General features: G+C 46.6%; 3 protein-coding genes across 7 annotated transcripts; all 3 read left to right on the top strand.

Moving 5' to 3' along the window:
• The first annotated feature begins 22,757 nt into the window (after positions 1-22,757).
• Ppp1r16b (protein phosphatase 1 regulatory subunit 16B) lies at positions 22,758-124,287 on the top strand. Of its 4 annotated transcripts, XM_076851847.1 has the most exons (12): positions 22,758-22,840; positions 28,624-28,707; positions 50,680-51,027; positions 96,782-96,852; positions 102,102-102,247; positions 107,068-107,171; positions 109,006-109,130; positions 110,561-110,686; positions 111,355-111,430; positions 112,119-112,248; positions 112,340-112,508; positions 119,594-124,287. In XM_076851847.1, the coding sequence occupies exons 3-12, from the start codon at positions 50,778-50,780 to the stop codon at positions 120,101-120,103; spliced, it is 1,707 nt and encodes a 568-aa protein (XP_076707962.1). In that variant the 5' UTR covers positions 22,758-22,840; positions 28,624-28,707; positions 50,680-50,777; the 3' UTR covers positions 120,104-124,287. The 4 variants fall into 4 exon arrangements, with proteins under 4 accessions (XP_076707962.1, XP_076707961.1, XP_076707964.1 ...); XM_076851846.1 differs by lacking the exon at positions 28,624-28,707 and having other exon boundaries at positions 22,764-22,840; XM_076851849.1 differs by lacking the exon at positions 28,624-28,707 and having other exon boundaries at positions 22,764-22,840; positions 112,344-112,508; positions 119,594-119,942.
• Positions 124,288-127,008: 2,721 nt separating this feature from the next.
• Positions 127,009-148,024, top strand: Fam83d (family with sequence similarity 83 member D). Of its 2 annotated transcripts, XM_076849087.1 has the most exons (4): positions 127,009-127,497; positions 139,978-140,145; positions 144,830-144,954; positions 147,037-148,024. In XM_076849087.1, exons 1-4 carry the CDS (start codon positions 127,021-127,023, stop codon positions 148,022-148,024), a joined length of 1,758 nt encoding a protein of 585 aa, XP_076705202.1. In that variant the 5' UTR covers positions 127,009-127,020. The 2 variants fall into 2 exon arrangements, with proteins under 2 accessions (XP_076705202.1, XP_076705204.1); XM_076849089.1 differs by lacking the exon at positions 147,037-148,024 and having other exon boundaries at positions 127,021-127,497; positions 139,978-140,149; positions 144,830-144,885.
• A 7,620-nt stretch (positions 148,025-155,644) lies between these two features.
• Dhx35 (DEAH-box helicase 35) lies at positions 155,645-226,698 on the top strand. Its single transcript, XM_076851851.1, has 22 exons — positions 155,645-155,717; positions 162,132-162,265; positions 166,754-166,846; positions 174,468-174,545; positions 181,262-181,366; positions 183,739-183,800; positions 184,719-184,788; positions 185,183-185,242; positions 190,669-190,781; positions 191,617-191,713; positions 192,771-192,929; positions 194,759-194,969; positions 198,976-199,100; positions 202,600-202,654; positions 206,182-206,277; positions 208,663-208,757; positions 210,356-210,433; positions 211,799-211,928; positions 215,438-215,519; positions 217,389-217,460; positions 219,564-219,675; positions 225,501-226,698. Exons 1-22 carry the CDS (start codon positions 155,678-155,680, stop codon positions 225,543-225,545), a joined length of 2,112 nt encoding a protein of 703 aa, XP_076707966.1. The 5' UTR covers positions 155,645-155,677; the 3' UTR covers positions 225,546-226,698.
• The last annotated feature ends 60,454 nt before the right edge of the window (positions 226,699-287,152 follow it).

Consider the following 287,152-nt stretch of genomic DNA (forward strand, 5'->3'; position numbering starts at 1 on the left):
GGCATTAATTCCTTATCAAATACATCAGTTCATAGATTACCCTTTCATTCTCTTTATTCCCTTTTACTAGGCAGAGTTTTTTTCTCTTTGATGTAGTCTGTTTCTGTTTTTGCCTTTGTTGCCTATGCTTTCTTTGAGTCTTAGCCAAGGAATCACTGCCATATCTGATGTCACAAAGGTTTTTCTACATATTTTCTTCTAGTCATTTTATGCTTTCAGTTCATAGGTTTAGGTCTTAACATAAATAAATTTATATTATTATACAATATATACTGTGTGACTTTATGTTATATATGCATATATGACTGTGTGTGTGTGTGTGTGTGTGTGTGTGTGTGTGTGTGTGTGTGTTTGGTACTGGGGATTGAACCTGGGGTGCTTTACCACTGAGCTACATTTGCAGTCCTTTTTATTCTGAGACAGGTTCTTACTAAGTAACTGAGGCTGGCCTTGAACTTGGACTCCTCCTGTTCCAGCCTCCTGAGTTGCTGGGATTACAGGCATGCTCACTGTACCCAGCTGAATTTTATGTTGAAGAAAAAAAAAGGAACCAAATTAATACTTAAAACAATACCTCAGAACATCCCCCTTCCCCTCATAAAAGAAAACCCCCTGATCATAATAAGTATCATAAAGACACTGATTGGGAAAGTCAATTCAGAAGTGTCAAGTCCTACTAAAACTGTTAGACTTTAGGAACAAAGAAAGCTGGGAATGTGGCTTAATGGTAGAGTGCTCACCTAGCATATGTGGGGCCTGGGTTTGATCGCCAGTGCTGCCCAAAAAAAGAAAGAAAAGACCTCTGGGCCCCTAGGCAAATGAGATGGGTTACACCCAAAAGAAAAAAAGTTACTTTTTATTGGTTGGGTTTTTTTTTTTTTTTTTGCATCAGACTTTGTCCCCCATTAAGAGAATGGATATCAGACTTTCTAACAACAATAACCATTACAAGAAACTGAATAGAATAATTAGAACACAAAAATGGTGAAATAAATACATTTAAAAAAAAAGATAAAGCTTAAAAATCACTAGAAAACCTAATTAAGAGTAGAGGAAGTATAAATATATAGTAAATAAGAAAATACTCATCAAAAGAAGAAATAAATCATCTTCTTTATATAATTCTTTGTAAATTAGAATATATAGATCAAACACTCAATTTTCTAGGAAAAATATAGTTTACCAAAACTGACATCCACAGAGATAAAGCCAAGCAGGCCTATTCCATGAAAGAATTCAAGAAAATTGTGACAGAACTGCCTCCTTTTCCCCCCAAAGATACTCCAGGTTCAGTTGAGCTGATGGGATTTTATTAACCTTAAGGACCAGACACCTCTGGTGTTCCTTAAGCTCTTCCAGAGCATAGGAAACAAATTACAAACTATTATAATGTGATGAATGTAAAAGCTACAAAAAGTTCTTATATTTACTATCAAAAATCCAGTAGATAGCATACATGTGAATGAGAAAATGATAGACCAATTTCTAAAAAATATCAAGGCCTGGTGAAGTTGCACAGGCATGTAATTCCAGTTACTCAGGAGGCTGAGGCAGGATGATTGCCAAGTTAAGGACAGTCTGAGCAACTTAGGTGAGGCCCTGTCTCAAAATAAGGAGAGCTGGAGATGTAGCTCAGTGGTAGAGCACTGTCCTAGCATTCATGAGGCCCTGGGTTCATTCCCCAGAGCCCAAACAGAAGAATATACCAGTCAATTATTTGTAAACTATTACTCATACATTAAACACACACACACACACACACACACACACACACACACACACACACACAGTGACCAAATGGATTTTTATCCCAATAAAGCAAGTATATTCCCCAAATATCCAAAATCTCAAGCTTAACACCAGGTTTATTTCTCATGCTGTTTCTAGTCAGTGTCACATGGTGAACAGGAATGGAGGTGCTGCAGTCACTGCACACCCCCTGCCATCTTATGATCCTGACATCTCAACACAAAGCAATAAAGAACATCAGGTGGCAAGTCCGGGCACCCTAACGTTACACCCATAAGTGATGCACATCACACCTACTTGTATTTCACTGGCCAGAGCAAATCACTTTAACCCCATTTAATTTCTTAGAATTCCATTTTACTTGCTCTATTTTGTTATACCTCTTATTTTTTGGTGGTTGTTCTAGGGTTGATAATATGCATCCTTGGGCTGGGGCTGGGGCTCAGTGGTAGAACACTTGCCTAGCATATGTGACACACTGGGTTTGATTCTCAGCACCACATACAAATAACTAAAGGTCCATCAACAACTCAAAAATCTTTTTTTTTCAAAAAAAATATTTATTTTTTAGTTGTAGTTGGACACAATACCTTTATTCTATTTTTTTTTTTTAATGTGGCACTGAGGATCGAACCCAGGGCCTCACATGTGGTAAGCGAGCGCTCTACCGCTGAGCCACAACCCCAGTCCCAGACCTTTTTTTTTGAAACAGGGTCTCACTAAGTTGCTGAGGCTAGCCTCCAACTTTTGATTCTTCTGCCTCAGCCTCCAGGTTGGCTAGGATTACAGTTGTGTACTACCACCCGGCTGGTGGTACCATTCTTAAACTGTACATGAAATGTTATGGAATACTTCAAGGCTGATTATGTTAAGGATGCATTAAAAAAAAAAAAAAAAAAAAGTCTGGAGATGTAGGTGGGTGATGAAGTCCTCCTAGGCTCCCTCCCCATTCACCCCACTGGTCCCGCTCGCCGCTGTCTTGTGTTTTACTGTTACTTCTGTATAACCCCATCATACAGTGTGAACATTTTTGTTTAGTCAGCAGTCTTCTAGAGAAATCTAAAGAGCATCTTTTGTTTACCTACATGTTGACTTTCTACACGGGAGAGTGGGGGAGGGAGAACATTCCTTGGCTGGTCTTCACTCATGGATGTTCCTCAGGAATGCTTAGTGGGATGAGGGCCTTGCCTTCAGGCTAGTGCTCAGCTTAAAAACTCCTTTGGAAATGTTCCGGAGGAAGGGGTGAGATTCTCCTGGGAGCTCCTCCTCAGCCTGGACCAACTTCTGGTTCAGCAAAATTGAGAGTTGAATTCGGTTGCCTGGCACTTTCCAGCCTGTGCAGTTTCTGATGAGCACCTGGCAGGCAGGGAATATTCTTTTCTTAGCAGTTTCCGGGTCCAGCGACCACCTCGGCATTGCTGGGCTGGAGGATGATGGGCATTCCCCAGCCTGGACGAACTGCTGGCAACTTTAGCTTTTGTCTCCCGGGGTGGGGAAGCTTGACCTGCTGACCACTCCCCGGCTTGGGACCCTTCAGCAATATCTTGCACTGAGCTTTATCACAAGGGTTACATGCTTGAGGCTTTACACCTGGACCGGAATATCCATGCTGTGATGATCATCAACAGAACAGTCCCAGTGTATGAATGAAGTCCTTTTGTTGATAGTGATTTTGTCTGCCTCTGTTGTAGGCATTCCTTTGCCATTCTGAGAAAGTATTCTCAAGTGATAGAGTATACATACTCCTGAAAACAAGAGCACAATTGACCAGAATATTTGCAAAGGCTCCCAAGGGGAAGGATGACCTGCCTTGTGTCCTGACCGTAGCTCTTAAAATATTGCTGAGATGCACGGTAATGCTAGCCCAGCTCCTGTGGGCCAATCCTCGGGCAGTGGGAACAAGATGAGTGAACAGATGCTCTGGTGCCACCTGGTGGCTATTCAGGGTGCACCACAATGACAGATGCAAAATCCCTGAAAGCTCTGGAGGACCAAAGTAAACAAGGGCCAGAGGATCAGGGCCAAGCAATGAAGGTGAGACCAGACGTGGAGCTTGGAACATGGAGTATTTGGGGAGCTGCAGAAACAATCTTGAAACTTCTGTTGTGTTTTTTCCATATCTGACTTTGGGTTTTCAGCCTGCTGTCCAGTGGGACTCCAGTGGGTGGCCTCCAGAATGTAGATCCTCCTGGTTGACAAGGAAGAGATGTTGCCCCCTTCCCCGGCAAGTCTGGAAAAGCACAACTCCCTAGAGCATCACAGAGAGGCAGGAGGTAGAGAGCACTTGCCCCACCTTACCCTCCAGCCCCAGCAGAGGCTCTTGTGTGGAATGTGGGCTCTCTAATTCAGTTCTGATTTCGGCTGCAAATTGTGTATGAAACGGTGATCTTAAGCTGCCTGGATTTCTGAGAAAACTGTACTGTTAAAAACATGTATGTTTTGAGTTGGTAGCTTTGCTTAATTGTATATTGCCGTGGTAATACAGACATTTCTGTTTTTAAACAGCTGGCCATGGTGGTACATACCTATAATCCCAGCAACTTGGGAGGCTAAAGCAGGAGGATCACAAGATCAAGGCCAGCCTGTGAAGCTTGGTGAGATCTGTTTCAAAAATCAAAATGGTTGGCATGTAGGTCAGTGGTTGAACATCCCTGTGTTCGATCCCCAGTACCTAAAAAAAAATAATAATAATAAAATAAAAAAAGTATAGGTCAAGAACAAGTTCATCAGATTCATTTGTTTTTCCTTATTCTGTGACCATGATTCCTTAAAACAGAGTTTAAAAGTCTTTGTCTCATTTAACAATATGTGCCTTGTGGCTGGGGTGTGGTTCAGTGGTAAAACACTTGCCTAGCATATACCAGGCTCTGAGTTTCATCTCCAGCACTGCAAAAAGCAAGCAGAAACAAAACAAAGCAAAAGAACAATACATGCTTTGTATATTTGACTGGGGAAACATGTACATGCTATACATGATTGTAACAAGCCAATTTTAGTCCAAAAAAGAACAAGCTGGAAGCTTACACAGAGACTTATTTTAAGTAGATGACTTTATTTTAAGTGCCTTTTTTCACAGTTGTTGAGAAAAATAGTAGTTGAATGTACATCTTTAGTGAGACACGTAAAAAAAGGAACTGCAAAAAAATCTTACTGTTTTCAGTAACAATGTTGTTAGTAATCGCATTGGTATGGTATTCTAAAAGACAAATTCTTGTGTCTGTAGATTAAAATAGTTACGTTAATACCAGAAGCCGAGATTTCAGTGTGATTAGATGTAGAAATATAAAATCAGATTTCAAGTTTGAATTGCAAATATCAATTTGAATGCAAGATATGTTTTTCTTTGATTATTACTTTCTTAGATGAAATATAATCTAGAAATAATGGAGAACTCATAACAGGGGATGCCCCTGGTGCCCACATTATAGTTTCTCAACACTGTTTCCTGTTTAAAGGAACCAGTGTTCCTTGGGGAAGTGACTGTTTCTAGTCCTGAACGTGCGTAAAATGAGCCTGGATATCTTTTTTTTTTTTTTTTTTTTTTGGCACAGGGTATTGAACCCCCTGAGCTACATTCCCATCTCCAGCCCTCTATTTTTTTATTTTGAGACTGGGTCTTGTCCAGGCTGGCCTTGAATTGTGATCTTCTGCCTCAGCCTCCTGAGTTTCTGGGATTACAGATGTGTGCCACAAGCCCGGCAGGCCTGGCTATCTTGTTGCATCAGAAAGCAAGGAAACTATGGGAGACTCCTAAAGACTCTGGGAATCCTATCAAAAGGGCTTGGGGGCCAACTTGAAGAGGCTCCCATTGGTCCAGGAATGGACAATCTAAGTACCAGCAAGAATAATAATGAAGGGTTGGGACGCAATAAAATCCATGCCTTCATTAATGGTTCCCTCATAATTCTGCAACTAATTAACAAAGGAAAAAAAGCTGGCATTGGTCCCACCTTTCCTAGGAAAACTATTCCATAGTAACCAAATAGATGATGAAGTTTCAGAGAATCTCTGGACTGATAAGGGAGGGAATGGTGCAATACCACAATTTTCTTAATTCCTAATGAAATAATGGCAAGAGACAATAACAATTGATGACAGCTAAAAGCCATTTGATGAAAAGATGAAGGGATCTTTATAGTGAATGGGTATTATGTGGTACAGTATGGTGTACTGAATGTCATCCTTAAGATACTCTTGCAAGAAAATTCGAACTTGAATCTGACCAAGCCTCAGATTCAAATAGTATTTAACTAGTTAAGATTTCGCCAGGGGCTGGCTTCGTGGGTACAGTGCTTGCCTTGCATACACAAGGTCCTGGGTTCAATCCCCAGCACCAACAAAAAAAAGACTTAACTAGTATTTCCCAGTAGTAGATTTCATCAGCATCTCCAATTTGCTGGAAATACTGGGAACCGAGGAACACTGTAGAAATTAGGATCCTGACAGGAGGCAGATGGTGTGTTTAGATCAGGATGATTCGAGAAGGGTTTACTTACAATGGTAAAGGCACCAGTAAACGACAGTGCAGAATCCAGGGATGATGAGAAACCTTTACCAGCTGGAGGGAGACCTTCCCCAAAGCTGGAAGGAGAAGAGGTTTTGTAGAGTAGCCATCATGAGAGGAACAGTCCTTTGGTCAAGGAGCCAAACTTGAGGTGGGTGTCTTTGTGGGGTGGCTCCACTTGACCTCATTCTGCTCCCTCTCTCCTTCCCATTCCTGCCAGGACTCCCTATTGTCTAAACCCAGCTGAAGTCAGAGGACAAGAGGGCCCCATTTGTAGTTCACTTAGGTTAGCCTCCTAGGTGCAAAGGCCAGGGCAAGAAGGGTGGTGATCTAAATGGAGCAAACCAGTAAAATTCTGTTGCAAACATGATAGACAACATCATTTTGGGATGCAATCAGCAAAATCCAGAATGTTCTGGGACAAATAATCTTTGATTCTCATCAAATGAATGGTCATTGGGGAAAATAGAACACAAATCAAAATAAATTTAAGAAGCACAACAAAGAAACAAAGTGTGGGCCTTCTTGGGACCCTAATTCTAATAAATTAACTGGTTTTGTTATTATAGTTATTGTTTCAAAGAAGCTTCAGAGGGAATCTGGGAAATGCAAACGCTGTCTGCATATTTGTTTGTTTTTGCCGTGCTGGGGATTGAGCCCAGAGCCTTGCCCATATTAGGCAAACACTGTACCCCTGAGCCACATCCCCTCACTGTCTGGACATTTGTTGACATGAAATAACTATTGGTAGTTTTTAAAACGTCATTGTGATTTTTGTGGTTATGGAGGGAGGGAGAAATAGAGAAGAGTGGGTGAGCTTATCTTGTAGAGATGCATAATGAAATATTTGCAGATGAAATGATGTTTGGGATTTGCTCTGAAATAATTTGGTGGGATGAGAGGGGAGTGGGGAAGGGGCTATAAAGGGAATATGGGGAATCAGGCACAGAGGCTCATTGCACTTCTTTCTGCTTTTGTATGTGTTTAAAGTTTTCCATTGCAAAATAGTAGCATTCTTGTCTAGTCTTGCTTTATCAAATTGTAACATGTCTTGGACCTTATTCAGCATCAGTATATGTAAAGTTGCAGCTTCTTCTTCTTTTTTTAAAAAAAAATTTTTTGTAGTTGTGGATAGACAGAATGCCTTTATTTTATTTGTTTACTTTTATGTGGTGCTTAGGGTCAAACCCAGTGCTTCACACATACTAGGCAAGCGCTTTGCCACTGAGCTATAGCCCCAGCCTGGAGCTGCTTCTTTCTTGTCTCTTTTTTAATGTGCAAGATGAGCATTCCTAATCTGAAAATCCAACATCCAAAACATTCCAAAATCTGACGCTTTTTGAGCACCAACATGATGCCGCAAGTGGAAAGAAAGTTCTACCCTTGACCTCATGTGATGGGTCACAATCAAAATACAGGAGCATTAAAAATATCACACAGAATTACCTTCCAACTATGTGGATGAGGTATATATGAAATATAAGTGAATTTCATGTTTAGATTTGTGTCCCTTCCTCAAGGTAGCTCATTAGGAATATGCAAATATTCCAAAATCCCATTCCAAGAAGGGACGCTCAACCTGTGCGTGCATGGCACATGATAAACACCAGAGGGATGCAGTCAGCACATCCATGGCTCATGCGATAGTTTCTGCTCAAATAGTGGCATACATAGAATAACAACGTACCTTGGTGGTCTCTCTATATCAATACAAAAAGAGTCTCCACATTTTTCATTTTAATAAGTTACCTAATGGACAGTGCAAGTTTCTGAAAAATCACTTTTTTTTTTTTTTTTTTCTTTTTTTCAGTACTGGGAATTGAACCCAGGGCCTCAGGCATGCCAGGCAAGTGCTCTGTCACTGAACTACATCCTCACTCCTTTTCATTTGTTTATTTCTGAGATAGGGTCTCCATAAGTTGCTGAGTCTTGAACTGTGATCCTCCCGCTTTAGCCTCCTGAGTAGTTGAGATTATATGGTGAGTAAACAGGCTCAGCTCCACACAGAATCTTTCATGGGCTCAAATCAAGCAAACTTTAAAATTGTTTTTTATTTAAAAATTTTTTTTTAAATTTTAGGTCCTATTTAGAAAGGCCTTGCCCTGAAATCATGAAAAAAAGTTTTATTTTTTTGGTTATTTTATGTCCCTTTATTGTAAACACATACAATAACACAAAACACAAATGTGCAGCCAAACAACCACCACACCCTGGGGTCAAGAAACTGATGATTGCTGCCACCAGAAGGTCCCTGGTATGATCCATCCTTCCTGACCAAATCCCTTCCTTCTCCTTAGGGGACAAAAACGACAACACTGTACCAACACCTGTAGTATCCTTTCTGTGCTCTTTATTGTGCTACCATTTGTGTTAGTTTTCCGTCACTGTAAAAACTGCCTGAGATCATCAACTTTTTATAAAGAGGAAGGTTTTTTGCTTCACAGTTTTGGGAGTTTCATTCCACCATTGGTTGACTCTGTTGCTTTGGGGCCTGTGGAGAGGCAGGGAGCTCGTGGGGTGGGGGTCAGTGTGGGCTGTTCATCTCATGGCTAGGAAATGAGAAAGAGCGGGGCTGGGGTCCATGACCTTTAGGATCCAAACTGCAGCACCACCTCATTATCATCCCAGAATGTTATTGGGCTGGGGACATGGCCCAGTGGTAGAGCACTAAGTGTTGAGGCCCTGGGTTAGATCCCCACCACTGTGCATGAGTGTAGGTGCATGCACGCACACACACAAACACACACACACACACACACACACACACACACACAAAATCATCCACATTGCACGTAGCTGTGGTTCATTCATTTTCATTGCTGTATAGTATTTTGGACTCTTTCTTTTTTTCTTTATTTTTTTTGCTGGGTAGTATTTTATTGCAGGCACAGACCATAATTTACTTATCTAATTGGAATTTATTTTGCTGTAGGTTTGCCATCGGGCTCTAACTGAATTTCTTTTCGCATGACTAGCTAGTTGAACCAACAATATTTATTGAGTAATCCATCTTCGCCCGATTTGAATGCTATGTTATTATTTATTAAATGACTTTATATATTTTGGCTTCCTTCCAGACTCACTCCTCAGCTGTCCTCCTCTCTTTGCCTGTTTCTGAGTTCATCACGAGCTGCTTATTGCAGTCACTTCATCATCACACGTTTTAGCATCTGACAGATTGGTCCTCCCAGATCTCTTTCTCTCCCACTTGTTGTTCTTCTTTTTTTTAATTTCAGGACTTTTTTTGATTTTCCTGCATGATTTTTAGAATCAGTTTTTCAAGGTCCCAAATAATCCCTGTTTATAAATATATTTGCTTCCCATTAAAATTATAGATTAAAAGATAGAAAGATTGTATCTTTTCTCTATTGAATCTTCTAGCCCAAAATGGGATGTGCCTTTTCCTTTATTCAGGCTGTTACGTCACATAATACACTCTGAAGGGATTATTCATATAGTTCCTGAATATTTCTTGAGAAGTAACTGATTCATTTTAACATGTGAATAGTATTTCATTATGTTTCATTTCATGGTTTATTTAATCTTTCCACTTTTGATATTTAAATAAATGTTTCCAAATGTATTCTATTATAAATAGTGCTGCAACAAAATATCCTTGCACAAACACATATTTGGGCATGTAATTGGGAATGATATTGCTGCAAATGAAGTTGCTAGACCAAAACACTTTCTAGATTAAAAAACAATAAGATAATAAGGGTCATGCCAATTTAAAGAGAGAAACCAAGAATTAAAGAATATCGTGTTATTGTTAAAAGAATGAGGATAGGGCTGCGGTTGTAGCTCAGAGGTAGAGCACTCGCCTAGAACGCATGAGACTCTGGGTTTGATCCTCAGCACCACATAAAAATAAAAGAAAGATAATGTGTCCACCTACAACTAAAAAATAGATATTTTTAAAAATGAGGATAAGCTTATAGAATACACTAAAATAAAGTTGAAATAGGCAACTGCCTTGATATTAAATAGAGGATCATAGCAAAAAAGTAAAATGGTTATTACACAGGACACAAGTGCAAAATCATTGGCGGTCTGTCTCCACTTTGGATACCAGAAATGACAAGGTTGCCATGATGAGTCACTAAGGCTTTGCTCTGGGGCATTTCACACTGCTAGTGACACTTGGAAACCCCCTGCTGCGGGCACAGAATAAGCAAGGCAATGGAGACCCCAAAGGCTCCCGCTGTGCACTGAGTCAACAGGTGGGGTGTGGGGAGCTCCTCTCCGCAGAATGAATCCCAGCAGAACCAAATGGAACCAAGAGCTGAGAGACACGGAGCCCTGAGGTGTCATCTGAGGCCCTCTGCCTGAAGATGTTTCCAAGCTGAGTTCCCTGACCTGAGCTTCAAGTGAGTGTCACTGGATCAGGCCTCAGGGAGACCAGAACTGGGGACAGGAAATTGGTACCTGGTACATCAACCACCTTTGGGAACTTCAGGAATACTCTTGTGGTGGACACCAGGGGCAACAGTAAAACCTTTCTGGAAGCTTAGAGAAGGGACCCTGTGCAGAAGGGAACAAACACCAGGGGGTCAGTTATCTGTTGCTGCAGAGCAATCCCCTGAAACCCACTGACTTAAGGAAAGACTGCTGCATATGCTCAGGATTCCTGGGTCAGCGAGGCATGCTGAGCCCAGCTGAGCTATTCTGCAGGGCAGGCCGGAGTCATCCACAGATCTGTAGTCATCGGACAGCGCGATTGGGACAGTGGTCCAAAGTGGCCTCACAGGGGTTCCTGGGATAGTGGGGTGACTGGATCATTGTCTGCAAGGGGTCTGTCATCCTCAGAGTCCACTCCGGTCTTATCCACAGGTGGCTGTTCCAAGAGAGCCAGGCCCAGTAAGAGATTTTTAAGCTCCTTTCAGTCAGATCAATTTGATATATTATATATATATAATATATATATATATATATATATTATAATATATCAAATCTATAATATATCAAATCTATAATATATCAAATCTATAATATATCAAATATATAATATATTTAATATATAGTGACTGGCCAAAGTCACAAGGACAAGGCCTGAGTCAACGTGAGGGGGTGCACAACCTGTGGATACACTGGGCACCATCGATATCATAGTGACACAGTGCAAGGTGCAAGGCCTGCTGACCCCCTGCCCTTTCACAAGCTCAGGGGAACCTCCCCACAGGCGGCCCATGCAGAAGCAGAGCAGGTGCTGTGAGTTATTGTGGAAGATGATGCTCCGAGGTGAGGACTGAATTCGGGGCTAGGGCAGAGGAAGGGAATAACCAGTGCCAGACTCTGAGAGGCCCAGAGGCTAGAGGTTTACAAACAGGCTTCTGGAAGACAGGCAAACCTGAGTTTGGTCTTCGCTCAGCTTCCTACTCACGCTATGACCCTATACTAGTAACTTCCCCACTCTGACCTCTGGTCTCTTCATTTGTGACACTTACCTCATAAGGATGTTGTGGACATTAAGTCAGCCTGGCCCAAGGAAACAGTCTATAGAGGCAGTGGTCATGGTCAGTGAGACAAGAGTGGTGGTAAAGATGATGGCAGATGATGACTGGGACAGGGGTCAGCCATGCTCTGGCTGAACAGAGAATTCTGGTGTGATCCATTAGAGGAGGGCAGGCGGGGGATCCCAGGCAGAAATGGCCTCTTCCTTCTACTCAGTGATCTCCTGCTCCCTTTGGAAGGGTCCCTCCCTTTGGCTAAGGAAGCATGTTCAAGGGCATGGAGATAGGAATGAGGATGATGTGCTTAACGGACAGTAAAGCCATGGACACGTAGCTGGAAGGGGGTACCATAGCTGATGGCATTTTTCCAAGATGAATGGACTGCTCCCATCCCACCTGATCTTCAGACAGTGTTCTGTTAAGGGCTGAACTGTGTTCCCCTCAAAAAAACCATGTTGGAATCCTGAGCACAGGACCACAGAATGTGACTGTATTTGGAGGTAAAACCTCTCTTTTTTTTTAAATACATATATACTTTTTTAGTTGTAGATGGATACAAATACCTTTATGCTATTTTTATTTATTTTTTTTTATGTGGTGCTGGGAATCGAACCCAGTGCCTCACACATGCTAGGCAAGTGTTCTACCACTGAGCCAAACCCCAGTGCCCTGGAGGTAGGATCTTTAAATAGGTGATTAAAAGTAGGCTGTTAGGGTGAGCTCTAATCCAATCTGACTGATAAACTCTGAGAAATACATTTCTGTTGTTGAAGTCACCCTGTCTGTGATGCTCAGAGCAGCCTTAACAAATGCTAAGCATTTCACACAGTGGCTTTCCTGTGCCTCCCATCCAGGGGTGGTCTGTGTCTTCTCCCCTTGAAGTCCACCTTTAAACCCAGGCGCCACATAGTGAGGACGCCCAAGCCAGCCCATCCTGAGGTATCATGCAGAAATGAGGTAGGTGTTCCACTGACAGCCAGTGTTAGGCCCGGCATGCTGAGAGAAGAGCCCTTCAGACGTTCCAGGTCCCAGCCATGGAAACTTCCGCGGATGTCCTAGATGTGGAATAGAGGAAAGCTGTCTCAGCTGTGTCCTTTCTAAGTTGTGGATTCATGGAACTCATGAGCATAATAAAATGGTTGCTTTATCCCACTGAGTTTTGGGGTAGTTGATTACATAGCATTATTCACTTCCAAGTGCTCTTGCAGAGGAAGCCACCACCAGCTCGGCTCTTTAACCCAAAACACTCTCGAGATTTCTCCAGGTTTGGACACGGAGTGGGTGCTGTCACCTGGTGGCCAATGTGAGCGTTGCACAATCTGCATTGGATTTTAAGAGCTATTAACATTTTCATTCCACAAACTTTCACAATCCCTGGTGGTGGTGAGTCCAGTTAGTTTTAAAACTATATTATAGCTGAGCATGTTGGCACGTGCCTGTAATGCCAGATACTTGGGAGGCTGAAGCAGAGGATTGCAAGTGTGAGGCCAGCCTGGACAACATAGCAAGAGCCTGTCTCAAAATAAAATGAAAAAGGAGCTGGGTGCTGCTCAGTGGTAGAGCATTTGCCCAGCATGCACAGGGCCCTGGATTTGACCCCCAGAGCTTCCCCAAAAAGCAAGCATAATATCACTGTTTTTTAAAAAATGTTTTTATCTTTGGTCATGATTCAGTTTACAAATCTAGTCTCTTACATTCTCTTCCAAAATCCAAAATTCTTAGAAAACTGAAAGTTTTTCAATCTGTTTACACTGGCTCACTCAGTATCGAACCCAAATCTGAACTGACATAAGGCTATCTATAATCTTCCATGAACATTTCACAGGGAACTACTAATATTCGGTCATGGCGCCGTGGCTCCAGACCTCCTAGGGAGGTCGCATCTCAGACAGCAGCAGTCCTCCTGTGGTCTTCATCCCAGCAGCATCTGCATCACCTGGGAACCTGTGAGCAGTGGAAATTCTCAGGCCCTCCCCCCAGGTATCCATGACGGTCCCACCCACCTGTGCTCTCACAGTGATACTGCCTCACCAGCTCCTGGCCCGAGCTTGGGCACTAGGTTCCATTTACACAATCCCGAAACTTCAGAATTTAAAAAGCACGTTTGGTCCCTATGGTTTAAGATAAGAGATGACTTTCAGACCTGTATTCTGAAGTTTTAAGTGACATTAAAGGAAATCATGAGATTTTTGTATTTCAAAAAAGGGTGCAGAGGTCCCTTGCAAAAATGGAGACAGGGTGTGATTAGTAAAAACAGAAGCTTTTTCAGTGTTTATAACCCACCAGACACTGTGCCAAGTCCACACAGCGACTAAGAGGTAGATGCTTTTCTCATTCCCATCTTATGACTGGGGAAACTGAGATAAGAGGCGCCAGCAATGACCAAAGCCCCTGGATCTCCCCAACAGGAAATGGAGCCTGACACAGAGGGACACCACCTAGTCACATGACCTCATTCTTCAGTCTGGTGATCTCCTGCTGCTACTTCCTTTGGTTAAATCCTAGGAAGTCAGAGGACAAAGGAATCCCTACAGGTAAAACTGCACTGAGGGAGGGGTGGGCAAGGATAGCTCTGTGGGGACCAGGGAGGACAGCCAGCCACCCTGTTGTTTATACTTCTACTTCTGCAGATGTGCATATCACAAATGGATGCCACTGAGTTTATTTCCTTTTCTCCTTTTGGTACTGGGGATTGAACCCAGGGGTACTTTACCACTGAGATACATCCTCAGCCCTTTTTATTTTTTTATTTTGAGACAGGATCTCACTAAGTTGCTTAGGGCCTTGCTAAGTTGCTAAGACTGGCTTCAAACATGCGATCCTCCTGCTGCTGGATTACAGGCATGCACCACTGGGCCCAGCATAGCTATTGTATTTCGAAAATATGAAAGTCTTGTACTGCAAGTTTTCCATTTGTAATTTGCTTTTTTTTTTCTTTTTTCAACCAATACTTCTTGTTCCAGATCTGCCTGTGTTATATAGGTAGCTTTATTTCAGTTTGTTTTCTGTTGTTCAGAATTCCATTATATTAAAATGCTTCTTAATTCATTTTTGCATTCCCCTATTGGCAGGCATTTAGGATGTTGCAATTATTGCTCTTACAGGTAAAGCCATGATAAGAATCCTTAGATGTCACTCCTCCTACATGAGGTGAGATGTTTTTCTCTAGCAGGCATTCCTAAATGTGGGCCTTCTGGGCCACAAGACACGCACATCTAACTTTCTTAAATAGTGCCAAATTTGTCTCCTAAGTGGCTGTACCAGCATTCGGTTCTTCCCACCCTGAGGGGTTCTGGTTCCATGGTCCTAGCCCGCCCAAATAGGGACACAGCTTTTTTGTTGATCAGACGGCTGTGAACTTTAGCCTCCTGACATCTTCCTGATAATTCAGAAGTTGAGCATCTCTTCAGTCAGCTACTACCTGGGAATGAACATCTGGCCTTCCTACTTCAGCTTTGCCTGTATGTGGTCCCAGCCTGGATTTCCAGAACCCCAAAGACCTTGCTTCCCCGTCCCAGGCAGGAACACACCAACCGTGCTTTGGCTTTCAGGTCACTTCCCGTGCTGCAGATGTTTCCGACTCAATTTTGCCCCTCAGGACTGGGGAATGACTTCTGTTCGCTGTAGGTGGCATCTAAGCCCCACCAGAGGCCACAAATGACAAGGGCTGATCGGGTGGAGGGCTGAGGGCAAGGGCAGCAGCAGCAACTAGTCAAAGATGGACAAAGGGAAACTTGAGCCTCAGATTGTGATTTCCACAGCGTCTTCCTGCGCTGTGTCTGGAGCCTAGTGTATGAGAGATAGAGCGTCCCTCTAAACACTTCTGAAGGCATCACAAAGCAGGTCACTTCGTTCCCTCTGCAGATCCCCCCTGTGCTCCTCACTCTGCCAAGTGTCACAAGGCACTGGATGCTGGTGGTAAATAAGAACAGACCTAGTCCCTAATTGGTGGCACACTCTGTTTTAGTGTCCCTGGCCACCAGACTGGGGACCTACACAGCTGACATCTATTTTCTCATGATTCTGGAGGTTGGAACTTTGATATCAAGGTGTTGGCAGGTTAGGTCTTCCAGGGACTTTCTTCTTGGTGTGGAGATGGCTGTCTTCCCCCTGTGTCTTCATGGGGTCTTTTCTCTGTCTCTTAATCTCTTCTGATAAGTCGTACTGGGTTTGGGGCCAGCCACATGAGCTCATTTGACCTTGGTCACCTTCTTAAAGACGTGTTAGGCAGTTTTGTTTGTCATCGTGGTAATGGAATATTTTAGACAATTAACTTATGAAGAGAAAAGCTTTTCACAGTTCTGTGGGTTCCAAGTGTGGTCAGGTGGTCCCCTGGCAAGGACATCAGGCCATGGTGGAGCAAAACCATTTGTATTGTGCACCAGGAAGGAGAAGGGAAGCGGGAGAGGGCAGGTTCCCACAAGCCCCTTCAAAGACATGCCTACAGGACATGTCCACAAAGACCTAGGACCTCCCACATTGCCCTCTCACATCCAGAAGTTCCTCCCCATAGCTCTGCCCTGGGGACCAAGCCTTTAACACTTGGACACATGTCTATGTTTAAATCAGAGCAGAGACCTTATCTCCAAACATCTCACATTCTTAGGTACTGAGCGTTAGGACTTCCACATTGGAGTCAGGGACACATCCAGCCACCACGCTAATGAAAGTAGTCACAGTTGGACATAAGATCACAGCCATAGTCCCTAGAGGCTCTGACTGAGGGGCTCCCGGAGACCTTCCCTGAGGGAATGACGTTTGATCTGAGACTTGAAAGAAGGGCAGAGCTGAACAGGGAAAGAGGGAACAAACAGCAGGTTGGGCAGGGGAACAGAATGTGCCATGACATTGGTAATGCCCACCTGGGCGCCTGAGTGAGTGGTCCCTGCACTGAGGGGGACATCTGTGGATCATGCTGGAGATGGTGGATCTAACGTCAGACTCGAATCATCTGAGAACTGCCCTCTTTCTTTTGTTTCGTCTTTTCATTTTTTCCTTTTTATTTATGCATTAAAATCATGCACAAAAGTGAAATTCATTTTTTCCTTCTTTCTTTGATGCTAAGGATTGAAAAAAAATTTTTTTTTTAATTTTTTGGGGACTGGGGATTGAACCCTGGGGCACTTTACCACTGAGTGCATCCCCAGTCCTTTTATTTTTTATTTTGAGACAGGGTTTTGCTAACTTGTTGTCTTAGTAAGTGGCTGAGGCAGACCTTGAACTTGAGATCCTCCTATCTCAGCCACCCCAGTCACTGGGATTACAAGCAGGTGGCATGGTACCCAGCTCTGAGCACTTCTTTAAAGATACAGATTCCGTGAGGTATAGCGGTGCGCACCTGTAATCCCAGTAACTTTGGAGGCTGAGGCAGCAACTTAGAGATACCCTCAACGACTTGGCAACAGCTTGTCCAAAATAAAAAAATAGGGCTGGGGATAGAGTTCAGTTGTAAAATGCTCCTGGATTTAATCCCCCGTACCAAAAAACAAAACAAAACAGATTCCAGTCCACTGGATCAGAATGTCCAAGGGGAAGGACTCAGGAGTCTGCATTTCTGCCCCTCCCCCCAACTTTTTCATCTTGAAAAATCAAATTGCCCTCACCCAGATTCAGCAGTTGTCAACATTTGGCTTATTTTCGCTTTCTCTCTCCCCCTCCCTCACTTTCTTCTCAGCATGCATTTCCTAAACATAAGAACCTGTGCTTCTAGAACCACAATGTCACGGTCATACCCAAGAACATTAACATCAATTCAGCAATATCTTCCACTATGCAGACAGCATTTAAATTCCTAGCTGTCCACAACATTTCTTTATAGCTGTTTACTTTTCCTATCAAGATCCCGTCAAGGGGCCCACCTTCATTATCTCCCTTTAGTCCCATTTAATCGAGAAACTTCCTGTCTATTTTCAAAAAGTTATATTAACTCCAGGCTTGTAGAATGTCCCACATTCTAGATTTGTCTAAATTTTCCTCATGATTAAAATCAGGTTAAGTATTTTTGGCAAGAATATGACATAGAAGGTGCTGGGTACATCTTATTGCATCACATCAGGGGGAGAATGTTGTCAGGTTGTCCCCATCTGGGTGATGATGAGTTTGATCCTTCAGTTAAGGAGGAGACTGCTAGAGCTCTCCACAGTAAAGGTATATGCCCCCCCCACCTTTATAGTTACTAAGTTCTCTGTGGCATGATAATTTGCTATGAAGTTACCCAATGACTCTTCACTCGTGGCTTTAGTATCCAATGCTGACTCCTCTTTCTCCAAGCAATTACAGTATTGGTGATTGCAAAATGGAACCCCATTTTTAAATAAGTACCCTAGATGGCTCTTCACTGCAGGGAATTTGGGGAGCCCTGTTTAAATAAAGTAAGCAGGAGGATGAGATTTTGCTCTAAAACTTTGAAGGCATTAGCTATTCATTAGACTTGGTTGAAATGCATATTCCATTCTGTGGCCAAAGAGGACAAGCATAGAAAGCAACATTCTAAACAACCTTGTGTCCACTTCTTCTTCTCCAAACATTTCTGTGCTCCCCCTAATTTGACAAACAAGAACTCAGACAGTGATCTTGACCCCTGAATATGTTAGCAAGTTGTATTTGCCATACTCGTGGGGAGTGCTTTGCTTTGCTTTGTTGACGTGTGTGTGTGTGTGTGTGTGTGTGTGTGTGTGTGTGTGTGTGTGTTTCAAATTAAACCTTCAGTGATTTTGATTCAAATGATTTGGGGTAGAGTCTAGGTATCAAAAAATTTGAGAGGTTCTGTAGTGAATCTAGCGCTCTGCCAAGACTGAGAGCAACAGAGTAGGGTTTCCCATAAATTGAACATGAAAAAGAAAATCTATAAAATTTAAAAGGAAAAGAAAACCAGTCCACCCCTACTCCTAGTTACTGCATTCTAATAGAATCCCAGGACAGGGGTCACCTGCTAGGCCCAAACATCTGCTGATCCCTCCATGCTATATGTGGGGCTCCCACTGTGCAGACAGTTACTGTGGAGCGCACAAAAGAGGTGGAGAAAAGGTCACTTCCCTCAAAAGCCTGTGGGACGTGGGAAAAAACCACACATACAAACACATAGAGTATTGTACAATTGGAGATTACAGAGCAGGAAACCGACACTGTGGAAGAGGAAATGACCGCCCAGCAAGCTCAGGCCAGAGTGGGACTCTTCCCCAGAATGCCTTTCTCCCCACTTGGCTCAGTTTTATGCCAGACCACGTGGCACCCTCTGCACTTCCTGCGCTGCTGTTGCCGGGATCTGGCCTGGAGCCAACACCATCGCTAGTGGCATCAACAAGGAGACAAGAGTCACCTAGCAAGGTATATGCAACTACGAGTTGGTTAAGTTGTAGTTGATGAGTAGACCTAAAGCCATGTAGTTCATTCTGTATTTATAAAATCAGTGTTTCAGATTTATTTTCAGGTCCACAGATATTTGCATAGCCTCATAGAACTTTCTTTGGCCTTGAAATTATATTATTATATTGTGTGCATATCTGAACATATAACAACAATCCCACCACTATGTACCACTATAATACCAATAAAAAATACGGGGGAAAAAAGAACATTCTTTGGTCTTGAACGATTCCTTAAATATCTTATTATAGATGGCACCATAGATGGCACCCCACCTGTATACACCCACAGTCCATTCAAATTATTAATTCATCAAGTGGAAATAAAGGGTGGGACTTTCTTGTCTGGGGACAGAAGAGAGAGGGATTTGGAGGGCACTGAAAATGTTGCTTTCAAGGATTGGAGTATAGATTAACTTTTTTTTGGGGGGGAGGGCAAAATTTGTTGATAATTCACACACCATACAGTTCACTCATTTAAAGTATTCAATGCAGCTGGGTGTCGTGGCACACGCCTGTAATCCCAGGAGCTTGGGAGATGGAGGCAGGAGGATCCAGAGTTCAAAACCAGCCTCAGCAAAAGCAAGGCTCTAAGCAACTCAGTGAGACCCTGTCTCTAAATAAAATACAAAAGAAAGCTGGGGGTGTGGCTCAGTGGCCCCTGAGTTCACTCTCCCCACCAAAAAAGTATACAATTCAATGGGTTTTTTTTTTTTTTTTTGTACACTCATGGTTGTGAGGCCATCCAAAATTAACTTTAGGACATTTTAACATCCCCAAAAGAAACACCCCTTTACCAATCATCTCCCAGTTGCCCCCCCAGATACTCTCCCAGCTCCAGACAACCACTAATCTGCTTTCTGTCTCTGTGCATTTGTCCGTTCTGGACTTTTCAAACGGAATCATACAACTTGTGGCTTGCAGCTTCTTCTTTCATATTGTAATTTACTTTCAAAGCTCATCCATGTTGCAACATGTGTCAGTGCTTCATCCCTTTTAATTGCCAAGTAATATTGCATTGTGTAGATAGATTATGTCTTATTTATCATTTATTGCCTGGTAGACATTGGGTTGTTTCTTCTTTTTGGCTATTTTGAACATTTGTGAACAAGTTTTTGTGTGTCTGCATGTTATTATTTCTTATGAGAACAACCTAGGGGTGGAGTTTCTGGGTCATCTGGTAACTTTATGTTTAACATTTTGAGGAAAGTTCAGTTTTTCAAAGCAGTGGTATCATTTTACGTTTCCATTAGTGATGTATGACAGTTCCACTTTCTCCGTATATTCACCAACATTTGTTAATGATTGATTTTTTTTTAATCAGTGTTTGAGCTGCAGCTATAAGGGAAGACTCTCAGACTCAATCTTAGCTGTCAGAATTCCAGCTCCCAGCTTCGAAAGGCACCAGAGTCCTGCCCTGTCCCCACTGTCCCTGAACACACTGAACTCCAACCTAGTAGGTGCAGAATGGTATTTTATTTTGGTTTTGGATTACATTTCCCTTGCAGTTAATGATGTTATCTTTTTGTGCACTTATTGTCCAATTATGTATCCTCTTTGGAGAAATGACTATTCAAATACCACACCAGTATTGAGGAATGAACCCAGGAGCTCTCTATACCATGGAGCTATACCTCCAGCCCTTTTTATTTCTTATTTTGAAACAGGGTCTTGTTAAGTTTCCCAGGATGGACTTGAACTTGTGATTATCCTGTATCAGCCTCCTGAATTGCTGGGATTACAGGTGTGCCCCACCATATCTGGCATCATTGCTTAATTCAAGGACACAAAGATTATGCTTATGTTTTCTGAGAGTTTTATAATTTTAGTTCCAATATTTGAGTCTGGTCCATTTGGGGTTCATTTTTATATGGTGTGAGGTAGGGGTCTAATTCATCCTTTTGCACCTGTCTATCCAGTTGTCCCAGCTCTATTCAGTTGAAAAGATTATTCCTTCTTCATTAAGTTGCCTTAGTGCTCTTGTTAAAAACTGATTGACCATAAACATCACTTATGTCTGGACTCTCAGTTGTATTCCATTGACCCATGTGTCGATCCTTTCACTCTTACCACACTATCTTGATTATGGTAGCTTTAGTTTGAAATCAGGAAGTGTGAGCCTTTCAATTTACTATACAGTATACTTTAGCTCTCGATATCAACCCCGTGAGAGATGTGAATGAACAGCACAACATGGGGATTTGGGACATCCCCTTCCCTTGAAGACGTCATTTCAGGGACCCTGGCTCTAGGTTCTACACATGCCTTGGAGAGATGGATTACCGCCTTCTCAGCCCACAGTTCTTCATTATAAATCAATGGAAACATTCTGCAGAGAACAATGGTCCCCCTGGGTTATTTTAAACATCACTGTAAGTCTTTCCCACCTGCTCTGTTCTCTAATTGCTCCTACTCAAACAGTGTCATTCACAACTGGATTATTAAGGAACTGAGAGGGAGACAGGGCAAGTGAAGGGGGTCTTCAGGGGATCGGGAAGAGCCTGTGGCCCTAGAATAGGCCTAACTCACAATTTTTTGCTCCTTCAAGAAAAGTTATTGAATTTTCTTAGCAAATAAGAAATCACTTAAACTCAGGTGGTGCCTTCAGTCTCAAAAGAATATTGCTCACAAATAGTGACCCAGAGTTCTCCAAACGAGAGGAATCAAATTAACAGTATAGATCCCCAGACTCCCCAAACTTAAACCTTATCTGCCACCCCCCTCAGCTGGTTGGCCCAAGGGGGCCTGAGGCTCTAATCTGGGTGCAGAGGAAAGTTCAGGAAACAAAGCCCTTTGTTGAAAAGAGAACTCTATTGTTCTAAGGCCACTGTTCAGGGAGTGTGGATTCCAGAGAATGTTTTGGGTTGGGTTTTTTCCCCTTTGTTTATTAACTTTCTCTCTTCTTCCTGGGGGGAGGAGGGTTGGTTTTCAAAAGCAATTTAAAGATAGTTAAATTCATTGTGTAAAGAAAGGCACAGGGTGCAGGGCCTTCTGCCCCAGAAGAGGCTTGGTTCGAAGAGAGAAAGAAGCCACACGTTATGTTTTGCATATTTATTTTATTGCGTTTGTATTTTTAGCATGAAATCTCAGGGAAGCAGCCCAGGTCTAGATCCTGCACATCTTCAAACGGCAGACGTCAGGGAGGTACGACCACTTCCTTCCTCCTTCACTTAACCTCCCCTTTTTCCAGAAAGAGGATATGATGCTAGCCCACACCGCAGGTCACAGCCCACATGCTCCCACTTGTCTTGCTCTCCTCGGCTGGGAGACCTGTCCCCACAGACCTGTTCCTAGGGCAAGACCTGGTCGCTTCCCCGGACATCCTGTGAAGCCTTCAGACAGGCTACTGGAGGGTCCTCAAGGTAGGACAATGCACTGGTACTATCCTATGTGACCTCGGGCAGGTTACTACTCCTGGAGCTTCATGATACCATCTGTCAAATGGGAGCCAGAATGCCATTCTTGACTTCCTCCTTTCCATAGGGGGAGCGGGTGGGAGGAAGAGTCCATCTCATCTCCTTTCAATTTCCTCTTGTTCAGAAAGAGGCCCCCACGCCAGGAGCACTGACACCCTTTACAAGCAGGCTGGTGTTGAGTCGTCCACCCCACGCCAGCGACTCAGGCCCCGCCTCGGGGGAGGAGCCGAAAGGCGGCGCGGAGGCTCGCCGCGGAGCAGAGCTGGCTCTGTCGCCGCACCAGCAGCTGCGGCTTGGGGACCTACTGACTGAGCCGGGGCCGGGAGCCGCCCGGGGCAGGGCTCAAGAGAACGGGTGAGTTCCCCGGCGGCGCCGCCTCCTCCCTGCGCTCTGCGGCTTGACAGGGCGAAGGACAAGAATCTGGGCGGGGAGGTGGTCTCAGCTTCTGATAACCTGGTGGAGGACGAGGGACTTAAGGTAATTTGGTGGGGGGGGGGGCACTGGAAAAGCAGGTACCTAGAGCTCAGGACTAGGGATGGAGTGGGGCGTTCTCCCGCGTCTGGAGCCTCCATGTCTAGGCTGGGGTGAGGAGTGCACTGGCAGGTTGTTGGCTGGGGTTGTAGTCGCGCGATCTTGGGGCTGGTGGGGAGTGGTCTTCGGTGGGTTCTGACTGATGGGCCGCTGACTGCGGGGGTAGCAATGCCCGGCGGGAGCCACAGAGCACTAAACACCACCGGCGCCCAGTCTCTGGACTGGGCATGGGGGCGCCGCCCCCTCGCGTGGTGGCGCCTGGTCCCCGTAGGTAGCGGCAGGGCGCAGAGAGCGCTCCTGCCCGGGCGGGAAAGGTCCCCAGGGCTGATGCCACGGCGAGCAGACCTGCCCCGCCGCGGGATCCCCGGTGTCGGCCGGCCGGCCGGGGCAGACACCCGCGTTGTAGTTCCCCGGGAGGCGTGCGCCGGGCCTCTCCCCAGGGCCGCCTTGCCTCTCCCCGGGGCCGCTGTGCGTTGGCTGCCTGGTCCCTGGCGCCGGGAGCGCTATTTGCCTTGCCGCCGAGTCCCGCGCGTCCGCTCCGGCAGGGAGTAGCGCCCCCGAGCGCCTAGGGTCGGCAGAAGCCATACGATCCTCTCTATGGAGAGGTCGCGCAGAGGGGTCTCCCCCAAGGTCACCTGGAGAGCCCAGGTCGCCCCGGGTGGGGGGCCAGTAGGGGGCGGCGCTCGCTATCCGCCTGCTTTCCGATTACAGACTCCCTTCCTCTGCTTTCTCCTCCCGGGCCGGGCCTGCGGCTTCACTGGAAATGCTGTTGATGCGGCTCCCAGTCCCGGGCGGATAATTGAGCCCAGGCGAGCTGTGAATCCGGCCCTCCTGGGAGCCTGCGGTGCGCCGCCGCCACGCGCCAGGCCCAGGACCCCGCGCTGCCTGAAATCTCGAGAGCGGAGGGAGAGAGATGCGGCTGCATAAGCGCTTCTCAGAACCGAAAGCCGAGCTGCTTGCGCGCCCATGTGATTAGATTCCACATAATGGGCCCCTGTTCTGGCTGTCAGAAGCGCCCACCAGTTCCCCGCTGCTCCGAGCACCAGGTGCTGTTTCTGAATCGCCCTCTGTGGAGGACTCGGAGCCCCGAGGTACCAGGCGCCCTTTCCCGCCGGGATCTCTGGAAGAGGCCTGCAGTTAGCCGCTTCGGTCCGCGGGGGTACTTCCCTGTGCGCCCTGCCATTTCCTGCGGCTGGTGGAGAAAACCTTCCATCTGAAAGGTCTCGTTTCAGGCTGCTAACAAAGCTTCTCAGCTCAGCCAACTGTCTGCCCGCGGGCAGGGAAGGCACTTGGCCTCCTGAGCCCCAGAGGTCTCTATGAAATGGGGCTACCCAGGCCGTGGGGATGATGAGTGCCGGGCCTGCGAAGTGCTTGGTGCAGTGGAGCATGGGAGGTGAGCCCTCCTAGCAAACGCTGGCGCCTTCAATACTGGCTAGAGCTGGGCGTGTCTCTTAGACAGGTGCAGGAGTGGAGCCCTAGTGGGTGGTTCTGCAGGGGCTGGGGGAGTTTCTGCATCTCTCTCCCTAGTTTTGTCACAAAGAACCAGCTTGCAGGAGGCGGTGGGGGCCGGTGAATCCTTCCAGAGCGCTGCCTGCTCACAGGGCCTTTCCCACACAATCCCCCATGCCCTTCTCTCCCACCTGTCACCCAAATCCCATGTTCTCTGCCCCAGTCCCTAGGCTATTTCAGACAAGGTGTTGTCCAGGCCACTGTGGACCTTCAAGAAGGTACCTGCTTGTCAATTGGGTCTGACCAACAGTGTCTCCCCAGCTCGTCCCAGTCTCTTCCTTTAGGAAGACCACTCAGTCTTTCCTTGGCCTCTTTTGGTATCCTCCTGCTGTGACATTCACTTGTAGCTCTGTGGTTCTGGTGAGGACCGGCTTCCTGTTGCTCTCTGGGCCTTCCCTAGCCTGGAAGTACACGGTGGGCAAGGCTGATGCCTGGGGCCTGTTCAGACTTTGTTCTCTCTTGTAATTGAGCCAGAGTGGAGGTTAAATTCTAATCTGGCTGTTAACTCTTTTTGGAAGCCTGAAGGGGACGCTGAGGCTGAGATGCATTTTTCCCTTAAGGCTAGAACTTTCTGCTGTACTCATTTGGCCTCTTTGAAAAGTCTGACCTAGGTTTTTCTCAAAACCAGCTCCATACCCAGAGTGAAATTTCTCTAATAGAGGCCGAGCCAGCCCGGTTTAGCAGATTGTCAAGGCACATGCATTGATTCCATGCTGTGCTTAGATTGTCAGGACTCCTGCCTCTGTCCACCTCTTCTAAAATAGCCACCCCACTCCCTGTCCCCAGAACCCTTATATCATTCAGTAGACAGGGGGTCCCAACTGGCATCCTCCCAGTCAAGACTGGTACAAACTTCTCTGTCCCATCACATCTTAGAGACTGGCCTCCACAAAAGGTATTCTGTCTTTTACAGAAAGCCATAAGTATGAAGAGCAAGGAAGCCAGACAGGTCTAGGTGACATTACACTCTAAACCCAAAAGCTCTGGGACCCTTTGTAAAGGTCTTATTCTCTTGAGCCCTAGTTTTCTCATCCAGAAAAATGGGACTCATATTAATGCCTACTTCATAAGGCTGTGAGGATCATGTGAGATCATACACATATAAAGTGCTTAGTAGATCACCTGGTGCAGGAGGAATGCAGGAAATGATCATTGTCACCATCACCACCATTTCCTCTCCTGCAATGAGCTCTCAAAGGCCCTACTTCCTCCTGTTCAGGGAGTTAGATTATGTCTCCTCTGCCTCTAGCTATCTGGACAGGGAAAACCTAGAGCCTGACTCCTGGGTTGAGGGTGGGGCTCTCTCCTGGGAATTTGAGTCCAGCATGAGTCTGTCTCCACGGAGTCTGAACATCCACTTAAGCCTTTCTCAGCTGGCCATCATTTTCCAGGGCTCATTGATTCCTTCAACAGATGTTCAGTCCATTCCGGGCCTTGTGCTTAGCAAGGGGTTTCAAGATGACCAAGGCAGCTCTCAGGCTCTCATCTGGGGGAGAGGCAGGCCTGGAGACAGACAGTGAGGCCCCTGTGAAAGAAAAGCTTCAAAAGCAGGAGGCAGGTGTTAAGAGCATGGGAGAACAGGTGGGCTGAAGCTGACCGGGTGTGAACCTTCAAGCTGCCATTTCATCACTGAGTGATGACGGACAGATTTCTTACCTGTCATGTGGATAAGCTACCTTTTGAAGGTGGTGATACAAGGAGAAAAGAGACCATGTGGGTAACAACTTAGCTCAGGACCTTCTAGACATGAATAAGTACTCGCAGATGTTAGTTGCTATTATTATTAGTCTATTATTACCAATAACAGGTGGACAAAATTTGCTGTAGGAGCATATTTGAGCCCTTCAGTGACAGTTTTCCAGGTGGTGGGTACCAGAGGGGTGGCAGCTCTTGCAGGGAGAACCGCCGTGCATGTGAAATGGCACATGGGCTTGAGAGCGCTTGGTGTCTTTGGAGAGCCCTGGGCGGGAGTCACAGCTGGAGCCCAGCCAGCACCAAGTGTGAGGGAGCAGGGGTTAGGAGGCCTGGCCTGGGAGGGAGGCAGAGGCCATCCTGCCAAGGGCCTTGAATGGTTAAACACTCGCTGACCCGAAGCAGGCCTTGTCAGGTGGCAGGTCTCTGAGGAGGGCTGTCTTGATTGTAGCATCGGAGAAAGTTCAGGATTGACTTTTGCACGGGACGAAGGACTGGCCTGAGCTTGTTTGCCAGTGTAGTCCCTGTTCCTCCCTGGGTTCCACTTAGGAAGCACAGAGGTCCCCTTCCTCTTCCTGAGATGCTTCCCCGACCTCTGCACCTTTTTCTCTCTTCCTGGGACTCAGTGTCTCACATGGAGGAGTGGGTATGGGTGGAGGAAGTGTCCTGACCCAATTTCCTTATTGATCACAAAATTTTACCAGATGCCTTTCTGGTCAAGGTCATGGCCTTGCATTGCCACTGAGTCCTTGTATCAATTTATTGGAATGATGCACCTGTCCACTTCATGGAGGGGGAAACTGAGGCACATTGCTAAATGCATGCCACTCGTATAGAATTCACATGTGGGGAGTCTCCACAGTTGCCCTGTGCTGCCCCATACCTTCTCTTTCACGCTCTTGGTAAATATCTAAAGCTGACTGCAGAAAGTCTGGCTTGTCTCATGCTGTATCCTCAGATGCTGGTCAGTAGGCACTCTGGAGATGGGTCACAGTGGGGTGTGCTCTGAGTACCTGCCGTGATTTTGGGGAAATTGCTGTGCGCAGGTACTTGTGGGGGGAGGTGTTCTTGAGTATGTCAGAATCTAGAATGTCATTCCTCAGCCCACTGGTGCTCCACAAATGTGCCCTGATGCAGGCAGTTTGCAGCCTGATTGATGTGGCAGGTGGTAGCCAAGCCCCACAGTGGCCCCAGAGAGGAATGAGTCTTTTAGGATGGTTGCTCAGAACATCACATGACCATAGACCCTGCCCTTTACAGAAGGCATCTAAACAAAGGCTCAAGTTTCCTTTACATGGAGACAAAGTTTAGGTCTAGGGTTCCAGCTTTAGGGCCTCGGGCGATTTTTTCACTTCCTGAGGCTTGGAAAAGGCTCTTCTTCATCTGGAAATTTAGGCCATATTTACTATAGATATTACACACATGCACAATTCAGAGTTGTCCTAAAGATTGTAAGATGCATGTAAAATGTCTGGCTTTCAAGTTGTATGTAACATTGGTACAATGTCCATCAAATTTTCCTCCGTGGTACTTAGTTATGATTATAGGGTTACATTCTATGGTGATCATTATTCTTATAGTCTCCTGGTTCTCAGTTGGAGAAAATTTGCCCCACCACAGCACATTTACCAACATCTAGAAGTGTTTTGGGTTGTCACAACCCAGGAGGGAGGGCACAGGGGGACAGGAGCTGCTGACCAAAGATCTCTCTAGCACATATAGACCAGGGATGCTGCTAAATATGCTATAGTACACAGCACAGCCTCCCACGGGGGGGGGGGGGGAGAGAGAGAGAGAGAGAGAAAGAGAGAGAGAAAGAGAGAAGATCTGAGCCCAAATGTTGTTAATAGTGCCAAGGTTGAGAAAGCTCCACTGGACTGTAAGTCCCATAAGGTCAGTGACTGTCTAATCCATTCAGCCCTGTGTCCCCAGTTGCCCAGTGTGATGCTCAGCACCCAGAAGCCCAGGAGACAACCAATATACATTAAAGGAATGAATGAGGACTTGGAAGGCCTATGTGCCCTGGAGTCCCAGGGGTTTGGCTTACAGGACATTCTGAATGGGCAGAAGAGATTTAGGTGAACCTGAATGACAAACAGCCAGTTGGAAATGCAGGCCAAAGAAATTCAGACCAAGTACTGTCTTCCCTCCCCAGCAGGTGTGTGGGGTCTTTTGATCCATGCTGCAGTCACCTCTGCATTTGCTTATGCAGATGCAGGGCCCACCTTAGCCTGAACAAGTAGGCTGCTGGGGCTGGGGGATGTAGGTGCTGACAAGAAACGCCCTGTCCGCTGGGCCCTTGGGATTTGTCAGGCCGGGTGCAGCTGTGATAGCTTCCTGTTTTTTCCCTTCTGGTGGATTGAAGGAAACCCACTGAATGGCTATTTTTCTACTGTCATTTACAGCGGTGTGATAGGCCTTGGACTGATGAGGTCAAGCTGTGGCGTGAAATCTGCCTGATGTCTTGTCGCCTGGCCAACAGGAAGAAGGTGCTAGTTTTCTTCTGCTGTTTGATGTCTTCGGATGGCTTTGGGTAGGGAAGAGGGGTTGAAACTGTGTTTAAAGGCAGGGAGTGTTTTACGCCCAGAATTATAGAGGCCAGCGTTGTCTCTCTCTTTTTCTAAATAATTTATTGGGAAGACTTATTTTAATATGGACTTTGAAATAAATAACTCATTAAAGCAATGGTTCCCTCTGAGCCTCGGTTGGTTGCTGAGCATGAATCTGACTATTGAAAAGAATACGCTGTTTTTTCAGGTCTCTGTAGGAGTTTGAAGGACAAGGTTGGTCCCCATTAGATGTGCACATCGGTTAGAATTTACGCAGTGAGGGGAAGGGGTCAGGATTTATGCCTGGAGTGTATGCCTCAAACCCTGAGGTTCCTCTTAGAATGCAGAGTGTACTCAGGGGGGCTGGGGACAGAGCTTCTGTGTTTCTAGTAGGTTCCCAGGGTGCCATCCCTCTGGTCTGTGAACTGCACTTTGAGTAGCAGCAAGCTGGAGAACTCTAAGCCTACAGGTGAGGGTCCCTGGTGTGACCCACTCAAGCACAAAAGCAAATTCAGCCTGTGTGCCTGTTTGCACAGCCATCTGCTCTGCTGGCTGGCTTGCAGAGTCGCAGATGTTTACTGCACCTCTTTGCTGTGTGCCCAGACCTAGGACCAGACGGGATGCTTGGCCTCAGGGAGCAGCTGAAACAGCCAGCACTTGTATGATGAGCTCTAGTGCTTCCGAAAACATGTGTCCAGGAACACACTGTTCCTAGGTCAACTGGTCACCTGGGGCTTTTGTTAAAAATACAGATCCCTGGGCCCTAGCCCAGCCTACCTGCGTCAGAATCAGCCAATGTGGGGGAATCTGTTTGTTTAAAAAGGTGTGCCAGGTGACTCTGATTCACATGGTGGAGGAGAAGGTGGGAGGAAGAACTGGCACCAAGCACTGGTTAATTGCTCAGCAGGACTAGGCTAGGGTTGAAGAGCTAGGTACTGCCCAAGGGTACTTGGCTAAGGGAGAAGCTAAAACCCAGCCTGTGTTCCACTGGCCAAGCTCTGCCCCCTGCAGGATTGCGTCTGCCTGGAGGGAAGGGTGAACTTTTCTTAATATTAGTAATAATCATTAACATTTGGTACTTATTATGAGCACTGTCTATTTAACTCTTTTAATTCTCCTGGCAAATCAGGTGGCATTATTCCCACCCTAATTACTATTGCACAGGAAAGTGAGGCATAGAGAGATTCAAGGACATCCCCAAGGTCATACAGTCAGGACTTGAATCAAGCACCTCTGGCTTCAAGGCCCTTGCCCTTAATTATTTCACTTTCTGGCTTTTCTTTGCACAGAAATGCTGCCTTTTCTCTGTGGAGTTGTCCCTCCTCTCAGGGAGTACCTTTTTTTTTTTGGTACCAGGGATTAAACCCAGTGCTTAACCACTGAGTCACATCTGCAGACTGTTTTCACTTCTTATTTTGAAAGAGGGCCTCACTAAAGTGCTCAGGGCCTTGCTAAATTGCTGAGGCTGGCCTTGAACTTGCCATCTTCCTGCCTCAGCCTCCTGAGCCACTGGGATTACAGGTGTGCGCCACCATGCCTGGCTGGCAGTGCTTTTATTGTAGTCCTTCCTTCAGATGGGAGAGGGAGGCTTGAAGTGACCCTGACTGGCTTTGGAGTCAGACCTGGGTTCAATTACTGTCTTCACCACTTACTGCAATCTTGAGAAGACACTTGCTTAACTTCAGTGGCTGAACTCCGGTTTCGCCAGGTGTAAAACAGGATAGATAGCAGTACAATGACATGGATACAATGAAGCAGGTAGTCTTTGCTTGTGGTGTAAGATGTACTTGCTATGTATCAACTGTTATTATTGCATTATTATCTTTAAAGTTAGCTTCTGGGAGTAATAGATGGCCATAGAGCAGAAGGGACAAGTGAGCAGAGCCCTGTGTCATTACATTCCCAGGGACAGGGTCAGCTGAGTTGTTCACCAGGTTACTCATAGCCATCACTTACCTGGGCATCCCCAGTGTCCAGGCCAGGCTGGGGAGTTCTCAGAATTTCTTGGTTGTCTTCATCAGAACTGGTTTTATTTGCTGTCATCCAGTTGCAAGTAAAAGGTACACATTCTGACATTCTCTTCAGGGTTGTTGGCCCTTGTTGGTGACTTTCCATGTCTCGAGGGTCCCGTTAGAACTATTGCTGTCCTCAGCTCACCTGTAGGCAGGAACATTACCTATAGCCTTATTAGGAAATATGGAAGACTTTCCCCAAAATGTCATTTGTTTGTTTCCTTTGACATATGAAATCAAGCTTTTGTTTTCTTATTGCTATGTTTTATGCTTTTTAATTATAAAAAGAAAACAAGCACATCATAAAAAATTCACACAGTACAGAAAAGTGGAAAATGGAAAGTAAAATTTCCCTGTCTTCCCCAGCCACTCAAACCCTTCCCCAGACAAAATCCCTCAATGTTTTCTGTATCTTTCCATAAATTTCAGATGCATACACAAACTCATATCCATTTGCATATTTATCCCTTTCTCTTTTTAATGCATCTGTGCCACACTCTTCTGAGGCTTCTTTTTTCAACTAATGTATCTGAGCACCTGTCAACACATATGCATAGGCCTGCGTGTTTTTTTTTTTTTTTTTTTTTGGTACTGGGGATTGAAGCCAGGGGCACACTACCACTGAGCTACACCCCCAGCTCCTTTTCACTTTTTATTTTGAGATAGTATGGGGCACAGTGATGTGGATCAAGGTTTTTGATTGCCTTGTGGTTATGGTGCGCTAGTGCTGGGAACCCCCTGTGCTAAAGTAGAGGTTAAGATTGCCCAGTTGCTATGGTGATACCCCGCTGGAGGAAAGTCCGTACAAAGGCTCAGAGCTATCAGTCTTGACCTTGAAACTCAGACAGTAACTCCTAGGGATAGGAGATTCTGAGCATAACAAGATAACTGTGATGTCTGTCAGTGCTGCGACCTTCAAGCCTGCCTGCTTTGCAGAAACTTTCCCATAAATCACCTTTTGATGATAAAACCTATATAATAAACATGCCAAGACAGCTCTGAGTCACTGTTCTCAACCAGAGATCAGTTTCCCATCTAATCCCAGCTTTCTCTCTTGATGTTTGTGTGTCTTTCTTAATCCCCATTGCCCCTCCCTGCTATCTGAATTAATGGCTGTTCAGGGGGCAGCGAGATAGGGTCTCACTAAGTTGCCTCAATTGGGCTAGACTTTGAGAGCCTCCTGCCTCATCTTCCTGAGTCAGTGGATTTACAGGGGTGTACCACTACTCCCAGCAGACCTGGAAAGGCTGGGTGGTATTCCAGTGATTTAAAAAAATAAAATAAAATACCATCGTTTACTTTCTTGTCCCTTGCTGAGGTTGAAATAGTTCCTAGTTCTTTCCTAATGCAGATGTATAAGGTTATAAAATCCTCATTTGTACAGCGTGTATCTTCCTACAATGGTATGATTTTATCCATAAGGAAAATTTATTACAATTGAAACTGGGTCAGATATTGCCAAATTGTCCTCCCAAGAGACCAAACCAATTTCTGTTTCCTCAGTGTGGCTGCCTGTTTCCCATTCTTCTCCAATACTGAGAATTTTTTTTTTGGGGGGGGGGTACTGGGGATGGAATTCAAGGCACATTACTATTGACATTGAGCCACATCTCCAGCCCTTTTTATTTTTTATTTTTAGACAGGGTCTTGCTAAGTTGCCTGGGCTGACCTGGAACTTGAGATCCTCCTGCCTCAGCCTCCTGAGTTACTGAAATTACAGGAGTGTACTACCATGCTTGGCTCCAACACTGAGCACTAAGGAAGCTTAATTTTTGCCAGCGTGGTAGGTACAGGTTGAGTATCCTGTATCTGAAAGGCTTGGAAGCATTTTTTTTCCCTTTCAGATTTTGGTGTATTTTCATATATGTTCTTAGTGAAATATCTTGGGGGATGGGACCCAAATTCCAACACAAAATTCAATTATGTTTCACATATACCTTAGGTACATAGATTCTTTGACACATTGTTTTTAGTGTGCCTGCATATTGGCTGTGACCTGTCACATGAGGTCGTGTAGAATTTTCCACTTATGGTGTCAGGTTGGTGCTCCCAAAGTTTCAGATGTTGGAGTATTTTGAATTTAAAATATTTGGATTAGAGATGCTCAACCTGCATAGAAGAGAACATTTCTGAGTCAGATTCTACAGTAATTCAGATTTTATGATGTGCCTATATAAAGATTGTTAAATATTCAAGATCTACATTTTATCTGGTCTTGTGCTTTGTATTGGAGATAAAAATTAAACCAGTCCTGGTCCTCACGTTGATCCCATCTCCTGGAGTCGGCAGAAACATGGATGAATAAAACAAGAGCACAGCAGTGTGGTTGGCCTTGTGCAGGAAGAAGGCATAAGCCAGTGGTCTGATGAAACCCCTCTTAATGAGCATTGCAATGATTCCATAAAATACAGCATGCACCGTGTCCTGGAATGCATTAGGTCGGGGGCACTTAAAATTCTCAGAAGAAAACAACTTGATTAGAGGCAGAAAAGTGGCACCCCTCTCTGGTGGGAAGAGGCGAGGCGAGAAGTTAGGGAGTCTGAGTAATTTTAAAATAGCCTCTTTGGTGGTTTCCATGTTTATTGAGGTGGTTTGTTGGAGAGAGCCTGTGCAGACACCCAACCCAGTTTGTAGTGGGTGTGGTTACTGATCACTTACACCTGGGCAGAGCTAGCCCAGGACAGGGAGCAAGAGATCAGGGGCTGGCTTTAAAAATCCACAGCTTTGGGGCTGGGGTTGTGGCTCAGTGGTAAAGCGCTCACCTAGCATGTGCAAGATGCTGGGTTCGATCCTCAGCACCACATAAAAATAAGTAAAATAAAGATATTGTGTCCAACTACAACTAAAAAAATATGAAAAAAAAATCCACAGCCTTGGGACCCTTGGAGGTTGCACGTGGGTGACATAAACATGCCGCTTACCTCAGGGGTTACAAGGAGATGTGCCTGTCCTAGAGCAGATGCACAGGATGGGTGTTGTAAGAATAAGCAAGCCTGAGATCTGTCTATGCCTTGTAAGGAAATAGGTCCATTTAGAAAAGGATCTGATAGCTGATCTAACCACTTAGTTGGGACCTACCTATCCCATACATCTCTTCGTTCACTTGGGACATCTTAAGAGCAACACAAGGCAAGGAGCCATTGAGAATATCAACTGATACAGGGCTATGGAATGAGCCCAGCCATTACTTTCATAATAAATCCCAGAGTCAGGGATACACGGAAGCAGTTGTGGAGATGCAGAGGGAAGAGAGGGTGAGCCAGGGCATCCCTACTCTATCTGCCTGTGGAAGGGAAGTTAGCGGTCTACCTTCTTTCCCCGATCATCCAGATCGGTTCTCTCTGGTTTGATGCTACCGCACTTGTTCCAAGCTGAAGGGCCACTTCCTGGCCTTGGGACTGTGGGATGATCTTAGTGAATTTTTAGTCTCACACCCTCCTGTCCACTCTCTCCCATTTATTGGATACCTCCTCTGTGCTGGGTGGCTCTGCGATGGTAATGAAGAGTGAATAGCAAGTATCCCTTGTCTTCCAAGAGCAGCCAGTCAAATGAAGGAGGCAGTCTAAAGCCAACACTTACTCAACTGAGCATTAAGTGTCCCTGTAGAGATGTGGCCAAATGCCTTGGAACTAGAGAGAGGAACTAGAGAGGGCAAATAAAGAATAATTCAGAGGAAATATAGAGTAGTGAGAGCTGGGCACGGTGGTACACGCCTGTAGTCCCACCAACTCGGAAGGCAGGAGGATTGCAAGTTCAAAGCCAGCCTGGGCAACTTAGCGGGGCCCTGTCTCAAAATAAAAAAATAATTGGGAGTGTAGCTCAGAGGTAGAGTGTTCCTGAGTTCAATTCCCAGCACCCCCAAAATAAATAAAGTAAAATAAAGAGCAATGAGACAACATTGTCTGAATGAGGCAGGGTGAGTCAAGTGCCTGGAACGTACTTAGGATGGATATTGTCAGGACAGCACTGGAGTCAGCTCTCAGGGAGCATGGAGCCTTTTCCAGGTGGAGAGAAAGCAGGGTGTTGCCACCCCACGGAACCGCACGTGTGGGGAGGGAGGTGAGTGTGGTGTAGAGAACTGCATGGGCTCTGTGTAGATGGACCTGGGGTTCAACCCTAGACCTGCCGCTTCCTGGCTGTGACTTTGGGTGTGTTAATCTGAGCCTTCCTTTCCTATCTGTCAACTGGGGATAATGGTGGTGGTTTTTAAGACTCGTTGTGGGGATGTCCGTAGGGTTCCTGGTACATTGTAGAGTCTCAGCAGATGCTGGTACCATTGCGCAGGTGGGAGCCATCAGGCCTGTTCAGCGTTGCTGGAAAATCGGGTACTTAAGGGTTGGAGGTGGGGGGAGGGAGGCTAGGATGGCCAGGCAGAAAGAGGAAATGTCAAGGACAGAGGCTGGGCGGTCTGGTCTTTAGGCTGAGGGCTTGAGCTTGACTCTAACAGGTAGTGAGAGCCATCACATCTCCCCAAAAGGGAAATACAGAATCAGACTCAGCCTAGGAAGGCGAACTCTGCCAGCTGTGTGGATGATGGGCTGATTCAGTGGCAAGCAAACGACTTTGGAAACTGGGGCATCTGCATTCTTGTGTTGGAAACTCACAGTTCCCATTAGCAAATAAAGGCTCTGTGAAGTCCTGCAGTCAAGAACTGACTGGAGAGGTAGTTTGGGTGGTGGCTAAGGAACAGGGACTTCAGGGTCAAAGCCAATCTGGACTTGAACCCTACCCCTGTCTGAGGGTCCCACCCTGTTGCTCTCTGGCAGTGTGCCTTAGGCAGTGACTTAACCCCACTGAGCTTCCTTTTAAAATGGGAGTCAACAGTACCTGTCATGTAGACTTGTTGGGAAGGTTAAATGGGATAGTGTAGATAGAGCACTTTGCTCACTCTTGGAATGCAGTAAATGTTCAATAAAAGTTAATAATTATAATGGTGAAATATATCACCTATTTTTCCATGGAAGGCCTGTTATAGTTGTCTCCTGGTGTTTTCCAGAAAACATCCTGATTTAGGTTTTCTGGAGAAGCAGCAGCATTTTCTGCTCCAAGAAATAGTGAGAAGGGTTGCCAAGTTCTGACACAGTGGTTCTTGGATGCACATCAGACCCACCTGGGAGAGCTGTTAGAAACGTCAATTCCTGGCTACACTCCAGACCAATCAAACCAAAATCTGTCGAGGTGGGACCCTCAGACATCAGTATACTTTTTAAAAATTGCAATGATTTACTGTGGAAGAATATATACATGAAGGCACATAAATCCCAAGTAAATGAATTTTTCACAAATAGGGCATGTTCAAGAGACACCCAGCAATCCAGTGGCAGCACTGTATCCCTTGTCAGTCATCCCCACCTTGAAACTACCAAATACTGTCCTTTAAAAAAAATGATGATTCTGGTAGCTATGTAGTAATCTTGCTCTGTGGTCTTCTTGTGTATGCCCAGAATTTCCAGTTGATTCCATGCATAGTCATGTTTGAAACCCTTCTACCTAACATGTGTTTGAAAAGTGTTGGTGGAACTGGAGAATGGGATGTTACACTGTCTGTAACCAGAGTTTTTTTTTTTTTTAATTTTTAATTCTAATTTGTTATATATGACAGCAGAATGCATTACATTTCGTATTACACATATAGAACACAATTTTTAATGTCTCTGGTTGTACACAAAGCAGAGTCACACCATTTGTGTCTTAATACATGTATTTAGGATAAGGATGTCCATCTCATCCACTGTCTTTCCTACTCCCATGCCCCCTCCCTTCCCCTCCCACCCCTCTGCCCTATCTAGAATTCACCTAATCCTCCCATGCTCCCCACCCCCAACCCAATTATGAATCAGCCTCCTTATTTCAGAGAGAACATTTGGTCTTTTGGGATTGGCTAACTTCACTTAGCATCACATTCTCCAACTTCATCCATTTACCTGCAAATGCCATGATTTTATTCTCTTTTATTGCTGAGTAATACTCCATTGTGTATATACACCACATTTTCTTTATCCATTCATCTACTGAAGGTGTAGCCAGAGTTTTTGACCTGGCAGATCAGTCAGTGGAAGGTGTTTTGCTGGGAAGGACAGATGTTCAGGTGTATGGAACCTGGCAGGCTGCCCCTCATTCCCACAGGCTTTATGTGGGTCAAATGACTGAATGATGGAGCTTGAAGCATCACAAAGCTCTGGAAAGAGGACATGTGGGACTTCAATTGTGTGTGTGTGTGTGTGTATGTGTGTGTGTGTGTGTGTGTGTGTGTGAGAGAGAGAGAGAGAGAGAGAGAGAGAGAGAGAGAAAGAGAGAGAGAGAGAGAGATTAAAAACCTGACAGAGACAGGAAGACATGAGAAATGACCATATAGATGTTGTCAGAGGAGAACTGGTCTTTGGGACCAGAGTTTAGAATTTTATGCCATATTTTTATACCTTGAAGCTTGTCCAGAACATGGCACTTAGAAAAAGCTAAAAAGAGGGATCATTGAAATAAATATTAGGACTATATAACTATCCTGAGTGGGAAGCACAATTCACATGGATGCAGAGCAAGGTGTCAGAGAGGATTTAGCTGAATTGATTCATTATTTTGGTTCTTTGTCATTTCTATGTTGTGGCTGAGATTTCCTATCTGTTCACTTATTACAAACATAATTTCTTTTATAGCCTTGAGTGAAGCTATGATATCTGCTTTGGAATCCTTATCTGTGGATTCTAAGGTCTGGTTTATCTTGAGATAAGTCTTCATTGATGGCCTTTTCTCTTGAGTTTGGGTCACATTTCCTATTTTTAAAAATCTGTCTAGTAATTTTAGATTATGTCCTGAAAGTTGAGGATGAGTGAGACTTGAAGAGATTCTGGATTCTCAGAACATAGTGATTTTTTTTTTTTTTTTTTTAAATCTAGCTGTTAACTTGAACCAAGTCAAACTCCAAATTCAGTCTCCTTTGGGTGGGACAACATCTGAAATCTTTGTCCAGGTCATTTGACCGTAGTTGAACTGCTTGGAGTCTGCCCTACACATTTACCATTGAGGGAGATTTGGGCACAGTGTTCCCTCAACATATGGGGATACTATTCTGTGACTCTGTCTTTTCAGAGATATCTCTCTTCACTCTCCAGCTTGTGATTACTTGATTTCTATGCTTTAATTGCTCAAATGGTGAAAGAGATGTTTTCTATCCAAGCTTAGCCACTATGTACAGCATCCACTGGGGCCTTCCGTCAGGTAAAGAGTTACAAACCTGCAAAAGTTACTTGGTGCCATTTTTTTCTTTTTAATGTTGACTTCCTTCCAGTTTGTGCCACTTGTGGTCAAACAAATCTGGTGAATTCCAATAAACTTATTTATTTTTGGCGGGGGAGGGCGTGTCTAGAGTTCATAGTAACCATATACAGGAAGGTTGGCCCAGCATGACTAAAGCAGAACCTCTCTGATCAGGAGGTTTGTTCATTCAGGGATCCTGGGAGCCAGCTTCCTTTACTGCCCAGCATGTGGTAGATGGCAATAAATACTTACCTCTTGACTAAATGAATGAGGCTTTAAATTTACAATGGAAATGCATGAGCAGAGAAAATTGCCAGAAGAAAACCCCCTAACTAATATTCATTGGCCACCCGATTGAAACAGAGAGGGTGTTCAGTGATTTGCTGGTGAAGATCAGAAGGTTGGGAGAAGTCAGAATCCCAGATAGCTGAGCGACCTGAGATTGTAACATGAGGAGATAAATTCAATTCCCATAATAACACCACTTTTGTGGGATGGGGCTTCTGGTTCATGGAGACTTTATCCTGTTAGAAGGAAAGAAGGGAAGCAGAGGTATGCTTAGCATTCTGTATACCCAAGAGGAGGGAATCAAAGTGAAAGAACTTTGGCTGGAGATCAAAGGGGAGGGACAGAAGTAGTACTGTACCTGCAGTCACCTACAGAGCGCTTCTCTGCATGGTGACCTGCAAGGTCACAGATCCAGCATACATACTTCAAAACCTGCATATTGGATGAAAAATTTATTGACCAAACTGTAGAGCATCTGGAAACTTCCCGATCTAGACAATAACAGTTTCATCTCCCAGAGAGGAGAGGAGGGAGGGCAGGAGCAGTTATGAATCTGGCTCGGGAGCTGGGGGTGAAGTGAAAGTGCGGAAGTTCTCCTCAGAAAGGAGAGGCTGGCCGTGGGGGCGGGGCCCGCAGGGATTTGGAAGGCGCATTTAATGGAATTTAGAATGAGATACATATATCTCCAGCTCAAGCCTCCAAAAGCAAGGACAGCTCCAACAGTAAGAGAAGTTATGATTTTAATCAGTTTTTCTTACTCTGCATAGATTTCATTTATTTTCCTTCAAGGACTCTTTCTTGTTACCAGTCAGGCTACTGTGGCCCATTTTCCCTGACTTTTTAAAAATTGTGTTTTCAAGCAGGAGAGGTATTACTTATGCTTAGTGGATGGCCTGGGCACTGACGCATCAGACAGATCCTGGGCTACTCCGACTGCAAATAGCTGGAACACTGTCCCTACTTACTAGTGCCTTGGCCTCTCTGAGGCTCAGTCTTCTCTTTGAAATGGGGATAATACCTACATTTTTAGAGTTGGTGAAAAGATTCCAGGCAATGTCACATGCACAGCGCTAGATAGGTGGAAGGGACATTGTGCATAAAGCTTTCCTTCTTATCGAAAATTCTCTTGTCTCTGGGTTCATTTCATGCACATAGTTTTAAACAATGCTCACCTACAGTTTCATTAGCATACATTTTGCTGTACACTGGTTTCAGCAAGTATTTTTTCTATTACAAATTGGTCCATCTGGTTTCTTAGCCAAAATGCCTCTTCTCTTTCTGATTGTTAATACTGTGGATTTTCTAAAATCTTGCATTTCTCATGGAAGGTCTTTAAAAAACCCTTATGGTTCTTTAGAATTTTTCCCTAGTTATTTCTTCTCCTTCTGCTGTAGTGTACGAAGGCTTCGGAGTTAGACCTGGGTTCGAATCACACATCTGTACTTACTGGCTGTAGTTAATTGGAATCGATTTCTGCTTCGCTGTCTCCCTTCTCCGTCTCATTCTTTCTTCCTCCAGGTAGGACTTTCTCCTTCAAATCAAACTTGCTGCTTGCTGTTGCCCATGCTTCCTTAGAATTATCCTCTAAACCTCAGTGAATAATCTCTATGAAAAGTTTTAAAACTCCCACCTCAACTACTTCCTAACTGGCGAAGAATGCCCCTGGCTGGTGGAAGGAGAGCCTGGCACCGTGTTGCATGCGTGTAAGTGACTCGGGAGGTTGAGGCAGGAAGATGGCAAGTTCAAAGCCAGCCTCATCAACTTAGTGAGACCCTGTCTTAAAATAAAAAGTAAAAGGGCTGGGGATGTGGCTCAGTGGTTAGCATCCCTGGATTCAATCCCTGGTACCAAAAAAAAAAAAAAAGGGGGGGGTGGTGGTGGTGGTGGTGGTGGTGAGGAGATGGCTTGCTAGGGATATTTGTGAGATTCCTGGAGTGGAGAGAGATCTGATTAGGGATCAGACCAGAGGCCCCTTCCTCTTTTATGTTGGTTGTGATGTGGAGCCCAAGATGCTTGGAATTGACAAGACAGTAATCTCTGGATCTAGGTGGCCAGGAGTGGGTCAGCTGGTGGCAGCACTCTGTCCCTCTCCCCTTCATAAGTGGACTTCATCCAGTTCCCGCCGGCATGGCATCTCCCTCTACTCCAGGGAGGGTGTGGGAGACACGGCAGGCAGCTACAGGGGCTGCCATCCTTTCTTGAGTTGGCTCAGCATATAGCTTCCTAGGAGCTAGGTCCAGTCCCTTTTGCAGGATGAGCACCAGCTGTTCATTCACCCCCCAACCCCCCAGGCAGGTGAGCCTCAGGTGTTCTTGACTGAGGCCACAGCGATTTTGTGGTGTTGTCTGGATGAAATCCTGGGATTTGAGGGGTCTTGCCACTCGGTTTGATAACATTCCAGGTGCTTATGTTTAAGACTAGAGTGTTCTAACCCCTGGGGTGAAGGCCAGTACTGAAAGCCAGGTTGAGGGGAACATGCTGCAACGTGCTCACCCCTGCTTCCCACGTCTGTAGCCCTGGCAGACACTGTTAGCCCTCACGGCATTCTCTCCTGTTACACACATGGCTTCCTGATTCCTCTCCTCCCAGTGCTCCAAGCAGCCACCACCAACTTAAGAGTTGACACAGAGAAGAAAGTTTAGTCAAGGACGTCAGCTGAGAGAGCTCGGCAGAGGAGACCGAGGCCACTCCAGGCCTAGCCAACGTGAACAGCCACCCCTGTTTACTCACCTTGTAACCCAGGAGGATGTCCTGTGGTCACAGGTGGCCTCCTTTGGAAAATAACCCCATTCCCTGGGTCTGGAGAAACCACCCTTGCAACCCGACTCCCATTTCCCTGTGCTTAGCTCTTACATAAGCTTCTTTGGTTTGGTTTAGCACCGGCATCCTCTCGGCCTTGTGTGTGCCCTTAGTCCTTAGCACCTACGTTCTTGGCCCCTGAAGCCTTCTCCACACTGGTATTCTTAGCCCACCTCTCTGGGTTGGGTTGGTGGGGGATGCAGCATGGAGGACTGGTGTGGTCCTGGTGTGGGCTGTGGTTGTCTTTGAAGTTTTCCTGGAAATGAGCCTGAGAAGGCTGCTTCACCTTCACAGGCAGAACCAATCCAAAATGTCAATCAGCGTCTACTTGGGTCCCTCTAGGTTGTCTTGACTGTTGGTCACCAAATGCCATCTTGCAGACATGCGTGATAGATGCTCACTCCCCATATGATCATCTCTCTCCAGGCCAGAACTGGGGCTCCCTGACGCAGTCCTGTCTACTACCTGACCTGGATCTTCTCTCTCAGCAAACTCACGAGTAGCCCGGCCAGGCTCTGTGAACTGTTAGCTTTGTTAGATGGTTTCTCCTCATGCCCAGCTGCTCCTGCTTCTTCATGCTGCCTGTATGTGACCCTGACTCTTCCTCTGCTCCCAATGTGACCCAGGCAGTTCAGACAGAGGGCCTTATTATCTAATCGCTGGTTCTTTTCCTGAGACAGCTCAGGGGTATTAGTTGCTCGATCACTCTTTGTTCCCTTTGGACTCTTGACTTTTGAATCCTGCCTCCCCTCTCCTACCATAAACACAAAGTCCTGAAAATGGGCTTCAGTGGGCAGTGTCAAGCCAGGGCCAACCCCGGGCTGCCATTCAGAGACCTGAATGAATGAAGCACAGCTGGATAAGCAGAGTTAAGGAGCTGGTCCTCGGGGACCTGAGTCCCACAACTGACGCCACACTAGGAGGCCTGCGTAGGGTGATAGAAGGTTCGCCCCAGCAGGAATAGGGCAGTCAGTGAGAATAGGGTCCGGGGGACAAGGATAGTTTCGAATTCAGATATTGGGAGCACCAAGGGCCCCAGAAGTCTCTTTGCTCATGAGTAAAGCATCATTATGCTGAAAAAATGATTCTGTTATTCAAAGACATGTGTTGTGGGAGGGCGGGGGTGTGTGTCCTTTAGGAGAGAAAGCGGGTCCCAAGTGAGATCAGAGGAGGAGGAGGGCTGGGCTGTTTGTTTTGTTTTCCTTTTCCCCTCGTGCTCAATGGTGCAGGAAACACGAGGAGAAAAGCACTCCCGGCCTTCCCCCAGACAGCTGCCAAGATTGTGCAGGGAAGAATAGCTGAAGAACCAGGAACAAAATCTTAGCATTTTCTTTTAACGGTGTGAACTTTGAAATGCTTTCTGACTCATGTTTGAAAGTCTCTTCAATTTGAATTCACCTTCCTTCACGTTGTTTTTCTCAAAGCAGTTGGCTCCAGTCTAGAGATGTGTCAGTCAGCGACTCTCCTGGAATTAAGGAGGAACAGGGGGCTGGTGATATAGTTCAGTGGCGCAGCACTTCCCGGCATGCACAAGGCCCTGGGTTCGATCCCCCTGTGTAGTCCTCGGTGGGCAGGGCTGCTGTGGGAACCTGGCTTTGATCTTTCCATCCTTGCTCAAGGATAGCCCTCTACTTGGGCCTGAAAGGCCAGAAATGGTCATTGCAGAAGGGAGGGGAGGGATCTGGTAATGTGCCCCAGCAAGAGGTCACTCAATTTGCTATAGGCCACAGTTCCTCCTGGGGTCCCTATGCCGGCTACCCTGAAAGTGTCATTGTTCTCAGTTAGGGTGACTTGGGGACATAAGTAAAGGAAAAAAACCAATTCAACTGGCTTAAATAATATAGGAGGTTTTGTTGGTTTGGATAGCCAAAGTGCTGAGGCTCCTTAAAGATCCTGTTTCTCAACTGTCACTCCCAAGTGTTGGTGACATCCAAGATTGGCTTCCAGCAGCAACTGAGCTTCATACTTCCAGGTCACATAGAGTGGGAAGGGAGAACATCTGATTGGGGCAACTCAAGATGGGTGCCTGCACCTCAGCCAATCATGGTGGCTGGGCTCTGCCCATTGGTAATAATAAGTTCTGGCCAATCAGGGCCTAGTATGGAAGGATAATGGAAAAATTGCACAGATTCCCACCCAAAGCCGTGCCCTCGTTGTTTCCCCAGAGGCCTCCACATTCCTCAGACAACACTCTGTAATACCTTTTTTTCATAATTTTTTTTTGTAGTTGTAGATGGACGGCATGCCTTTATTTTATTTGTTTCATTTTTATGTGGTGAAGGATCAAACCCAGGGCTTCACATGTGCTAGGCGAGTGCTCTGCCACTGAGCTACAGCCCCAGCCCTGCAATAGCTTTTTATTTGGGGGTAATGATGAAGCCCACCCCCTGGTTCTACCTCCCCACCAAGTCCTGGTACACTTCCTTGCCTTCCCTAACAAGGGCAGCTGGGTGCAGTGGCACAGGCCTATGATCCCAGAGACTTAGGAGGCTGAGGCAGGAGGATTGTATGTTCCAGATTGGTCTCAGCAACTTAGAGAGACTATCTCAAAATAAAAAGTAAAAAGAACTGGAGATGTGGTTCAGTGGTGAAGCACCCCTGGGTTCCAACCCCAGTGCAGGGTGGGTGGGGAAGGGCCAGCCATCTGGAGCTGAGCCTCCGTATCTCTAGAGGTACACTGACTGTTTCTCTCTCTGGTGACAGCAAGGGTCAGTTTTTGCAGGAAGAGGAATCAAGTTCAGCCTTTGTTAGACAACTGGCTACATCAAGGCTTTGGGGCAAGAGGTGCAGACACCTCCATAGTCCGTTCCTACTTCTCCAAGGGTCAAGTGCCTTGGCCTCAAACTTCCTGTTGGCCACAATCAAGCTATTTTGGTTCATTGCCCAGATGCTGGAAAAATTAGATACCCCACCCAATTTCCCCTGTCCTCTGATTTCTCTTCTCATATCTCACACACTTCCTGGATGACCTCGCCTGACCTGGCCTCTGCAAGCCCCTCCCAACTTGCCAGTCCAGTCCCTCGGTGGACTTAGGGTTCTGCATGTCCATTTCTGCAGGATGGTGTCTGGATATTCCCACAACACTCTGGGTTTCAAATGTCTGCATACAGCTGGTTTTCCTCCAAACGTGGCCTTCCTTGGGGATCTCTGTGGAGTGTTTATATTAGTCTCCCAGATCTGGGCAGCTTGGACTATGTTTTCATTGCCATCTGGGGCCGTCTCTGGACGTGGGGACTGGTGAGCCCAGGCTTTACAAGAAGGCCCCTCCACATCCCACTGGAGCCACAGATTCTGTGGCTGCCCCAGCACCCAGGCCAGTGCCCTGTCTCGGGGGCCGCCCAGCTGCTGCAAGCAGTACCAGGCAATTCTTTAATTAGACCAAGCAGGGTTTTCTCAGACAGGGGTGGGAGGAGGTGTGTGGGTCTATTGGGGGAAACTAGGTCACCTGAAAACCAGCAGTCAAGAGGGACCTGTCCTGGAGCCCCAGCTCCAGGGAACCCAGAGGGGCAAGATGGGAGGGGCTGGTGGAGAGAGCAAAGTTAGAGAAAAATATGCTCTGGCCCCTTTTACTGGCCCTTGGGAGACATTGTCCTCACCTTTCTCCAGGGGGCTGGGCGACTGCCCTTATTTCCTTTGCCTAGAGCAGGGAGGGCCTCCTGTCTGCCTGGGGCCCCTGAGGGAGCACTCTGCTGGGACCAGGCCCCCAGGCTGAGTGGCTGCTCATTCTCTGTATCCTTGGAGCATGTCACCTGCTCCCTGGTGTCCCTGTTTTGTCATTCATCAGTCAGACAGAGGCTGTGTCTGTCCTTTACCCTACTGCATCCTCAGCCCTAGCACACTCCAGGCATGTGGTAGATGCCTGATAAATATTTGTCAAGTGACTATTGAGTTTGTGTGAGTGCTTCTCTTATAAGATTGCTGTCATGAGACTCCATGGCGAGGCGGGTTTCCCAAATGTCAGTCACTCATAGTTTTTGCCAACACTTAAATACCATCATTATTTAATTTTTCTTTACTACTAGCTTGCTAGGTTTAGACTGAAATAGATTTATTTAAAAAGGAAATTTTATATCACTGCCATAAATAAACAGTGACTGGGCAGACAAATCCACAGACGACAAAACAATGTGATTTCATTTTATCCTGCAAACTGTGGCTGGCCTGGGGCTAGGAGCCTGAGGCCACTTTTTTCTTTGTTTACTAGGGAGACTGGCATGGTTATAAAGATGTGAAGGACTGATTAGCACAAGACTGACACCTTCTGCTTCAGAAAATCTGGAAGATGAAAAAAGAATCGATGCTGGGATGTAATCCCATTTGCCTTGGGAGGCTGAGGCAGAAGGATCAATGGTTCAAGGCCAGCCTTGAACAATTTAGCAAGACTCTGTTTCAAAATTTAAAAAAAAATTATTATAATGTGGCTGAAGAGGTAGCTCAGTGGTAAAGTGACTGACATTTGGGAAACCCGCTTCGCCATGGAGTCTCATGACAGCAATCTTATAAGAGAAGCACTCACACAAACTCAGTAGTCACTTGACAGATATTTATCAGGCACCTACAACATCTCCTGGGTTCAGTCCCCATTACTGCAAAAACAACAACAACAACAACAACAACAACAACAAAGCCTAAACCAACCAACCAACCAAACAAAAACCCACAGCTTTCTGGGAGGTCCACATTATACTGATTCTCATTCCCATGCTTTTGATAATTTTCTTGGGGTAGATTCTTTTTGTACTCTTAGGGAAGCACTTGTCTGAGATGATGGCTGGGGAAAGTCTTTGAAAGGGGTCAAGTGCTTTAGCGGTGTGAATGAATAGTACGATTTTTCTTATCTTTACGCTTGGCATGTTTTTGAGGACCTCCTACCTCATTGGTGATCAGTAATCATGATGAAGAAAGGAATAGCTGTATAGAATTTCAAGGCTGAAAGAAATCTTAGAGAATACTTAGGTCTGCCTGATACCAGTGGGAATGAATCCTTTTGTGGGTGTTGGAGAAGTTGCTGCCTCCTGAGAAAGCTGCTGTGTTGAACCATGAGCACCTAGGGGAAGGGCTCGTTGGACAGCTCTGGAGGCCAGTGTCTGTTCTTGGGGTGTACATGACTGCTTCCCTGTCTCCTCGTCCTGTTCTGTGCTGGGGAGACTCACAGGCTGCCTTTCCTCTCTGGGGCAGATTGGAGCTCTGGCTATTTGGAGTCCATCATTCTGCCTAAGACAGGATTTGCAGACTCAGAGGACTGTAGGAGCTACTAATTGATGACAAGTAATACACAAGGTCAGTGGGAGAACTGGGGAGCCTGGGGACTTTGGTGAATCAGAGGGTGTGTGCTCTAAAGGGAGCAGCCCTCTCTGCACCAGTTGGTGGTTGCCAAGTGAGCCCTGCATGACCAGGTATTGAAATGTTTCTAAGAAATGCTGAAACCCCACTGTTGGGTATAAAATCTCCATGCTTTCAATGTTTGCAATGAGTTAAGAGATTGCAGAACATGGTGTGGACTAAAACCAAGCCAACCAACAAGTGTGATGGATGTGAACCACGGGGTGTTTTTTGTTAAGTCTGGCTCACAGCCACAAATGGCTCTTTCATTTCCTAGTTGTGTGATGTTGGGTAAATTAATTAATCTCTCTGTGTTTTATCTGGAAAACGGGCATGATAATAACACCAACTTCATTAGGTTGTTGGGAAGACTAAGTGGATTCATTGATAGATTGGGGCAGAATAAGTCAGTGGCCCTTCAGTTCCAGTGGGGTCTGACCATTATAATAATACCATGTAGTGGTGAATTGAACACTTGAATTTCATCTAAAAAAGTAGACAAAATATGAATCTGAATGGCTAAAATACAAGCCAGTGACCACATTGCACACTGACTGTGGAACTAGATTTCTTAGACATTGCTGGAGGGAACAAATTCCTCTGAAGAGGAGTTTGGCTGTTTCTTTTTAAATTCAGTTTGCAATTACCAGAGGACCCAACAGCTGTGCCCCGGGGAAATGAAAATTTGTTCACTCAAAACCCTGTGCATGAATGTAAGAGCCCCAAACTGGAAACAACCCAGATGTTCTTCAAGGGATGAATGGTTAAACAAATTAGGGTATATCCATCCCTAAAATGGAATCCGACTCAGCAACCAAAGAAAGTGAACTATGAATACATGCAACAACTTGAATGAATCTCAAACAAGCAGTGCTGAGTGTAAGAAGCAGACCCCTAAAGGCTACCTGCTGTTTCTATTTATGTAATATATTTTGAAAAGACAAAATTATAGAGATGGACAACAGATTAGTGATTGCCACAAGCAGGGACAGGAGTAGGTTGGGTGCTTAGAAAAGGAGATGGGGGATCCACAGAGACATCCTTGTAACCCTGGAGCTGTTTGTTCCCTAAGGGGACAAACACACGTTCAAACAAGTACGGGTAAGGGGCTGGGGTTGGGGCTGGGGTAGAGCACTCACTTAGCACGTTTGAGGCGCTGGGTTCCATCCTCAACACCACATCAAAGTAAATAAATAAAATAAAGGTAGTGTGTCCAACAACAACTAAAAAACATTTTAGCAAAAGTATGGGTAAGCTGAGGAAATCTGAATGAGATGTCAGGTTCCTGGCTGTGACACTGCATGGTAGTTTTTGAGATAAACTGAGTCAAGCATACTGGGATCTCTCTGTGTTATTTGTTACAACTGCATGTGAAGCTATGATGATTGCAAATAAAAAGTTTATTTAATTAATTTAAGAAGGACTGCAAGGTGTTCAAAACAAAAATCAAAAGGAAACCAAGCCAAAGGCAACCAGAGCTGGCTGGCTGGTTCCTGCTGAGCTTGCCATTGGCTTATTTATACTTGAGGTCACATCCACTCCGACCCCTCAAACCTTTGCCCTGTGAGCCTTGCCAAGCTACCCTGTCCCGTCTGCTGGTATGAGTCTTAGGACTGGAAGAGACCCAAAGAACCATCTCACCCACTGCGAGCTCCTGAGGTCCAGACCAAAGCTGAACTCTGGTGTTTAGCCTTCTGAGGAAGGACCCTGGGCTGTCCCTGTCCTCTCTGAGATAGAGGCACCTCCACATTGCACAGATGGAGACCTGTGCCCATCTCTGCCTGTTGCCCAGCAGCCGCTGCCAGCCTGGCCTGCTGTGCTCACGTCTCCCGCCCTTCCTCCTGCAAGCTCTTTTCTCTTTGCTACTAGGTCTATAAGATTTGGGGGCAGCTCTTTTTATTTCTTGAACACCTGATCATTCTGGGAGGTGACAGAACATTTGGCAGGTGGGAAAGCAGGCTTAGAGAGGTGCAGGTGATTGTCCTCAGACCCCTTTTCTCTGTGTCTGAGAATCCGGACAGTCTGTGCTGCCATGCAGAACAGCTGGATCCAGACTCTGAGGTTTTGCTGACCTTCTATTGTTTGGGACTCATGAGAGCAAGAGGTGTGCTTTTTTTTCTTTTTCTTTTTCTCCTTCTTCCTTTTTAAAGTTATTTAAAAAGGGAAACTTCAAGTAGGATTTTCTAGGTCCCAATAGTTCACAGTTTATCAAACTTTTTGATCTTAGGGCCACTTGATTTCCTTAAATTGAGGATCCTGAAGAATTTTTATCTATGGACCATATCCATCAATATTGATCCTAGTATAAATGAATACTGAGATTAAAAAATAGCATCAAGTCCTTTAAAATAATAAGTCTGTCATATGTTATAACAATATGACAACCTACAACATATTTTATTAGACTGTTCTAAAAATATAACAATATGTAACATTTTGATGAAAAACTAACTATTTTCCAAAACAAAAAAGTTACTGAGGAAAGTGGCATTGTTTAAAAACTTTTGTCTCTATGTTGGGCTTCATAGCTGGATTCTTATACCTTTTTTCCCCCTTTTTTAGAGCATTATAGTTATACATAATAGTTGGGTTCATTTTGATAAAATCATACATGCATAGAATTTGTTTTTCTTTACTTCAGTCCCTGGTGGCCTCCCCGTTCCCTCCTCTCCTCCCACCCACTCTTCTCCTTCCTCTGCTCTGCTCTGAGCTTCCTTTCACTCATTTATTTGCTTTTGATTGATGCTTTATACATGTATGTAACAGTGGAATTAACTGTGGTATATTTATACGTGCACATCACACGATTTTGTTAAATCCATTCTGCACTTCCTCCCCTTTCCTGTCCTTCTTCTCTCCCTTAAAATCTCCTCCTATTCTACTATATCATATCGTTGTGATATCCTCGCCCCCTCTCCTCTCCCCTTATTTTGCTGTAGCTTCCACATAGTAGAGAAAACATCCCGCCCTTTATTTTCTGAGTCTGGCTTATTTCATTTAGCTTGGTGTTCCCTAGTTCCATGCATTTACTGGCAAATGCCATCATTTCATTGTTCTCTATGACTGAGTAAAACTTCATTTTATATACATGTAAAGTGCACACACACACACACACACATACACGCCCCACATTTTCTTGATCCACTTATCTGTTGATGGACACCTGGGCTGGTTCCATAATTTGGCTACTGTGAATTGTGCTGCTATAAATGTTGACGTGGCTGTATTGCTAGAGTAGGCTGATCTGAGTTCTTTTGGATAAATACCAAGGAGTGGGATAGCTGGGTCATATTGTGGTTCCATTTCTAGTTTTTTGAAAAATCTCCATACTGTTTCCCAGGGGAGGAAATTTGCGGTTCTTCTAGCAATGTCTCATGTAATCTATATCCACATTTAATCTGTTGTCACGTCATCTGTCATGTGGCTTTAGGAACCTCTGTATGTTTGTGAGATAATGAGAGTGGAGAAGGTTAATAATAACAGCTTAATCTAATTACTCAAATAGTTTTGACATTCTGAACGGTTTGAAAGGGTCTCAGGATGTTCCCATAGTGTTCCCAGGCCATATTTTGAGAACCACCTCAATAGTATGTTATATCCTCTGGTTTCCTTCTGGTCCTGCCTGTCCTATCTCCATAACAATTTGCATCCCACAATGAGCAAAACAAAAGAGCCTTGTGCAGAAGTATTAGATATTCCTATTTCTAGGGACTTGGCTCCTATGTGGGTGCTTGCATAGTCTCCAGATTTTCTGGGTTCTGCAGCCCCCATTATGTTCTGAGCCCGTGGACACCCCTCTGTTTCCAAAACCCACATACCTGAATCCTTAAAGTACAATGACTTTAAGAAAACTGGAAATTCATGGTTTTTATTAGATGGTTGTGACTGAAGAGGAGAACAACCACCACTATCCAATAGAACTTTCTGGAATAATGGGAAAATGCTCTCTCTGTGATATCTGGCATGATAGCCAATGGAAGCATGTGGCTATTGCTCACTTAAAATGTGACTAGTGCAACTGAGGAACTGAATTATTTTATTTCATTGATTTACATTTGGGCAGCACAGTGACTCTAGCTGCAATACTGTCAGACCACTCTATGGATTTGCATTTTTGTCCCAGGAGCCATGGAAAGAACATGTCAAAAGGGTTTGAATGTGGGGCGGTAGGGTGTCATTTAATAATCAGATCTTAGTTTTGGAGTCTGATGAGCATGTCCCTGTCTCCCTGCCGCAGGTCCCACCATGAGGCCCCAGCCCCTCTGGAGCCCCCGTGCTCTGCCGGCCCTGGGCGCACCGCGCTAGCCCGCTGGGCACTTGGGTGGCGCGGTGGCCATGGCCAGCCACGTGGACCTGCTGACCGAGCTGCAGCTGCTGGAGAAGGTGCCCACGCTGGAGCGGCTGCGCGCCGCCCAGAAGCGCCGGGCTCAGCAGCTGAAGAAGTGGGCGCAGTACGAGCAGGACCTGCAGCACCGCAAGCGCAAGCATGAGCGGAAGCGCAGCGCGGGGGGCCGCCGCAAGAAGGTGTCCTTCGAGGCCAGCGTGGCGCTGCTGGAGGCCTCTCTGCGGAACGACGCCGAGGAAGGTAGGCCTGCCTCCGGAGCCTGCAGGGCCTGGGCCCCGGTTCCAGGGTCTGCGCCCCAGAGGTGGCCCGAGAGGAGGAGGTTCCAGAAGAACCTTTGACCTTATCTTAGACTTTCCCCGCCTTTCGGTTTCTTTCTTTTTTGAGCTGAGGGCTCCCTGCGTTGCCTCAGTTGGTCTTGAACTCCTGGGGTCAAGAGAGCCTCAGCCTCCAAGGCTGGAACTGCAGGGCGTCACTGCGCCTGTCTTAATTCTCAGTTCTCCTAACTTTCCACAAATATTTACTGACAACCTCTTTTTTGCACATTGCCATTCTAGGTACTGACTAAGTGGGGCCTGGTTTCCCCCTCCTGGAGCCCCACACCAGTAAGATCTGGAGATTCTTGAGCCTTCCTCTGTGCCGGCACCTGGCCTTCGTAGCTGCTCTGGTTTCTTAGCCCTCGCTGTGGACATAACTGGTGTAGGGGGTGGTTAAGCGCCTAGCCCAGCCCACATTGGACTCCGATGTGACACTGGCAGTGGACCAATCACTTCACTCCCTAGTCTTAGTTTCTATCTCTGTAAAATGAAGGTAATACCAGAATCCATCTTATGGGCTTGTTGTGAAGAGTAAATTAGGTAATACCTATGATATTCTTGAAATGGTCCCTTATGATATGTATATTTTAAATTTATTTGGGGGTGTACTGTGGATTGAATCCAGGGGGTGCTCTACACTGAGCTATATCCCCGGACTTTTTAATTTTCTTATTTTGAGACAGTTTCACCAAGTTGCTGAGGCTGGCCTTGAACTTGTGATCCCGATACCTCAGCCTCCCGAGTCGCTGGGATTACAGGTGTGCAACATTGCACGGGGCCACTTGTTACGTTTCATTTAATTATATTACTAGTATATATCCCATGGTCCAGATGTCATGATATTTGAGAGCCATGTGTAATAACACCCATTTTACAGATGGAGAAACTGAGACTCAAAGAGGTTAAGACCTTGATCAGTGGCAGTGCAGGATCAGAAGCCCCAGGATCCAACCTCTGGTCACTGCCCATGGCTTTGTAGGTTTGCTTCCCATTGTAAGGATTCGAGGGGGATCCGCTACTCAAGCCCTCTTCTCTGGGCATGTGCTGAGGGGGTCATGCCTGCTCATTGTGCAACCAAGGTTTGTGCACATGTCCTTTGATCCCCTCAGTAGCCTCGGGCCCATCCTTGAACACTAAGCCTTTCTGGCGTCCCTGGAGAGGCGTCCCTGGAGAGGTTTCCTGGGCCCCTCCACACACGCTCCAGACACACGGAGCAAAAGCAGTCAATTGAAGAGCTGAGAGGTGGTGGCATTTACAACTCACAGGGGGCTGGATTTCACAGGAGGCGCATCCCTCATCCCCAAAATCTAAAATCTGAAATGCTCCGAAATTTGAATTTCTGAGAGCCTGCCTGACTCTGCATGAGGAAAATTCCATACCTGACCTCATGTTGGGTTGTAGTCAAAACGCAGGTGCCCTAAAAATATTGAAGAAAATGAGCTTCAAGCTACATATATATTAAGTGTAAGTGAAACCCAGTGAATCCCTGAGATCCCTCATTGTGTATGTGCAAATATTGCACACTCTGAAAAAAACATTGAAAATCTGAAACCCTTCGGATCCCGTGTGTTTTGGATAAAGCTCATTCCACCTGTGTTTACTTTGTGCTTCAGGTCCTCGGGCTCTCCAAATTCACAGTTCCCCTTTCATCCCAGTATCAGGGGGTGTAGGAAGTGAGCAGCTGGAGGCAGCTGGGCTGAGCGCAGGGGGTGAGCCTCCTGAGAGGCATGAGTCTCAGGCTGGGGACATGGCCCTGGGGCTCCTTCCCATGTGTGGTTGCTGAGTGACGTGGCAGCCCCAGCCCACTCAGTGGGCTCGTCATGATGTCTAATTTTTGATGGGGGCGGTGGCTCATCAGTTCTCTCCCCACTCACCGTTGACTCCATTCTTCCTTGACAAAGCCCCATCTCCCTACCCCAGGGGCTTCTCGGAGGCCCTGGGAGCTGGGCTGTGTGGTTCCAGAGCAGCTGCCCAGAGGATGTACCTCCTGGCCCCCTGCCATGGCCTTACCCTTGGTGACTGTCATGTGCTCTGGATAGAAAAAACACTGGCCTTGGGGGTCAAGGTTCAGTCCGTGCTTCCCCCACAGCCCTGCCTGTGGCCTGGAGCAGCTCATTTCTCCTCCCTGGGCCCAATTCATTAAATGTATAACATGGAGTCCTAAATGACTGCTTGCGAGAGGGTGCGTCAGGAGTCAGGCAGCTTTGGAAAAATTACCCTGAGCCCCGTATCAGAATAGTGGTGATGGTAACATGCTTTTTCTATGAATTTTTAAAAAGCAAACTTAAATGGTTTCAAGAACCCAAATAGATACAAACACATTCTTCTTGTAAAAATCCAACAACCGCTGGGCTTGCTGAAGCACGCCTGTGATCCCAGCGACTCAGAGGCTGAGGCAGGAGAATCCCAAGTTCAAAGCAGTCTCTGCAACTTAGTGAGGCCCCAAGCAATGGAGAGAGACCCAGTCTCAAAATTAAAAAAAGGGAGAAGGACTGGGGATGTGTCTTGGTGGTTAAGCGTACCCGGGTTCAATCACTGGTACCAAAAAAAAAAAAAAAATCCAATAACAGAAATGTACAGGGTCACAAATCGCCCCCTCCTTCCCACCTCCCCTCCTCCATGCCTCCCTTCTTCCTTCCCTCTTCTCTGATCATTGCTTGATAGTTTGATGTGTTTCCTTCCAGGCCTTTAAAAAATTCTTTTACCTATGTATTTGTGGACTTGGAGAGATCTAGAGCAAAGATTTTTTTTTTTAAGCTTTTATATAACTGGTGATATCCTGGAATCTTGGACACATTATTCTGCAATTTTCTTTTTTTGTCACCCAACAATATGTCTTGGAGATATTTTCATGCCAGAACATGCACCGTGCAATAGCTCTGCATGATTCATCTTAACTGCTGTGTAGTATTCCATAGGATGATTTCACCAGATTTTTTGCATTGATTCCTTATTGAAGACCATGGAGGTTTTTTTTGTTTGTTTTTTTTTAAGTAGTTTTTCTTTTGCCACAGTGTTTTGTGTGCAGTTGCAAACATTTGTCTAGAACAGTTGTTGAAAAATGGAAGAAATGAATCAAAGGGTATTCCGTTTGCCTAAGAAAAAAAAAAGCTAGATGCCATGGGCTGGTCCCCTGACTCTGGGGACTGGTAAGTGAGGTTGGCGCAGCCTGAGCTCTGTGCTCTGTAGCATGCAGTGGGGGTGGGGCTGGAGGTGCCCCCTCGTTCCAAGATGGCTGGGTTTGAGGTGGGTGTGAGGCTGCCATCAGTCGGTCAGCCCTTGACCTTGCTGGGCTCTGCTCAGCTTCCTGGCAGCGTGGCAGAGCCTATGGCTCCCAAGTGGCTAGGAGCAGCTTCTGCTTAGTGTGGAGCTGGTGTTTGGGAGGCTGCCGGGGGGTGTTAGCTCACAGTGGTGGGAGCATGGGGTGGCAGCTCCCCCGCTTGGCTGAGCTCACAGCATCCTCTGAGTCACCTTCCTCACCTGCCTGGGGAGTGTGAGTTGTTCCCAGGGAGAGGCAGCACCCAGGAACTCACCGAATCTCCTTCTCCAGCCCCCATTACCTAGGCTAATGCCTTTGACCTCTGATCTGCCCGAGCCCCGCTCTCACTGCTCCCACATCCTCCCCCCCTACCCAGCCAGGTGATCCAGGTCCTCCTAGCTCCTCCCAGGTACCCTGAGTGCTTTCTTTCTGCACCTTCTCCCTCTGTCTGAATCGCTCTTCCCCTCACCCCTCTACCTCTTTAGGTCTGGTGACCTTCTCTGGGAACCATCTGGGAGCTTTTCGGTATTCCATCCCTATCACTAGTTAGAGCCGAAACTCAATACCTAGCTGACATGTACCAAGAGGCTGGTACATGTCAGCTAGGTATTCAGGGATTCCTCCAGGGATTCAGCTTCCAGTTCTATCACTTACTTGCTGTGCATTCTTGGAAAACTGACTGGACTTCTCTGTGTCTCAGTTTCCCTGTTTATAAAGATGAGGATGATAATAATGTACCTACTCCATAAAGTTGTTGGGGTGTTAAACTGAGTTGGCAGATGTTGAAATGATATGAAAAGAAGTAGATAAGTGATATAAATTTTGCTTCTACATTATCTATTTTTACATATTCTCTTATTATTATATATTCTGATTGTCATCACTGTTATTGATCAGGTGCTTACTTGGTACCAGGCAGCCTGTTTTACATGTGTTACCTCAGCTGGTTAATCCTCACATTAACCCTTTGAGGTTAGAGAATTAAGCCCCATGAGAAAAATAATTTGGGAACTGGGATATAGCTCAGTGGCAAAGCATCTGCCTTGCATTTGCAAAGCCCTGGGTTCAACCCCCAGTTCCAAAAAAGACAAAAAAAAAAAGAACCCCACCAAAAAAAAATAGCTTGGGTTCGATTTGCACATTATAAAACGTGCCTGTTTTAGGTGTACAAATTCAGTGATTCTCTGCAAATTTACAGAGTTGTGCATGCATCACCACAATCCAGTCCGAGAGCATTTTCCCTTGCCCCTGTGTTGTCCCTCCCAGGGCTGGTCCCCAGCCCCAGGCATCCTCTAATCTACATTCTGCCTCTGAATGTTTGCATCTCTGGAGTCCAGCTCACATGGAGTCATTCAGTCCACTGTGAGGGCTTCGTGGCTGTAGGCGGATGTTTTCTAGGTCCCCCAGGCTCTGGTCTGTGTGAGCGCTTCCTTCTTAGTGCCCTGAAGCGGTCTGATGTGCCCACCTGGTCCGTCCATCCCCCGGCTGGTGGTCGCCGGGGTCATCCTTGGTTATGGTGGAAATGCTGCTGTGGACATGCGTGCTGGTCTTTGTGTGGACACAGGTTTTTGTTTGTTGAGGTGGTGACCCAGGGCTGGAATGGCTGGCTCCTGGGTCTATTTCTGTTGAACTTCAAGGGCTGAACAGTTTTCTGAGTTGGCTGCACCGGGTTCTGTTCTCCCACCTGAATTCACAGATGAGGAACTGGAAACTCAGAGAGGCTAAGTCACTTGACAAGGTCTCAGGGGACCGAAGTGTCAGATTCAGGACTCAGCCCGGATCGGTTTTCCCCAGAAGCCCTTGCTCTTAACGACCCGGTGGTCCTGGCACCTCCTGCTTGACTTCCCCCCATGAACAGGAAACCACTTGTCTGCTTCTGATGAGCTGCTTTTGGCTGTCTGGACCCGGGGTTTCTGTTGGCCTCAGGCCTTCAGTTTTGGGGGTCCCCAGGTTAGAGCTGTACCCTCGGCCATTACTTCTTTTCAAGACAGTAGCCCAGCCTGTTTTGAAACCACTGATGTTTGTTATTAGGGCTTGTTTTTTTCTCTCAGAATATATGTGGTTTTCTTTATGGAAATTCTGTTCACATTTTGAAAAAAAATGAGTGATTCTTCTATACTCTAAATTTAACTCTTCAAGTGTTATTCTCACAGTAAAGGTTTTCAAACCTTTTTTTTTTTTTTTTTTTTTAAAGCAGTGGAAACTTTGTGTGAAATATTATTCAGAAACTCAAGCTGTAAAACAGATGAAAACAGATGAAAGAGCTATTCTGACCGAGGTCGGTTGGGGGCTTTTGGAACCTTCCCCTCACCCCTGCAAAGGTCTGTCCTCAGGACACCGGCAGGCACTGGGCTCCGCCAGGGCCCCTCAAACCTCTGATGGAAAAGGCTCTGACTTTCACTTTTGGTGATTTGGTCTCAAAAAAAGAAAAGGGTGGTAGTGGGGGTTCTTCTCAAAACGAAAATAAGGCATCCGTGTTGTAGAAAAATTTTAAAGTACAGAAAAAAAATACTAAGGAGATAAAATTAGCTGGGTGTGATGTCACACACTTGTAATCCCAGCCCCTTGGGAGGCTGAGGAAGGAGGATCACAAGCTCACGGTCAGCCATGGCAATTTAGCAAGACCCTGCCTCAAAAAATAAAATGAAATAAAAAGGCTGAGGATGAAGCTCAGTGGTAGAGGGACCCTGGGTTCAATCCCCAGAATCAAAATAAGTAAATAAATAAATACTCATACTCCCTCTGTGTACCAAGAGTCATGGATAATATTTTTTATTGTTTTATCAAGGAAACAAGTGGGGCTCTCATGTGGGTAAACTAGGGAAAGCTTAATAAAGAGGCAGTTTGTAAAGGGCTTGGGGCAGTGGTCTTCAACCTTTTTGATCTTGGAGTTCCTTTGTTCTTTTTTTTTAATATTTATTTTTTAGTTGTAGTTGGACACAAAACCTTTATTTATTTATTTATTTATTTTTATGCAGTGCTGAGGATCAACCCACAGGCCTTGCGTGTGCTAGGCAGGTGCTCTACTGCTGAGCCACAACCCCAGCCCTTCTTCGTTTTCTTAAAAGCCGAGAGTCCCTAAGAGCCTTTGTGCAATTGGACTCTATCTGTATTTACTTGTATCAGAAATCACAGCTGAGGAATTAAATATTTATCATTCATTAAGTCAGAACAATAAACCCATTATCTGTAGTCCTAATGATCTATTGCTGCAGAGCAGATGAGCTCAACATTTAGCAGCTTAAAATGATAAATATTTACAGTCTCAGAAAACTTCTGTGACTCAGGAATCCAGGAGCAGTTAGCTGGGAGCGTCTAGCTCCAGATCTCTCCTGAGGTTGTTGTCCTCTCCAGGTGGAACAGGGCCGGGGGATCTACCACCAAGATGGAGCACTTAATGGCTCTTGGTGACAGGCCTCAGGTCCTTGCTGCTGGAGCCTCTCCACATGGCAGGTGGCTTCTTTCCAAAAATTAGGAGATTGAGGAAGCCACCATGTCCTTTATGACCTTGGAAATCACACACCATTACCTCCACCATATTCTCTTCCTTATAAGTGACTCACTCTGTCCAGTCCACACTCAAGGGAAGGGGTATTGAGTCCCATCTCTTGAAGGAAGAAGAACTTTTGGACATTTTTAAATGTTAACCTGGAAACATAAATATTTTATGAAAAATAATAATATTTTTCAGAACAAACAATCATAAGGAGACTAGCCTTGTTTTATACTTTTGCAAATCTTTTTAAGGTCTGGTTTTAATAGAAGACAGGTTGCCACAGTCTGGCTGGGCACAAAATCACGAGCCACTCAAGCAGGAACAAACTTTATTTCTGAAACTCCCGCCAATGCCACGCACTCTCCCGGGAAATATGCCGAACCACACACACGGCGTTCTCCCGGGCAACACTACACCAACAGACAAATCCCTCCTCCGGAAATCCCTCCTACTGCACTTCCCCAACCAATGGGAACTCTCCGGGAGTCCCGCTAGAGCTCCAAAGTAGCAGGCCGAGGTGGACAGCAGGGGTCTAATATCTATTTGAATGCAGATCTTAACATAATCATATCATCTCAATGGCTTGCTGGCGTCACCTTTCAACCCAAAATGCCATGCATCATTCCTACTTGGCTATGGCTCTCAGCAACAGGTGGATTCTCTTCTTTGCTTCTGTACTTACCCTGCTGTGATTGGTTATTTTGGTTGAAGTAAATGAAGAAAATCTTATCTCACAAAGATAGGTAGATTAAAAAAAAGGAAAAATATAATTGTTTTTTCAGACAGTTGTGGATATTCCTTGATTACAAACCAAAATTCAACAGGTGGTAGTTTCTTCAAGGTTGGTTGGGATGTAGAGTCTGAAACCATTCTGATTTTTAACTTTTCTTACTCTATTACATTAAAATTTGTTGGTCTGTCTTACATTTCACATGGCTCCTGTAACCATGTGTACTTTTTAAACAACGGGTATTGATCTATTGGTAAACAGTGGTTCACTGAGTTCCAAATATTAACACATTTATTATGTAACATAAAAAAATTATAACCAATCTCATCAGAAAATTCTTTAAGTATTGGGAAACTCTAGGCTCATTATGGCATATGAATTCTCTGAAATTCAAAATTTTGCTAAAGGGTTACATTAGTCATCTTTTTGTCTCTGTGACCAAAATGCCTGACAAGAACAACTTAGAGAAATAAGAAAGCTTATTTTGGGCTCACAGTTTCAGAGGTTCAGTCCCTGGTCAGCTGTCTCCAAGGCAGAAACATCTTGGTGGAAGGGCATGTCTGAGGGCAGCTGAGAGAGAGCACAAGGAGCCAGGGTCAAGATGTAACCCCCAATGGTACCCACTCCCACCGTGACCTGCTTCCTCCAGCCTCACCTCTCTACCACCCAGTAGTCCATCCCAATTATTAATCCATCAAGTGAATTAATTCATTGATAAGGTTTTAGTTTTTATAGTCTAATCATTTCATCTTTGATTACTGCTGCATTGTCTAACACATCAGCTTTTCTGGGGACACCTCATATCCAAACCATAATAGGGGTGCAGCACAGCGGTAGAGCATGTGCTTGGCTTGAGTAAGCCCTGGGTTCCATCCCCGGGACCAAAAACAAATCAATAAACAAATAAAAATATAAGTTGAACTTTTGCTTGACATTTTATATTATGGGGCCGGGGTTGTGGCTCAGTGGTAGAGTGCTCACCAAGCATGTGTGAGGCACTGGGTTTCAGCCTCAGCACCACATAAAAATAAATAAACAAAATGAAAGGTATTGTATCCATCTACAACTAAAAAAAGAAATTCTTTAATTTTTTTTAATATTGTATCTTTGACAACAAATGCTGCTAGTTTTGAGAGGATGCCTTTGTTCACTTCAGAGAACAGGCCTCTGGGTAAGAACAATGTTCCACAGGGGCCCGCTTAGTGTACAAACTGCATTGCTCCAGTAAAGCAGATGAACACGACAGTCATACTTCCTGTGTTTCTCTCATTTTGTCACACGTAATATTAAAAGGAAATGTACTCAAGGGCTGAGTTTAATAAAATTACTGTCTTTTACTGCTTCATCAAAGACATTTGAAAAGGAAACAGGCATTGATTTCTTTGCATTTATAAAATGAAGAGGAAGAGGCAACTGCTAGTACACAGTTGGATTGTGTTCAAGTGACAGTGGTTTTACCCACCATTGCTTTTGTGCCATCCGTGTAAATGTCAACACAGTGAAAAGTGCAATCACATTTAGTGTCATCATGAAAGTAGCTTAACTCTCAGAACCCTGAGAGTGTCTCGGGAGCCACTGATTTACAGGAACCAACGAGGAATGGTCCAGTCATCCGGGCTAGCAAAGTGGGGAGCTGTTATTACCCTGAGGGCCTCACAGTCAAGGGGAGGGGGCACAGTGCACCTTATAGCAGGCACCCTAAGGAGAGGGCTGTCTGACAGGAGCAGGGCTTCTCCCTCATGCTCCTGCTGCCCCCAGCCTTCTGCTGTGGCTTCCATAACCAAACCCAACCAGAGAGCGTTTGGTGTGGTCCAAATGGGCAGGCTTCCCCAGACCCAGAGGAGGGTGCATCTGGAGGCCCTAAACAAGAGAATGGCGTAAGTGAGGTCGGAGGTGGGAGGCCGAGTGTGGGTCACAGGGTCAGGGAGTGCGTCTGAGGAGGTGATGTGGGCTGAGCCTGGGTGTTGGAGGGATCTGGACAAAATGTATAAAGGGCCTGCACTGGGGATGAACTTGGTGTGTCTGAGGATGGGAGGCAGAGAGGTGAGCAGGGGAGAGCTTACTGGCCCCTGAAGGCTGGAGTGGAAGTGCACATTTAAACAAGAAGCTATGGTAAGTTTTGAGAGGGGAATTCTGCGAGGAGATGGAGATTTGGGTTTAGATGTAGATTGTCCTGACTCTTGGTGGAGATGGGTCTATTCTCATGGGGCATGAGAAGGAGCAGGGAGGCCAGTGGAAGTCCTCACAGAAGCCCTGGTGAGAGTCTCTGGTGGGAGCCATGGAGAAGCAGCAGTGAGGAGGAAAGCCCACAGGGCTGTGTCCAAAGGGGGAACTCCATGATGACATCTGGGCTTTTGACTTGAGCACCTTCATGGATCATGGCGCCATATTGAGACTGGGAAGATAGAGGGGAGGGGAGGTTGGGATTTGGAGACAGCTGAGAGCTCTGTAGGACTATCCAAGTTGACATGGCCTTTACCAGCCAAGTGGAGATCGTGAGGAGGGCACTGAGCTTGTGAGTACGGAGCTCAGGGAGAGCTCAGGGGTGGATATTGCACTTCAGGAAATAGCAGTGCAAATATGTCCAAAGCCAAGGGACTGTGTGTGATCACCTGGGGAATAAGGTTAGATAGAGCAAAGAGGGTGCCCCCAAGAGGAATCCTGGGGCAGCTCCATAAGTATGAGAGTTAAACCAAGAAGCAGAGAGACCCAGAATCAGCTGACTGGGAAGTCGAAAGAAAACTAGGATGGTGTCTCAGGAGCCTAGGGATGGAGGGTTTTAGAAGGAGGGACTGTTGACTAAGTCAAAGGCTGTCAAGAGGTCAAGTATTTTGTCCTGTCTTTGTAGAGTCCTTGGAAAAGAGATTTTTAGAGATGACCTCATATACCCATCCAGATGCACCGTCATTTATATATCCTCTCTATTATTGTATTTTGAGATTCTTCCTGATTTTTTGCTGCTATAAATCATGCTGTGGTGAGTATCAATGTATATACATATTTGGCCACAGTTTTATTTATTTAGGGTAGGTTTTATTTATTTAGTATTTATTTAGGGTAGATTCTTAGAGGTTTATTAGGCCCGAGGCTATAAACATCTATAAGGTCTTGACATAAAAGGCTCATGCGTTCCTTAGAAAGCTTGTGTCTACAGCATGTGCCAGGCCTCACCACTGCCCTCTCTATCAGCACTGGATGATGGCACCCAAACACAATTTTGCCGATTCTTGGATATGTGAGTAGTCTTATGGTTTAATTTGCATAGAATTGAGGTGTTTAAGGTTGGATGACTTACTCATAAGCTTACTGGTCATTCATCTCTTTTCTCTGAGTTGTCTATTTTTTGTCTATTTTTCTACTCACCTGTTTATTTTTCTAAGTTTAATCACTGTGCATGTTTGTGGAAGAGGAGAGAGAGGGACTCACAATAGACTGAGAGATGTCAACCCTTCGTTGTTGTGTATGGTACCCATATTTTCTACAGCGTGTATTTGCTTTAATAATTTTTTTTAATCAAAGACTTTCTTTATGCCTTGGAGTTTTTAATTTTATGTAAACAAACCTAATGATACTTGCTCCCCTCCCTACATCATTTCTTTATTGGTTTTTCTTTAAAGCAAGAGTCAGAAAACTATGACTTGAAGACCAAATCCTCCCGCCTTGAATTTTTGTAAATAAAGTTTTATTGGAACACAGGTATAGCTACATATTCTCTATGGCGGCTTCTACACTATGATGGCGGAGTTGAATTTGGGTAACAGAAATCATATGGCCTGCAAAGATGAAAATAATGACTCTCTTGCCCTTTATAGAAAAAAGTTCATGGATTCTTGTTCTAAAATGTTTTCTTTTTTTCTAGCAGTTGTCTATTCACTTGTATTTTCTCCAAGTTTCTTTTGGCCTTATTTAAATCAATTAAACATTCTTCTGGAATTCATCTGAGTAGGAACTGGTAAATAAAAATCTGTCTATATTTTGTTTCCAAAGAGTTATCAATCGTCCCAGCATCCTTTGCTTTCCCACAGATTTGTGATGCCACCCTCCTACTCTGAAGCATCATCCATAGGAAGGGTGACTTGCCAAGCTGTTCATCCTGTTTGAACAGTGTGTCTGTGTGCCCGTCACACACCCCTTCAGCTCTGAAGCCTTGGATTGTGGCTTAACATATGATGCAACAAGTCCTGCACGTTGCTCCTCTTTTCCAAAAGTCCTGGGTTATTTTCAGCTGTTCACACAATATTCAGAACTACTAGTTGTTTTCCTCAAACCTAAAAAATTTGGAAGTATCGATTGGTAGTATAACAACTAATATATTAATTTGTACCAAACTGATGTTTATCACAGCGAGTTTTCTTTCTTTCTTTTTCTTTTCTCTTTTATTTTGGTACCTGAGATTGAACCCAGGGACACTTAACCATGAGCCACATCCCCAGCCCTTTTTATTTTTATTTAGAGGCAGGGTCTCATTAAGTTGCTGAGGCTGACTTTGAACTTGTGATCCTCCTACCTCAGCTTTTAGAGCCACTGGAATTACAGTCATGTGCCACCATATCATGGTGCATTTTCTAAGCAGGCAAATGGTATGTGTCTTTATTGGGAAAGTATTCTCTCATGCCTTTCAGGAAAACTGTAAGGCTCCCTCTTCTCCATATAAGTGAGTCTTGTTTACTTCTTTTTTGCTTTTCGATTTTGTACAATTAATGTTCTATCAAGCCACTTCATCGTAGTCTTGGTTTTTCAGTGGGTTCTCTTGGGGTTCTGTGTGTGTTTGCAGATGATAAGGAGGTTAGATCATGTTTCCATGAGCCTGAGGGTAGTCCTGTCCATATTCTGTCTATCTTCTCATCTCCTCCAGTCAACTACTCCTGTTGCTTCTACCATGTTTGTTCATGACATATGATTTTGAGATTTGAGAACATGTTCTACTTTGTCTGTATCCACCCCCAGACTCTGATCTGGCTTCCTGGAGTGAATGGAATGGTCACCTTTCTCTTGTATGGTTCAAGTACCCATCAGCTTTTTGAATAGCTACTATTGACTCATATTGAGCTTATAAGAAAATAAGCCTCCAAGTTGATTTCCCACCAGAAAAGCATCTTCCCCATCTTGATGTTCTAGAAACCTATTTGTTGAACTATATTCTTCCTATAGAAAAAGGGCAAAATTAGCTGCACCTTCCTACACCGAGCATACCATATAACCAGCACTCAGCTCAGAATCAACATCGCCAATACCCAGAAGCCTTCCTGGATACGGAGTTGATTTCTGACATTGAAGTCAAGGCTCTAAATTTATCTTGTTAAGTTCAGAGCCCATTATCCACCTGCTCAGATAATTTTGGATTCTTGAATGATAAATTAGGACTTTTGTGTCATCAGTGACATAAACTCAAACTGACTTCAGCAAAACAGGGTTCACATAACTGAAAAGCTCAAGGAGCTCACTGCTGCAGGCCTAGGTGGGTTCAGGGATCACCAGAAGGTAACTGTGAGTAGCTAGACGACCATCACCAGCTTGCGATGCATGCCCTGTCCTTCAGCTGCCCCAACAGGATCAATTTTTCTTCCCAGTAGTGCTCCAGATTCACCAAGTCTCAGAATCAAATCTCATTGGCTCAGATTGGCTCTCTGCCTGCCTCTGAGTCAATCAGAACAGCTAGATCAGGGAAGCAGTGTGGGGCTCGGTCCTACCTCAGCCCTATGCCCACACCTGGAATCAGCTCCTTCCCACACGGGTGGACTGACACTAAGGAATATGTTATAACTTCACCAAGGAAAAGGGATGCTATTTCCAGGGGGAGAGAGAGAGGGGGGATGCTGACCAGGCCATAACTGAATATTTCCACTGCAAAAGAAATGTTCACCAGAACTTTCTACTTGCTGTTCACGAATGCCATGGGCATTTGTCTTCCAGATTCAAATTGTCCAATAGAACTTTTCCCGTGGATGAAAATGTGCTGCCCAAGGTGGTAGCTACTAGCTACTGGTTACTGAGCACTTAAAATATGGTTAGCAAGGTGGAGGCACTAAAGTTTCGATTTTATTTAATTTGAAGTAATTGGAATAGGCAGCTGTGCTGGGCTAGAGGCTACTCTATCAGAAAAATAGTCCTTTTTCCATTATCCAAATCCCTGATTAAAAAAATATATATATTGAATAAAAGACAGCCTGGGGCCCACTGCTAAAGATCCTCTTCAGATTAATGTTTCAAAGTCAGTCATCACTCACTGGAAGTAGTTATGTAATCGACGTGAACTTCACTCTATTGGCATTTGTAGTTAGCATGTGGGACACAGCAAGAGCTTCTGCTATAGAAAAAGAACCTTCCTTGCCTCGAAAACTCAGCAGGCTTCTCTCCGAGGGTTAAAGCACAACAAAACATGTGAGATGTGAGTAGGGATTCAGGCATGGACATGCGCAGGGCACACCTGGGCGTCATTGGGCTGGAGCAGTGAACAGGACAGGCTGGGCCAGGTCACGTTGGAGTGTCAAGTCTAGCAGAGGCACTTGGAAGACAGCACAGCAGTAATGTGCTTACCACTAGGTAGAGGCATCCTGGAGAGGGCCTGGCCAAGAACAGATGCCCGGAAAAAGAAAGCCAGGAGGTCATGTGGGAGCAAAGTCGTTTAAATGCTTGCCTCAGGAGAGGGCACTGTGACCAACAACTTCAAAGATTGCCATCCTGTTGCTAAGGACAATCTGATTATGGACAAAGGATGCTTCAGCCTGTCTTGGCCTAATGCCAGCGAACATGATGATGACGAACCTCCCTGAAGCCTCTGGTTGTCATTTAACATCCCTGCCAGGTCTGCCTGCAGACTCGGAACGAGCTGACCAGCTCACGTACATTTCTGGCCCCAAGGCCGTTTCCATTCTCCTGTGATCCCGGCGTTGTGTTGGAGCAGCAGCCTCACAGACTTGGGTAGTATGAGACTTCCCTTGGGAGAAGAAACCTCTTCTGGTAGGCTGGTCAGCCATGGTCAGTCACCAAGGTGAGGCCATCCTGGGAGTCTTGTGGAGATTCAGCCAATAAGAACTACCTTGAGGCTGGGTGTGTGGCACATGACTGTAATCCCAGCGGCTTGGGAGGCTGAGGCAGGAGGATCGAGAGTTCAAAGCCAGCCTCAGCAACTCAGTGAGACCCTGTCTCTAAATAAAATACAAAATAGGGTGGGGATGTGGCTCAGTGGTTGAATGCCCCTGAGTTCAATCACCACTACCCCCACCCCCACAAAAAAGAAAAAAAGAACTCCCTTGAATTGGCCCCAGACTCCAACCACATCACTCTCAACCAGCACTTCCCCAGGGTGCTAATAAGGAACACATGAGAGGCTTGTCAACTGCTCACTGGACTCCAGATAATTCTTACCTTTGAAAGCCAACTCATCAAATAACCCCAGAGAGGAAGGCTAGGGTTTTAAAAACAGAAGAATGTTCCAGAATCTTCTCTGGGTATTGCATTGTTTGGCACACTCACCCATTTGGGGCCACCCTGTCCTCTGTCTGCCATATTGGGCTAGAGACGCTGCATCCAGAGCCGCGGTGGAGACTAAGAAAGGGGAAACCTGGAACCTGAAATGCTTCCTTTGTCACTAACAGAGAAACAGCTAAGCTAACCCTGAACCCCGATGGAGAAGTCAGGGCTTCCAGTCCTGGAAGGGAAACTCTAGACACAGGCTTTTTGGTTGGGAACCCCAAGTTCCCTGGGTATATCCCACAGGTCCTTATAACAATTCTCTAGTGAGTCACCCTCAAGAGCTTCACTGTATTATTTTCCACTTGTTGCATGACAAATTCCCCCAAAACACTTTGTGGCTCAAACAACTTACTGTTTCTCAAAGAGTCTTTGGCGTGAGTGGGCAGTGCGCTGCTGGTCTTGCCTGGGCTCCCACAGGAGGTTGTAGCTAACAGCAGGGTCAGCCGGTGTCCGGGCTCAGCAGAGATGACTTGGATTCTCTCTCCGTGTGGTCCATTATCCGGCACGGTGGTCTCAGGGCTCCAAGATGGTAACCAACCCCAAGGTACAGGCACTTACCAAGCTTTTGTCTGCACCATGATTGCCGATGTCTCCTTGGGCACAGTGTCCCATGGCCGACGAGAGGGGTCTACACAAGCGCACAGGTAGTGAAGGCAAGATTCCCTGGAGACCATTAATGTTACGATGGACCATACATTCTAGACTTTGCTTTGCTTTAGACTGGATTTCTCACAACACAGTGTGATAACCCTGAGCATGTCACGTTGATGAGACACGATGATCTACTGTTGATGTCCCTTGAATGTCTGGGATATACTGAGTGGACTACATACTGCTACTGGAGTCCTCTCTCTGGGAGCTCTGGACCCTGGGTTGAGAACATTGCAGATATGATTGGCACTGACTCTAACACTGTGGCAGTCAGAGTGTAGCGTTGGAGAGTGGTGCTTATGTTTATTTAATTGTATTGCTTATTAGCTGCATAGCCACGACAGTGATTTATAGGATTTCATAATATTATGTTGAACTCTCAATAATTGGGGTTAAAGTCTGGATCGATGTTGAAACAGAAACAGGAATGGAAAAATAATCATCAGCCAGATGGGACAAATGACTAGTTAACAAATGCAGTGTGCTCGGTAAGAAAATCTTTCAAGATGTGGACGACAGAGGGAAAGGAATATGAAGGGGCCCTCAGTGGAGAGGGGCAGACATGGTAGACTTTGAAGGTTAGGAGCATGGACTCAGGACTGGACATGTGGTGCAGAGGTAGAGCACTTGCCTTACAGGTACACGGCCCTGGGTTCGATCCCCAGCGCCCAAAACCTGGAATCAGGCAAAACCAAGTTTTAATTTCTATTTTGTGATCTTGGGCAAATTACTTAACCTCTTTTGGACTTGGATTCCTCATCTGTAAAATGAGAGAGAATGACGTGTATGTGGCAGGGAGGGGGTGGCCAGAGGCAAGGTCAATATCTCTTTTTTTCTTCCAAACCCTTCTGCTGCTCATCTGTATCACTGTAACTACCCGACTTTTTCTCTACTGTTCTTTGCTCAGTGCCAGCTCCTATCAGTCACTCAAGTGAGAGTATTCTTATTATAGTCATTTACATTTTAGTATAAAAGTGTCCACACCTTTTTTTGCAACAGTTTTCATTGTAAATCAGGAGGACTTGGAAAGTTTTGGCTGGCCCACGTAAGGTATGACTTAAAGCCTGCTTGCATTAGGGAACTCTTTGACAGTCCCTAAAATAAAAGGATCAGCCCCTGAAGAATTTCTGACAGAGACCATGGACCTCACAGTCCCCAGGATTTCCTGGGTTCCTTGCGTCAGCTCTTAAGGTAGCCACAAAAATCGGTTTGGGTTGTCCTGAGCCCTTTGAGTGTCTAAAACCCATATTAATTATAAAAGCTCTTTGGAGCTACTCTAATTAGTTTCTGTAAATTACTTCCTCTAACCTTTCAGAGTTAATATAATCTGCTCCCTTGTTATTAAAAGAACTCACGTAACTCTAGACTATTTTATAAAAACTTCTTCCAGGGTACCTGGCACTTAGCATTCCTTCAAGGAGACACGGTGGCCAGCCTTGCCCCTGCATGGGCTCCGATTCCCAGAGTCATACCTTCCGGCTCTTGACTTTCTCCTCCATTGCTGCCCACGGATGCTGAAAATAGCTTGTTTTCTGGCAGGCCTGAAATGAGATTCTTTCTGATTTAATCAGATCCATAATGAACTTCTCCTGGCTTTCAGAAGAAAACACCCTGAACTGCAGGGCCGCTGGGGCAGGGCCCTGGGGAGGGAGGGGCTTCATGCCTGAGCGGCCCACCTGAGCCACTCCCTGGGGCCTCCCCTGCGGCCGGGCTCTGGTTCTGCCTGGAACTGTTGCATGGCATGTGCTGTGTGGGCTGTGCCTTCAGGTCCCCTGTCTCGTAGACCAAAGGCCTCAGGGATAATTGGCAGGACCATTCATCCCGCACTTCAGCTGCTTGTCTAGGAAGACACTTTCCTACCTCGTCTAGAGGACTTCTCAAGGACTGGTCAGCTCTGGCAAGGGCCAGGGTTCACTCGATGATTCCAAACTGGTGGGGTTCTTTGGTTTTGTTTGTAGTACTCGATATCGAACCTGGGGCCTCACACTTGTTAGGCAATGCTCCATTGCTGAGCTATATTCCCGGCCCTTTATTTTTTTTTTCTTTTTTTTAAATTTTGAGACAGCGTCTTGTTAAAAAATAATATATAACTAAATAACTAAATAAAGGGCTGCGGATGCAGCACAGTGGTAAAGTGCCGCTGGGTTCAATTCCCCACACCACAAAACTAAAACCCAAACAAAGAAAATCTCCAGGAGAGTAACAGCTCTAGAGAAGAGGCTGGGAAGGGGCAGCCATCCATCCTCCAGGTGGGACAGAGCCGGCTAATGAAGGAGCAGGGAGGCTGATGGGGAAGGGCTGGGGAGAGAGGGAGCAGCTGGGGGTGGGGGAACTGTCTGGGTAGGAGGCCAGGCACAGCAGTGAGGACGGCCCCAGGGCTGGGTGGAGCCTGTTCTGTCCTGTCTAGTTGCCTCCATTGGGCCACCATCCCGCCATCTTAGGTCCCGCTGGGTCCCAGTCTGTGCCAGTCAGCTGGAGCGGGCTGCTGTGAGCTATGGGGCACAACACCTGGGGACAGGCTGCACTGAGGCAGTGTCAGGCGGGCACCGTGTGGCTGGGTGAGTCTCTGCTCTTTAGAGGGCCTCCCGCCTTTCTGGCCTCTAGAAGGACAGGTCAGGCTGCTGGCCAGAGGTTCTGGTCCCACCCACAGCCGAGCCACCACCTCCCACCCTCCTTTTCCTCATTCTGTCTTCAGTTCCCATTGGACACTCGAGGTCCAGGCGGTGCTGAGAGTCTTTCCGCGCATCAGCTCGCTGCACCCTCCCAACTACTCTTTGAAGCCAGTGCCATGAACAACCCCGGGGTAGCCTGGCACCGTAGCATGTGCCTGTGATCCCCAGCTTCGCAGGAGGCTGAGGCAGGAGGGTAGCAAGTTTGAGGCCAGCCTGGGCAATTTAATGAGACCCTGTCTCAAAATAAAAAAAAAAAAAAGAAAAAGGGTTGGGGGTGTAGCTCAGTGGTAGAGGGCTTGCCTGGTATGTGTAAGGCCCTGGGTTAGATCCCTAGTACCACCATTAAAAAAAAAAAAAAAAATTAAAGGTGGATGGCCTGAGGCTTTAGTGACTTGTCCTTTCCTAGAGGCAGAGCCAGGACTGCCTGACCTCAGGATCTGCACACCAAGCCCCATATTGCAGTCATAGTCAAACCTACATAGAGCATTTGTCCCTTTACAAAATTCCAGCCATCCCCATTCAGCGTTTAACCACAGCCAGCAAGGCTGGGCTGGGAGGGGGCTCAGGCTGAGCACCTGCTTGAGCAAGGAGCTTGAGAAGCAGGCCAGCTGCTCAGGGCCTCACCTCACCTCCACGTGGCTGCTGCCACCTGACCGCCATGTTCTAGACCCATTTCCAAGGGGGTCAGTCAGGTTAGTCAGGGTGTGGAATCAGGCTTCCAGGGTGAATTTCTGGCAGGTGTATAGGGTGAGACGTGGAGAAGGACTCGTACATGTGGGGATGACCACCTCCTCTGACCACCTCCTTCCAGCAGGTCCTGAGACAGATGCCACATCAAGGGTCAGACCTAGCGGACACGTTCAACAGCACCTTCTGATATGGAATGCTTGGAAAATATTGTATGGCAATAATTCCAGGTTTTAAAAAAATTAGAAAAAAATTCCATTTGGGGCTTGTGGAGCCAACTGTACTTCTTATTTCATGAAAGCAAAGCAATCATGGCCTCCGAGGTGATGGGGTACACATTTAATAACCTGTGGGTGCCACGTCAGGGGGTTCTTGATTGATAAAATTGTTTTCCACTTACAGAATCTTGAGGTTAAGCACCAGCTAATGGAAGGGGGTTGGATTTTATATAGATAGATCAGTAGGTAGGTTTGGGGACGTGTCAAACGCACCATCTTTGTCTCTGCAGCTGAAAATATATTCTTCAAGCCCACACAACTCTGTGGATTTCTTAAAGTTCCATTTTTGGCAAGGATATTCCGGTCTTGGTGTGTTCTGGCTTATGAACCGCTTCTGACTCATGGTGCTCGTCACTGATCCTTGCCTTGACCCAGATGCCTCTCAGGGCACCACTGCTGGAGGCCCGTGTTCCCGAAGGGCTCTGAGCCCACTCCTTCTTGGTGTACGTGGCTTGAAGACCTCATCCGGGCACTGGAGCACTGTCTTAGCGCGGGCTTCCATCACTGGGTGGCTTCACCAGTAGACACTTGTTTCCTTACGTCTCCGGAGGCTGGAAGTCCAAGGTCAAGGTTTCAGGGTGCTTCGTTTCCCGTGAAGACTCTTCCTGGCACACCACCGTCTTGCTCTACGCTCTAGAGACAGGAGAAAGAGAGTTCCCTAGTGTCTCTTCTTCTAAGGGCACAAATCCCTTCATGGGGGCCCCAGACTCATGACCTCATCTAAACCTAATTATTTCCCAAGGACTCCATCTCCAAATACTGTCACCTTGGGGTTTAGGAATTGAATTCTGGGAGGACACAATTCAGTTCACAGCAGGTGCCTTGTGCTGTGAGCCAGAGGGCTGGCTTCTTTGATGCCCCTGGGGGGGGGTCCCTGCAAGGTGGAGGGGACTAGTAGGGACTCTTCAAGGGGGAGCCCAGAGGCCTCAGTAGGCTAGGACAACTCAGGGGGTGTCATTTTTTGTGGGGAGAATCCTGGTTTCTCCCGTGGGTCAGGAGTTCGGGGGGAGCCCAGCAGGGGAGCTTCGTCTCTGCCACAGAGTGTCTGGGGTCCCAGGGGGTGACTTAGACAGTCATCCTTCTTCAGGAGGGACACCTGCACTGACCGGGCATCTCACTTCCTCTTCCTGTGGTCCAGGGGCGTCTTGCCATGTCGTCCCTAGCATGATGGTTGTGGCATAGTCCAGCTTCTCGGGTGACGGCTTGGCACTCCAAGAGCAAGTGGACGCTGGAAACTGCCCATCTCCTGGTACTGTCACACAGCACACCCAGATCTAAGGGATCGGCTGAAGACCCCACCTCCTGATGTCAGGGATTTGATAGTCACAGTTGACAGCCATCGTTACTCTGCCACAGGTTGCCAACTGCTGTGTCACTCTGATGTTTATCTGTGGGTATCTGTGACTTACCCAGGGTTGGAGGTGACGTTGGGGAATGGGAAGTGACGACTAATGGGCGTGTACAGGGTTTCTCTTGCGGGTGGTAAAATGTTCTAAAATTGATCGTGGTGATGGTCACACACCTCTGGGGGGCCCTCCCTCCTAGGTGGCTGTCCCCCACACAGTGACCCTTACCAAGGCTCCTCCCATCTTGTGACTCTGCCCTCTAGAAAATATAAAAACCGAAAACGACACAAGCCACCTGTGACATTTTTACCTGCATTAGCCACCACATTAAAAAAAAAAAGTAAAAATAAACAGGATGAATTAGTTTGAATGATATATTTTATTAAAGAAAATATATCCAAGATACTATTTCAACATCCAGCCAATAAAAAATGTATGAATAGTTTGCATTCTGGGTTTTGTTTTTATTTTCATTTTTAAATGAGAACTTTATAGTTATATAGAGTAGTCGGATTCATCCCAACAGACACCATCAATGTAGGTGTGTCTTGGTCCAAAAGGTAGATGTCCATATTACCAGTGCAGATGTGCCTGCAGATGTGGACTGACGCAAAATGTAGATGTGACTGTGTCAAAATGTAGATGTGACTGTGTCTCAAACGTAAGTGTAGACAATACCAATGCAGGCATGTAAGTGTCCAAAGGGAGCCGTAGCCAACCACCAGGGCACAGGTAACTGCATCCCAAACGTCACTGTTTACATTTACCAATGCAGACGTGGGTGTGTCCCAAAGGGAGCCGTAGACAGACACCAATGCAGACACGTCTGTGCAAAAGGGGGAGGTAGATGTATAAAAATAAAGATGTAGAAAATATAAAAACCGAAAACATAACACAAGCCACGTGTGACATTTTTTTTGAAAAAAAAAAAATCTCTAGCCAAATATCAGCGCAGATGAGTCACTGTTCAAAAGGGAGCTGTGGACATATACCAAGGCCCAGGAGCCTGGGTCACAAAGGTAACTGCAGGTGTACCAAAGCGGATGTGTGACTGTCCCCTACCGGTACCCGTAGACATGTAGCCATGCAGATGCGCTGAGCCCACGAGGTACCAGTGGAGATGTCTGTGTCTCAGAGTCACCTCCGACATATACAAAGGGAGATGTGCCTGTGTCCCTAGTGCCACTGGAGATATGTATCCACGCAGATTTGCTGGGTCTTAAAGGCAACGGTAGACAGGTACAAAGGCGGATGTGGCAGTGTCCCAAAGGTAGCAGCTCATGACACATGGAATTTGACTTCAGTTCACGTCCCCCCTTTCCCCTCCTCTTCCTTCCTCCCTCCCTCCCACCCTGTCCCCTTCCTCTGCCCTGAGAGACTTCCTTTGATCATCTGTTTATTTATATTTGATTGGTTCTGGGTTTTGTTTTTATCCGTCTTTGAAATCTGGGTACCCCGAGTTCCCCCTGCCAACTCAGACTGACCACATTTCAAACGCCATGGTCCCCTGTGGCCAGCAGTCACTGTGCGGGGAGTACAGCTCTGGACTCCCAGTCCCTTCATGGCTGTCTACCCTTCCCTTGGCCCTCGTCTATGTCCTTCTGTCCCTATTGCTGTCCCCCACTCGCCATCCGGGTATAGGCATAATACAGCCCGTGGGTCCAGGACTCGTTGGTCTGGGCCTCCAGTCGCAGTCTCCCACAGAGACCCAAGCACGTCCTGCCTCCCCATCCATAAGGCACAGCCCTGGCTCGTTCCCTCGCGCCTGGACTCGCTCGTCCCCTTGACAGGTGTAACTCCCTGCTTGACCGTGAACGTGACAGTGAATGTCAGCAGAGCTGCCCTCCGTGAGCAGAGGACGGGGTGTTGACTTTCCACATTTCCCTCTGCATCTCCCTGGCCATGCCCCCCGCCCTTTAGACTCCAGCGGAGGCGACAGGAGGCAGTAGGCCCTTTCCAGGTTCGTGTCCCAGCTCCTCTGCCATCAGCTGTGCGACCTGGAGAAGATGGCTTTGCCTGTCTGTGCCTCAGCTTTTTCAAGGAGACAGTGAGGGTGACAACTGTAGCCACTTCAATGGAACCGTGCAAATGTGTGTGTCAGCAAGCCTAGCACAGCCCTGTCATATTTATAGCGAAGTCCTCGGGACCCATCAATTCCCATCTTCTCTGCTGGGTGGCCCCAGATGAGATGAAGATGTTTTATTTAACAACTACTTACATAAAATCCATTCCTAGGCATTTCCCCTGAAAGAGATGAAAACAATATGTTCACACAAAAACTCATCCGTGGTTTTCTTAATAGCTCATCAGTGGAAATGGCTCAAATGCCCATCAACTGATGAATGGATACATTAAACCTGGTATAGCCACACAGTGGAATATTATTCTGTCATGTAAAGGAATGACGTTATGACAAGACCTGGCTAAGTGAAAGAAGCCAGACACAAAAGGTCACACAGTACTGGTTCCATTTGTATGATATTTCCAGAACAGGAAAGTATAGACAGACAGAAAAATCAAATTAATAGTTACCTAGGGAGAGAGCAGGGGGAGAGAAATGGGTAATATGGATTTTTTTGGGGGGATAATAAAATGTTTTAAGTTGATTCAGGGCTGGGTACCATGGTGCAGGCTTGTAATCCCAGCTACTCAGGAGGCTGAGGCATAGAATCCCAGGTGGTTGTAGAGCTCTGTGAATATAGTACAAAATAATAATAATAATAATAAAAAACCTGCTGAATTTTATACTTTAAATAGGCGAAATGTACACTATCTGAATTATATTCTCAATAAAGCTATTAAAAATGAAAAGGTAGGAATTAAAAAAGAAACTTTCTAACCAGCACTTGCTAATCACTGACTGAAATTGCTTTCTCCGTGCTGGGGCTGTAGCTCAGTAGTAGGTGCTTACCCAGCATGTACAAGGGTCTGGGCTCAATTCCCAAGGCTGCCAAAAAAAAAAAAAAAAAAAAAGCCACATAAATATTCACCTATTTTATCCTTCTGAAGGCCTCTTGAGAGGTCCTGTTATGACCCTATATTTGCAGTTGGGCAGACAAAAGCACAGAGAGGTAAAGCAACATGCCCAAAGTCACACAGCTGGAGAGCGACAGACGTGAAATCTGAGCAGGGAATCGGGCTTAGCACATGCTACATGCTGAGCGGCCCCCATTGCAGCAACCCACAGCCCAGACTGTGCAGAACTGAGGGGCTACGGGGTCTCTTCGGCCTCCAGACTGCTGGGGTCCCCTGCCTCTCACAGAGGATCTTCCAGGCCTGGGGCGGGGAGGCTGGAGGGCCTGTAGGGACGCCTGCAGGGCCACGTTCTGGGAAGCAGACAAGGAGGTGACTCCAAGGGACCAACGAGTCTCTGACCCACTTTGAGAGCTCCTGGCCCCTCCTGGAGTCGCAGCCGTGGACACAGATTCGAACGAGGGCGGTTTCCACCTAATTAGTGCGGCCTCCTTCTGGCAGGGAAAACACTGTTGAATGGGCTGGGCTGGCCTGAAATCACGCCGGTGGCCTCGGTCCCAGTCCCCCAGGGTCTGTCTGTCTCTCGGGCTCTGTCCCCTTACCAGACTGAAATTCAGATTGGCCCGAGTTTCCAATCTGGAGCATGAGGTGAGTCCCACCGCGTCCCAGCCCATGGAAACTCCTGACTGGAAGACGGCAGTGGGGGTTGGCCCTGGGCCTGGCTTCCAGGGGACAGCGAGGGGAAGCAGAGGCCCCTCCCCAGCTTCTCCCAGGGCACCTCCCTATGACCTGCTGCTACAGTGTTCTCGCTGGCTCCCTTTCTCCGTGGGCCTGCACGGATGGGATCCATTTCACAGATGAGGAAACCGAGGCCCAGAGAGATTGCCACCTACAGAATGCTCCCACAGCAGAAGTAGCAGAGCAGGATCCTGACCCTGGGTCTCCTGACCTCTGGCAGAATCTCTACCTTCATCTTGTTTGAAGGCCCCATGCCTTACCTGGTTTTCAAAGCCCATGAGATTTGATTCCTGTTTTTGGTGTTGGAGGGAGGTTGATTGCTGTCTATGGGCTCCGGAGGAACAAAGGAACCCCCTGCCCCCAAATCTGAGTGTGCCATCCTTTGTGGATTGGTTGTGTGTGCAGAGGGAAGAGGGAGAGCCTGTGGACTTTTCCATTTACTTGCTGTGTGACCTTCAGCAATTGACTTGACCTCTCTGAGCCTCCTTCCCTGTTCTGTAAAAGTGGGACCCTAGCAGTACAGTCCTCAGTGTCGTTGTGAGGATTAAAGAGGACAGCCGAGCAGGTGCTCTGGCACACAGTGAGTGCTGACACTGCTGGCCGCACCTCCTGGGCCCAGTGTGCTTGGCCTCCTGGGTACTGGCATGAGGGTGGCTGCTTGCTTTTTCTCGCACCCTGGGTGTTGGGGACATGGGGGGCAGGGCAGGTCTTTCCCATGCAGAGGGCACCAGTAGAGGGTGCAGGGGACAGCTGGGGTGGAGGTGGGCCTCCCCACCTGAGCACGGCCTTCCTGTTCAGCTGAAGTGCCCTCGCGGTGTGGCGACTGCTGTTTTATTTAAAATTGAAGGTGAGTTCACGATGTTAACTGTTTCAATGCCCCAGTCCGTGGGCTTCAGCACCCTCACCTGGTGGTGCAAACAGCACCTCTTCCTAATTCCTCTGCACACCCCGAGAGGAATCTCTCTGCTTACTGGCAGTCACTCCCAGCCTCCCCCCACTCCAGCGGCCACTACCAAGCTCTTTCTGGATCTCTGGGTTCACCTGTTCTGGATATTCACATCCATGGGCTCCTGCAACACATGGCCTTCACTTAGCACGTTTTCAAGGTCCATCCTGTGGCAGCCTGGGTCAGTACTCCATTCCTTTTTAGGGCCAAATATTATTCCAAGTTTGGGTAAAACATGCATGCATGTGCGTGTACATACACACACACACACACACACACACACACACACCAGCGGTCAGAGTGAGGTGATGCTCCCAAAGGCCACTGTGGGCATGGCTCTGCTGGCCTCATCAGCCATGAACGCCCAAACATTCAACCTGGTGCTCATGAGGGAGCACCGAGGAGTGACCCCAGGGAATGGGGATCATTAAAGCCCCACCAGGCACAGATCAGCCTCCTGTGGGGTCCTGCCAGGGATCACAGAGGTGCATGGTTCAGACCCTGGGCTCTGGAGCAAGACCACCTGGACACAAAGCCTAGCTGTTCTGGATATTTACAGACTCTGGGAAGATGGTTCAATGTCTGTGTGCCTCAGTTTCTGTTTCGGTTCAGTGGGAATAATGCCCATGTTAAAGAGTTATCCTGGGACTCAATGTGCCGCTCAGGGCCTGGCACAGAGGAAGTTCCCAGAAAGTGTCAGAACATACGCCATCATCTGATGCTGGCAGTGGGCGTTTCCCCCTCAACTTGCAGCACTGTGACTGGGTGAGCCACTGACTGCGCCTGGTCCCTGCTCTCCACCCTTGAGGCGTGGCTTGCCTCTTCCTCAGTGGTCCTCATATGGGTGATTTCCTGTCTGAGTGATGGCTGCTGTGTATCCCGGGAGCCCCACAAGGCAAAGGCAGGGCCTGGTTTAGCTCAGCTCTGCGCACCTGGCACGGCCCATGTGACAGCTGCACATCTGTGCCTCTGACACCTTTGACTTCAGGAGCCTGGTCCACCCCAGTGAGCCCAGTCCGTGCTTTGTCATTTTGAGAGAATTGTAGATTCCTGTGCAGTTTAACCAATGTCACTGAGAGGTCCCTTTACCCTCCATCCAGTCTGCACAGTTGCAGGAAACTCTAATACAATGTCACCACCACGAAGTTGACATGGATGCAATCTACAGACTCTGTCCAGGCTTCGTCAGTTTCACATGCACTCATTTGCACACATGTGTGTGTAGTGCCAGGAAATCTCTTATCACACTTGTAGATGTGGGGGACCACTACCACCGTCACGGAGCAGAATTTAAAATATTGATTACATGAAAAAGTGAAGAAAACTTTGGATACACTGTGTGAAATAAAATGTTATTAAAATGTCATCTGTTTCTTCTTGGATGTTGCTACCAGAACTGTGTTAGTCAGCTTTATTGCTGCTGTGACTAAAGGACCCAAAAAGCACAACTATAGAGGGGCTCACGGTTTCAGAGGTCTTAGTCCATAGAAGGCCAGCTCCATTGCTGGGGGCTGCAGGGACCTCAGGACATCATGGCAGAAGAAGGTGGCGGCGGGAAGCAGCTCCAGTGGTGATGAGGAAGCAGAGACTCTGCTCTCCAGATGCAAATATATACCCAAGGCCACGCCCCCAGGGCCACGCCTCCTCCAGCCACGCCTTCCACTTCAGCTACCAATCAGTCAATCCCAATCAGGGGATCGAGTCACTGATTGGTTAGGACTCTAAGCCAATCATCTTTCTTCTAAACCTTGCACTGTCTCTCACTGTGAGCTTTGGGGGTCGCCCCCCAGCCAAACGCTAACAGGAACATCTAAAATGACATACGCAGCCCACAGTATGCTTTATTGGGCAGTGCTGGTCACTTCTGTGAGTCCAGAAGGTGCCCTCACGCCCCTTCTTCGTCCCTCTTCTACCTGCTCCCAGGCAACCACTGTTTGGATGTTTTTTGGTGTCTTTTTTTTTTTTTTTTTTAATCCACTAGAAGTTATTTGTTTATGTTTGAGGTAAAATACACACGCAACGAGCCACTTTTAAAGGGAAGAGTGGCATTTGGCACATGCACGCTGTTGGCCAGACCCCTCTATCGGGTTCCAAAACGTTGTCATCATCCCCAAAGGAAACCCCGTGTCCACGAAGCTGTCACTCCTCACCTTCTCCCACAGCCCTGGCAGCCGCCCAGCTGCTCTGTGTCCAGGGATCGGTCTGCTCTGGCGACTTCAGATGCGCGGACTCGGCCATGGCTGAGCCTTCTTGCGGCTTCTTTCACTCAGCACCGCGTTGGCAGGCTGGTCCGGGTGGAGCGCAGATCGGGCCTCACTCCTCTCTATGGCCCACAATGTCCCATCTTACAGGGCGCCTCTCACTTGTTCATCTGCCCATCTGTTGGTGAACGCGTGGGCTGCTTCCAGCTTTGGGTGACTGTGGGTAAAATGGATATTAATGCAAACCTGCTATCATGGTGGGTGCTCTGGAGCGGGGTTGCCGGGTCTTCTGCTAACATTGTGACTAACTTTTTGGGGACCCGCCCAACCATTTTCCAAAGTGACTGTGCCACTTTGCATCCTCCAGCGATCCTCACAGGTTCTGATGTCCCCATGATCTTGCCAGCACCTGTGATTGTCTTTTTAAAAAATTGTTATATTATAGGGGTCCTAGCCGGTGTAGAGTATGTGGTCAGTCTTGCTTGTTTAGGAAGTTGTGCCAGTGGAACCACGTAGCATGAGGCTTCTTTTACTGAGCATAGAGTGAAGATTTTTGAGGCAGATGTTGTGAGGCAGGTAAAAATCCTATCATAACCCGTGGAATATATTAAAGAGGGAGATAAAATTCTTTAAGGTAAAGATGGTATCTCTGTCCTTCCCTCCCTTCCTTCCTCCCCTGCAAATCCCTGTTCCCCTATATATAGAAGGAAGGCCTGGATGCCTTCCTTCATAGAGCAGAGATTAATTGAGCACCTACTGCGTGCTAGGCCTTGTGCAAGATGTCAAGACTCAGTGAGTAACAGACAGAACCCCTGCCTTGGTGGGGCTTATAATCCATAGGGAGAAACTGACAAATTGACAAACCTTCAATTTAAAAGATATGACCAGGGCTGGGGTGGTACTCAGTGGTAGAATACCCTCCTGGCACTCACAAGGGTTTGGGTCAGTCCCCAGCACCACATGAGAAAATGTCTTGAAGGCATAGGCAAGGTACTTTGAGAGGGGACAAAGGGACGTGATATATGTAGGGACGCCTGTCAGGGTAGGCCTCTAGGAATAGGTGATGTTTAGGTGGCCTGGAGGATGAGGATGATACAGCTGTGCAGAAAGATAGAGGAGAGCATTCTAGGCAGACCAAAATAGCATAAGCAAGGGCCCTGGGGCAGGAAAAGACTCTAGTGGTTCAGGTCCAAGCTGGGAAGGTGAAAGCAGAGGGAGAGGACGAGGGAAGTGACGGCTGGCTGGGCTGCAGGGGCCACGTCCAGGATGTGAGGGCTTCAGGGTAACTTCTTTGTTGTCCTATCAGCTCCTCGGGGCAGCTTTGCCAGATGCAGTGGCTCATCCCAGGCCCAGGGGATCTCCAAGGTCCAGGCCCCAATGCACCTCAGCTGTTCCTGGAGCACCCTCTAGTCCCCGCATCCCCCTCACCCTCCCTGGCCCTGTGGGGCAGACAGGGCCGTGTGTGGCTAAGCCTGGTACCTCCCCTCACTCAGGAGCTTGGCCCCACGGCCCCAAGCTCAAGTTCATGCCCTGATCAGCTTCCTGGAACTTTAAGAAGGTGTTCTGCACAGCGAGTCCTGCCCCAGGACCTGAGTGCACCTGAGCCCGGCATGCAGGAGGAAAACTGACCCCAGCCCCCGGTTACATAAGGACGTCTGTGGAATTTGGCTCCTTTTGAAGGGAAATGGGGAAACCACCTGCCAGTAAGCAGGCCTGGGAACTGAAGAGGAGGGAGAGCCCTCCGGGGGGCCGCTGGGTCAGGCGGCATTCTGGGCGTTAGTTTATTCACTCAACAAACCCTGTTGGTGTAGACTTGGTGCCAAGCCTCAGGGTAGGGGGTTCAAGAACGATGCTCAGTTAGTGTAGGAAGAAAGAAGCAAAAAGAAGGAGGAAGGGGTAGAAATACCTTCCCAGAGCTCACAGCTGTGCCTGAAGTCACCTGACTAAGTATTTACAGTCTAAATCAGCTCTGATCAATAGAAAATTCATGCCACCAAAGTAACTTTACATTTTCTAATAGTTGCATGGCGGTAGGAAGGGAACAGGAGAAATTAATCCAAGTAATGAACTCAAGATATCTCAACATGAACCTGTATAAAAATGATCAATGGCATATTTTATGTTTCTTTTTTCCGTACAAATGCTCCACAGCCTGGGGGGCATTAAATGCTCTGGGCACCTCAGTCAGCTTTTCCCAGCCCCATGGAGCCTTCTAGGACACTGGGGGGACAGGTGCTGACCGACTTAATGTTCTGCTCATGCTTATCGAATGCCTCCTGCACTGGGTGGGAAGAAGGGACACCAGACCGGGAAGATCTGCAGAAGTTTGCAGATGGCAAACTTGGAGGTGGCAAACCTGTGTGTATCTCCTTCACTACTGTTTTTTTGTTTTTTGTTTTTTTTTTTTTGTGGAGTGGAAGGAGAGAGAGAAGGAAGGTGTTGCTAGGGCACAGGAACCCCAGAGGGACTGTTCAGAGCAGAGGCTCACGCTGGGTGGAGCAGAATCACTGAGAGGATCCGGTGCAAGTGACATAACCCCTTTGTAATCTCAGTGACTCTGGAGGCTGAGGTAGGAGGATGACAAGTTCAAGGCCAGCCTCAGTAAGTAAGCGAGGCCCTCAAAGCAACGTAGCAAGACCCTGTCTCAAAATAAAAAATGAAAAAGGGCTTGGGGGTGTAGCTCAGTGGTAAAGCACCCCTGGGTTCAGTTCTAAAAAATAAAACAAAACAAAAAAAACCCAAAAACAACAACAACAACAAAAACACTGGGAGAAATTGTTAAACCATAAATTGGACCCGCTCCCCAGAGTTCCTGATTCAGTGGTTGGGGTAGGGCCCTAGGATTTGTATTTCTTTTTTTTTTCTCTTTTTTTTTTTTGCGGGGTGCAGGGTACTGGGGATTGAACTCAGGGACACTCGGCCACTGAGCCACACCCCAGCCCTATTTTTTTTTTTTTAAATTTAGAGACAAGTTCTCACTGAGTTGTTTAGGGCCTCACTTTTGCAGAGGCTGGCTTTGAACTTGAGATCCTCCTGCCTCAGCCTCCCAAGCCACTGGGATTAAGGTGTGCACCACTGCGCCTGGCCGCAGGATTTGTACTTCCTTCTTTTTTTCAAAATTTTTTCTTTTTTATATTGTTTTTTAAATATATATATATATATATATATATATATATATATATATATATATATTACAGCAGAATGCATTACAATTCATATTAGACACGTAGAACACAAATTTTTCATGTCTCTGGTTGTATACAAAGTATATTCACACCAATTTCTGTCTTCATACGTGTACTTTAGACAATGATGTCCATCACATTCCACTATCATTTCTAAACCCTGCCCCCTCCCTTCCCCTGCCACCCCTCGGCCCTATCTAGAGTTCGTCTGTTCCTCCCATGCTCCCCCTCCCTACCCCACTATGAATCAGTCTCCTTATATCAGAGAAAACATTTGGCCTTTGGTTTTTTGGGATTGGCTAACTTCACTTAGCATTATCTTCTCCAACACCATCCATTTACCTGCAAATTACATGATTTTATTCTCTTTTATTGCTGAGTAAAATTCCATTGTGTATAAATGCCACATTTTTTTATCCATTCATCTACTGAAGGGCATCTAGGTTGGTTCCACAGTTTAGCTATTGTGAATTGTGTTGCTATAAACATTGATGTGGCTATGTCCCTGTAGTATGCTGTTTTTAAGTAGGCCCTAATCTTCACATGTTGGATTAGGCCCCAAGTTCCTTAATAAGACTCCTATAATGCAAGAATTAAAATCAAGATTCTATAAATGGAGTGGATTCAATCTAAAAACTGTCTTCTCAGCAAAAGAAACAATGTGTGAGGTGAACAGAGAGCCTACATTGTGGGAGCAAATTTTTACCCCTCACACATCAGATAGAGCCCTAACCTCTAGGTTACATAAAGAACTCAAAAAGCTACACACTAAGAAAACAAATAACCCAATCAATAAATGGGCCAAGGAACTGAGCAGACACTTCTCAGAAGAGGATATACAATCAATCAACAAATAGATGAAAAAATGTTCCTCACCTCTAGCAATCAGAGAAATGCACATCAAAACCACTCTAAGACTTCATCTCACTCCAGTCAGAATGGCAGCTCTTTGAAGAGTAACAACAGTAAGTGTTGGCGAGGATGTGGGGAAGAAGGCTCACTCACACATTGCTGGTGGTACTGCAAATTGGTGCAGCCAATATGGAAAGCAGTGTGGAGATTGCTGGAAAGCTGGGAATGGAACCACCATTCGACCCAGCTTTCCCTCTCCTGGGCTATATCCAGGATTTGTATTTCTAAGGAATCTCCAGGTGCAGCTCCTGATCCAGGAACCACATCTGCAGAGCCGCTGCACTAGCTCATGGGCAGTGGGAAGGGGAGCTGGGAGGTGAGCAGGACAGAGGGTCATTCAGGTGGCTGCTGAGGGGTGGGGGACATACGTCTCCTTCTCTGCCTCTCTCCCGCAGGTCAGTGGACCCTGAGCTTAGGAGGGGCCCATCCTCACATGGTAGGGAAGCCTGGGCCGCACTACTACAGCCAGAAAGACTCCAGGTGCTGAGTGACGTGTGCGGGCAGTTCAGGGCACTGTGAGTGGAAATAGAAACCCTGAGTCAGCTGTAGGGTTCAGTCAAGAATTTCCCTGGGTAAGGGAAATTTGGCTGACTGTGGGTGAGGGGGTGCCCCATTAGTGTAATGTCCCCAGGCTTGAACTCTTTACCTCTGGTTGGAACTCTTCTCTGGTGTAATAGTTATGTCTGCTGCATAACAAATTTCCCCCCCAAATATGGTGACTTAAGTAATAATAATGAATATATTTTTTTAATCTCAATTTCTGTGTGTCAGGAACCTGGGGTAGCTGGGTGTTCAGGCCCAAGGTATCTCTGGAGGGTGCAGTCAATGTTATCCAGGGTTTGTAACATCTGCAGGCTGGACTGGGGCTGGAGGATTTGCTTCCAAGATGACGCCCGTTTAGCTGTGGGCAGGAGGTCTCAGTTCCTCACATGTGGTCTCCCCAGAGGGCTACTTGAGTCTTCACGAAGTGGCAGCTCTCTTTCCCCAGAGTGAGTGATCCAAGGAGCAAGCTGGAAACGGAAATGTCTTTTATGACCCAGTCTCAGAAGTCACCCTCCACCTTTGTGGTGGCACACATCAGCCCAAGTGCGTGGGAAAGTACCCCTGGGAGGCTGGGATGCTTGGCTGGTGTCTTGGGGAGTGGCCACCATGCCACAGCTGTCCTTTAGCCCCATCTTATAGTCATCCCCCAAGATCTCCAAAGATGCTTGCTGTCTGGAGCTGCTGTTTGGTTGTGTTGGAGTCCAAAGACTGAGCCACATCTGGTAAGACTATTGTCCCCATTTCACAGGTGAAAGAAACTGAGACTCAGGGTAGATGATGTGCCTGAGATGAAATCCCTGGGAAACGAATGTTCTGAATTCCCAGCCACTGCCCCTGTGTTTTCATGCCAGGTGCTGTGCTTGGGTGGATGGCATGTTCCCAACAGTACACTTGGTGGCATCTCTCCTGCATGGAAATGAGTGTAGCAAAGATCCTTTTGTCCCTCTGGCTTCCAGCCTGGCACTGGGCACACTTGAGAACAGGAAACAGGAAGGCCCCGAGATGTGGATCCCTGGCCCTTAAAACCTGGGGACGGGGTTGGCTCTGGGACATGCCTTGAAATCCTCAAGTGTGGGGGTCCTGGAGTCCCCACCAGCTGAGTAGATTAGGACGAGTCAATCAAACTCATGGTGCCTCTGACTCCCCATTTGTAACTTGGGGCCCATCCCAGAGCCTGCCTTGTTCTGCCTGGGGCTGCGGTGAGGATTGAGTGACCTGGTCCCGACACATGCTCGGTACAGGCAGCGAGGCTGGCGCTCCACAGAAACCAGCTTTTGCTGTCACCAGCTTGTTAGATGCTGTTGTCTCTGCTGTATGAACAATGAGGACAGGAAAGTTGAGGACAGTGACACATTGGTCTATTGCTGGGAGCATCAACAAGTGATTCCCCAGGTCCGAGCTCAGGACCTTCTCCGCAAATGACTTCCAAGTCCCTTGCTCACCTCCACCTCCGTCCTGCCCTGGTCCTCTCTGGCCAGGGCTTGCTGGGAACAGTGCGTTTCAGGAGCTCCGGGCAACCTGCTTGCTCCCCTCCAGGCCCGGCCAGCTCCTCGCTAGCTGCTGTCTCTGATAAGAGAGTGGATTTTTCCACTTCCTGCAGCAGAGATGCTCCCGATTCCCCTCTGCCCACCAGCTGCCCTGGTTTCGGCTCCTGTGCAGGCAGAGAAGGGTATCTGCAGGCACAGGAGATGGAGCGGCACCAGGGGAGGTGTGCAGACCAGGGTCCTGGGTTGGCGGGCCTGGGGACAAGCAGCATCCCCTATCAGGGGGGCACACTCCTCTGTTCTGATGTGACAAGGGAGCCCAGTCTGTACCATTTCTGTATCATAACCGGCAGAACCAAACATCAGCAAACCCGCCCCCCACCCCCAGCCAGCAAACAGGAAGCAGGGGCTGGATAAAAATACCAGCTCTTTGCAGCTGCAGCCTCCGCCATCCAGGTTGCAGAAGGTCACGCTCTTGACAGGAAATGCGGCTGCTTGCAGAGGGGACAGGCAGCAGCACTCGGGGGCTGGGGGCAACAGCAGGAGACCTGTGCACCCTTCACTCCTTGGCAGGTGAAGAAGCTGGGCCGTCGGCCTGTGCCCCCTTGGCCTCTGTGCCGGGGCCCACCTTGGACATACATTTACCTCCTCCTCTCCTACCTGGAACCAGGCGAAATGAGACTGTGGTTTTGAATGTATTTTGATAGCCAAAGAGAACTACCCCAGGGATCAGCAGTTTTTCTGAAAAGGGCCAGATAAGAAATGTTTCGGGCTGTGTGGGCCCTGCTGTCTGTCTCCCTGCTCAGCCCTGCGGCAGGGGCAGAAGGCAGCTGTGGACTAGAGACCCATGAGCCTGCTCCAGAACTGTGGATCCCGATATCTGAGTTCCCCAGAACATTCGCGTATCATACAGTGCTATTCTTCTTTGATATTTTTCAACCATAGGAAAAATAGAAATTATTCTTAATGTTCATACAGTACAAAAGTAAGTGGCGGGCCCAATTTTGGCCTGTGGACCCAACTTTGCTGGCCCCTACATTGTATGGACATATTTATTTATTATTTTTTAACATTTTTAGTTGTATATGGACACAATACCTACCTTTCTTTCTTTTTCTTTCTTTCCTTCTTTATGTGATGCTGAGGATCGAACCCAGTGTCTCACACATATTAGGTGACTGCTTTACTGCTGAACCACAACCCCAGCCCTGAACATATTTATTATTATTATCATTACAATCTATTTAAAGTATTTATTTATTGGTAGTGGGGATAAAACTTAGAGGTGCTTTACCATTGGGTTTCATCCCCAGCCCTTTTTATTGTTTTATTTTGAGACAGGTTCTCACTAAGTTGCTTAGGGCCTTACTAAATTGCTAAGGCTGGCCTTAAACTTGTGATCCTCCTGTCTCAGCCTCCTGAGTCACTGAGATTACAGGTGTGCACCACTGTGCCCTGATTATCATTGTGATTTAACTTCCTACCCAACATAGGAATCTCAGCTGTGCTAGTTCTTTCTTAGGGTCAGCCAGCTTGAGATTTCATTTCTGTACTATTTGTTTTTTGGTAAAATTGAAAAAAAAATCTGATTATCAAGATAATACATACAGTTTTTTAAATGTTTGGAAAATACTGCAACCATAAAATAAAAATCGCTGATAAGAACAGTTAAATCTTGATTTTTTTTTCAATGAAAAGTATTCGGATGCATGGAATACATTTTTTTCCTTTCCAGTTGAGACTGCATATTCTTTTGATTCCTTGTTTTCCTATTCTATATCATTTATCAAAACTTTCCTAGGTTGTTAAAAATTCCAAAACCAACTGCAAAGTGTTCCACTATGGGAATATTCCATAACCAACTCTGTCAATGCCCCCCTTGTTTAGACATTTCAGTTGCTTCCAGGATTTCTTGTTTGTAAACCATGTACCTAAACAATGTCCTTATCTGGAAATTTTTGTCTACCCTCTGCTCTTTTCTGTGCACTAAAGATTCCCAGGATAATTGTGCTTCTGACTTAAAGAATAACAATTTTTGCTTTACTGGATTTTGCTCTACTGATTATGCAATTCCTAAGTTTTCCTGGCTGCTGTGACGTCATCTTCCCCACCCCACCCAGGCACGAGCCCAGGCAACCATGGATCTGATTTCAGTTTCTGATTTTATTTCAAAGTCTTTCCCTCTCTCTCTCTCCCTCTCTCTCTCTCTCCCTACAGTGGGTTGCCTCCGTATTTGCCCAGAATTCCATTCTGCCTTATAGTAATGGTGCCAGCCCACTTTCTTTGTTGTTTCATTTGCCTGTTTTATATTTGAACATTCCTTTATTTTTAGTCTCTCTGTTATTTTGTTTGGGATCTGTCTCTTGTAAGCAGCACACAGTTGATTTTTTTTTCTTTTTGGCATCCACATCTTTTCTGCTATATAGGGTGTAGAGGAGGACAAGGGATTTCATTTATGTTTATGGGGGAGTTTGTTCTTGGTTCATCTAGTGTCACGCTTTGTGGCATCGATTTTTGTTGTTGCTGTTTCCTGCATTTTGTGACTTTCATGCATTCTGTGTTTATTTGCTTTTATCTTTTTTCATAGGTAAGAAGAGAGATACAAATCTTGACTTCAATTTCTCATGTGGTTACCTTTAAATTTTTCAGAAATCTTGTCTGATTTCCCCAGACAAATGGAATACCTGAATGGAATTTGTTCGAATCACAGTACTGAGGCAGAGATGCAAGACTGTTTCCAAGTGGACTGGTGGGAGATAGAGGAATTTCCCCTTTATAGACAACTGTTTTTCTCTGTCTAAATATTAATGGAAATGAACTTTTTCTTCTTGACTCTATTTGGTTGAGAGTCTCTTGGCACTAGTTATGCCTAAAACACCGGTTACACAGGGAATAGACCAGAGGAGAATTGAGTCTCAATACTTATTAACAAATGAGCTTGGGCTGGGCACAGTGGTGCATGCTTATAATTCAAGCTACTTGGGAGGCTGAGGCAGGAGGATTGCCAGTTCTGAGGCCAGCTTCAACAACTTAGCAAGGTCCTGTCTCCAAATAAAAATAAAAAGGATTGAGGATGTAGATCAGTGGTAGAGCATCCCTGGGCTTAACCCCCAGGATTAAAATGAAAAAGAAGAAAAGAAAAGAAAAAGAGCTTGCACAAGTCATTCAAGTTCTGTTGGAATGGTTGATAATAATCCTAAGTCATGGGGATTGCCTGGGACATGACATGTCACATCTTACCATGACCCCTCACGGTTGGAAAATAGTCAATAAATGTTAGATATTATTATGACTGTGAAGCCATTAACACTTTGTGGGCATGCATCTCCTACCTGGAGGGCTGGGAATATTTTTACCTATTACTTGCCTGGAGATATGAAATAATTGGGTTATTTAAAAAAATTCAGGAGAGATAGGTGGAAAGAAAAGTGGGGTGAGAGAGATGGGGTTGGGAGAGCAAGAGGAAGTCAGAAAGAGATGTGGAGGGCATTTGGGAAGAAAGGGGAATGGGAATGATGGCAGGTACCTTGGAGAGCTCCCGGGCTGCCCGCCCACACTGGAGCAAGCCAGGCTCTGCGGGACAGAAGGGAGACTGGGTTCCTGGGTCTGCCGTGCAGATGTGAAGGGAGGTGCTGGGAGAATTCTGGAGACAGACTCAGTGAGCATCTGAGACCTGGCACAGCTGGGGACTGGCGTGTACCCAAATGGAATGGGGAAGTTCCAAGATCGTGTTTCAAGACAAGCAGTCCCTTTGCTTGAGTCCTTGGGTTTAAGCACCCTAGGGGGTCAAAATACCCATGGGGTTGGGGGATGAAACGGAGAAGAAGGAAAAAGGAAGAGAGGGAAGCATTGTAGGCAGTCTTTGGTGGAGAATCCATACAGGTCCACATCGCTCCATGTCCATTGAGTTCAATGGTCCTCTCCCTCCTTTTAAGAAAATCTAGTGTGTAGGTGTCCACTCACACATCAACAAGGGATTCCTCATCCCACCCCGGCCTCCACGATTCAAAAAGTCTACATTTTCCAAGAGGATTAACTCCCAACTTATTTTGACATCAGCTTCCCTGAAATTTTAGATTTTGTTTTCATAGAAGAAAAAAATTAATTTGTTCCTTTGCTCAACAGGTATTTATTGAGCACTTAACTCTAGAGACTTAGTAGCCCAGATAAGAAGACAGACAAGGTATATCCACCTAAAGGATCTGCATTCACTTCCGCATACATCTGATGCTAGGTGTAAGTCACACATGCAGAGAGGTCTCTGGGCAGTGGATGCAAATCTGCCAACCCCTTCTGTCCAGCACAGCCTCGTGTCCTGGGTGTCCAGGTTCTGGAAAGCCAAAGGTTATAGCTGTGTGTTTGGGTACCCTGCAGCCACCCACCTGTCTTGGGTTTCTGTGGATCTGCCTCTTCCCCTTGAAATGGGATAATATGATACGTAGCCCTTTTTGTCTGTTTTTTTTGTTTGTTTGTTTTTGATTTTTTGCTTCACATGATGCTCTGAAAGTTCAGCATGCTGTGACAAGTATCAGCACTTCATTTCTTTTTATGGCAGGATAATGTTCCATTGCATGGAATTTGGTTTCTCTAGTCATCAGTTGATGGAAATCTGGGTTATTTGCCCTTGGTGGTTATTATGAATAATGCTGCTATAAATTCTCGTAGGTACGTTTTTGTGGGGACATATGTGTCCATTCCTGTGTGTATGCTCTGGGAGTGGGATTGTGGATCACAGGCTACCTCTGTGTTTAATGTCTGAGAGGCTGCCAGACAGTTTTCCAAAGCAGTTGCACTATTTTAATTTCTACCAGAACTGAAAGAAGCTTCCAGTTTCCCCACCTCCTCACCAACACTTGTTACTGTGGGACTCTTTCTTCTTTTTGAGCGGGTCCTGGAATGAGACTCTGGGGGGAGAGGAAGGGCTGGCCGCTGGGAGCCCAGGGATATGACAGTGAGAAAAGCCATGTCTTCCTGGGCCACCCCTCTATCATGGCTGAGTCACCGCCCGGAATCTTGGTAAATCGTGTGACAGAGGGGCAGGCTGCACTTGTCGCTGCAGAAGCCACTATTCGGCTTGATTTTCTACCCTAGCCCTAGGCAGCAGCGGGGCTTCCGCAGCTATTTCTGGCTATTTTGCTCCCGGGTGGAGCAGTGGGTGGAAAGGTTGAAATGGCTCAGTGGGGTGATTTTGGAGCCTGGTACTTTGAGGACCCAGGATGTTGACCTGAGAGAGAAGGGGCCTGTTTTCTGAGAGTTCTGGGTCTACTGCAGCTGTGACAGCCCTGGAGGAGGGGATTTTCCTTGGAGGAGGTGCAGCCCCTGTGGGTGGGGCTTGGCAGCTGGAGGCAGGCCACCAGGGTGCTCTGAATCAGGGGTGGGACAGGGGTCTGCCTATGTCAAAGACGCAGCAAGAAGACAAATGGAGGGCATGGGGGAGCTTGGGCTCAGAGCTGCCACCTGATTGACACATGACCTCAGGCTATAGGTCCACCTCTGTGCCCCAAGGACCTCATTTGAAAGCGTAATAATGAGGCTGCTGCCATAACTATTACGGTTATTGTCTTCTTTATCATGAGATGTTCTAGAACACCTAATTTTGTCAGCAATGGTCTAGGATATACTCTTTGCTCTCTTTCTGTGGTTTCTGCATGGTATTCTTGTAGCAAAGTGATTTATTTAGTGTTTGGTCTTTGAAGCTGGCCAGGCCTGGGTCTACCATTCCCAGCCACATGCCCTTGGGACATGTTCATACCTGACCTTCAGTTTTCCCATTGGTAAGTTGCACAATAGGTGCAACAACCCATTATGAAGACTAGTTGACCAAATGCAAAATGCTTAACTAACACAATGTCGAGCACACAGTCAAAGCTGGGTTATACAAAGAACAAGTAAGGGCACAGGGCAGACAGAGTGAGGCCTGGGATACAGTGCAGGGAGGGGATAGTGCAGGCTGGGGCTGAAGACCCTACAGTCAGCCCCAGGCCTGGATGCATTGGTGAGGGAGTCTCGGGGAAGGGCATTTGTTCTCTTGTTTCTATAAAATCCATGATCTGTGCAGTCCTTGAGTGACCTTCTTGTGGTGCACCATGTCTGCAGGATGACACTGAGAAATGTTCCCGGGGGCAAGTAGCTCCGTGGGTGATGAAGTGGGTGCTGCTGTGAAGTACAGATGCAGAAACGCAGGGGGCTGCGATGCAGACTGGGGTTACCAGGGAGGGCCGCCTTGAGGAGGGGACATTTTGGTTGGAATCTGAAGGATGAAGAGGAGTTTGCCGGTCCAAGTTGAGAAGAAAGAGGGCTGCAGGTGCAGGATAGGATGCTGGGAGACTGGGAGCTCAGTTCTTGTTTTGTTTTGTTTCAGAAATGAAAAGAAGCCAGTTGTGCAGGATCAGAGAGTGATTCAGGGAGGGAGACAGGATTTGGTGAGGTAGGGTCCAAAGGGGGCAGGGACTGATCATACCTTGAAGGCAGTGGAAGGATGAAGCCCCCTGACTGGGCACCAGGCAGGAAAGGAAAGGAGTTGGAAGGGAGGAGAGCTCAGTGGTCAGTGCCCCCATGAACATGACTGTGCATGGCACATGGCCAGGTGGCAGCAGCTCAGGACACCTGGGGGATGTAGATTGCCCGGGTCTACCTCCTGTGGACGGTCCCCTAGGGCTCTCAGTGCCCCTTCCTCCAGGAAAGGAGCAGGAATAACACCTGTGGTGGCATACTGCCTTCAGGTCCAGGTCAGGCTGTGCTCTGTGGGAGGGGGTAGGTCAGATGCCAGAGAAAACACAAGCTTGTCGGTGCTGATTTCTCCCTGCATAGGCAGCCGCCACCAGCTTCCTGCCGAGGGGGACCAGTGCAGCCTCACTTGCTACAGCTGGAGATGGAGGGAAGCAGATGGCCCAGCTTGGCCCAGATTCCAGCCAGATTGCCAGGGAGGTGTGGGTGGAGCCGCGGGGCCAGCGCCAGCAGCAGGATACAGGAGTGAGGAGGGTGGGAGTCACCTCTTTGCCTTCAGTGGGGTCCTGCCCATGGTGGGGGTGCAGGGGACAATGACTCTGGCCTCATGGTGACCCTTGAACCAGTGCCATCGGAGCTCTCTGGAGAAACCCCCTCTGTCATTTATAGCAAGCCTAAGAACTCTGGAGAGGCGTGAGGTCTGGGTGCATACTGCCCAGCACCCAGCACCCAGCCCAGGCAGGAGCGCCATGTTTGTTTTCTATTTTTATTTTCTTAATTAATGATAATAGTAGCTCTTGGGCATTGTCTTATCCTCACAGCAACCCTACAGAGGAGGTGCTGTTGTGATCCCCACTTTACAGATGAGTATGTGAAGGCACAGAGAGGAAGAATAACTTGCCTAAAGTCACAGCTAAAAAATGCTTGAGTTCAGATGCCTCTCTCTGATAAGCTGATGGCCAGTACTGGGAGTGGGGGCCTTGTGGGCAGGGGCAGACTCGAGTGTGGGCCAGGAGAAGTGGTGGGCACTCCTGGCTGGAGGGAAGACCATGGCCCTCTTGTTTTTGATTTTCTGAGACTGGGTCAACCTTTAGACCCCAAGCCAGTTTCTTCCATTGTTTGAAGTGCTCACAGAGCAAGAGATGAGCCCAGAGAAGTAGGGAGATGGGACTTGAGTATGGCTCAGGACATCCAGGACATTCCATCCACACAGACTAGGATGAGTTCGGTGCCCTTGGACTGGGCATGGAGGGAGCCCTGTGGGCAAGCCCCCAGCATAGGACCTGGAAAACCAGGGTCTGCAAACCTTTTGGTAAAGGGCCAGAAAGTAAATCTTTCAGATTGTGCAGGTCACACAGTTGCTGTTATAACTCCCGAGCTCTGTGGGGTGACAGCAGTCGTAGGCGATATGTAAATGATGAGTGTGCATGTGCTCTAAGGCAAACTTTATTACAGAAATAGGCTGCTAACAGATTTGGCCCATGGGCCAGTTTGCCAATCCCAATGAAGGCCATGGAAGGAGTTTGATTCTCCTAAGAGTAGCTTGGGGCCGTGAAAAGGTTTTAGGAAAGAGTAAAGAGAGGCCAGCTCCTGTTGACAAGGCTCTGATGGATCCTACTGTGTCCCCCACCCCTCACGAGCACAGGAATGATCATTCTGTCCTCTTTGCAGTTCCCAGAGCCCTTCTATCTGCAAGAAGAGGGTTGGCCTGGGACCCGAGGGCCTCCGATGTTTGCATGTCTTGGAATCAGAGGCTGAGGCTATGCACCCCTCCAGCCCTGCCCCACCACACACCAGCTCTCAGCTCAGCAGGGCTCTCCAAATGCTGTTTCCCCACTTGACCTCAGGGGAAGCACAGAGCACTGGGCAATAACCTGGACTTGGAAATCAAGGAAGTCTGCTGCCCAATTCCAGGTCTTCTGCTTGGCGTGTGTGCCTGTGAGCTATCCCTTCCTAACGCCTGGCTTCTCTTGGAATAATTATAGATGTGCATCCATGAAAGAAAATGGTTCCACACTGAGCTGGGTGTCTAGGAGAGGTTCAGTAAGGGGACTCTTGATAGAGGAGTCCTTTTTCTTGATCAACTCCAGATGCAAGCAAGTCTGGTGCGCTGGGTACCAGGGACTTTGCTCCAGTGAGCTGGGCCCAGTGCCAGGCTCCAGATGCCCAGCTAGAGCTGGAAAGTGGGACTGCGAGGCGGCCTTGGCTCATGAATATTAAGGGTTTCTTAGAGATGGCGATGATTTGTCCCAATTCTTGGGCTGAAAATAACTGTCCGACATCAGGGTAATTACATGGCTTGGACTCCCGCGCAGCACAGAGAGCACCCCAATAATTACTGTGCACAGACTCTGCTTTTGGCAGCTGATGTTTATTTTCTGCTTCAAAGAGAGTCTCCTGGACAGGAAGCCTGTTTTACCACCCACCTCAGGCAACTTAAATCTGCCTTATATGTACAGAACCTTCCAGAACCCCTTCTGGGACAGGGTCAAAATGGACACTTCTACTCTCCCAAAAGCTCTCTGTCAGGCTTTGAGCAACCTCCTGTGGCTAGGCCTGGGTGCTCAGTGGTTTTTCCTGAATCTCTCAGCGTAGCCCTGAGGCTAGGAGCAGGTCCCCACAGCTCACCTACATGCAGAGGGACCTGTGAAAGAGCTGCACACTACAGACAGGGGTCTGCGGGGGTCAGCACTGGAGGGTGGTCTGCTTTGCTTAGAGATAGCGAGTCTGTGTCTTTGGACTAAAAGAGGGGGCTGCCAATTTGGTTAAGATCGTGGAAGAGTTCATAAGGACTTAGTGTATGCTAGGTCTTACGGATAGAGCCATAAATACCAGGTCACAGTCCTGCCTTCTTGGTGCTCAGTGTCCAGTGCGCAGACAGAGCCAATGCTCATAATTACTCAAATAGTCATGTAATTATATTTGTGATGAGGGGGCATATGTGATGAATAAGAGCAACGAGGGTATACAATGGGAGGAGTCTGGGGAATTTGAGCTGAGACCCCAAGGCTGGGGAATGAGCCAAGTGTGTGTGTGTTCAGATGTGTGTTAGAAATGAGTACATAGATGGTGGTGCATGGATAGATGGGTGGGTGGATGAATGGCCACATGGATGAATGAGTGAATGTGTGGACAGGTGAAGGATGGATGGATGGATAAATAGATGGACCGATTCATGGATAGGTGGATGACTGATTCTTCTAGGCGATGCGAATAGACTATGCAAAAGCTCCTAGGTCAGAGGAAGGGTGGTGATTGTGGCTGACAAAAAAACTATTGTGGGAAATGTTTGGAATTTAAGAAATGAGACTGCCGAGGCAGGCAGCTGGGATCGCTGTGTTTAGTTGAGTGAGTTATTTGTTGCAGGGCTCTGGGAGCTGCCCGTCAACAAAGCACCATGTGAATGGTGGCCCTGGATAGATACAAAAAGTTGGTCGGTAGGCAGGACTCACGTCATGCAGGCCTTGTATGCCATAGTAAGGATTTTGGGCATTGTTCCCAGAGCAGTTGGGGCCTGGGAGAGGGTGTTAGTAGTTTTTTTATGGGGCTAATTTCCATTTATGAAGCAGAATTATCCAAATGCAACTTTCTGTGATGATAAAAATGTTCTATTTCCACACTTTCCAATATGGTAGCCACATGCAGCTGTTGAGTACACAGTGACTGAGAAACTGAATTTTAGATGTTGATTAAAGAGCCACAACAGCTAAATGTCGCTAGAAGCTCCATATTAGGTAGTGCCACCCCGTGGATCTGTGTCTTACTGGATAAAGACCTGTCACATCTAACCCCCAGCAGCTGTGTATCTTGGGCGAGTCTGAGGAAGACCTCACATTTTGCTGGGTGGAGGCCTCAATCTCCCCTGAACACAGGGCCTCTGTTCGCACTGAGACCCTGGGTGCAACTAGAGCTGTGGTCTGGGAGCTGTGCCTAATGAGGATGGAGCCGAAGGGCGCCCCCATGCCCACCAATCTGGACTCCCCCCAGTGCTTACCTATCGTCATCTTTTCCTTGGCACCTGTTGGGGTTGCTGACATTTTGTCCTGCAAGGTGGCTGGCCACCTCCCCACCCTTCAGAGCTCACTTCTCATTTTTTTGCTACAGCAGAGACAATTCAGTGGGGAACCATAGCATAGTGAGCCATAGCGTGAAGATGGTGACCACAGTGGGCTTTCAAGGATGTGGATTTGGCTCATGGTTTAGGGGAACCAGTTGGTGGGGGAGGGAGGAGCTCACAGGGGCCTGCACCAGCCTGCCCCTCCCATTTGCAGGGCCTGAACCTCTAGCCCTGCTTCATCAGCACCCTCAGCCAGGGCCTCACACACAAGCCAGCCCATGTCCAAGTCCATCTACCTGCCCCAGAGTCAGCCAGCCCTATTCATTCTTTGACCTAGGGGTACAGTTGCCCACTCACTGCCCAGTCCATCTTTGGAAAGCTCAATCTAGTGGGAGCCTGGTTTGAGCTTGTATGCAGGCTCAGAGCCATTTAAACAGGAAGGGTAGAGAGGTGGCCCAGAAGAACCATAGGCTCCAGTAGACTCTGTCCATTGGTCCCATGGCTACCTCACTCCATGGGGAGAGGCATTGCTGGAGGCCAGAGTGGTCCTGCTAAAACTCAAGGACCAGAGCAAGGGAAGGACTCAGTGGCCAAGACTGGGAAGGGCCCTGCAGGGCTGGTGGACCAGCTCCTCCTATCTTTCCCTGTGCACTTGAGTCCTAGGTGAGCATTAGGCCGGGTAGGAAGGAAGGTCACAGTGGTAAGGGAGAAGGGTCGTCCTAAGTAAGAGGGATTCGAGCTGCCAGTGGCCTTCACTCTGGCCTATCCCATCTATCCACCATCCCTGAAAACACACACGCAAGTGCGTGTACACACACACACACACACACACACACATGCATGGAGGTGGGGGCTGGGGCATAGCTCAAGTCCAGAGATGGGATGGTTGGAACCTCCACTCTCTGTGGTTCAGTGGGGCCAAAGGTGGGGTGTCTGGCACTCATAGATGAACAATCTGGTGCAGGGACCCCGTGTGAATAAAAATGGTTATAGGGCTGGGTGTGGCTCAGTGGTAGAGCTCTTGCCTGGCATGCGTCAGGCCCTGGGTTGGATCCCCAGTACCACCAAAAATAAAGATGGTTATAGCTGCCAAAGCCAGTCACCTGCAAACCACGCGCCCATCACTGTGCAGAATGCCTGACATGACTCACCTCCATCCGACCTGACAACACCCAAGTGAGATAAGATTAGCAGCAGCTATATTTGACAGATGAGGAAAATGAGGCAGAGGAAGGGAAGTGTTTGGATGGTGCTGAAATTGAACCCAACCCATTGGACTCCAAGGGGAGGTTTTAAAGATGAGAAAGTGCTCTCTCTGGACAACCAGACACTGAGGAAGGGCTTGACAGTGATTAGCACTTGTTAGTCTCACCTTTGGTGAGATTTTTCCACCTGTTGGAAATCCTGGGCCAAAGACCTATACTCTGGGCTTCAGTTTTCTTATGTGTAGAATATGGAAGGGGTTAATTTATCCCATAAGCCTTTTGTCGGGAATGAGCAAGGCCATTAGTGTCAGGATCTGGGGGAGACTGGGTCTTACCTTCGTGGGTGCACACCTGTATGCATTGGGGATCTCACTCCTGTTCCCTTCTGTTACAGTGCGCTACTTCTTGAAGAATAAGGTCAGCCCCGATTTGTGCAATGAGGATGGACTCACAGCCCTGCACCAGGTAAGCTGGGCTCACTGGGGTTCCCTAGCTCCCTGCTCCCCACCTGGACAAGTGCCCCATTTCCCTGCACTTTCTGGTCCAGAATCCTTAAGGAAGAGGGGCAGAAGGAGGGAGAGCCACAGGCGGCCCGTCTGCAAGGCGCCTGTCTGCTTCGGAGATGTATGTGCCTGTCACAGACATGCCCACAGAGCCCATGTGCACGCACACGCACATGCGTGCAGAGATGGGCTCAGAGCACAGGGAGCTTTTGTTCACTGCATGCTCACTGCCCAGCAAAGCAAGTGTGTTTGGAGCTTGACATTTGACAAAGGACACTCATACCCACCAGGACATCCTACCTCCCAGGGTGATAAAGATGATTAGTAGGCATTAAGTGACCTGGTCCAAGAACTGTGACCACAGCCAAGTGCTGTCATAACACACACCCTCTGCAAGGGAGCATAGTGGGTCCAGCCCTCTCTGCCTGGGGACAGGCTGCTCTGTCTGTCACCTCCATCTCCTCCATATCCCCTTAATAAGTCCCCAGAATTCAGTCTGGTCCTGCTATAATTCTTTATCCATGCAGCAGCCACAGGGATGCTCGGGTCAATAATCTACCTGAGTTTTCTTAAAGCCCTTTGATGTCTTCTGTAACACTGGGGGCAAAGAATAAACTGAGAGTAACTCTTTGCCATTCTGCTCCGAGCCCACCAGCCCCTGCCCAGCCCTCGGCTCCCTGCCTCTCCAGGCTTGTACCCTGGAGTATTTTCCGGGTTCCTCTTAGCTTCTGTCCACAGCAGGAGCCTGAGGGTGTGCCGTGACAAGAGTGCCCTTTACCTTCTCAGCACCCGCTTCCTAATTAGTGATTCAGCCACCACCAGTGTGACCTTTCAGTGTTGCCCTTCCCCCCTACCCAGATCCCGAGCCTCACAAGGACACAGCCCGCGCCTCAGGCTCATTGGTGTGTCCCAGCCTCTTTCTCCATGTTGGCATACAGTAGGTGCTCCATATGTGAGTGCTGAACCCATGAATGAAGCTTCCCTGGGCCCTGGCCCAAGTTTCTGAGCAGATGGACTTGAGTGCGACCTGGAGGGAGAGGCCAGGCACCTGGGGCCCTGGGTGGGGGTGAGATGGACAGAGACTGGCCATGCTCTACCCATCAGCCTTAGGGGCAGAGTCTTGCTCTCAGGCCTGCAGCCCAGGGGTTCTCTGTATATTCCTCTTGGCTCCTCTTCCTGTCCTCAAGGGCCTCAGGTGCCCACTCAGGGGCAGCTGCCTTGGTATCCCACTGAATTCTGCTCATGGAAACTCTCCCAAACCCCCAGCTCTTGTACCTCCAGGGTGCCTGGAATTGGGCCAGAGTGGAGGGCAGGTGGCTGCCCCAGCTTACCCTGGGTCGAGCATCCAAATGGCAGCTCCCCAAGCCAGGAGGTGCTCATCAGCCAGGGGTGTGATGATAAAATATACGGGCTGCTCCCTGGTATGTTCTGGACCCTGAGTCTGTTTTCGTAGAGAACAGACTTCATCAAGGCCTGGAGCCCCCGCTGGCCAGCTGTGTGACCTTGGACGAGTTCCTGAAGCTCACTGTGCCTCCGTTTCCTCATTTGACAAAGGAACAACCAGTACCCATTTCACTGGGTTGTTGTGAGGATACCCTGGACACTGGAGAGATGTTAGTCGGTCATTATTAAAATTTGTCATGTGACCACTTCTCAACAAAGCACTTCACTGTTGTATTTCATTTCAGTCCTCACGACAAACCTCAGAAATGTCATTATTCCCATTTTCTGATTCAGGAGACTGAGGACCAGGGACTTTCACATGACTTTCTACACTGATGAGAAGGCTCTGTGTATCTACCCTGAATAGTGTCATAGGCACCAGCCACAGGTGGCCACAGAGCTCTCACAGTGTGGCTCTGGGACCCAGAAGCTAGATTCTGAGTTTAATTTCAGTGAATGTGAGTGAGTCGTGTCCGCCCTATTAGACCGTGCAGCTCGGGGAGGTGAGGTCTCTTTTCCAAGATCACACGTGAATCGTGGCAGAGGCAGGATTAAAACAAGGGGTCTTAGCTGCTCTGTAGAGGCTGGGCCTCCCGCCTGGAGGCACCATCCCAGGCTTAGCAGCTATCCGGTGGTGTCCTGCCTTTGTCTTGGGGCTCCCGTCACTCTTACATCATGCCCTCGCTTCTTTCCTGCTGATCCTGTGGCTTCCCCAGCACCATCCCTCCTGTAGATTCCTGAACCTAACATGTTAGGCTCCGAGTTTAGCTGTCTAGAGCTCATGGCTGGCCAGTGAAACTCACCCCAGCCCCCACCTCCACCATCACGCTGCCTTGAGTCCCATTCCCAGTTCCCTCTCAGGAGGCATCTGCCCCCCACTGCTCTGCAGGCTCCGATTCATTTGTTCAACAAGTTTGTACTCTGTGCCAGGCACTCTGCTAGGGATGGGGCTCCCAAGGTGAGCGAGGTGTGACGGCGCGCTCCGAGGTCATGGTGTGGTGCGACCTCAGGCACAGGCAGCACGGGGTGTTCTGTCCTCGCGTGGAGTAAGCAGAAGGCTCTGTGGCAGTTGAAGCTGGGAGCTGATGACCTGTCTCAAAGGCAAACTGAGAAAGGCTTCCAAGAGGAAGGAGCTCTGGGCTGGGTCTTGAAGGCTGAGTAGGAGTTCGCTAGAGAGAAGAGGAAGAACGGATCACAGAGGCAACAGCTTGGATGGAGGCATGAGGAGGGGCCCAGCATTTCAAGTCTGGAGTTGCGGGGGGTGATTGTGGCACAAGTAGAATGCAGGGAGCCTCAGGGAGACGGCAGGAGGCAGGATCAGGAAGGCTGGGAACAGGGCCGTGGCGTCAGGCTGTTTGGATTTCAACCCATTTCTGTAGGAGGATTTTAATCTTGGATTTAATCCATTTCTTACTGTGCGTGGGATCATGCACCCAGACCTCTTTGAACCAGTTTCCCCATCTATAAAACAGGATGAGAGGGTCCTCACAGGCTCGCTTTGAGGATTAAATGTGGCAGAGCGTGGCCAGAGCTTAGCAAGGTGCCTGGCCCGAGTCAGCTCTCAAAAGCCTTGACTAATAAAGATAATGTGACGTGGCGTGTTGTCGTTACCATTGCTGCCAGGGCTGTTGCTCCTGTTGTCATTGCTAGTGTCACTGCTGCTCCGGTACAGCAGAGGAGACCAGGGCATATGGAGAACTCCACGGACCTGGCCAAGGAGTGGGGATTCGCTTGTCTTGACAACAGGGAACCTTCTGATGTTTGCAAACCGAGAGCAGCGTGATGAGATGAACCGGGCAGCTCTTTCTGGTTGAGGGTGTTTGGAAGGCGCCAAAGAGAGGCAGGGGGAGATGAGCCTCACCCCGGGCAGTGGGAATGGGGCCATGATGGACAAAATGAATCCACAGCTGGGGACAGATTGGATGTGGGAAGTGAGGAAGCAGGGACAATTGGTGGAAAGCCCCTTGTCATTTCCTGTATTGGTGAATGCAGGGCCTGCCCACCCCGCCACCTACTGCCCTCTCCACGTGCACCCCTGCACTCAGCCTCAACTCAGCCCTTGCTTGGCCCTGGGGTCGCAGGCTCATACTGGCCCAGCCCCTGGGCAGAAGGCTCAGAAGACTGCAGTTCTGGATGTGCAATCCCCTGTCCCTTCATCCTGAGGCTTCACCCCACCCCCATGCTTTCTGCAGTATCTAAGGGTGAGACCTCTGATCCTTCTGTCCCCTGACTCCTGGGCTCCCCAAACCCATCTTCCAGTGATAGCCTGGGGACCCACCCCTTCTCCCTTGCCTCACTCTGATGTCTTTGGCGCCCTCTTCTGGCCATTCCACATCACTGCATGGTTCTCCTGCCCACCTTGGGCAACACCTAGACCCACAGGGTCACATCTTTCTCCACCTGTCCACAGTGGCTGGCTCAGAAAGAACCTGGGTCTCTAACAACATCTGTGCAAATGGTTGCTCCTTTCCCACATGTCCCTCTGGCACTGAGCCCTGGCTTTCTGGGGGCGGAGGGTCCTGTGGTGCTGCCCATACTATACCCACATGGTACCCACCTCACACAGGTGCCCCTGCTCCTCCTCCTGCTTCCCTCATTCCCACCGTCACTTCTGTAGGCCAGACCACTGTCATCCTTAACTGCCAACTTCGACGTAGCTTCTCACAGTCCCCTCCTAATGTGGGTGTAAACACACACAAACACACACACACACACACACACACACACAATCTGTTCCCCACATGGAACCAGCAGAGTGACTTTTTTTTTTTTTTTTAAACAAGTCTGCTCTATTTTTCTGAGTAGAGTTCTCCAATGTCTCTGATTGCACTGAGGACCAAGCCCACACCTGGATGGGCAGGGCTGAGCTCAAGTGCCCTACTGGCACCTCTAGAATTCACTGCTAGGGAGACCCTCCAGCCTTCACTCTGCAAAGCAGCCCCTGACATCCTCCTCTCTCTGCCCCCTCTCCTGCATAGCCCTGGCTGAAGTCCCTCTGTCCCCTTTGGAGCTTCTTACTCCCTGACCCTGGAGTCTGGAGGCTCCTGTGCCCTGTGTTCTCTCTGCAGAGCTGCAGGCTCCTGGGCCTTCCCCCTGCTGGGCTCACCTGGTGTGTGGTCACTGTTCCACACAGGTGGGCGCCCAAGTAAGGAGTCTCCTAGCAGAGATGGTTTCAGGATTAGAACCTGCACATGGAGCTGGGTTCTTTGGGGGAGACTTGGTTATTTGGGGGCTTTCCAAATCTGATTCCTGGGTCAGAAGCTTCTAAATCAGAGATTCTAAACCATGATCTGGCAGCCACACCTTGAAGGCCACAGCTGGGAGGGGCCACCCCTCCCCAACACACACCCCCGCTTTAACCTGGGCACTCCTGCTTGAGTTGACCGGTTATCTCAAAGCTCCCTGTAAAATGTTGTTTGGAGAAAGCCTTCTGGGATTTTAAAACCTCACCTGCTTATCAGTTCCCGTTCCAACAACATTCACAAAACACTTCAGAGCAGACAGATTTTTTTTTCTTTAAAACTTTATGCTTTTGTCTTATACCTTAACTTCATTTTTACTCACAAGGAAACTGAGGCTCCAACAGGTGAAGTGGCCAGCCCAAGGTCACGGGCAATGCTTACAGTATAAAAATAACCGAGCTGGATCCACCCCAGGTAGTCTGGCTCCGCGCTCTTCTCCCCCAGTGACATCTTGAGGGGCACATGATGTGTCCCCACCAAGTCCTGGGGCCCTGCCAGGGACTCACCCTGCCTCTGTTCCTCCCAGTGCTGCATCGACAACTTTGAGGAAATTGTCAAGTTGCTCCTTTCCCATGGTGCGAACGTGAACGCCAAGGACAATGAGCTGTGGACACCCCTGCATGCGGCGGCCACCTGCGGCCACATCAACCTGGTGAAGATCCTCGTTCAGTAGTACGTGCCCGGCTCTCCCCAAGAGAGACCCCCTCTCTCTCTTGCTTTATTCACCCCGAGTTCATTCATTCTCCTCTCTTCCTGCTGTCTCCTCTCTCTCCCTCCCTCCCTTCCTCCTTTCCCTTTCCCTCCTTCCCTTCCTTCCATCTTTACTTCCTGCCACTCTTTCTTGGTCTCTGTTGGTGCCTGCCACACTCTCTCTGCCACTCTCTCTTTCCCCTTTTCTCTGACCACGTCTGTGTGTCTTTCTCTTTCTCTCTCTACCTCTCTCTCTCCTTCTCTCTTGGTCCCTCTCAATCTTCTCTGCTCTTTGTCTCACTTCATTCTTTCTCTCCTCCTTCATCATTTTCCCCCTTTTGTTTTATTGTGGCAAACGCCAATGACATAAAACTCACCATCTTGACCATGAAGCTTGGAAGTCGGTGGTATTCATTATATTCCCACTATTGTGCAAACACCACCACCATCCACAACAGAACTCTTTTTATCTAGCAAAACAGAAACACTGTACCTGTAAAACTATGATCCCTCCTATTCCAATGCCTACTCCCCAAATTCCTGGTCACACATTCTACTTTCTGTATTTATGAATTTAATTCTTCTAAGAATCTCTTTGAAATGGAATCATATACGATTGGCCTTTTTGCACCTGGTTTATATCATTTGGCATAAAGTCCTCAAGATCATCCATGTTGTCACATGTATCAAAATTTTCTTCTCATTTAAAACTGATTAGTATTTCATTGAGTGTGTGTGTGCACGCATGGGTATACTCACACCACATTCCATTGTGTATGTATGTTCCATTGCTTGTCCATTTGTCTTTTAATTGACACTCTGTTGCTTCTGTATTCTAGCTATTGTGAATAATGTTGCTTTGAATGTGAAAGTACAAATATCTCTCGGAGACTCTGCTTTCTGTTCATTTGGATATATACCCAAAGGTGCAATTGCTGGACCCTATGATAATTCTATTTTTAATTTTGTTGAGGAAATGCCACGATGTTTTCCACAGTGGCTGTGCCATTTTACATTACCGTCAGATGTGCTCAAGGGTTCCAGTTCCCTTACATCTCTGCTAACACTATTTTCTGGATGTTGATGGTTTACTTTTCATTGGGTGCTACATAGTCATCATTATGTGTGTGAGGTGGTATCTCATTGTGATTTTGATTTGCATTTCACTAATAATTAGTAATCTTGAGCATCTTTTCATTGCTTATTGCCTGTAAAACTTCTTTTGGAGAGATTTCTATTTAAGTCTTTTGCTCATTTTTTAATCAGATTCTTTTTGTTATTGAGATTTAGGAGTTCTTTATATATTCTGAATATAAATCCCTTATCAGATACTTGCAAATATATCATATTTGCAAACATTTTCTTTTATTCTATGGGTTACCTTTTTACTCTATTGATGGTGTTGTTTGATGAACAAAATCTCAAATTTTCATGAAATCCAATTTTTTTATTTTTTGTTGTTATTATTGTTACCTGTCCTTTGGTTTCGTATCCAAGAAATCATTATCAAATCCAATGTTGTGAAGTTTTTCTTCCAAGCATTTTATAGTTTTAGATTCTACATTTAGATCATGCATCCATTTTGAATTAAATTTTGTGTGTATTATTAGGTAAGGATCCCACTTATTTCTTTTGTATGTAGATGCTTAGTTGCTTAGTTTTCTTAGCAAATATTGTAAATATTGTGTTTCTCCATGGAACAATTTGGCATCCCATAGAAAATTAATATTTAAGTGAAATTTTGTTTCTGGATTCCATTTTACTCCCATTGACCTATTTCTCTGTCTTTAAACCAGTACCACTCTTTTTTATTTTTTCCAGTACTGGGGATTGAACCCAGGGATGTTCTACAGTAAGCTACATCCCTAACTCTTTTTGTTTTTTATTTTGGACAGGGTTTCACCAAGTTGCTGAGGTTGGTCTCAAACTTGCAATCCTCCTGCCTCAACCTGAATTGCTGGGATTACAGGAATGTACCACAATGCCTAGCATCCCACTGTTTTCATTACTGTAGCTTTGTAAGTTATGAAATCAGGAAGTTTGGGTTCTCCAGTTTTGTTCTTATTTATTTATTTATTTATTTATTTATTTATTTATTTATTTAGGATTATCTTGGCTATTTGTGGTCCCTTGATATTTCACATAAATATTAAGATAAGTTTTCTATCCTGCAAAAAAGCATTCTTGAAATTTTGATAGGGATTGCATTAAATACACATATTGCTTTGTGTAGTATCAACATCTTAACAATATTAAATCTTCCAATCCATGAACATGGGATGTCTTTCCATTTACTTCTGTCTTTTAAAATTTTTTCAGAAATTTTTTTTTCCAATTTCATTGTCCAAATTTCTAATCTCATGGATTAAATTAATTTCTAAGTATTTCAGTCTTTTTGATGCTATTGTAAATGGAATTGTTTTCTTAATTTTTTTCAGATTTTTCATTGTTAACTTATAGAAATGCAATTGATTTTGTGCGATGACTTTTTATCTTGCCAGTTTGTTGAATTTGATAATTAATTCCAACAGTTTTTTTTGGTGTGTGTGTGTGTGTGTGTGTGTGTAGAATTTTTAGGGTTTTCTGCATATAAGACTGTATCATTTGTAACAAGTATAATTTTATATATTTTATATCTTCCTTTCCAGTTTGGATGCCTTTTATTTTTCCTGCATAATGGTTGTGGCTAGAACCTCCTGTGTTCAGTAGAACTGGCAAAAGTGGGCATCTTTGCCTTGTTCTTGGTCTTTGAGGAAAAGTCCTCAGTCTTCCACTATTGAGTGTGATATCTGCTGTGGGTTTTTTGCATATGGCTTTTATTATTGTTGAGGTAGTTTTTTTCTGTTTCTAGTTGGTTGAGTATTTTTGTCATGAAATGGCATTAAATTTTGTCAAATGTTTTTTCAGCATCAATTGAGATGATTGTGTGGTTCTCTCCTTCCTTCTGTTAATGTGGTGTATTACATTGATTGACTTTTGCATGTTGAATCATCCTTGTGTCCCAGGGATAAATGCCACTTGTTCGTGGTGGGATCCTTTGATATGCATCCTTTGAATGTTTTGCCAAATTTGGTTTGCTAGTATTTTGTTGAGGATTTGCATTGTCATTTATTAGAGAAATTAGTCTATAAATTATACTGCTTTTGACCGGCTTTAGGACCAAGATATCATCCTATTTTTATTATCTCCTTTTCTCTTTCTCCATAAATCTACCTTTATCTCCTTTACTTTCTTAAAGCATTGTTGCTATTTTGTTTGTCTTGCTATTTATTAAAATATATATGCAAACACACACATACACACACACACACTTCCTTGGTCTTACCTTCAAAGTCTGTCCACATGCTTTTCTTTAAGGCAGAACTTGTTTTGTGTTTTTTTGTATAGGAGGCAACATACAGCAGTGTCTTTCCCAGGAGTAAGACCATTTATTTCTATACCACTATGAAGGTCTTTTCTGACCCTGAAATTCTTCCTAGACTTCTCAGATTCTATAAACAAACAGAGAAAGCACCTTCAATTTTAAATGTATTCATTTGAATCTAGCTGGTGAGCTTCTAAACTGGGCTAGATCCTGTGCTAGGCATTGGGCACATAGGGGATGCAAAAGTCCTGAGGAGTCAGGCAGAATATCGGGGCAGGGACAGAGCAAGACCAATGGGGGTAAGTGTAAGTGGCCTCCCTGTGACCAAAGACAGCATCTGAGTGCAGAGGGCCAGGAAGAGTAGCTGAGGGCAGGGAACATTTTGCACAAGTCTTGGCAAGCAGCAGGAGCCCATCAGGTGGCTCCCAGAGGTGGAGTGGAAGGTAACAGTACTGCTTCCCCAGTTCAGAGAGGTGGATTAGCTTGCTCAAGGGCACACAAGAGCTCCAGGAGGTCACAGCAGAGGGCTGAGTATGGCTAAGTCTGCCAGGAGCATCAGGTGGCCATATTCTGGATCTGCAATGATGCTCAGAAGACAAAGGGAGTGGTACTGGTCCAATTCAGTGGGTCCTCAATGCTGATCTGTATCAGAATCACCTGAGGCCTGGATTTAAAATACATATTCCCAGGCTTCACCTCCAGATATTGCTTCAGAAGGGCTGGAGCGAAGCCTCCTATTTCAATGGTCCCCAGGTAATTTTGCTGTATGGAGCCCCCACACAGCTGTGCTTGGACACTGCTGGCCCAAAAGGTGAATTCTGCCAGGGAGTCCCAAAGCTTTGTTCTGCCCCTATCCTGGCCAGCATTTTGGGTGGGGACTTAGAGGGGTATGTATCTACATATCAGCAAAGACTGACACAGAACAAGAAGTGAAAAGAGCTAACACAAGAGAGATCAAAGTTTGAGTCTTGGCCCTACCTCATCCAAGCTATTTGACATTGGATGTGACAGAGTTATTTGAGTCTTTTTCCCTCCTGAGTGAGATGAGGCCAACAGCACCACCCCATGGGGACTATTATGAGGATTAAATAGGGTGACGTGTATAAAGGGCTTAGAGCAGGCTTAGTTCCAAGCAGGTACCTGGTGATTGGTCCCATTGCTGTTTATATTTTAGTATTGTCATCAGGGAGAATTTTAGTATCTGTCCCTGGGTGCCCACCTGCTGCTTCAACAGAACAGGAAGCAGAGAGAGGTCTTCTAGGACTTTGGTCTATTCTACCTGGGGCCCTGGGATGCCGAAGCCATGAGCATCACTTTGCTGGGTGCCCATGGAGGAGTCATGGATGCCGGGGGTGTGGCTGAGAGGCCAGAGGGCAGAGGCTTCCAGACCAACCCTAGCCACACCCACCGGGCCCTCACCCTGACCCTTTCTCTGCAGTGGGGCTGACTTGCTTGCTGTCAACTCTGATGGGAACATGCCATATGACCTCTGCGAGGACGAGCCCACCCTGGATGTCATTGAGACCTGCATGGCGTACCAGGGTAAGGGAGGACAGCATGGTATGAATTGGGCACAGTATTGCAAGGAGTGTCGATTAGATTAATGCAAGTGAACATGTTAGCTGTATGCCTGCCTCCTTATGCTCAGGCTGCAGTAAATGTGATAGTTGCTCATTATTATTGTTATCTGTGTGATTAACAAGATAAGGACACGAAAGGACCCTGAAAAGCGTGCTATGCTGAAGGGAGATATTGTTCTCATCCCTGTCACCCACACACGCGGGCAGCCTCAGCTGGCCTTGTCTCCTCTTTGTCAGCTGTGACAATTCAGTAAACAGTCACCATAAAGATATATTTCCATTTGGGAAAATAATAAAAAGTTAAGAACATTTTGCGGGTGCCGCTCTGTGCCAGGCACCAAGCTGGCTGCCAGGGGCCTGGATAAACAAGATGTGGGCTGTTCTCGGCTCACGAACGAGACTCAGAGAGGAAACAGTGCAGCAATGGGAGAGGCCACCTGCCTGGGCCGCCACCCCCATGCTTGCCTCTGAAGCGCCTCCCCGTAGACAGGCCTCCAGTCCAGACCTCAGCCGCAGCCCAAGGTCCTGTCTGACCCTGGCCTTGTGTGTCTCCCCAGATCGCTGCAGTTACCACCGACTAGGTCTCTTGGTTCCCTGACACCTAAGCACTTCCATTCACCTTCTGCAGAGGTTCTTAATGATGTTTGTGCCAGTCTGGTGACTCTATAGACTCCTTCTCACAATAGTGTCACTCAACGTAGCTAAGAGATCATAGAATTGTCAAGGAAGTCAAATTATATTTACACGTAGCTACCGAAATATTTTTAAATACATTAGGTAGAAACTTCATTAATTCATTAAACAATAATACAACAATAAGGGAACCCCTCCTTTCTGTTCGTGATAAACTCACAGGCACTGACTCCTAATACTACCGTGGGGTTTGCTTTTATTCTAATGTAGGAAATTCTAAATTTAATTTAACCAAAATAAGCATGTATTTTATTTCATCTTTTCAAGTTTATAGACCTCTTGAATTTTATTCGAGGGTGCTTGTTCGAATAATCAAATGATCTTTTTATAGAGCATGTCATCCTCTCCTTAAGTACCATTAGTAGCTGCCAGTAACAGCTACACGTTTTAGCCTGCAGTCTAGGCTATCAAGTGTCTTTCTGGGCCCTTCTACCTCTATTTACTCAACTCTTCAAGTAATAGATTCATTAATTCAGTCATTTCTGCAACCAAAATATATTGAGTCCTGTATACCTGGTGCTGCAAACACAACTGTGGGCCAGACCAAGGAAACTAGCAGTGGGGAAATGATACCGGCTGGGACCTAAAGAAAGAAAGAGAGCTGAGTGCAGTGGCTCCTGCCTGTGATCCCAGCAAACTGGGAGGCTGAGGCAGGAGGATTACAAGTTTGAGGCCAGCTTCAGCAACTTAGTGAGACCTACCTCAAAATAAAAAGGACTGGAGGTAGCTCAGTGGTAAAAACACCCCTGGGTTCAATCTCTAGCACCCGAGAGACAGAGAGGGTGAGGGGAGGAGAGAGAGACAGAGCCAGGCAGTTAAGCAGGTGGAGGCGGGTAGGTGGGTGGTTGGGACTTTTAGACAGGGGAACAGCAAAGTGACCAATATCAATACTGTGCCTCCTGAGTGCCAGGCGAAAATGGCTCTTTCTCTGTGGGTCAACTTGTGGTGTTCATTTCATCAGGCCTGGGGGACAATGGTTTGTGGGCTTGCCTGTGTGCCCCTTGACTGGAAGACTTCTGGAACCACACCTCCCCACCTGCCCTCCCTTCCCTTTGGGGCCCCGGCATGAGGATGCTGATTTGGTCCTCTTTTGTACTCTGCAGGAATCACCCAGGAGAAAATCAACGAGATGCGGGCGGCCCCTGAGCAGCAGATGATTGCGGACATCCATTGTATGATTGCAGCTGGCCAGGACCTTGACTGGACAGATGCCCAGGGTGCCACATTGGTGAGAAGATGGGCCAGGCTGGTTGGGCTGGGGAAACAGAACCAAGACCTCATAGACTTGGAGTGGATCAGCCCCTGGTGGTCAGGGCTGGGAGTCAGGAGCCCTGGATGCTAGGCTTGGATCTTCTGTGCACACGTTCTGTCTCCAAGATCCTTCTTCACTGCAGGCTCCTGGTACCCCTCTTGAGCAATCCCCTCCTCCAGTGATGTCCCTCTCTCAAGGACTAATGCCACGATTCACCCACTCACCTGTGCCATCTTGCTTGGCACTGTCCATTCCCCTGCCTTAGTGTCTCCTCTCCTCCCCCACTGCCTTCCCTCATCAGCTCTCCCTGATTCTGCAGCAACAGCCTCTCCTCTGGGCTCCCTGTCTTCAGAAGCTAGACACCCCCAATCATCCGTCCATCATTCCATCCACCCTTTATCCATACAGTCACCACAGTTATGAGCACCTCTCCTATCACTTCACAGTTAGGAGCACCTCTTCTATCACATGCTTTCTAGACAAAACAGTGGAACCTTCTTCCCTCTCTCATTTGCCTGCTTAACTCCACTTCTTGCAGCCAAGTGTCAGTGATTTAGGGAAACATCCCTGTCTTCTGCTCCAAGACCCTCAAGCATCCTGAAGCTCACTACTATGGAGGGAGAGTCGGCTTCTGCAGCCGCTAAACTGAAAACAGGGGCTTGGACTTGGAATCCCACTCCCACAAAGGCTGAGCACTGCACCGAGCTTAGGCTCTGGCGGGTCATGGGCATCCAGGGGTCTCAAGTTCAGCAGGTAGAGCTCCATAGTACCAAGCTCCCTTCATGGCCCCTCAGGGATGACCTGGTGGGCCAGGAGAGGTAACTGTAGGACATCTCCTACCTGGGTTCAGAGCTCTGACCCCTACTTCACACTCATTTCTATCAGCTGGGTCCATGCTTGGATCATCTGCTCAGCCTAAAACTTAAGAATAGGGTCACGTAGTGAGGTTGAATGTTCCGGCGTCAGGGAGGCCCTCCAACCCGGGCCAGACACATATTAGGTCTCAGGTCTTCTCAGAAAGCTTGAGATAATATATCTTCTTCACAGGAATGTTGAGAGGTTAAGTGGGATTCTGCATGTAGGTGCTCAGCACCAAGTCTATAAACTCAGCAGATCTTAGCAACGATCAGTCTCGTTATTAACAGCGTCACTATCCCACTCGTGCCTTATATTCCCAGCCAAGTACCGAGCTCCAGGGCTCAGTACTCTGTATGGGAACTACAGAGGAGTAGAACTCTCTTTGCCTTCTCTTCTAGATCTGTATTCCAGATTTAATAACCCTCTGCAATATAGCTGATATTCCTACCTCATTCTATTCCATTCTGCTGGCCCCAAAGATGCTCTGGGATGTTGGTGGGGGTGGGGGATACCTGCCTGCAAATGTGGGGCCATCCCCTCTCTTCCAGCTGCATATAGCTGGAGCCCATGGATACCTGCGTGCAGCTGAGCTCCTCCTGGACCACGGAGTCCGTGTGGATGTGAAGGACTGGGATGGCTGGGAGCCCCTGCATGCAGCAGCCTTCTGGGGACAGGTATGTGGGGGAGGCCAGCACAAGGACATCCTATTGTCAACAAGTCCTTGAGCTGGCAGTTGGTTCAGAAAACCCACTTAAGGTGTTGACTACAGTAGTTACGTGGGATGAAGACTCAGGGAGTTGTAAAGACATTTGGTCAGTGGTGTCTTAATGAGATGATAATCAAATTTTCCCAATTAGAAAATTCCCACCATTTCTGCGTTGAGTATTTTCTCCATTTGTTTCCCAGATAGGATTGCAGCACACACAGTCCCTCCTCAGATACCTGACAGCTCTTGAGTCACAGCCAGCTCCTCCTCCTTCTCCCCATTGGTGTGACCAAGGCATGAGGAGGGGCTTCCACCCCCATTGCATCTTCCCGGGTCCCCCCATGGCTCCAGGTTGAGGATCTTCCCTGGGAATCAACTTAGATCCACCATACTTTGCATACCTGCAATCCCAGCTACTCACGAGGCTAAGGCAAGAGGATCATGAGTTCAAGGCCAGCCTGGGAAACACAGCATGGCCCTGTCTCAAACACACAAACAAAAAAATCCCACAAAGCCCTGGTTTGATCTCCAGCATCATCAAGTTTAAAAAATACAACTAAGAGGCTTGGGCACCCTCTGCCTCCTAGGCTTTGTGATGCCTGGTCAAGGGAACAAGGGCTTCTTCTCGTGTTTCAGATGCAGATGGCAGAGCTACTGGTGTCCCACGGAGCTAGTCTCAGTGCAAGGACTTCCATGGATGAAATGCCAATAGGTAAGTCCAGACAGTACCTGGTAGGCACAGAGGCCCTGCGTTTCAATAGGTGAAAGGATAAATGGATGAATATATGGCTGAATGGTGTGGGATGGGTGTGGATTTAGGTAGATGGATGATGACTGCATTAATAATGATAGATTAATGAACAGATGAATGAATGGATGGATGGATGGATGGATGATGTTGATGGGTAGATGTGTTAATATGTAGCTGAATGGCTGGCTGGATGGATGGATAAATGGGTGGGCAGAGGATGAACCTAAGGATAGATAACCAGGTCAACAGGTAGGTAGATAGGTGGATAAAGGATTAGGTAAACTGGGTTGTGTATGTTTCTCAGTTTCTTTCATGACTTTTTGCTTGAGCCACAAGGATGAGGTTACGCTTATTTCTCTCAAGTGGCTCTCCCAGAAACTATCAAAGAGGAGAGGGAGTCCCTCTGTCCCAGCTGGGAGCCTTGGGGGCTGTGACTATGCATGAAACTGGGGGTTCCCATTCTTGCCCTCTTCTAAGGATATGGTTATAGCCCAGGAAATAAGCCTGGCCTTGTTTTCTCCCTCCCTGCGTGCCCCAATAGGCTTTGCAGCTTTCAGTGGGTTGGGATGGTGGCTCCTCTTGTCATGGGTACCCTCTTGGGCCATAGGTCCCTGCTCTGCCCCTGACAACTGCTTTCTCTGCCCCCCAGACCTGTGTGAGGAGGAGGAGTTCAAGGTCCTGCTGCTGGAGCTCAAGCACAAACATGACGTGATCATGAAGTCACAGCTGAGGCACAAGTCGTCCCTGAGCCGGAGGACATCCAGCGCAGGCAGCCGTGGGTGAGTCAGGAGCAGGGCAGCTAGGGTCCCCCTGCATGCCCTTGCCTGTGGTGCCTGGGCACAGCCTCCAGCACCGGCTCTGTCCCCTCAGGAAGGTGGTGCGTCGAGCCAGCCTTTCGGACAGGACCAACCTATACAGAAAGGAGTATGAGGGCGAGGCCATACTGTGGCAGCAGCGGAGCGCAGCCGAGGATCAGCGCACCTCCACCTACAACGGGGACATCAGGGAGACCAGGACAGACCAAGAGAATAAGGACCCAGTGAGTGACCTCCCACCCCGCCCAGTGTCAGCCATTGTCTTGGGAGAACAGGGCCAGGCCTGGGTTTTCCTTTATATGGGAACCTTCAGAGGGAAATAGCTGGCTCTTAAGCAGCTGGATCCCGTCCAGTTGTGGTGGCTTCTGTAGTTAATGTGGTGACCCTCGGGTGTGTTAGTCAGAGCTGGGAGCTTGGGATGCAGGAGGGAGATAGTGACTGCCATGTGCCTCCTTGTTCTCCAGCAGATCTGGTTTGGAACTCTCCAGAAGACAGGTTCAGTAGGTTGGTCATCCCAGGAGCTAAGGGACCTCTAAGAAGCCTGTTCCAGAAGGTGCTAGTGGGCCTGGGCTTTGAAGTGCTTTCCTGTAACGGTGCATATTAATTTCCTGTGGCTACTGTAACAAATTATGGTGGCTCAGGTGTTCCTTGACTTTTGTTAGCATGACTTCAATCTCCACCTCTGTCTTCATAGGCCTTCTTCCTGTGTGTCTGAGTCTCTTTTTTCTTCTAAGGACACCGTTGGATTACGGATCACCCCAATCCAGTATGACCATGTCTTAATTTAGCTAATTAAGAACCTATTCCAAATAATCACATCCAGAGGTCCTGGGTGGTCATGATCAACCCCGTACCAACAGGGTCAGGTCCATGCATGTCATATGTCTTACTGATTGGAGAGGACAAGTTTAGGGCTAGAGCAGAATTGCTGAGCAGAAGGGAGAAGCTAGCTGTACCTTCAGGGATCGTTCTTTCTGGCAGTGAACAGATGGAACACTCCTGGAGGATATTGCTTAGGGTGAGATGCAAAATGATAAGCTGCCTGGAATGCCCGTGGAGGTCACTCTCAGACTGTCTCATCAGCACGAGTGAAGGCACCTGCCAAGGGAATGCTGGGCACAGAAAGGGCACAAGGGCAAGCCCTGTTCTGCCCAGCCCTAAGCTTAAGAGAGGGAAGGAAAGAATTGTAGATCAAAAAACCACATTCACATGTTTCCCAGCTATGCTTTATTTTTTCTTTGTGGTTGAAGCATATCTTATGTATGGAATAGTATTCAAATCTTAAGTGAGTTTTCCAATTTTTTTTTCAGTTGTTGATGGACCTTTATTTTATTTACTTATTTATATGGGGTGCTCGCACATGCCAGGCAAGCACTCTGCCACAATCCCAACCCTTTCCAATTTTTTTTAAATAAATGTGTGTGCTTAGATGAGTCTCTAGAACATTATCACCCTTGAAGGATCCTGAGGTCCCTCTCCCAATCAATCCCTTCCCCTACCCCCTATTTAATTTTAAGTGCTGTGATTGGTTTTGCATATGTATATGTATGAAAGGATCCATGCAGTATTTTGTCTTTTGTGTTTGGCTGCTTTTATGTCTGAGATTCATCCATGTGTGGCATATAGTACCAGATCATTCTACCCCCTATTTAATTTTGAGTGCTGTGATTGGTTTTGCATATGTATGTATGAATGGATCCATGCAGTATTTTGTCTTTTGTGTTTGGCTGCTTTTATGTCTGAGATTCATCCATGTGTGGCATATAGTACCAGATCATTCTTCTTTGCTCTGTGGAATATAGTCAGCCTTCCATATTTGTGGGTTCTGCATCTGCAGATGCAACTGACCTTGGATCAAAAATATTTTTTGAAAGACTATGCCCATACTGAACATGTACAGATGCTTTTCATGTCATTATTCCCTAAACAATGTAGCATGACAGCTATTTACATAGCATGTGCATTGCATTAGGTATTGTAAGTAATCTAGAGAAGATATAAAGTGTACAAGAGGATATATGTAAGTTATATGCAAATGCGACATCATTTTATATGAGGAATTTGACCATATGAAGATTTTGGGATCCACAGGGGGTTCTGGAACTAAGAACCACACTTAGGACTGATTCTGTTGTTGTGAATCTCTGGGCTTCCTCATCAAGACTATAACCTGTTTGATTTTATATAAGGCAAATAGATGGGTTCATTTGCCTCTGGGGATAGATTTTTCAGGCCTGGGGAAAAGAGGAGGTGCAGAGAAAGCATGGCCAGAGCAGGACCACAGTCACCTTGCAACCCACCTCCAGGCAGCTCTCAGCATCCAGGGCCCCATGCAAACTCCAGCCCCGATCCTGGAGGAAACAAGATCTTAGGACACAGCGACAGAGTTCAAAGCTTGTTCCTTTTCCATCTCTATTCCTTTCAAGGCTTCAGGCGTTAGCATGTGGTAGTCTCTAAAGTGGGAATTCTCAAAGTGTGGTCCCTGGACCAGCAGCATCAGTATCACCTGGGAACTTGTGAGAAGAGCAGATGTCCAGCCCCACCCCAGCCATACTGAATCAGCAGCCTTGGCCTGGGTTCCAGCTGTGCTTAACCAGCCTTCAGGTGTAGATTCTAATGACACAAGGATTTGAGAGCCTTGTTATCTGAGAGGGTATTTGTTTAGCTTGCCCCCAACATTAGATTCCCACCATGGCTCTGGCCTGTGAGTCCCCCACCCCAGGCAAAGTTTGCTTCACTCCGTTTTTTTTTTGGTACTGGGGATTGAACTTAGGGGCACTCGGCCACTGAGCCATATCCCCAGCCCTATTTAGAGACAGGGTCTCACTTAGCACCTTGCTTTTGCTGAGGCTGACTTTGAACTCACAATCAAAGTCAGCCTCCTGAGCCTCTGGGATTACAGGCGGGTGCCACTGCACCTGGCTTTGCTTCACTCTTTGGCAGAGCTAACTCCCTAGTCCTGGGCACAACCACGGTAGGCTCTTCAATCTGTGGTGTAACTGCAACAAAAATCACCTGAGGAGGCCTGGGGTTGTGGCTCAGTGACAGAGCGTTTGCCTAGCATGTGTGAGGCACTGGGTTCAATTCTCAGCACTGCATATAAAAAATGAATAAAATAGAGATCCAACAACAAATATGTATGTGTGTGTGTGTGTGTGTGTGTGTGTGTGTGTGTGTGTATCACCTGAACAGATTTTTTTCTTTCTATCTTAAAAAACAAAAACTCTTAATGTTGAGGCATGGCCCAGACTTATGAAACCAGAATCTCTGGGGTGGGGTCCCAGGCATTGTATGTATGAGTTTCTTTTTTTATTATTAATATATTTTTTGAGGAATTTTAAGTTTGCAGGAAAATTAGTGGAAAATATAGACAGTTCTTATGTACCCCTTCTTCATGCTCCTGAGATTCCTCTTTTATTAACATCTTGCACTAATGTAGCACATATGTATCACTGATGAGCCATTGTTGGGACACTTATTATTAGCTAACACCTCCAGTTCACAGGAGGTGCACTATGGGTTGTACATTCTGTGAGTTTTGACAAATGCAGAGTGTCACACATGCATCTATCATATACCATGCAGGGTGCTTTCAGTGTCCCCCCAAACCCATGGTGCTCCACCTATTCATCTTCCCCAAACCCTGGCAACCTCTGATCTTGTACTGTCTACGTAGTTTTGCCTTTCCTGGTATGTTATATGGTTAGAATCATGTAATATGTAGTCTTTTCAGATTGTCATTATATGCATCTGTCACTTTGTATCCATGGGGACTTGGTTCCAGAGGAGCCTCCACTGATACCCAAATCAGTGGATGTTCAAATCCTTTATATAAAATGCATATAACCAGGCAGTCTTCCCATTACTTATGGAAGATGATTTATAATACCTGATACAATGTAAATGCTATGTAAATTGTTATGCTGTGTTTGTCTAAAGAATAACCCTAAGAAAAAAGCCTGTACATGTTCAGTACAAACAGAATTTGTTTTGTGTTATTTTTTTTTTCGATCCAAGGTTGATAGAATCTGCAGGTGCAGAACCTGCAGATAGGAAGGGCTGACTGTAAATGTCTTTTTGATTCTCCAGATGATTCCAATGTGTATCCAAATCAGTTTCTTAGGTCCTTGCTACTCAAAGCCTCAGCAGCAAAATGTTACAAATGCTGCGTCAAGCCCCAAACCAGATCTATTGAATCAAAATATGTATTTTAATAAGATCCCCAGGTGACTCATTTGCACATTAAGGTTTGAGAAGCACTGAGTTGGACCATGAAAATCTGTGTGCATGTCCCCTGCTTTCTGTGATATGGCATTGATCTGCCTGCTTGGTTCAGAAGGAGCCATAAAAAAATAAATAAATAAACACACTATGGAAAGTGTCTGTCCCAATGTTATATTTTAACCTAATTTTATGTTTCCTGGGGATCTTTCCATGCCAACATGTGGAGACTTCCTTCATTCTCTTTACCAGTTGCAGAACATTGCAATGCACGGGCTGCTCACGATTTTTGCTTTCCCAGAGATAACGTGCAGGCCTTTATGTACCCATGAGGGAGTTTGTCTATGAAACAAGTCCTAGAAACAGTCTTGCTGGTGCACAGCATAGATCCTTATTTTTTTTATTTAATTGATTTTATTTTTTAAATACATGACAGTGGAATGCATTACAATTCTTATTACACATATAGAGCACAATTTTTCATATCTTTGTATATAAGAATGTTCACACCAATTCATGTTTTATACATTTATTATTTTTTTGCATTACAGTTCTTACTACACATATATACCACAATTTTTCACATCTCTGTTTGTGTATAAAGTAGGTTGACTCCCAATTCGTGTCTTCATACATGTACTTTGGATAATGATGTCCATCACATGCCATCGTCCTTGCTAATCCCCTGCCTCCTCCCTGTCCCTCCCCCCCCTTCCCAGAATTCATCTATTCCTCCCATGCTTCCCCTCCCTACTCCACTATGAGTCAGCCTCCTTATATCAGAGAAAACATTCGGCATTTGGTTTTTGGGGATTGGCTAACTTCACTTAGCATTATCTTCTCCAATGCCATCCATTTACCTGAAAATGCCATGATTTTTTTCTCTTTTAATGCTGAGTAAAATTCCATTGTGTATAAATGCCACATTTTTTTATCCATTCATCCACTGAAGGACATCTAGTTGGCTCCACAGTTTAGCTATTGTGAATTGTGCTGCTTTAAACATTGATGTGGCTGTATCCCTGTAGTATGCTGTTTTTAAATTATTTGGGTATAGTCTGAGGAGAGGGATAACTGGGTCAAATGGCAGTTTCATTCCCAGATTTCCAAGGAATCTCCATACTGCTTTCCATATTGCCTGCTCCAATTTGCAGTCCCACCAGCAATGTATGAGTGTACCTTTTTCCCCACATCCTCGCCAACACTTACTGTTTTTAGTCTTCATAATAGCTGCCATTCTGACTGGAGTGAGATGATATCTTAGAGTAGTTTTGATTTACATTTCTCTGATTGCTAGAGATGATGAGCATTTTTTCATATATTTGTTGATTGACTATATATCTTCTTCTGTGAAGTGTCTGTTCAGGTCTTTGGCCCATTTGTTGATTGGGTTATTTGTTTTTTTGGTGTTTAGTTTTTTGAGTTCTTTATATACCCTAGAGATTAGTGCTGTATCTGATGTGTGAGGGGTAAAAATTTGCTCTCAGAATGTAGGCTCTTGGTTCACCTAACAGATGGTTTCTTTTGCTGAGAAAAAAACTTTTTAGTTTGATTCTATCCTATTTATTGATTCTTGGTTTTAATTCTTGCGCTATAGGAGTCTTATTAATGAAGTTGGGGCCTAATCTCACATGATAAAGATTAGGGCCTACTTTTTCTTCTATTAGACACAGAGTCTCTGGTTTAATTCCTGGGTCCTTGATCCGTTTTGAATTAAGTTTTATGCATGGTGAGAGATAGGGGTTTAATTTCATTTTGTTGCATATGGATTTCTAGTTTTCCCAGCACCATTTGTTGAAGATGCTATCTTTTCTCCAGTGCATGTTTTTGGCACCTTTGTCTAATATAAGATAATTGTGATTTTGTGGGTTAGTCTCTGTGTCCTCTATTCTGTACCATTGGTCTACCAGTCTGTTTTGGTGCCAATACCTTGCTGTTTTTGTTATTATTGCTCTGTAGTATAGTTTAAGGTCTGGTATAGTGATGCCACCTGCTTCACTCTTCCTGCTAAGGATTGCTTTAGCTATTCTGGGTCTCTTATTTCTCCAGATGAATTTCATGATTGCTTTTTCTATTTCTATGAGGCATGCCATTGGGATTTTGATTGGAATTGCATCAAAATAGATCCTTATTTTAAAAAATATTTTTTGAGCATGTGTGAGACCCTGGGTTCAACTCTTAGTACTGAAAAACAAAACAAAACAAAGCAAGAAAAAAAAAGGGTGCGTAGGTCTTTTAAAATTGACTTCTAAAGAGCTGTTGATATACTTGGAAAATTATCACCTTCTTGTCACATGTTTCCAGTTTTTCCTGTGTCTGTTCATTCTGTGGAGTGTCCTTTCTATCCTTGCCACTGTCACTTATATGTCCTTGTTGGTGTCTGGTTTCTGGGCAGTGGCTGCTTTTCAAGATCTTGTTATGCAAGGACCATCCAGCACCCCTGGACAGGAATCTCCATCATGTGCAGTGGGGCTTTGCTGAGAGTAGCGAGGAAGGATTACAAGTGATGGGCAAATCCAACTGAAATTGACTCATGCAACCAGCGGAATTTGTTGGCTCACGTAACTGAGAAAATCTGAGCTTAACTGGACCTAAGAGCTCAAAGCACAACATGAGATGTGGTCTCTTTCATTCTCTCTCTTTTCTTTTATCCTAATGGTGGCTTCTCTCACAAGCAGAGAAAGCACTTTTAACGTGGCGTCTCCACAGCCCCCTTTTACACCATTCTTGCCTCCTGCAGTTCCTACGGAAACTTCTTCTTCCAAGTTGTTCTAGCAAAAGTCCTGGGGTAGAGTTTCACTGAATCACCTTCAGTTGAGGGCTCATTCCTGGACCCATCCCTGTAGAAAAATATGTGCACTAGCCAGGCCTGGGGTCATGGTCCAGCCCCTGGAGTGAGGATGGGGTTGTTCAGCTCTTCCAGAACACGTGGATGTGTGATGCCCTAGAGGAACACAGAGGCCCGATGACCCAGGGAGAGAAAACAGATGGAGAATGTGTCAGAATGTCTGTGCCCTCGGCAGAGGTGCGGTGGGTCGTGGGTGCAGCCCCTCTAGCCAGTTGCTAATGCTGTTCTTCTCACCCTCAGAACCCCAGGCTGGAGAAGCCCGTGCTGCTCTCAGAATTTTCTACCAAGATCTCCCGGGGTGAACTGGAAGGGCCTGTTGAGAATGGCCTCCGGGGCCCAGTCAGTGCCTACCAGTACGCACTGTCCAACGGGGATGTCTGGAAGGTGCACGAGGTGCCTGACTACAGCATGGCCTACAGCAGCCCCAGCGTGGCCGACGCCACCCCGCCCTGGAGCGGCTACAAGGAGCAGAGCCCCCAGACGCTTCTGGAGCTAAAGCGCCAGCGGGCTGCAGCCAAGCTGCTCAGCCACCCCTTCCTGAGCACCCATCTGGGCAGCAGCATGGCCAGGACCGGGGAGAGCAGCAACGAAGGCAAGGCCCCCTTGATCGGAGGCAGAACTTCACCCTACAGCAGCAACGGGACCTCCGTGTATTACACGGTCACCAGTGGAGATCCCCCGCTCTTAAAGTTCAAGGCCCCCATGGAGGAGATGGAGGAGAAGGTCCACGGCTGCTGCCGTATCTCCTAGTCTCGGTGTGCTGGAGGAGAGAGATGCCTCGGGGAGGGTCCCTGGAACCCAGGCCAGCCCACTGCCCTGACTGGGGAGGCATCACAGGGCAGCCGGGGAGAGGTGGGCTCTGCCTTCCATAGGAATGCGGACCCCACTCCTCGGCAGCTGTCACAGCGTCCCCACTCCCCACAGTTCTGCTTCTTGCTGCATTGTCTGCCATCTGAAACACAGTGGCCCCGACTCACTCTGCTGCCAGCCTGGGGGAGGGCGGGCTTGGGACCTTAGTTCTGTTCTTGAGAAAGGCTTCTGAGGATCAGTACTCCCACGTCTCTTCGCACACACACACACACACACACACACACACACACACTCGTGAACTGTCAATCCACATGTTCAGGAATGACACCTGGGCTCATGGAGAGCCAGTGGGGCTGAGAATTTGCAGGCCATTCCCAAAAGGACTGAAGTGAAGACGGTCTTGGCACCACAGCCAGGTGGCCTAAATGGGAGGAACCTACTAAGCTGAGACCCACAGTCCTGCTCAGAGTTGTACCAGGGTCCTGGGCTACCATCCACACCTGGCAGGGACAGGAAGTCCTCTATGTTCAGGGGAAGCCAGGGTGAGATGTGATGGGCACATCCTTGCTGAGAGCTGCCCTCCTGTCCATATCAGGACACAGGAGCTGTGTGACCACCTAGGGGCTAAGTGGAAAACCAAGCCATTCTACTCCGATTTTGCTCTAGGTGGAGGTATAAAGGGGTGGGATGGAGAGGGATGCAGCAAAGTCAGTGTTTCCAGACTATATTTGATGAAAACATCCTTTTAGGCTGTAAAACTCCAGGTTGGAGGTAACTGAATTCACTTTCTCCCACGATGGTGTCAAGATCAGGTTTACCCGTTGATGCTGGGAAAATGAAGCTAAGCCAGGAGCTTTGGTTAAGAGGCCCTTTTCCAGGGAGAGGGAGGACTTAATTTCTGAGAACATTTCTGGTGAGCAGTGACAGAGCCTTGCTAGGCCCCCAGCCCATCTTTGTAATTGATTCGGGCTGTTTTGGTCCCGTGCATCTCAGCTAGCCCTCCTCAGACTGAGCCACCAGGGTGAGCAGCTGGGAAGCCTGTGCCCCACATCTTCTGCCTTACATATCAGTCAAGTGTGCAGAGTGAATGCTCAGGCCCCAGGCCCCGCTTTGCCTTTCTGGAATGTTCAGTGAGAGGAGTTTGCCAGTTAGCTCTTGTGAGTTCCTGCCTGGCCCCAGGGCTCCCAGCCTGCTCCCACTGGGGTGGTGGTACCCCAAGGCTGCAAATCTAAGGTGCCCATGGCCAACATCCTGTACTGCTTTCAGAAGAGGAGTGGGCTTCTCCCTGGCCCTACAATGTCTAGCCCTGGTTTTCCTGATGCCATCTCATCATCGCATTATCTCATGAGCCCCTTTGAAACTCTTACCCTTGAGTCAGGCGCCCACCACAGGCTCAGCCAAATCCTTTTGGTGTAACGGACAAGCTGCAGGTTTGTTTCCTGCTCTGTGCGCCTTTATTTATCCTAAAACTACCTCCTTAGAGCTCTGAAGGAGCCTTCTAGGTCCAGATTCTGATGTGGGGAACAGATCAGGGATCCCTCTAACCTTCTTTCTGAGCCTGTGAGAATTCTCCCTGGGTCAGGGGACTGAGGCTGGAGGAGGCCCCCCTTGTGCCACAACCTAGTAATGGGGTCTGCTCTATGTCAGTCTCTGTCCTGTCTGTGGCCCCCATGGCTCCTATATCCCAGAGAGGAAGCAGGACCTCAAGGGGTCTGGTTGATGCTTTACCAGGAGCACAGCAGCTGGGTCAGAGAGTGGCCCTGGTGGCTGCAGGAGCAGATCTCCCAGTACCTGGTCACCCCACCCCAACTCCAGGACAGAGGAGTCTAGGGCACAGGTGCAGCATTGGAGACTGAAGTCAGGTGTACATGACACCTCTCGCAACTCTGGGGTCTGGGAGTAGAATCTCCATCAACTCAGCATATGGCAAAAGCAGGAGAATATCCAAAAAACCATACTTCTGGCTTTAAAATAGTATGCAGCTCCACTAAGACTGAGATGCCTCTGTGGCTAACTTGGCCTACAAGGTGGGGCATGCCTGGGCAGCCCCCTCCTCAGGAAACAACTATGCAGGTGTTCTGATCTTCCTGAGCAGGAGCCAGAGACTAAAGGCATCTACTGCCCATATTGAGCCCTCCCGGCCATTCCCTCCTTCCTTCCCTCCTTCTTCTGGGTCATTCCTCTCCACCCAGAAGGCTGGGAATCCCAGCTGATTCCCCCACAGGAGCTGACCTTAGAGAGAGATGACTCCAGGGCTTTAGCTCTGGTTTTCCATCAGGGATAAATGTTCCCTATTAGGACTTTGAGTCCCTGGACAGCTCTTCCTGGTGGTGGTGGGGGTCTCCTGAATGTTGAGGGATGAGTTAGAGAACAACCTCCAGTGAGAGAACCAGGGTCATCAGTTCGTTCATTCATTAACTTCGTGAGTAGCTGAAACATACAGGCACTATGTCAGGTTCTGCAGAAGGAGGAGGAACAAAGATGGAGTGAGGAGAACATTTCCTGGTTTTCATTCCTTCAGGACCACAGACGTCAGCAGCCCTACCTGGTTCACCTGAGCAGAGGGACTGCATCCTGGCCCAGGGTCCCCATGCCATTCAGCTTCTGGAATCCTTAAGTGGGTAAATCCTTTTAACTGGAAAATACCTTCGTGGCCACCCCTGGATAACATTTGCCACTGAGTGAAGATGCTGGATCTAGGGTCCCAGGCAGACACCATCCCAGGTTCATCAGGAACTTTCAGAGTCAGCTGCCTTGGGGCCAGCATCCCCAGGGGGGATTGTATAATAGCAGTCTGAGGTCATCGTCTAGAAGATAAGGAGTCTTCAGTTTTTGCTGCCAAATGCATCACTGGTCTTAAGTCATTGTGTCTTGCTTATCTATCATAGTCCCGCCCCCCCCCCCACCCCACCGTGGGGACTGGGAGGGAAAGCAGCTCCTACTTTTAACATCAAATCTTTCCTGTGAATCAGCCTCTCTCCCTGGCAGGTGTGGATCAAGAGCTGGGAGAAACTTGGCAAGGTCCACCTGATGCCCAGCTCCCGCTGAGACCCAGGTCTGGTGGCAATTCCTGGCAGATTGAAGGAGGCTATTTCCAAAGCAGGTGCCGCCTGGCTCCCTGTGAGCTCTGGCTCTTGCTCACACCTTATGCCCCAAATTACTGGAAATTGGTGGTTATCACCAGATTGTGAGTTTCCGGCCAATAGCTCAGGGAACCTGAATGAACCCTAGGCCCAGGTCTACTGAAGACTTCAGGATATAATTTTCCATCAAATGTACAGCTCTGCACTGTTTGGTCAGTTTCAAAAAGCTTAGAAAAGTAGACAAAGATGTGGCCCCTGTCCCGGCCTACCGCAAGTTTGCTGGCTTTGTAGTAACATGCGACTCTTGGTTCTTGGTGTCAGGCACTGTTTGATTCGGAGCTGTCTCTCCCACCTGCTCTCCCAGAGCAAAGATGCGGGGGTAGTTTCCAGAAGGGCGCTCCTTACAAGATGCCCAGAAAGACTGTATGTAACCCCTGCTATTTGGGGCCTGGGGTTAGCCTCCCCTTCCCCAGGGCACACAAGAGCAAAGGGTCACATGGTCAGTGGACAACTCAGCAGGAGTGACTCCCTTTGCCAGAAGCTGTGGTCCTCTCCTCCAGAGGGAGCTCTTGTTGGTTAGAGGGCCTGCTTCCTATGGGCATTGCAAGTGCCACTGTGCGGGGCCTGGCTCTGCACACCCAGGAAACAGTCTGCAGACCCCCAGCCCTCCGCAATAATTCACCAGACCAGAAGCCACTGATGTACAGAGAACACTTAAGAAAAATGTATTTTATGTGAAAAAAAAAGTTAAAACTCTGTATACTGTATCAGCAGCTTTGTGTAAAAATGGCAATCAAGAGAGTCTAATATATTTAAAACTTTTTTTAAAAAAAAATATCCTCATGGATCTTTGATATTGTATTGAATAACTTCCTGGTAACTCCTTGCCATGTGGCAGCGGTGGGTCTCATGTCCAAGACTGGGCCCAGCCACATCCCCAAGGGGCATATGCCCCTGGAGTTGCTTCCAGCTGCCAAGGCCTGTGACAGAATTCGCTGTTAAGAGTTTTTAATTAAGATTATTAAATTCCTTTTAATAACATCTGCTAGTGTGACTGTGGTTATTGCTGGGGACTGACTTGGACCAGACTGACTTGAATTTGCAAAGTCGTGCAAGAGTGGCGGGTAGGTCATGGTCCCCGGAGGCCCCTGAGTTCTGGGGACTGATGTCACATGGCTGATGTCTTTCTAGATTTGGAGATGGTGAAAACTGATGAATTCAAGAAAACACAGGCATTTGGAAATGAACTTGATTCTGTCATATATTCCCTTTGAAATTATGTGAGGCCCTCTAGTAGCATATGTTTATTGCCAATATTTTCAAAACCTTGCCTGAGGACATACTTATATGTAATACTGGGTCCCCCTCCTCTGTTGCATGCATGGAATGCACTGACTTGTCCTGTCCCTTCCCCTACCCACTCCAGTCCTCCTCACTTAGCTTACAGTGTGGAAGCACAGTCCTGTATAGTCCTTTACCTTATTACAGCAACACAAAAAGCCCTGGTTTTATTCTCTCCCCCCCCCCCCCCCGCTCCATCAGCAAGATGAGCATAAACAAGCTATGTGTCTGCACAACCCCACACCATGGCCCTTGTCCTTGTCACATATAGAAGTTCTTGATGTCTTGAAAGAGGATGGAAAGGGCTCTCTCTCTCTCTCTCTCTCTCTCTCTCTCTCTCTCTCTTTTTTAAGAGAGAGAGAGAGAGAGAATTTTTTTTTAATATTTATTTTTTAGTTTTCGGCGGACACAACATCTTTGTCTGTATGTGGTGCTGAGGATCGAACCCAGGCTGCACACATGCCAGGCGAGCACGCTACCGCTTGAGCCAAATCCCCAGCCCAAGGGCGCTCTCTTGTAGCCTTCTGGATGCTGGTTCCCAGAGCAGGGACACAGAAGGCTCCACACTGGGCTTGAATAACTTCACAGACTGGGGATGGGGAGAGGCTGGGAAGAGAGGAAGAGGTGTTTTAGCAGCAGAACTCATTCAACTATTTTAGAAGTTGGAATCGCTGACATGGATGAAGTGCTTTACAGTTGCACACATGCCTTCTGCCCATTTACACAAAGAAGATGAAGTCCCAAAATCAACTGTTGGATTTAGCACTGCGGGGCTCATGGTGACCTGACAAGAGGTTTTGGCACAACAGTGGGGCATTAGCTTGATTACAAAGTTTAAGAGAGAATTGGAAGGGGAACTGGAGAATCATTATAGACCACTTATTTGAGGATGTAGACTGTGAAAGTGAGCAGAGAAATGGGGGTGGGTAGCTCTAGAGGAATGTAGGGGCAAGAGAGAGTTGTTTCAAGATGAGCTATACTTCAGCATACTGTATACTGTTAGGAATGAATCAATAAAGAAGTGAAAGTAGCAGGGTGTGGTGGCTCACATCTGTAATCAGCTTGAGAGGCTGAGGCAGGAGGATCACAAGTTCAAAGCCAGTCTCAGCATCTCAGCAAGGCCCTAAGCAACTCAGTGAGACCCTGTCTCTAAATAAAATACAAAAAGGGGTGGGGACATGGCTCAGTAGTCGAGTGTCCCTGGGTTTAATCCCTGGCACAAGAAAAATACATAATAAAAAATGGAAAGTGACGATTCAGGAGACAGGGGAGAATTGCTGGAGAGAAAGGGGTTAGCAGTAGAGAGACTGGAAGCCTGTGCCCTGGCAGAAAGGGTGGTGTCAGATAGGCACAGTTCACCCATGGAAACAGAATGCCTGTGTGGGCAGAGTTGCTGGGAGGTGGCATGGTGGGGACGGTGGGTGCTTGTGGAGACCTCTTCTGACTTCTACTTTTTTCTCAGTGAAATGGGAAATAAGCTCACTGAGAATAAGGAGAGAGGAAAAGATAGAGGGAATGAGTGCAGTGTGGGCTGGCAGGCAATCTTAGGGCACACTTAAGATCTGGCATCTGGAGCACAACCAGTCCACGAGCAAGGTTGCATTTTTTCCCCCCTCCAGCCCCGTATGGCTGCCTGGGTGCAGATGAAAAGTAGGTGGAAAGTGAGGCTTAAACAGGATTGAATTGAAGTTTTGCTGGGCAAAAACTACAAAGTGAGAGAGAGAAAAGAAAAGGGTGTAATTGAAGGAGTGGCTTTCATGATAGTCCGGTATTTTTTGAACGAATGAATGGATGATTAGATGCAGGGGATAAATTTGTCATAGCTGACCACACCCATGCTCTGAGAGCACAGCAACAGTGTGGTCACAGTGCCCAGAAGCAAGCACCAACTTGTCCTCCTTGGATAGATCTGGCAGTCCCAGGCCTTATAGGGCCACTTTGTGGGGCGGCCAGCAGGGGGCGCGCGGGGAATGGTCCGGGCCTCTCGGGTCTCCCAGCTTCGCTGATTCGGGCGCCCCCCGGGGCTGCACAGCACTTCAGGCCCGCCGGTTCCCTCTAGCAGATCGCGCAGAGCTCGGTCTCTAGAAGGGCCGGAGCTGGAACGGCTAAGTCGCGGCGGGCACAGAGTAGCTAAATTTAAGTTCCGCTCAGCAATCCTGCCGAGGGAGCCGGAGCCTGCAGTCGCAGCCAGCCAGCTAGGCAGCACAGTCTGTGGGTGGGGCTGAGCGGGCCGCTGGGCAGCCAATAGCAACAGGCAGGCGTGGCCGTGCGGAGTTAGCTCCTCCCCTCCCCGCCGTTAGGAGGGTGGCAGCCAATGGGACACCCGGGGCGGGGCGGGGCGGCCAATGGCGCGGGCCCGTTTGATTCAAAGATGCTTATAAAGTGGGTCCGCATCGCTTCCCAGCCCGAGCGTGGTCGGGTCTCCTAGCCGCCATGGCCCTGCGTCCCGATGTCTTGGACGAGCTGCCCACCGCCTGCCTGTCGCCGTGCGGGCCGCCCAACCCCGCCGAGCTCTTTAGCGAGGCGCGGCGCTTGGCGCTCGAGGAGCTGGTGGCGGGCGGCCCCGATGCCTTCGCGGCCTTCCTGCGCCGCGAGCGCCTGGGCCGCTTCCTGAACCCCGACGAGGTGCGCGCAGTCCTGGGCGCTGCGGAGCGGCCCGGCGAGGAGGGCGCGGCAGCGGCGGCCGAGGATTCGTTCGGCTCATCTCACGACTGCTCGTCCGGTACCTACTTCCCCGAGGAGTCGGATTTGGAGCCGCCGCTGCTGGAGCTCGGCTGGCCCGCCTTCTACCAGGGCGCCTACCGCGGCGCCACGCGCGTCGAGGCTCACTTCCAACCCCGTGGCACGGACGCCCGCGGCCCCTACGGCTGTAAGGACGCGCTGCGCCAGCAACTCCGCTCCGCTCGGGAGGTGAGCGGGTCCTCGGGGTCACCTCTGCGCCGGGTCGGACCGAGACCCTCCTCAGGAGTGGGAAATTGAGAACTGCTGGGAGCGCGGGTCGGGGTCCTTGATTGAACCCACTCTGCAAGTCTCCGTAGGATTCCCTGGTTCCCCCCAGCAGCTCTTTGTGGAAGGGGAAAGTGAGAGGACCTTTGGTCTTCAAGAACGTGGATTGTGCCACAGTTCCAACTTCCAAAATTCATGTCCTGGTGGAGGGACCAGAAGTACTCTGCGTTCCTAATGTTAGTTAAAAACCAAACCGTATTGCAAATTTTCCTGGCCGTCAGCCAACACTGGATCCCATTTTCTGGAGCCTGTTAGGACACGTCTTACTGAGGAATTGCTTTACCTAGGAAAAAGTTCCTGAAAGATGGGCCCCAGAGACAACTGTGGAGCATTGGGAATCAATTTTGCTAATTACTTCCATGTGTCTTATGTTGTAGAACGTGGATAAACGCAGAAGTGGCAAAGTGATACCCCTGCTCCTTTGTCTCCTATCTGAGAAGGGAGAATTTGTCCTTTCTGTGAATGATTGAGGCAAGGGGTGTGCATTTCCATGATCAGGGACTATTCCAGGCGCAGTAATCTCTTAAAGTGTAGATACCTCTGCATTAGATCTGCCTCTAGCCATGGTGGACTTCTGTCCTAGTGTCTGACTCATTCATTGTGTGTCAAGGTGTTGGGGTGCAATGGGAGGTCTTGCTTGCCAGGTAGAATGAAATGGCAGCAAGGTTCTGGGAATAAGGGAGGGTGTGGCAACAGGCACTTTAGTCCAGAGCCATGGTCTGTTTGCTTGCTCACTGGCAGTGCTCAGCTTCCTGACCTTTTGGCTGCATCAGGGAAGTGGCTGGTAAAGCCCCAGACCATGGAAACACTTGGTAGGACTCATGTCTGAGCATGACTTTGAGTGACAATATTTGTGCATCAGTCCAAGTCTACGAAAAAAACCTGTGTTTCTGATGTTGGTTCTTCTTTACTTGACTGGCAGGATGCTTTGCCTTTGGGGGAAAGGATGTGGGCTGCAGCTAGGCTGGTGTCGTGCCCCCCCCCACACACACCCCATGGTGGTTTGGGGGGGACTGAGGGCACTTGGTGCTGAAGACATTGTAGGTTCAGTAAGAGTAAACAGTTGGAAAAGGCAGAATTTTAGGGTAGCAGTGCATTCCCAGGGCTCCCCTCCAAGAGAATTGAGCACTTGGAATGTGTAACAAGTAAAGAATGGGTTTCTTGGGCTGAGGTTGAAGCTCAGTCGTAGAGCACTTGCCTGGCATCTGTGAGGCATTGGGTTCTATTCTCAGCACCGCATATAAATAAGTAAAACAAAGGTTCATTGTCAACCAATAAAATAAAATGGGTCTCCATGAAAGACAGAGATATGGATTGACTTTGCCTTTGGCTCAGGCCCAAATTTTAGTGGTAGTGGGGGCACTGGAGCTAAAGGCTAGAGGGAAAACTATAAATGCAGTTTTGCCGTCCCTTAAAAGGATCAAAGTTAGAGCTCAGGCCCTGGCCTGCAGGCATTTCATAATACATTCCTGGATAGCTCCTGCCTATTCTGCACCCTAGTATCTGCCATCTGCCAGATTACTTATTCATTGCCTATTGTAAATCACCCTGCCAGGACTGGGGTCACAGGGGAAGGCATGATCCTTGCATGCATTTTAGGATGGACAGTTTGCTGGTGGGAAGGGGTGAGGACATTGCTGCAAGTAGAGGAGGAGCAGAGAGAAAGTCTCAAGAGCCCAGGAGGAAGGGTGGGGTTTGCCTACTGGAGAGGATAGGGGCTGGCCAAAGGTGCAAAAGGACCTGGCATGTTTTGAGGCAGCCAGATCCCACCCAGCTGGAGCAAGAAGTGCATGAGGATTAGTGGTAGGAGAAGAGACTGAAGGGGAAGATTGGAGCCAGACTGGAGGGCTGTGTATCCTGGTGAAGGAGCAATGGGAAGCCATTAGAGGTTTAGAGGGAGGTGGGGTGTGGTCAGACTGGAGTCCTGAGCACTTACTTCTGGCAGGAGCATGAAAGGAGGATGGTTTAAGAGGGCTGAGAATGGTGTTGGCAGGGCTGTAAGGAGGAGGCCAGAGGGATCTATGTAAGAGAAGAGGGTCTGCGCTCAGGTGGTGTGGGCAGGAAAAGAGTTATAGGAAGAACTGATGGAACTTGATGGTTAGGCTTAGGAGAGAACAGGCAGGGGAGGAAGCTATAGGAAGAGTAAGGAGGATTGGTTTTTTTTTTTTTTTTTTTTAAGTTGGATTGGATAACTGAAATTCAGGAAGGAAAATAAGGATTTAGATTTGAGGCATGCAAAATTTGAGGTCCCAAAGATCATCTCTTTTGTTAAAAAGTAAAAATTGCTTCATCTGCCAAATGCTATTCTAAGTAATCCCCAAAGTATGTTCAAATATTTTCTTCATTTTACAGATGGAACTGAGACATAGAGAAGCGTAAGTTGCTGCAACGTCATGTGGCTAGGAACTGATGGAGACAGGACAGCTTGAGGCAGGAAGTTGACCACTGTCAGCTACTGTGCCCTGCTCGTGTCCTGTGTGCAGAGGAGAAATCTGTCCACAAGGAGTTCATCCTCAGGTGGACAGAGGCTTTTGGGTGGAGAGGTCACAGAGGTCCACTGTGGTGACCCTCAGGTGCTGCCACCCTGTAAAGCTGTGCACTGCATACATCAGAGGGGCTGTGTCACTCTGACCACATCCTTTGACATCCATTCCCTTGACCACCAGGTGCATGGACCACAAAGGTGCATGTCTCAGGCTGTTTTCAGATGTCTGCATCTGTATTTCGAGGGCAAAGGTACTTGATGGTGGTGTGAATGTTTTCAGTGTGTCTATTTCCATGCTAGGTCCTTCACCTGGATTATCTCCCTTAACCCTTTCATCCTTGGGAAAAGACCACAGTTCAAAGACCAGGCACAAAGAGGTTAAGTAGCTCGCCCCAAATCAAACAGTGTGAGACGGCGGGACTGGAGCCCGAGTCTGCCTGGCTTCAAGGCCCACACCTTTCATCCCTACTCTACACAGCTTCCTTGCTGAGAGGAGGGATTAATACTTTGGTAGTTTCAACAGGCTGAAAGTTTTGAACAGCTTCATAAAGACTTGGAGTTTTAATTTCCATGTTGCAAGTTCTGTAAACAAGAAAATGCGATTAGCAGATATTTTGTCTCTCTTGGGGAAGGTACAGCCAGACAGCTATTTATAGTACAAGAAGCAGAGGAGTATGTGGGAATCTTTTGGGGGCAAATGAAGGAACTTTGAATTCCACACGAAGGGTCCCATGAAATGACCCCAGAGGTTGGGACTGGGTTGCACCAGAACAGGTTCAGACCTTAGTGTTTGCCCTGTGCAGCTTTATTTATCCTCACTGTGGAGGTCTGCGTACCAACTTCCATCCTTAGGTGTGGCTCTGGAAGGAACCTGGACGTGAAGCTCCATGACAGAGGTAGGGGCAGAGGAAGCCAGGGCTTTTTGGTAAAGGGTGGGACCTAATCCTGACATCACAGCCTGAATGGATGGGATAGGTTGTATGGAGCAGCTCACTGACCACACAGAATCACCCAGGGTATCTGACACATAATAGGTGCTCAATAAATACTGTGGAGGTCTGTCATAAGAGCCCTTACTCTTTGAGCCTCATACTTTTGGAGGGGGGAGAAGGAAAAAGTAGGAAAACTAAGTAGTCATGTGATTCTGTCTGCCTTTCCACTTAACTAGTATTCATCCCTGGATAGGTAGGATGGGACTCTGAATTTGCATTGGCTCAGTTTCTGTGCACCTTTCCAAATACAGGCATTCTGCCAATAGTACGTCTTGAATTCAAGCTGCCATTTCTGTGTTGCTCACTTGAACTTCATCAGAGTTGGAGGGAATATTGTACCTGCCCTGTTGGGAGCTCATATGTTTGTTTCATAAGGGATTTTTTTAGGATGGTTTTGAACTAACACGGGATTTTTTTCTTTATATTTGCTATAGAATCTACCCCTATCTTACTGTATCTGTTGATGAATGGCTCAGTCCCTGGTTGCCATGTGAATCAGTGCTTGGCTGCCTGGAAGTCCTGGCCTCCTTTGGAGATGTTCTTCTGATGTGGTTGCCTGGCTATTGCTGGCTTCTGAGTGGGAGTCCACTGGCCATGCTCACAGTACCGGGAGATTCTACACTCCTCACAGCCGTGCTTCTTACCATTCCCTAGACACTTTTGTTCCAAAGAGGCTGCTTTTGTTGTGACCTCACCCTTGGGCATCCTTTCGATGACCTGTGCATTAGTGGTGAGGATCTTTGTGTAGCCAGAGCCCTGCCAGGAGGAATGACAGCTGAGGAATCTGTCAGAGGCCCCTGGTGTGTGTGAGATTGTACCGGACGAAGGCTTCTCCTCTTGCTCAACCCTGCATTGCAGCAGCTCCTGTGCAATGTGGTCAGTTCCTGTCCCAGATGCCTGGATCCATCCAGAGGTTTCTCAACCTTGCCAACTGTTCGCTTTGGGCAAGATGATTGCTTGTCCGCGGGCCTGTCCTGAGGTTTGTAGGATGCTGAGCAATATCCCTGGCCCAGCTCACTAGATACCAGTAGCAGGTCTCCCCGCTAGGAAGTCCCGACATTGAGAGTTAGTGCTTAATTGGGCATGGTTTCTATTTGGGGTGATGGAAAGTTTTGGAAACCGTGGAGATGGTTGTACAACATGAATGTACTTAATGTTGCCACCAAATCATGTGCATTGAGATGGCAAATTTAGGTTATATATATTTTACCACTAATTTTTACAGTTGCCAAATGCCCCTGGTTGGAGGGGCAGAGGGATCGCCTGGTTTCCCTAGGTGAAAACCACTGCCCTGGGAGTTCTCAGTAAGGCATCATCATAGGATGTCACCCCACCACCCAGTGTGGCTGCCCTTTATCTCTTCCTTTTGATCATGTGTTAGGGTAAGGATTTTAGAATCTTCAGCCTTTGTATTTATTTTTTATTTATTTTTTAAATACATGACAATAGTGGAATGCATTACACTCATTATTACCCATATACAGCACAAATTATGCCATTATGCATATACTCTTTTTTTTGCATCACAATACTTAATACACATATATACCACAATTTTCATACCTCTGTATATAAGGTATGTTGACACCGAATTCAAATCTCCGTACATGTGTAATGATGACCATCACATTCCACCATCCTTGCTAATTCCCTTCCCCCTCCCTTTCCCTCCCACCCCCAGACTTTTTATTTTTTGAATCATAAAACATACAAAATAAAATGTGCTATTTTAACAGTTCTAAGTGCACAATTCAGTGGTCTTAAGGACCTTCCCAGTGTTGTGGCGTCCATCTCCTCTCTGTTCAGAGCTCTTCACTCCACACTGGGGTTCTGACCACTAAGCAGTACCTCCCCTCCCTCCTCCAGGCTCTGGCAGCCCCATTCTTTGGTCGGCTGCTTTATCTCCTTATTCTTCAAGTCTTCATCAGGAAGCTGTAGGATTAGTCTCTGGCTCCTGTATAGGTATGGAATCTGCTCTCACAGAAGAAACAAAAACCAAAAGAACAAAATGTAGTGTGTATAGTGACTTTTAAAAACAAAATTTTTGCCAGGCACCGTGACGCACACCTGTAATCCCAGCGGCTCAGGAGGCTGAGACAGGAAGACCTCAAGTTCAAAGCCAGCTTCAGCAGCAGTGAGGCGCTAAGCAACTCAGTGAGACCCTGTCTCTAAAACAAAAAATTCAAAATAGGGCTGGGGACATGGCTCAGTAGTTTGAGTGCCCCTGAGTTCAATCCCCAGTATCCCAAAAGATTTTTTTAGGGGTGCTGGAGTTCAAACCCAAGACCTCGTGCATGTTAAGTAAGCACTTTCCTACTGAACTATACCAATAAGAATTTTTAAAAATCTTGCTGCAAATGATATAACCTCTGGATGGGGGTTTGGCAATATCAGCAAATTTCAGTTATGTTTGTGCGTTGACCTAATAATTCTATTTATATGTTTCTAACCCAAAGATACACTGGCAAAAACATAGACATATGCAATAGGCTATTTGTCTCAGCATAATCCTAGTAGCAAAATCCTGGAAAGGGCTTCCATGTCTGCCAGTAGAATATTACTAAACAAATTACTGCATCTCTGCAGTGGAGTCCCCTGCAGCTCTGAGTGAGGACCAGCTCTGTGTTATCATTCAAAGTGCCTAGGGCAGGAGCATTAGCCACCTGTGCCCACTTAAGTTTACATCAGTTAAAACTAAATAACAAATTCAGTTCCTCTGGGATCTCAGAAGGTTCTGTTGGACTGCAATAGTCTAAAATGATATGATCATATTCTCCTTTTACCTGGGGGGAGTATGAACATTTATAAAAATACGTATATTCATAATACCTGCATATACTTGTTTTACATTAAAAAATGGAAAACTAAGTGAAAAGTGAATAATTGAGATAGTTATTTTAATGGGAAGGGCAGGAAGGAAAAAGAAAAATAGGAGGGAAGGGATAAGGATAGAAACTAGGGGTCCCTGAATGTACTTGTTTTGTGCATTGGATTTTGGATTTTTATACCATTATAAAAACTAAAAATGATGGGCCTCCTTTATCCTCATGACCTGCCACTCAGAAAAACCTCTCTTGATGCTTTTCTGGCTTTTGAAAAGCCCAGCCCACCTGGACAGTGAAGAGAAAGTGCCCCCATGTGGTCTGGCCCTCGAGGGTATGAAAGCTTGGCTCCCACAGCCGCTGCCCCCTGCCTAGAGAGGCACCCGGCCACTCCGTGGGCAGAGGCCTATCACACTGTAACCTCGTGCTTAAATTGTTAATTTATACTAACAGCCTATGAAATCTAGGGAGAACAACATCCAGCCACAAATTTAGGTTTTGCTGTGGAAATTTCCATTCTTTCTTGTTTTTAAACCTTGAAGATGATGTCAAGGCAATCATTTAAAGATCTTTAAGAAAATCCCCAGGAGATAATTTCAGTTGCATTAAAACATATAACAAATGGTGCTCTTTTAGGCACCAGGGCCTCCAGGACAGTAGATGGCAAGAAGGGGATTGGTGGTGTCATGGGTCAGTGCCGGGAGCTTCGTGGCCAGGCTGCTGTTGACTGCTGCCCGTGCTGACACATCTTTGAGTGTGTGCAAACCTTTGGTTGAATTCCAAGCACACTGCACACCTGCCTTTATTCTGTGAGTCTGAATGGGAAGGGAGGGAAACTGGGGAGCACAGGGAAGGGGTGATCCACACGTGCTTCCTGCTTCATGTAGAAGAGCTGGAATGAGAACTGGAATGACTGGCCCCCAGTGGCCACCGGAGCCTGCACAGGAGCTGGTCAGAGCCGGACCAGCCTAGTAGGAGGGCGCATGATTCACTAGACAGAGGCCTTGTTTTGAAGATACTGAGTCTCAGTGGAATGAGCTTCCAGGGATAGAGCAGAATCAGGACTAAGAACCTGAGCAAGTAGCTTCATTTGAGGGTTTTCTGTATGCCAGAAACTGCCCATGGAGTCTCTCATTGACTGAAACACCAAGTGGTAGAGGGTAGTACAGAGGTCAGTACAGCTTAATGTGCTGTGGCATTATGTACCTGGGTCTCAAGAGTGGGGAGCCAGATGAAGCCCAGGTCTGACTACAGCCTGTTCACAGAACAGCTGCGCTTCCTCAGGTTTCCTGGTGGGCAGTACTGCTGCAGAGGGAAGGTACCCTGCCGGCCAGGGAGTTCCAAGTTCCTTGACGTCTGTTAAGTATTTCGTGTTATTGTAAATTGTCCTCTGTAGTAAACTTGAGCCTGTACACCTTAATTCTATATTCTGCTGATCCTTTCAGGATTCATTCTAAGCTCTCAGTCATTCGAAAATGGGGCCATAGACTTGTCTGGAATAACATTTAGCCTAACATTTTTCTTGTAGATGGCTCTGGAGTTGCACAGACCTGGGTTGAAATTCCAGCTCCTACACTTTCTTACTTGAGTCTCTTAACAAGTTACCTAGCCTCTCCAAGCTTTAGTTTCCTCATCTGTAAACTGAGGATAATAGTGGGGTTTTGAAATCTCTAGATGATTCCAGTTCTATATGACAAGTAATGTGACCAGGCTCTGACACTCCCTGCCCCCTGCATCCCCCACCAAAGACTTGCCAGCGATCTCTGCTTTTCAAACACATGGGTCCTCAAGTCCTTTGGTGCAAATAAGCAAAGGATAGTTAGAGGGACTGAGGGGTCTAGCAAGAATCTGACAGGGTTTGTGGCCTGAGATGAAGACATGGGGTTTGGCCCAGGTGTGGGTGCTCTGGATGTGGCTGGAGAAGCTCAGGTATGGTGTGGGTTCAGGTGGTAGCCCAGCCACCCCAGCTTCTAACCAGCTGGGTGTTTTTCTCTGTAGTAACTATCTTGGGACTGATTTGCAGATGGGTGTTGGTCCTGGAATAGACTCTCAAAAATCACTGTTTGCCCAGCTCTGTAGCCTTAGAGAGTGGGCAGGCCCTGTGTGCAGCTCAGGCTGAGAGAAGGTAATGCCCAGGGTGACCAGGCACTTACTGGGCATGGGCTGCCATCCTCTGGAGGTGTCTCCTTCGCCGTACTCACCTTATGTCTCTGGAAGCAGCTGGAATGGCCGATGTCTGTGCCATCCTTCAAGTTCAGGTGCACATCTGGGGCTCAGCAGTCTGCAGCATGAACACCTCCACCTTGCAGATGTGTCCATCCTGGAACATGGGGCTTAGCTGGTATGAATAAGACTAGTTCATTGCCCAAGAGTCTGTGTCTTCAGGGATGTGAAAAGCCCCAGGGCTTGGGTTCATGAAGGCAGGAGGTGGGGAGGGGTCTTAAAAGAAAGCCTTCCTGATGAAAGCCCCTGGGAGGAGGACTGGCCCTCTCAGAAGAGTCCTGCTTTAATAAGAAAGGAGGCACACTGAGCACCCGGGAGCAGGGAGGGAAAATCTGCTCCAGGCCACTGAAGTCCTGAGGGGATCAGAGACCAGCTTATAAGTCCAACACTGGAAAGGTCCAGCCTTAAAACTGAACAATAATCCCAGCTACTTGGGAAGCCAAGGCAGGAGGATTGCAAGTTCAAGGCCAACCTGGGCAACTTAGCAAGACCCCATCTAAAAATAAAAAGGATGGGAGGTGCAGCTCACTGGTGGAGCGCCCCAAGTTCCATCTCCAGTACCGCAAAACAAAGCAAAACCAATGAAGGAATAGCAAATTAGATACCAAATAACAAAGGTGTTGTTTGTACAATTGTTTTATTAAGTGATGAATCGAAATTCAGTTTGGCAGGCTGTGGTGCCCTGGGCCCTGCTCCAGGTTCCCGACTCCTGCAGTCCTAAGGCGGCTGCTGGGCTGCTGGCTGGGCTGTGTTCCTCGGGTCCCTGTTTCCGTAGCCCCCTGGGTGTGTCCACTGGCCCATCACACCATGTCACCCCAGCTCATCTGCTGTCTCGTTAGCCTGGGTTCTTGCAGACAGGGATTGACTTATGTCCCCAGTGTCTGACACTGTGCCTGGCTCCGGTAGGCTTCCACCAAGTATTGGAAAGAAGAGTGCGAGATGAGGGAGGCAGGCGGGTCTTGTCCTCTGTGCTCTCTCTGCGAGTGCTGCTCTCCCCTGTGTATCCACAACTCCTTCACGAAGGTTTTACTGCCATCTCCAGGTCTGTCTCAAAGCCCGTCTCAAGCTTGTTTCTTTTTCTGTGGACTTGTGTCCCCTCTCCCTCCTCCAACCCTCTGCTGCCTCTGCGACCCTCATTGCTTCTTGCCTGGCCTGTCCTCACAACCCGCCACTGGGGTTTCCTCTTTCAGTCTGTCGCCCTAAACATTTGCGGGTGTCACATGGCCGCAGTGCCGTGGGCCTTGGGTGGCATGGCCCTGTGTTGGAGGAGGTGGGGCCAGGTCTCCAACCCACACCAGCCTCTCTTCGGCATCCGTTTCTTTTGACCTGTTGCTGTCACCCTGAACTCATTGCTCACGTGGGGAGTGTGTGAGGAGGGGGGATTGTATTGACTCCTTGGTTGGCATTCAGGGCCGCTGCCATCTTGCTCATCCATCCATCTTTCCCAGTCACGTCCGTGCCTCTTCCACACATGCTGTACATTCCAGCCAAACTGGTATGCGCCCTTCGTTCCCACCTCTTCTCCGTCACCATGGCCTCACTTCTCCCTGCCTGCATGTCTGCATCCTATTTGTGATTTAGCCCAGACGCCCTCTCCTCCAGGAAGCCTTCCCTGCTCGAGTGTCTGTGGCGTGACTGCCATTGCAAGGAAGAAAATTTGCACGTCCCCCCTCCAAAAAAAAGTTTTGCCCAGATTTACTGACTTCTCACAGCATGTATCATTTTACTTCCCTGCCTCTGACATCTGGTCAGATTCTTTACAGCCTTCTTTGCGCCTGGTACACGAGTAGCCTGAGGTAGACTTAAAAAGGTGCCAGCTGCATGATCGAACGCTTATTTCACTCCAATGTGTGTCTCCCTTAATCTCCACGCAGCCCTTTAACACGAGGGCTGTTAATATCTACATCTTCCAGAGGGGAAGCCAAGACTAAGACAGATTAAGCACCTTGCCCAGGGTCACACAGCTAGCAAGGCGCAGGTCTGAGTTCTGTGCCCAGGCTTTTGGCCTTTTAACTAACTGTGTTATGTGACCCAAATGAATGGGATGGATACAGCTCTCAAAGAGGATGTATAAAACTGAAGCTGCCACCAATTCAGAAAGACTTTTTATTTTTTAAATCCCATGCCCAGTGGGTTTAGCTGTGTCCTTTCTCAAGAATAATAGCTCACAGTTAGGGCACCATGAAGGTCAGGCAGGGAGGGGAGGGAGAGGCAGCAAGGGGGATAACTGGTCTTCCCAGGCTCCCTCATGGCAGTGACATCCCAGGACCTGGCATGTCAAGGTCCCTCATCCAAATAGTCCCTCAGGACCCTGGAGTGTTGTGGAAAGACAGCAAAACTCCCCCTTTGCTCTGCATTTTCACGTAGTCCCCATGTCCTTAAGCGGTAATGAGTGTCCTTAGTCCTCTGGGACCAGAGATGAATCCATCCCCATTCAAGAGCTGCAGTGGATGGGGTGAGACTTACAGATAACTGTAACCTTCAGAAAAAAGGGTTAATGTGATTCCAAAAGTCACGGTATTTTACTGTTGAAGTGGGAGAAGCCCTGATAGCTCCTGATTGCAAAAGAATCCTGAACCTTGGCTTCTGACTTGGTTTGTAGGAGCTTGTTTCTAAGCTGTTTTGACACCCAACTACCTGGCCAGAAGTTAGCTGAGGGCTGTGGTTTTACCCCACAAAGGGGTGATTAAAGGCTTTGAGGCCTCAGCAGCCTGTCTTTAAATGAATGAGCAGAGATAGGAACCAGCGGCTCCCTCCCTGCGTGGAACTGTCTGGCCAACTGCAGCCCTGGACTGGAAAGGGAATAGCTGAGCAGGTCCTGAGGGGTCCTTTGTACCTTGCACTTTATGCAGAGTCATTTAATTTTGCTGCAGACCTGTTCTTTGGCGAAGGAATCAACCGTTCAAAACAACTATAATTTGCCCAAGGATGCATGGCTGAGAGTCAGCTCTTAACTGCAATGTGATACTGGGTGTGGAAAAACAGTTAGCAGACACAAGTGGAGCCAGGCTACTCGGGGGGGAGAAAAGGACTCGTGTGAGTGTAGGGCAGAATCATTAGGAAATTTCCGTGTTCTTGTTGTGGGTTTGCACTGCTCCCAGACCTCCGAATGCAGGGCCATCTTTTAGTGAGGAGAGGCTGTTTGGTTAGAAAGGCCTGGCTGGGACAGAGCCAAGCTTAAGATGGGTGTTCAGCGATAGGGAAGCAGAAGATGGGAGAATCTGTGGGTCTCCTTTGATCATTTCAAGCCATGTGTCGCTGGTGGATGGGGTGGCCTTTCTAAATCAGAGTAACAAGTAAAAACAGAGAGCATGACTCAAAATCAGACAATAATCCAAATCACAGAGTTGGAGGATGTTCTACCCAGAAGAGACCTCAGAGAGAATTTAAGGTTTTGTTTGCTTTACAGATACAGAAAGCCACAGCCTGGCGGGGAAAGCAGCATGTCTGTTGATAGTGTGGTAGCCCAGAACCTGGACAGCTTGCTCGTCCAGATGGAGCCTGGAAGACGAGATTTAGTGAAGGAGCAAGAGTTGAACAGAGCAGGCTCACAGGAAAGCGAGGCGGCAGCTTAGTCTATATTATTAGGAAATTTGCCAGTGAGGAGGAGGGTGACTGGAAGGCAGCAGGGTCAGGTCAAGGTTTGTAGGCTATGGGGGTGGGGTGGGGGGGCTGGGTAACTTTAGAGAAGGAAAATAGTCCAGGGTGGGGGAAGCCAGTGCTGTGGAAGAAGGAGGGCAGGAAGGCATTGTGGGGTGGGGATCCTTTTGCAGCTCTGAGATGGGCTCCAGGGTTCAGGCAGCATGCTGTAAGGTGGTGTCCGTGTGAGCTGACGGCTTCTCTTCCCTCTGCCTCCCTGTAGGTGATTGCGGTGGTAATGGATGTTTTCACGGACATTGACATCTTCAGAGACCTTCAGGAAATATGCAGGGAGCGGGGAGTGGCTGTGTACATCCTTCTGGACCAGGCTCTCCTTTCCCACTTTTTGGACATGTGCATGGATCTGAAAGTTCATCCCGAACAGGAAAAGGTTTGTAGTCTGCTATTTCCAGTGTTGCCACAATCAATAAACGTGATCGACAAAGTGGTTGTTGGTGGTGTCCCCATTTTCAAGTGGGGGAATGAGGCTGTAGGCAAAGTCATTTGCTCAGAATCTGGCAGAAAATGAACAGTGCCCATGACCTCATGATTCCACTCCTAGGTGTTCACCCAAGAGCAATGAAAACAGGGCCACACAGAGACTGGGGTATAAATGTTTACAGAAGTGTTACTCATAAGGGCCTAGGATGGAAACAGTCCAACGTCCCTCAGCTGATAGATGGATAAACATATATTCATACAGTAGACTATTGTTCAGCCTTCAAAGGAAGCAAGTATTGACATATGCTATGACATGGATGGGCCCGAAAATGTAATGCTGACAAAAGACCACATATTCTATGATCCTATTTATGTGAAAGACTGTAATGGAGAAATCTATTCAGACAGAAGACAGATGATCATCAGGACCGGGGAGGCAGGTGGGGGTGGGTAGGTGGTAGCTTAGACTGGCCGACTGCTGCATATCTCCGTGAATGCACAGGAAAACCACAGAAGTGTACAGCAAGTGGGTAAGCTGAATGGTATGAGAATTCTGTCTCAAGCTGTTGAAAAGCGAAGAAACAGTGGCAGCCTAGCTTCAAACCTTGGCCTCTCCTAACACAGAGCGCAGATCAGCTCCACGGTGAGGGCCTGCACGCACCTTGGATGCTGCTGCTTGTGACAGTAGCCCCAGGAGTCCCCACTTTTCATCCTGGGCACTGCTCAGTGCTCTTGACAAATTTCGCATGACTTGCTCCTCTCAGCAGCCTTGTCAGGTAAGTGGCAGGGTCCTGATGTTCTAGACTGGGAAATGGTGACACAGAGAGCCCGTGTGTCCACAGGTCACAAGTAGTGGTCCTGGGGCCCGACTGTCTGCCTCCTATCCTGTATGCATAATCACTGTCCTGTGCTGCTCATTTCTCATTATTATAAAATTAGACCGCATGTCCTCTTCTCAGGTCATGAAAATATTCAAGTATTTAAATGTAAGGCTGCACGACTTAGCTGGCTTGGTCTCTTTGGTAGAGAAAGGCAAGACAAATAGATGTATTTATTTTAGAATTCATTTTCTAAAAATTAAGCAGCCTAGACTTCGACCTTCAGAAATTGATTTATTCACCACTTATTTGCCACATGCTATTGTGAGTACTAGAAATAAAGTGTTCAGCAAAGCAAACAGAATCCGGGCTTTGCTACTCCAGGTTTCCACATGGGAGACACTAACTGAACACCTTGTTATTATCAAGCAGTTTGGCTTGCAAAATTTTGGCTGTTTAACTTCTCCCGTAGAGTTCTTATTGGCTGTTTCCTCTAATGACAAAGTGGAGGATTGGGCTTAATTAGGTAGTTACTAACCTGTCACTAGTGCCACAGGCAAATAGATGATGGAGGTAGGATTGGGACTTAGAGACCAAATGAAATGGGACAGCCACGTGACTGTCTCCTTAAAAGGGAGATCAGGAGGAAAACACAAGTCAGGTCTGGGAAAAGCAGTCATCTAACTGAGCGTTTAGTCCTTGACTGCTCATCCAGCACCAGGAGAAGAAATAGAAGGTGTCCGTGTGTAATTTCAAGGCGCTCTCTCTATAATTAAGGCTGTGTGTTAGCAGCAGAAAAATCACAGAATCGCCCTAGCCACAGCTTTGACCCTGCGATCGGCTCCCTTCATCTTCTCGGCAGGAGCCCAGGAAAAAGGTGCTGATGCAGTTGCCCACTATTGATTGCTCCCCCCACGGTCATCCAGATTCCCCAGGAGGGTTGAAGGAGGTCTCTATCTCTGGATGCTCCAGTTTTTGTTCTTCTCAACTCCTTCCTAGGGAGGTACCATCTTCGCGCCTTGCCCTTCCCACCTGGGTATGTCTGCTAGTGAATCTGTGCCCTTATGAAGTCAGGGCTGACTCCCATCTGCCCTGGGCTCTGTGGCTGGCTTAGAACTTTGGATTGCCCTGTCTGCAGGAACGTGTGTAGGTGTTTAGAAGTGCTTTGGGCACAATCACAGAAGCCTGCACAACATTCAGATGTGTGTCCAAGGGAAAGATAGGTAAAACCACACCTAACTCTGTCAATAGTGGTATTTTTATGCTGTTCTTGTATGTTGATCCTTTACGACAGTTTCTGAGTCACTGCCTCCTCCAGGAAGCCCTCCTCCAGCCAATTCCACATGTACTTCTGTGAAATTTTCTAGTTTTCTAAAAACTAGAAAAACTTTACCTTGAACTAAGATTTATAAAGAAGTTACAAAAATAATATATGAAATTCCTGAATACTCTGCCCAAATTTTCCAAATGTTGACATCTTATAAACCTCACCACAAATAACAAAATCAGGAAATAAGCTTGATCTAATAACCAATCTGCTGACCTCATGAATTTTGCCAGGCGTTCCACTAACGCCCTTGTCCTGGCCCAGGCGCCAGTCCAGCACTCCACCTTGCATTTAGGCCTCAAGTCTCCTTGGCTCCTGTCCTCTGGAGCTGTTCCTTCATTTTTCTTTGTCTTTCAGGGTCTGATGCTTTTGAAGAATATGGACCAGCTGTCTGTAGAATTTGGGTTTGTCTGATGTTTATTCGTGGCTCAATTCATAACATTTTGATAAGAATACCACAGCAGTGTTAGTGTATCTAGCCATAGTTTTTTGTTTGTTTTGGCTTTTGTTTTTAACTTCTTTTAAAACAATGATGGATTCATACAGTTACACTGATAACACTGAGAAGCTCCAAGTAACCTTCAACTAGTTTCCCCAGTGGTGATTCTTTTGTGATTTATAGTTCAATTTTGGAACCTGGAAATGGACATTGGTGCAGTGTGTACATATGTAGTTCTTTCCCATTTTATCTCATGTGGACATCAAGACAGAATTATTCCATCACTGCAAAGATCTCCCTCGTATAGTCACTACCACTTTCAACCCCTGGCACCCACTAATTTGTTCTCCATCTGATCATTTTGCCCTCTGGAGTCTGTTATGTAAATTAAATCATGCAGAATGTGACCTTTTTAGATTGGCCATTGTCACTTGGCAGTATTCACCCATCAAAGGACATTTGGATAATTTCCAGGTTTTGACTTTATAAGTAAATTGCTATAAATATTCATGTAGAGATTTTGGGTAGACATAGGTTTTCTTTTCTTTGGTTCATGCAAGTCTTGCCATAGGCTTTTAATCATTCAGTTGGTTTTCTTCCTCTTATTTTAGTTCTTGAGGGCAAGAAGCATGCCTAGTATCTGTTGTTTCAGGGCTTGGCACATAGTAGGGGGTTCTGTCAGTTTGTGGAATGGATGAGAGTCAAACAACAATCTTAAACATTTAATTTGAATGTGTAAGATTTCTAACAACATGTAGTTTCTGGTCTGCTCTAAAGAATGCAGACTGCAGCAACTCAGGAGGCTGAGGTGGGAGGATGCAAGTTCAAGGCCAGCCTGTCTCAAAATTTTTTTTTTTTAAAGAAAAGAACTGGGGTTGTAAGTTAATGGGATGATGCCCCTGGACTCAATCCCCAGTATCAATAAAAGGGAATGCAGACTGTCTTATTTTGCATAGCATTGTATATGCATCTCAAATGTCACTTTACAGGAATAGAAATCTGCGTGAATGTGTATGCAGTGTACCGCCAGTGCACCTTTTTTGTTACACGTGCACTGGTAGGAAATGTGACCTTGCCAGTTGAGCCCCACGTGATCTGAGTGTTTCTGCTGCAGTTTAGTCCTGTGTCAGAGAAGGCTTGTCCTCTGCTCCTGTCTTTAAATCCCTTACTGTGTGGGGGACAGAGAAATAGGCTACTATTCCATAGTGATGTCATTAAACAAAAGATTAGAAGAAGTATCATCTTATCTTAGCCTTGTCAAAATGTATTTATTATTGGCATGTTTTCTTTTGTGATTTTATTTCCCACATTTTGTTTCAAAATCATTTCTTGGGCTGTGTGTGGTGGCACACGCCTGTGATCCCAGCAACTCAGGAGGTGGAGGCAGGAGGGTCATAAATTCAAGACCAGCCTTGGGCAATTTAGTCTTGTAAGCAATAAAAAGTAAAAAGGGCTAGGGAGCTCAAGGTATAGTACTCCTGGGTTCAATCCCCAGTACTAGGGGAAAAAAAATCATTTCTTGGTTCTGTTATTTAGTCTCCCAAAAGGTGAATGCTCTTTTAGAGGACATACACATGTGAACTAAGGGTCTCAAAAGTAAATACAAGCTGGGCGTGGTGGTGCACACCTGTAATCCCAGCGACCTGGGAGGTTGAGGCAGAAGGATCATGAACTCAAAGCCAGACTCAGCAACTTAGTAAGGCCCTAAATAAAATACAAAAAAGGGCTGGGGATGTAGCTCAGTAGTTAAGTGCCCCTGAGTTCAATCCCTAGTACCAAAAAAAAAAAAAAAAGAAAGAAAAGTAAATACAAGAAAAGAACATACGCAAAGACAGACTAAATGTAGAAGTAATGTTACTCAAGTAACATCAGGCTCGTGTGCCACGTGTGGTATTAGAGTGGTGACCCCAAGCCACGCACTGCCAGCACATGTGTTTGTGAATGGTAAACTAAGCCCTCTGGTCCTGCTCATTTGCTTACTGGATGAGTATCATTGAAGTGTTCATTGATTTTTTTTTTTTTTTTTTTTCCCCTGCTCCCTCCCCGACAGCTGATGACAGTGCGGACTATCACGGGAAACATCTACTACGCAAGGTCAGGAACTAAAATTGTCGGGAAGGTTCACGAAAAGTTCACACTGATTGATGGCATTCGAGTGGTGACAGGCTCCTACAGGTACGTTTCCAACAGGTGCCTTGCTTATTGATCCACATTCTTCACATGAAGATATGACATTGTTCCTCTCAGTGAGAGCCTTTGCAGCTACGCATTCCCACGTGTGCACACCTACGTGTGCGAGTGGTTGATCAAAGTCTCCTCCTGTCAGAGGTAATGAGATGGGGTCACTTCCCCTGTGCCCCACAAAACAAAAATGCAAACGTTAAACTAGCTTGGAGATCACGGAGTCTCCTGTCCTAGGGTGAAGTCTTGGCCCAGGCCTGGGGTTATCAGTGACATAGCCTCAAGTCCCAGTTCTTTGGGGATTTGGACCATGTTGTCACCGGAAGGTAAGGGCAGTTACAGGGGTTGGCATCAGTGTTGCAGGCAGACCTGAAGCTCTCCCCTTCCTTCCTTTTGCTTCAAGCCATATCAGTTAGTGCTGTAGTCTAGAAAATACTGATCAAGTTCCCAATTCACCTTTGAAGTCTCACTTTGATGATGGCGTCTTCAGTGGGTAGCGGGTGTTCAATGGAGGGTGGAGATAACAAGTGGCTGACTCATCTCAGGAAGTTGTGCCATTTTTACTCATGTGGCTCCTTGGCTGCACATTTTGCTCCCTCTACATAGATGGTCCAATGATGTGCAAGATGTGTGTCTGTACAGTGTAGAAAAGTAAAACCTACTTAAAAATGTGCATCACTGAGTGATAAATATGTATGGGCCCAGGGTCTGGCAGAAAGACAGTAAGATAAAGAAGCTCTTGACACTTTTCCTTTCATAAAGTACCATCATCGATCAGAACAGAATTAGAATTGTTTCTTGACTTCTTTTTGCAAAATCTTCTGAATACCAGCAGAAAACTTGTTTTCCCTCCAAAGAAGAATTTCTCCATGCTAACAAAACTTAGCTTCAAGTGGTTTTTGGCTGTCTAAAAATCTCAAAATATAAAAACTGCCCTCTTCCAATGAAGCATGGTACCACCAGTGATGATGACAGCTCCATTTGTTAGGACATACTGTCATCCTGGTGTTGGGTAGACACTTGGTTTACATTATCTCATTGAGGGTTTTCAAAATAATCTTCCTTCTCTGCAGTGTGTGCATTAAGCAATGTTCTTGGTTGCAAGAGGCAGGGCTGATAGGATTTTTATGATCTCATTGAAGCATCCTACTTCTGGTACAAGTCTCTATCAGTGGGGTGATTAAAATGTCAGAAGCTAACTCAAGCTGCTTTATGCAGAATGAAACTTCTCAGCTCACACAACAGGAGGTGTGGAAAGGGGCAGTGGCTCTCGGCTCCTCCTGACCTGGCTGGACACTTATCAGAACATTGTCTCCTGGTTGTGCTTTTCCCTGGCTGATCTCTATTCCCAAGCAGGCTCTCCCTTTGAAGGCAAAGATCCCAGCTTATTTCCATGGTCTTCCCTAGCTGACTTCCTCTCTCAGCACTCTGAAACTCACTGCACTGGTAGGGTCACGTGCCCACCCTGGATGAATCCAAGGGGACCGTACAATCGGCCATCCTGGAGATTGTAGAGGACACATGCTCAAAGCCTTTTGAGACAGGGCTGGGCATGGGCTCTTTTTCCAGAGGAATGGGAAGGGGTGCTGGACAGGCAGGGGCACGTGGCCACCAATAGCTCTAAACGTGTTTGGAGTACTAGAATTCCGGTTAAACTAACAAATTATTTCCCTTTGTGAAAGGGAAAGAGGTAGTACGAAACCGGCACGGGTGGGTGACTGATTCCTTAGGGCTGAGCCCAATCTAGAATCTGCCATCACCTCTCCACTATGTCGTCTCTAGCAGGTTTCTTTGCCTCTAAAATGAGGGTACTGGCCCAAATATTTCAGAATCCTTTCTAGTTTTTAAAACTTAGAGGCTAAGGATTGTGTGGGTTAACTGTTGGCTTTCTTAGTTTTTGGTGACACATGTATCTGTTATATGGAAATGAGAAGGCTGGTGAATTCACAGTAAATGTATGTTACCACCACAGCTGTGACTTACATGGCAGGATACCTGGGCTTTATCAGGTCGATAGTAAGTGAACTGAAATTCCACATTCTTACCCGCTTCTGTTGTTGGTTTTCACCCCTTCAGCTTCACATGGACAGATGGCAAATTAAACAGCAGCAACTTGGTCATTCTGTCTGGCCAAGTGGTCGAATGCTTTGATCTGGAGTTCCGCATCCTGTACGCGCAATCAAAGCCCATCAGCCCCAAGCTCCTGTCCCACTTCCGGATCAGTGGCAAGTTTGACCACCTCGCTGACCGCAAACCACAGTCCAAAGAGCTCACACTGGGCAACCTGCTGCGCCTGCGGCTGGCCAGGCTGTCAAGTTCACCCAGGAAGACAGACCTGGGCTTGGGGGTGCCCCTGGAGGGTGAGGCAGAGACCAAGCGACAGGACTCCAAGTCCTCCACTGTCAGCGAGGAGGGCCACTTCCATAGCCACAGGGACATTCTGGGGGAAAGAAATGCTGTTTGTGTCGCCACCCAGACAGAGCCGGAAGAGGAGACGCCCTCGGTGAGCGTGAGGGAGGTGGGGACACAAACCAGCAGCAGCACCCTGTGTGCCGGGACCCAAACCACTGTGGCCACCAGGGTTGCCACCTCCCAGACAGTGGTGTGGACCAAGTCGACCACCACACAGACTGACGCGGATGAGAGCGGGATCTTTTCTCAGGGAACTCGGTCTAAAGAAGGGTCCCCAGTATCAAAAATGTCTGTGTCGAGGTCTTCCAGTTTGAAGTCTTCCTCCTCCACGTCTTCCCAGGGCTCGGTGGCCAGCTCCATCGGCTCCCATGCTTCCCTCAGAGCCACCGACCCCCTCAGTACTGGACACACCAAGTACCTGGGCACCCCTCACCTGGAGCTGTGCCTGCGGGACTCCTTCAGAAACCTGAATAAAGAGCGGCAGTTGCACTTGGCTGGCGTGAGGTCCCGGCTCAACCACATGCTGGCCATGCTGTCGAGGAGAACGGTCCTTTCTGAGAACTACCTTAGCATCAGTCCTGGGAATTTCACCAGAGCATCAGTTAATTTGGTTGCTGTTAGAGATTTAGCACTTTATCCCTCTTATCAGTGACTTCAGTGTGACTCCCGGTGGTGTCCAGCTGGGTATCACCAGAGCTTCCAGATTTAAAATCATCACACGCCCCTGACTGTCTCTCTTTCACTTGACTTTAGCACCTCGACCACCTTTGAATTTCTGTTCTGTGCATTATTTTATGTGGTTTTTGTTTTATCTTTGTCATGTAGCAACTGGGTATTGATGGTATGATTTTAAACACTATGGGTACAGTTTTTTTTGCACTGTTTTAATATTGATAACTCTTTAAAGAGAATGCTGAGGTTCATTTAGTAAGACATAAAATGTTCCACACTTTTCTTGACTTGTGTGCTATTCTTAAACGTCTGAGTCACTGCCGTTTTTATGATCAAAATCCCATTTAGAAAAACAAGACTGTTTCTTGATTGTTTATCTCTGTAGAATATCTTTTATCTTAGCATTAAATAAATAATTTGTTTGCTTGGATTTTTTTTTTTTTAACTTTTGCATATAAATACACCTAATAGGTATCTGAATAATTTTGTTTTAGTATTGGGGTGGGGAACAAGTAAATGATTTAGATTATAAAATGGAAAAAATGTATTTGCGTACATAAAGCTATCATTGGGGATCATACCACCCTTACCATGATGGAGACCGATGTTGCTCTGAGTTTGGGGGAACTTGCAGCAGTCCAGCCTCTACATGTGCACTAGCTTTTCTGTTTTCAAAGAAAAAGCCTGAGCTGTTTCAGTGAGGGCCTTGATCCTCTGCTTTTCTGCCAAAGGAGGCCTTTGGGTGCATTTCTGGATTCATGACCAACGTAAGCCCTAGTGGCCCCATGGGCCCAATTTCATCAGATGGGTGTATTGACAGTGTTTAGCAATCTTATATCCCAGGGTAGGGGCAAGAGAGGACACTAACAATTATACCAGATTCCTGGTCCGGTAGCAGGCACTGTGACTGGTTTCTACATCCTGCTAATCAGGATTGGTGTGGCTGTGGAATCCTGTTTTTGTCCAGTCTTATGCACATGGACAGATCAAAGGAAGAGAGCTGAGTAGTGGCTTCTTCCTGGCTTGCTCGAGCAAACAGCTCTGTAATAGGGAGGGTGTTGTCTGTCACGCAGAATGCTGCTGCACCTGGGTCAAGAGCACTCCTGCAGGGCTGGGCATGTGGCTCAAGCGGTAGCGCGCTCGCTTGGCATGCGTGTGGCCTGGGTTCGATCCTCAGCACCACATACAAATAAAGATGTTGTGTCCACCGAAAACTAAAAAAAAAATAAATATTAAAATTCTTTTTTTTTTTTTTTAATATTTATTTTTTTCAGTTATCGGCGGACACAACATCTTTGTTTTGTATGTGGTGCTGAGGATCGAACCCGGGCCGCTCGCACACCAGGCGAGTGCGCTACCGTTTGAGCCACATGCCCAGCCCCAAAATTCTCTCTCTCTTAAAAAAAAAAAAAGCACTCCTGCAGGTTTTCATGCATGATCCAGGACTCCCTTGCCATGGATGGGTCATATGCTGGTTTAGTGCAATATCTGTGGCTATGAACCAAATTTACGGAACTGGTTCATGTCTGTTGCAAACGACTCTGGGCTAAGCCCCGAATAAACATGGTTATCTGAAACCATTTTACAGATTTAGGTCACTTTGTATGTGCTATTGTTTGTGACAATTTGGTAGAGAGCTACGTAGGTTAGATAGCTGTTTTCAATTTTCTTTAGGCCCAGATTAAGTAGTATGACACAGCTGGTAAATGATGACATGAGAGTGTAAACACAGGTTTCCAGATTCTGCGTTCAGGACTTTTATGTTTTTCTACTTATAGGATCAGAGGCACTGGATCATGTACACTGAGTGATGGCAGTTAATGGGATTGTGAATGAAAGCAGAAACAGCCTCATGAATAGATAGATGTAGCCCTTTTTTTTTTTTTTGTATCAGGGATCTAGGGGCACTCTAGCACTGAGCCACAACCCTAGACTTTTTTATGTTTTATTTTGAGATAGGGTCTCACTAAGTTGTTTATGGTCTTGGTAAATTGCTGAGGCTGGCTTTGAATTTGTAATCCTCCTGCCTCACTCTCCTGAGCTGCTGGGATTACAGGCATGTGCCGCCATGCCTGTCCAAAGCCCTAATTTTTGACAATGTTTTAAAATACTATTTAAAATTTTAACTTGGTGTTCTATGGAACTGTTAATAGGATTACATAAAGTTCCATGTGTAGTTTAGGAAATGCTGGATCAAATAAATTGAAGTAGGGTTCTTATGTGAAGTAAGGGGCAGTAAGTTGCTCTCAGTAGGGCAAGTAGTTGGCCTGTCAGAGACTTAGCCTGACCATGTAGTCCTCTTTTTGCGAGTAGGACTCAAAGACTTTATTCTCCAAAAGTACTGTAAATAATTAGAGATTAGAGCAAGAGATATATTGGATCCTAAGAAAATGGCCCAGTTTCTTAAAACAAGAAAAGCTTTTCTGGAACAAAGTCTGGGATATATCACTATAGCTGCAGTTTTCAAAGGGAGATCTGAGGACCACCTGCATGGAGTCTGCTGGAGTACTTGTTTAAAATGTCAATTACTACCCAGGTGTGGCGGCACACACCTGTAATCCCAGCTGAGGCAGGAGGATCCAAAGTTTGAGGCCAGCCTGGGCAACTTGGCAAGACTGTGTTCCAAAATTAAAAACAAACAAAAACATTAAACAAGAGCTAGGGGTGTATCTTGGTGATAGACCACCCCAAAGTTCAACTAAAGTAGTGCAAATGAAAGAAAAAATAAGAAAGTGAATTATTTTACTTTACTGAGCTGGGGTGAGGCTCAGTAGTATAGTGTGTGTTTAGCATGTGTAAGGTCCTGGGTTCAGTCAGGACTGAACTGTTGAAAAAAAAAGGTTTATGATTGACTCCACTCCCAGGGGAGGTGAGTGTGAGTGTGGCAAACTGAATGGTTCAAAAACATTTGTTATCCCACCTTGGGAGAGAATTATATGATTTTATCTGTATACTGACTTGGCCACTACTGATCTGTCTGTAAATATTTCAGTGATAATTCACTTTTTAAAACAACATAACAACAAAGTCTGGGATATATCACTTTAGCTTCTGGGATTACAGGCATGTGCCGCTATGCCTATCCAGAGCCACAATACCACTATCATACCTGAACAACTTTGACAATATTGTTTGTTTTTTCTTTTTCTTTTCTCTCCTAAAGGTTTGTTTGAATTAGAGATCCTCCTGCAGGACTGACATTCTCTTGTAAACTTTAGGAATCTGCCGAGCATGATGGTGTGCTCTGGGAATTCAAGATACTTGGGAGATTGAGGCCAGCCTGAGCAACTTATTGAGACCCTGTTGCAAAATTAAAAATGAGTGCTGGGGATGTACTCAGGGATAGAGCACTCCTGGGTTCATTCGGTACCCCCCCCACACACACACACATACACACACACAAAGAAAAAATTAAAAATCAGCAGAAAAGATGGCTACCACATCTCTGTAGACAGGCTGGGCAGTAACTCCCCCTTACTTAAAGAACTTAAAGTAATTAACAAGGATCCTAAAGGCATGAGGCCATGTAAACTAAGTTACAGAAAGGAAACCCAAGGGATGAGGGTGCAAATGGAGTCAGGCATGAAGCTAAAAATGTGCATGCCCTGACAGTCACACTTACTTCACGAAGGCCACACGTATAACTTTAAAGTTTTCAGTAGTCCAGATAGAAGGAGAAGCCTGGTTGGATACACCCCTCACAATGTCCATAAATCGAAGTAAATCCAGAAACAGGTTGGACAATTATCCCTGGTTCTATAAGAAGATAAAAATGTCTTACAAGGATCTTATCAAAGTGGTACTGTGAACCATTCTGGCAATCACATCCTGGTAATAAACTATGATAGAGTTCTGGGGTGTGCCCAGACTCAAACTTCATGAGTGCAACTGTTTGAAGCTATAAATGAGATGAAAGTGTTCAGAAGTATTTTGTGAGCATAGTATTATGGTTTGGATCTAGAATGTCCTCCAAATCTTGTGTGTTTAGAGGTGTTGCTTTTGATAAGTGATTAAATCATGGGGGCTCTGACCTCATTGGTGGATTAATCCATTGACTGCTGAATGAACTACTGGAAGGGGGAACCTAGTTGGAGAAAGGAGGTCACTGGGGATATGCCCTGGAAAGGTTTAGCTTTTCTCAGTCTCCTTCCCTTCTCTCTGCTTCCTGGTTGCCATAAGCTGAGTGGCCTTTTTCTACCAGGCCCTTCTCCCATGATGTTTCTGCCTTGGAGCCTGCTGACCACAGAATCCTCTGAGCCCATGGGCTTAAATAAATCATTACTCCTATAAATTGTTCTTGTCATATATTTTGGTTATAGTGACAAATACCAACACATGTGGGCTATGTACCTTGTATCCCAAAACATTCAGATAAGCATTGTTAACACTAGGTTTCACCAGTGCCACACACCTAGATAGGTGCCCCAGTTTGCCTGGCAGAATTCCAGTTTTTCTCTTATCCCCATGTCCCATCGGTGTTACACTCCCTTTTATTCTGAGAAGTGTCCCAGTTTTGAGACTATCCAGAAAGCATCTCACAGACCTAAGGAGTCTTTCCCCAACCCAACCAGCTCTGAGCAATCGCATGCTCCTCTGGCCAATGTGACAGACTCCTCTGGTTGCTAAATTTCCAGTGGATCTCTCCGCCTCTCTGCATTCAGGTTCTTGGAGCCAAGTAAATACTTTTGCTTATGCTAATACATGTGAATGTGATCACTAGGTGTACAAACCAACAAACCACATGGGGTTTACATATGTTAAAACAGTTGCAGAGGAATGCACCTTAAATCCTTATTGGCTGGTATAGTACAATCCCATAAAGTAATTCTGCAGAAGACCTCTCTTCAGCCTGGGGTCAGCTGTAGTTAACAATTCCAGCACATGGATACATGGGTGTTTGTGGTGGACATATTATTCTTTGCTTTTTTCATTCATCCTTTGATAATATCACCCTCTAAGGAACCATTCTGTTCCCAACTCTCAGTTTGGCTCTATTAAAGCTGACCACAATTGACCCTGGGGGTGGAACATATACTTGGGCCTGAGCCAATCATATTCCCTGGCCCTAGTGATTGATTAGGAATGGATACATGAATCAGCTAGAGATATTTGTGCCTGGGAATTTTGGAAAGAGGTTTGATGCTTAAGTGGATGAGGCAGTTGGAAGTTGCTTTGGCCATCTTGTTGCCAAACACCTGAGTCAGAAGGTGCAGAACATCATCAGAAAGAGTCCTGACGACAACATGTCTTGAGGTAGCTGTATCTCAAGTCAGATTACTCGTGGACTTTCTGGGTTGGGTTTTTTATCATTTGCATCTGTAAGTCTTTAAGTGTTTGGAATAGGGATGAAACCCCTTTTAAATTCTACATCTCCTAAACATAGTCAATATTTTTTTTTTAAAGAGAGAATTTTTTTTAATATTTATTTTTTAGTTTTTGGCGGACATAATATTTTTGTGTGTGGTACTGAGGATCGAACCCGGGCCGCATGCATTCCAGGCGAGCGTGCTACTGCTTGAGCCACATCCCCAGCCCCCCCAAGTCAATATTCTTGATATGGAAATATTTCAAAGCAGAGTGTTAACACAGCCACAAATTATAATGTAGCCAAGAAACATGATTTTGGGGGACATTATCTTTCTGGAAAAATTTATCATCATTTGGAAGTTGCAAAATGTAGCTCTGTATAGCAAAATGATGAAATTTTTGTGGAAGTGTTGGCAATGAACTACATAAATTCTTGATGCAATTTAAGAAACAATGGCTTTAATTTTAGAGTAGTTATTTTTAGACCATTCTTCCTAAGAATAGTTGATTAGGAAGACTGAAGAGTCTATTGAAATCATTCCTTGTTTGTGACAATTAAATCACACCATCAACATGTAGGTTATTACTTAGGTGTTTTCTCTAATTGAAGGCTGTGTAAGCAAAACAACCCATTGGGGACAGTTGGACTTGGAGAACTTTCTGAGGCAAATGGACTGATTCTCATGTAGAAGAGCTTAGCTCTAGTGGTTTTAAATGGTCTATGTTGTTAAGAAACACTAGCTTGGGAATTAGAAAGCCTAAGTTCTAGTTTCAGTTTAGCTCTGGTACTGAATTAGCTCATTGATTCTGATCAAGTCCTTTTAACCTCCATGGACCTCAATTTTCTATAAGACAAGGAATTTAGGCTAAAGGTTGACTAAAATCTCTTCCAGCTTTAAGACTGCAATCCAGTAATTTGGGCATGGCCAATCCATTGTCTCTTTGTAAACAGGAAGATTTCTTCATATTAAGTCATGAGTAATATCAAGATATAGAAATAAAGCTGTCCCCAGTGGCCCAAATCTGTAGTCTTAGCTTCTTTGGGAAGCTAATGCAGGAGGATTGCTTCAGCCCAGGAGAGACTAGCCTGGGCAACATAGGAAGACTCAGTCTTTTTTTTTTAAAAAAAAGTAATTTAAAAAGTGGCACTTATTTCACTTTCTCTGTATTCACAAATAATCTTGTCTTTTGCTTTTAGAAGGATCAATGTCATGAAGAACTAAAAACTCTAACATACGCAGATAAAATCAGATTACACCCCACCCACATTTGCTCTGAGTTGAAGTAATGAGTGAGAGGTAACACTGCCTGAAGTCTTGCTTTCTGTTAGGTACACTACATGCTGTCATTTAATACTCCCCCCCCCCCCAGTAGTAGGGACTTAATCCAGAGCCTTGCATATGCTAGGCCACATCCCCTGTCCTTTGTTATTTTTAAGTAGGGTCTCACTAAATTAGACAAATTGTCCAGGCTAGCCTCAAACTTGAGATCCTCTTGTTTTAGCCTAAGATTTCAGGCACATGCCACCACTCCTAGCTTGCTTAAAAAAATCTCATTTTACAACTAAGAGTAAAGTCAGATAGGAACCAGGAAAATTCATCAGCTAGGTGAATGCTTGATTTTATTTCTATTCCCTTCTTCCAAGGCAAATACTCCCCCATCCCTCTTTTCCTACATTACTCTTGTCACCTCTATAACACTTCATATTGTTTTACTTGCGGATATTAATAAAACCTACTGTTTCTCCAGCCTTTTAAAATTTACAGTTCACCCCATCCCTAGCCCTGGCACGCAAACTTCGTGAACAGGTAGAAATCGTTAACTGGCCACACGTAGACACCCCGCGTTTACTGCATCATCAAACCTGCGACGTAATCAGGATTATTATCTTTCGACTCGGAAATGAGGAGACTGAAAGAGAAACAGGGAAGCAAGACAGCGCGTAATGTCTTGGTTAATCTGGGACCTCAGCACCACGTCGCGTGCGAGGGCCCTCAAGCCAGCGCCTGTCTCAATGCCCGCGGGCCCATAAGTGTGCAGCTTCCACGGAGCAAACTGGCCATCCAGACCCACGAAGCCGAACACAAACACAGACACGCGTCCTCCGCTTCAATAACGCAGGGCGGGAGGGTCACGTGGCCCCAGGGCGGGGCTGGAGCGAAGCCGAAGGTCACGTGGCACGGAGGGGGCGGTGCCACAGGGGGCGTGGTTGTCCTACCGTTCGATCCGCCTGGGCAGAGGTTCTTCGCGGGCCACGCCCCCTGGACCCTGCGGGACCCGCGCGCGACGGCGGGGTGGAGCCTTCTTGGTGACCTTTCACCCCAGCATGGCTGCGCCCTTGGGACCCGTGAAATTCTGGCGACCCGGTAAGGCCCTTGGAGGAACGCTGGGCAGGTGCGGCGGCCTGACTTCGGCCTTGGCACCGCGGCCGGCGCCCTGGGGCCTGCGGACCTGCTCGTAGGCCTGACCTGGCCGGGCTGGGCACCTTTGTGCAGGAGGACTCTGCGGCTCTGGCGCCCACAGTGGACCCGTGGGAGTGGGGAGCCTGCCCCCAAGCTGTGTAGAGCTCTCTCTGTGACCTAGTTTGAGTCTCAGCCTCCTCGAGCCTTGTTTTCCTCGCTACTGCCCTATCCTGCCCATCCCGCGGGATGGGGAGTCTTAAAGCGCCCACGCGTTCCTTCCTACAGCCCTGGGGCTCCTTAGGGGCGGGACCGGCGGTGCTGCTCTAGGGCTTAGGAGCTCGAGCTATGGAGTCAGACTGCCTGGGTTCAATTCTTTCGCTCTGGCTTATATAGCAGGGTAACTTTGAGCAAGAGGCTTAAGCCCTCTGAACTTTGGTCTCCTCACCTGTAAAATGAGCAGAATAATAACATCTATGTTGTAGGGCTGAATAACGAGCATGGCACATTGTTTGACTTAAAAGTACTGGTAAAAAGGGAGAGTGTTATATTCTGTAGACATCACCCTGAATCTTTACCAGAAAGTGAACACCCTCCTCCTTCTTATTGACCACCACTCCCTTCCTCTTCTGTGCACTAACACAAATCACTATCACAAAATGCTTTATTTTGGCGCTTACTAATCAGGTGAGTATATTGAATGTGTATGTATACCAGGCCATGCTAGATGCATTATTCTTACTTTTCTTCCATCAGTTTCAGGTTAAAAAAACAAAACAAAAAAACCAAGCCTGTCCTTGTCTCTTTTGGTACTGGGTAGTGAAAACAGGGTCACTCTACGGCTGAAACTACATCCTAGCCCTTTTTATTTTGGGGACAGCATCTTGCTAAATTGCCCAGGCTGGCCTCTAATTTAGGATCCTCCTGTCTCAGCCTTCCCCATTGATGGGATTATAGGCATGCCATTTACCAGTTTATTACCCCTACTGGTCTGGATATGCTAAGTTTATGCAGCAAAAATGAAGTTAGACAGAAAATATAATATATGGAAGGCTTTTCATGGGTGTTTTATAATGTTTCCCTGAAATTCCTACCATTTTGCTTAGGTTTATTTCCCATGTAAGTGATATGGGAAATAAACCTAAGCAAGAGATGGACTTAATTCTTTTGTAAAATCTGTAGTTTGCTTGTTATTGACAGTTTTATGATTCAGCATTTCAGGGTATCAGCCATGTATTCATCCTGAGTTTTATTTGCAGCCAAAACTAAGATCCCATTAAGTAATGAATTACTTTTTATTTTGTTTATTCAAGACTTTAGTAATAGATCAAAATGTAAGTATAATAAAGACCTGAGTGAGTTGTTGAAAATCAAAACAGGGTACTGTTTTGGTTAAAGAACATGGAATTACTCTTAAGAGTTCTCTTCTATTTAGTTCTTTGAGAGTGCATTTATTGAACCTCTAATCACATGTATAAATGATCAGGGCTGTGCTCTCAAGGTGCACCTCTCTCTCAATTGAATGTGAAGTTAGAAGCCTGTTAAGAGATTTTAAATGAGGCAGAATAGGGTGGTGTTAAAGAAAATGGGCTCAAGAGTCAAGACTGTAGTGGCCATCTCGACCGACTACTTGCTAACTTGGTAGCTTGACAAAGTTAAGTGAGTGCTCCATCTGGTTTTCTCATCTATAATTTGGCATAATGGAATTGTGAGGATTAAATGAGAATAATATATGAAAAGTTGAAAAGCTGTTAGCATTAAATATTTGGCTATTTATAATTATATAGAAGTATAGAAGAGGGAGGGAAAGATTGAATGCATGGATAAGAAATACTTCATAAAGATGGTAGTATTTTTGTAGTGAAATTGAGGGATGAATAAGGTTTCATTTCATGGAGAAATAGAACTAGAGGCAAAGGGTGCAGCGTGAAAAAGGCAGAGTGGAATTTGTGTCATAAAGATGCCCCCCAAACCAAAATAACTGAGTGGTGTGATGGTGTTATGTGGCATGATGCTTTTGGGGATGTGGCAGAAGATAAAGCTACAAAGGTAGGGAGGGGTCTCATTGTCAAAGATCTCTCTGACAAGGTAAAAGAATATGGACTTCACTTTTTAAGTAGGGGAATTGTACAGTCTGGTTTACTTCAGAAAAGTAATGCTGGTGGTGGTGTAGCAAATGGATTGAGGAGCAAACTAGAGGCGGGGACACTTTTGTATTTTTTATTTTTTGGCAATACTGGAGATTGAATCTAGGGCTTTGCACACTTGGCAAGTGCTGTACCACTGAGCTACATCCCCAGTCTTAAGGACATAATCTTAAGAGAAGTGCTACTAGCATCCAAGAGGATGTTGTAGACCTCAGTCTTGGCCTGGGAGTTCAGTTGAGGGATTTACTGGACAGACATTTTGGAGGCAGTTAGGGGAGAAGGTGCAGTCATTAACAACTCAAATTTCTAGGCTGGTAAGTGGTTCTCAAATTCTGCCATAGAGTGGAATTTCTTGGGAAGCTTTAAAAAATTTTAGTGTCCTTTTGTACCCCATATCTCAGAATTCCAGAGAACTAGGAACGAGGCAGCAGTATTTTTCAACCCTTAGGGGAATCCAGCATGCATCTAAACTTGGGAACACTTGTCTAGGTAAACTGTGATTAACTGAGATGGGAGTAGCTTTAATACACATTACTGGGCCCTTGCTTTGACTTCACTTACTGTATTGTATTAAGCAATCACAGTATCTTTGTAATGGAGTTAATACTCTTATTTTACAGATGATTAGACACAAGGGCAAGAAATGAAATGGGTTGTGGAAATTGCAGGGAGGTGACTGAAGCTGGAAAAATGGCTAGATATTAGAATGAATTGTGAATATATCCTATAGGCCAGGAGTCACAGGCTCAGCTACATGTCCTTCAGACTGTCGGAATGAGTGAAGCTACCTAGTGGAATAATGAATGATGGGGACTGTGGCAAACTAGAGTGAACACACACTGCATAGATGCAGACAGTGTAGATACACATTGGAGCTTGCATATGCTGAAGCAAGGAGCTGTACTATGCTCCACCTAATTGTTACCAGTTGGGCTCACAGTTGCCAGATAGTTTTCTTTTATTTTAAAGTAGCCTAATATCTAGATTCTAATGGGAATTCTAATTGAAAAATTTTGCCTCATCATTTAAATGGACCAAATTAAAACATTTTAACAAGAGCATGTTGGGGGACCTTAAACTACCAGTTTGTGTTCTCTACCTCAGTAGTGTGACCTACCTAAAATTTTTATAGAAAAAAAAAATCACTGAATTTTTTAGCACACATGGACCAGGAGGGCCTGTCCATTTCCATATGCTCACTCAACAGACATTAATGGTTGCTATTCAGGGGCTTTATAAAAACTTCATAACAACAGCTTTGAAGCTTTTTGACCTGACTCACAATGAGAAATGTATTGTGATGTAGCACATATACATAGCTGAAAATATTGTACAAAAATAATACTGCTTTTTGAAATGTGCTCTGATAATTCCTGTTTGTTTTCTTTCTTTCTTTTGTTCTGAGGATCAAACCAGGCTGTGCTTACTAAACATGAGGTCTACTGAACTTCACACTCTGCCCTTATTTCTATTTCATTATTTTAAAAAGGCTGATATGACCCCTGTATCGATTTTATAACCCACCAATCAAATTTTGAAAAGTTGGGTTAAGTAAAGGGAATACTGGATTGGGCTTTTTTTTTTTTTTTTTTAAATAGATGGAGAATGAAGGTGAACATGGTTTGTGAAAATTACAAAGCTGTTATTCCCTTAAACAAGAGTACATACCCAGTGAAAAAGTAACTTTAAGCAGCCAGAGTGGGTGTGGCATGTGTACAGAGGGAAGGGAGTCCTATGTGCTGGTTTGACTGAACAAAGTCTTTTGTAAGGAAATAAGCTGTTTCTTGATTGACAGCCACTATTCTTGAAAAGAGCTCATAACAGAATATCCTGAGATAGACTGGGCTATGAGTTAGAGACAAGGGAAGGATGGCATAGTGAAGAAGACCCCTGCTGTATTAAGCCCTGGTGTGGGAGGAAGTAAGGCCGAAGCAGGAGCAGGGTTAAAATATTCCAGACATGGGTGGGAAGGTTTAAAATGTTTTCAAAAAGTTTTTTTTTTTTTTTTTTTTTTGTTTTTTGATACTGGGGATTGAACTCAGGGGCTCTTAACCATTGAATCTTAACCCCAGCCCTTTTTGTATTTTATTTTGAGATAGGGTCTTGCTAAATTGCTTAGGGCCTCGCTAAGTTTCTGAGGCTGGCTTTGAACCTGTGATTCTCCTGCCTTAGCCTCCCAAGCTGCTGAGATTACAGGTGTGCACCACCAGACCCTGCGCCAAGGATAAGGTATTTTTTGGGATAGTTTTATTGGGTAAAGATTCCAAGGAGTTATTAAGATATAGCAATAATGAGAGAGAAAAGGTCAGGAAACATGCTTCTCTGAGCACAGGCTTTGTTCCAGGTTCTGTTCTATCTTTTATCTTGTTGGAAAGAAGGTCAACATTTTGGCAAAAGCAATAGAGCAATGCCCCACTTATCTGATTTTTGGCAATCTTGAACCTCTGGAACATAAAAACCGTGTTCCTGGAAGTCCAATGGAAAGGGAATGGAGATCTCCAGCAGTGACTCTAAAGCTTTAGATCTATGGACCCCTGTGTTTTCTATTCTGATAAATTATATTTGGTGTATTTTTTCAGGATAGGAAATTCATAGCCTTTATTAAATTGTTAAAGTGATCCAGGATCCCCCCAAAATGTAAAATTAAATCACTGGTTTCAACAGTCTTATCACAAAGCCCCTGTACTTTCTCATAGCATCACAGATTTTGAGTTCAGAAGACCTGGGAGATAGTAGTTTTTGGTAATTATCCCTTGGGTGCCCCAGTAGGAGACCACACAGCATGGGTCTGAACTTCTAGGGAGGGCTTTTATTGAATCACAAGGCAACATGCTGCATTGCCGAACAGCTCTACTTTTAGAATTATCTTCCTTAGGTTGAGTGGAATTCTGAACCCTGTGTCATTTACTGACTATTCCTAGTTTGTCCTAAGGTCCCCAAACAAATCAGCTTGAAAGGTTATAGAAGATGATCATAAAATCTGAACCCATGTTTCTCCTGAGGCTTTTAACCTTTCAGGGTAATGGTCTATGTACCTTCAATAGGATTTTAGAGTGGGATTTGGTTCCCTGTTCTTCACCATGCTGAGCACCAGTTTGTTATTGTTCTTAGCAAGGAGCTGTGGCTATCTGTTTAATCTGCTCTGCATAGTGTTTCTGGGAATAGCACTTTCCCATGTAGCCATGTAGTGCATCCTGCTCCGTTGGGCTTGAGTGAGTGGGTGGGGTGGGTGTTGGATGTAAGCTGGGAAGAGAGTGCCTGATGGTCCAGTATATAGTGCCTCCTTCATCCCATGCAGAGCACACGCCTGAGACTCTCAGGCCCTCTTATGGTGGCTTTCTTTCTTTCCATGGCACCTGTTACTACTTAATGCACCAAGTTATTATGTTCTACTGGAAAGAAGCAAAAGAAAAGTAAGTTCCACACAGTGGGGCCTGCGCCTGCCTGCACTGCTGACTGTTGTGCTTCTCACACTCAGAGTGGTGCCCAGCACAGAGCAGGCCTCCCTCCACCCTCACCGGGGTGTGAGAATGATTGGCAGAGGAGCTGAGAGCGGGAGCTCAGGCACTGTCAGCAGTCTTTCCAGCTCCTGTAGAGAAGCCACCCCCAGGGGCTGAAAGGAACTTGTCTAGAGGTTAGAGATAAGAGAAGGAGAAAACGTGGCAGCTTCAAGTCCCTGGTTCCTATCGTCCTGTCCGTCTCACAGTAACGGGCTTTGTCTGTGGCCTCGTCGTTGGCTTTCATTCACTTTTGTTCAGTGTTTGATAGTACACAGTTGTATGTGGCCATGGCAGCTCAGTGAGATTGTCATCTCTTATTCTTGACACTGCAGTGAAGCTGTTAAAGAAGATTTTTCTCTTCTGATAGGTACTTTCCTAGCTTTTTTTTTTTCTTAACTTTCTGAACTTGGGCTGGGGTTGTGGCTCAGCAGTAGAGCGCTCGCTCACCTAGCACATGCAGGGCCCTGGTTTTGATCCTCAGCACCACATAACAATAAATAAAATAAAGGTATTGTGTCCAATTGCAATAAAAATAAATATTTTATTAAAAAAACTTTCTGAAACTTAATGTTTAATATTAGTTTGAGATTAAAAAACATTGCATCTTGTCTAGATGGTCCTCTTCTATTCATATGTTATTTCTCCAAATGGATGTATTGGTCTTTGAAACTTTGAAAATTACATCCTTTTTTGTTCACTGTATCAGAGAATCTGATAAAACATTTCTGCTACAGGTACAGAGGGGCCAGGTGTCAGCATCTCTGAAGAGAGACAAAGTGTCACCGAAAATTCTGGGACAACCATTGTTTACAATCCTTACGCCGCCCTTTCCATAGAGCAGCAGAGGCAGAAGCTGCCTGTGTTCAAGGTATGGCAAGTCTGGGCTGCTTCGTGGGTGTGCTGAAGCTTTGTGGTTGGCACCAAAAGACAGTGTGCCCTAACTCTTAATGTTCTTTGAACACAGTGAGCTAGAGGAGCCCAAATCCCAAAGGAACACTTTAAAAAACTTGTGTGAATTAACTGTATAAATCCTAAATGTTCTTAAGATTGAAAGAATTGGAAAGTTGTTTCTTTTTCCTTTCATTGCTTTCAATCATGGACGATTTCAAACATACAAAAAAATAAACAGAATAACTCAGCAAATGTCTATATACTCAGCTTTAACACATCAAGAATTGCTTTCTTTTTAAAGACATATTCCTTTAAATAAGATTAATTGGGGGCTAGGGTTGTAAGTCAGTTGGAAGTGTGCTCACCTCACATGCACAAGGCCCTGGGTTCAATCCCCAGCACAACAACAGAATGATTAATTGGGAGTTCATGGTTGTTTCAGTTTATGAGGTTGGTCAGGACCCTAGCTTTAGCCAGGACAGTGACAGATTTCAACTTGGTCACTGTGTGTGCATGTCCCAGCACTTGACTGAATGCAAATAAAATCCATGCATGCTCAGCTCACAGGAGACCAAAGTGTAAACAAGTATGAGTTCAGAATGTGTTCTAATGGTGAGCTGTAGTTCTCTAGTACACAGTTGATGGATACTCTTATTCCCTGTTGGCAAGTCCACATGGGAAGCCCAGTTGTAATCAGAAAGTAGGCTGAGTCAAAGGTGGGTTTGATACAATTGGAGAATATTTATTTCCTACAGTCTCTGATGAATGGTGAAGGATTGTCTCCTTGTAGGATGCTTCTGGAAAGGCCCCTGAGCTGGCATGGCCAGCAGCACCCATGCGTCTCTCCTGAATACAGCTGGATGAAAGATGCCAAGTTCTTACACTTAGGGAGTCCCTTTGTCTAGACTGTGCTGGTAATTCCTCTTCTGTTAATATGTTCTTTCTCCAAATAGATATGGAACTACAGCCTTCTAAATTTAGCAAAGTTGCCTGAATTGGAGTTTTCTGTGACCCCAAACATTTTAGTCACTTATGAACTGACAGTCTCTAGGTTTCTTCTCAGGTGACTAACTTATCTATTACATGTGAACATTAATAATTTTGACCCTCAGGTGATGAGGTAGGTTCACTGTTGCTTCCTCACTGTGGAGGGGCACTTGTTTTTAACCACAATGAAGTCTCTAGGCTCTTGAGTAGACTTTAGGGTTCCAACCCAAATTCACCATTTGTGTGCTGTGTGACGTTGTTTCACCTTGTTGAGCTTTTATTTTCTTACCTATGATGTGGGACTAATGGCAACACCTATCATAGGGTTGTTTCGGGGACCATGAGATAACCCATGCAGAGTGTCTGGTAAAATGCTGCCTGACAAGTAATAAATGCTCCAGTACAAGGAAATTACTGTTTACTAGGTACTCAAATTTTGGCTTTTTCTTGGCTATTCTTCATTCTGTGTTCAATGAGATAAAATAAACGTAAAAATTTTAAAACAATGAAAACAGTTTAGCTGCATTGATAGAATTAAAATGAACTTTCAATCCTCCTGCCTCAGCTTCCCAAGTTGCTGTGGTTACAGGGATGTGCCATCACAGCTGGCTTGCCTTAGCTGCCTTCTGTTGGCTGGTGTTCTCTTGGGGTCCGGGACACTGCTATGCAAAGTTGTTCTTGTTCTTTTATTCCTGTCAGCACTTCCTTTTTTTTTTTTTTTGGTACCAGGGATTGAACCCAGGGCCACTTAACTACATCCCCAGCCCATTTTATATTTTATTCAGAGACAGGTCAGCCCTAAGTTGCTGAGGTTGGCATTGAACTCAAAATCCTCCTCCCTCAGCCTCTGGAGCTGCTGGGATTATAGGTGTGCCCCACTACACCCAGCCCAGCTCTCCCATTCTGAAGTTCAGTCCCATCCTTCTTACCAGCGCTCCTTGGTTTCACTGAGCCTGGTGGTGTTACTGATGTTCTATCAGTGTCTAGACCAGAAACCTTTTTGTTATCTCTCAAATGTCAGCATTCTTTGTCTGCAGTGCTGCTGTGATCCCTTAAGCCTGTAGAATATGAAGCTGGAATTATAGCTTTTGGTTTCTTCACATCCAAATCAGCCTTGTTGCCAATTTTCTCAAAATTCTTGAGCCCACACTGCCTCTTAGGTAGTCCAGACCCTTTAGCTCTACCTTAAGGCCTCAGAGTGAAGCCCTAAGTACACCTATCCCAGCTCATTTCCAAATCAAACCTGACCTCTTCATAGCCCCTCTAATAGAGTTTGCCTAGTTTCTTTCCATCTTTCCCTGGCTTTGTCGTTTGTTTTTTTGTAGAATGCCTTGTCTGTTAATCTATCTGTATTCAAATTGTTTTTCAAATTTCCTTTACTCTTCATCCATCCGTCCATAGGTTCATGTCAATTTACCATTTACAAAATAACTGTAAAGAACTCAAAGTTTTCCTCTTCCCCACCCAATGTGAAAGGAAGCACAAAGTCCAGGCATTCAAGAAGAAAACATCTACAGAAAGTCATTACACCACCTGCAGCTGACTCTCCTTTGGGTGTGTGCATAAATACAGATTCCTGGGCCCACCCAGCCTTAGTGATACCCTGGTGATAGGACTAGGAATCTTCATGTTAAACAAATGTCCTTGAAGATTTTCACATGAAGACTTGAGGACTACATATCTAAATCCCAGATAATGCCAAATTCAAAAGCCCAGAATAGCCACCTCCTTATTTGCTAGTTAGAGACTGGCAGCATCCCAGCTCTTCTCGTCCTTTCCAAACACCTTGTTGGTGTGGCAACAGATGAGCTGAGCAGCTATCAGAGAAAGAACATGAGGCAGATTTTCCTTCATTCCAAACCAGGTATTTCTGGAATCCCTTCATTAGCCTCTAGACCATCACTGTGTTTGTATCAGCTGTGTGCAGAAATACCTTCTGAGGCCAAATAGAAGATGTCAGAATGACTTGCGGCCTTTTTTTTTTTCCCCTTGTGGTGCTGGGGATTGAACCCAGGGCCTTATGCATGCGAGACAAGCACTTTACCAACTGAGCTATATCCCCAACCCGACTTGTGGCTTTTTCAATGGTAAAACGAGTGTTTCTGCTCACACTGACTAGGTAAGAAATCTATATGTTGAAAAAATAAATGTAACTTTTGGATGCTTTATTGTGAACTTGGACTTAGAGATAGACTTGAAAACATTTTATGTATTTTTTTTTTTTTTCTGGAACTTTTTCTTTCTTTTTTTTTTGGTAGTATAAGCCATACACGTTCTACACAAGCACTCTCCCACTGAGCCATGTCCCTGGTCCTTTTTCTGGGACTTTTTACATATTAATAAATGAAAAACTTTCATTTTTGCTACCATAAGCAATGCACTTTATTTTTTAATTTTTTTGAAATCATAGATAAGAAATTGATCCCCACCCTCCCCCATATTTGTAAAACTTTTCAGTTGGGTAGCACATGTGTGTTGTATAGAATTCTGAGATCTCCTTCACATCCTGTTCCTTATCTACCCTTTTTTCTCTCCTTAGAGACAGAACAGTTTAGTATCTTATTTTATTTTTTTCTAGAGAAAACCTGTGAATAAATAAGTATATTTGAATTTATCCTTTATTTTTATTTTTATTTATTTATTTATTTATTTATTTTTAAAGAGGGGGAGAGAGAGAGAGAATTTTAATATTTATTTTTTAGTTATCGGCGGACACAACATCTTTGTTTGTATGTGGTGCTGAGGATCGAACCCGGGCCGCACGCATGCCAGGCGAGCGCGCTACCGCTTGAGCCACATCCCCAGCCCCTATCCTTTATTTTAAAAAAAAATTTTTTTGTAGTTATAGATGAGCAGAATGCCTTTATTTTATTTGTTTTTTATTTTTATATAGTGCTAAGGATTGAACCCAGTGCCTAGTGCGTGCTAGGCAAGCACTCTGCCACTGAGCTATAGTCCCAGCTTCTATCTGTTATTTAAAAATACAAATACTAATATATTATTTACATTGTTCTATACGTTGCTTTCTTTCCTTAATGTATTCTGCAGATTGTTCTGTATTTGTATAAATAGAGATTTATTCTTTTTAACAACTGAATTATTCCATCATTAGAGTGTTTCATAACTGATCAAATACCTATTAATGAACATTAAACTGTTTGGATTTTTGGCTGTTATAAACAATTCTGCAGTGAGTTAGTTTGTACATGTATCTTTGTGTACATGCATTAGTATGTTCATAGGGAAAATCTTGAGTCAAAGAGTTGGTACATTTTCTATTTTGATAAGTATTACACTTGGAGCTGTGTCAGCTCATATTAACACTAATGGTACCTGAGAATTGGAAATACATTTTGATAGTTATTTTTAAAATTTACTTTCTTTTAGCAACAGCTTATTTCACAATGTTTAAATATTTTTGTTTAGGTCTTTTGAGATAACATATGGCTACTTACAATGTGTATTTTTTATTTTCCAGCTTAGGAATCATATTTTATACTTGATAGAAAACTACCAGACAGTGGTGATTGTTGGAGAAACAGGATGTGGGAAAAGCACACAGATTCCTCAGGTGAGTACATACTTGGTACATCTTTCCACAGATTTGCCTGGAAGCGACTTAAGAACTGTCTTTACTATCATTTGCGTTTTTAAGGTCTCTTGGGAAGTGCTCACCTCTCAACTAAAAAATACTCACTTCAAATATTTTTTATTTAACTTTTAGAGCTTATCTTTTCTTTGGTTAGTACCAAAGTTATTAGTTGTCTTTAATTTGTTATAATTCCAAAATAATAATGGAATAACCCTTCTCTGAAAAGATAAATGGGATTTGTTTAAGCTGGTGTCAGCAAACCATAGCCCAGTGCTTGTTTTTGTAAATAAAGCTTCCTTGACAAGCAGCCACACTTGATGAGGTATTCCCATGGCTTCTCTCATGCTATAGTACAGAGTTGAGCAGTTGCTACAGAGACCCTAAGACTGTCAAAGCCTAAAAATGTGTTATGTGGCCCTCGACAGAAAATGCTTGCTGATCCCGCAACGTGGCGGTCTATCGTAGGTTGTTCTGTGGTTGATTTTTCCATCCTACTGTTGATTTTTAGTCAGGTTGTTTCCAGTTTCTAGTTGTAATGACCAGTGTTCTGAGGAGCACTCTGTTGCTTATTTTTGTTAGACATGTGCATGTTTCTGTTGGTTTATACAGAGTAGCCATAATGGATCATATGTTCAACTTTAGTAAATAATGTCTACCAGTGTTTCAAAGTGGTGTCCTTATAGGTTTTATGAAAATAACCAGCAGAGCTATAGGAATATTTTTAAAATTCAGACTTAACATGTCTGAGAGGCCAGAGGAGGCAAGCCACAAGGGCTATTGCACTGGGAAAGAGTGGTAATGGGATCCTCTGGGGATAGGAATGAGAGCAGTCTTAGAGTTGGGGGCTGTAGTCATTAGAAACTGGTAGATAGGTGTGATGACAAAGGGGAGGAATAGAATTGGAGGCTGATTAGCCAAGCCTTTCTGCTTGGAGAACAGTGGTGGTGTTAAATGAGATAGAAAAACAAAGAGGAAATTGATTTGGGGAAAACTGATGGTTGATTAAACAGACCCAGGTTTTCTTAATGTCATTGATGATCTTTGATGACATTATTAGCAGGAAAGTTAGATTGGGAGTCTGAAGCCTGGCAGAGGTCAGACACAAAGGATGTGGACCTGCAGACCATCCACGTATTGATACATGCATCCTGATACATGCAGGAACGAAAGAGAATAGAAAGAGTTGAGGAAAGAATCAAAGACAAAGCCTCGGGAGCACTAACATTTAGTGTCAGGAGCAGAAAGGGGACAAGTGGCCTGAAGGAGGTGGCAAAGGAATCGGTAGAACCTCTGTGGTCAGAGAAAGCAGAGAAGAGGAGGGAGTTTCAGGAGGTGAGTGGCCAGGGAACAGGAGCCATGATTCAGTCCTGGGTTCTTTATATTGGGGGATCCAGTCCTGGGGAGTGGGGTGGGAGGAAGAGGAGGAGAAGGGTAGTTCACAGGCAAGGCAAGGAAGCAGCAGCAGCAGCTGTGGTAGGGTTTTACAGGTGGGAGAGTTTTCAGGGAAGCCCGTGGACATCCCTTTGCATTTTTGAATGTGCTGATGGTGTGTTACTGATCGCTTGGTTCAGACTTATAACTTGTTTGTATCTGAATGGTTCTTAATCTTTTTCTGCTCCCCTACCTACCTCATTCCAGTTAATGGGTTTGGGGTATATATAGTTTTTTTTTTTTTTTTTAGTTGTAGGTGGACACAATGGCTTTATTTTTATTCACTTATTTTTATGTGGTCCTGAGGATCGAACCCAGTGCTAGGCGAACGCTCTGCCACTGAGCCACAACCCCAGCCTCAGACACAGGCTTTTTAAAAAGTTCCCTAGGAAATCTAATGTGCAGCTAGGGAAAGGTAGGCAGAGGAGAATGACTTAGTGGAGAAAGGACAGTTTGAGAAGCAGACAGCAGAGGGTATGGTAGCCTGGAGGCAGAGGGGTGTGCATTAAGAGCCCAGCAAGTTACTTGTAAGGGCCAGGTGAAATTTCTGAGAGGTCTTTTAATTTTTTTTTTTGTAATTGTAGATGGACAGCATGCCTTTATTTTTATGTGGTGCTGAGGATCGAATCCAGTGCCTCATGCATGCTAGGCAAGCACTCTACCACTGAGCTATAGCACCCCCTGTCCCTGCCAGAGGTCTTTAGTTAGTAATAATAATAAGTAATTATAGTAATAGTGCTACCTTAGAAATGTGTGTGAATGGTTTACAAATATTTGTCTATTTAATCCTTGATGGTGGCAACTATTATTATCACCCTTTTATAGAAGAGAACATTGTAGAGAGGTTGGGGAATATAGAATAGAGATAAAAGGCCACATGAGATCCAGTAATTTTAGTGTGTTTTGGAATTAGTCTGTATTATTATTTTGTCAGCATTAACTATGTTATGGTAACAAAGAACCTGAAAATCTCAGCAGCTTAAAAACACAAAGGTGTACTTCTTGCTCATACTATGTGGTCATTTTGGCTTTGAGCTGTTGCATGTTATCCCTGGGACCCAGACTGATGGCACAGCTCTTAGGTAAGACTTGTTGGTCTTGTGGTACGAGGCACAGTCGTGAAATGGCTTCTAAAACCTCTGCCAGAAGTGGGCCTCCTGCTCACATTTCATGGGTCAAAGCAAGTTGCACAGCTAGGCCTGATAGTAGCAGGGTAGCTATGCACATAACCCTCCAAGGAATGGGTAGCAGAGATTGGGATCAATACAGTACACACAATGTTCTGGACATTTCCCCCAGCAAGGCTTAGCTGCTAGGGATCAGAGAGGGCCTGCTGAGGGGCTGAGTCCAGGGAAAGAGGGCTGAGGATTCAGACTGGGCAATGTGACAGCAAACTCACAAGGCTTATTTTTTATATTTTCATTCTTTTTTGAATATTTAATAGATTTATGTAGTTTAAAAATCCAAAAAAGCCTGAAAGAATATAAAAAGAAAAGATTTCCCTACTGCCCTATTTTCTGATACTCGTTTCTTTTGTGCAGATGCAACCAATTTTATCAGTTTCTTGTGTTAGGATTTCATATTCATCTATAGAGAAATGAATATGAATATTCATTCATATATAAATATATATATATTCCATTTAAAAAAATATGAATAGTAGCATGTGTACATGTTTTGATGCACCTTGTCTTTTGTCAGTTAATGTATCATTTTTCAGTTCCATAGATTCTATTATGTGTACCTAATTTATTTTACCAACCCCCAGTTGATGGACATTTAGGTTGTTTCTAGTTTTGTATTATCACAATAATGCAGTGGATCAATTTAGCACAAATATCATTTTGCACATTTGGGGGGTGTGTGTGTGTGTGTATATATATATATATTAATACACACACACACACACACACACACACACATATAAGATAAATATAGTTAATACAGAGTTACTGGCCCCAACTGCATGTGCATTAGAATTTAATCATTTTCAGGAATTTTATTTTATTGTAAATACTTTTTTTGGATAGGAAATACATGGTGAAAAGTGAGTCTCCTAAGCTGTGTTGGTGATAGATTATATTGTTGGTTCAAATGTCTGCCACTTCTGTGGATGGCTCTTTCCTTTTCTCCTAGCCACTTAGTTTCCCTTCTCTGAGGCAGTCACTGTTTTCAGCTTATCATGAACTAAGTTTGAGTTACGGCCTAGGAAAAATGAAAAGGCCAAGGAACCAAAGGTAAAGTGAGCATTTTTTTGTAAATAAACTGTTTTGCCAGATTTATGCAGTATCTTTCCTTTGTTGCAATATACTTAAGCAACAAACAACAGTTTTAAAGCCGCACAAACTATATTTGGAAGCTAGACGGTATTTTTTTGCTAGAATCTGTCAAAAACAATGGACTATGAAAACAGGCTTTTCTTAGCCCATTTTTGTTAATACTTTTTTTTTCTTTTTTCCACATTTTTTTTTTTTATTGGTGCATTGTGCTTGTACATAATGGTGGGATTTGTTATTACATATTCGTACATGTACACGATGTAATAATGTAATTTGGCTAATATCAGTCAGCTGTTTTTTTTTTTTTTTCTAATTTGTTCTTGATGGAGTTCTTCCTAATTCCATTCTTAACTAGAAGACTAGATTTGGTGATCCTTAAACAGTGTGTAGGAGCAAGATGGAATTCAGCCTTTGGTTTAGAAATCTCCCTCCAAATGACACCCACAGCCTCTTGATATCAGTATTATATTTTGCAGTCTTCAGCCTCTTCCTCTCAGCTGTCTTTTTTAAATTAAAATTTTTTTTAGTTGTAGATGGATATAATAACTTTATTTTATTTTTTAGTTTTTATGTGGTACTGAGGTTCGAACCCTGTGCCTCCCACTTGCTAGCCAAGCACTACCATTGAGCTACAACCCCAGCCTTCAGCAGTCCCAAGCATGCAGTAGAAGTCTGGATCACATGGTATATTGAAGTGGCAGCTTTATGAACAGAGTATTTATTTTTATGAAAATTTTGTTTCTTTTACTTAACCCCAGTAAGAGATTAGCTGCATGCTTGTTTGAATTGATGTGGTAGAATGTGTCCTATTTATGTGTGAGGGCTTTGGTCTGCTGAGTTTCAGATTCGCTTCATGCATATTTGAATTTGGGTGGTAGAATTGTATACTGGTTATGCGTCAGGGCTTTGGTCTGCTGAACTTGAATGTCAGCTCTTGAATTTTTATTTACTTCCTTGGACAAGTTATGTGACCTCTTGGTTCTCTCTCCTGTATGTTGTTGATGATAGTGTCTTTTTTAAGGATTTGTTGTGAGGATTACACAGCAAGCTCCTGATACCTAGTAGGCGGTTCAGTGAATCTTAGCTATTATTATTACATTTCTGATCTTGTATTTGTGTTGATTGGGGTGATTGGTAGAATTTTGTATATGTAATTAATATAAGAGAGAAAAACATTATTGGTTTTATGGCAGAACTCCCTCCCCCTACATTGTGTACAACATTTTATTCCTTACAGCCATTTTTAAAACTTTATTGTAACTAACTATAGACTAAGAGAAAAGTTACAAAAATAATATAGAATTCCCAGTGCCTTTCACCTCACTATTTGTACAGTAATCAAAAGCAGGACATAAACCTTGGCATAATACTAGTACTAGATACAGAACTTACCCGAATCTCATTAGTTTTCCCCATTAGTGTTCTTTTGCAGTTCTGGGACCTCCCTTGCATTTGGTTGTTACTTTTCCCTTATCTCCTCCAGTGTGTGATAGTTCTTCAGTTCCCTCATTGTCTTTTAAAGAATACTAGGAATTTATTTTTTAGAATGTCTCTTAGATTGGGTGTCTATCCTGTTTTATCATGATGATTGGAAGAAACTTAGGCATTTTTGGCATGAATATCCCAGAAATGATACTGTGTCCTTCTAGTGTATCATCAAGTTTTCAAGATGTTGATGAATCTTGTCACTGGTGATATTAACCATGATCCTTTATAGTTAATAAATATCTTGGGGGAGATGGAAATATTTTGCTTCTTTTCAGACTTTAGCCTTCAGATTTTAGTGCCCCTCAGTGGATCTTTTTCTTTTTTTCTCTTTCCCTCTCCTTTTATTAAATGGGATGTTCTCTAAGAAAGAACTATCTCTTTCCATTCACTTGATATATATTAATATGGATTCATGGATGTTTATTTTTTATCAGTTAAAATCCAGTATTGCGATTATTTATTTTGTATTTTGTGGGTCAAATTGTTCAATGTTTGATCATTAGGAACTCCTTCAGTTTGGCTCCTGTTTTTCTTCTAAAAAAGGCTGCATCTTTTTTTCTTTTTTCTTTTTTTTTCTTTGTGTTACTAGTACCCAGGGGCACTGTATCACTGAGCTACATTTCCCAGCCAGTTTTTTTTTTTTTTTTAATATTTTTAGTTGTAGATGGACATAATACCTTTATTTTATTTATTTATTTATTTTTATGTGATGCTGAGAATTGAACCCAGTGCCTCTTACATGCTAGGCAAGTGCTCTACCACTGAGCTACAACTCTACCTCCTCCCCAGCCATTTTTATTTTTTATTTCGATACCGGGTCTTGCTAAGTTACTGAGGCTGGACTTTAACTTTCAATCCTCCTGCCTTAGCCTCTCAAGTTTCTGGATTACAAGCATGCACTATCACACCCTGCAAGCCTCCATTCTTCTTTGACCATTACTTTACTTGCTAGTTCCAAAAGATGTGGCTCATATTATATATACTGATTCCTTTTATTGGAGAATGGTGTTTAGAAATCAGGATCTGAATGCTAGGGTGCTCATTACTACTAAGATGTTATTGCTGTGAGTTTCAGTGGACTTGATAAAATACAAGTATGAATATTAACTCGTACATAGAAAAGCATCTATCTACCTGTGCCTATTCCTCTGTGTCTGTATTGAACACCATGAGTTTATGATGATACTTCTGATTGTAGTTCAACACCAGTGGGCTAATTTTAGCTTTTCTTTATTTATAACTTTCCTCAACTTAATCCTCATTAGCTGTAGTGCACTTATGTATCTGTTCTAATATACAAATAAAATAGTTTTGGATTGCTAACTCATACCCCTATTTGGTTATTTACCAACATTTAACTAGATTATACCATTTATGTCTAGTTCTTTTTGTCTTTAACATTTAGGTGTCCAGTGAGGATACCATACTTACTTAAGTTGGTTATTTTTTCTTCACCCCCTTCAGTGTGGTTTTATTACTCATTTGTAATGCAGAAAGGGTCATTGTTTGTCTCATATTTCCTTGGGGTTTCCCTGTGCATCCTTGTTGGTTTTGTTTGTGTCTGGGTATTGGAAAACAATATGAAGCGTGACCATGGTTCTGTGAGTCAGAGCTTCACAAAGTCATCCATCAGAGTACTGCTGCTGCTTCTTCATCCCTGTTACCCTGTTGCCATTTCCCCTCTTTCTGCCCCTTTGCCACCCATCCCTATAGACAGCCATTCTCTTTAGTGCCTATATTATCTTTCTGTTATTTCTTTTGAACCAGTGAGCACATAATGCAATAGTAATCATACTGTTTTTTCTATTTTTGAAGGACTATATATTTGTTGTAAAACAGACATTATAAAAATATTAACTGGCAACCACAGTTATCCACATAGAATTTTAAGTGCTTATAATCCAGTAAATTCATAAATAAATCATAAGTACATTTAATCAAATTTTATATATGCTAATATAATCTAATGGCATATATTTATGTTAATTGTGAATAACTAGTTTTGTTTTATTTGATTAAAATTTGTTACATTGTTATTTATATTGAGCTGTCTCTGTGCATAGTTTAAAATTTTTTGTTCTACAGGTTTAGTACTATTTTGAGTGACTCAGGGATAGTTTTTTTTTTTTTTCCCCTTGAGGCAGCTGTAATATGTGGAAATTTTGCAGGACTGGGGCATCTGAATACTGAATTTGTGCTTTGGCTCTTTGGTTTATCAGCTTTGATGTGAACTTAAGCTATTACTTAATATTATCAAGATCCATCATTTGTAAAATAATCCCCAAAGTTTTGCTGGTTATTCCTGTGCAGTGATTTTAACACAATGCAGGGTCATCATCTTGGGGAGGTCCTGTCTGGAAAAGTGGTGTCAGATGTGTAGTGAGATCTTATTCTGCTTGCAGTACCTTGCGGAAGCTGGCTGGACAGCCGAAGGAAGAGTGGTTGGCATTACCCAGCCTCGGAGAGTGGCTGCCGTTACGGTGAGTTTCTTTCCGTCTGTGCCTTCTATTTCCCTATTATTATTATTATTATAATATTAATAATATTATTATTATTATTATTTTTTTTTACTTATTTCCTAAAAACTACAAATGAATACAAGTTGCTCCTTAAGAATTTAGGACTTAAAAAAGGATCATAACTTGGATATTTTTGTAAAATTGGTAACTGTACATTATGAGCAATTTAAGTAATAAAGTACTGAAAAAGTAAAAAGAAAAATAATTTTTTTAGAGAATTTTTTAATATTTATTTTTCAGTTTTCGGTGGACACAATATCTTTATTTTATTTTTATGTGGTGCTTAGGATCGAACCCAGCACCCCGTGCATGCCAGGCGAGCGCATCACTGCTTGAGCCACCTCCCCAGCTCAGAAAAATAATTTATTATAAAATTTTTTTTTTTAAATTTTGGTACTGGTAGTCAGGCATGGTGGCGCATGCCTGTAATCCCAGTGGCTCAGGAGGCCGAGACACAGAAGAATCACAAGTTCAAAGCCAACTTCAGCAACAGTGAGGTGAGGCGCCAAGCAATTCAATGAGGCCCTGTCTCTAAGTAAAATACAAAATAGGGATTGGGATGTGGCTCAGTGGTCAAGTACCCCTGAGTCCAATTCCTGGTACCAAAAAAAAAAAAAAGAAAAGTGTGGCTAGTACAATATAGGAATTAAAAAAAAAAAATTTTGTTACTGGGGATTGGACCCAGGGGTGCTTTACCACTGAAGTATATCTCCAACCCTTTTTACTTATTTATTTATTTATTTTTGCTTAGGGCCTTGCTAGATTGTGGAGTTTGGCCTTGAACTTGGGATCCTCCTGCCTTAGCCTCCTGAGTTTTAGGATTACAGTTTTGTGCTGTTGTGCCCAGCCAAATATATATGTTTTTGAATGTCCACTATTTTATTTTAATGGGGTTCATTGAGATATAATTTATATACCGCAGAAGTGTTCCCTTCTCAGTTGAGCATGGTGGCAGATGCCTGTAATCTCAGTGACATGGGAGGCCAAGGAAGGAGGATCACTAAGTGTGAAGTCCGCCTGGGTAATTTAATAGTGAGACCCTTTCTCAAAATAAAATAAAAAGGGCCAGGGTGTGGCTTAGTGGTAGAAGGCCTTCTAAGTTCAACGTCTCCAGTTATACACACACACACACACACACAAATCTCGTCATATATAGAGTTTGATAAGTTGTGACAAATTCATAGTCCTGTAACCCTGTAGTAGTTATGACTGAGAACATTTCTAACGTCCCCAAATAATGCCCTTTGAACTACCATAGTTTTAAGAACCCTTCAGAGGAACCATAAAACCTCTAAATATCATGAGTGTGTATTTATGATATTTAATAAGGATATTTATATAAATGATATAACACAGTATTGCATCTTAGACAATTGAATGCATTTCTCCAAAATGAAATTTACTTTCTTTCAGTCATGCCGTCATTTCCAACCAAATAATTTTAAAAAACCAAACCAAACCAAAGAAAACAAACAAACCAAAATCTCAGCACCTAGCAAAAGTATTGTGAACGTTTGTCAACTTCATTCCAAGATTCTGTTCAAGATAAAGATGAGTGGTTGTCTGTTTGGACAGAAATAATTTTTATAAAAATAGGATTATGAACATAAGACTTCTTGTGTTGAATTTAAACAAAAAAGGGAACTGAAGTGAAATAGGAGCAGTTCCTGAACTGTAGGTTAATGTTTATTCAGCATAAGAAAGTTTATTAAGACTTCAGTAGTTTAAAAAAGAATGATTAAGAACTTCATATTACTTATTTTTTAAGCTATATATTATAGTTTTTCTTTTATGAAAGAAGAGGAAATTAACACACATTCATCATCTGCCTTCTCTTCCCCCATTTGTAGATATAGCACTGTCATTTTCATTTCTTGATTTATAACTTATATATTCTTAGTCATAATTCTTGCAGGTGTTTAATTCTAGTTTGAATGGATTGAATGCTCATTGATAATTATTTTCCATGGTTTTGCCAACCCCAAATTGCTAATTTTTGCTGTATTTCTTGATTGGCTGAATTTTATCATTCAGTAATTATTTTTAAATGCTTGATCTTGATGTAAAAAAAAAAAAATGTGTATTTTTCCCCCCTGTGCTGGGGATGCTAGACAGCCATGGGGCTCGCGCACGCTAGGCAGGCTCTCTACCACCGAGCTACAGCCTCAGTCCCAGTAGAAAATTCTTGATTTGCACTCTCCCTGGCAACTATGCAGACTTTGCTCCACTGACTATCAGTGCTGAGGAACTCTGAAGAGAAATCTGAGATCTAGAGGGCTTTTTCAACCTACCTTCTTGGTTTGTCTTACCAAATGCTTGCAAGATTCCTTTTGAGACAGGTCTTACCTTGAACATGCCATCCTCTTGCCTCAGGCTCCCAAGTAGTTGGGATTATAGGTGTGCACCACGGTTCCTGGTGTGCTGTTTCAATTTTTTTTTTTTTAAATGTGGAAAAGCTCTTAATTTTTAGATTCAAATCTCCTTGATATCTGGGTATACTTTTCTGTTCCAGTTACTTTATTCTCCTTCTGAAAGCATTAGAAGTGTACTCCATTGTCTGTTTTTAATATCGACTACTGTGTCTGGAATCTGCTGCTCCCCTCTAGTTTTGTGGGGTTCTTCAAGCCTGTCCACAATGTTCATGATTTTTTTTTTAGTCTAAGTTATTCATTTTGATTCCTTTACATTTCTACCTCAGTCTCAACTATATTTTTAAATTTTTTCTTTTTAGTAAAGAAGTGAATGAAAGGAGATACAAAATGTATTATGAGTTTTAAAATCTGTAATGCTGCAAACATTAAAAAATCCAGAAAATGATTTTTTGGTTTTTTTGGTGGTACTGGGGATTGAACATGGAGTGTTCCAACACTAAGCTGCATCCCCCAGCCCTTTTTATTTTTCATTTTGAGACAGGTTCTTGCTAAGTTGCTGAGGCTGGCCTTGAACTTGTGATCCTCCTGCCTCAGCCTCCTGAGTTGCTGGGATCACAGGTGTACCTGATCCCTCATAGCTTGAAATTTCTTTTAAAACTGCTTTTTTTTTTTTGCTTATATTTTATTTCCTTTATTCCTTCTTTCTTAGCTTTCATGCCCTAGGCTTGTGTTGGTACTTTTGTGATAAGTTCTTATCTTTGTGGCCACTGGCTTCCTCAGAAGTGTGAGATTGTGCTAGGGCCTCTCAGAGACACTTTTACCCTTTGCTGGGTGGGGATGAGGGATGAGGATCTGGCCATGCACTCTTTGGTGACTTGAGAGGTCTTTATGGCTCAGGATGATATTCTAAGGGCTCTCTGATTTGGGATTTGATGCTTGTGTCCTGCTTGCCTGTCTTCTTCTCACCCTCTTCTTCCCTGTAATTCTTTAATGTCCATTTTGTGGACATTTCCTATATCTCCTGGGCCTGAGTGCTGCCACTTCTAGCAGGAGGATGTTGGGCCCTGCCTTTTAAAGTGGTAACGCTGACATTAAGGAGGCCAGAAGTGCACTTTTGTGATGAGGTCCAGCCTTCCTTCTAGATGTAGATCTCACTGTGTTTGGCAGCTGTGTTTACTGTTTGGGCTTGTGGCTGGCTCCTTTCATTAAAGATGGGAGTTTTGTCTTGTTTATGTGTTTATTCTTCTGTTGTTTTTTATTAACTTTAGGAGAGAACACTGGGACGAAAATGCCTTTATTTTGGCATCCTTACCTGGATAAGAAATTCATTCTATTTCCCCAAGTTATTTTTACTATGTGTAGAGTTTTAATTATTATTAATCCTTTCCTCCAAAGTCTGTTTTCTAATGCTCTTCTAGTTAAAAATTATAAAGATTTTGCTAGGAGTATGTGAATAAAATGGGAATAGGTTTGGAAACTCTACTGCAGTGACAGAATTAAACTTTTATGTAACCGAAAGATGACTCAGTTACCTAAAAATCAGAGCAATTTTTCCTGTTTGTGGTTTGGAATCCCAGCTCTTAATCACTTTGCATTTTGGCTCCAAATTTGTAGCCATGGATAACTTCCATGCAACCACATGCTTTCTCTTGAAAGAACAAAGAATGTATAAATTAACCATGTAGTATTAATAGAGCTGTCACATTTGTAATGCTGCATCTCAGAATGTACTTTGTGTGCAGACTGAAATCTGAAAAGAAGCTCAGAGCCTGAGAACAGATTGCATAAGCCGGGCTTGGTCTCAGTGAGAGGCAATTAATGAACGTGCTCACTGGCCTTACTTGTGATAGGTTTGACTTGACTCCCTCATTTGTAGGTCTGAGGGTATCTACTTTACCTCCTGGGCTGTGTGAAAGCTCAAAGCCTAGCACTTGCCATGTAGAAGGTGCTCGGTGATTGGGTTTTCTTTTTCTTTTTCTTTTTTTCCCCCTTTATCTGTTTGGGTTGTCAAGAATATGGTATTTGTCTATTCCAGTTGATGAAGTTATTGGGAGCAGAACATAAACAATGGGGGTAAAAATCTGTTAAAAAGCCAATAGATGGCCAGGCTTAGTGGCACATACCTGTAATCCCAGCGACTTGGGAGGCCGAGGCAGGAGGATCACAAGCTTGAGGCCAGCCTCAGCAATTTAGGCCCTAAGCAACTTAGTGAGACCCTATGAAAAGGGCTGGGGATGTGGTTCAGTGGTAAAGTGCCCCTGGGTTAAATCCCCAGTAAATGCGACCACACCCCCCCCCCCAAATAAAAAGTCAATAGACTATAACCCTGTATGATTAATAAATGATGAAATTTAAAAAGAAGTTTGAAAAGAAAAGCATTTTTTTAAAGGCAAATGTATACAAATAGTGAAATAACAAGAATTAACAAGTTTGGCTTTGTTTTATAGGCCCATAAAATGATGTTTTAAAGAAGAGGATTGGTTTACTTCTTATTCTTAGGAACGTGTTTTCCTCACAGGCCCCTAGTGACTCTATGCACACATTCTGTGTTCATTTTCTGGTATTTATAATAGGACAGTGTGTAGTGTTAAAGTGAAAAGCTGGTTCTGGGGAAACAGAACCTCCAGAGGTAGGGCAGTGCAGGGTGCATTTCTGGTTTCATAAGATGATTGGACGGCTACGTGGGGCAGACCAGCTGCTCGATGATTGATTGTGTGTTGGCCTGCCAGAGCTGTAATTTCAAGTCACCAGACCAGGCAGAGCCACTTCTGATCCTCATTTGCTCTTCAGTTTCTTAAACAATGATGGGCAGATAACGCTGGGTGTGCGTGGTGCTGGGAGCGAGTGCAGGGAGCCTCTGCTCCTGAGCCTGGGGCTCGGGGGGCCTAAAGGCTGAGTCAGTTCTGCCGCAGGACACCTCCTGTGGCAGCCACATTCCACTCTAGGCCGCAGGAAGTACGGGGTGCGGGCGTCTTACCCGTGGAGGGCAGCTGAATGCCTGCCTCACCTGGGTGGTGGTTGTGCCAGGTGCTGGGGCCTCTGTTCACATGCTTCCCTTTGGCTCTCAGATAGCTTACGTAGTAGGTTTTAATTTCTTTTAAATTAAGAAGCATTATTGATTTTTTTAAAAATTTTTGTTTATTTTTGAGAAAAACTCTTCCTGAGTTTTCCAGGATGGCCTCAAAACTTGTGATTCTCCTCACATTAGCCTCCTCAGTATCTGGTATTACAGGCAGGAGCCACTGGGCATGGCTTATGCTTATTTACTGTTTCAAATATTGTCTATTATTCAGTTAATAACCTTTGAGTAGTCTTCTTGGGGGATAATTCAGAGATTTTGCTTGTTGGATTTTTTATATTTTCCCCTATACTATTTTTTAAATTATATATCAGTAGGTGAAATTCTTTCTATAGTTTGTGGTTTCATAATCTATTATTCTTTTTGTCTTCTTCTTTTACTTTATTGTGCTGACTTGGATCTTTATTAACCATCTCATTCACTTGTCTGCCCTTTTTTAAAGACCTGCATTCTTCATTTCCCCTTTCAGAGGTCTTGGTAGTTGTGATACTATTGAGAATTGTTTAGGTGTCTGGCTTTTTTGGCCTCCAAAGAGAAAATGAACCTTACCCAGTATTAAAGATGATCATTCCGTTCTCCTGCTTTCACATTCAGGGGAAGGTGCTTTATTTTAAGGAATGGAGGCATGAAAAGTTGTCTCTGATTGATGTGCTTTTTCTTAAGGAGCAGGGCAAATCTTATCATTTCTTTTGCTTCAAAATTTAGAAATGAATGATCTTTAAATTTGGCCACAAAATTTAGAGATGAGTTTGTGGGTTAGCTTGTCTCAAATAAATATAGTGTATCTGTGTATTTAATTTTTTTTTCTCAGTAGCTTAAATCTTTTGAATTTTATTGGTAATTTCTTTATAATTTATTTACTTAATATGCAGTGCTGGGATTGAACCCAGGGCCTTGCACGTGTTAGACAAGTGCTCTTCTACTGAACTACACACCCCCAACCTTATTTCTTTGATTTTGATCTGTAACATCTTTATATGATTTCATTTTCAGTTTGTATGCTTTTATAAGTGGCCCCAAGACCATGGCAGGATGAAATGACATACATAAATATGTCAGTAAATTATAGAAGCTTTCATACTTGTTTTCTAACGTCCTGCCCCTTTACTTCTCATTTTCCATGGCATTCACATACTGTTTAATAAATGACGTTTAGATTTCCAGCATATGTGCTCTGTGCAGTAATTTCTATGTCTCTATTTTCAGCATGATCTTTCTTCCCAAAGGTTGCAGGGCGAGTAGCCGAGGAGAGAGGAGCAGTGCTGGGCCACGAGGTGGGCTACTGCATCCGCTTTGACGACTGCACTGACCCGCTGGCCACAAGAATCAAGGTGAAGTGCGCAAGCTGCTTTTCCAGTATCACTAAGGAGGAAGAGTAACTGGGGGGACTTAAAAGCCTGCAGCCCTGGCTGCTGTACAGGACGCAGAAGCCGGGCAGAAAGTATAGGAAATCATCCTGGCCCCAGGGACTTTAGTCTGCTGGGAATTACAGAGCTCTGATGAAATGTTCTCAAATCTTACTCAGAAAGGAACTCAGAAGTAAAGTTTAGCCCTTGGCCTCCAGATGAAGAGGTTGAGTGTGGGAGACCAACCTTGCACATGATGGAGTCACACTCCCCAGCTGGGTGCTGAGGCGTTCAGTCACAGAAATGTGGCAGAGCTTTCCCCACCCTTCTTGGGTTCAAGGGATGGTGTCTCGTGCGTGGGTGTATCTTGCTACAGCCCCATGGGTGAAGCTATGCTCACCTGTTCCTTTGTAATATAATACCCCTTGCCCTGTTTAGGATAGAATCTTCCATGGAAGTGCCTTGTGTGTGTCCCCTTCTCTTACTGTGCCCTTGGGTGTGGTCTACCCAGATGTCAGTCAACCTGCTGACAGGGGACATCATGAAGCTAGACTCAGCCCCCTGAAACCTGACCCCTTGCCTCATTTGAATAGTGTCTCCTCAATAAAAGGGGTCAACGTGTGCTCTCTCTCTCTTCCTGTGGACCCTTAAGGTCAGAGGAGCCGTCACAGCGGCCCCAATGAAAAAGGTATTTGTGTCTCTTGTGTGATTATTTTGTGCAGCCCAGTTAGCCCAGTTCAACTGGAGTGACCCCTGAGCCTTTTAGTCAAGAGAATAGAAACCCGGCAGTTGAGGGCAGGGGAGACTAAATGACTTGCCTGTCGGTGACAGCATTGGGACTCAAAGTTGTCTTTTTTTTAATGTCTGTTTTATTTTTTTCCACTGACTTGCATTGCTGTCTAAGTACAGAAACAGGTCTGTTAAAGAATTAAAAATGGACAAGTGCAGAATTCATAGATGATGTTTTCACTAGTTAGATCTTTCCTATTTTGTATGATAATGGATTTTATCTGTGTGTTTTTTGGCCTAGTTGTTAACATCAAAATAATTAATATCAGTAGTAATTATTGTATAATCAACTCAGCAGGGGTCTACTGTGTGCCACTATGCTGGAATCAAAGTCTAATCAGATAGTGCAATAAAACAGTGAACAAATGCTTTGATGAGATGAAGATTGGTTATTAAAATTTTGGTTACCTCTCAGTTTGCAACAGAGAAAAATTGAAAATAATCAGATGAACTAAATGAACAATGCAGTGATTTATAAAAATATGACTCTTGTTTTTCAAACTTCTGTATTTTGTCACCACTTACGTGTCTTTTGCTAGGTAAAGGGAATATTCTGTAGCATAAAATACATTTAAACTAGCTTATTTTCAGTGGATCATGAACCCCATGATTCTTCTTGAGTCCTTCATGAGAAGCTTTTGTATTTCATTTGACCATCACTCCAGGACACTTGATTCTGGTGCTTTTTCATTGGTGGCAAGTTCTTACTTTCACTCCTGTGAGTGTGTGAGGCAGGTGGTTCAGATCATGCAGACCACGGTGGAAATGCGACCTGCTCTTAACCCAAAACAAGAAAAGCAAGCATACCCAGCACACAGGGAGATAGATGCTTGGCCTTGTTAACATACCATATGTGTTTGGGATGAGACTAACAATATCCAGTTATTATTGCACATTTCAGAAGTATTTCATAAACACTCATAGGTAATAGAACTGATGTTCTTAAGCACTGTGCATTAGCTCCTGTGCTGAATACTCTGCTTGTACCATCCCATTAGTTCATTACTTCATTTTACAAACGAGGAATCAGGCTAATAGGGAAAGAACCTGCCCCAGGTTTATACAGAAGTAAGAGGGAGAAGCCAGTGGCATGACACCGTAGCCCATGTTCTTTACTTGACCTCATCTGGCTCCTAAAGTAATCTCTGAAGAACTTGACGTAAATAACCTCAAGGGCTGCGATCCACAGTCTGTGAATTGTAGAAGCAGTTATCTCAGACTCCCAGCATTCCCTGGGCGGATTCAGGTTTGTCTTCATTGCCCATCATCAGCACTTCCAGGTGCAGGACCAGAGGAAGTGGGCCTTCACTGCTGTGGAGGTTCTGCTGAACACTCACAAGCCCAACACCACGTGTTTGAGATCTATTTTGGTAACAGTTCTGTTGCTTACTGATTAATAAAAAAAGGTTGGGCCATCTCTTCACAGTCCTTGATGGGAGTTGTCCTATACAGGTGCTGACCAACAGGATATTGAACTTTATGGAGTTCTGCTTGAACTTAAAAAAAAATTATTAATATATGATATAAATGACTTATGTCTAAAATTTTGCATTTTTTTTTTTTTTTAGTTTCTTACCGATGGAATGCTGGTCAGGGAAATGATGGTTGATCCATTGTTAACAAAATATAGGTAAATATGTTTTTCCTATGATAACTTCCCTGCAGTTTCCAAAGTCCACAAATAGATTGACAAGCATTTCTATCAATAGGTGAGAGTCACATCTGTGTTCAGCTGCCTCAAAACTTTTCTCTTAACTCCAGCTATTTTGACCCTTGATGTTTTACTTAGAATTTAGATAGTGCAGCCCTTTATGTGCCCAAAGTGGACACATGAAACAACCAAACAGAAAGTACATAAAAATGGGCACAGAAAATCTCTGTCCTTACTTATTTATTTAGTGTTGCTGGGGCTTGAGCCCAGGCCTCTTGCATGCTCTGTACCCCAGAGCTACATCATCAGTCCCCTTGTCACTGAACAGCCTGTAGAGTTGTCCTTTATATGTTGCTTTGGTCACACCCAGGGTTGATAGTGACCGTAGAATCATAGCACTCCAGAGAACTAACTGGGTAGTGTTTTACTGAACATAAGGCATATAAGAGTCCAAATAATTATTTATCACTTTCTCCTTCATGGTCTTTGTCTGTCACACACACACAAGGCTCTGTGGTGCATGTGTGTCACAACTGTGATCACCTGCCTGCTTGCCTGTTTCTGCCACTTTCCAGACTTACAGTGACTGGGTCTCATTCTGTTTTTTATGTGTCCTGTGGCACGTAGATTGTGTTGTCATGGAAAATCACATGATAAATCTTGTTGGAATCCATGTGTTGGTGAAGCTCTTTAAAGATAGCAGTACAGCACCACTTTCTGTACGCCAGGATGTGTTGAAGTGACTGTGATTATTAATGTAAGAATTATCGCATTGCCAGTAGGCTTCCTTTTGATCCAAAGTGATTGTAGGAGGGCTGAGTACCCACAGGGTCCCTTTGGTGGCCTGGATGGGGTGGTTGTTTCGATGTTCATTGACAGTGTCCCTTTGATCCTTAGTGTCATTATGCTGGACGAAGCCCACGAGAGGACCTTGTACACTGACATTGCCATTGGCTTGCTAAAAAAGGTATGGCTCCGCTGACAAGAGTTTTGTTTTTATATTTTTATGGTTTTTTTTTTTGTACCAGGGATTGAACCCAGGGGCACTTAACCACTGAGCCCTTTATTAAATGTGTTATTTTGAGATAGGGTCTCTCTGAGTTGCTCAGGGCCTTGCTAATTTGCTGAGGCTTTGAACCTGTGATCCTCCTGACTCAGTCTCCTAAGCCACTGGATTATAGGCATATGCCACTGCACCTGGCTGTTTTTATGTTTTCGCTTTGTTACCTGACTTGGAAAAGCATGTAGCAATTTGGAAAATCCAAAGAAAATCCAAAGGAAAAAAAAATGGTCATCCATCAGATTATTTCATCCATAAATATTGTACTGTTATCATGTTTCCTAATGCCTTCTTGTTTTAGATTCAGAAAAAACGTGGGGATCTTCGGTTGATTGTGGCTTCAGCCACTCTGGATGCAGAGGTAAAGGCATCTTTCCCCCTCCTGCTCTCCCCATAGCACTGGAATTGTTGAACATGTCCTTGGGAAGGGAGCTGTAGCAGGAGCTCGTCTTTGGCAATGGCCTGCCTTCCTTCTGGGGCCATCTGGTGTCCTAGATTTCACATGATCACAGGATACTCCTTTTCAGCTTGTGGGTGGAAATTAGCCTGTAATTAACTAAGGGAGTTCATGATTACCTACTTGTCTCATTTCTCCGCACGCTGTCTTTCTCCCCACACAGGCAACTTCTTTTTATTACTTTTTTTCAGTGTGAGGCTTGAATTTATTTATAATGAGACCTTATGTTTAGTGTTTGTGGGTGGGTGTGCGCACGTGTGCGTACAATAGAGGTTTCACCTGTATGTTTAATAATTTCCATGTTAAAATTTTTTATGGTGGGCTGGGGCTACAGTTGTAGACACTTCCCTAGCGTGTGTGAGGCCTAGGGTTCCATCCTCAGCATCCAAAAAGAAAAAAATTATGGCTAGGTTTACATTATTTTTCTCTTTGATGACTAATATTTTAGTTTAGACAGTGGTTTAACTCAACAAATATTTTTGACCACATGCTGTTTACGTACGTGAGCACTGTGCTAGCTACAGGTGACCCATACATGTCCCAGCTCCTTAGGGAAGCAGACCTGTAAGTAGGTGTTTACTATTTGGTGCATTTAAAGTACTGAGAAGTCAAGGAGGGAGCACGTAATTCCAGCCAGCTAGCGAGTATCCAGAAACAGTCAATGAGGAGGTGGTATCTCAGCTCATGAGAAAGCTGCATAGCAGTTTCCCAGGTGGGCAGAGCTGGAGAGGGTCTTCCTGACCAGGTATAGAACCACAGCAGCAAGAAATGGTGAGTTCAATGAGCTGTGAATCTTACCTTGCCTGCCAGGCCCTGCAGGGGTGACCCGTCCCCCATCCACTGACTTTCTTTCCTTCCACCACCTCCTATGTGCTCCCCCATTCTGGCCATACTGGTCCCCTTGCTGTTCTCAGAGCAGGATACATCTGCTCTTGGGGGCCTCTCTTTCTAGACCACTGTTTCCCCGGTCTCTCATTATTTCACTCCAGTCTTGATCAGACCATTCTCCTTCCTTCTAAAACAGTGTCTGTCACAGAGTAGATGCCTGTGTTGAATAAATTTTGAACTAATGGGAAGCAGTGGGAGAGTAGACTAGAGAGGCTGGCAGGGGTCAGATCCTGGAAGGCCTTAAGACTAAGTGAAAGAGGATGGGTTATGTTGTGCACTTGCTTGGGAGCGTGGGAGCAGGTGAGGCAGAGCAATGACTTGATCATATTTGGGTTCTAGAAAAATCATTTTGGATCCTGTGTAGATGACACAAAAGTGGATACAAAGATGCCAGTTATGTAATTCAGGTGAGATGTGAGAAACTTCTGGCTGGTTATGGCTCCTAGTCTCCTGGTCTTCCTGTAGCTTCAGGAATGCAGAACAACTTGGAGAAGGAAAAGCTCAGTATGTCTAAGAGAGGTGTCTGCACTGCACATGAACTCAGGCGGGCTTCTCAGACCTTCTCACAGGCTCTAGGCCTCCGTTGTTAGGGCTGCCCATGATCAGTTTTGAGTCAGAGCTTCTTTGTTGCCCTCTTTAGTTAGTTCTCATCTCCCTCACCATGGTATCTCCTGGACTATGTGCGGTCTCTTGCTGGCTCGCTCTCTCACTTTTTTTTTTTTTTTAGTACTGGGACTTGAACCCAGGGGTATTCTACCATTGAGCTATACACTTAGCCCTTTTTTATTTTTTATTCTGAAACAGGGTCTCACCAAATTGCTAAGGCTCTCACGAAGAGCTGAGACTGGCCTCAAGCTGCAATCCTCCTGTGCACTGGATGATAGGCCTGTGCCACACATGCACAGCTGGAATGCTCTTTTGAAGACAGAGCTTACTTCACCTCCAGTTCTGTCCTCCATGGTCGGCTGGAACAGAATGTCTCTGATCTTTGCCTCCTCTTTCTTTTAAAATTTATTTAATTTTAAAATTGTCCGAAATAGGTTTAGTTCTGGTGAAAAGTAGAACATCCAAGTCTTTTCCTAGAGTCATTGCTAATTAATAGTTAATAATTGCTCACAATTACCTTTCATTGTCTCTTTACATAGAGATTTAAAAAAAATAGCCACTGTTCTACCAATAGTAGTTGATTCAGATGATTTCCTGGAAGTATTCTTTTTTTTTCAAACGGGAAGACGGAGGGTAGGAGATTTGTCATGCCTTGGTGTGCTATGCAAGCAGAGCATGCTGGGACCTCAGCAACACTGAGCTGAGCCTGTGGTGAGCCAGGGTCACTTATTCCTTTGTGTCTTTCTCAACTGTGCATCAGTGCCTCCTTTGTGAGAGAGGATCTGTAGGGCTGAGGGGATCAGCAGGTGGAGGCTGTGGGGTGAGTAGGTGTGGGTTCATGTGAGTGTGATGTGTAAGAGCGAGGGGATGAGGAAGAGGATGTGAGTGGGCAGAAAAGGGTAAGAGTGAGGAGCACCGCAGGAGTCAGGTAGGGAGTGGCTTAGGTAGCACTGTGATTTAGAGGCCCAGGGGTTCCTGGAACCCTTCTCTGGCCCCTGGCTGTAGGTGTCAGACAAATAACAGATTGCCCAGAGGATCGGGCTGCTGATATGGTACCTGCTCTGGCAGGGACTAGGGTGGCCTAGCCTGCAAATGAGGACACCAGTGGCTGCTATGGGGAGGCCAAGATAAGTGGAGTATAAGGGGCTGATCACATGGTTGCCTTGATGGGTTTATCTGCTTTGTGATTGTGAGCTCAGTTGAGTGAACAGTTATGTACATGACCAAACAAAAACATGTATGACCAAGTATAATTAACAAGTTTTGGATTTTTTTTCCCCCTAATACTGGGAATTGAACCTAAGGGTACTTTACTACTGAGCTACACCCCCAGCTCTTTTTATTTTGAGCCAGGGTCTCACTAAGTTGTTGGTCTCAGACTTGTGACCATCCTGCCTTACCCTCCCTAGCTGCTGAGATTACAGGTATGCACCACAGGGCCTGGCTCACTGTAAAGTATTTTTTAACCATTGTATCATATGGTATTGTTTTTATTTGTTTCTGTCACGTGACAGAAAATATGGTTTCTGATAGTTCCCAAAGATTTTTTTGTCACAGGTCCAACTACTTGGAGGGAGACTTAATTCCTCTCTTTTCAAATACCTGGAGAAGGAATTTGGGATTATCTGGACTCAGGCTCCCACCTTGAATGACTGTGCATGGCTTGAGATTGTTGGCCAAGGGGTAGACATGACTGCTGGGAGTCCACTTGTGTGGATCAGGTAGGAGCAGCTACCAAGGAAGGAAGCCGTGGTGAGCTAGAAGACAGCCCAGTAGATGTCCCATCATTTGCATTTCATTTCATAGATTGTCCTCTTCCTGATGTCTTGTTATATTTCTTATCATGTGTCTATGTCATTGTGGACCTGATTTAGAATCTTTTTCCAGTTGTGTTGAGCTCATTTCCAGTTCTTTGATTCTGCCTCAAGACTCATGCACTGTTGATACTGCATTTATTTGCTTTTATATGTATTTTGTATTTCTAAATAAAGATAAAGGATAAAGATCTTCTCAGTACATGCTGAATTATTTCTCTTGAGAGATTAATCTTCCATCTTTACTCTTCAACATCACATATTCCTTAGCAGCTAAGGTTAAGCCATCGTCTCCTGTAGTCTCCCTCCCTGTTCAGCATAACTTTCTGGAAATATTCGGCTCTGTCCACCAAAACTTTCTTATAATCTTCCTCCTGTAGCTTCTGAACCCTGCCATCTCCCCTCTCTCCTGTCTCCTTAGTAGCTTCCTCCTAGGCCTCTTTGATTGCTGTTCTTCCTCCTTAAGGCTGCCCGTTCCCGTGGCCCCTGATTTAGCCTATACTTTGTATTTGTGGCAATCCCATGCTCCTGTGTGCCAGCCTGAGCTGTCCAGCAGCTAGCTGAGGATCACCTAAACTCATAAACATGAAATTCTTGGATTTTCTGTCCCACTCCCTTGCTTGTGATCATAGTCATTCAGGCCCTAGACTGTCTTTGCTTTAGGAAATTTTTATCTCTGACTGAATAAGAAGAAATCCCATCCTTCACCAGGACGTAAACATGTCTGCACACACTCACAGGTTGTCAGGTCCTGTTTCGACATAATGCTCTGGATGCTTACCCGGTGCTTGTGCTTTCACTCTTCCTCTGAGCTATTTCAATAGCTGCCTTAATTAGTCTACTTGCCTCCCGGCTCTTATCCCTGCTGCCCACCTCTGAATGGCCACCAGAGTTCAGGATTCAGAGCACAGGTCTGATAACATCCTCCCCGACCCTCACCGTCCTAGTCTTGCCTGACAAGTGCAGTGCCCAGGCAGCAGGACTCAGGCCCCTTCAGAGGGATGACTATGATCCTCTTCCTTGGCTCATCTTAGGATTGGTTCTTTGCACATCTACCTTCCCTGGACTGCTTGTTGTTTTGGGGCAAGGGAAGTCTTTTCACTTACTTCAATGTTCCTGCTCGGTGTATATCATAGGGGTGCAGGAGGCTAAAGTGACTTGGAGGGAATTCAGCCAACAGGAAACTAAAGGGTAGTACCTTGTGGAATTCTCTGTAGCACACAGAATCCTTTTGTTGGGCTGAGGCACTTTTATGTCTGTGCTTTCTCTTCACAGACACCCCTAAAGTTAATGGGTAGCACCACAGTGTATCATTAAATCCTGGATTCTTTTAGCAATACTCTTCCAGGCCCATTCACTTTGTATTTGATTTCATTTACTAGTGCTGCTTCTGGGCTCCTTAGTTGTCAGGAGTGGGGATGGGCATGTTCTATACATTAGAAAAGATGGAGAAATAATGAAGACAGGCCTTGCAATTACATCATCAGGCCTCAGGGAAACTGGACTATAGTTGGGGAATGGGAATGTTATTTAGATTCAAATAATGGCACCCTCAACCAACCTGGATGACTCTGTCTCCTCACCAGCTGGCACCAGCAGCCTGCATCTAGTGTTAACTCACCGCTAGCGTGGTCACTCAGTCCTGTAGCTCTTTTTTCTCACTTTCCTTAGTATGTTGGGGGGACACTCACCAAGAGGGGATCTTGGTGGTATCTCCTGAAGTCATTGGCTAGAGCTTTTAATATCATTCTCTACGCCATGAGTTTGGCATCCTTTGGTAAAGAGTATCATTGAAACATGATTCCCCACAATTTCAATAAGAAAAGTGTTAATGTAAACATTATTTTGTAATACATTATCTGTATTACACACACACACACACACACACACACACACACACACCCCTAATCCCTACCTCCAGTCTCTGCCCTTTGCCAGTTTTATTTTCTTTCCATAAATACTGTGACCTTTTTGTTTTTTGAGAGAAGATGAAAAACTGATTTTTTTTTTTTTTTTTTTTAGAAATTTCGGGATTTTTTTAATCAAAATGAAACCAGTGATCCAACCAGGGATACGTGTGTTATCCTTACAGTGGAGGGGCGAACATTTCCGGTGGATATCTTTTATCTACAAAGGTTTGATGATGTTTGACTTTTGATGATAGTGTTTAGAAACCTGGGCCTACAATGTGGAATGGCAATGAACTGTGTCTATTGGCAGCTCTAAGGGCAGTGAGGAGGAGCATGTTTTTGTTCAGGTCACTGCTGAATTTTTGACACTGTCATGCAAATTTGCATGAAGAGCAAAATGATGAAAGGCTGAAGGGAGAGGCTTGAGAGTTTTCCGAACTGGGTTTTACACGGATGCCTGTCAGTGAGGGTACTACGGTGATCTGGGTCCACTCTCTACATCCTTAGTAAGAAGGCCTGGTTGACAATTTTGGGAGGATCCCCCTTGCACAGAAAAGGAGCCATTGTAATTCTTGGTTCTAATTGGGCATACTGGCCAAGGGCCTGGCCTAATGATTGTTAAGAGAGTTGTGAACTTGACTTCTGAGTTGTTGTAGCTGGAGAGTACATACATCTTAGCCTACCTGACCCATATGTGCTGCCCGTGGCCAGAAGGGAAAATGAGCCAGGAAGAGGGTGGGCTTCAGCATTGGAGCCACAGCCCCAGGTTTTCCCTGGCCTGGCATCTTTGTATACTAAGACAGCACATCTGTATGCATGTTGTATCAATTTTATTTGTTTGCAAGTATAGCTAAAAATCATAGCTTTTGTGTAATTATGGATTACACAAAAAGAGTGCATAAAAAAAGAGTGAATGTTTGTTTTTATTTATCTACATACTAATTACTTGTTGGGCAGGCCCAAACTTACTTTCAGGTGGTTTTGTTGCCAGATTATAAGGTAATTGATCTATAATTAATGAGCATATTCTAGTGATGAGTTTATGTCAATGTCTTTTCAGTCCTGTTCCAGATTATATCAAATCAACTGTGGAAACTGTGGTAAAAATTCATCAGACAGAGGGAGATGGAGACATACTAGCCTTTCTTACTGGCCAGGTAATTCCATCAGGCCTGAGGAATAGACATGTTAAGGCAACACATGAATTAATGTAGAGCCCTGCTACTTTCCTGCTTAGCCATTTTTTTCATGTTTCCCTTTTTTTGGCGGGGGGTGGTATTGGGGCTTGAGCCCAGGGGCACTACCACTGACGTGTAACTCCAGCCCTTTTTATGTTTTATTTTGAGACAGTCTCACTAAGTTGCCCCAAGCTGAACTGGAACTTTCAATCTTTCTGCCTCAGCCTCTCAAATAGCTGGGATTTTAGGCCAGTATAATTGCACCTGACTCATTGTATTTTGGAGTTACTTACCTGTATAAAAAATTGTTGGGTTATCTATCAACTGGATTGTCAGGGAATCATTAGCTCTTCCCTGTTCTGTCTGCAGAGGGTTAAGTGTATGTTAAATGTATTAGCTGATTAGTTAGATAATTGAGTCAGTGGCTGTTTTGTTGGCCAGGATTTTATGTTAACATGTGCATCTTGCTGCATGCATGTTGCCACTGTGTGCCTCTTTTCCTGGTGACACCTTTACAACTCATCCTGTAGTTGGTCAGTGGCTATCTTGCTGGAAAAACAACTGAATAAGTCCATGTCCTCCTTCAAGGATGTAACACTATTCAGAACTACCCTCCAGCTCTGGTCTTTTCCACTGCCAAACATTTTCTGCAGATAGTAGTCTTTTCTGGGAGCTTTTCCCAGAAAAAGCTCATGATGATTTTATAGGCCACAACTTGACCTTTGCATGGAAGGCTTTATTTTCTCAGTCCATAAAACTGAGTAAAATTGTCATTGTTTTAATTTATCGAGAACGTTCCTATTAACTACAGGTAGTTTAGTTTTAGTGATTAATAGTATAGTTTCAAATTTTTACCCCTCTGGCACTGTTGTTCTAGCATTTGTTCAAATACAGTCCCAAGTAGAATGTGGTATCACCAAAATTCATGAATCTGACCAAAATTAAAATTCTGACTCCAACTTTCATTGTTTTTCAGTGTGATAAAATGACATGCTTCATGTTGATCTGTTCCTTTGGTGTCTGGTTCAATGTTTAGGAAGAGGTGGAAACTGTCGTGTCCATGCTGATCGAGCAGGCCCGGGCCCTCGCTCGCACTGGGATGAAGAAGCACCTCCGGGTTCTCCCCATGTATGCAGGTCTGCCTTCCTTTGAGCAAATGAAAGTGTTTGAAAGGGTCTCACGCAGTGTCAGAAAGGTGAGACTACCCTGATGACCAAGGGGGTCTGCGACCATCTGTAGTCATACTAGTACTTTGTCATGTACTGCAAGGATTTTTCTTTTACATTGAAGTGAAACTTACTAAATAGGAAAGTTTCTTTCAGAATTTTAGGCCATGTTATAGTAAATAATGTGAAGATTTCTAAACGAGCTCCACAGAGGGTCACTCTGAAAGTAATTATTAGAGCAGTTGACTTCTCTTCACTTCTCTTCTGCCTGCCTGGTAATTCCCATGGCAGGAATCTGCCTTGGCTTAAAGATCTGTCTTGTTGGCTTGTGGTCAATTAGGAACAATAGATAAGTCACTACCAATAGTTTCTGAACCACTTGTTTTGAGTATCAGTTTACCTGTAGAGCCAAGTTTAAATCAATTAATTCAAGGAGTGGCTTAAAAGCATTTAGCCTTGAAATTGGGTTGGGGAGGGTGTGGTGGGAAGCACATTGATTAGAGGGAGCCAGCCATCAGCCAGTGTGACTCCTGCTCTCACCCACAGGGCTTTGCAGTCCTTTGCCTTCCATTAGGTGAGGGATGCCCAGCAGGTGGCAGAGAACAAAGCTGGTGGGGTGGTGTGTGGAGGCCTTGCTCATCAGGCCACTTGGAACCGGGTGCCCAGCCTTTTGGCCTTTGAGAGGGAGCATCTGGAGTCGCCCAGGCAAACGTGGATAGCAGTCAACCAGCAGGAGGCTTGGATCCCCTGAGTTACTTGTGCACCCCAGGATAAGTTACTTAACATTAAGTCTCAATTTTTGTAGCTGTAAAACAAATAATAAAAACTTTGTGATAGATGGTTTTATAGTATAAAACTCTAATATGTAAAAATGTTAGGAAGATTTTTTTATAAAGTGATTTTAAAAAATGAAAAGTGCTTGAAAAAAGTTCCCAGTGTGATGATCTACATGTCCTCTGCTGCTTAAACCCTCCACTAGTTCCCAGTGTACTTGTCACAAATGAAAAAGTACCTCACACTGGCCCAGAGATTGCACGTGACCTGGGCCCTGCCTCTGTCCCCAAGCTCATCCTGTACTTGCTCTGTGTTCTGGTCATATTGGTGGTTACTTCTTCCTTTGAACTGTAGCTTCTACTTGCATCTCTGTAGGGTTGGCTGCTTCCTGTTACTCAGGCCTCAGTCAAAGTCATCTTTCAGAGGGCTCTCCCTGGCCCTCCATTCCAAAGTAGCATGCCTTGTTCGTATAATATAAATGTTATGTGCCCCAGCATGTTACACTGCTGGGTTGTGTTTTTTTGTGTGTCATTTTTTGAAGTTCTCTTCTTGCTGTATTTCCATCCCAAACACCGTCACTAAACTGCTGGAGAAGTGGGGCCTTGACTATCTTGTCCATCATATATCCCCTGCATCTTGGATAGTGCCTGGTCAAGTGCAGACCCTCAGAAACTAGTTATAATGTGAGCAAATCAGTGAATATACCTGGATGAGATGGAGATTTACTTATGCTGCGTGAAAGGGAAAAACTAACGTTGATAGATACCATGTGCCCAGTATTAGGTTCTATCACTGGATATATGTATCGTTATTTAATCCCTCAGCAACCCCGGGGGAAGTGGTAATTGTCATTGTGTAAGTGAGGAACCAGCGCTCAGGGGGTCAAGGAGCTTCTCCAGGGACCCAGGGTTGGGGAGGATTTCAGCCCAGGGTTCCCAACTCTGAAACTACTGCTCTGTCTAGTATTGCAGTTGCTTCACAGATCCTGATTTGAAATATCATTACATGTTTAGGATTTTTAAGTTTGTTTACAGTGAAAAGAATCAATGGCTTTCCTTCTTACTCTTCTCTGTGGGGGACTTAGGTGATAGTGGCCACCAATGTGGCAGAAACCTCCATTACAATCGGTGGCATTGTGTATGTGATCGACTGTGGCTTTGTGAAACTGCGGGCCTACAATCCCAGGACGGCTATAGAATGCTTGGTGGTGGTTCCTGTGTCCCAGGCGTCAGCCAACCAGCGCGCAGGACGCGGCGGGCGCAACCGCTCTGGAAAGTGTTACCGCCTTTATACAGGTTAGTGCTACTCCCCTTGAGGGTTTTTGACTCTCATAGTTAGCCTGGGCCTTGGATAATGTAGTAAATGTTTATCCCTGTGGCAGAACGCATGTAAAATCCAGCCCTCCCTGCCAGGATGCCCTGTGATCTGGCCCCCGCCACCTTCCTTGCCCTAAGCATAGCTCTTCTTTACTCTTCCTCATTGGCTAAAGCTGGCCCAGCAAGTCACCGCCTGTTTACCATCCTGTTCTAACTTAGGATTGGGGCCCAGGCCCTTCTGTGGCCATGTGACTCTACGAATTTTATGTCTCAGGTTTGGTCTTTCTCACCTTTCTCTTAGCTCAATGTGCTTTTTTCTTATTCTGAGGTCCCTGAATCCTGTGGGACCTCACCTTGGTCCCATTCCATCTTGCAGAGCTAGGATGAAGGCTCTATCCAAGACTCATTCACAGAAAACAAATTGTTGGTAAACTCCTGCTCTATGCCCTGTACTGTGCTAGTCTGTGAGGGAGCAAAATTAAAATTCTGATCAAGGTGCCCCTGCCCTTAAGAGCTTTCTTCCCAGCTTGGAGACAGCTTTAACCAAAAAAGATGTGTCTAGAGCTGCTCCTTCCCTTTCTACTCTTTGCTTTTGAGGGGAATGGTACTGAGATTTTTTTTCTTCTTCCCTTGTGCAGACTTGGCCAATCATTACTGAGTCCCTCCTCCTTCCCCTGTCCCCTGCTGTTGCTGACCAGGTCTGAAGGTTGTAGCTTTGCCATTTATTGCTTCCCTTCCTTTCTGGTTCCTATCATCCTTATTCAGTTCTTGATGTCATTCTGTCTTTCCTTATTTTCTTTTTTGGTTTTGGGGATGGAACCCAGGGCCTTGAATGTGCTAGGCAAGTGTTCCACCCTGAGCTATACCCCGGCCTTCTTTCTTTTAACAAATGTTTACAGAGTCTTGGTTGCGTGCTGGACATGGGGTTGAGGCTTGGGAATCTAGGGCTCCGTGGAACTAGGCTTGTGGCCGCATGGTGGACAATCTGGTGGTGGAGACAGACCCACTAACAGATTAGCATGTTAAGGTGTGTTAGGATTACTGTAGAAAATAGGGGCTCTTGGAAACAGAGAAGGGCTCGTGTTTTTTTGTTTTTTTTTGCTGGGGAACTGGAAAGTGCTTCACAACCAAGGTTGTGTTTGGACCTGACCTTATTGGAAGCCCAGTATTTATCCAAGTAAACGGAAGGCGTTAGAGACAGGATTTCAGCACTCCAGGCAAAGGGAATGGGATATACAAGTACTGGGAGGGGAGGAAGGGGATGTGGAGCATCACAGGCAAAACCGAGGCCAGAGAGGTATAGACAACCCCTGAAGGTGCTAAGAAAGCCTGACTGGAGTGGGCAAAGACCAGGATGAAAAGGCACCCTGAAATGCAGAGGAGGAAGTTTCAAGAATGAATCTATATTTATATATAATCTCATATATTTTAAATTTTATTCAGGTGAAATTTACATAAGTCAGCCATTTTAGAGTGAACAGTATATGCAACCTCTCCCTTTGTTTAGTTTCAAAACATTTCCATCCCTCCAGTGGAAAACCCTTACTTAAGCAGTTTCTCCCCATTTCTTCCTGGCCCCCTATCCCTGGCAATTGCCAATCTGTGTTCTGCTTCCATGGATTTATCTGGGATATTTCATATAAATACAGTCATACAATATGTGACCTTCATACAATACGTGACCTTCTGTGTCTGACTTCTTTAGTGCAATGTTTTCAAAGGCCGTTTGCATTGTAGCATGTATGCCATTTGTCATTCCTTTTTATGATTGCATAATATTCCATTGTATGGAAAACTAACAGTTTGTTTGTTTATTCATTCATCAGTTGGTAAACAATTGGGCTGTTTCCACCTTGGCTGTTTTGAGTAGCGCTGCTGTGAGATGCATGTACATGTACTTGAGAACTTGTTTTTAATTCTTTTGTTTTTTGCAGGGTGATATAGTAATTTCACGTTTAGTTTTTTAAGGAACTCAGTTACTTCTTCCTCCCCCCGCCCATTCTTTCTTTCTTTCTGTTGGTGGTATTGGGTATCAAACCCAAGGATGTTCTTCCCTTTCTATTTTTTAGAGACAGGGTCTCACTGAGTTGCCTCGCTGGCCTGGAACTTGAGATCCTTCTGCTTCAGCCTCCTGAATTGCTGGGATCATAGGTGTGTGTCACCATGCCTGGCTCAAATTACTCTGAAAGAGGTCATGGTCAGCACCCATCTCTTGTGCCAAAGAAATCATGTAATAGAGTGTGGACTAAAGGTGTTCAGGTGGATTTGGTGAAAGATCATCGAGTCCCTTTGCATGGTGTTTCAGTGGAAGTGGTGTTGGGGAGGGGCCACTGGGTAGTAACAAGTGCATAGTGTCCAGCGTTCAGGCTTCCAGAATGTAGTTTTTAGGCAGCACTCCTCTCACAGACCTTACAGTTTTCTGAACCTTCCAGAACTCTTCCTCAGCTTATCTCCTCTCACTCACCATCTGCATCTGCTCAACATGGCTTCTCAGCTGAACTGCACTCTTCTTGGATGTGCCCTCTGCTTCCTGCATCCGCTACTCAGACCTCGGATGCCTTTCCTTGGGCTTTTTCCTTTTTGCCCAGCAAAACCTCTTTGGCCCTGAAGTCCCCTCAGTGGCAACTCCTTATGGGGCTCCTTTAGAGCCTTCTCTGGTGACCATTCTTTCCTCTTTCCCCAAGCCTCCGCTTCTCTTTGGAGGACCCCTTGATGGGACCTAATCTGTTCCTCCTTGAGAGCAGTCAGGTCTTGGTCCAGGCCCTTCCTGTCACTGATGCTGTTCTAGGGGTTGGCCTGTGGCTTTTGGCCTCGGCGCCTCACCAGAGCTTGAGCACCACTGAACTCTGAGGATGCGCCTGCTTCCTGTGAGCGGCCCCGAGCAGGGCCGGCCTCTCATCTGATGACTGTTTTTCCCCTGCCAAAATGGTATATTTGGGAAGTTTGTTTCTCCTGCCAAAAAACTGTATCCAAGATGCTTTTGAAACTAGTATCTGCTTGGAACTTCTGCTGTTGCCCGGGATCCACAACTTCCTGGGTAGACCCATGCATATGGCAACTTATATCACAGTCCTTAGACTTTTGTTTGTCTGTCTTCTCAAGGAAAACCTTTTGTGCTATTTCTTCATGTCACCTTTTGCTTCATTTTGTTTTTTTCCCTAGTTCACTAAAGCTTTATGGTCTAAATGGAGGTTGGGCCACCGTGGTGTTTAAGAAGAGTGTACATCTGTTAAAATGTTGACTGATGTTGGAGGGTTTTGTGGGTGGAGCATTGTCTGTATATACACAAAAATAATTTAATCTCCTCTGCCTCTTTCCCTGTACCCTTTCCTTTCCCACTTCTTTTCCTGCCCCTCCTAGTGTAGGATATCTGTGCCACGTGGTACTTTTTTCCTGCTTTAGGTCACCTTTTGTTGCTATGGGGCATGTAAGCATTCATAAATCTATTCATTAATCTATTTGGGTCAACATTGGATTCTGGTGTGACATTGTGCTTTTTGCTTATTGATTTAAAAAATTAGATTTGGACAATTTTTACTTTTTTATAAATTCAGTCATTTGTTGTATTCTGGATGCAGTTTTGGTGATTTATTTTAAAATCGCTCTTTGCTTATATGTGCAGTTCTTGCCTCCTTGACATTCTCTACCCAAGAGATGATGATAACTGGGTAACAATAGTGATTCAGCAAATATTTGCTGCTTTGATATTTTGCTCAGAAAAAGCATTTGAAGAACAACATTCTAAAGTAAAAGGACAAATTTTTATAAAGGAGTATTGTTAGAATGTAGTATCTAAAGTTTTTTTTTTTTTAAATAGAAGGGTCTTTTGTAAATATAAAAACCTTGCAAATCAAGGTCATGTACATCTGGTCTCAGAATCCTGGAGATTCTTGATCAAGGTAGAAAAGGAAGTCTGTCCCTTTGGCACGTGATTGCATTTGGCTGTCACATTGGATCCCTGACTGTTCTGATTTATTATCCCCAGAGGAAGCCTTCGACAAGTTGCCTCAGTCTACTGTTCCTGAGATGCAGCGGAGCAATTTGGCCCCTGTCATCCTGCAGCTGAAAGCGCTAGGGATTGACAACGTCCTCAGGTTTCATTTCATGTCGGTAAGTCCTATCTTCTGTGTGGGGGGCTTTCTGGGGGATGTTGGCATGTTGTGAAGAGCATGCCATCTTTCTTTTTCCCACTCAGCTTAAGTGTTGGGGCTATTTGGCTCAAGGTCCAAAGCAGGGTATGGGGGAGATGGTGAGACAAGCAGCCACACTTAGTTTGTTGGTAATTCCAGTTCTTGTCTACTAGGGGAGGGAGACCAATAAGTGGGTAGGTTATAGAGCAGTGTGCCCTGTGCTCTGAGAGACAAAGGAAGAGCTCCCTGCCCCTTTAGTCCTGAGGTGAAATCTGAGACCTAAGCAGGGTTTTCCACCAGGTAAGGAAGGGTGACGAGTACAGGACAGTGGGTTCATGGATAGTCCTGCATGATTAAGAGTATTGCGACCGGGAAGCCAAGAAGGTTTTGGAAGAATTGTAGGGAAGACTCTATGGCTGATTTTGATTTCCTAAGCCAGGTTGCTGAGAATACTGGGCCAAAGGTCCATAGTCCTTTGTGACTGTGGATACCTGGCCAGATGTATACTGACATGGGCTCCAGCAGGCCTGGTGGTGTGTGGTGCCCTGATCATGCTGGGTCATTGTCTTTTAGAGTTTTGCTAATGTGATTGGAGAGAGGTAAAAAGGGAGGGAAGGGGAGGGAGGGAGAGGGAGACAGAGGTTATTATCTTTACCACTAATTTTTTTTTTTCTCATAGATTAAAAAAAAATTACTGGCCAGTTTTATTTCTTTTTTTCTTGGTAGTACTGGAATTGAACTTGAGGCCTTGACCATGCTAGGCAAGTGCTCTACCACTGAACTTTACCCTTGCCCTTTTAATTTTGAGACAGGTTCTCTCTAAGCTGCCCAGTTGGCTTGGAACTTTTGATCCTCCTGCCTCAGCCTGCTTAGTAGCTGGGATTATAGACATGTGCCATTGAACCCAGCTAATTAGAATTTTTAAGTCATTTATCTGCTAGAATTATGGGATTATTTAAGAGTTCATTAAAGACATCAACCTTTGTTTGTAATATTTCTTGCCAGTATTTTTTATTTGACTTTTTTTTTTAAATATGCAGACATTCTAAATATAACCAAAATAAAACCTTCTGTCTTCATCCTCATGATTTCTACGAGGTTAGTTAGTAGACATTCATGAGTATTTTCTTAGAGGACTTCTGTGGTTGAGGACTCACATGTTCACTCATTTGTTCCATCCTGGCTATCGTGATTTATGGTGTGACAAGTCTGGATTTTGGATAACAAAAAAACCGCAAAAAAAAAAAAAAACAACCCAACAAATCCCAGCTCCTCAAAGAAGCTATTGTGTGCTCACCGTAAGCACAGAATAAATGTTCCCTTGACTACTGCTGTATAGGATAAGATACTATAAAGAAAAGATGAACAGTGTATGCAAATATAACCCTAGGAAAAGTCCCATATCTAAGATTAAAGGAAAACATAATGGCAGAAATGACTTATCAGTGTCTTAAGAAATACCAAGAGTTTTCAAAATGAATTCTTTTTGAATAAATCAAATATTCAATAAAGGATAAGTTAAGGGGAGGAAGCAGTACAAATTATAAATTGACATAAAGACATGTTCTCCTCCACAGAAGATGTAGCTACAAAGCCCGATTTTACACTAATTAAATGATTAACTATTAAGAAAAATGATGAAATTCAGAGCTAACAACAATTTGGCAGAGTCAATGCCCTGTGTATTGCTGGTGGTTTTATGTTCTGTTTTGGTCCTTGGGAGGTACTTTCTGACAATATTTATGAACCATGGAAATGCCTGCTATTTTTTCCCATGGAAGTTTCTCCTGAGAAAGTAATTTGAAAGAAGAAAAAAATGCTTACATAGATGATAATGTTTTTAGCACTATTTTATATCAAAATTTAAAAGTATAGATAATGAAATCATAATAAAACTTTTGAATGATTGAAAAATAAAAACACATACAGATTTATTTTTATTCATTCCTTTCTGGCTGCATTCTCCTGAAACTGTGTTTTTACAGTGGCAATCACAGGATACATGTAATTTTGTATGTTTAGGAATGTTAATTAGAAAAGTGAAAAACGAGAAGCACTCATTTGCCCAGTAATGGGAAAACTGACTTCTTGATAGAGTATGACCAAAATGCCCAAGTAGTTAGTGGGGCGTCTTGTGGGTTTAAGAAACAAGGAAAACATGAGAAAAACAAATTATACTTGCACAGTAATTCCAAATATATTAAAACTGTGGTTGCTGTGATCCCAAATCAGATGAAGTCCTAGAGGAGTACCAATGAATGTTCATTTAGATGAAAATACTTTTGAAATGATTTTTGTGGGGTCTGGGGAATAAGTTTTTTCGATTGATGGTAAGTGATTTGAAATAGGGTCAGAATTGAAAGGAGTCAAGAGAACCTTGTTTCTGTAATTGTTCAGAGCCTAGATCAGAGCCTCGCTATTCCTATTAATATAACCTCAGTATTAACGATCCCTAGAAGGTTTAAGCTCCTGCATTTGTGAACTGTGCATTTTGCCTCTTTGAAGAAAAAGATGTCGTAGGATGAGGAGAGGCAGTGGGCCAGTTACATGATTTGCTCCCAGTGGTCTGTGGAGTGCCCTCTTTGCAGTTTGGTCCACACCTTTGTGGTTTGTGCACCTGAGCTTTTAGAAATTTGACTTTGGCAAACAAAGTGGATGAGGTAGAATGGAAAACATGAAACCTGAACTTAGCTTCTGACTTTGCCACAAACTGCCTGTGTGACCTTGTTCAAATGTCTTCCACTTTCCTCATCTGTAACATTGAGCTTAAACAATGTGATGCTTAAAATACATTTGTTATCTGAATGCATCTAGAAGAAAAGCCATGCAGTTTGAAAAGCAGTATAATTTTATTACCTGACTTATTCAAAACCACATAATTTGGAGAGAAGAAATAATGATGCCTGGCACTTTGTAGGTGCTCAGTAAAGATTTGCAGAGGACAGAAGGAGGTTAGGATCTAGAGAATTAGGCTGAGAGTCACACAGTCAGCTCTGCTTAACTGTTGATCATCCAGCATTCCCGTTTGTTATCAAAAATGCAAATTCAACAAATGTTTTTAACCCTCCATAGGCTTTTCCTCTGGGTGATGCAAAAATAAATCGTCTATGAGCACTGCTGTATCCTGGGGCTCCCAGGAGAATGTCAAGACTGTGAAGTAAACAATAGCAATGTCTGAGGAGAGTTTAGGGAAAATTAAGAGGTAGTTTAAGTTAGGGACCATCACCTCAGGTGGAAGGGAATCGGGGGAAGGGCTGCCAGGGGAATTGTTTAATCAAGCTGAGTCTTAAAGCCAAGCAGTACCGAGGATGCCAGGAAGGCTGGAAGGACATTCAAGGGGCGCCAGCAGGAACAGAAGCATGGAGACTGGGAGGAATGGGACATGCTAGAGGGAAAGTGGATTTGAATAGGAAGTGCTCACATCTTTATGTTCCTTGCCCAGAGAAATTAATTCAGGAGGACTTTTATGTGTTTTACAGCCCCCTCCAGCACAGTCGATGGTTCAAGCTTTGGAGTTACTCTATGCTCTGGGAGGTATGCCTCTTTCTCTCTTACGTGTGTTCCCCCATGATGGAGTCTGTTGCATTCACTCTGGCGCTCCTAGTATCTTCAGGAACGGGGTGGATCCTCCTCATTTGTGTTATCTTTTCATGACACTCTACTGAAATAGAAGTTGGGATCATAATTAGATTATGACAGTTTATAAAGCAACCTAGTACTTAGCAGCTAGGTGACTATCTCCAGGGCCACACTCCTCAGAGACATCAGAGATCAGTGATTCTCTAGCAGAGGGCAGAGGGTACCTCCTCGGAGCTTTTCTTCCTGCTCCTACCTCATCCTGAAAGCTGTGGCTCAGTGTTTCTTTCCTCATTCCTGTACTTTGTTCCTGGAGTTTCCTTGGGGAACGGGGAGATCACCAGTCAGGGGAATTGTTTGGGAAGGAAATAGTCTGTTACAGAGGAGCCTCTATTTGCTTATCTGAGAACGTTGTTTTGTACCTGAAGATGGAGAAAAATCATAATTTGAACTCATCTTCAGGAAGTACTGACGTGCTCTGAAGGGTGCCCCACATGGCTGCCGTCCAGTTTGGTTATTAAATTTTAGTGGTTTTTTTCCCCACCCTCAGGTATATTTTCATATTTCTTTTTTTAAAAAATGACTTTATTGAGGTGTGATTTACATACCATACATTTCAGTCATTTACAGTGTATGATTCAGTAGCTTTTGATATACTCAAAGGGTAGTGCATTCTTCATCACAGTCTAATTTTAAAATGCTTTCATAACTCAGAAAAGAAACCTTGTATCCATTAGCACATAGTCTCCATTTCCATTACTCCTCTGTCCCAGGCAACTACTAATTTATCTCTCTAGATTTGCATATTCTGGACATTTTACATCAATGGAATCATATATGAGGTCTTTTATGATTGGCTTCTTTCATTCAGTATGTTTCTAAGGCTCATCCATGTTGTAGGATATATCAGTCCTTCATTCATTTTTATTGCTGAATAGTATTCCATTGTATGGATAAGCCATGTAAAATTTTTATTCATTTATTAGCTGATAGACATTTTTGTTGTTTCCTCTTTTTGGCTAGTATGAATAATAATGCTGTGCACATTAACATACAGATTTTTTCGGGGTGGGGTCCTGGGGATTGAACTCGGGGGCACTCAGCCACTGAGCCACATCCCCAGCCCTATTTTGTAATTTATTTAGAGACAGGGTCTTGCTGAGTTGCTTAACACCTTGCTTTTGCTGGCTTTGAACTCACCATCCTCCAGGCTCAGCCTCTGGAGCTGCTGGGATTATAGGCGTGCACTACTGTTCCTGGCAAGCATACAGATTTTTGCTGGGCATTCTCCCAACTGTGTGTAAGAGTCCAGTTTTTCCATATTGCCAGTGTCCAGTTTTTCCATATTGCCAGTGCTTGTTACCCTTTGTCTTTTGTATCATAGCTTTCCTAATGGGTAGGAAATGGTATCTAGTGGTTTTGTTTTGCATTTCCCTTCTGACTCATGATATTGAATGTTTTTATTTGCTTATTTGCCATTTGTATACAATATGTCTCATCCCATAGGTATCCCTGGGGCAATGATTCTAGGACCCCCTCTGGTGCCAATATCTATGGATACTCCAGTCTTAATGTGAAGGGATGCAGTGTTTGCATATGACCTGTGTGCACTCTCCTGTGTATTTCACATCCTCTCTAAGTTCTCATAATACCTAACACAATGTGAATGCTCTGTATACTTGTTCTACAGTATTTTTTAGGGATTAATGGTAAGAAAAAAAAATCTATATATGATTTGTATAGATGTAATTTTTTTCTTAAATATTTATGAACCATTGTTGATTGAATCCAAGAATGTGGAACCCGCAGATATAAGGGGCTAACTGTTTTTTTTTTTTTTTTTTTGAGAAAGGTTCAAATTCTGTGCTCATTTTTGCTTGGGTTATTGTCTTTTTACTACTGAGTTGGAGGAGCTCTTTATGTATTCTGGGCACAGATTTCTTATATGGTATGTGAATTGTAACTCCTTTCCCCATTTCTTTGTGTTCGCTGTTCATTTACTTGATGGTATCGTTTTGTAATACAGAAGTTTTAGGTTTTTGTGTAGGTCGATTTATCTATTTTTTCTTTTGTCACTTGTTCTTTTGGTGTCATGTCTAAGAAAATATTGCCTTGGGGCTGGAGATACAACTCAGTGGTAGAGCAGGTGTTTGGCTTGGCTTGTGTGAGGTCCTGACTTTGTTCCTGGGGAGGAACAAAGACAAAAAGAAAACTTTGCCTAACCCCTGGTCATTACTCCTAGGTTTTCTTTAAAGAGTTTTATGGTTTTTGGCTCTTACATTTAGGTCTGTGATCCATTTTGGTTAATTTTTTTGTTTGGGGTGTGATAGGGATCCATTTTCATTCCATATTTATAATACCGCTCTGAGGAAATAGCCAGTTACTGATTAAAAAGCTCTCCATTGATTTAAAAGTCTTCAGCTTGGCCCACAGAAGGTCAGCCTCGAGTGACTGTGTGCTGGAATGGGTTTCCAAAGCAAGGTTATCTTTAATGCAGATGCCAGACCATTCATGATATGGGTATTTTTCATTTGGTTTGATTTTCCTCCAAACAGAACAAATTTTCCTGTTTCTTCACTGCTCCAAAGTAGCTGGCAAAGGTTGAGGGAAACCCCCATCTTAATTTAGTTTCACCTTTAAAAAGATGATTATATTGAAACAGAAGAGAAATAACCTTTTCTGTTTTACTCTGAGCTCTTGTAAGGTTTATTTTACTCAGTAGTCTACATCTTGGAGGTCTCGGGAATCCATACCTGGATATTGGCGAGTGGAAGAGAGGCATGGAGGAAAGGGGAGGAATTGAAGGAACATGCCCGGGGCAGTTGGGTAAACAGGCCTGAGCTGGTGCCAGAGGGGTCCGGGCTAGCATTCAGATGCAGAGTTGCTGTAACAGTTGCTCTCCTGATCTGAGACGAGCAGGGGCACAGCGCATGCCATCCTGGCATATCTGTGGCCTGGCCTGGCCTGGATGTGGAAGGCAGCCCAGAAGGTGACTGAGGAGAACAGCGAAGGAGCTGGTGGCACCCAGGAGAGCAGGGGTCACGGGAGCTAGCAGGAGGCTAGGCTGAGGTCAGCAGAGGCAAAGGCTGTGGAGAGTGGGAGGAGAGGGCCTCGGTGTGTCTGGGTGGCCTGGCTGTGGGGCTGCTAAAGAGCTCCTCTGGGAGGCAGGAGGAGTGGAGGGAGGCTGCTGTGGGTTGAGGAGAGAGTGAGAGCAAGAGGCTGTTGCAGGGCCATTTTCTTTAAATAAAGTCCTTGAATAGAAGTCATTATAAGCAGCAGTTTTTTAAAAACTGGGGATTTAGGAACTCCATGGAGATCTTTTCTTCTTTTGATAGAACAGCACTCTGGTGTCAGACTGAGTAGTGCAAGAGTTATCTCTTGGGTACCATTTTTAGCATTCATTATCTTTTATTCTCTCAACAAGTGTGCATCTCCAACACAAGGGTACATGCTTTCTGCTATCTTTTGTTCTCTTCTTTTGGCAGGTCTAGACAAAGACTGTCGCCTAACTGAACCACTTGGCCTGAGAATAGCAGAGTTTCCTTTGAATCCCATGTTCGCCAAAATGCTGCTTGAGTCAGGTGGGTAGACCCCGACAACTTGTGTTGATTTTATTTTGATTGTCAGAGGAGTTGTTTCCCTAAATTCTGTGTACCCTGAGGAAGAACGTCCAGTGGTGGTTAGACAGCATCAACAATAAGGAAGAGATAATTTGCCACTTTAACCATTTTTAGGTATGTAGTTCTGAGATGCTGGGTACATTCACATTAGTACGAAGCTGTCAGCACCAGCAGTTTGTGGACTTTCTTCTGTCCTCCCCTCTGAATCTTTACCCATTAACACTAACTCCTGTTCTACTTCTTGTTTCTGAGGATTCAGCTCCTCTAGGAATCTCTCACAAATAGAATTATATAGTGTCTAGCTTATTTCGTTTAACATTATATCTTTAAAGGATCCTCCATGCCATAGCATTTTTCAGAATTTTCTACATACAAGTTTCCATTGTATGTATATACCATATTTTGAATATTTGTTCATCTGTTGGTGAACATTCAGGATTCTTCGATCTTTTGGATATAGTGAATGATGCCGCAGTAACCATTGATATGCAAGTATCTCTTTGAATCTGTGTGTTTACTTTTTTTGGGTGGATACCCAAATGTGAATTATCAGGCCATATGATCATTCTGTTCAGTTTCTTTAAAAAGAGTATTTGTTTTTAATTAATAGATAATAATTGTATATATTCATGGGGTACAATGTGACGTTTTGATCTATGTATGTATATATGTATGTGTGTGTGTGTGTACAGTAGAAAGAGTTGGCCAGGCTTATTAGCATATCATATTAGCATTACCTTACCAACTCATCATTTTTCTATGGTGATAATGTTGAAAGTCTATCATTTTAGTAAATTTGAACCATACATTATGTTATTATTAACTGTGGTCACAATGCAATGCAACAGATCACTTAAACTTACCCTCTCTTACCCAAAACTTTGTGTCCTTTGATCAACGTCTCCCTTTCCCCTATTCCCCCTTTTCTCTCCAGCAATTATTTCTGCTCATTGTTTTTATGAGATTGACTTTTTCAGATTCCACACATAAGTACAATTCTAGTGTTTGTCATTCTGTGCCTGGCTTATTTCACTTAGCATGTTGTACTCCATTTCCATTCATGTTGTCTTAAAATGACAGAATTTCCTTCATTTTTAAAGGCTATATGCTATTCAATTGTGTATAGAGCATAGTTTCTTTATCCTTTTACCCACTGATGGACATTTAAATTGTTTTCATATTTTGGCTGATGTGAATGTTGCTGTAATGAACATGGGAATGAAGAGTTCTTTTCTCCATACCAATTTCAGTCTTTGGGGTATATACCTAGACGTGGGATTGCTGGATCATATGGCAATTCTAATTCTAGTTTCTTTAGGAACTTCTACTATTTCCTAGAATGGCTGTACGCAGATTTATTTTTTGAGGAATTTTTGTACTATTTATCACAGTGGCTGTACCATTTGCCTTCCTAACAACAGCAGAATGAATACAGGCTTCCAGTTTCTCTGCTACTTTCAGATTTTTGTGAGGACATAAGTTCTAGTGTAAAGGTCAAACCTTGAGATCTATTTAGATAGAGACCATAATCATCTAGAGAGTATAGGTTGTCCCTCCCTGCCTGGAAAGGTAATATGAACTTTTTCTTTTTTTGTCTAATTTTTATAGCAGCTGACAGTGTATGAAGGTGTAATTCATTTCAGCCCACACGGTGAGAGCTGGCTGTAGCTGTGTTTCAGAATGAGTTGCCGTGGTTGGCCTTATACAGAAGCAGGTTCTAAGCCTGGCGTTGTGTACATCAGGTGGGAAGCTGCGGGCAGGTGGGGCGGGCAGTGTGGTTTGGTCTGTCTAGTACCCTAGAGGGTTGGTTGCTGCAGATTCTGTTCCAGGAGCCACAGAGTAGGCCAGAGTGCTGTCCTGGTCTAGTTTTGCCTTGGGCTTCCCAGGTGAGATGAGCCCTTGCGAGCACTTCTGAGAGGCCACCACCTTACAGAAGGGCCTAGGAGCAGAGAAGCAGCACGAGGGCTGCAGCCCACACCTGCAGTCCCCCTGGCCCCCGGGCTGAAGCCAGGTTTCCAGGTGTCCGAGTAAGAGAGCAAGGAGCGAGTATAGAGCTGACCGCCCTTCGTGATAGGGCCAGTCTGGACCCACCTTGATGGATGGCAAAGCCTTCACTCACTGTCACAGCTGCAGAGTAGCAGAGCAGATTTTTTCTAAGCATCTCTGGAGGCTGGGCCTCATTCCACTTGGCAGGGTGAAGTATTTAAGTTTGTATGTACATGTTTATACTTAGAAAATTAGACCATATAACATATTGTCTCATTTTACAGTATGTATGGAAAAATGTATCTTATGCCTTGTGGACACATTAGATGTTCGCAATCAAACGTGCTTTTTGTCTTACAGGAAATTTTGGCTGTTCTCAGGAAATTCTAAGCATTGCAGCCATGATGCAGATCCAGAATGTCTTTGTGATCCCCTCAAACCAGAAGTCTCAGGCAGTAAGTCCAACGTCCCCTGCACTGTTCGCCTTATTCTCATTCACTAGGCGTGTTTGTTGTTAAAACTCACTCAGAAGCTGCTGAAGACGGAGCTGTGCCGAGGATGCTGGCTCACATTTTGAGTGTGCCTGACATTGTGCTTAAACATTTTATGTGCACAGTCTCATTTTATTTTCACCATAAACCTCGGTGGTGGATATTATTATCATCTTTCAAAGATACAGACACAGAAAGGTTAGGTAACTCCTTCATGGTTGCACAGCTGGGATTGGTGGCGTGGGCTTTCAAGGTCTGCAGCCCCAGACCTTCACCACTGCACTGCTGACTTCTAGTTCCCATCAAGGGAAATTGTCATCCAGGCTGCTCTGGCAGAATCCTTAGCAGGCACATTAGTGACATAATCAGTCAGGTGCCTGTGCCAAGCAGGACGATTCTAGGCGCTGCACTGTCAGGGCGGTGCTGCAGGTGGGCGTGTGGAGCTAAAATCAAGCCACCAAGACCTGCCTAGGGCACAGGCAGTAGTGCTGAGCGAGTGAGCCCTGGAAAGGCTGGAGGGAAAGCACTGGACTGCACTCAGCTGGCCAAGGGGAGGTGTCTCCTGGAGGCCGCTCAGGTGCACTTGGAGTCCACTTCCTGGGGAGAGCAGCCACCTTGCACAGGGGGAGAGTCTGGTGTGCAGCGAGGACACCTGTTTCACCCTCCCTGACAGCGGTTTGGCTGTACACTACTGTACCCTTCCTGCCTTTGTGCCCAGATGGTAATGTCCTTTTTCTCAGGTTGTTTGTCCATTTATGAACTTACGTGACAGTCCTGCCTCAGGGTGGACAAACTCACTTTAAAAAAGGGAAAACGGGATAGCAGGCTAGTGCCACTTCTTGCCATCCAGAGACTGCGTGTTTTGCTCACTTACTTCGTTTGTTGTCCTTCTCACCACTGTTTATTCACTGTTGTATTCCAGGTGCTTAGCACAGGGCCCGGCCTCTAGTAGGTACTTGATGGAAATCTCTTAATGAATGGGAGGAAGGAGGGGAGAAAGGGAGGAAGGTGAGTGATTATGTGACATTTGGTTCAAAGATGAAGTTCTGGAGCTAAGGTGTACATTAGTATACTGCCCTGGGGAACGAATCGCACTGTCCAGGGTCTTACAAAAAGAATTCAGGGATGGGCTCTGAAAGGATGTGCATCAGTGGTGGCCTAGGCTATGGAGTGTCCGCCATGTGCCAGCCAGCCAGGCAGCCCGCCCCCTGCCTCCTGGAGCCTGGGAGGAGTGTTTCTGAAAGAAGAGTCCTGCAGGACCAAGGAGGAGAGAGACGAGAACGCTCACATGCATCCTCCTCCTATTCCGGGCGCTTTATAGAAAATTATCTTAACCCACAGCAACCTTGATGGAAGGGTTTAATTCTTTGATTTTACAGATAAGGAAATTGAGGCTGAGAAAGGTGCATAACCAAGCTGAGGGCTTTCAGGTGTGGCACAGATAGGATGGTGTGAGCCAGGCCTTTCTGAATCTGCAGCCACATGCTGCTCGTTGCACAGGGTCACCCCCAGTAGGGAGGCCCACAGGAGGCAGCGTCTCAACGGAGCTTTGTTCTTTCCAGATGCGGGTGCACCGAAAATTTGCTGTGGAAGAGGGCGATCACCTCACCATGCTCAATGTGTATGAAGCGTTTATCAAAGTAAGCAGACCTCCGCCAAGGGGACCTCCATACACCCACCACTCGGGGTGACCCAGGAGCAAGGATCCCAGACATTAGTGCAGAGGAGTGGCCAACAGTCCCCTCTATTTTCCTGTTAGATTTCTTGCCAGTGGGTTGGCATCTGGCCTGAGGTTCTGGAAAGTATTGGTGGAAAGAGCTCAGGATGGCTTGGTGCTTTTCCTCACCCCAGTATGCTGTGCGCGACAGCAGTGAAGACCCAGTCTCCTGCCCGTTCTCATGGAAGGCAGCATTTGATAGGAAGTTCTATTAGATTTTCTGCCAGATGAGTGAGGCTGAGAGCAACTAGAGTCTTGGGTTGAATCTTCTCAGCTGCCGTGAGAAAACCTTTAGGTAAAGTCTATCTGTGTATATCCTCACATCCTACCTGCCGTTTAGCAATAGGCATTTTTAAGTTTTATTTTCGGTGTTCTATACAATGAAGAGTAAATAATATAGCTTAAAGTTCTCTCTAAAAATTGTTCAAAAGAATGACCTAAAGCTGAAGAAAATGATGAAATAAGTGACTTCATATAAAGGAAAGGGAATAATATTTCACATTTTTTATTATTTATTTCTTAAATACTTTCTTAGAAGAGGAGAAGTAACCAAATTTTTAATTTACCAGCGATTTGAGGATGACCATTCAGTTAATGAATGATTTTCAGGAAAAAAAAAACTATTGAAACTTAAAAATTAAAACTTTAAAATTTATTTGTACGAGTACAGTGGACCATCTCCAATATGAAGCTTTTTCTAGCAGTAGAATATGAATATAGGTGGACATTGCCTTATTCTTTAGTTACTTTTTTGGAAAATCTTCTATGAATTAAATTTTTTGTTTTAATTTAAAACTCTTTTCTGCCTAGCTTAGAATATAATTTTAGAGAAACATTCCCCACATCAAAAGTTTAGTCTGAGGACGGAAAATTCATACTTTAGGGACAAATAATTATAGATTGCAGATTATTTCTACATTGATAAGTGTCATATCACTTGCCTATTGTTTAGTAAAATGATAAACTGAAACCTGCCAAAGAAAAGTTGCCGTGCAAAGGACACAGGAAGCAGTTCTTTCTGATAGTTCTGTCTCACACAGGTGCAGGTAGCTCTGCTTGTCCCTCAGCTCTCGTTTGCTCTGTAGTGTGGAGACTGAGGTCACAGAGCAGTCACATGTGACATGGTTGTCAGCATCTGTTTGGAGAGATGGGACAAAAGGAAAGGCCAGTTATGATCTGAAGATCTTGTCTCATTGCATGAGCAAATGGTGAAAGAGGAAATAGTGCTGCCTGGGTGTGGGCATTCCTGTGCTTTCCTAACATTCCCTCTGTCTGGCTTGTTCTGTAGCACAATAAGAACTCCCAGTGGTGCCAGGAACATTTCCTGAATTACAAGGGTCTTGTCAGAGCTGCGACCGTGAGAGAACAGTTGAAAAAGCTTCTTGTCAAGTTTCAGGTGCCCAAGAAGTCTAGTGAAGGTGAGAATGAGCTGCCCCGGGCATTAGCTACGACAGTTGGGGACTTGCCTTTTTTGCTCTGTTAGCTGGACTCTTAGACTTCCCTGCTGGCATGGTGGGAGGCAGCACTGTGTTGGGACCCGACACTGGTTTCATGTTTTTTTAATAAATTACCTGCATCCATGAAAAGCTCAGTGTTAAGTTGCTAATCTTCCCCAAGGAGGTCCATTTTTATTTCTGAGGGTTGTTCCCACAAAAACAAATGTATAGTTTATGACAACACATTAACAGCAGCTTGTCTGTAGTCCCAGCAACTGGGGAGGCCCAGGCAGGAGGATTGCAGGTTTGACGCCAGTCCCAACAATTTAGTGAGACCCTTCTCAAAATAAAAAGTAAAAAGGACTTGGAATGTAAAGTGGTAAAGTATCCCTGGGTTCAATCCCTAGTAACCACTCCCTAGTAACCTCTCCCCCCCGAAACCATTAACATTCACATTGTTATACATCATATAATTAATATAATCATGTAGTTATTTTAAGAATGAACACTTTTGGAGGGGGAGGAACTGGGAATTGAACTCAGGGGCACTTGACCACTGAATCACATCCCCAGCCCCATTTTGCATTTTATTTAGAGACAGGGTCTCATTAAGTTGCTTGGAGCCTTGCTGTTGCTGAGGCTGGCTTTGAACTCTTGATCCTCCTGCCTCAGCCTCCTGAGCCTCTGGGATTACAGGTGTGTGCCACTATGCTTGGGAAGAATGAATACTTCTTTTGTGTGTGTGCACTCTACCACCCAGCTACAACCCCAGCCCTTTTTATGTTATTTTGCTATAAGGTCTTGCTCAGTTGCCCAGGCTGGCCTTAAACTTGTAATCTTCCTGCCTCAGCCACCCCATCCCCAGGAACTGGGATTATAGAAATGTGCCACTGTTCCTGGCTAAGAAAGACTGCTTGTAGTGTATGAAATGTATGGCTATTCTATACAAATTACATTTTATTTTCATATGCAAGCATAATTAAAGCCAGTACTATGTGGTTAGCATAGGAAGTCACCAAAGGTAAGGCAGAAAGTAGTTCTGTATAAGACAGTCCCTGACCTCTAGCAGTGACAGTGAGGATCCTCTGTTAATCAAGGAGAGGGGGTTACACTGTGGCAAGGGCTCTACAGATATTCTCTCACCTCGTCTCCCACTGTGTGAGATATAAGTGATTATATCCTTGCTTTACAGGACTCAGAAAGTCCTGGGGAGATATTAACTGAAGTTCAGGGTTATGCAGTTGGTCATCAGTGGAGCCTGATCTGTTCGGCTCAGAAGCCCACACTTTTGAGGGAGTGACGCACCTGCTGGTTTATTCAGCAGTCCTTGTGGATACTGCGAGCAGGACGCTCAGCCATGTTCTCACCCCGACTGGTACTTGTGAACATTGCTCACTTGCTTCTAGTAGGCTGCTCATTATTCTGAGTGTTTCATATATTAATTCATTTAATGCTCACAATAACCCTGTGAAATATGTACTGCTATTATCCTCACTTTATTGATGACAGAAATGAGGCTAAGAGCAAAAAGTAACCTGCTGAGGGTCACACAGTGAGCTTGTGGTCATGTTGATGTCATTGATAGAAACAGGCATTTTTTCGGGGTAACTACTAGGAGAGAAGCTGATTAGCTTCTTGTTACCAGGCAGGAAAATGCCAGCCTTACTTCCGCACCTGTGTATCTTAATCTGTTTTTCATTATCAACCCCCTGTTCAGGAAAAAAGTTATATTAAATTTAAGTTCTTCATAACAAGAAGAGTTAAATGCTGAGTAATAAATTTTGCAATGAAGAGTTGGCTTTGGAGGGCCACAAACCATTGTAGTTTCTAAGCTATTCTTTCCACCTTCACACCCAAGAGCCAGTTTTCATCTTTTGGAAGTGACATCACCCCTGAGACGAACGCATGTTTTAAAAGGTCATTTCTGAAGGGCATTTAGAGAGAAGGGACTGAATCTTTGATCAGATGATGGTGAGAAATGTAGATTTGGGGTCAATCAGTTCTGTACTTGGGAACAGTAAAGAAGATCATGGAGACTGAATAAATTACAGGCAAATTTAAAACATGTAGATATTAAAAAGCAAATATTAAAGATATTTTCAGTAGTCATGAGATAAAAGATAAAAACATTTGATAAATGAAAAAAGCATATAAAATTCACAAGGCCAGGTAATGTGGCACACACTTGTGATCCCAGCAATTGGGATCTGAGGCAGGAGGACTGCAAGTTTGAGCCAATCTCAGAAACTTAATGAGACCGGGTTTCAAAATTTTAAAAAAGGGTTGGGATGAAATTCAGTGGTAGATGCCCCTGGGTTCAGTCCCCAGTAAGGGTGGGGGGGATAATTTAAGTAAAAATAAAAGACAAGATGAAATTCATAAATAAATATATAGTTACCAATCAAATAAATATAAAGTAAAAGAAAGTACCTTTGTGTGGAGGGGGGATGTTTGCTAGGGATTGAACCCAGGCCTTGTGTTTGCTACACAAGCTGCCTACCACTGAGCTACACCCCCAAAGGTAACCCTTTTTGCCAAAACATTGTTGGTAAGAGTGCAGTGAGACTGACATATTTGCATATTGTTGATGACTTTGTAAGGGAATTTAGGGAATTTGTTTGCCAACAATTATATTTCATTGGATCTAAAATACCACCATCATTATGTATCAGAAAGAAAGAAAACCATGCTACTGGGGGGCTGGGGTTGTGGCTCAGCGGTAGAGCACTTGCCTAGCATGTGTGAGGCCCTGGGTTTGATCCTTAGCAGCACATAAAACTAAATAAATACAATAAAGGTGTTATGTCCAATTACAACTAAGAAATAAATATTTTTTTAAAAAAGAAAACCATGCTACCATTGTAGTTGTAAATGCTATTCTGATCCAGTGAGTTGAAAAAAAAAAGTGAATCTTAAAATTGATGAAAAATGGTGTGTCGTAAGCCATAAAAATGAGACTATTCTTTCGCATAATCATTTGGAGTTTATCTTGTGGATATCATCTAAAACATGGAGCTTTATTCATGAGGGATGTTTACTATATCAATAGAAATACCAATGAAAATGGAATATTTGGAAATTGTGAAGAATTGTACACTATAGCTTATAACCTCGGAAATGATGTAGAATAATATTTCAGTTTGTGCCTTATGGAAAGAATATCATTCCCACAAGGTGCAGACCTACAGAGGAATTCTGAGGTAACTGGCCAGCCTGTGTACTAACTCTCTTAGGGTCTGGTGTCCAGCCTTCATCCAGTCCTCTGTGGCCTGGAAGTGTGGAATGGCCCCAAGTTCAAGGAGCTGTCCTACATTATTGTTCTCAGCAGCCACTGTGGGAGTGGGGACCTCTTCAGATGGTGCCAGGGTGTCTCGCAGCAGCCTGGGGTGGGGCGAGGACTGGGTCCCGTGCCTCACGGCACAGGCCTGAAGAGGTGGCATGTAGGGCAGGTGAGGGTCTCATCTGTTGCTGATCTGGTGCTCTGTGTGCAGGTGATCCTGATCCGGTCCTGAGGTGCATTGTTTCTGGATTCTTTGCAAATGCAGCGAGGTTTCATTCTACCGGAGCTTATAGGTAACACAATACTTTCTGAAGTCATTTGTTAAAGAAGAAATCTTCAAAATGACCCTTCCCCCAAAAAAATGCACAAAATGCTGATTGCAGAAATTATAGAGCAGTTAATTATTTTTTAATTTAAATCATGTCTCCCTCGAAAACTGAGTTGAGGTTAGTTATATAGTTTTAAGCAAATTGCCTCAACTCTCTGGAAGTGGGAACCTGTCCCCATGTTGTAATTCTTGTTTTGGAAGGACGGCAGTTACATGCTGGAGGCTGGCACTGTCTCGGCTCCCATTAAGGAATGCTGGGACTGGAGGAAACCATTAAAGATGGTGTTTCCTAGAGAAGTTACTTTGACTGTTGGGGAGTCCATTTTGTCTGTAGAGCTCGGTGGGACGCACCGGTACCTGGTGTCTTTGGAACTTTGCAAGTGTTTCTTAGTATGGCAAATGTGCCTCCTGCTGCAGTCTGCATTCTCTTTCTTCCATCGCATTTTCTAGGCATAGAAAATCGCTGATTATTGCTACCTACGTCAGCCTCACTGTATTCAGATATAGTAAAAAACTTAAGTGTCAGTTTAGCCTTCTTTTCTCCAAATTAAATCATTCTGGCTCTTGGAGCAGATGCTTTAGTCTGCCTCTTCTATGCCGTGGCTCATTGTAGTCTCCTCCCTTCACTGTAGGCTGTCAAAGTGTGGCTGTCATCATTTCCTCATTTTCTCAGCTCTTTTTTGGATGTCTTCTGTATATTATTTTGCCATTAGTTTTTTTTCCCCTTGAGAAAATAGTGAAATCCTGTTCTTAATGCCAGTCCCTTTCCCTGAACACCAGGCTTCTGTTAAAGTGTCTAGAGTTCAGTGAGCATTTAGTTTTTTGGCAGCAATATCTGCTGCATCCAGCATCCTGGTGGCTGGCTGAACTTTAAAGCGCAGCACTGACAGTTATCTCTAGTGTGTTCTGTTGGCCTGGCCCATCTTTGTGGGGATTCTGAGCCCCTCCCATATTGAGTCCTCAGTGTTTGAGGCAGTCCTTCCAGGAGGCTGGAAGGTGGGATCACCCCCTGGAGAGGCCTGAGCTCTTCTCCAGTGAGTGTCCTTGACTTGTCACTTTGATTGGCTTACTCGCCCTCCCTCTCCTGAAGACACATCAGCCATTTCTGCAGGCATTCTAAACATTGTAATAGTGCCCTTAAAAACAACAACAACAACAACAACAACAAAAACCAGGAGCTTCGTGAGAGGTTCTAAAGCCAGTTATTCCTTTGAGACCAAGTTCATTGTGGGGTCAGCTCCCACCATTTGGGACAGCCAGAGCCCCCAGGCTACTGGTTTTATTGTGGTGCCAGCCATGAGCTTAGTCCTGTGTTGGAAGCACTTCCCCTGATGAAACAGAGTCCCTGGTGCCCTGAGAAGTTCTGGACAGTGACACCCTGTAAATGTTCTCCTGTGATCTGGTACTTATAATTCTTAATTCAATTGAATAAAACTCATAGTTCAATACCGAGCTTGAACACATCTTACCCCCTCTTATGTCCTTTAATTTTGCAAAATAGGAAAGCTTATAGAAGAAATCAAATATTATTTCTGCCCAAAGGAAATTGTTTGAAAGAGAACACGCAGAGCATAAACACAGGCAAAGTATCACATTCCTAAATGCTTTTTGGAGGGGCCACATGTTGTTTTTCTTCCTTTTGTATGATTTATTTCTGACTCCTGGGGTGGCAGCGGGGGAGGGTCAAGGAAGGGCACAGAAAAGATATAGAGAATTGTTTCATTCAGTGAAGTTGAATTTGTCTGCATTTTTTGTTAATATTAGAAACATCTGTGGGAAAGTCTTGCTGTCAATACTTAAATGTGCTTCAGATGAAATTCTTCTGTCTTCCAAGGACTATCCGGGATGATCACGAGCTGCACATCCACCCTGCGTCCGTCCTCTATGCAGAGAAGCCGCCTCGATGGTGAGCCACTCTTGCTGCTTGGAAGCAGGGCCTGATTCTTGTTCAACTCTAGGTCCCCAGGTCCTGGGACAGGCCCTGGAACACAGGTGCTCTGTGTGTGTTTGTTGAATGCGTCTTATGCCGAGTCGTGTGTAGAACTTCTGCTCTACCAAAGGTCCCTTTGCGCAGACTGATGTGTGTCTGCTCACGTCCTCTTAACAGGGGTTCACTGTCACTCACTGCCCAGATGCCCAGCCCTGCACAGCTGTGCAGAGATGACTTGGGGTCCAGCCCCAGTCCTGATGGAGACAGGCCCAGATTGATTCCTGTATTGTAGAAGGACTTTGCTAGAGGGATGTATAAAGTATGGGCACTTCAGGTGCCAGGGAGAGTCACTTCATGGACAAGGTAACATTTACTCTGGACTCGGAGACAAAGTTTTTCAAGCAAAAAAGGACCCACAGGGCATTCAGACTGAGGAAATAGGGTGAGCAACCTGGGGCAACATCAAAGAACTTCCTGTCTTTGGGGAATGGGGAATCACTGTGGCTGGCCACGGCTGCCCCAGGGGTGGCCTGTGAAGTGGTGCCAGCCTGCAACCCTGGCTGGGAAGGAAGAAGTGAGTGCAGAGGTCAGGCGAAGGCATTCGGATATTTTTATAGCATTTTGACAAGTTGTGCTTATGTCTGCCCAATTTAAAAACTAATAGATTTGGGCTTATATTTTGTGTCTTTTTAAAATTTCAGTTTTTAAATAATTCATTTATATTGTATTTTACAAAAATATTGATTGACAATGGACTGGAAATTTTAAAAACAACCACTGGTCCCATAACCAGTTGGAAGACAGAATCCTGGGGAAAGGGGAGGGGTGCATGTATGGAGAGAGGGAGGGAAAGTGGCAGGAGATAAAATTAGAAGGTAGAAAGTTCTGGCGAAAGATACTTTGTGCCAGTGATTTTCAAAGTGTGGCCTCTAGACCAGCAGCATCTCCTGGAAACTTGCTGGAAGTGCAGACTCAGGCTGTGTCCAGTCCGCCTGAGTCAGAACCACAGAGGGGGGCCCAGCACTCTACTTAAGTGGTGCTTCACATCAGTGGTGAAGTTGAGCTCTCACCTAGATCAAGGGGGTAGGCTGTCCTGTAACCAGCACAGACCTAGAAGCTTTCAAGGTGGAGAGCAGCTTGGTCAATTCTGGATTTAGAAATATGGTCATTGGTGTACAGGTCAAATTGGAGATCTCAATTGTGAATCTCCTATAAAGATCTGCTGAGTTTTGGTTATTTAAATTTGGGAGTTGCTTAAAAGAAAAATGTTTTTCTTTTTCCTGTTTCATTTTCAAGGAGCTTCACACGGAGGTGGAGCTCCTTGGAAATGAAAGGGTGGTGGATATAGAGCCAGTCTGGAGCAGACCTGTGCCTCTCGGTGCCTCTCCTCTGAGGCCTTTGCAGAGGGTCCCCTCCTTCCTTTTCATCAGCTGGGACTCATTTACTCTTTCTGAGGGGTAGCAGAGTGTGGCTGGGCATTTACGGTTCTGAGAAATGCCCTGAATCAACACTTAAGATAGCTCAGAAACTAGTTATGTGCTCCTGAAGTCTGGTGATTTGAAATTATGTTCTTGGTTCAGATGATTCAGTCTTTTTGTTCCCCCATTAAGATATCATTTATGAACAGTGAAAGATGAATTTTGACAAATGTGTACCTCCACGAAATTCACACTCTAAATAAGACAAAATATTTTCATCACTCTGGAAAGTTCTTTGTGTCTCTGCAGTCATTTCCCTGCCCTTTTCATGATCAGGCATCTGCCTTCATTTCTTATATTGTCTAATTATGTCCTCAAGTTTCGTTCAGAGCTATATAAACATACAAAGGACCAGAAAGGTCCTTTGCAGGTAACTGAGATGCCCTAGAAATCATGTGGGACTCAGAGTCTTCTCTGTGAAATGTACACACTGTGACCCATGGGCTTAGGAGTGGTATGCATTGCAGGTGTTCAGTGCTTTTGTACACGGAGTTTGGAGTACACACCTGTGAATGATTAAGAAAAGGGACTCAGCATCTCTAACTGTGGTTCCTGACCATCCTGAGACGTGGGAGGATGCTCCATGTCTTTCTTGTTTCAGGGTCATCTACAATGAAGTTATACAGACCTCCAAGTACTACATGAGAGATGTGACTGCCATAGAGTCTGCATGGCTGTTGGAGCTGGCGCCACACTTTTATCAGCAAGGAACGGTAGGAATGAACAGATCTTGTCCCCCAAACCACCCATAGGCGCTGGTTTATATTGTTAAATACACATTTCTTTTTCATTTTAGTTCCCTTAATCCCCTCTGCCTCCACCCATGGTGCATAGGATGAAAGGCCATTTCATCACCCTGTTCCCCCAAATGGGGTGAAAGCATGTCCGTCATTTGCTTCATAAGGAAGTACAATTAAAAATGAGTCCGTCCAGCCTCATCAGGGAAAAAACCCCAAACCAAAACAAACATATCTCCCGCTCTTCTTTTCTCCCTTTGCTCCTAAAGAAGTTATCTCACACTTGAGACCTACATTTGGAGTAGCGCAGATATTCTCTAATAAGAATTGCCTCATGGACACTTTGAATAGGTGTGCAGGCTTAAACCCAAGGTAGTTTAAACCATTTGGTGGGTGAGACCTGGCCCATGTAGAGTCCTCCATGTTCACTCTTCTGCCGTGGCAGGTCCCATACAGGACAAGCAGGGTAGTGAACATTGTTGAGCAGATTTATGGTTTTGTTTTCTTCTTCACTTTTGCCAAAAGTGGTCCATTCATTGCCCTAAAAAAAGAAAAGCCATATATTCTTCTAACAAGATTTTTCATTGAGGGATGGTTGTTAATATTTAGAGGACTGACAGGTAAATCAGATTTCACAAGCTTTCCGGCTGACTGTGACTCATAGATCTCAGTCTGTTTGTTCTGCGTTGTGTTTTTAATTGGAGTGTCTAGTTATTAATGCAGTTATCAATATGGTTAGATTTAAGCCACCACCGTGCTGTTTTTTTTCTGTCTGTTCAGCTTATTCTTTGTTCGTTCTTTTTCCTGCCTGCTTTCACAGGCACATGCCCTGTTCTGCAAATTCTAGCTGTTTCAAGGGTTCTTTTAGTATTCTTTTTTTTCCTCTTTAAGTAGTCTTTTATACCTCTTGTTTCTTTACTTATTCATTCATTTATTATTTTAGGGTTGCTCTAGGAATTGCAATAAGGCATCCACAGCTCATCACAGTTGACCTTGAATTAGGGTTACACTACTTAGCTTCTAATGTAAGAAGTCTATAACAATACATTTCATTTTCTCCATCTCATTCTCGGGGCTGTTGTTGTCTTATATTTTATTTCTGCATATATTTAAACCCCACAATTTTTACTGTCATTGTTTTAAACAATTAGTTGTCTTTTAACAGATTAATAAGAAAAAGCGAATGTTTGTGTGTTGCCCAAGTATCTGCCATTTCAGTGCTGGACCCGTGTCTTTCTGGCATCTTTCCCCTTTAGCCTGAAGAGCTTCCTTTACTGTATCTTGGTTCACATCTCCGGTGAACTGTTCTCTCAGCATTCATTTATTTGAAAATGTCTTCACTTCATCTTTGTTTTTGAAAGGTATTTTTTGCTCTGTAGAATTCTAGTTTGAAAGACTTTTTGTTTGCTTGTTTCATTTTAGCATCTTAAAGTTTATTCCTTGCCATCTGGTTTGCGGCGTCTGAGAAGCCAGCAGTCGTTTTCACGGTTGTTCTCTGTGTGTAACGAGTCTTCTCCTCCCCTCCCCCTGCCCAGTGCCTGCTTTTAGGTGTTGTGTTTTTTTTTTTTTTTCTTTTTTCTTTCCTAGCTTTATCTTTGATCTTTTTTTTTTTTTTTTGGAGGTTTTGGGGATTGAACCCAAGGCCTTGTGCATGTGAGGCAAGCACTCTACCACTTGAGCTCTATCCCCAGTCCTTGTCTTTGATTTTTGGCAGTTTGACATGGGAGATACCTTTCTTTGTGTTTGTCTCACTTTGGAGTTCATGAGTGTGATGGTTCTTTGAGCTGGTTTTCTTAAATCGTATTTGGGAAATTTGGGACAGTGATTCCTTTTTTCTGCTTCAGTGCGTCTCTCCGTCCTGGAGCACAGCTGCTTGTGCAGGAGCTCTTGATGTGGTCTTACACCTCACAAGGCTCTGGTCCTTTTCTCCGTGCTTCAGTTTGGACAGCTGCTCTTGACCTATCTTCAGGGTTACTGATTGGTTTTGCAGTGTCCAGTACCTGCAGAAAATGTTTCATTTCAGATATGTATTTTCCCATTCTAGCATTTTCATTTGATTCTTTTTTAGTTTTGTTTTTATAATCTCTGCTGAGATCCTTCATGTGTTCATCATATGCATTTTTTCCTTTAAATCTTTGATGAATATATTTATAATAACTATTTTAAAGTCTTGTGTACTAATTCAACATCTCTTGTCATTTCTGGCATGTTTTGTCCTTGTGTTCTTCCTCATAATTGACCACATTTTCCTCCTTCTTGTACCTAGTACATTTTTGTTGTAGGCTGGATATTATAGATGTTATGTTGTAAAATCTGTATTTTGTTTCCTTTTCTTATAGAATGTTGACTGTTATTCTGGCACTCAGTTAATTACAGGCACATCATTTGATTCTGATGAGCCTTGATCTTGGTCTTCATAGGGTAGGTCTTAGTCATATGCTTGAGACATGGCCTTTTTGGTGTCTCAGTTAAATGGCTAGGATATTCAGTGAGGGCTCTGCCAGGTGAGAGAGCCATCGCACCCAGCACTTTCAGGCCTTCAGAATCTCCATTTCTGCTTTTAACTCCCCAGGAACTGTCCTCTGCCATTCTTATTGAATCTTATATTTATTGAATCGAATTGCTTAATGTTCAGCCAAAGTCTTCAGGGTAGCCTTGTGTGGACTTCCGGAGCTCCCCCTTTATGATGCCCTATTCTGCAAATTCTAACTGTTTAACAGTTCTGAACTCTTGTCTCCATTTCCTCTGTTTTCTGATTAGAATTTACTTCTCTGGCCAAGATTTGGAGACCTAGAAAGAGATTCAGGATGAGTATGAAGCTTACCTGTTTCCTTTTTCAAAGATTACAGCCTCAGATGGGCCTGTAGCTCAGTAGTAAAGTATGTGCTTAACATGCACCCAGGCCCTAGTTCAGTCTCCAGCACCAGCACCGTGTGTGCATTCTCTCTCTCTCTCTCTCTCTCTCTCTCTCTCTTACACACACACAAACACACACACACAAACACACGCAAACACACAAAGGCATGATAGCTCTGTGCTGTTTGTTTTCCAGTGCTGAGAAGCATTGCCTTCGGATGTTTTGTCTGGGTTTATGGTTTTTCCAGCATAAGGGAAAGTCCAAAACCTCTTATTCCACCAGGGTTAGAGCTGGACTGCACAGTGTTTTCCAATCAAAATTTGAATTGATTGTTGCCTTTAAAAAGTGGGAGGTTTAAGCTAGTCTCAGTGACACATGCCTGTAGTCCCAGCTACTTAGGAGACTGAGGCAGCAAGATCACTTGAGCTCAGGAGTTCAAGGCCAGCCTGGGCAACACAGTGAAACCCTGTCTTTTTTTTTTTTTTTAAGGGAGATTTTATGTTAAATATACGTTTCTGTTTTCTCTTGACAAAAGTATAACACTGTGCCTATGATTCTGCACGCTGGCTGTCAGGCTGAAGAGTGACTTCTTGCTGTAGATGCCACAGTCCTACGTCCCTGTTTATTCATTTGCTCATTTCTTGGAGACATTTGAGTTTGTGACCCTGTGAATGGACGGGTCTTCTCATCCCTCCTCCCCTGTAAGGTCAAGGGAAATTGCCCTTTGCAAATCTACATAAGATTTAATTCTTATCCAAACAAAAAACAATTCAAACCTCTACAGTTCTTCACACATCCTAAACAGGTGTTTCAGCCAGAAACCAGATCAACTGCAGGGGCTGATGAAATGCAGAGAGTGCCGTCCCTGCCCTGTTGGGTTGGTAAGAATAAACCTGTAGTGAAAGAAAATCTTTTCCTTCCAATCTCTCCTGTGGAAAACAACAGACTTCAGAGCCAGAGAGAGGTGATTAGCAATGCAAACTAGAGTGGCGAGAAGCCGCTGTAAAAGGCCTGCTGAAGCAGTTAGAAGTGGTGCCTGGAGGAGATCAGGCCTGCTGTTGTTCCCAGGGCTCTTGGAGAGCAGAATTAACCTCATCACTTTCCCTTCTCAGCTCAAAATTACAGTTTCTTTAGGTCAACCCCACAAAGTTTAAAGAGCAAACAGCTCTAGAAGTTTGAAGAAGACAAGCACAAATTTTCACACTTATTTTTTTCTCTTCAAATGCCTGGTTTTCAGCCCATCACTTTCACCATGATCAGCATTTTTAAAAAGGCTGGGACCTTTAGAAACCACCAGTGCAGCAGCCTCCTTGTACAGTGAGGGCCCCCAGGTCCCCAGGTCCCCAGGTCCCCAGGTCCCCCTGGTTAACAGTAGTCCAGAGGAGCGTCTGCTGTTAAGTTTTCCAAAGCAGATGGCTTTGCCCAGGACTCTCAGGATCTCCAGGGACTGCCCATGGACTGTTGATGTTCTTTGGTGAACATAGACCATATACAGCCGACGGACCGTCCATGCTCTGTTCCTGGCACCCTAGGTGACGTTACATCACTTGTTTTTCAGACTGTCACTCTTCCCTATAAAGAGGCCTGAAATGGTTCAGAGTCAGCTTTGTTTATGCTCAACATTCCTTCCAGAAATGAGCACCAAAAATGGCCTTGTAAGCACAATGGCGTCATCTTCCATTCTCAACTAAGGCTGTGGGTGTCTAACCTTAGTTGGAGGGTCATATCAGGTGAAGTACAGAGAGGAGAGAAGTCAGAGGATAAATACAGCAAGAATAGAGTGACCTGTTGAGAGATTTGCCTTCTCATCTGGAAATTGTTTTTGTGTTTCTCAAAGTTATCTTTGTTATCTGGGAAAACCCTTCCAACCTGGCCTTTGGAAGACCCTTCCCTGGTCCTCCTCAGGCAGGAATAGATAGAAAGTCTGTCGTCCTGCTGCTCACCAGGCTCTGGCTCCCGTCCTGCAGTCCTTTCTCACCTTGAACTTGACCGTGTGCGCGTCTTCTTTCCACCCTGTATTTGCTCAGGGACTGCAGTTCTCTGTGGGGTGGTGGGACTTGCTCTCGTGAGGCCGTGTGTGTGCTGAGAAATGGGGTTTGAGCCCTGAGAAGTTGGGGTGGGAATTCCCCGTGAAGAACTCACACTGTGTGCGTGGGTCTTGGTATTCGATTATGATTATTGATGGAGCATCAGATGTCCCTCAGTTGGTGAGTGGCTGTCCCTTATTAGAAGCTTATGTTTACTCACTCTGCCTCAAATGCATATTTCAAGATTTCTATCACTTTTGGTTTTACCTTAGAATATTTTTATCCTTTAATCCTATTATCTAATAGCCATGATTATGTTAGTGAGATTCGTATGTTATGTATACTGACAGTGACATTTCTTGGGGGAAAATACTGTCACTAGGAGGTGTCTGTTTCCTGCCTGGCTTCTTAGCTGGTGTAACCCCCCCCTGTGGGGGGGGGGCATGGCTTTAGCTCCAGTGAGCACAGGCACCTGGCATGTGGAGATGCTGGCTGCATTGGCCCGTTCCTTTGTTTCTAAAGGGAGGGTACTTTTCATTAACCATTCTCAAAAAACCTCTTGGAAAGCTGAGGCCATCCTCTGCTGAGGCCAGCCATTGAACACAGGCGATGGGCTTCAGTGCTGCCTGGGGGCTGGGCGGAGGGAGAGGCGGTTCACTGGCAGCCTCTGGAGTGCTGTGGGGCCAGCTTCTGTCTTGGTGGGCCGGCTCCGGATGCTTGTGGCCTCCTGAAGTCCTGTTTCCTTCATGGGTCACTTGGGCTTTCCCACTCCAGGCTTTTTTTTGAGGGACACAGCATTTCCTGAGAAGGCGTGGACTGGGTGGAAGATTGGATTTGGTCACTGACTTGGGAATTTTGTTGGAGTCTGGTGTCCTTGTCCAGTTAACCCAACTATGATGTTTTCTCTTCTCTTGCAGCACCTGTCCCTGAAAGCCAAAAGGGCCAAGGTCCAGGACTTGTGAGCTGAGCTCAGTTGCAGTAGCAGTGACTGCTTGGTGGCCTCTTTTCCTTGCTGTCCCTGGCCCTGGGGGTGTGAGCTGGCACCAGCTCACATGGAATCTGCAGCTGCTGTGGAGTGGGCTGCAGCCAGCTCACTGGCCCCTTTCTTCCCACCCTTGCCAGCATTTGCCTCTTTGCTGAGATCCAGAGAAGTCCGTCGTGCATGGGCAGACACACCACGCGCCGCACTAGGCGGAATGGGAATGGGCCAGGCGGCTCTTGGCTGGTCAGCACGCTCACTGGTCCAGCAGGCCACTGGCAGCAGGCGCACAGTCCTGGCCCAGCTCTTGGGGAAGGAGGAAGAAAGCCAGCTGCTGAAGGCTGCAGTGCCACGTTGGGTGGACAGAGGCTCTGCTGGGCCACCTTTGCTTCCCTGCTGTGGCCGTGGCTGAGTTGACCAGTGAGGACCTCTGCTGGGTGTGCATAAGCGTGTGTGCGTGAAGGCAGGGGACCTTGGAAATGCTGGGGATTTCTGCCAGGATAGCCAAGGGCAGGTCTGCCAGGGGTCCAAACCGAGCAGCTTTTGTCTGTCTTCTGCCTGTGTCCCTGCTTAACTGTGGCCAGGAGACTGACAAGGGATTGGTGTCTACAGGAGGACTCCCGTGCACCATCCGGAGTAGCCGTGGATTTCTGTTTTTCACAGTGGGCTGAGCTTTCTCTCAGAGCTCAGTGCCACGTCCTGGTGCCAGAGCTGAGCACTGGGGAGAGCCCACCAGCTCTGACCCTCAGGGTTCCTCTGTAGCAGGAATTCACTAAGTTTAGCTGCTCTAAACTTCTGTAGCTCAGGAATGTAACTCTCGTTTCTGTCTTTGTTTGTCCACGTGTGTTCTCGGGAGAACATGGGTGGCTCTTCCAGCAGGCACTGGTTTCCTTGTTGCCCCGTGGCTGCTGAGATGATGACTGCTCCTCAACACAACGATGCAGTGTCCCCTTACTGTTTCAGTGACAATTATTTTAAAAACACGTAGCTTGAAAATTTATTTTTATACTGGTTTTAGTTTGGATGTGCCACTTTTGGCATCAAACCTGTATGGCATTTTTATTTCCATTTTATAAACATGTAAATAGTAGTGATAATTGTTAATAATGGTAAACCTTTATACCTAAAATATACATATTCCCTCCCATCTGTAGATGTCATGGTCTTTATTTTAAGATGGTCCCATGAATTATTCCGTGCAAGGGCCTGGATTGTCTAAAAAACCTGATGCAGTGGCATCCATCAGCTTTGGGGTTACATGGACACAGGAAGTTCCCCTCCCCATAACGTGCACTGACGTGCCTGAGTGCCCTTGAGAGTTCAAGCCTTGGGATGCTGCTTAAAGGAAGACCCAGAGAGGTTCCATTTCTTTCTGTGTAGAGCTCGGAGACATCTTGTTTTTCAAAGGTTCTGTTGCAGTAGAAGGGGAAACATTTCAGGATCCACACCCTAAGGTTTGAGACCAGAGATCCAAAATGGGGGCGCCTGGAGGGTGGCAGACAGAAGTGACCAGCCTTTCCTTGAGTACATAAGGACACACTTCCCATCGGTACCTCCGCCTCTTAGAGGGCAGCCCTCACCACAGCAGGGCTTCTAGTTTTGTATCCTGTGTTACGTTACAGCCTTGGGGATGAAGACGGATCTTCATTGTCAGAATCTGCAACTTCAAAATCCCTGAGCCCTTGACTGGGGGTCCCTTACATAATTCTGAGTTTGTGGTCTGTATAGGCCTCGCCAGCTCCCCCCACAGGTGAATTTCCCTGTATGTGGGATGTTGCCATCACAAGGAGCCCCTGCTTCTGTCCACTCCTGTGGGTCACAGTCCAGCCAGCAAGTGGAGATTGAGCCAAGCGCTGTGTGTACAGGGGAGTGGGGAGATGCTGGTCAGTAAAACGTGGGAAGAGAGGATCAGAACAGATGGGGTGATGGTGATACTGGGTGGTAGTCTTCTAAAAAATGTTTTCCTTGGGAAAATAAAATGCCAACAATCCTACGTCATCCACTTGATCAAAAACTAATTCAAAATGAAAACAAAAACTGATTAATGAAATCTCTGTCTGGGAACTCCTGGGGTGTGGGCAGCCTGGACTGTGGGCCAGCTGGCGACGCCCCACCAGGCACGGTCGCTCTGGGAATAGGGATCCAGATGCCAAGCAGCTGAATTTCCAGTGAATTCTTGGTGCAACAGGGGTACTGCCTTTATATCTCACTGGAAGGATTCAGGTTAGCTGGTCTGCAGCCCGTATCCCTTGTTCATCTCAAGATCAGCTGTTTTCCACTCCAGTGACTCACCTGGATTTTTCCTTAGCCTTCTGGCTTATGATGAAATGATGGTGGAACTTTGGATTACTTGACAGTTGAATTTTTTTTTCCTTTGAGTCATTGGAACTGTTACTAGCCAATTAAATCGTTTGACAGACACCTGGCCCCCTAGGGTGCCTCCTGGCAGGCAGTCAGGAGGGCAGTGGTCCCTGCGTCCTCACCATCATTGCTTCCACCAGCAAGCAGGGCTGCCGTGCTGGCACCTGGTGAATCACGGAGACGTGACCTCGTGCCCTCTTGGGTGGTACTCAACTTGTTCAGACAGGCTGTCTCCTTGCGCTTCCCAGGGCAACACCTCCCCTGGGCCTGCTGGCATGTGTGGCCTCTCTCCCACTTGCATCTTCTACTGAAGACTATGGGCGAGCTGACAGGCTGGGAAGTAGGAGATTCACAAAGGAGTGGGGAGGTGGGGGCAAGGTTCAGTGGTTAATGCCCCAGAGTCTCCAAAGCCAGGGGAAGGCCCAGCACTGGCTACTCCTCTAAGACTTCTGAGGCCTTGTCCATTGACCATGGCCCAGTCAGCAGCTCTGAATACAAAGGTCCTGGCCATGCCCTTTGCTGGCCTCAGCCTGATGTGTGAACTAGTACTTGATCCAGTGGCAGCCTCGACGCCTTCCTGTCTCCTGACTACTGCTGCAGGACCCCAGGGACCTAAGGGCAGGTGGTGGCTGATGGGGACTTACCAGCCAGCCCTCTGCTGTCTGCCTTTTCTGTCCCTCTTTTTGTTTCCACTTGTGACTGTGTTTAGCCCCCTTACCCTGCCTGACTTCTGCATCATTCCCTTTTTCCGTGAAGCTTTAAGAAAAATACAGATGTGATTTTATTTTTATATTCTTTTCAAAATGATTTTTCCCTTAAGATTTATTTTAACTTCTTAGTCTCTCTTTACACTCTGCTTGTTTACTTCTAACTTTTATTTTGAACACTTAGGTACAAAAAAAGTCTCAGGTAGTTTTGTTGTGCTTCTGTAAATATTTTCTTCATTTAATATATTAGTTTGGACTCAGTGATTTCCCTCCTGTTTTCCTTTACTCCTTTCTTACTGTGGTTGGCAGAAGGCCTGCTGGTAGGTGTGGGAGATGAGAGAAGACATTGCAATAGATAACACCAATCAATGATCACATGTCAGGAATGCACAAGAAGCTCCTATAGGTCAACAGAAGAACCCATATAAGAAAAAAATGGGTGAAGGGGGTGAACAGGCAGACCCCAAATCCATCAAGCCAACACCAATGCTCAAACTGAGAAGCACCAACTAAAGTAATAATTGGGTGTCGCTTTGCATTCAGTAGATTAGCAGAAGTTGGAAAGGTGAGTCGTGGGAATGTGGGCTGAGATTCAGAGACGGCTGCCTGTGGCCAGTGTGGCTGTCCTGGAAAGCAGCCCAGCACTACTCACCAGTGAGGTACATGTCTGCTCATGGCCCAGAAATTCCACTTCTGTTGTGCGTTCCCAACAAAAGTCTCCCCTGGTGCATAGAAGACGTGTAAGAATGGTCCCCCAGTATGATCGGTAGTTGTGGGACTGTGTCCATTGCTGGGAGAGTGCAGAGAAATGTAGTGGATGATGTTGTGGAGTGCAGCAGAGCAGTTCCAAGTCACAGCCAGCGGATGATACAGGCCTGAAAAATAGCTCAGTGGAAAAAGTGGGAAACGTGATAGTACTGTTTTCAGAAACTGAAAATACGTGCACACCAAAGGCAACTCGGAGATGGCAAAACCGCAGACCAACAAGGCGCTGCACACTAGGGTGTTGCCTGTGGGGGTGGGAGTAGGGCAACGAGGGGAGTGGGGATAAAATGGTGAGACCCTGCCTCAAATTTTCAAAAAAGGAACTGGGGATGTAGCTCAGTGGTAGGCACCCCTGAGCACAAACCCTGGTACCAAACCAAAGGAAATAAGTCTAGACAAAGCCACATGGGGTTAAAGAAGGAGCCCCGAGTGCTCGTCCAGAAGAGATCTGGATGATTCCCTTCTTACCCTAGGTTTTGGGGTATTTACCAATGGCTCCTGTGAGTTGCGAGGTCCTGGGGTGGGCCTCAGGGGCCTGCTGCTGACCTCCCAGTTCAGAGCCTGGCAGGATCCACTCCACCTGGATGGAATGACCTAGCCAACAGCGTGAGACCTCTTGAGGTTTACGTGCCTTGTCACAGCACGCCGTTATTCAGGTATGTGCCCTTGTGGTCCCCTCTTAGCTTGTGTTTATTCTGCGTGTCCCACGGTAGACTTGGTTTTCGCTGTAGTCTGAAGGCCAGCCACAGGGCTACCACAACCACTGGGGAGCGAAAGGCCCTGGGGTTCCTTCTAGTAGAGGTGAGTGAGCTCACTGAAAGTCCTCACACGTGTAGATAAACAGACTGCCAGAACAGCGGTAGTTTGTGGGACTGATCTGGACACAGATCTTCCATGTTTCTAGGAGAGGAACTGGCAGGACACATTTCATCCCTGAGTCCTGCCTGCTGATCAGCAGCTTTAAGATGGAACATACATCCATGCCTACGGGGACTCTCATTCCCGCTCAGCCCTGGGCCCTGAGCTGCTGAAGCCTTTGGTCCTCTGAGATAGAGAACTGCAAATTTTAAGGTTTGGAAATCCCTTCAGCTTTTATCATCCAAAGAGTCGCCCCCAGTGGGGCTCCCTCTGTCCCCATCACTAGCTCCCTGGTCATTGAGAACCAGTTTAATTGGCCCTTGTGTCTGGTTTTCCAAGGACTGCCCTGTAGGGGGCTGGAATCTGGGCCAGGTTAGTGACACTTGAATTGGAAGAGGCCACCGGGGAACTCATTAAAGTCTTGCTCTAGAGTTTTTGTTGCTTGGAGAAGCGTATTCTAGATCACCCTGGGTGTTCCCAACTTCAGCTGCAGACTTGGAAGGTGGACAAATTCTGGGAAAGCCCTGCCTTGGTGGCGAAGTCCAGGAAACTCAGCTTTTAGGGAGTCAGGGCAGATTTTTTGTTTCAGGTTAATAAACTGAGGCCACTATCCTGTGCTGCGGTGAGGTCTGGCCAATGCTGAGGGGTCCAGATGCTCAGGTTTTATGTTTGATTTTTGCAATTGATTAGATGGTTTGACCAGGCAGTTAGGATACAAGGGCCCAGCACTCCCACAGCCTCTCCTGGTTCCTACTCAGATGGGATTCTGACCCCCTCTGGGTGTGAGGATAACACAGGACACTGGGCCCAGATCAGTGACACCACAACTGGATGTCACCTGAAGGTGGAAACAAGAGCACTGAAATCAGAGAGCTAGATTAAACAAACAAAACCCCTTTAATTAGGTAAAATTTACACATAACAAATGCACTCATTATAACTGACTGCAGTGCGTTTCACCACAATGATCACAAAAATCAAATAGAGAACATTTTCATCCAAAAAGTTCCCTCATGATCTTTTGTATCACTCGGCCCCCAGCACACCCAGACCTGCAGTGGCACTGTTCTGTTGTCAGTGTGGATTGCTTTCACCTTTACCATAATTCCATATAGATAGCATATACTCTTGTGTCTCTGTGAGACCTGGGTGTAAGTCCCACTCAGAATTTTTGACCTTTGGCAGGACATGTTCTGTCTTTGGGTCAGTTTCCTTCTCTGTCTAGTGGGGATGATAATAACTCAGCTCACTTATCTGCTCTCCTCCCTCCTTTCAGGTGCACTGCTGCTACAGTCAGCTCCAGAAAGGCCCTGCACCTGGGGTTGATGGGTAAACAGGAGCCCCCACTCCTCCAGCCTGACTTTTCAGGAGGCTGCTGCTGCACCCAAACCTGTCCTAGGTTCCCTGGTGCCATGATCTCTTTCAAGATCCACATCTCTTTTAGGAGAGCCACTTTAATGGAGCTATGAATACATCCCAGGAAAGACAAACCCCTTCCAGAAGATGGGCAAAGGTGAGAGGTGATCAGGCTGAGCAGAAGGGAAGAAAATGTCGGGTGGAGTCCCAACAAGCCCAGAGCAGAGCCTCTGGCTCTGGGGCTCAGGGTATCAGGAATTCCAGGGAGAGCACTTGTGTATGGTATATGGAGCTTCTGGGCACTCCAGGCAAGCAGTGGCTTCGAGACAGACCCAGGCTTGGACACAGCTTCTGATGCTGTGTCAGGGCATGTGATGGAGGGCAACTGACCACGTGAGATCCTGGACTCAGCTTCAGAGGCTGCAGAGCGGCACTGTGCTGCCCTCTTCTGGCCAATGGAGGAAGTGACTCCCCAAATTGCTGTCCTCACCTGGCATTGGGTGGAGGGGCTGCTTTTGGTCCCTTACTTCTGGCAACCTGGCAGAGCCAATATGGAGGGACGGAGCAGTGTGGAGAACTGATGTGCTGATGTCTCTGTTATTCCCTGCACGCCCCTTCTCTCTTCCCTTGCCTGTAATACATGCATGTAAGGAGGGGGTGCTGAGCAAGTCATGTTGCTGTTCCAGCCTCCTCCTGTGCAGCTCCCTTCCGCTGTACCACCCCCGTGGCCCCTGTGGCAACTGGTTCAGGGAAACCTTGTTCAGCTACCTTTCCATCAGTAGAGCTGGGGGGCCAATCCTGGGGTGCAGGAGGAAGCACCTGAGATTGGAGGTAGATTATGGGCCATACTTATCCAGGGCCACAAAGCCATGGTGGAGAGATGGGCTGTGTGTGGAAGAATAGCTGCAGATTCCTGGACACTCCTCCCATGCAGAGGTGGAGTCTATGGCCCCTCCTCTAATTTAGCAGGTTGGTGATTGTTTTGACCAATAAAGTAGCGTTGAAAGTGATGCTGAGTGATTTCCAAGGCCACGTGGCTTCTGCCTGGCTTTCTGGGACACTGAGCTGTCCAAGCGGGCCAGCGACCAGAGATCAGAATGCTAGAGAGGCCATTGGTGGTCCCACCTCAGCTATCCAGCCATCCCCTCCTGGGACTAGAATGCTGTCCCAGAAGTGGCCCTCCCTTCCAGCCCTTCCAGGCCTCCAATTTCCCTCAGCGGGGTCCAGATTCTGTCTGTGAATGTGGTCAAGTTGTAGTCATTTCCTGCCATCAAGTTTTGGGTTGGATTGCTAGGTATCAACAGTCCTGGGAGCATCACTCCAGTGTGGGACATCAGACCCCAGCCATAGAAGGCTCCTTGGGCCCCCTGGCCTGGTCTGGAAAGGGGGGCACTGTGAGAAAGTTGGGGGAGGAGCCCCTCTCCAGGCTCCAGGAGGATTCCCCGGGGCCTGGTGGCGCTGAGCCACTGAGCTCCACTCCCTCAACTGAGGTCTGGCTGATCATGCTCATTTTAATATGAAAGTAAGATTTTGAGCCACAGCTGTGACCCCTGAGAGGTCTTGGGGTCAGTGACACGCTGGGATTTGGAGTGCAGAAAGAGTCGGCTGTGGGCTGGAGGAAGGTCGAAGGTGGGACAGGAGCAGAAGCAATCCAGAGCATGCGGTTTCAGAAACACTGGGCGTGGGCAGAGCCAGCTCCCATCCCGTTTGTCTCCTGAGAGGAAGAACTGGAGGCTCAAACGGTTCAGGGCGGAGCAGCTCGCGCAGGTGCCCTCGAGGTGGGCGGACATGCGCTGCAGCGCTCTCTGCGCCGGGCAGGGGCGGACCCCCTTCCGGAGTCCTGGCCACTGTTGCCAGAGCCCCAATTCCCCCAGCCCAGGCCACAGCAGGCGGGACGCTCCGGGCAGGTGCTGCACATGTCGGCCGGCAGGGGGAGCTGTCGCCCCACGTTTGCGCGGTTGGGAGCTCCTGTCCCATTCCAGGTCTATTGGTGAAGGCTGAAGAGAGCAACCAGACCCGTGCCCAGTGCATGCTCTTGACCTGCCCGCCCAGGGACGCTCTCAGCTGCCCTGGAGCGGAAGGAGACACCCGCGCCCCACCACACACACACCTCCCTCGACTAGGACCCCTTCTCTGTTCACTTTGGCTCAAATCAGGACCTTACCCACTAGGTCCCTAAATCTTGACCACCTCTAGGAAGAATGCATGAATGTCCCCATTTTACAGGTCCAGTTTGTGAGCAAGCCACACCAAAATAAAGAACACCAGCCACAGTTTATGGAGTTCTAATTATTGACTTAGCTGCTAGGGCCCTTCTGAGTGGAGTGTGGGCAGCTGCTGGGGAGACCCAAGGACCTGCAAACAGGAACAGATGGGACATGTCAATCTAAGGAACTAATGAGTTGTCCGGAGCATCTCAGATCATCCCCTTGCTGTGTTTCTGTATGTTACAGGCATCTCTCCTGCAGCCCTGAGCGGCTCAGGTGCTTGGAGAGTGGCCTCCTGGGGGTGGGGAGCTGGTACCTATCAGGAGCATTGTCCAGGGACCTGGTGATAGGAGATGCAGCATGATTCCAGAGCTGTGCTCCTCTGTGCCAGCATCACAAGGCTACAGTCACAGCCAAGAGCACTCAAGGCCTGGCCTCAGCCCACTCCAGGCTCTGGCCTCCTGGAGACCAGCCACTGAGTTGCTCCAGCCTAGGAGGCAGCCCTGGCAGGAGGCAGTGTGGCATGGTGGTTAAGGGCTGGGCCCTGTGTGCCACAGTGCCTTGGCTCAAGTCCTGCTGCCACCACCTACCAACAGTGTGACCTCAGACATGACTCTTAGCCCTGCCTGTCCTCATTTGTAAAATGAGGAAATAATCTATACACCTCTGCATCAACCATGCTATTTTTTTCTGTTTTATGATGCTTTGGCATCTTGTCGTGGACCTTGCTGCCCAGGGGGAACTGCCCCTTCTGAGATTAATTCCTTGAGTCAGTGAACAACTTCTCTGTAAGTGCACCTGTCCTCTGAGAACTGGCCAGTCCAAAGCCCACACTCCCAACCACCCCCTTTATAAAACTCTCCCCAATCACTGCAGGGTGCATATCAGGCCACCACGGACAAACAGTGCAGCCTAGAGCTTGCTAAGATGCTAAACCAGCCAGTTCTAAGGTGCTTATCCTGCCTCACCTATGATTGACACCGTAAAGGCTTTTGTCTGAGTTTCCCCTTCTCCTGCCTCCTGACTGACCCTGGTGCCACCCCATGTGCCCTGCATGGTGTGGTCCTTCCCGTTAGAATGGCAGCCATCATTTCTGCTTTGGAGTCAGTTGTTTGTGTGTCTGTCCTCTTAACTGCACTGGGCACAACAGAATCATCCTGGGTACATTTTGCCTCACAAGATTGCTGCGGGGATCAATCTTAACTTTTCAAAAGTGTTTCTAACAGCTGGGTGTGATGGTGCACACCTTTGATCCTAGCAACTCGGGAGGCTGAGTGAGGCAGGAGGATCACAATTTCGAAGCCAGCAGGGGCAACTTTATTTTGAGAACCTGCCTCAAAATAAAAAATAAAAAATCCCCAGGATGTAGCTCAGTGGCAAAGTGTCCTTGGGTTCAGCCCTCAGTTCCGAAAATAAATAAATAAATAAAACATAAATGAATAGTGCTCACAACAGTACCTGACGTGGGGAGTGCTAAATGAAGAGTAGTTACGCTGCCATCTCCTTCGCCAGGCCTCATTCCTTCTTTGTACCAACTGCCTCTCTCTGGGAACTCAGAGCCCATGTGCCTCAGGAGTCAGAGCCAGGTGTGGCAATCTCCTGTCAATAGTGCAGAGCCCCTCCAGGCAGACGGTGACAGCAGGTGAGGAGGGTGGCCAGGAGCAGAGAAGGGACAGTCCTCAGAGCCCAGCATAGGGGCCCCCACCATGTGCCATTTGGCTGCAGGGACTAGATATCTAATCAGGGGCAACCTCCCCAAACTTACACCCTGATACCCCCAAGGTCAAATGGGTCGTCCCTTTCCCATTGATAATTATGCTTAATCATCATCGTCACCTGAGAGTTTCTCACGACTAAAACACTCAGGGTCACTCCAGGTGAACTGGGCTGCACGAAATAAATCACACAAGAAACACAGATAACCTTTTTCTTTGGGTCCTGTGACAGCTCCTCTGAACTTAGGGGCCTGTGGAAAGAGAGAGGGAGAGAGAGAGAGGGAGAGAGAGAGAGAGATATTGCAAGAGAGCAGAGAGAGCATGTGCTAAACCCCTTTATTGGGGAGAAGCCCTTCAAAGGAGGCAAGGGATCAGGTTTCAGGGGGCAGAGTCTAGCTTCCTGATGTCTGCTGTCAGCAGGGTGACTGACATCCAGGAAGGCCATGCCCAAAGGAGGTTCAAGAGAAGGGGACACACAAAGGGAATTTCCATGGAACATTCTATCCCAAGCAGGGCAAAGGGGTAGGGTTACAAAAGAATAAGTGAGTGTAGCTCAACCCCAGGGTAGGCCTACTCAGAAGACGGGCCTTGCTATCCGAGCAGAGGAGAGACCGAGTCCTGAGTCATGGCACTGCCGCGCTGGACTAAGTGATCTTTCAGATCCCCGTGGTCCTCAGGACTGGAAGGCGTGGTGACTCATGTGGCTCCCCACAATCATCATCATCTACTCAGTGTGAACAGTGATCAGGCAACGTGCTCACTTCCTGCACTAGCAGTTCTCAAACTTTTTTGGTCTCCGGAATTCTTTTTATGTTCTTAAAAATTATTGAGGATCTCGAAGGGCTCCCAATGTGAGTTGTGTTTCTCACTGTTTACTATTTTAGGAGTTGAAACTGAGAGAATTTTCATGTATTTGTTTATAATTTATTTAAAAGAGCGATAATAAATACATGTTAGCATAATTTTTTTATGATGAATAACTGCGTTTTTCAATCCACAGACTTGAGAGAGAAGGAAGCATGGCATGATTTTACACTTTTATGTGTCTTGATAGTGTCAGGCTTAGTGAGAAGCCAGCTGGATTTCCAATAGCTGCCTCTGTATTCAAGTTTTTGAGGTAGCACATGTCAAGTAGTCCCTGGAATACTCCACTGAGTTATTTTTTTTTTTTTCCAATGAGGGCAAAAAAGACAAATAACATCTCCATGTTGTTATAAACAGTTCTGACTTTTATGGACCCTCTGGAAGGGCCTCAGGGACTCCCAGAGGTACTCAGGACACACTTTAAAAACTGCTTTCCCGGGGGCTGGGATTGTGGCTCAGCGGTGGAGCGCTCGCCTAGCACAGGCGCGACCTGAGTTCGATGCTCAGCACCGCAGAGAAATAAAGGCATTGTGTTGTGTGCATCCACACCTAAAATAAATAAATAGATATTAAAAAAAATCAAAACAACAACAACAACAAAAAAAACCCAACTGCTTTCCCAGGGAGAAGTGGTACAGGCCTGTACTCCCAGCGAGTCTGGAGGCTGAGGCAGGAGGACAACAAGTTCAAGGCCAACTTCAGCAATTTAGCAAGGTTGGGGCAACTCAGTGAGACCCTGTCCCGAGATAAAAAAATAAAAAGGGTCAGGGCTGTAAAATACCCTCTGGATTCAACCCACAGCATCAAAACAAACAAACAAAGAAAGAAAACTGCTGTCTCACACCATGAATAGGATCTTGTGTGGCCCCAGTTTCCCACGTGAGGAAAGGGAGGCCTGAGGAGATGAAGACTGCCCAGGTCGTGAAAGGGCTTCGAGCCAGGCGGCCTGGGGGAAGTGCGGGTGTCCCTGGGGAAAGACAGGTTTGGGGTGGGAGGCCCCAGCACAGGGCCCTGCGGGGAGGGCAGGGATGGGGCACAGACGAAGCCAGAAGCCAGGAATGGGCAGTGCTAGTGGGGACCAGGGCCCGCCGTCAGGGGCGGGGGTTGGGAGGGCCGGGAGGACCAGTTAGTCACCGAGTGGTCCCCGTGACAGGGCTGGAGGTGGCCGCTGGCGGCGGATGCAGGCTCGGGCTGGAAAATCAATAGGTGATCAGCGGTCCAGGGGCATGCTGTTCATCAGGTGCGGGAGAGGCAGGGGCGGGGGGGGCGGTGAGGAAATATCACTGACCCCCGCAGGATTGATCAAACAGCCAGACACCCAAGGCCAAACTCACTAATAAAGTGAGACGTTCAGCTCAGCCTGGCGGCTGCTGGCTGAAAGTCTTAAAAAAACCGCTTAGCTGGGGACTTCTTGCTAAACTGTCTTTGTTTCTCTGAGGCCAGTGGGAGGGAGGATCAACCGAGGGGGCCCCGGCTCAGCCACTGTTTTCCCCGGGGTCTCTGGATTTGACCCAGGCTGGGAACAGGGCACGATGGAGCACACAGGTCAAGCGCACTAGCGCACGTGGCCCTTAGACCTGGCCTCGGTGCACATGCATGCACACACGACGTCACGTACGTGTCCCCATGTGCCTGTTGCTGGCACATGCAATGCTCTAGCACATAGCCTCTGCATAAGGCAGGTGTGCCCACATCCACATGTGCTACCGTCTACGTATATGCCTTGCGTGTGTGCAAATCTGTGCGCGTGTTCCACTGTAGAGCATTTGCATTTGAGGGATGAGCTCGTGGGTTAAGATCTTCACCTTTTTGCAGATAATCACAGTCCCTCTGCCTGGAGAGCTGAAGGTTCAGCATTTGTAACGACAGTCGTGATCATTATGGGATGGGAAGATGGACAGAAAAGTGGGGACTGGAAAATTTTATCTAAAAGTCTAAGCTAGGCAAGCAACTCCGAAAGGAAGAAGGAGGTGGGAGGAAAAGTGCAGGGCTGGTAGGGCAGGGGTTAAAGAGCTTTTAGGCAAGAGCTGAGAGAGGATGGGGTGGAGGGAGGGGAGAGTGTCTGGATAGCTGCGGGGTGAGGCGATTCAAGGCTAAAAGGAAGTGCAAATGAGATATTAAGAAGTGGTGTGACAGGTGATGGATTCAACAACCTCGGCACTCTTTGAGGGATCCATATAAAGAAGAGAGACCCTTCGAGGAATATTTTGTTAAATGTGCCACCATATTGAAACCGGGCATGTGCGGAGTTCAAGCCTAGTATGGGCTCATCACACGGAATTTATTTGGATTAAATAATAGCATCACTCATACCGGCAGTCAAATTTTATGGAGTCAAATCTTTGAGGATGAGAGATTGTATCTAGTTTTCCAGATGTCATCTTCTACTAACCTTAAGGGCAGGTATGGCTTTTATTTCCATTTTTTTCTTTTTTTTTAATGAGTTCATTAGAATTCAGAGGTTGAAACACTGACTTGAGTCAGGGGACTGAGGGTCCAGGATCTGAGCCCAGTCTTTTGAACTCAGGGGCCCAGCACTTACTTCCATGGTCATTATTTCACAGCAGTGTGGGTGCTGGGGAGCAGGTAGGTGGAGCCAGTCTGCATTTGGGGGAGCTTTACCTGTCATTGCACCTGGCCCCAAGTTAGGGGTGCAGCTCCTGGTGTGAAGGGTGCAGACTTTGCCCACCGGCACTTAGAGCCTGCCTGGCCCTGCCCCTTGTCCCAGACTCCCTGGCTGGGTACCATCTTCTCTATTCATTGCTGAGGGGAAGTGGGTGCATGGGAATGGGCTGGGAGATCTGCCTGGCTCTGGTAGCTTTTAAGATCTGTAGATCTTAAACCTTAAAGCTTTGGGGTTTTATGAAAGCATAAAGCGGACTCACTGAGAATGCTTGGGGACCTAAACCATGGGAGAAACATAAAACCCGTGTTTCCTTAAAATGTGGTCCTTGGATCACCCACTTCCAGAATTACTGAGATGCTTGAAAATGGAGACCCCTGCGTCTGTCCCAGATTTACTGAACAGAATCTCGGTGACTGGGGCCAAGGAATCTGTATTTTAAAAATGTCTTGAGTAACTTTTCTGCGTACTCTAATTTGATTCTGTGGGCTTGCTGTTCCCAGGTCAGGCATGGCCTCCCTGCAGATTGTCTGTGGCTCACACTTCCACTCCGTTGGATTTCTTTTCAGATGTCAGTTCCTCAGGGAGGTCTTTCCTGCCACCTGACCTAAGTTAACACCCCTGTCATTAGCTTTTTATTTCGTCACCAGGGGTTGAACCCAGTGGTGCTGGGTTCACACTGAGCCACATTTATATATTTTATTTAGAAACAAGCTCTCCCTGAATTGCTTAGGGCCTCAATAGTTACTGAGGCTGGCTTTGAACACACGATCCTCTTGCCTGAGCCTCCTAAAATGCTGGGATTACAGGTGTGCGCCGCTGTGCCTGGCCCACTTCTCATTCTTAATCCTCTATCTCTACTTTATTATTTTATTTGGGCACTAACTGTGTGTGTGTGTGTGTGTGTGTGTGTGTGTGTGTGTGTGTGTGAATACAGTAACATTTATTATAAACGGTGCAGTATGTTATGCAGCATGACTACCACCGTGCACAGGACAGACCACATTACCTGCATCAGTGTGTTTATGTCAGGCTGCTGCATGGTAGAGACACCCTCTGGGGTGGGTTTGCCTGTGCTGTTGGCTGCTGCACCCAAGCAGCCAGTGCTGGGCCTGGGAGAGGTGGAGTGGGGGAGTGCCCGTGCCCAGTTGGTCCTCAACGTAGTGACCATAGCCTAAGCATAGGACATGATATAAAAACAAAAATCCATAAACCCCAGGCTCTGGGAGTCAGTCCCCACCCCTCCACCCTCGGGACCAGTGGAGCTGTCAGGGGTGGCTGAGAAGATGTTTCCTAGTCCTCTCCTGTTTTAATTCTGCATCAAGAAGACCATCTTCTGTGTATCCCCCATTCATCATCTCCCTCTCCTCCTGCAGGAGCATCAGCAACACTATCTCAGCAGTGCTGGCAGTGTAGACGTGTTTTGGGACTGTGCTGAGGATTGCAGGGTTCACATCTGAAGCCAACTCCTCCTTAGGTCTTTCTCTTGCTCTTGACCAATTTGGGAAAATCTGTCTGGAAGGGGGGCAATCTGGCCCAAGGTCAGTCAACTCATTGGCTGGGCAATGACCAATCCAACATTCCTCTGGAGGACCAAGGACATGAACACAGAAGTCAGTTGGGTGGACAGTACTTACTCTGAAGGTGGACAAGTGGGTTCTCAAGGTGCTGTGGCTGTGGATCTTTCTGCCCTTGAAGAGGCTGGGGAGGCTGAGCACAGTGGAGTCCCAGGCTGGGGCCTTTGGGATGGAACAGCATTTGTTTTCTCACTGAGCCTTAGGGGTGTTCTTGCACATATTGTGTGTGCAATATGTGAAAAAGACTGGAAAGCAGTGGTGTAAGTGCTGGAGCAAAGGCAGCTATATTGGGCTTTGTTGGCTGACCTTGGACCAGTCCCTGTCTGTAAGTATAAGCTTGCCTGGAACTCTGTTTCCTCAACCAGCAGCAGCCTAGCCAGAACCTACAGCTCAGTAGCTGAGGGCTTGAAAAGGGCAGAGGCATTTGGTGGGGGGAGATGGGGAGTCTGTGAACTGAGAAGGACACTGCTAAGAAGACTCTGAAGCCCAAGATAAGAGAAGAGATTACTAGAGCGCTCAGGCATTCATATACGGATTGAGGTTTATTAACCCCATTTTTAAAAAGATATTTATTTTTTAGGGTTTTTTTTTTAGGTGTACACAATATCTTTATTTTATATTTATCTGGTGCTAAGGATTGAACCCAGTGCCTCATGCATGTTAGGTAAGCACTTTACCACTCCAGCCCATTAACCCCATTTTTTAAACAAGGAAACTGAGGCTCAGTTTTTTTCAAAAAAAACCAAAAAACAAAAAACAAAAACCTCACACCATTCAAAGGCAAAGCTAAGTGAGTCTAACCTGAATGGAATAACGATTTCCTTTCACAATGCTGTTCCTTGTAGCTCAAGGAAATTATTCAATCAAGAGTGTTTTGAAGTGTCAGCTGCCATTTGGCAAGGGTCCATATTACATTTTTGTAGAAAAAATGGAGTAATGTGTACTGGTATTTGGGGTCATTAGTGAGACCATGAGAAGGGATTGGATTTGGGAATGGAATGACTCGATGTATGGCCTGAGGACTGGGGCCATTCTGTTGCCCAAATAAAAACCTTTGGGGTTGTGCTGAAGGGGATGATGAAGTCCCCAAAGATATTTCTACCTAGAACTTGTGAATGGAGAAGGGTCTTCAAAAAAAGAAAAAAGAAGAAAAAATATTTTTTTTAGATGTTGGTGGATCTTTTTTTCATTTATTTATTTTTGGGTGGTGCTGAGGATCGAACCCAGTGCCTCACACACGCTAGGCAAGTGCTCTGCCCCTGAGCCACAACCCAGGCCTGGAAAAGGGTCTTTGCAGATATCACTAAGCTAAGGAGCCAAGATGGGGTCTTCCTGGATTACCTGAGTGGCCCCTAAATCTGGTGCAAAGAGCCTTTCTAAGGAGGCAGTGGAGAGAGAGCGGAGAAGGTGACGTGAACACAGAGGCAGGGACCCCGTGACACAGCTACCAGCCTAGGCAGGCTGGGGGCTGGGGGTGGCCGGCAGATGCTCAGAGGGGACAGAACAGCCTCTTCTCGCACCCTCTAGAAGAGACCGGCACTCCTGACACCTTGACCTTGCGCTTGTCTCCAGAACCCGGGGAGAGGGCACTTCCATTGTTTCAACTTGTGGCGATTTGTGTTGTAGCCCTAGGAGCTGACCCTGGGGGACAGGAGTCTGTCCCTGAGGCAGAAAGAGTTGTCCTGTGGAAGAGTTGTCCTGTCACTCATGCTGGGCTCCCCGGGGAACTTGGGACTTAGAGACATTCAGCTTCCAGCTCCTCATGAAGAGAACTTTCTAGAGTCAGGGGCTCTGGCTGGCAGGGGCTGAATGGGGGAGTGAGCACCGCGTGGCGGCACGGCTGCGGGGGAGGTTGAGCGTGTACCAATGGTCCCCGCTGATGATGGCTTCACTCAGGATGGCACCAAAGCAGCACTCATTCAGTCAAAACCGTGCCTTGGGCTTTGAATTTGGGTCTGTTCCCAGGCTAGGGACAAGTGGCGGGTTTCCAGTGAGCCCCGTGATCGTGAGGGGAGCACCCGAGACTCCACAGTGTGCTGTTTTGCTGAGGCAGGATGAGCTGTAGGTTAGGTGCAGGGCATCTTCCACTTACAATGGGGCTTTGTCCTTAAAGAAAAGGGGACAGTAAAACACTGTGTCCCCAAATGCCCCCTTTCTGTTCCCCAAAACCCAGCCAAGTTAACGGAACCAGAGCAAGCCTGGGCTGCCGTGTGCAGACACAGATCATCTTGAGGGACCCTGGCTTTTTCTCACGCACACTGGGAATGAGGGCAAGTGAGTGTCATCTGTGGTAAGGGTCAGGTAGGCTGTGACATTCCTTCTCGGGATGCTGGTCCTACAAGCCAGCTCCGCAGGCTGATGCTGATGACATCACAACATCTAAACCCCCTCTCTGGTGGGGGGGGGACTGGGGCAGAACTGAGAACGCCGCGGACAGGATAGGGGGTCTGTTCAGCCTGTCGCCACTGGATTTTCCCCGTGAGCATTTCTCAACCAAATGTCCTGCCTCGGATGCCGTCCCTGGGTATTTTCTTTGGTCTCTGCAGACTATCCCATAGCCTGGTTCCGGTGGGCTGTGGGACCTGACAGGTGGGCTTTCCTGGACCTCAGGCCATTGTAGGTTGAGGAGCACCTGTAGCTGAATTTGACAGCCTCCGAGGCCTCCGTCCTGATAATCTATGCATTAGTGCAAAAGAGGCAAAGGTTTAGAGGTGACCAAGGACCCAGAGTTGATGCTCAGGGTGGTGACGTGCAGGCCTGAGGGAGAGGAAGATGGTGGGGGCATCTCCTGGGCTCTGGGGACCCCAGCAAGGGAGCCTCGAAGACCACCCGCCACACCCCCTCCCCCTTCCTCCTGATAAAGTCGCTTTCTGTGGACGTTGGCTTAGACACGATGTTCACAACCTCCGGAGGAAAACATCCCTCAGTAAGGCACAACATTTTCCCAGCCAAGAACTTGCGGTTCCAAATTCATTAAAATCGGTTTGATATCCTCTTCCCGTTTCTGTGCCAAGAGTCGGTGTGGACAGAATTCAGAACACCACGGGGGTCATGAATGTGACCGATTGTTCCGCTGGAAAGAAATGAACTTATTTTTTGGAGGTGCACCTTTCAGATTGGCCGTGACTTTGGGCGTGGGTGTGGGGAAATGGCACACGTAGGTGTTTGTTAGGGAGCACAGTCTGCTCATGGAGAGCAATTCGGAAAGGAACAGATAGGCAAGGTGGAGGGTTCTGGGGTTCTTAGGACTCAGAATTCAGGTGGGCAAGGCGTGTGTGTTTTTGTTATTCTGTAATTAAACTTGGTACCTGTCTGGACCTCTCCTCCTCCCTCCCCAAATACACAGAACCCTCTGCCAGAAGGCAGGAAGATAATTTCAGTTAATTCAAGATGTGCTCCACACTAGAGGGGACCCTCCCTCAGTCACAGTTTCTTTTTCTTACTTGCTTCTTCCTGTGGAGAGGCCCTGGGTTTGGTGCCAAGGTGGTCGGTCCTGGCTGGGTCCTGTGTCCTCACGTCCAGGATGGGGTTGATGAAGGTGGCTGTGGACAGTGCTAAGCTCCCTGGGGGTGGGGGATTATTACTTAGGACAGAGTTTTGTCTGGTGTGGTGAAAAGCTTTGGAGGTGGATGGAGGTGAAGTCTCCCAACACCGTGACGGCACTTAGCTCAATGAACTGTCCACTTGAAAGTGGTTAAAATGGCCAATGTTAGAGGTATTTTATCCTAATAAAAAAGTAACAATAAATAAGTACCCAGCAACGGGGCGACACGATCCCACACCAATGATTCCTTGACAGTAGCTTTCTGATCCTGCCCAGATGTTTCGAGTGGGGCAACGGAGTGTATGGAAACCCTCACTGAGGTGGGCCAGGAGGCTTGCTGCAGCCCAGGGAGTGATCCCGAGCCACTGGACACAACCTGATTATCCATCAGAGGGGGATTGCTTCATAGCTGGCGGGCAGCCACATAACGGGAAGCTGGCAGCAGCATGAGGATGAGCCCTGCTCTGTGTGTGGGCTGCTGTGGAAGATGCCCGCGACAGCAGGGTAGAGGTGTGGCTGCCGTCCGGCCAGCAAAGGAACCCGTATATATGGAATGGGCACAAATTGGCAGGACCGTTTGAGGGGACAGACATGCCACCCTCTCCCTCCATGTTTTCCTTGTCTTTACTGGACCAGGCGTGTTATGGTTGGGATGTGGGGTGTCCCCCAAAAGCTCACATGTGAGAAAATGCAAGAAGGTTTAGAGGAGAAATGATTGGGAGATGGTCTTAGCCTCAGTGAATTAATCCCTGGTGGGTTTAACTAAGTGGTGACTGGAGGCAGGTGGGTGTGGCTGGAGGAGGCGGGGCGTGGGGGCGGGGCCTTGGGGCGTGGCTTTGGGGTATATATTTGTATCTGAAGAGGGGAGTCTCTCTCTGCTTTCTGATTACCCTGTGAGCTACTTCTCTTGGCCACACCCCTCCACCATGATGTCCTGCCTCACCTCGAGCCCCAAGGAATGGAGCCAGCTGCCCATGGTCTGAGGCCTCTGAAACCATGAGCCCTTAAATAGACCTTTCCTCCTCTACAGTTGTTCTGGGTGGATCCTTTTAGTCATAGCAGTGAAAAAGCTGGCAAACCTGGGAGCTTGCCTTCCGCTCTCCTCTCTCACTGTGGTAAGTTTCTCTTCCACATGTCTACGGTGGCCAGTAATTTCATTTTATTTTATTTTTTTTTAGCATTTAAAGATTGTGAGAACAAAAAAAACACACAGAAAAGTGCATACAGGGGAAGTGTTCAGTGTCAAGTAAACTCACCAAGCAAACCCCCCTGTACCCACCTCCCGGCTGAGACAGCACCCCGGGCCCCTCACCCCAGTTAGCTCCCTCAAGGTCAGTGGTGATGCTTTTACAATCATCGTTATTTATTAAAAAAAGATTCATCCTATTTTGAAATCATTTTAGATTGACAGAGAATTGCAAAAAGAATGCAGGCAGCTCCGGGATGCCCGGGAATGCTGTTTAACCCTTCACCCCGCTTCCTCAGTGGAAATGTCTTCCACAACCACATCCCATTTATCAGAACCAAGAAATCCTCAGGGGTCCAGTGCTGTTAACTGAAGTGCAGACTTTGGACTTCTCTGGGTTTCCTACTCGTGTATTTTGTTTTTTTTTTCAGAATCAAATCCAGGACCATCTCCCCAACCCCATTGCATTTAGTTATCATGTCTTCTTCTTTGACTCCTCCAATCTATGACAGTTTTTATTCTATTTTATCTTATTTTTTTGTATTTTAGGGCCTTGGCACTTTTACAGAGTATTGGCTAGAAATTATTATTTTTATTATAGAATTTATAATTCAAGATGGGTTTTTTATTTGTTCTGCTTAGTTATATATGACAGTAGCGTGTGTTTTGATATATCATACATACATGGAGTATAACTTCCCATTCTTGTGTTTGTACATGATGTGAAGTTTCATGGGTTGTGAACACATATGTGAACACAGGAAAGTTATGTAAAATTCACTCTACTGACTTTCCAGTTGCCATCCCCCTCCCTTTTCTTTATTCCCCTTTATCTAATCCAATGAACTTCTATTTTCCTGTCCCCCATTGTGTGTTAGCACCCGCATATCAGTGAGAACATCTTCCTTTGTTTTTGAGGGGATTGTCTTATTTCACTTAGCATGATAGTCTCCATTTTCATCCATTTACTGGCAAATGCCATAAATTCTTTTCCATGGCTATGTAATATTCCATTGCATATATATACTACATTTTCTTTCTCTATTCATCTGTTGAAGGGCACCTAGGTTGGTTCCAAAGCTTGGTTTTTGTGAATTGAGCTGTAATGAACATTGATGTGGCCACATCACTATAGTATGCTGATTTTAAGTTCTTTGGATATATACAAAGGAGTGGGGTAACTGGGTCAAATGGTGGTTCCATTCCAAGTTTTCTGAGGAATCGCCATTACTGCTTTTTAGAGTGGTTGCACCAATTTACAGCACCACCAGCAATGTATGAGTGTACCTTTTCCCCGCATCCTTGCCAACATTTATTACTACTTGTATTCTTGATAATTGCCATTCTGACTGGAGTGAGATGGAATCTCAGTGCAGTTTTAATTTGCATTTCTCTAATTGCTAGAGATGTTGAACATTTTTTCATATATTTGTTGACCATTTGTATTTCTTCTTCTATGAAATGTTTGTTCAGTTCCTTTGTCCATTTATTGACTGGGTTATTTGGTTTTTGGTGTTAGTTTTTTGAGTTGGCTGCAGATCATCTAGAGTGCTTGCCTTTCTTTATAATTCTCCTGTCCTAAGAATGTTTTCCCCAACAACATCATCTACGGTGGACACTCATCCAATAACTTTTTTTTTTTCTCTTTTCTGTTGTTTTGTGCTGGGAGTTGAACCCAAGGCCTTGCACATGCCAGGCAATTTCTCTACCACTGAGCTGCAGCCAAACCCTTTCTAAAGCTTTTATTCTGAGAAGAGGTCTCTCTAAGTGGCCCAGGCTGGCCTTGAACTTGCGATCCTCCTGCCTCTGGGGTCACTGGGATGGCAGCCGGGTGCCACAGGGCCTTGTGACTGGTGTTGCAAGAGCAGGGAAGTGAGGTCACAGAGCCACAGGGAGGCTGAGGCTGGAGGATTCTGCCTCAAGCCACAGCAGGCTGAGGAGCCACAGAGGCCAGGAAGGGTTCTCGCCTAAAGTCTTCAGAGGGGGCGTGGCCCTGCAGACTGGGTCGGGACTTCCAGCCTCCGCGCCTGTGAGGGAGCAAGGTGTGGTTTCAAGAGACCCAGAGTGTGGGCTTTGCTCCAGCCGCCTGGGCAGCCTGTGGGGCCCACCCCCAGGGACCTTCTAGCAGGTTTCCCCTTGTTGGCCCCGCTCACCCCTAGGAAATCTCAGTGCGGTGGCCTGTGGAGGGCCACACCATGGACACCATGGAACAAGTAAGGGTGTGACTCTTCCAGATCCAGGGCCACCCTCTTCAGGCCCAGGGCGGCAGGCCAAGAGCAAGAACAAAGCCCCTCCCTGCCTCTCTGCTGAGCCTTAGAGGTTTCCCAGTGTGGATGGTGGGGGGCCTCCTGGGGCAGAGTGGGCCCGGGTCGGGGAATGAGGGTGCTCCCAGGGGCAGCCGGCCTGTGGCTCCCTGCCAGTCTGTCAGGGCTTTCCCAAGGCTAGTCTGGCCCAACACAATGCTTGGAAAGTCTGTATTTCCAGCCCAGGTGGCCTCTTCTGGTGTCCCTGAACCACACAGCCCATCATCCAGTGACAGGAAGCTCTGCTTCCCTGTGCCAAGCCAAGGTGTGGGGCTTCTTATGACGCTCGGACATGGTGGCAGTCAGTGGCAGCATCCCAGGGCACCCCACAGCCCTCCTAGTGCTACAGAACCATGTGGCCCAGCTCTCTAACAAGCCGTGTAGCCCTTCCCTCCTCGACACTCGGGGAATCAAGAGTTCTAAAAAGGAAAACAGAAAACAAGGTGGAAATGAATGTCTTGGGGACGGCAACAGGCAGGAAAGGGTAGTAGAGAAGAGTTTTGATTCTGGGTCAGGCTGCCTGAATTTGAATCCTAGTTTTGCTGCTCAGTGGCTATGGAACCCTAACTTTCCATGCCTCAGCTTTCTTATCCAAAAATGAGTATGTGATGGTGTATTGGTCAGCTTCATGTTACTGTAACAAAATACCTGAGGCAATTAACTTGTAAAGACTGAAAGCTTTTTTGGTTTAGGGTTCTGGAAGGTGTACTCTAAGATTGATTGATTCCATTGACTTGGTCTCTTGGTGAGGACAGCACATCACAGCTGTCGTGTGTGACAGAGCAGACCACTCACCTCATGAACCAGAAGGCAAAGAGAGAGCCAGGAAGATGAAGAGACGGTGGTCCCACAATCCCCCTTAAGGGCACATACCTAATGACTTAACTTCCTCCTACAAGGCCCTGCCTTCTAAAGATTTGACCACCACCCTGGGGCTACTTAACACACGCCTTTAGCACATTGGCCTTTGGTAGGACTCATCCAAACCATACCAAATAGTTTTGCTGATACAGTTATTGTGAATACTACCAAATGAGCTAATGGACATAGAGTGCTTAAAATAGTGCACCCAGTAAGTTCTGTGTAAGAGTTAAATGTACTATTATGTAACTGGCTGCGTCCGTATTTGCATGTGTGATAGAAAGTTCTGGAAATGACTAGTGGTGCTACCCCGAGGGAGTAGAGCTGGGTGGACAGGAGAGAGATGTCCACTTTTTATTTCATATATTTTTGTGCTATTGAAAAACTTAAAAACAAGCACTTGCCATGGTATCTAGAAATAAAATATTTGTCTTAGAAACCTGAACTCTTTAGAAGCAAAAGATAAGCTTTTGGGAAAAAAAAAAACAAAAAAAAAACAACCAAACAACGATAAGCTCTGCACCATTTAGTGTGGAGTACGAGACGTGACGGGCGGCCATCAATCTTCCTCTCGCTGCACGAGGGCTTCTGAAGCACAATTGGTGAGTGCGTCGGGGACCGGGGTTGGATCGACCTGGCTCCCCAGATCCGGGGACCCTTAAACTTCTGCGGCCGGACGCAGACGGGGGGCTGAGCCCTGGACCTCGCTCTCCACGCCCACCCCCGATGTGGGCCCTCGAGGGCCACCCTCGCCCAGCACCTGCCCTGGTTGCCAGGGAAACGGCCCTGTATTGAGTGGAGCCAAGCCCAGTGATTTGTCCTTGTCTAATTATTATTACTCTTTGCATTTCCCCTTTGGATGAGTAATGGGGGAGGGCCGGGGGTGGGAGGGGGCAGGAGCTGAGGAGCAGTGATTTGTGGGGTCGGCAGCTCATCTTTGAGAGGAGGACATTTATCTTTCTGGAAGCAGCAAACAGCCCGGTGGAGAGGGCTCCAGCGGTTCCTGTGGCCAGTCTGTGTGCTCTCACGCTGGGCAGGAGGCGCTGACCTGGCCTGGGCTTGCACGTGGACTTGAGCGTGGGCAGACCTCTTGGAGTGTCTGCATCCGGAGCCCTGGGTCGGTGGCTTCTCCGTGGCTCTCGTGTGCTCATGGTGTGCATCCCAGTGTGTGCACCCATCTGCTTGTGTGTGCAAATGCATGTGCCCCCTTTGACCGAGCTGCCTAACCTTGCTGTGCCTGCTTGCACGCGCTGTGTGGTAATATGTGAGTGTGCACATTGTAGACAAGCCAAGGCAGACCCGGCTCAGGTCCATGCTGAGTACACAGCCAGCGCACGTGTATGTGTGTCCACGCACTATGTTCTGTGTTTTGACCGTAGCCCTGTCTTTGGGAGACTGAGAGCCGGGGCGTATGTGTGTTGACTTCTGAGTGTGTTGGCACGTGACACATTGTGTGGGTTGTTATGAAAACTGAAAATAGACCCTAAGATCAGGGTGCTTCCTGAAGCCAGGAACTCCTGGGACAAGGGTCCAGGGGACAGAGAGTGTCTGAAGTTTTCACGCCATGCCTCCGAGGTTGGAAGAGATTGCAAACATGTCCTTGTTCCTTCACTCCTGCCTGAATCCATGCTCCTTAGATGTGACTTCGCATTTGTTCCTAATAGAAGGTGAAGTCTGTCGCTACCCCTGCCCCCAGCTGGATCTTGAAACTTGCTTTGGACAGTGGACTGAGGAGGAAGGGACAGTGAGCCAGACCAGGCCCGGGCTCCCAGGTACCTGCAGCTTCCACGGGCTCTCCTAGAACTCTCCCCGCTGCTCTGACCACGCCTGAGCAGGACGCTGGAGGATGAGAGGCCATTAGAGACCAGGCGGAGGGCAGCCCACGTGTGGCAGCCGAAGCCACCCTGACCATCTTACTGGCAACTGACCTGCATGTACAAGAGTCCAGCAGAGACCAGTAGAGTGGCACTGCCTGACCCAAAGTTGACCACAGACAAATGAACAAGCCTCTTATTGCACAGCCTTGGAAGTGGCAGCAGTTTTTCTAAATCTCTGAGTGTCGAGGTGATTTTCATGTGGCAGTATGGTGGCCAGGCTTCCCTGGTAATAACTGAACACTCAGCGTTTGCACAGGTGAAAGCACATTCCATAGGCACGGGGTGGATGGCTCTATGTGCCAGGACTATCAGCTAGCTATTGCTGTGTAACAAATTGCCCCCAAACTTAGAAGCTTGACACAACACACGTTGATTACCTCATACTTTCTGTGGGTCAGGAAAGATGCCTCTGGCTTAAGGTCCCTCATGAGGTCCCTGTCACACGGTTGGGCTGCAGCTTTAGCTGAGGACTTAACTGAGTGAACCTTCCTGGTCACTCACAGCTTGTTGGCAGGATTCTGTTCCTCGCAGACGGTTGCCAGGGCTGGGGGGCTTCCTCGGTTCCTTGTCTTGAAGCCTTTTTACAGGGTGGCTGACAACATGGCAGAGTCGCATGTATGTGACACCCAGGCACTGAGGCGTTGGTCTTCTTGTGACCTCACTAAATGAGTGACATCCATCACTTATGCTACGTTTGTAGATTAGGAACAAGGCACTAGGTCCAGTTCACACTCCGGGGAAGAGGAGGGGGCAGGGTGTGGCTTCAAGGAGGCGGGGCCTGTTGGGGCACTTGGAGGGGCTTCCTGCCCACGCGGGGAGCGCACGAAGGCGCATGCTCAGCTGGCTGGCGGGGTCACATTGTGCTTTTTTCGTGAATTTGGCTCACAGACGCCGGATGTCAGAGAAAGGGGGTTCTGGTGGCTCCAAAGACCCCGGGGTTCTGTTTTCCCTCCTGAAACTGGAGCTGTGCCTAGGAAGGGTGCTGTGAGGTGTGAGGGGCCTCCACCCCGGGCCTCCTCACCGGGACTCCAGGTGGTGCAACCTGGAGCTCGAGGCGGGACAGGAATCTTCAGGTTCCCCAGAGGGGGCGCCTCTCCCTAGCACGTGGCTGGCAGCGGGGCCCTGCGAGACCAGGGGAGAGGCAGAGGCTGAGGGCCGTCTTCTCTTGTGTGCATCAGACCTGAAAAAATCTGGCCTCAGGCCTGCGGGGTCTGAGTGTCCTCTTTAGGGGGAGGCCCTTTGTCCCTGTAGTCCCTGGGTGGGGCTGTCGTGGCCATCTCAGCCTGCCCTCTCCAACCTGCAAGTTCAGGTCCTTCTGTCCTTTGCTCAGGGACCTGGGGCCCTGCACACGCAGAAGCAATGGGAAATCAGCAGGTGTGTGTGTGTGTGTGTGTGAGTGTGTGAGTGTGTGTGTGATGGGTGGTGGGGGCTGGAGCTGGGTTTCTTGGAGTCCAGTGTGAAGTCTCCCGCGGACCAACACAGCCAGGTGCTCTCCAGGGGTCTTGGGGAGAGGCGGACCCTGGGAGCCCTTCTCTGTTGGTGCCACCTCCTGTCCTGCCAGGGAACAGGGCAACCCCGGGCCAAGGCTGAGGTGAGGTCCCCCGACAGCGATTTTGAACAGGAGGATTCCTGGGGCCCTGTGTGAGGGGTCCCCATGTCCCTGCTTTGGGTGGACGTGGGGGAGCCTCCTGACATGGCCCGGGGGAAATGATGGAACCTGGGCTGGGGGGACCCAAGGGGATGGGGTTGAACTTGGAGGATTTGGATGGGGTTCTGGGGGAGGGGGTGTCGCAGGAGGAGGAGAGAGGGTGGGGAGCCGGGAAGGATGGCGCGCGGCATCTCTTGCGCAAAGTTCACCGAGGATAATGAGCGCCCCTGGCATTTGGCTAACGACGCGCGGCTCCCATCCCGCCTGGGGTTGGCTCCGAGCCCCTAGTGACACCTGCTCACTGAGCTTGTCCAAGGGCAGGCAGAAACTTAACTACGGGGAGGCGGCTTTCGGGGCAGAGGCGCAAAGTGGATCCCCTGCACAGTCTGTCTTTAGAAAGTTGGGCATCCCAAGTCTCTGGGAGGACAGCCCGTGTTCCCTTCCTTCCCTCCAAGCCCCGCCCCAATCAATATCCCCTCTGGGGATTGACATCCCCCTCCCGTCTTGGACTGTTACTCCTACCCTTGGCTTCAGCTCTGTTTCTGTTTTTTTTTTTTTTTTCTTTCCTCTGAGCCCTAGACTTTGTATTTGTCAGAACTTTATTGACTTGTTTGATTGAGACATTTAGAGATGCACTGCCTTCAGGAAGAGCTGGATCCAGGAGAGCATCCACTGGCATCAGGAATCTGCTCTGCTTTATCTTTCAGTGCTTCTTTTCTTTCCTGGCTCTCAATTCTCAGTCAAAATAGCTGCTGTGGCCTTGGACTCAAGTCTTAACTGATGAGCAACTATAGAGCAAAGAGGACCTTTTTATTTTGAGGATAGTTCTAGTAAAAGCCCCAGCACTTACACACTAGTGTGAACCAGTCATTTGTCCCATGAACATGACATTTTACCTGGCCAGGGATGTATGGTGCTTGCCCTGAGTGTTGGCCCAGCTCCCCGCAATCTACGTGGTCTGAGAGTGAGAAGGGAGGTGTCCAGAATAAAATTAGGGTGCTGAAATCAGAGGATAGAGGATGGAAATTGGGTGGGCAGGGCTGGGTGTGCGCCACAGATCCCCCTATCCCTGCCTCCTTGCTGGCTTCCACGGCTCCGGTACTGGGACTCCACTTACTGCCCCAGCCACAGGGCTGGCCCCGCACCTTGCTTTGGTTCCCAGGAGCAGAACATTTCACCCCAACCTTGTGGGACCTTGCCCACCCTGATGGCTGAGGAGTGGGCTGTTTTTACTCAAGGTTCTCCAGGGAACAGAAACCAGTGGGCAGTGTGCAGGCACGAACACACACACACACACACACACACACACACACGCACACACAGAAGCAGATTTATTTTTCCACATTTTTAAATTGGTGCATTATAGTTGTACATATTGATGGGGTCTGCTGTTGCATATTCGTCCACGCACACAAGACAACAATATTGGTCCCTTTCCTCTACTGATTTCCCTTTGGTTTTTAGGAGATCCACCCCACCTTCATTTTCCATTTTCCTCTCTAGCTTCTGCCTATGAGAGAAAACGTATGTCCCTCAGCCTTCTGCGTTTGACTTATTTCACTTAACATGATGGTATTTCGTTCCATCCATTTTCCTGCAAAAGGCATACTTTCTTTTTTCTTTATGGCTGAATGAAACTCCACTGTGTATATAGACCACATTTTCTTTATCCATTCATCTGTTCATGGGTATCTAAGTCAGTTCCATAGAATTGTGCTGCTGTAAACATGGAGGTGCATGGATCACTGTGTAAGATGACTTTAATTCTTCAGGGGAAACACCCAGAAGTGGCACAGCTGGGTCGTATGGTGGTTCCATGCCTAATTTTTTGAGGAATCTCCACGCTGATTTCCATAGCAGTTATACTAATTTACAGTCTCACCAACTGTGTAAAGGTGTGTTCCTTTTTCTCCACATCCTTCCCAGCATTTACTATTTTAATTTCCAATCGTGATGACTGCCATTCTGAAATCTCTGATATACAGATTCAATGCTATTAGGGTAGTTTTGATTTGCATGTCCCTAATTGCTAATGATGCTGAACACTATTTTTTTTTTCATGTATTTGTTGGTCATTTTTATTTCTTCTTTTGAAAAGCGTCTGTTCAGTTCATTTGCCCATTTATTAGGTTATTTATTTGTTTATTTTTTTGGTGTAAATTTTTTTGAACTTTTTATATAATCTAGATCTGAATCCTCTGTTAGAAGAGTAGCTAGCAAAGATTTTCTCTCCTTCTGTGGCTCTCTCTTCATGTTCCTGATTGTTTCTTTTGCTGTGTGGAGGCTTTTTAATTTGATGTTGTCCCATTTATTAGCCCTGGGCATTATGTCCTAAGTGATCCTATGGAGAAAGTCATTGCCTGCTGCCCAGAAGCTGGAGTGTTGACCCTACATTTTCTTCTAGGAGTTGCAGGGTTTCTGGTCTGGTTTCCAGGTCTTTGATCCATCCTGAGTTGGTTTTGTGCAGGGTGAGAGATAAGGGCCTGGTTTCGTTCTTCTACATATGAATGACCAGTTGACCCTGCACTATTTGTTAAAAGGATGTTTTTTTTTTTTCTAGATTTTGCTTCTGCCACCTTTCCCCGGGATCAGATGGCTGGATGTGAGGGTCTGTCTCTGTGTCTTCTATTCGGTTCCCTTGGTCTGTGTCTGTTTTTAGGCCGATGCCATGCAGTTTTGTCACCGTAGCTCTATAGTAGAACCTGAGGTCAGGTGTCATGACACCTCCAGCATTTGCTCTTTTTGGCTTAACATTTTGGCTCTTCTGGGTCTTTTCTTTTTCCGAATGAATGTGATGACTGATTTTTTTTCTGGTTCTGTGAAGAATGGCCTTGGTGGTTTGGTGGGGACTGCATTGAATCTGTATATCGAAGATGTATTCTCAGGCATTGGCTTATGTGTTACGGTGACAGATGAGTCCCCAGATCACTGGAGCCCCAGGAGGGCTGATGGTCAGACCCTGGTGGTGGCCCAGGAGGACCAACTTCCCGTTTTGAAAACAGGCAGGTTCATCTTCTGGGGACACTCAACCCCAGGAAATGAGCTGCCCCACCCCCATCACGGGCAGGTGAATTTGGGCCGCGAGCTGAGCAGTCGCCGACTAGGTGCCTCTCTTTCCCGCCCTCCCCTCTCCTCTCTCTCCTCCCTTCCTTGGGGTGACTCCAGCAGTGCTGACCACCAGCCCTTTTCATTTTCTTTGGTTTGAGACGGGTTCTTGCTCAGTGGCCCAGGCTGGCCTTGAGCTTTGGTCCTGACATTAGGTGACCTAAGGCCCAGCTCACCCTAACCCTAATCCTAACCCGTGAAGTGGGTTCAGTGGACCCCAGAGGCCTCTGTGCGAGGCTCTGCTGGCCTCCTCTGGAGGAGAAACGAGCCTGGGCGCCCGCTCACTCGTCCAGGAAGCGCCCCCTCATCTTCACTGTGTGTCTGACCATCCTCCATCAGGTCAGAGGCAACTTCCTGCCCTTTCCTTCTTTCTTCCCGCCTAAGGATGTAGAGATAGAAACTTTATTGAGGTACAGTTTACGTAACGTAAACCCATGCACTTTAGCTTCATGGGCCGAGGACTGTGGGCAGAGGCAGGCCGCTGTGCAGCCCCAGCCCAGCTGGGCACAGGACGTGTCCACGACCCAGAAGTTCCTGGGGGCTTCCTTGCAGTCATCTCCCTTCCCATCTCCCTCAATGGCAAGTGTCTCAATTTAATGTTCACATATTTTTATGTTTCCGGGTGTGTGCTTTACCTGGGTAAAATGTGATCCATTTTTATGCCACCTGCTTCTTCACTATTGCTGACCAAGAGCAGATGCCACACACACGCACACCCCCCCCCGTGTCACTATATTCACACTCACACAACACCCAGACTTAGGCAGCACACGTCCCTGATAGGCAAAGGAAGCTTTTCCAAGGCTCACAAACGTGTAGGCAGAACACGGTTTTGCTTTTATCCAAACCCTTCGCGTTGGTGCACACGCACACGCGAGTCCCTGGAGCCCGGCCGTTTGCCACCACCTACGGCTCCCCTGTCAGAGTGAGAGCAAGGAGAGAAAAATCGGAATTCTTGCCCTGTCTCAAAAGTAAAAGGGACAAATTAGTTTCTTGTCAGTGCACTGCAATAAATACATTGTCATTTTTATCCCCCAGTGAATCATAGTCTCCATTTCTCCCGTAACTATTATACAGTCTGCTGGCACTATATCATTTTTTGGTAATTTTATTTTCACCAATTGTTTTATGAAATTTTTGAGTTTTATGGACACTAAAACAAATCTAGCCTGCGAGTGTTATAGCCCTTTAAATCATCGGCAGGAAATCTCAAGGTTCCTCCAGACTCGGGGGAAGGAAGCTCCGGGGAAGAAAGATGGCCCCGGCTTATAAACTGAGCAGAAGCCCGAGATAAGTTTGTAAAAGGGACATAGATCACGGTGGCCAAGACCGGGGTGTAAAACATCTCCCTGCTCAGCTCCGGTGAGGATAAAAATGGACTTTTATTTAGCAGAAACACCAAAGAAGTTGGGGGGAGGAACACACAGTTCTTCCCCCGGGTCTGGGCCACCTGGACATGAGGTGCCTTCCCTCTGCATCAGGACAACCCCAGCGGCTCAGGGCAGCGGGGGTGACCAGGGGCAGCTCAGGACATCGAGCACCCCCACCATGTGGTACCAGACTCAGCCCCCGGGGATGTCAGTCACACCGCGGTCATGTCAAGTGAGAGGGGAGAAAACTGATTCTCAGGGGCACCTGGAAAAAAATAAGGACAAGACAAGACCAGCTGAGAATAACTGCCTGGCTTAAGCTGGCCTGGCCAGGTATGCAAATGTGTGCTAAAGCCACACTGATGAAACCTGCATGTTACAGGTGTAGGGTGAACAGACGACTCAATGGAGTGGTCCTGAGTAAGAGCTCAGCACTGAGAAGCGAAGGATCACATATCAACAGGGGAGCCGTGGGATATTCCGTAAATGCTACCTGTAAATCTGGTTATTTGGAAAACAGTCAAGGGAGACCTTCATTTTATCCTAGATGACCCCCCACACACACACACATGAAAACCAGATGAAAGTAAAAAACAAAAAACAATGAAAGATTAAAAGAAAGTATAAAAAGACAGGCAGTTCATGTCTGGGTGAGGAGGGCTTTGTCTATGACCTTGGGTGAAACTGCCAAGTAAGAGTCAAACTCTAACATGATACATTTGTTCATTTTGACCTCCAAAATGTTTATACCCCTGTATCTTAAGGCATTGCCTTCAAAACTCCAAAGCTAAACTGAAAAAAAACAAACTATTTAAAAATCTTCTCTTTGTTTATTTAATTTATTGAGTATTTTATTGATGACCAGACTTTTTTTTGACAAAATCTTTTTCACTTGTATGAAGAAAACAAAAAGTGAATATCTATAAATTGATAAAGAAAATTATTAGTACTAAGTCACCTGGATTAAAGGATTAAAACTTACAAATCATCCCTAAATAAAATGTTTCCTAAGCCTAGAAACACATTTCCAACCATACTTGCTGTGATGTTTCATTTTATGTGTCAACTTGACTAGGGTACAGGGTGCCCAGATATGTGGTCAGGGATGATTCTGGGCATGTCTGGGAGGGTGCTTTGGATGAGACTGACATTTGACTCCATAGACCGAAGAAAGCAGGTGACTCTTCCAGTGAGGGTGGGCCTCATCCAATCACAGCAGACCAGCCCTACTATAACAAGGCAGAACTTCTGCCTGACTTCAGTTTTTTTTTTGGTCCTGCCTTTGGATCTGAGTGGGAACCTTGGCTCCCTGGGTCTTGAGCCTCTGGTACTGGGACTGGATCAGACTATTGGCTCTCTCGCTCCTCCAGCTCACACTGACCTCAATGTCACACACACACACACACACACACACACACACACCCACACACACACACACCCCACACACAGACACACACACACACACAGACACACACACACAGAGACACACACACACAGACACACACACAGACACACACAGACACACACACACAGACACACACACAGACACACACACAGACACACACACAGACACACACACACAGACACACACACCCACACCCACACACAGACACACACAGAGACACACACACATTCACACACACACACAGACACACACACAGACACACACACAGACACACACACAGACACACACACACAGACACACATACAGACACACACACACACACACAGTTTGCTACCTTCCCTCATGCCCCCTGATTTGTGAAGAATTCCCTTGGATCTGCCCATCAGCACCTAGTCAGGCTCAAGGCTGTCCCAGCTGTAAACCGCGTCCCTCTCTATTCCCACAGCCCTCTGAGGCCACCAGCCTCTCTGTGCCTCTCACAGTCCTGTTTTCTTAAGGTGCCCTCAAGACGGGGCTCTTCCTCCCTGGCCATCCACGTGGCTCCCCTGCCAGCCTTCGCCCACTGGCCCTGGTCCTGCTCAGGGGGTGTCCTGGGCCTGCTCCAGGAGGCTCCATTCACAGGCTGTGTCACCATTTGTGCCCTGATATGCAGGACTGTCACCCTGCTGGAAGTGTGGGGCCTCGCAGCCCTCCCACCAGAGTCTCGGGCGCATTTGACCCCAGGGGGCAGAGGTGAGGTGCTCCGGGCAGTGCAGGGAAGAGGCCTGAGACAGAGGCCCTTCAACAGGGCTTTAGCCAGCATTTCTGCCCCACTGTGGCAGGTGGACTGGTGCAGCCCAGCGATTTCCTGGCTGTGTGTCTCAGACAGGGAAAGCAGGCTCTGAGAGCCAGGTTCTTCACTTAACTTTAAGTTTGTGTTCTCAAAAATGTATCAGAGCAGGGCACAGTGGTGCAGGATAATCCCAGGGGCTCAGGAGGCTGAGGCAGGAGGATTGCAAGTTCAAAGCCAGCCTCAGCAACTTAGTGAGGCCCAAGGAACTTCGTGAAGCCCTGTCTCAAAGTAAAATATAAAGAAGGGCTTGGGATGTGGCTCAGTGGTTAGGCACCTCTGGGTTCAGTTGCTGATACCCCTCCCCTGCCAAATGTAGCAGATATTCGGTTAGCCCTTTGAAAACCTCAACAATTCTTCCAGTCCTTTAACTCTCGCCAGCTGGCCTTGTTAATGTGCTCGTCAGAGTCTCTGGCACCTAGGCAAGGGGACAGGACCTTCCACTTGAACCAGGTCACCTGGCTTCAAAATCTGTTGTTTTTGCTCTGGCCTTTGGTCGCTTCCAGTCTTTTGTCTACCCAGTACACACAAGCAGCTTTCTAAAAGGGAAATCTCACCATTCCCTCCAAGCCCCAAAGGAAGCCTTCAAATGAGTCTCTTTGTATGTATGGTAACATTCTGACTTCTTGTTGGGCCTGGCCTGGCCCCTCCCTGTCTTTCCAAATTTTCTTTCCTATCTGCTTCCTGGATCACTATGGTTCAGCCCCACAGCCTCATTTTTACCTCTGGAACACCTAGCACTTGTCCATGTTGGAAATTTTGCCTAAACTATGTGTCCTAGTCTGTTTTCTGTTGCTATAACAAAATAGTCAAGGCTGGAAAAATTCAAAAAGAAACAAGGGAGATGGGGCTGGAGCAGGGAGAAGAGGGAGGAATAGGAATGAGCCTTTGGGTCACAGGGATAGAGGAAGACAGGCCTCTGCTCCTTCATTTTGTATCTGTAGAAAAGTTAAGTGTGTCAAATACTTGGAAATGAATAGGACTTATTACCAGGTGTGGTGTGCATGTCTGTCATCCCAGCTTCTCGGGAGGCTGAGGAAGGAGGATTACAAGTTTGAGGCTAGGCTGGGAAATTCAGTGAGATCCTATCTCAAAATAAAAAATTAAAAGGGATTGGGGCTGTAGCTCAGGGGCAGAGCAACACTGGGTTCAATCCTCAGTACGAAAAATGGAGTTTATTTTAAAGAACACCAGTGAATGCAGTGGTTCTCGGATTTACCACATTTTAATCACCTGGAGACCTTTAAAAATTTCCAAATTAAATTACAATCTTGGGACGGGACACAGGCACCAGAACTTCTGGAAGCTTCCCAGGGCATTGCTGTGTGCAGACATGTTTGGGAAACACCTGGTGCAGGCCCTGAGCCTCCAGCACATCCCAGGTGGACAATGCAGAGAGAGGCCACGGCAGGGCAGCTCCCGGAGAGCCCCGGATGGAAGCTCTGAACTCTGAGTTGTGAAATCAGGGTTTGGATCCAAGTGGAACTCCAGGGCCAGCAGAGCCCGACCAGCAGCCCTGAGGGAGACACTGGTTTGAGAGGAGAACTGCTTCCCTGAGCCTCAGTTTCCTTCTCTGTCAAATGGAAATCATACCTGTGCCTGAGAACTGTTTGGAGGAACAAAGGAGAGATATGTGTGGAGATGCTGTAGAAAGAGGAGACTTCTAATAGCTCTTTGAACATGGTTCGTGTTCCTGCAGGCATGGCTTTTAATAGAAAAGCCAAATGGAGAATAATTTGTGAACACCGGGCTCTCAAGCAACCTGCAAGGCACTAGCTCAAGCGCCACCCTGTGGTCGAAACTTGAGTTGCAGGAGTAGGAGCGGACCTGTTTTGGAAGACTTCAGGGTGCCTGGGGATGTGGCTGGGAGGTGAGACACTGGGCAGTTCCAGATTGGTGGACAGATGAGCTTTAATAGTTCAGAGCCCACTCCAGCCTTTTCTCAGCCTCTGCACTGCTGATATTTTGGACTGAGCAGGAATTGCTGAGGGGAGGGGTCTTTCTGTGCTTGGTAGGAGGGACAGCAGTGTGCATGGCCTCTACCCAACAGTTGCATCAGGTCCCACAGCTGGGACACTCAAAAGGGCTTCCAGACTTTGCCAGGATTGCCCCTGGGTGCAAGCAACAACCCCAACAGTAATGTCCCCAAACTGTCTTTGAGTGCTTAGCTTTCTAGTGCTTGACCCGGATGTACCTGATGTTCCCCGAGGTGGGTGTGGCCGTCTCCCTTTAAACACAAGGAAACTGAAGCTCAGAGAGGTAGGTCAAGGCTTACTTTGGAGGAGACGATGTCTATGGACCAAAATTTGTATTAGTTTCCTGATGCTGCTGTAACAAAATAAACTTAGTGGCTCCAAACAACACCAATGTATTGCTTTGTTTCAGAAGACACAAGTTCAAAACAGGTCTTGTGGGATCAGATCCAGGTGTTGACAGGGCTTTGCTCCTTCTCAAGGATCTAGAAGGAGAATCCATTCCTTAGTCCTGGCCCCTTTATCCAACTTTTTTTTTTTAATATTTATTTTTTAGTTTTAGGTGGACACAATATCTTTATTTTGTTTGTATGTGGTGCTGAGAATCAAACCCAGTGCCTCGCGCATGCCAGGTGAGGCGTTACCACTTGAGCCGCATCCCCACCCCCCCTTTATCCATCCTGAAAGACCCGTCACACCAACTGTGCCTCTGTGGTGATGTGTCCCCTTCAGCCCACGTGGGCACACATCAGCATATTCTGTGGAGCCCTGGAGAGCTTTGCTGAGATTTGAGGAATTTACAGTGTGCAGATATGAGCTGATCTAAAAAAACAAAAAATTTTCTAAAAGCACCCCTGCTGCAGCTGGGCCTGGTTGTGTAGTGGTTTGACCACGGGAGGGGGGTGGCTGAGATGGAGTGAAGGTGGGGGTCACTGGGGGTGAGAGGCAGGGAGGCTAGGCAGTGGGGTGACGGGTGGGTGGCCTAAGTTAGAGGGGACTCCCTTGGGATCATGGCAGCACTTGGGGGAACAGGAGCCTGAGCCGGGGAGCAAAGTCTTCGGTGTGCGAGGGGAGGGCTGGTGTGAGAGGTTCGGAGAGGCAGGGAGAGAAGGCTGGTGGGCAGGACGGCTTCACGACAATAGGCCCATATGGTCCCACAGGACCCTCCTCCCAAAGTCCCTGAGCTCCCTGGTCACCGTCTTGACATCCCTGACAATGTTATTTCTGAACTTGTGTTAATGGACGTCTGAAGGGCAGTGGAGTATGGGTTTCAGGCCTCTGTCCACACCAGTTCTGGCTCTCACTGTCTCCCCAGGACAGGGTCCTGGACACCCACCCTGCACCCCCTGGGACCAGGTCATCGAGAGCCGTTTAACGGAGGGAATCTGCACACGGGGAAGCAGGGCCGGAGGGCTAAGATGGGGCAGGAGCCTGGGGAGAAACTCGGGATGGGGGAGGAGCTGGGACAAGCTGCATGGAGGGGCGCTGGGTGGAGGCCAAAGGCTGACCCCCCATTAACCACAGGGTCCAGGGACAGACACCTTAGGCCCCTCCTCCCTCCTTCAGGTTTCAGTCCGTAGCAGAAGGCAAGCAGTCCCCGCAGGGCCACCTCCCTGGTCACCTAGTAGAGAGGGAGGAGGGTGGCAAGTGGGCCTGGAGGGGCGAGGGACTGTGTCCAGACCAGGGGGCTCCTGGTGTTGGTGAGACACCTGGGAGAGAGTCCTGTTGTGGGGAGGTCTAGAGGTGAGGCAGACAGAGGCCGAGGGGGAGCTGGATTCAAGGAGGGCGGCCGTCCACAGTTGCTTCCCTCCCCTGACCGGCAAGCCTTGCATGCCCAGGTTGGGCTAGGCCCAGATGAGAGGGGTCTGGGGAGCCTTTGCAAGCCTGCGCTGTGGACGCACTTTCCATTTTGCCTGGGGGGAGCCCCTCTGGGATGGGGGGAGCACCTCTGGGATGGGGCCAGCCCTGGTCCCCAGCACCCCCTCCCTCGGCCAGCAGGGGCTCTGGCCTCAGCTCCAGCCCCCAGGGTGGGGCAGCTGCCTCCTTCCCTTGGCCCCAGGCTGGCCTGGCCAGCAACAGCTCTGTCTCCTGCTGTCAGGGCCGCCAGGATGTGACAAGCGGCAGATGGGTCTCTGATCAATGGACCCCATCCCCAAGCAAGGACGACGGGGCTGGGGGCAGGACGGGGGAGCGGCCGCTAATGGATGGGCCTGGGAGCAGTGATGGATGGGCAGGAAGGGGCTGCCATTTGTCTTGGGGAAGTGAGTGGCTGCGGGGAGGAGGGGAAGGGAGGGTGTCTCATGGGCTGGGAGAAGGGAGAGAGAGCAGCAGGGCAGAGGGGTGGGGTGGCCCCGCTGGGTGGATGTGGGAGGAAGCCCTTTCCCACCTTAAATCAGAGCTCCCTGTTCCTGAACAAGCGTGTCCTAACTTGTTAGGTTGAATTTCTGGAGGCATCCGGTGGAAAGGGACATCAGATCATACCGCTCCCCGGCTCTCACTCAGGGCAAAGCCAAGACCTCCTCACCTCTCCTTCGCCTCTCTGACCACCTCCACTGCGCTCCCACGGAAGCCCACTCGCTCGCTCTTCCTCACCAGAGGCTTCCAGGATCTGCTGTAGGGTCCCCCTGCCTGCAACGCCCTTCCCCCAGATATCTGTGCAGTGTCCCTGACCCCTTAGAAAATAGCAATGGCCCCTGCCCCATGCCCCCATGTCCGCAGGTGCACACCATCACCCTGCACCTGCCTTGCTACTTTTTATTTTATTTTTTGGTTCCATCACCATCTGACACACAATATATTTGTTTCCTTGCTAAATAAGACCATAGACTTCATGGGGACCGGACGTGTCTCTTTGCTATCTTGTTCCCAGTGATTACAAGGGCCCTCAGGTTGGGCTCGACAGGTGTTTCTGACAGGTATGGATGGAAAGTTGGAACTGCAGCTTTGACACTGCTGGCTTTATGGGCTGGGACCACTCCCTGACCTCAGTGCTCACACCTGCAAGAGGAAGGGGGCTGTCCTTCTTCCAGAAGATTCTACACAGCAGTGTGCATCCACTGACCACGGCCTGACCACGGCCAGTGCCTGTATTTTGGAGAGAGATGGAAGGCCTGGGACTTGTGGCTGATTTCTTATCTCAATCACCTATTTAGTAAGAAATGCTCCAAGAGAGATGAAACCTGGGACTAAAGATCAGATCAAAGATGTTGCTCTCAGCCTCCTTCTTAAAATCCCAAGAGGTTTAATTTGTGCTAGCAAACTTCTCAGCTAAACAAAAGGGCTTCTGAGAATTATAGGGTTCTGAAGGAGAGGGAGAGGAGGCTATTTCAATTGGAATGTGCCTCACTCAGATGCATAGGAAACCCGTAGCATTTTCAAGAGAGTTGTATTGGTGGAAGCATTGAAACCTTACACTTAAAGTGACTTTTACTGTTCAAAAGGAAGACAGACTCCTGAGTCTCCAGTTTCTTATGAGCAGGAAGTAGGTTGAGAAAATGGTCCAGCTATGTCTCAGGGAAAAGAAGGAAGATGACCAGGGTAAAATCAAGAGTCCATATGGGAGAGATAAGATCTGTGGAGAACAATGGACTAGGGAATCACTTCTCAGGAGCAGAGCTGGGCTCTGGTCAGGGCTGTTCCCTGCTTCTGGAAGCACAAGGTATTGCCGCATGTGCTGGGCTGTATTTCAGTATTGCTAAGAGCCAGGGGTGGCCAAGCGCCTCCCAATCCTTCTCTTTTTGGCTGGGAATGTTCCTTGTGTGTATCTTGTCCCTTTCCCACCTCTATACTTGGGTGTGGGGAGCAATAGGAATAGTTGATTCCATTGCTCTGGGCCCTAGGGCCCTTGGTGAGGCAGAGCACCAAGGTTGAAGGGTCCAGTGGGGGAAAGATCTCAGCTCACGGCTGCCAGGAAGAGTTGGGGGAGAGAGACAGGCAGACAGACAGATAGACAGACACATGGAGGGGTGGAGAGTGCAGAGGAGCCAGGAACAAGATATAAAGCCCCCAGGCACGCCCTCCAGTGACCTACATCCTCCCCCACACCCCACCTGCCTATGGTGACCACTTAGTAATCCATTCAGATGATTAACCCATCCAATGGATCAATCTATGATCAGGTCACAGCTTCCAGAATCTGATCAATTCACCTCTGAACATTCCTGCACGAACACAGGAGCTTTGGGGGACACCTCATCTCCAAGCCATAATGCTGTTGTTTGAGCCCCAGTTTGTGGCACCTTGTGACTGCAGCCTGAGCTGGCTGAGGCTGGAGCCAAGCCCAGTACTTCAAGCCTCAGCACGAAGCCAAAAGGGGATGAGGCGTGTTGGGGAGAGTGTGAGTGTGGAAGGAATGGCAGCAGGGGGTGACTGTGGTAAAATGGGATCCACGGCCAGGGCGTCTTGAAGTCTGTCCCATCAAGAAACAGCCCAGGACTGGGGTTGTGGCTCAGTGGTAGAGCGCTCGCCTAGCATGTTCTAGGCCCTGGGTTCCACCCTCAGCACCACATAAAAATAAATAAAAGAAAGGTATTGTGTCCACCTACAACTAAAAAAAAAAAGAAAGAACTAGAGCCACGTGAGCTGGCCTCGTGAGTTGGGAGGTGGGCTAGTTCAAGAGGGGAGTGAAATAGAAACTACCCCGACGGGCCGTATTGGCTAAATAAACTAGGGCACATCTGGTGGAACTGCCTCCTAGCAACTCAAAGCAAGGAAGTCGATCCGGTTCTCTCAAGATGGAAAAGTTGCAAGACACGTCGCTGAGTTATGAAAACAAGTTGCTGCCCAGTCACTTCAAGTAAGATACCATTATTTTAAAATACAAGCACACAAAATACCGGGGATGCCTAGCTGGGTGTGCATGTGTGTGTGAGTTTGTGCTCATATGCATACACTCATGGGTGTGTTAAGACCTTTAGAGTGACGGAGAAAGGACCAGGTATGGTGGCTCACTCCTGTAACCCCAGCCAATTGGAAGGCTGAGGCAGGAGGATTGTAAATTTGAAATCAACCTCTGCAGCTAACTGAGACCCTGTCTCAAAGTAAAACATGAAAAGGGCTGGCATGTGGCTCAGGGGTAGAGCACTCCAGGGTTCAATCCCCACTTCGGGGAGTAAAAAGTAAAAAATGATAACAGAGAAACAGGACCCAGTCAGGGAAAGGACTTATCTCCTAGGGTAGAGGAATGGGAGTGAGTAAGATGGAACTTTTTCTTTTTACTTTGTATGTCTCCTTTTTTTTAAATGGTGAGAATAAATTCACACGTCAACTTAAAGGGCTTAAAAGCTTGAATCTGAGCCAGGATTGACCTTCTCTGGCTTGGCCCCCTGTTCACGGAAACCCCAGCTTCTCCCTCCCCGGGTGCCTCTCCTGGGCTGCACTGGTCCCGCGTCCCTGGGTGCTGATGTCCGCCCTCCTGCCATGCAGACCAGTCGTGGCCTCCTTCAGTGTCCCTGTCCCTCTTATTCTCGTTGACTCTGAAGGCTTGGGGGCTCCCTAAGCGGCAGCCTCTGCCTGGCTCCTGCCCAATGTCACTGGGACAGCTGTGGCCACAGTCCAGGGGTCCTCTCGCAGCACCGTCGTCTTGTCCCGGGTGGGTTTCATGGGAAGCAGGATGTGACACAGGAAGCAGGAGGGTGGGACAGCAGGTTGGGTGGGCCATCTTGGGCTGGCCACTTCCACCCGCTGCAAACTGTGCCTTTTGTGAAACGGGCACAGGAGTGTCTTGGTCCCAGAGCTGCTGAGAAGAGCAAATTGGGGAACGCAGTCGGCACCCCTGCCATGGCCACGCAGAGAGGGGCTGTGAAGGATTTCCCCGTTCTGTCCCTAACTCCAATTCTTCCTTACCTATGTGGCCTGGGGCGAGTCCCTTTTCCTGTCTGAGCCCCGCCTGTCAAATGGTGATGACCACACGCCTCCTTGGGGTCCTTCATGCATTTATTCAGCAAATATCAAGGCATCGTGCTGCGTATTCGGGATCTGGGGGAATGAGACACTGTCCCTGGTCTTATGTGAGGTCTGCTGAGGAGAAAGGCAGAATCAAACAAAATGACCCCATTGAGGGTGCCATGAGCTTGGACATGAAGCAATAAAACTCCCAGCACCTTGTAGGTGTTTCACCCCATGCCTGGTGGCAGCTCTAGGGGTGCCCTGGTGCCCTGGGGGCCAGGAAGGCTAATGAAGGAGCCACCCTCCTCCCACCCCGTCCTGCCCTTGACCCTCGTGCCCTGGGGCTCAGGCGTCTTCTGTGTTGTCCTGAGTGATTCTCAGGAGACCTGGCCTCCCCTGCCTGCCAGGCCAGGTGCTGCTGCTCCAAGTGGCTGAGATCACCAGGCTTCACCCCAAACTCTCGTCCCCCGGGCTGTCCTGCTTTCTTGGTGAGACCGTCTCTCTATTCTGTGTTACTTTTAAAAAATCTTCCTGGTTAGACCAGAGCACAGGGCACTTCCAGGGACCCCTTGTGGTGGCAGAGCGTGGACATGGCCTCTAGGGGGCTTCGCAGGGTTCCAGAACACTTTGTACCCAGAGCACTTTGTACTCATTGTTTCCTTTAATCCCCGGGCAGCCCTGGAGGACATTGTGATTCCTGTTCTATAGAGGAGGAAAATGGGGCAGACAGGGCCACGGCCACTTAGTTGGTTAGTGGCTGGTGGGAATCCAAACCCAGACACTCGGGGCCCTATGAGGGTGATGGGCAACAGTAAACCTAATCAGAGCCGGAGACCAGGGATGGGGGAGTCCAGAGCTGGGCAGAGAGGACACGAGTCTGGAGGCAGGACCCTGATATCCCTGTCTTCATGGGGAAGATGCTCCTCCACCCAGGGAGACGGGGAGCCATGGAGAGGAGAACATGGGGGAAACTCTGAGTATTTCTGTCCCAAGACATCATCTGAACAATCACAGAACAGGCTGTGGGCTGCACACCTTTAGATAGCATATTAGTCCATGAGAATTGTGCCTGGATGTACCATGTGTTTGCCGTTCCGTGTGGTAAGTGGCTTCTTGGCAGACTTGGCTATAATGTCCCTGGGAAGGGAGGGCCTCTTCCACCTTAGACTAACCATCTGGCCTTCTGCAGGGGAGAGAGGGACAGCCCACAGTGGACCCTCCAGTCTCCCAGGAAGATGAAGGTGGAGGTTTGAGCTTTGTCCGGTCCCTCCTTCCCCCCAGGGGCTGTGCGTGAGAACCTGGGGGTCTTACTCTGCCCTTCCCCGAGCACCCTGTGAGGTCTCTACAGGCCACAGCCTGGGGTTTGGGGACAGTGCTCAGCCTCCCTGTAGAGAGGCTGGTTTTCAGGGCCTTGCCTCCAGCTGCACAGTGGGTAGCCTCTCAAGCCAGGTCCTCTGGCTGGCCTCTGAGCCTCCCTGCACTTCTTCTGGGGACACTTTGGGGACCTAATTTCCCCGTTTCTCCAGGAATCCTTCCTATAGCCAATTTGGGAGTCAGGGGGCCCAGGGAGGGTTGAGGGAGGCCCTGCTCTGTCAGCCCAACCATTCGTCTGCTTTAAATCCATTCTTAAAGAGGCCACCTCTTTCAAAAGCAGGAGGGTCCTTGGCCCACTGGGCATGAGAAGACCGGTGGTCTCACTCGCCTCTCCCCACCCCACCCTGCCCTTGTGGGTCCCCAGCCTTCCTCCCCTTCCTCCTTGGGGACTGATTTCAGCCCCCAGTTGTGATGGTTTATTACAGCTGACTTCCTGCTGTGAGTAAATAAGTTTGTCTCCTTTAAATTCCCCGGGCAATTAGGAGGATGAAAGACCGAGCTTTGGATTAGCATTTATTTCCTCTGAACGTTTATATGAGGCCATTTTCCCATTGACAAATCGTGGGGCAAATTGTTCTCGAGAAAGTCTGTCTGCAGCAAAGGTGCTATGATTAAACTGCTGGTGTAAATTTGGGGCCATAAATCCTATCCCCGGGTTAACGGGATTTATTTGCAGCAAATGCCATTATGGGCTCAAAGAAATAATAATAAACGAGGTTGATTTTGCACCTGTTTCGGGGTAATTAATATGCACACTAAAGGGAAAAGAAGTTGTTTTTACAAACGGCCTGACTCGTGGTTCAAAATTCAGAGTCATCTGGGGCTTTGGGGGCTTCGGGGCTTGGGATCAGCGGCAGCCTGTGTCCGTGTGAGATGGGGTGGGAATGTTGGGAAGCGGCTCAGGGCAGGGTGTGGGGGGCCTGGGGCCTGACCGGAAGTGCTTGGGCTGCAGGTAGAAGAATCCCCTGGGGGGCTTGCTGTAAGGGACAGGGAATGGGTAGGACATCAGATCAAGCCTGGTGTACTGAATGGATCTCAGAGGCTGCAAGTGACAGATACCCGAGTCAAGTCAGCTCTGAGGATCTACAGAAAGGCTGCATGAAGTGGGCCACTGGAGGTCAGGCTAGAGGCTCAGGACACCCGGTGTCCCTCTTTATTTCTCCGTTTGCCTTGTACCTCTGCTCTTCTTTGCTCTCTGTAGGGAAATCAATGTGCAAATCTCCCTTGCTGGCTCTTGAGCTCCCCTGTGCTGGGATGGAGGGGTGACAGTGATTCTGGAGGCATTCTGGAGAGGCTCAGCCTCCCACCGCCCACCTCCAGCTCATCCTAGGTAGAAGGGGTTCTCTGGTACTGGGCACATACCTCTCCCGCCTGGCACCCGCCTCCCATTTTGCCCCCAGGCCTTGGTGGCCTGCCCTCTGCTCACAGACCTCAACCAGCTTTCCTGTTCCAGGGCTGCAGCCTGGGACCTGTGCCCAGTCCTGGCCTGAGATTCCTCCCGGGGAACCCTGGCACCACCTGCGCTCCTGCTCCAACAGATTCACCCCAAAGCCTGTGATCTGAGCCACATGCAGGTGGGAGCCTCCCTGGAGGGGTTTTGGCTCCGGACTTTGGTCCTTAGTGCCTGTATTGGTCCTGTCTGGTCCCTAGCTCTCCTGCCCTCTCTAAAACCTGTGTCTTCAGGGCAGGGGCAGTTGAGATCCCAGGGGCTCCTCACAGGACCCCATAGGAAAGCAGCTGGAGTGACGGGTCTGAATGCAAATTCCTTCTCAGCGGGTTCCTGGGAGGGGTGGAAGCCTGGAGTTGGGGCCCCGGGAAAGGCTTCCCTGTTTGAATGCCAGCTCCCCACTCCCTAATGGTGTGATCCTGGCCAAGTCCTCTCACCTCTTTGAGCCTTCTGGAAGCTCCTTGGGAAGTCTGGAGGGTGGCAGACCCAGCCTAGGGCAGCTAGGGAAGCATTCGTGGGAGAGGACCTAGGAGATGGGGCATTGTGGGTGAGCAGGAGTTCTTCAAGTGGAAAGGACATGGTTCAAGGCAGAAAGAATAGCTCAGGCAAAGTAGAAGGGACAGAACTAGATATGTTTGGGAAATGACAAGGGGCTGGGGTGTGACTCTAGAGGAACATGGTGTTTTGAAGCTCACAGCAGAAACTCAGATATGAAAAAAGTGTCTAATTAAATCTTTTCTTTAAATTGATTAAGTTGAACTGAAATCCCCACCCTGGAGCCCCATGAACTAGTGGGAAATCAGTCAGTTCCAAGGGCCTGTTGCTTCTGAGGTCTCAGCAGACTCAGGATGCTCAGGGGGCTTCAGACAGTGGGGCAAGTTCTCAAGTCTGCTCTCGGTGGGGCTGGCATGCCGACCGTCTGAGTCCACAGAGGTCCTTGGGCCTGTAACTCTTCCCAGTGGGGCTTGACCTCGGTGTCAGGCTGGGTGTCACGGGGCCTGGGACTTGTTCGGAGCCTTATGCTGCTGCCTTGCACATCTGACAAGTGTCATGAGACAAGGTCTTGCTAAGTCGGGGCCTCACAAAAGTACTGAGTCTAGTCTTGAATCTGTGATGCTCCTGCCTCCCTCGCCTGAGTTACTGGGATTGCAGGTGGGCCCCGCCATGCCTGGCTCCAGGTCTTTCTCAATGCCCCATCCCTGCTTCTTTCTGTTCTCCCTTCCCAGCAGGATATAGGACTCGGGGGACAAGTCCTCCCACCTGTCTTGTCCACTCAGGTGGAAGAGATCCTGCTTCTGGGTCTAGGTCCTCTTCTGACCCTCCTGCCTGGGCACCTCTCCACTTTCCTCCACAGCTCTGAGCTTACTGTAGAAGACACAAATGCAACAGGCATGGGTAGGGGCTAGGTTTTGTTCTACAAAACCCTTGGGGGCAAAGGTATTCAAAAGGTTCTAGGTACCAGGTCAAAAGGAAAAGAGGAGAAAAAAAAATTAATGCACAGAAACCAATCTCTAAAAAGCGTGCTGCCATTTTGGGGGGTACAAGAGAATGGGAGCTGTGGCCTGAGTGTTTGTGTTCCTCCCCACATGGAAACTGCATCCCCAAGGTGATGGCATTAGAAGATGGGGCCTTTTGGGAGGTGACTAGGTCAGAATGGGATTAGTCTCCTTATGAAAGGAGCCCCAGAGAATGACCTTGCCCCTTCCTCCATGGAGGGACACAGTGAGAAGGCGCCATCTACAGAACAGGAAGCAGCCTTCACCAGGCATCAAATCTGCTGGTGCCTTCATCTTGGGCTTCAGCCTCCAGCACTGGGAGAAGTAAATTCCTATTGTTTAGAAGCCCCCCTGATTGTGATATTTTCATTAGAGCAGCCTGAATGGACCGAGGCAGTGGGTAGAGAAGACGGGTTGGGCCTGAATCTGCAGGGGTTCCGTCAGGCTGCCTACTGGGGAAGACTTGGCCCAGAGAAGGGAATGATACGGTCGGATATGGGGTGGGACCAGAGAAGGTCCTCAGAGGACTTCAGGGGTCAAGAGGTATTACCGTCCTTGAGACTCCGGTCTCGGGAGCAAAGGCAGAGCAAGGAATGAAGGTCAACGCTCTTGGACCTAAAGCCCTCCTTCCAGGGCTGTCCTGGGAGAGGGCTGGGATAAGAGGAACCTCCGGGGGCTGCTTCTGCTCATGCATGGTCTGCGACATTGGTCAGGGTCTCAAACCTAGAGCTCTCGTTTGCCAGGGTCGCTCTGACCAAGTGCCACAGACTGGTGACTGAAACCGTGGAAATGAACCGTCGCACACTTCAGGAGTCCAGAATCAAGGTGTCTGTCATCAGGGCTGGCTTCTTCTGAGGGCCAGAGGGAAAGGTTTGCTCCAGGCCCCTCTCTCTGGCCAATGGATCTCTGTACACATCTGTGTCCACCTTTTCTTTCTCATATGGGATTAAGGCCCAATATAATGGCTTTAAGGTCTTTAAATAAGATCAAGTTCAGAGGTCCCGAGGGTTAGGACTTGAATATATGACTCTGGGGTGGCGGGGGACACAAGTCAACTCATAGCACAAAAGAAAGATTACCATCTAATAGAACTGCAAAAGAAAGAAGTGATTAGAAATGATTAGAAATTAGAGTGATTAGAAATTAGAAATGAGGAGTTCAAGGTTAAGAGAGGTCAAGTTCAGGGTTGGAGAACCCGGGGAAGGGCAGACGAACTTGAACTCCGCTGGGTTCAGCCATGCCCCATCCAGACCCCAGGGTTCCCCTGAAAGGACAGAGTTGGACTCCTGTGGAGGCTGGACCGTGCGTGGCCGCTCCTCTGGGTTGGTTGGGGGTCAGACTTCCTAGAGGGCTGGAAGGAAGCGGGGAGGAGAGAAGAGATTCGATTCTGGGCAGCCCTTTCCCGGGCCTTTTGTGTCTCTGCTCATTGCCTGCGATAGGCCTGCATCTTATTACTCCGGCTAGGTAGATTTTTGCTTGGCTGAGCTGAGATCAAAAAGTAATTTTTCTTTCTGCAACAGCCAATTAGAAATTCATTTATTTTCACATTACGGACATTTGGCAAAAATTTCTTTGGCAATTTAGCTCCATTTATATAGTCTGCATAAAGGGAGACGGTAAGGCTGGGGAAAAAAAAAAAAGGCAAGGCCCCGGGCAAAAATTAAATGCAGAATCATGTATTAGAAATGAGATGTATTTACTATTGTTTTTGAAAATTAATGGTGCATTTTTAGCTTTTATAATGTAATTTAATGATGCAATTCATCTAATAAAAAAAAGGACACACTCTAACTCAGTCACACAGCCTGCTGGGGCACTGCGCGGAACACCTTTTCCACGGAAAGGGGTTGGAACGGAATGCTTGGGGCTTTTCTGCTTCTGTTAGATAAAAAAAAAAAAAAAAAAAAAAAAAGAAAAAAAAAAAAGGAAAATTGTGCATGCATGTGTGTGTGTTCCCATCAGTCATGTTGGTAGGAAACCTAAAATAAAAGGGTGCTTTTCTTTTTTAGTACTGATGTTTGGGCTGTCGGCACAGTACGGGAGCAGCTGTTGATTCTGGGAGACTTGACCTTGGTGGCCATCCCTGCCTGCTGAGCCCTGATGCTAAGACCTGGTGGCCAGGAAGGAGAAAGCTACATGGAAGTTGGTTCTTCCCGGCTTCCGGGGGAGTGGGGTACAGGCAGGGAGTATCTGGGTGTCCCTCCAGGGGAGGCGGCCACACTTGCTGGGTTCAGAGTCTCCTGGTTCCAAAGCATTTGTCTCACTTTCGTCAAAGAGCCTGATTCCCCCCCCCCCACCCCCGCCAGGGGTCTCAACGTGAGTTGTGGCAACAGAGGCGTCTCCTTTCACGCACAGGATGCTGGGAGATGAGCAGGCCCTGACCTAGTTCCTAGGGTGAGTCACACTCTGGTGGCTGCTTTACTGTCCCTCTACTCTCATCACTAAGAACATTAGTTCCTTGAAGGCTGGGTACATTTTCTGTCCTGTTCATGCTATGTCCTCAGCCCCAAAGCCTATTATAGATGCTCACTGGATAATTTTTGATTTTGTGGTGCTGGGCATCAAACCCGGGCCCTTGGGTACGTCAGGCAACACTCTACCCCTGAGCCCCACCACCACCCATCACTATTGTCAGTAGATAAGTTTTGCCTGAAGACTGACTGATAAACCCTGGGCTAATGCATTACCTGAGTGTCCATTTCATCTTCTCTCCAATTCAGTGAGGAGGTAGGGACTATTACTACCTGATTTATGGGAGAGGTCATGTTGACGCAGAGAAATTAGGGCGCTTCCTCCAGTTCACCTACCTAGCAAGGGGCAGAGCGGAACCTGACTGTCACATTTGCAGGTAACTTGCTCTTAGCTAGAACATGCGTGATGAAGGAATGGGTGCGTGGATAAATGAATGATGAAGTGGCCTTTCCCAAGGTTGCCTACCTGAGGACCGGAGGTCTGAGCCCAGATTCTCTGATTGCAAATTGAGAATGTCTTTCCATGGCCCACTCCACCTTCAGCAGGAGGGAGAAAGCTGAGGACTGGAAGAGGAGCTTGGGGCCCAGCTGTGACCATGGGGTGGGATGGAGACAAGGGTCATCAGAGGAGGTCAAGGGATGCACAGACCCAGCTGTCCTCTGGATGCGGGGATTCCTGGGAGGGTGACCAGGAATAGGTACAGAGTTGTCCCAGGGGTCCACAAAGTGCTAAGGCCTCTTTTACTCATTCATTCATACTGTACTGATGGACATCTGCCCTGGGCCTAAGCTCGCTGACCTCTGGGAGGCTCAGCTTCCTCACCTGTGGAGTGAGCCCAGTCCCGCAGTGTTTCTCAACAGGGCACTTTGCTGTCGTCATCAGTGGGACACTCCGTGGCTTTGCCTGGCAGGTACCCCACCGTGTCCCACTCTCCCCCACCCACGGGGTTCCTCAGTCATGGTGAGATCCCCAAATGCTCCCAGACGTCCTCCTTCAGTGGATTGATTGGGTGGCTGGAAGGGCTAAGTGGGATAACCCGCCTAACGAATAAGATCCTGGCACCTGTGGGGTCTCCCTTCCCAGGCTCCTCCCTCTTCTCCTTCCTGCAGCCCCACAGACCTGCTCTGAATGTCATTCATTTCTAGCACTTGAACTTGTTGGTGCTTGACTCTGTCAGTTGGCTTTCTCGTGTCACCTCCTCCCTCTGCTCCCCATTCTCTCTCTCTCTCTCTCTCTCTCTCTCTCTCTCTGTGTCTCTCTCGGTTCAGGGATTGACCCCAGGGGCACTTAACCACTGAGGTCCATCCCTAAATCTTTTTATTTTGAGACAGGCCCTTGCTAAGTTGCTGAGGCTGACTTTGAACTTGTGATCCTCCTGCCTCAGCCACTGGGATTACTGATGTGTACCATTGTGCCTGGCTTTGCACCCCCTTCTCACAGGCCTGCACCTGGCTCCCTACCCCTGCTCTTCTCCTGGGCTGTCCCTGTGCTACCCTCAACCTCAGGCGTTGAACTTGGGCATTTTGGGACTGCTTAAGAAGCTGCCTGGTAGACAGGCCTCTGTGTTTGGACGTCTGGAGTTGCTCAGCCCCAAACGGTGGTCACCAGCTACAGGTGGCCATTGAGCACTTGCAATATGAATTGTGCACTGTGAGTGTAAAACACACCAGATTTGGAAGATGTAGTGTCCTTGGGGTGCAAGTAGCTGAGTGTCACATTCATCTTTTTTCATTTAATTTGGAATGGATCCTTCCTAGATTGATGGGAAGTCCAGCTTCAGATATGTGGTCCCTTGTGGGGACCCAAGCCCCTCCCCTTCCTGGGTCTCCAGGATTTCTGTGGAACCCCTTTCCATCCCCTGATGCCCACCTGGAGAGCCAAAGGTTAGAACCAAGGGCTTCCTTAAGAGCACTGTGTGCCCTGTGTGTTTTGTCCCCTTCTTTGCGGTACATCTCCTGGTGCACCTCTGCACCCCTTGCCCAAGGACAGGGATACGTCTGACACTGGGCAGTTTGATCCAAAGTGAGTGGGGCCAGGCTGTCGGCTCCACAGGCCTTTCTGCAAGAGGCCTGCAGGAGGTCAGGCGTGAGTCATCTGAATCGCTGGGAGGTCGGCAGGTAAGAGCTGGTCACAGGAGCTCCCATTTCTCAGCTTGGGCTGCAGTCTCTGACACGTGTGCTGCAGGATGTGGAGGTTCAAGTGGACCGAGTGCATGCTGGGCTCTGGGCTGCAGACCTGCTGTATGAGAGCTTACGTGACGTAATATCATGGCATGCTTTATCCTCTCAACAGCTCTATTCAGCAAGGTCCAGTTATTCTCACTTTGCAGATGAGGAATCGAGTCCCAGAGAGGTCAAGAAAACCGCCCCAAATCACACAGCTGGCAAGAGGCTAAACTAATGTCTGTTCCCAGGCTGCGTGGTCCTAGAACCTGGGTTCTCAACAACCTGACAATGCTGCCTCTCATAGACCTGAAGACTCCTGGAGCCGCACGGACACGTGGAGTCACATATACCAGTGTGTGTTGAAAACCAGAGACCCCAGTAGATAATGGAAATAGACTTTCAGACATGCCACACTCACAAGGCTCCTGTGGGACGTAAATATGCAGCTGTACATATGTCCACATGCACACACACCTACATGTACACCTTTACACATACTGTGTGTGTCCCTGATCACACCTGCCACTGTACATACACACACAGTAATATACACGTGGCTACTCAGGCATTAAGAGACATCTATAAATACACCCATATATATGACCCCACTCCCGCCTACACGTGTACCTGTACACACACTTATACATACACCAGGGCATGTGGCTGCTTGGACACAAAGGTACTCAGGGAATGCACACATTTGCACATGGATATGCTCCCAGGCATGCAGATTTAGAAGCCACCCCCAACAAAGAAGCATACAGAGATGTTTGCACACCCAGATAGACCCTTATGCCCTCCCAGAGGCGCACAGGCATCTAGATGCACTTCTAAGGACACTCAGCCCCAGGAATCCAGAGCCCTCCTCCCCAGGTACACACTCACAGACACTCACTCAAGCCCAGTGATCCAATTTAAACTGAAAAGGGAAAACCAAGTTGAAAATTAGAGGAGAAAAAAAAAAAGTCCTTCAGAAAGTACAAAGCTAATAAGCTGGAAGTGGCGGGCGGGCTGCCGGCGCGATATCAATAACTCAGTATTGGGTTTCCAAAAAGACATCACATAATTTTTCAATGAGAAATCCATGAGCCCTGGAGATGCTGTTATGGTGTGAATTACAATGCACACGGCTTGTCAGCCGTCCCTGTCAGCACTTTCTCGGACGCCTTAACGGGCGGGAAGTGCTGTGGCTGCAATGGGGCTGGTTATTGTTGTTATTATTTCTTCCTTTCGGAGCCTCAAATTAAGGACACGGGAAGTGGCGGGTCCTGTCCTCCTCCCTCCCCTCCCCCAGGTGTATCCAAATCAAGAAGTTCTCAGGTTGGATGTGTTTGGAGGCCGGCTTTTCAGATCTCAGCTTCCCCTAATTCTGAGAAGGGCTGTCTCTTGGGGCTGGGGACCCAGGGTCAGGGTGCGTGGCTGGGGCCACCTTTGCTTACAGGCGTGTTTGAGGCACCCCTGAGCGCTATGGAGATGAGGAAACTGGTTCCCCATTCCTGTCACCCGGGCCCAGGGACTTCCCTGAGCCGAGCCCGTCCACTGGGCATTGCTCCCTCCTGAGGTTGCCTTGGGCAGGACTCAGTTCCTGCGGGAGGGGGATCAGGGGTGATCCTGGCAGCGGGCATTTCCTTTTCCCCAGTGTCCCCAGCAGGCCCCACCTGGAGTCTCCAAGTTTCTGACACACAGGTTCCCTTCCGTGCTGTGGGGGACTTAAAAAGATACTAGAGTGGGCACGGTGACTGGTACACAGCTGTGATCCCAGCCACCCAGGAGGCCGAGGTAGGAGGATCACAAGTTCAAAGCCAGCCTGGGCAACTTGGTGAGACTCTGTCTCAAAATGAAAAATAACAAAGGGTGAGGGTGTAGCTTAGTGGTACAGCCCTGGGGGGTTCAGTCCCCAGTACCCCCCCCCCACCAACACACACACACACACACACACACAGCACACTAGAGTTTTAATTTTCAGACTTCTACATTCCACAGACCAGTTAAATGAAACAAACAAACAGGACGCCCGCAAGGAGGCCATGTCTTTTAGAAGACGAGGACCTTTATAAAACAGCTTGCCACATCTTTCATCATTTCATCAATGAAAGGGTGTTTTAATAACCAAACCGAGGGAAGGACACAGCATCAGAATGAAGCATGATCCTCTCAAGAAAGGCTGGATGGCCAGGCACAAAGATACGAATATCTTCTCGAGCGTGGAGAAGATGCTAGAGCAGAGGACACAGGCAAAGTCGTCTACAGGGACATGTTGGGAGCCTCCATCTGGAACCGATGACCTGGGGGAAGGTGTTTTCAGTGGATGCAGAACCAACGATGATGAGGATGATAATGAGGACGAGGAGGCCGTGGAGATGATGATGGTGGTGACCATGACCATGGTGATGGTGATGGTGATGGTGATAGTAATGGTGAGGGTGAGGGTGATGGTGTCGTCTGACTTTCTGAGCTCCTGCTGGATCATGGGCTCTGTCCTCGGGCTTTCCGTGGGTTGTCTCATTGAAGACTCAGCCCCATGGATTATATTCCTGGGGCTGTCATGACAACTTACCACAAATGGATGGCTTTAAAACGACAGAAATGTACCCTCTCACAGTCCTGAAGGTCTGAACACAGGCATTGCCTGGAGACTCCGTAGGAAGACTCGTCCTTGCTTCCTTCAGCTCCTGGTGGCTGTCACCGTATCTTGGCTCCCTCAGCTTGTGGCCACATGGCTCTGATTTCTGTCTGCATCTTCACACCACCTTCTCCTTCAGTGTCTTCTGATTGATATAAGAACATGTGTCTTTGGATTCAGAACCCATCCAAGTAGTCCAGGCTGATCTCATCTAAGGAGTCTGAATTTTATCTGCAAAGACCCTTTTCCAAATAAAGCAACGTTCACAGGTCCCAGGGACCTATCTTTTTTGGACAGGGATGTACCTTTTTTTTTTGCATGGGGAAGGGGGTGCGGGGAGAACACTGTCCAACCCTCTATGTCGAGTCTCTGGGAGAGTCTTTCAACTAGTCAGAGTTGTCCAGTGAGCACATGGTGAAGAAAGGGCCTGAATTTGACTCCAGAGTGTAAACCCGTTATCCTTAAGGAGATAGGACAAGCAAGAGATGCGGTGTGGAACATCCACACCCCCTCTGTGAGTGGAGGGGAGGGGATACTTCAAGGTCACATCAAATTCTGTGGGACAGATGGCCTTGGCTCCTAGATTTGGAGCCAGTGGGTCAGAGGCAGAACAAGTAAGGCTTCTGGGGACTTGCTGAGGGGAGTTAGGGGAAGGGCAGATCTGGGATGTTGGGGACCTATTTGTAGGGAATAAAATTATAGAGTCTATGACCTTATGAAGAAGCCCAGAGGCGAAATGACCTGAAGAAGAAGCAGATTATGGAAATAAAGAGAGCTGGGGAGGGCAAGGGGGTGGTAAAGATGAGCCAACTGGGTCTAAAAGCTGTTGACAAAGAATCCGTAAAGTGTGGAGAGGTACACAGGTATGTCTCCATGTGTTATTTGTAAATCCTTCCTACAGCAGAGCGCCACCGAAATCACCCAGGAAGGTGTGAAACAGAAGCAAGTAGAGAGTATTTTTAGTGAAGAACAGTGGGTGTGCCATCTCGTCCCAGGGGACGTTGCCCTTTATTCAAAGGAGCTGCCTGGGAATTCTTCCCGGTCTCCTCTGAGCTCCAGTGGGGGAGTAGGCAGAGTGGACACCCTGAAGGAGTCCAGCATTTTCCCTCTGGGTTGGAGACCGCTGCTTGGGAAGCAAACAGGAGCAGTGGGAGCAGAAGGTCTGGCCGTGGTCCAGGAAGAGTCCATGTGTCTGTCTTGTGCCCAGGGAAGGTTGGGTCTCTTCTTGGCGTCTGAGCCACCTGTATCTGCAGGAACCCCACTCAGTCTGTAGGGAAATATGCTGTTACCAGCACCAAGGTGTGTATGTTTCCATGGGGCATGATTGCCCGGTCCATGGGGCCGAGTGTCCTTGCCCTCCTTTCCCTAAAGGGTTCTGAAGCCTCTCGTGACAGGACTTGCCGACTGTCCTACTTTAGCCAAAGCAGCTCCACCTTTCTGTGTTGATTTCCGTGGACAGTTTTGTTTGAGGGAAGGGCTGAGCCAGTTCCCATGGCTGCACCATGGAGCTCTGCTGGAGTACTGGTTTGCTCGGCCTGGCCCCAGGCAGACCTCAGGCTTGTCTAACGTGGTCATGGACAGTTACATTGACTGTGCCCTACCCAGCTCCAGGGGCACCCTTCATATAATGGTGATCTGAACCACATTTCAAGAGATGTGGACTAACGAGTCCTGGGCCTGCTTTTGGCTCTGATGATGAGCCCAGCTGCTGGCCCTGGTGCCCCTGCAATGGATGGGGGTGGGGTGGTTAACTGTGGTCTGCGAGTTCTTGACCTTGTGACTCTATCTGGAGTTCCAGACCTGGGGGTGGCATTGTGAAGCCTGCACCCTTCCCCCCCAGGCTAACTTTGGATCATTTGTCACTGAGCATCCTCTGTGCCAGGCTTTGTGCTTATCCTAAGAAGAAAAGATCCGTCTTTTCTGGAGAAGCATCTCATCCCCTGGGAGATGGAGTCTATAAGCAAGGAGGCACATGAATATGTGATTAAGGTTTGAGGCCAGTGCTTTGAAGAAAACAGACTGGGTGCTGACAGAGAGACGGGGGTGCAGGGTGCCAGCTGAGACAGGGGAGTGAGGGAGGCTCTCTGAAGATGTGCAATTTGAGCTGGATCTGGGGGAGGAGGTCACAGCCATAACAAGCATTTATGTAAGAGTATCATGAGCAGAGGGACAGCAAGTGCAAAGGCACAGGGGCAGGAAAGAGCATTGTGTGTCCAAGGAACCCAGGACTGTCAGTGCGCTTGGAGGACCAAGGGCAAAAGGGGCCTGCCTCTTCAGAAGACACCTGGGTGAGGCATCAGTTGGGTGGAGCAGGTGTCTAGTGAGCTCTCCGGCTGTCTCTGAATCCCCACCAAGGGATAGTCTTCCAGTTAGGAGTCAGTGGGGTGTTAGAGGGGGCTGGAGGTGCAGGTTATTTGCCTTCCAGGGAATTACCAACCATCTCCCATTCAGCAGATGAGATCCTGGCCCCAGTCTCCATGGCCATATTCTAGAGAGGGAAACTACTGTTAAGGCAATCTACTCCTATAGTAGAGAATCCTCCAAACCTCAGCCCCTTGATGTCAAAGCTTACTTCTCACACGTGTGTCCGGCAGGCAGCTTTCCATGTGGTGATGCAGGGATCCAGGCATCTCTCACTAGCAGCTCTGCCGTCCCTTGGGATCCTGGAGCCCTTCCCTTTGGCCTGGCAGGGAAGAGAGCATGGAGCTTTGTGCAGGAGGCTTGATGGACAGGATTCCGTCTCACTTCTACTCACTTCCCATTGACCTGAACCCGGTTCCTTGGCCACACCCAGCTGCACCTAGGACACTGGGAAATACAGTCCACCTGGAGGCTGTCCAGGTGGAGGATGTGGGTTCTGCTGAACCCCGTCCCCTCTGCTGTGGGCCTCTCTCTTGAGTGACGCCAACAGCATGGAGCTTTCTAGGAGAGCCACCTGGGCACCTGCTATGTCCCTAACCCAACTGAGTAAACCAGAATCCCCGGGCGTGGGTCCGGGGCCCCTGGGTGGTTGAAAGAACCCTGGGAGACTGTGGCATGCACCTGAGTGAGAACCACCAGCTTCTGCGCCCGCCCTTCCCTGGGCTCCACAGTGATAATTATGATTTACTGTGTTCTTACCAGGTGACAGGCTAGTGCAGCGGGAAGGAAAAGCAAAGAAACGATTTTAAAAATAAAATGGTTGCGCTTCTGCATTTTAGGGAGGGGCTGCCTTCATCTCAAATGTGGGCTGTGGATGGCGACTTAAATGGCTCCTCATGGTGGAGACAGCTGAGGACTTCATTTGGGGGCAGTCTGGATGGCTCAGGGTGGTAGAAGAAGGCAATGGCTTTATGAGGGTCCTAGAGAGCAGTGCAAGAGAAGACAGGAAACATGGGAAAGAGTAGAACAAAGATGGCGGGGGGCGGGGAGAGAGAGAGAGAGAGAGAGAGAGAGAGAGAGAGAGAGAGAGAGAGAGAGAGAGGTGTTGATTCCCAGGGCAAGAAATGGCCCATATGCTCTTAGGAACCATCATGTCCAGCCATAAATTAGAAGTTGTTCTTTGTTCTTGAATCGTTTTTCCTACCCACAAAACTTTAATAAGGTTCTGAAATACAAGGGTCGTTTACTAGTGCTATCTTGGAGGCATGAAGGAAGGAAGAAGAGTGCAAGTTAGGGTTCTTGAGCATCTGGCTGAAAAAAAATGGATCTGTTTCATTTAAGTAGCAAAGGAATTTATTCATGTCGGACAAGGCAGTGACACCATGACACAAGGACCCACAGAAGTGACCCTCCTCAGGGGGAGTCATGGCTGGCTGTTGGATAATCTGACGCTCCATCTCTTCTCCACCCCCCTTCCCTTCAGTCCTCCTGGTGAGGTGGTGGCAAGAGCAGCCGAATGCCAGTGGGAAGCTCTTGGGCTTTGTCCTTGGCAGACATGGCTAATTGATCTCGGGGCGGGATCCTGGGCAGCAGGCAGCTCTCACCCCTTTATATTCTCTGTTCTAAGCAGACATTACCAATAGATCACGGATGACACATAAAATTAATTTCTGTTCCAGGGTTAGTGTGACCCTGCTTTCCAAAGCAATGGGTGTGCAATTTCTATAAGATCATCATGGTCTTGGGCTAAAGCAGCTGAAGATTTCATGCCCCAGGGCGAAGGATTGCCCATGCTGGGGGCTACCATTTATCCATAGGTGCTCCCTCCTTGGGGAGAAGTGTGGTTGCTATTGATTGTTGGGAGGTCCACCTAAGCAGGTCTAAGACAGTTCCCAATGATGTCACACCCTCCTCTGACTCCACCTTCCTTTGGGGAGGCCCGAGCTTGCCTCTAGCTCCTGGCTCCCAGTCTGTGGGCCTTGCTTTGCTCTGACCTCACTGTGGTTCTGACCTCCTGGGTACCAAAGGCAATTATTTGCTAGCTTTGGGGCCATCTTTTGTTTGCAACCAGGCCTGGGGTGGCAGAGAATTGTGGGACTGGAAGGGGAGGGCTGAGACCCTGGCTGGAGGCAGCTGATTATAGCCACGGTCGCCTTTGTCATCCCAGCGTGGAGTTAATTGGGTTCCTTTCCCACCTGGTTCCACCCCTGCCTTCCTAATTCCCGTTCAGCTCTTTCCTCTAGACTTATCTTTGGCAATTCATACTGTGGACTTTTTCCAGAGGAAAAGCATCCAAAATTAGGGCCTGAGCTTGGTTTTTATCCTGAGTCATCCCTTACAAGCTGTGTGAACTTGGGTAACTTAACTCCCTTCTCTGAACTGTCCTCTGTAGGGTGAGGGCAGCAGCTTCCTGCGGGGACTTTGAGTCCTCAGATCCATTGCTGGCAGCTGCTTGCGGGGGGGGGGGGGGGGGGGGGGGGCAAGATGCCGTTGCTTCTCCTTGCTCTCCTGCCTGTTGGTTTGGGCTGAGGTGTGAGGGACAGGCTTTGGGGGTGCTGGTTGGGGACGTTCCTTCTCTTTTTCTTCACCCCCAGAGCTGCTGGAGTTAAACTCTCCCTCATCTCTCCCAGGCAGACAGGACACCAAGGTGTCTTATAAACCATGCACTGAGAGCCTGGTAGGCCAACAGGATGCTTTTGACGGGGCATTTCATTTTGTCACATTGCTCTGGGGCTGCTGAACCTTGCTGCTGTCTCCTGGCAGTATTTTGGGGGGCCTTGTTTGCAGGTGATGGGAGGAAGGGCCGCCCTGACATTCCATCTGAGGCGGGGGGCTTCTTCCTGCACCTTTGCTCGGGCAGCCTGCTCTGACTGCACCCACGCCGCAGTCGGGAGGCACTCTGTCCTGCTCCGTGTGCAGGAGGGGCAGGGGCAGGGGGTGTGAGGGTGGGGGGCAGTGGGGAAGGACACCTCCCCCCTGGAATCCTCTGTGGACCGCCCCCCCCACTGTCAGTCATCCCAGAAATCCTCCTCCCTAGCTAGGGAGCCGGCAGGGCCCATCCCACCCCAACATCATCCGGGCCATTTTCCTCTTCTCATTTTCTAAAAAGCTGCGTGTCAGCACAGGACTGGCAGGTGTGTTAGCTCGGCAGACCGCGGCCCAGCACAGGGAGGGAGGAAGTGCCGACTAGGAGAGAATCCTGAGTCAGGTGCTGGCACCAGCCTCCGGGCAGGAGAGGGGTGGTGGGAAGGAAGCACTTGGAGAGGGCAGGAGGTTGGCACGAGGCTGCCAGACCTGCCTCCAGGAGGGCTGCTTGCCCCTGGCCAGGGAGAAGGTTCCAGAGGGTAGCTGTGGCAGTGGGGCTGCTGCTCCCTCCCCACTTCCTCCTTCCGCTTCCCTCCTTCTCCCACTGCCTCCCCTCCCCTCCCCTCCCTCCTTCCTCCTCATTCTCCTCTTCATGTCCCCCATTCACTCCTTCCCTCTTTCCTTGTCTCTTCCTGTTCCTTTCCCTCTCTTTCCTCCGCCCTCCCACCCTCCACTGCTGGGGACCCACTAGTGCTCCTCAGGGTCCCAGGCTACAGGGAGATGGGCTTGGTCCTGGCCTCTCGGGATCTGTCCACTTAGAGGGAACCAGGTAGGTGGACAGGGGACAACCCTGCCAGGTGATCCCCAGGTCTGGGCTGGGCCTCCTGGGAGCCTGACTGTATCTGGAGGGGCCAGGAAAGCCCTCAAGGAGCAGGGGACAGAGAGCTGGGGTCTTGCAGTCTCTCAAGCTGAGCCCAGCGGAAAGGCCAGGGCCAAGGTAGGGGAGCAGGGTCAGGGTGGCCTGAGCAAGTGGTGGTCTTAGGGTTCATGACTCAGCCCTGGCCCTGCAAGTGTGGGGTACTCGGTGGGGGACTCCATGCTGCTGTAGTTCATCAATCAACCAACAGATACCTATTGAGGTCCTGCCATGTGCCAGGCACCGTGCTAAGTCCAGGGGAGGACAGTGACAGCCAGGACGAGACGTGTGCTTCCAACAGGCTCACAGTCAGGTGGGGAGAGTTAGTGAATGGACACTCTGAATTTGGACCAACCTGGAGTCACATCTCTGCCCCTGATTGACATAGGACCTCCAGCCAATCACAGCTTCTCTAGGCCTCCAGTTTTCTCACCTGTAAAATGGGAGATGATGGTACTCATGACTCCCGGGATGTTTTGGGAACAGAGTCAGTTCCTGTGTATGAAACTGTCTAGCTGTGTGTATGTGGCCTCTGGAAACGATGTAATATAACACCCTCATTTAGCAGATCTGGAAAGGGTGGCACAGAGATGTTGGGCAACCTGTCCACAGCCACCAAAGGTATAGAGTGGAGATACCAAGGAACCCAGTCTGATTCCCAAGCCCGAGTGTTCAGTAACAACCTTCCAAAAGTCAGCACATGACCTTGGAACAAAACAAATACATCGAGTTCCTCTCCAATAAAGTGGAGTTGCACAAACCTGGCCAAAAAATCACGGGGTTCGGGGCAGGCAGATAACTCTCCACAGCTGTCTAGGGCCGGGGAGGAGGCTGCTTGGAACTCCCCTGGCCTGTATCTGGTTAGGGGAGATGGTGTGGGGAGAGCTACGTGTCCCTGCCTCCCCCACATCTGGCTTCCTCCCTCTCTCCAGATTCCCAGCACTGAGGCTCTGGGAGTCCGGCTCCCCAGGGAGGTATCTGGGCTTCCATCCTCATCGCTGCGATTTCCTGGTCACGTGGAAGTTTTCTCTCCACTCTTCCAAGAGCTGTGGTCTCTTCAGACTAGCTTTTGCCTAGCAGGTCTCACTGTCCTTCCCCTCTGACTTCTGCTTTCTTTCTCTCCTTCTTATTCTCCCTCTGTTCCTCTTCCTCCAAGAGAACGAGTTGCGGGACCTCTGAGGTGTAAGGCAGGAGTTATTCCCTGGGTGAGGGTCAGAGAGACCTTAGCAGCCCAGACCAGGAGAGCCCGGAGGAGGGCCCCTGTGGCAGTTACACACACTGGCCACACGATGGCGCCCTGGGACCACTGAGCACAGGCCTGTCTCTCCAATAGGCCTCTTGTCACCCTGGTGGTTAGGATGTACCTTAAATGTTCCAGTGGTAAGAAAGTGTGTTCGCTTTGTCTTGTCACTGTCGTCCTTCTCATAGTCACCTAAACATCCCCCCCTCCACTGCTCTTTCTCATCTCTACCTGGAAAGCTGACCACGGAGACACCTACATACCCTGGCCAGACACCCCAGCTGTCCAGATGGGGTCCAAACACAGGTCTCTCCTCTTGGAAGCCTGGGTGTCAGAGGTGACATCAACTTTCAGTGCCTGAGAAGGAGCAAGGGCTCAGAGCTTCAGCAGCTGCACCAAGCCCCTTCCATGGACTTGGGTCAGAAGCTGATTAGGCTGCTGGCTGCGCCGGGGGAGTTGGTCAACCCGGGCACTGACATCTCAGGGTGAGGTGACCAGGGTGAATCCCGCCTGTGTTCTGAGAGCAGGGGCAAGTTAGGCTTCTGAGGTCAATGCTGGCGGCAAATGACCATAACAAGGATCACCAAGGGGTTGAGGCTTTCTGCCTGCCGGGCACTGCTTGAGGCACTTTACTGGGATGTTTAGCTCCCTGGATTGCCCTGAGCAGAGCTCTTGAAAACAAAACCCAAACTGGGAAACAAGGCCGACTCTGTTTTGGGACAGTAAGGCCCTGGGTGCCTGCAAGGTGGGAAGTTTAGATTGCAGGGGTGGAGAGAAAAGCCCTGCTGACCTTCAGGGCGTGATGGGACCTGTCACAGAGGAAGTTGGATCCTGATTTAATAAAGCAATGACCAGAGAAATGCATTTCAGTTGATTATTAAGCATTTGTTTATCAGGGCCCAGTAGCTCTGGCCCAAAGAGCTGCTAACTAGTCATTAAACATCAAGGAAGATGTTTCTGTTTATATATTTTGTTTATTTTCTGTCATGAAAAACATCATTACATCAATTAAATGTTGATTAGGGGGGTCTATGATTTGAATTAAATTATATACATAGTGTCAAATCATTTTTGTAGATGTTATCTGTTTCTGTTTTAATATTTTAAAAGATTCCATCTAAATGTTAGCCGTGGTGGCTGGTGGGGGTGACGGGGTGGCTTTGACGGCTTCTAGACTCATCTTTCCTATTGGAGTTTGCAGCTTGGAACTGTGTGGCACTGCATTTGTCTGTCATTGGTATATGTGGAAGGGACATTATTCCATTGTGATTCTTGACTGTTTTTTCTTTGTTTTTTTTTTTTTGGGGGGGGGGGGAGTTTAATTTCTTAAAAACCCAAACAACAAAAATCCTAATGACCATTGTAGAATCCTTATATATTCATCTAGAGGGATGCAGAACAGAGTGGCAGAGATGAAAGTCTTCTCCAAATCGACAGCGTTGAGATCAGGAGTGATGTGCTGGAAAGAACATGTGATAGGTGGTTTTCTGAGACATAGTCTAGAAGCAGTGAAATTTTTAATGACTTTTTATTTTTTTTTAAAAAAGAATAATTCAAAGGGACATTTGGAAAATTTTTTGACTTTATGAGAAAATAAACATGAATATTCCTTAGATTACATATCAATATTCTTGGCTTTTAAAATTATTTTAGCTTGATGAGTAAAAATTG

Source organism: Callospermophilus lateralis, chromosome 3 (assembly GCF_048772815.1).
Source record: "Callospermophilus lateralis isolate mCalLat2 chromosome 3, mCalLat2.hap1, whole genome shotgun sequence".
NCBI classification, from domain to species: domain Eukaryota; kingdom Metazoa; phylum Chordata; class Mammalia; order Rodentia; family Sciuridae; genus Callospermophilus; species Callospermophilus lateralis.

Bases quoted from the DNA above. Each gene is read 5' to 3' on its own strand.
- Ppp1r16b (XM_076851847.1), top strand. From the start codon at position 50,778: ATGGCCAGCCACGTGGACCTGCTGACCGAGCTGCAGCTGCTGGAGAAG. The intron at 96,853-102,101 runs GTAAGCTGGGCT...TGTTCCTCCCAG, and splicing joins GACTCACAGCCCTGCACCAG to TGCTGCATCGACAACTTTGA. The intron at 110,687-111,354 runs GTATGTGGGGGA...CTCGTGTTTCAG, and splicing joins CAGCAGCCTTCTGGGGACAG to ATGCAGATGGCAGAGCTACT.
- Fam83d (XM_076849087.1), top strand. From the start codon at position 127,021: ATGGCCCTGCGTCCCGATGTCTTGGACGAGCTGCCCACCGCCTGCCTG. The intron at 140,146-144,829 runs GTTTGTAGTCTG...CCTCCCCGACAG, and splicing joins TTCATCCCGAACAGGAAAAG to CTGATGACAGTGCGGACTAT. The intron at 144,955-147,036 runs GTACGTTTCCAA...TCACCCCTTCAG, and splicing joins GTGGTGACAGGCTCCTACAG to CTTCACATGGACAGATGGCA.
- Dhx35 (XM_076851851.1), top strand. From the start codon at position 155,678: ATGGCTGCGCCCTTGGGACCCGTGAAATTCTGGCGACCCG. The intron at 191,714-192,770 runs GTAATTCCATCA...TTCAATGTTTAG, and splicing joins TAGCCTTTCTTACTGGCCAG to GAAGAGGTGGAAACTGTCGT. The intron at 194,970-198,975 runs GTTAGTGCTACT...TATTATCCCCAG, and splicing joins GTGTTACCGCCTTTATACAG to AGGAAGCCTTCGACAAGTTG.